The 288358-nt window shown below is 42.9% G+C and overlaps 3 protein-coding genes across 4 annotated transcripts in view; 1 reads left to right on the plus strand and 2 right to left on the minus strand.

Annotated features, from left to right (window-relative positions):
- Positions 1-619: 619 nt before the first annotated feature.
- On the minus strand, positions 620-191658 carry SHROOM2 (shroom family member 2). Of its 2 annotated transcripts, none has more exons than XM_070750847.1 (10): positions 190943-191658; positions 97522-97673; positions 72044-72175; positions 46337-48959; positions 43721-43821; positions 13963-14715; positions 11157-11708; positions 6295-6430; positions 3111-3383; positions 620-1497 (listed from the first exon to the last, which is right to left on the minus strand). In XM_070750847.1, the coding sequence occupies exons 1-10, from the start codon at positions 191171-191173 to the stop codon at positions 1231-1233; spliced, it is 5220 nt and encodes a 1739-aa protein (XP_070606948.1). In that variant the 5' UTR covers positions 191174-191658; the 3' UTR covers positions 620-1230. The 2 variants fall into 2 exon arrangements, with proteins under 2 accessions (XP_070606948.1, XP_070606947.1); XM_070750846.1 differs by having other exon boundaries at positions 6295-6490.
- Positions 191659-203059: 11401 nt separating this feature from the next.
- GPR143 (G protein-coupled receptor 143) lies at positions 203060-222832 on the plus strand. Its single transcript, XM_070750849.1, has 8 exons — positions 203060-203465; positions 207198-207307; positions 211004-211098; positions 211681-211773; positions 217459-217568; positions 217924-218032; positions 219290-219407; positions 222298-222832. The coding sequence occupies exons 1-8, from the start codon at positions 203219-203221 to the stop codon at positions 222595-222597; spliced, it is 1182 nt and encodes a 393-aa protein (XP_070606950.1). The 5' UTR covers positions 203060-203218; the 3' UTR covers positions 222598-222832.
- An 8318-nt stretch (positions 222833-231150) lies between these two features.
- TBL1X (transducin beta like 1 X-linked) overlaps positions 231151-288358 on the minus strand; it is a 191098-nt gene continuing 133890 nt past the window's right edge. The window contains 15 exon segments of the mRNA XM_070750848.1: positions 231151-233860; positions 239231-239260; positions 239262-239303; positions 239306-239335; positions 242407-242572; positions 243170-243297; positions 243513-243587; positions 246321-246442; positions 247559-247619; positions 247922-248019; positions 248143-248206; positions 250909-251050; positions 251266-251398; positions 253292-253559; positions 255661-255806. Coding sequence (XP_070606949.1) covers positions 233834-233860; positions 239231-239260; positions 239262-239303; positions 239306-239335; positions 242407-242572; positions 243170-243297; positions 243513-243587; positions 246321-246442; positions 247559-247619; positions 247922-248019; positions 248143-248206; positions 250909-251050; positions 251266-251398; positions 253292-253559; positions 255661-255806 — 1532 coding nt within the window. The 3' untranslated portion in view covers positions 231151-233833.

Genomic DNA, 288358 nt, shown 5'->3' on the forward strand with positions numbered 1-288358 from the left:
GCTCGTATCCCGCGTGTTTTAAAAGGTTGCAGCCGGCCTGGGGGGCTCGGGGGGGGGGGGTGCTGGCAAGCCCCCCAGGCCGGCTGCAACCTTTTAAAACACGCGCGCCGCTTCGCAGCTGTCTCCTGAAGCCGGAACGCTAACTTCCGCGTTCGGCTTCAGGAGACAGCTGCAAAGCGGTGCGCGTGTTTTAAAACGTGGCAGCCGGCCTGGGGGGCTCGGGGGCTTCCCCCCGAGCCCCCCAGGCCGGCTGTGACATTTTAAAACATGCGCGCCGCTTTGCAGCTGTCTCCTGAAGCCGGAACGCTAACTTCCGCGTTCGGCTTCAGAAGACAGCTGCAAAGCGGCGCGCGTGTTTTAAAACGTGGCAGCCGGCCTGGGGGGCTCGGGGGCACGCGCACCGCTTTGAAGCCCCCGAGCCCCCCAGGCCGGCTGCCACGTTTTAAAACACGCGCGCCGCTTTGCAGCTGTCTTCTGAAGCCGAATGCGGAAGTTAGCGTTCCGGCTTCAGGAGACAGCTGCAAAGCGGCGCGCGTGTTTTAAAACGTCACAGCCGGCCTGGGGGGCTCGGGGGAAGCCCCCGAGCCCCCCAGGCCGGCTTCCACATTTTAAAACACGCGCGCCGCTTCGCAGCTGTCTCTGAACGCTAACTTCCGCGTTCGGCAGCAGCGGGTTTTTTTGTTGTTGCACGGATTAATTGACTTTACATTGTTTCCTATGGGAAACAATGTTTCGTCAAAGAGCGTTCTGACTTACGAGCCTCCTTCCGGAACCAATTAGTCTCGTAAGTCGGGGTTCTACTGTACTGAAGTGATAAATTAATGAACAATAGCTATATTTCATTACATTAAAATTCACAAAGCCATAGAAATTTGAAATTTACTGATACATTCTGAATTAGTTTCATTGCATATAATTAAAATATTACGTGAGCAAATGGCTTTGAAATAATTTTGAAAGGATTAATAGCATGCAAAAAAAAAAATTTTTTTTAAAGGATCTAAATTGCACTGGTGCCTGTATTTCACCAGCCTAATCACAGTGCTGGAAAAGTTATTTTATCTGCTTAATATAAGTACTTTTTCCCCAAGTCTCTAAAAATTTTTGGGAAATCAGGGAACAGTGCTCATGGTGGTGTCTTTTCTGTCTTAAAAAACTGTAAAAGGTTTCAAGGTTTGCAAATAAAACTATGTAAAGCAAAGTCCCAAGATTATTGCCATTATTGAATCATTATTTGGGTCTTTCAGGTTGGAGACTTTCAGTCAGGCACTTTAGTTGCTCTTCCCCAAGTTTGATTTTGTCCTCCAACTCTCGCTGTTCTATTATGAGGGCTGATTTCATTTTAACAAAGTGCTCATAATCAGCAAGGCTTTCATCACTCAGATAGCTGGCCAGAATATCAAAGACAATGCGTTCTCTTCGATCCAGGTTTTCTTTCAGCTCCTTTGCATCTTCATGCTGTTGTGTGAGTAATTTTTGTTTTTCTACTAGAATCCGCTAAGAGAACAGAACAGAAAAATTGTAGTGATTAATACATTTAGCTTTATGTTCTATTTCCATAAAGGAACATTCCCCTATAATTGTTTTAAAGAAAACATCTTAGGAAGACCTACATAAAGAGTGTTAAACTCAAAGCCTGGGACTCGGATTTGGTCCCCAGGGTGCTTAGATCTGGCCTGCAGGGCTGCTCTGGAAATAGCAAAAGACTAGCCCTTGGTACCTCTGCAGCAAAAGTGGAGCTCAGGATGACTGCACACAGTCCTCCCAAGTTCCATTTTTGCTGGCAGAGGGTTGCAGGAATCTGTCACAGCCAAAAATTGAGCTCTGGAGCCTGTTTTCGCTGGCAGAGCTCTTGGGCCTCTACAGGTAGCCCTGACAAAGTGATATATCAAGCTGCCCACGCCCATCCTGCCCACGCCCATCCTGGCCCCAGGTCAAACACAACCATGATAGAAACATAGAAGACTGACAGCAGAAAAAGACCTCATGGTCCATCTGGTCTGCCCTTATACTATTTCCTGTATTTTATCTTAGGATGGATATATGCAGTGAAGGGCTACCAAAAATTTTATTACCACATTGTGGGCGTGACTTATGCAGGACACCCTGCATTTTCTTTCAACATCTTTCAGTGCAAATTGGGTTGTCTGAGGTGGAGCTCCATTTTCGCTACCCCACTGCTTTCCCCCACCCCCGTCCGAACAGTAGCCCACCCCTGGATATATGTTTATCCCAGCCCACCCCTGGATATATGTTTAAATTCAGTTACTGTGGATTTACCAACGACGTCTGCTGGAAGTTTGTTCCAACTCTTTCAGTAAAAATGATGTGACCCTCAATGAAATAGTTTCACAACCCTGACTTACATGCTTCCTAAGCAAATAGTAAAATGACAAAGCAGCTTTATACATTTTATTATTTGGTAGAATTTTTTAAAAAATATACTGTATAATTAATGGCACGTCTCAAAAATGTTGATAAAGATTTGATTCTGCTTTGTGAGCCTTTTTATTTTTGGAGTTCTTTTACACAAGTTCTAATTAAATTATGTCTTGAGGGACATTGTCTTGTGATGAGCTGTTCTGTTCTATTACCATCTTAGGACAACCACCCTAGAAATGGGTACAACCTCAGAGGTGGTGAGTAGTGTTTTCCTGGCTCTTGTATGGCTTGATTCAAAATATGTTGGAGAATGCAGACTCTCTTAAGAACTTCATTTGGAGATTATCCACTTAATTTGGTCACAGTATAACTGATTGGTTCAAAATGCCCCAGCCCTTTCAACTTCTAGAATTGTAGCTAGCTAACATGAGAGCTTAGAGTCTGAGATGTCTAAACCAAGCAGTCCATATCTATTAAATAAGGAGGAAAATGATGTCTGATAGCAGGACGGATCAACAATTTTGCATATAAATCAGTTCATATAAAAGAAAATCATTGATCAAGTAACATCTCTCTAGCATAACAGTTTTTGGGCAAAGTTGATTTCTTATTTTTAACCAAGAAGACTACTCTATATGAGAGGAGTCTATGTATACATTTGAGCTGGCAAAACAAAATAATATGGTGCAATTGAAGTTTCTCCTCATATGACAATATAAATGCCTTACCCTTTCTTCAAGAGAAGCATTTTCATCCAAGTTGTTTAATGCATTTTCTACTCTGGCAAGTCGACCAGAGAGTGATAGCAAGAGGTTAACCACTTTGTCTAGATCTCCAATAAACATCCGAAACTTGTCAAATTCATTGGGTTTGCAGACCCCCTTTACCACTACCTCCACTTCCTCTCCAAGAAGATTATTGGCTTGAATGTCTTCCAAGAGTGTCTCTCGAGCTTCTTTTAGCACTTTTAGTTTTCGACTAATGCTATCTATAAGCTCTTGCTGAAAGAGAGAGAGAGAATTTATGATATATAATTATTAGATTTATATGGCTACTCATCTCACAACTTCTAAATGGTTAGATGATAAAACCACAAGATCAAGAATCTTGCCAAAATAGTCTATATATTTTTGTTATTCAGAAAAATCAACGCAAGCAAAATATATTTGTTTGAAATAGTTAGACAGCTGATATATTCTATTACTGGAGTGGTTAGAAATGTATGCTGTGAGCTATTTCTGATTTGGATTAAGAAAAGTCAAGGAATAAATAAATAACTGTCAGTTACCTAAATAAGAGAGCATTTAATGGCAAAAACATAAAAAATACAAGCTGCATTTTTCTTCTAGTGATTTGACCATAAATCTTCAGTAAGGCTGAAAAAGTATATTGTAGGAATGGGAAATATAGATATAATATAGGGTGGGAAAAGTAAATGATGGAATAATAGAAGAAATATTAATCTTAATGCATTTGCATAAATGTTTCTCTAAAAACAAAAGTGCCCTCAAATCAATGTAAATTATAACAGGATTGAAGGAAAGAGAATTGGGATATCCAACTGAAGAAACAACTCCTTAAAAGTAGCAGAACAAGTATGTTGTTATTACATATCTAAAATCAGGGATATTAATGAATGTCCTATGAAAAGAGAATTTCACAATAATAAAAATCCCAATGCCTTTGGCTCTTTTTATCTTTTTTTTCATGTGCACACAGAAAATGAAAAAAATTACATAATGTTTAGTGTGTTTGAAGTTTAGATAGTAAAAATAATAATAATTTTAGCTATGGCTGACTTAATTATTCCTGGACAAAGCTATATCGTGAATATTAAAAGGAAACTAGCTTCTTTGACTGGATAAAATAATTTGAACCAGTAGTTTTAGTTTCAGCACTGAGGTATGGGCTTTAAATAGCTGATGACATAATAGTTCTATGTCTGACAAACACAGGTGCGACTTCTTAGAACAGGGAATTTTTCCACAAGAAAATCCCACTTGGGCACATATTCCATTTGAATTACACAATCATGTGGGTGTGATATTTAAAACTGAGCCATGAGACACCATCTAATCAAAAGCAATTCCCACACAACTGCACTTTTGTCTCAAGAGCATCTCATACAATTATAGAAAATGTGCAAAATTGTATTTCCTTTTTATTGAAAGATAAGAAATATTAAAAGATCAAACTTGAAAAGTATCAAACTTTTTAAAATCTGGGGAAGATTTATTTTATAAAAATCATTTTTAAAGTAAAAGCTGTTTTTATTCAAATCTTTTCTTGATTTATGCACATGTGAAGAGAACTATGAGTAGTTATATAAGGAGCAGGTATTATCTAGGTGGTTACGGAAATGTCTGCAAATAAAAAATGAAGTCCAGAGAAGTTTTAAGACCCAAGATTCTAACACTCAGTTGGACATATTTTGTGTAATTGTCTTACACATTATAGTTCAACAGGGATATTAATTATTACAGCATATTTTGATTATACTGATAAGAGTATTATGAAAAGAATCGGACTATTATGAAACCTGGACAAAATGGTATCAATGGACAAAAAAAAGAAACTTAAAAGAAGCATTGGAATAAAGCATCAAGAAATCTAAAAGTAATTAGAAGACAATGTTGATAGGAATGTATATACGATGTAGATTCATCTGTAAATATGACTATGTATTTTTTTATTTAAAGGAAAAAATTAATAAATATATATATTTTTTAAAAAAGAATGACTTTATCTTGATTGTATAGAAAGAAAATTTCCTTTGCTCTTTCCACTGTCAATTTATGTATTGCATAATTTAGTTCGATTATCAAATGTCAATGAATATGGATCTATGTTTATCAAAATCTTTAAAAAGATAAATCTTGGAGTGACAATTTAAGTTGTGGGAAGTCCATCATTGGAAGTTTTAAAGAAGAGAATAGCCATTTGCTTGGAATGGTATTGGTACAGGGTCTCCTGCTTGAGCAGTAGGTTGGACTAGAAAACATCTAAGGTCCCTTTCAACTGTTATTCTGTTATCTGTTAACTCATCCTTCAGATATCCTGAAATTCTCACTTCTTTACTTTGGCCTGAAATATTTTTATTTTGTTACAATTATTTCTCCTACCTTAAAAGCTACATGTAATACTTGAAATGGGTTACATATTATTTTATTTGTAAACTGCCCAAAATCACTTAGATAAGGAGTGTAATACAGAAATTTGATAAATTAAATAAATAAAAATCTTAACCTAATGATAAAGTAAATATCATGAGTAAACATATGTAAACAACCCTATTTGGAGTCAGTAATATTTTAAATAATTTAAATAATAGAAGTTGTCCTTAACTTCAAATTACGGTAAGTAAAAATTGAAATGATTAATATGGTTCTTAAGCAGGAGGGCGAATTTTGTTTTAGAAGTTCTGAAATGATGGTCTTAGAGTTAAGGTCACCTAGAATGTTCTTTTTTTATGTCCCTCAACCAGTAGTCCCTGAATAATTTTTGCTGATTCAGATGGATGAATGTACCTCATAAATAACTGATATTCTGAACAGGTTCACTGGGAAATAAATTCTGTTGAACCGAATAGTATTTTTTTCTCAGTTATGTTTATATAGGATTTAATTCTAAAAGTTAATGTACTTCAGTAATGCACAATCACTTTTTCATTTGTTGAAAAAGTATCTTCTTTACACAGTAAATTATTCTGTATTCTGAAGAGGCATTTTGCTTTTTTTGTTCATTTCAACAGGAACTCCTCTTTTTTACTTTGTGAATATGGAATACTAGGCACTGTTCCCTCCTCACATTTATTTTCAGCTGAAGAGGAATGAGACAGAACCACTAGGTAGTTCAAAACATTGCCTTCCAATAATAAGTAATACTGAAAACAAATTATCATGACAAACTTACCTTCTTCTCAGACAAATTGTGGTCTAGCTCATTTTCAGAATCCTCCTCACTTTGTTGTTGTTGTTGTTGTTGTTGCTGCTGCTGCTGCTGCATATCCTTCATCTTGATCAGAAGTTCTGCCTTGGGTGCAGAGGTGCTATAGTAAGTGGAATTAGTTGTTAAGGGAATGGCCAACGACAGAGGCAGCTCCTCTTTCCTAAGCAAAGATTTAAAAAATACTATTTTTCAACAGACTTCTTGACATGTTTATGCACTGAAAGCAAGATAATAATTACTTTGAAATACTATTTGCAGTACATAGATTGTAGGGTTAAGAGAAAGATACCCACAGAAACAATGGATAAAATAACCACATTATTTTATCACTCTAAGAACCTAGCTAGAGAGACAGGAAATTAAAGGAATGTCTGAAAATTATGGCCTAAAATGCTGATTTCTATTTTGCTTCTAATTGATGTTCTCTGACCATATTTAAATTTCTGTGCCCTGCCCTTGATTACATGGGCAATGGAAGAAAGGTAATATTTAAATCTGTTTCTGGCTTTCATTAGCCTTGGTTATCTAATCCCATAAGCACACATTTAGTAAATATATAGGTTCTTGGGTTTCATTATCTGCAGTTCTAATGCTTAAAAGAACCTATTGCTAAAAATATCTTTCTCTCAACACTAGAAAAGTTAAGATTGAAATCAGTTTACTGATAGCAAGGACAATGGTACCTCTACTTAAGAACGCCTCTACTTAAGAACTTTTCTAGATAAGAACCGGGTGTTCAAGATTTTTTTGCCTCTACTTAAGAACCATTTTCTACTTAAGAACCCGAGCCTGGAAAAATTTGCCAAGAAATTTGAGAGTGGTACGAAGGCCCGACCAGTTTCCTGCCATTCCCCCTTTAATCCCAGCCATCTCGGGCTTTTCTGGGCTGCCAGGTGTCGCTTAGGGAGGCTTTGGCAGCCCAGAGTGAACGGAGCATTTTCCTTTCTCTGGGCGCTGCCTCAGAATCCCTATTTTTTTTTTAAAGCCTTAAAGTTTTGGATTTTTTTGATTCCACTCACCTTACCTTCTGTCCTCCTCCTCTTCTTCCACCTCTTCCTCCCACCCAAATTCCAAGCTTTTATTTCTTTCCTAATGGGTTTGCATGCATTATTTGCTTTTACATTGATTCCTACGGGAAAAATTGCTTCTACTTAAGAACTTTTCTACTTAAGAACCTGGTCATGGAACGAATTAAGTTTTTAAGTACAGGTACCACTGTATATTGTGTATATAGGATCCTATAGGATTCAGCAGATTCTGACCAGAACTGGTAGCAAAAATTTTGAGTAGTTTGGAGAACTGATAAATAAGCAGGGCCAGTCAGAGGAGAACCTATTCTCTGCCTCCCAAGTCCCAGCTGATGGGGAGAAAATGGGGATTTTGCAGTAACCTTCCCCTGCGATGCCTATCAAGCCATACCCACCAAGCCACACCCACAGAACTGGTAGCATTTTTTAAAAATACCACTATTGTATAGGATCAATTCTTTTGGAACATAATTCAATTAAAGAAGGTTTATTTTTCCTTCAAATAAACAGTAAAGAGCCAATGATGTCTGCAGTAGGTCAAAAGTGGCAAGATGGTGTTCATTGTATCCAACCCAAGCCCTACTCCTTTTAGAGATCAATGCATATACCTATATTCATAGCAGTAGTAGGTTCTAAAACCTGTTGCTACTGGTTCACTTGTGATGCTTCTGCGCATGTGCATGTGCAGAAGCGCCCCAAGTGGGCAGGTAGAGCCTCCCACTGCTGCTTCTACTGGTTCATCGAACCAGGCTGAACTGGGAGCAACCAAATGCTGATAAGCAGAGTGCAAAGAGACAATCCATGGACTGGAATACTGAAACCGGTATATTGCATGAGGAATAATCAATCTGAGAAAAACCCTTCACAAAATTCAACAATTTCTATCATATATCATGGCAAAAATCAACATTTATTAGAATTCCATTTTAATAAACATTGTTTCATCCCTCAACTGGCTATACGTAACAGACACTCTATTAAGAGGAACAAAATTTGAATATCTAAGATACAAACAGCTCTTTGTCTCTCTTTTTCGCATGAAGCAACATGAACCAAACAATTACCTGCTTGGAAATAAGACTCCAGAGTTACTTATGTGTGTGTGTGTTCATATATATTTGTGAGAATATTATGTTTTCATTTTCTATCTCCCATTAATTTTTAGTTAGATGTTTGCAATTACTTACAATTCTCCTCCAAAAACCTACAGAAATATCCAAATTGAAATTTTTGGCAAAACTCAGTAATATATATATTACTTAGGACTAAGACGCAGCTAATGTCTCAAAAAAAGTGCTTCAAAACCTGGGTGCGTCTTTACACCGAATGCAGTTGGGTGGTGGTCAGCAGCAGCAGCCTTCCTGTAGTCTGGTGGCGGTAGCTTTTCACGCAGTTTGTCGGCTGGCGCTGGCCGCCACTCCCAAACTGCAAGAGAAGCCACTATTGCCAGACTACAAGAAAGCTGCACCGCAGAAGCTGCCACCACCGGACTATGGGACTACGCGCCAAGTTTCAAGGCATGGGGGAAAGCCGAGCTTCTGATCTCCATCGTGTGGGTGCCTCTCTCCCTTTGTAGGTTCGTCTCGCGCAGAGAGACTGAGAGCACCCACCTTTCCTTCCCCCTCCCGGCCACCAAGGAGAGCAGTGCAGCACTTGCAATTCTTTTGCCTTGAAGCAACAGCATCTGTAGCTGCTGCTGCCACTTCCTCCTCGGCCTTGACATCGTTTCCTTCCAACATAGAGAGGCTGCTGCTGCTGCTTCTAATGGAGGTTGAGGCAAATGGGCCTTGACGTTGTTTCCTTCCTCCACAGTGACGAGCAGGGGCTGCCATAAGCCACCGCACACACACTTTCCTTCACTGCCATCCCCACCTGGAACCGAAACCCAGGTGGCTTATGGCAGCCCCTGCTTGTCGCTGTGGAGGAAGGACGAAGCAGGTCCACACGAGAACACAGCGCTGCTCGTTTGCCTTAGCCTCCATTAGAAGCAGCAGCAGCATCGAAAGCAGCAGCCTCCTGTCCTCGCTATGTTGGGAGGAAACAATGTTGAGGCCGAGGAGGAAGTGGCAGCAGCGGCTACAGGGAAAAGAGTTGCAAGCGCCGCGCTGCTCTCCTCAGTGGCCGCGAGGGAGAAGGAAAGGTGGGCTCTCTTAGTCTCTCCGCACAAGACGAACCTAAAAAGTGAGAGAGGAGAACAGGGTACCTGAAGCAGGCAAGGCTGGGGCTTACAATTGAGCCAGGCGGTTATCATTGTAGGGACAGAGGCTGACCTGGAAAAAGAAAAGGAAACAGAGCTGGTGGAGGGGGGTGGGAATTGAGGGTCGTTTAGGGTGAAAGTTGCGCAGAGTGGCAGTCGACAGAAAAGCACCACAGTCAGGTTTTCGGCTGGACCTGGGAGAAGGGGATGAGGAGCTGCCTTGGCCCTTTGGAGATGCAGAGCCAGGCCTTTTTGATCTGAAAATGCAGTGAGTCACTCTTGGAGGTGGATCCCAGCAGCGTAGGTATTCTGGGAGTTGAAGTCTTAAAGCTGTCAAGTTTGAAGACTAGGGGTTAGGGTTGCAAGTTTAAGGCTTGTGGACCTCAACTCCCATTTCTGAGCTAGCATGACTGGTGGAGGAATTCTGGGAGTTGGAGCCCACAAGTCTTGAAGCTGTCAAGTTTGAAGACCCCTGGGTTAGGATTTAGGGGTGCAAGGCTCTTCAAACCTGGCATGTTTAAGGCTTGTGGACTCCAACTCCCATTTCTGAGCTAGCATGACTGGTGGGGGAATTCTGGGAGTTGGAGTCCACAAGTCTTGAAACTGTCAAGTTTGAAGTTTGTAAAAAGCGTACATGGTTTTAAAAAGTGTACATGGTTTAAAAAAGTATACATGGTTGTAAAAAGAATTCTGCTACACTGGTATTTTATTAAACAATATAATACTACACCATTTGGTTTGGAATACTTTTTTCCTTGTTTTCCTCCTCTAAAATCTAGGTGCGTCTTATACACCGAAAATATGGTATATTTTATCAGAATATTTACTAGGATGTATTGTTTTTTATTTTATTTATTGCAATTATACCCAGCTTTTTCTTCTGACAAATCAACATTACATATATTGAAGGTCTCTCTCATTCTACCCTGTAACAGGTTTGAAAGGTAAGTTGCTCTAAAACAGTGAATCACCGAAAGTCATTAACTGATCTGAATCAGCATCTGCCATATCCAACATTCATCAGCACACTGCCTTAGTGCTGATCCAATTTACCACTCTTAATTTGAGCTCCTAAAACCTACTGCCTTTCTCAGATGGCTCAGAAATCTAGGTATCAGTGTTGCTGATGACTTGTAATTACAGTACAAAATTACTGTCGAGCTCCCTGTTCTGTGCAATATCTCTTACTTGCTATGAAATATAACATTTATAATAAAATGCTAGGAAGTAGTGAAAACAATTCTTATCCAGCAAGGCACAGTGAATCTGTCAACAACAAGCATATATAATAGTGAAATGAAACCTCCACAATCATGAAGTATTTATATGTTTTTGATAAACCACTAGTAGAAATAGGGATTAATCGAACATTGGGTATTTCAGCCTTTTCGAAGCTGGTATTTTCCTACACAAGTTAGAATTTAAATCACAACCAGAACCAGGTATGAATTGGAAGAAAGATATAGAAGTTATGTTTGCTAAGTTTATCTTCATTATATAGCTTATATTTTAATAGAGCAAAAATTTAAATATAGTTTGTGCACGTATAATATTGAAAAAAAATAAAAGCATTAATTTGTGTTGAAAATATATGTACTCACTTTTCCTCTTCAGTTTTGGGTGCTGAAACTTTTAAAATAAATTTTCTGCGATGTTGCGCTTCTTCTAAGAGATGCTCATCTTTGGGAAAGATGCCCTCCATTAAATCCATTGTGGTTTTTATTTTCACATTTGGGTCTAAAATTTCTGCTAATGATTTATCCTTATCCACTATTTCTCTAGCTAATTCTTCTGATTTCCAGTCTTCAATTGTCTTTTCTTTGGCTCTCACGTAGTTAACTGCATGGGTGGATATGTCATTCTCCTTTATGTTCCTCCCAAAGCTTTCAGTAGGTTGCAAAGAAGACAGGTTTGATTTGTTCTCAAGCTCAGTTTCCACACCTTGTCTTGTATAAGCACAAAAACGTGAATAGGACTGTTCAGAAGTGCTAAGTGTCTTGATTTGGTCTTTTTCTAAGCCACTTGGTAAAGTAGGAGGCTCTATTGTGGTCCCAAGATTCTGCCTGCTTGCCTTTTCTGAATGGCTCTCAGAATGTACAATCTTGATTGGAACCATTTTTACAGTTGTATTGTTATCCATCACTCTTTCAATTCTTTAGAAAAATTTGTAAAATAGCACATTAATTATATTATATAAACACTCTGTTCACTGATATAAATATAGATTATTAATAGCCTATTTAGGAATTTAGGAATGAGTAACTTATCACATTTTATTTTTCACATTCTTATGTATATTTTAAATATTTTTAACGGAGCACTAGCTATTGCTACTAACGTTATAAAATGTACAAAGAACTGCCCTTGACTGAAATTTCAAAGATATTTAATATGCTTTTTTCTTTTAAAAAAGATGAACAAAAAAAGTCTAAATGTACTGACTAATCCCACATATATTGATACGAAGAAACATCTACTTTGCTCAATGACAATTCTTTCCAATAATTGAAAATTACTATTGTAATTTAAACAAAGTCTTCACTGTTTATAACAAAGTTTTCTAAAATTTAAGCTATGTTTATTATATACAAGTGAACAATTGAATTGCAATTTATAAATCAGTATGAAACTTGAATTGGCATGTGAGACATAACATCTGGTAAATCTGTAGTGATGACTAATGAAGATTACTTCACTTAAGGCACTTATTATACATAGCCTTTACTTAAAGCCCGTAATTGGGATTAGAATTTTCATCACTAAGTGATGCAGTCATAAAGAATGATATCATATTATCCCATTGCTTAACAATTAGGTCAATGAGGAAGTTGGCAAGAAGTGGCAAGTTTTTAGCATCTTACACACAGGCCAACAGATAGGTAAGTGCTACGGGGTCTGGAAAAGCAAGGTATAGCTGCCAAGATGTAGCAGTAGCATGGCCAGATGGAGAGATGGTTGCTGTCAGTGCAGGAGGACATACAGTTAATAAGAATGGCTGGGCAAGGAGGAATGATTGCTGCAGCCTGGCATAAACATGGCTGGGCATGCCTGCACTATGGTGTACAGATAGGGGTTACTGTAGACATGTGCAGACTATGTAGTATAAGGTCCCAAGGATCTCGTACTGTTGAGTTCAAGCTCCTCAGGAAAAAAAAGAGGGGGTGGGAGTAACTTGCTACCTTCCTTGCCACCCTCCCAATTCACTTACTTGTGTGAAGCCCACCAGAAAGGTCGCAAATGGTGATCATACCATATGATACCCCATGATACTACAGTCAAGGCGGAGCCCCAAATTAAAATAACTGACACAGTGCTCATCTGATTGGACGAGGTCAACCCATACTGGATTATAGGAGAATGTATTGGGGATTTTGATTTGGGTCTCCCCAGATTTTCTTTCTTGGTTTACAAAATATGAATAATATGACCCATTCGTATTAGTCACAAGTTAAAATTCAATGTGCAAGACTTTGAAGAGCAGCAAATCGGGTGCTCTACACCATGGTCTTTCAAGACTGAAGGATGCCAATGCAACTAACTTGTACCATGAAAAGCTAATTTTCTTGCAGTTGTTTTACTTGTTTTTGATGTTAAATATCCTTTATTGTTGGCTATAATGGGAAAGAAACAATTGTATTATATGCTGTATTTTATGCTGATCTGCCTACCAAGGGAACAAAAATGTTTAGAAACTGTCTAAGGCTGTCTTTGTTTTATTTTAGGAAGTCCTGTTCTGCTGGCAATAAAACTAAGAACTGTTATTGTAATATAGGATTCCTTTGAGCCACCCTCATCTTCTATCCTAGAAATACAATTGTTCATTTAGAAAAATTATACGTAGAGATTAGCATTGTTTTGTTAACTATACTGGCAACATTAATAGCAGTTTCAACCATTCATAAAAATAACTTTTAGATTTCCATAGTGAGAAAGGTGTGAAAATATCCAAATATGTTTGTAAAAGTATATATAAAACTGGGTACATGCATTCTGTTTTCTTTGAATTTAATTAACATCACCATATGTATAATACGCAAAATAGTCCTTGGAAATTACGTTTTAGAATAATAAAGGAACATACAATCACAGCATATGTTCATATTTTGTGCTTTCTATTCTTCAATTAGTCTTAGAGTCATTGGCTGAGTATCCTTATTTTCAAGAGCTGTTAATGAGATTCACTTGTAAATTAAGCATGTTGCACTGAACTCAGTTTAAAACCTGAAATAAATAGTATATAATTTATGTTGAGTTAAAATAATGTGGTTTTAAAACTCTCTAGACAGCTGGAGAGTTACAAGCTAAAATCATCTAGTGACAGTGCCTGGAACCTTAATATTAAATTGGTGAACAAATCCAACAATGAATATGTGACAAATGTTTAACAGTTTGTGCAAGGTAACTTACCTTGTGGAATGTTCATCCTGAGCAGCCACAGGTGGCTTATCAGTCAGCTTTGGCGGAGCAAATTGTGGTGAAGGGGATCTTGATGCTTCCATTCCAGATTTTAGATGGTAACGATAAGCTGAAGGAAGGGGAGGTTCAGATTTGAGATGTCTTTTTTCTTCTAAATGCTGAAAAACATTTTCTGTGGATGCTAACGGCCCAGGCTCTGGTAGTTCTGCCCTTATAAGTTTTCCAGAATTTTTTGTGGGAATCTGAGAAGATGATGAGCTGCCTACAGCTATATTGGTATCAGCAGGGGAAGACTGAGCCAATCTGTTGGGCACATTCAGCAAAGATTCTGAAACAAGTGAAGCTGAAAAACTATCCTCTCTCCTGTGTTTCTTATCTCGTTTGGGTGCGGGTGGCCTCTGAGGAAAAGAGCCATGTTTCTTATTCAGCAGTGTAGACTTCCCCTGTATATTTTCTTCTGCTTTGATGTGTGTTAAACAGTGCTGATTCTTATCTGATATTTGTAGTCCAGAAATCACAAGAGGCAAAGCATCATAATCTTTGCTTTTCTCATTTACATTTTCCTGTGAATATCTGTAATCACTGGGCAATGTCCCAGCTCTACCTCGGCTCGGCTGTGATGCAGTAGTGGCAGGTCCTGCATGGAAGGAGTGTGCAGATACTTTCCACTTGTTTTCTGAACTGTAGTCCTCCTGAGCTGTGAGTTCTCTCAGACAGTCTTCTGAATAATCTTTATTAGATGATCTGGGGAAAAAGGAGGGATGGGAGAATTATTTCAGAATCAGTGAGTAGGGTATAGTTAGTAAATAGATTTCTATTATTTAATTATGTCTAAGCTTACAGTATTCCACAAGGGCTGGCAGGCTCGGAGTCGGCCTTTTCGCCCGGACTCTGTCTCTGCAGACACTCGGCCGGGTGTCTGCTGCATCGCGGTGGCCATTTTGTGTGGCCTCGTGGCTGGCGGCCAATTTGGACGAAGCCTCATCGGAGGCTTTAATTGTGGTTTGGTCAGGGCGAAAAGGCCTGAAAGTCCTCCTCGGGACCGAGGAGGGATTTTCCCCCCTGTCGTCCCCTTAGTGGTCTTTAGAACAGCCCCTAGGGGGGGTGGAGTTAGCTGGCAGGGGGGGGTGCACAATAGGCCCTGGTGCACTTGGGCCTTTTGGGCTTTTTCATACCGCTGTTCCTCCTCAGGACCGAGGAGGGAATTGTCTTCCCTGCCTTTGCTTTTCCTCGGGGTGTGTGTGTGTGTGTTATTGATTTAAGGAACAGGGGGGTGCGGCCAGCCGCCCACCTTTGGATTTGGGCCTTTGGGCTTGGGCCATCTTGCTTCATTTCCCCCCCCCCAAAATAAATTCTAATGGCCCCTAAGAGGCAGAAGGCCCCAGCTCCACCGGGTGAGCCTGTGACAAGGCCGAGGAGGGTGGTTAGGCCCTCAGCCCAGGCTCGAGCCAGTATGGGAGAGCCCCAGGGTGGAGCCCCGAGGGGGGGGTAGGAGGTCTGGGCCCCCAGTTGCCGATGCTAACATGTCCTCTCTTTCCTGGGCCAGGATCATTAACAGATTGGACGACCTCGAACGTTGGCGGTCAGTGTCTGGTCCGGTGGGTGCCTCCCCATCAGCACCTGCGGCCCTCGGCAGGGCTCCGGATGAATCGACGGCCCAGCCCGGGCAGATGGCCCAGCCCGGGCAGATGGCGGCGTTGCCGGGCCCCGTAGGAACGGGGCTCCCATGGATGGCTTCTACCCCTTTGGGGGCAGGTGAGATCGCACCACACTTAACATCCACACCACTTCTCCCTCTATCTGGACAGGCCATTGTCCCACTGGGTTTTGGGAGTGGGGTCAACTTTTTAGGTACACCTGCGGGCACCTGTAGCCAGGTTTGGACCCTGCCAGCTCCGGCTGCGCTTGTTCAGCCTCCTATGATGGCTTTTCTGTCAAGGTCGGGAGTGTCAGGGGCTGGGGTCGCCACCGCTTGGGACCCTCTCGCCAGTATTAGGGCAGGGGCCATCCCCTGGGGGCTGCCATCCACGCCCCTAGGGTTTCATTTACATCCCTCAGTTAGAGAAACCATCTGGAAGGGGGAATATGTCGATCTTTTCTCCCTCCTTAACAGGGAGGTCCCCAAGAAAGACAAGGAAGGGGAGGCGCAGGTAGAGAAGCCTAAGAAGGTGAAAGTCAGTAGGTGTTTCAGCTCTTGGCTGTATGCCTATTTGACTTACGCCTGCATAGTGATTCAGAGGCAGCCTGCTAGGGCTGCCTCGATGCTTAAATATATTGATCTAATAGCCCGTGCTCATTTCGAGTACAAGGGCACAATTTGGCGTCACTATGACAAGGCTTTCAGGATGCGGGTGGCATTCGATCCCACTCTCCCCTGGGACATGGTTGTTCCCGACTTGTGGTTTGCAGCAACCTACATGTTGGGGAATGAGGGTTGTGATCGCACAGATAGCGGGCACTTTAACAGAAGAGGAGCCTCCAGCATCCACCCCAGCTAAGGCCGCCACGGGGGGTGCGGCAAAAGCCGCCCCTCCCCCATGTCATGAATTCTCTGCAAAGGGGGCTTGTTTTCGCCCCTTTTGCAAGTTCAGACATGCTTGTGGGAACTGTGGGGGTACCCACGCCGCTTCGGTGTGTCCCAGGCCAAAAAAGGGGAAGGATAAGAAGGGAGGGAGTCAGGCTAAACAACCCCCGCCCGCTGGGGGAAAAGGGGCCCAGCCCAATTAAGCTTCCAGTGCTCAGGGATTGGCTAACGAATTATCACCCTCGCTGGAGAGCGGCTGCTCTCCTGCAGGGCTTCTCTGAGGGATTTAGGATCCCTTATGTGGGGATACGGAAAGCTTTCATGTCCGACAACTTCAAGTCGGTTGTTGGACGTGAAGACATCGTTAGGGCAAAAATACAAAAGGAGGTGGCTGAGGGCCGGGTGCTGGGGCCTTTCCCAGAGCCGCCCTCCCCATCTCTGCGGGTGTCCCCTTTAGGTGTAGTCCCCAAAAAGGCGAGTGGTGAATTTAGGTTGATTCACCACCTGTCTTTTCCAAAAGGGGAATCAAGATTGCCCCTAGACAAATTGGTCAAGATACGGGGTAAGCTCGATTTATTGTTAGGTTGTCGGAAGGTCACCCTCCGGCAGCTACAAGAATTAGCGGGGCTTCTTAATTTTGCCTGCCGGGTCATTGTTCCTGGCCGGGATTTTTCCCGGAGGTTATACAACGCGATGAAGGGGCTGCGTTTGCCCCATCATCGTACCTGCCTAGGCACCGGGGTCAGGGATGACCTACGTGTATGGCGGGAATTTTTAGATCAGTTTAATGGGTTGTCATTTTGGAGGCACGAGCTTCTCTTGGAAGCTGAGTTGCAGTTGTGCTCAGATGCTGCGGGGACCCGTGGTTTCGGGGTTATATTAGGCGACCAGTGGTGTCATTCCGCTTGGCCTCCGGAATGGAGGGCTTCCCCCCTGGTCAAGGACTTGACCTTTTTGGAGCTCTTCCCCTTGGTTGTGGCCTTAGAGCTTTGGGGAGAGCAGTTCAGGGACAAAACCATGCACTTCTGGTGTGACAACCTGGCTGTAGTCCATGTTGTGAATGCCCTGTCCTCCAAGAGCGACAGGGTCATGCGGCTTTGTCCGCCATTTTGTGCACAGGTCTTTGTCCCTAAATGCCTTATTTTTGGCTTGACATGTCCCCGGGTTAGACAACGGGATTGCTGACGCCTTGTCCCATGGTCAGTTGTCCAGGTTTCGGACCCTGGCCCTGTGGGCCCGCGCGTCACCAGAGGCTTTTCCTGACCACCTTTGGAGCCTGGGCGGGCTCCCGAGTTGTGGAGAGCAGGGGCCTGCAAGGCCATGGCCCTCTCAGTGGCACCAGACACCCTGAGGGCTGATCAGCATGCAGGTAAGGAGGTTGGGGATTTCAGGCAGGATAGGGGTTACACCCATATTTGGCCTGCCCCAGTTGAACACCTGATGGAATTTTGAGTCCAGCTTAGGCAGCGTGGCCTTTCAGTTAGGACTATTAGGTCCAAGTTAGCCGGTCTCGCCTTTCTGTCTAAGGTGGGTGGGTTTACGGACCTTTCTGGTGACTTCCGCATTCGGAAGATGCTGGAAGGCTGGGTGAGGGAGCGACAGGGGACCCCTTTGGATAGTCGCCAGGCTCTGACGGTGCAGCAGCTGTCGCTTATTAATCAAGCTTTGGACAGTCTGTGTGCCTCTTTGTACGAGGCCCGTCTCTTTAGGGCAGCGACTTGTGTCATGTTTTTTGGGGCCCTGCGGGTCAGTGAGGCTATGGCCTCTTTGCAGGCTGTCAGGTCGCTCCATGCCTTCCAGTTCACTGATTTAGAGTTCAGGGATGGGGGTGTCTCCCTTTTGGTGAGACATTCCAAGACGGAGCAGTTGCATAGAGGGGTTAGGATAGAACTTAGTGCGGTCGCCGATCAGTCTGTGTGCCTGGTGGCCGCTCTTTCTCACTTCTGTAGTATGAGAGGATCGGGGCAAGGGTGCCTTTTTAAGCACCAGGACAGTACCCCTCTGACCCGCTATCAGTTCTAGGTTCTAGTGTCCAGGGCTATGGTCAAGATAGGTATTGATCCCGCCGGCTATGGAACACACTCGTTCCGTATCGGCGCTGCCACTAGTGCGGCACTTTCAGGTTTCCCGAGCCAGAAGATTCAGGAGATCGGCCGCTGGTGGTCAGCAGCCTATTTGGGTTATGTACGGCCTGCTGAGGGTCTAGGGCAGGGTCTTAGGCTAGGTAACCTCTCTGTGTCCTCTTCCAGATAGCCCCGCCAATACGAGACCGACGGCGTTGCTTTGCGGTCACAGCATGGTATTTTGGGCCGGCCGCTCAGCAGCAAGAACCGCCGTGGGGACCCAGCTGTCATTGGGCCGATGGGTCAACGTCGTCTGGATGGAGGGAAGAGGCATGTGGTGGGAAGGGCTTCTACCGCTATTGCTGGGAGGGCGGCATCCCATTGCTGCGCCCAGGTGGTGCTGGGAGGGCGGCATCCCATTGCTGCGCCCAGGTGGTACTGGGAGGGCGGCATCCCATTGCTGCGCCCAGGTGATTGGTCTTGCACCTCGGTGGCAATGACCTGTGTGTGCTTGGAGGTCTGCCTTTGATCTGCCAGGCTCGCGAAGACCTGTGGAGGCTTCGCACTGTGTGGCCTGAGATCCTCCCGAGGATCACCTGGAGGGACGCCATTTCCCTTAGGGCCATTCACCGGGTTGGAAGGAGAGTGAATAAGGCCCTGGGTAAGGTAGTCAGAGAGTTAGGTGGGGTTGTAGTGGCCCATCCCTGCATCACCATAGATCAGCCATGGCTTTACCGGGCTGACGGTGTTCACCTGTCAGAACAAGGGAACACCATCTTCTTACAGGACCTGCAGCGGTCACTGCGCGAGCTGGTGCAGTTAGAGGGGGGAGTTGGGGGGCCAAGATAGAGATCTGACCCCCACTCTGTGGCAGGTTAGGGGCGGAAAACTGGGTGGTGGTTTAGCAACTGCGTGTTCTCCGTTGGGCATATTTGGGGATGATTGACAGGTTCTCTCCAAAGGCTTGTGGTTTTGGCGACCTGAGCAGTTGGGGGGAACCTGTCTTTGGGTCCTGCCCATTTAATTCCCCTTGTAGGGGTTAGCCGGCGGGACCTCCCACATGCAAGTGCATGGCAAGGTCTCAGGTGAGGGAGTGGTCCCTCACCTGGATTAGCATGGAGCTACGCCCATAAGTTGCCCCAGAAGTTTATTCTACGTCATTTTCCGCCCCGGAAGCAATTGTTTGACCCTGCGGGTCCTTGTTAGGGTTATGGTTAATTATGCTAATTATGCTAATTTATTTAAAATAAATTATGCAAATTTATTTTAATAAAAATGACCCAGTTTTTAAATCCAGCTCTTGTGTCCGTGTCGTTACTCCGCCTTTCCTGCAATACCGCCGGTGGTCTTCATCCCCCGGCGCATTTTGCAGGAGGCCCGGGGGACACGGAGACCGGCGGCAGCTGCCATCTTGGGTTCGGCCGAGATCTCGCGAGGCTTCGCGAGATCTCGGCCAAATGATCAGACCAGAGTGGTCTGATCAGTGACGCGTCCGGGCGGAGCCTGCCGGCCCTATAAAAGGGCTGGCAGGGTCGGAGTTGGCCTTTTCGCCCGAACTCCGTCTCTGCAGACACCCGCCCGCCTTCCCTATCTTGCAGTGTGCCAATGGGGGTCGCCCTATGGGGCCGAATAGGATTTTTTGGCGGACCTGGCGTTTTAGCCAGGACGGTTTTTTCGCCTATTCCACACTGTGGAGACGGATAAGCGGCTAGGGGGTGCTTGCACCTGTTTTAGGTTATATTGGCTTACCTTTGGTCATTTGGGTAGGCAGGTTAGGGGCGGAAAACTGGGTGGTGGTTTAGCAACTGCGTGTTCTCCGTTGGGCATCTTTGGGGATGATTGACAGGTTCTCTCCAAAGGCTTGTGGTTTTGGCGACCTGAGCAGTTGGGGGGAACCTGTCTTTGGGTCCCGCCCATTTAATTCCCCTTGTAGGGGTTAGCCGGCGGGACCTCCCACATGCAAGTGCATGGCAAGGTCTCAGGTGAGAGAGTGGTCCCTCACCTGGATTAGCATGGAGCTACGCCCATAAGTTGCCCCGGAAGTTTATTCTACATCATTTTCTGCCCCGGAAGCAATTGTTTGACCCTGCGGGTCCTTGTTAGGGTTATGGTTAATTATGCTAATTATGCTAATTTATTTAAAATAAATTATGCAAATTTATTTTAATAAAAATGACCCAGTTTTTAAATCCAGCTCTTGTGTTCGTGTCGTTACTCCACCTTTCCTGCAAAACGAAGGAGTAGTGAAAATACAAATAACTATTAAACAACAACCAAGAAACTGTGCCCCTGGGCCAAATGGCTGGGTGGGTTTGGACTCTCCTTGCAGTGCATCGAGAAGACCATTCAGGTAAGTTCAACAGTCCTTCTCCAATGCGCTGCTGTAGAGAGTCCAACATGGGATATACCCAAGCTATGAAGGCAGGGCGGGAACAGGCTGGACCAGGGACGCATGAGTTTTGCACACCTGTTGCAACACTCTTTGACCTAAAGCCGCTTCTGCGGACCTAAACAAGTCCAGTTGGTAATGTTTGATGAAGGTATCTGGGACGGCCTAGGTAGCCGCCCGGCAAATGTCCTCTAGAGAGGCCTGCATAGCCCATGCTGCATATGTCGCCACACTCCTTGTGGAGTGAGCCATGATTCCAGATGGGACAGGCAGGGATTGAGTCTCATACACTATGGTTATGCAGGACCTCACCCATCTACAAATTTTTTGAAGTGATACTTTAGCTCCCATGGATGATGGTATGGTGGGAGCAAGTCCTTTGTCAAGACCGGTTTGCAGGAAAGACAGAAGATTCACTACAGATGGAGAGTGTGGATCTGCTTGTATGGTGTTACACAATTTACAATAGATTAGATTAGATTAGATTTATTGGATTTATACACGGCCCCCCTCCATAGACTCGGGGCGGCTCACAACAATGGTAAAAAACAATACATAGTAACAAATCTAATATTTAGCAATTTAAATTACAGTTTTAGGTTAAAAAATCCAAAAGAAACCCCAATATATAAAAAACAAGCACACAATCGAATCATACACAGAAACTACATGGGCAAGGGGGAGATGATTCAATTCCCCCATGCCTGACGGCAGAGGTGGGTTTTAAGGAGTTTCTGAAAGGCAAGGAGGGTGGGGGCAATCCTAATCTCTGTGGGGAGCTTGTTCCAGAGGGTTGGAGCCACCACAGAGAAGGCTCTTCCCCTGGGTCCAGCCAGACGACATTGTTTAGTCGACGGGACTCGGAGAAGGCCCACTCTGTGGGACCTAACCGGTCTCTGGGATTTGTGCGACAGAAGGCGGTCCCGGAGATATTCTGGTCCGATGCCATGTAGGGCTTTATAGATCATAACCAACACTTTGAATTGTGACCGGAAACTTATCGGCAACCAGTGCAGACTGCGGAGTGTTGGAGTAACATGGGCATACTTAGAGAAGCCCATGATTGCTCTCGCAGCTGTATTCTGCATGATCTGAAGTTTCTGAAAATTCTTCAAAGGTAGCCCCATGTAGAGAGCATTACAGTAGTCGAGCCTTGAGGTGATGATGGCATGAGTGACTGTGAGCAGTGATTCCCGATCCAGATAGGGCCGCAACTGGTGCACCAGGCGAACCTGGGCAATCACCCCCCACCACCAAAGCTGAAAGATGTTTCTCTGTGAGCTGTGGATCGAGGAGGACGCTCAAGTTGTGGCCCCTCTCTGAGGGGGTCAATACTCTCCCCCCCCCAGGGTAATGGAAGGACAGATGGAGTTGTCCTTGGGAGGTAAAACCCATACCCATCAAGGCCCCAACAGCCTCCAGGCACTGGCACATCACTTCCACTGCTTCATTGACTGGACATGGGGTGGAGATGTACAGCTGGGTATCATCGGCATACTGCCTTTGGATGATCTCACCCAGCGGTTTCATGTAGATATTAAATAGCAGGGGGGAGAGGACCGACCCCTGAGGCACCCCACAAGGTAGAGGCCCCCACTAACACCGACTGCGAGCGACTGGAGAGGTAGGAGTAGAACCAATGAAGAACAGTGCCTCCCACTCCCAACCCTTCCAGCCGGCGCAGAAGGATACCATGGTCGATGATATCGAAAGCCACTGAAAGGTCAAGAAGCACCAGGACAGAGGACAAGCCCCTGTCCTGGGCCCGCCAGAGATCATCCATCAACGCAACCAAAGCAGTTTCCGTGCTGTAGCCGGGCCTGAAACCCGACTGCTGAGGACCTAGATAGGCCGTCCAAGTGGTCTGATAAATTCTGGTGGTGGCTGGATCATGTGCAGCCTGAATTGTGGAGATTATCATTTCCAGAACAGCAACCTGCCTCATGTGATCCCCCTCAAATGCCAGACGGTTAGGTTCAATAATTGGGGGTCCGGGTGTAACACTGATCCCTGGCTGAGGGAGACCCGATGGCTCGGGATACGCCACGGGGAGGAGACCGTCAAGTCCATGAGGTCCCCAAACCACGGGCACCGAGGCCAATAAGGGGCCACCAAGATGACCTCCGCTCTTTCTGAGATCAATTTTTTGATTACCTTCGGAATCAGGCATGTGGGAGCGAAGGCATACAACAGACCTTCCGGCCAGTGAGCTCATTGAGTATTGGTGTCCTCTGCTCCCTGTGATGGAAAACGGGAGAAATAGCGTGGGAGCTGCATGTTCAGGTGTGTCACGAACAAGTCTATGTGTGCCGAACCTGTGAGTTATGTCCTGGAATATCGCTGTATCGAGACGCCATTCTGATGGATCAAGCATTGACCTGCTCAACCAATCTGCTTGGACATTGGAAACCCCAGAGATATGTTTGGCGTGGAGAGAAAGTAGGTTTGCTTCCACCCAGGTTATCAGGGCTTCTGCTTGTTGCATCAATCTGCCGGACCTCGTCCCACCCTGATGGTTTATATGAGATCGTGTAGCCATATTGTCCATCAGGATGAGTACGGGTTCTCCCCGCACCTGTTCCTGAATGCTTGTAGTGCCAGCAGCACTGCTCTTAGCTTAGACAAATTGATATTACACACCTGTGAGGTCCTTGGGGGTCCACAGGCCTTGGGCTACCTGTGAATTTGAGTGGGCACCCCAACCACGTAGGTTCGCATCCATGGTGATGACGATCTCCTGTTGTCTCCAAAAGGGAGAACCCTGAAGCACCACTGCTTAACTCCACCACTTGAGGGAGTGTCTGACCTTCCCCGTCGGTGTAACGAGCCGAGTAGAGTGGTTCATCCATTGTTTCTGGAATGGCAGAAGGAACCACTGCAGTGGTCTGGTGTAGAGACAGGCCCAGGGCACAATGTTTATACAAGAGATTAATGTCCCCAGCAATTGGGAAAGGAATGCTAGAGACACTTGCTGGTTGCGTTGAAAATATCTCACCATATTCCGGATCTTCTTCCTGCGGTCTTTGGATAGATACACCTTGTCTGCCTGGGCATCTATCACCGTGCCCAGATGCTGAAGACACATGGTTGGGACCAGGTGACTCTTGGGAAAGTTCACTGTAAACCCATGTGACTGTAACACCTTGATCGTGAGACAGAGATCTCTCTGGGCCTGCTCTGGGGATTTCGATAGAATAAGTACATCATCCAAATACGCCATGAGGCATATTGAACGAGTTTTCAGATTGGCGGTCAGTACATCCAGCAGCTTCATGAAGGTTCTCAGTGCAGATGACAGGCCAAATGGCATTGCACGATATTGGAAATGTTCCAGGCACCGGGACATGGAGGTAAGCCTCTTTGAGGTCGAGAGACATAAGCCAGTGTGGAGGTGTGCCTAGGAAGTTTATGCGAAGTCCTTGAGACATGGTGTTGCATGCCCAGGTGTCTGACGAGGTACATTCCCAAGAGGTGGCAAAAGATTGCAGGCGTCCACCTATGGGAATTAGGTTTGTCGAGTCACTTTGACTTAAAAAGTGCACTGGAAGCTGGTTGCGCCAATGGAACTGCTTCATCGTCTCACAGCTCTATCTCTTATTCACTGTCAGGGTCCCCTTCCTCGTCAAAGGAATCCTGTACAGATGGTGTAGACATTGAAGCGGCCCAAAGGTCCCTTCGAGATGATCTGCCAGAGACATGGCCTGTTTGTTGAGCCCCCGCAGCCATCCCTTGTGAATAAGCATTTGCCATCATGTCCTGCAATGATGAGGGCATTGACTGCCAGGGGTCTTAAGGTGCACGTAATCTAGCCGCAGATGGTGTGAACGTGGCTGGGGGGTATTGAAAACCTTGAAGCCCTTGGCCCAGCTGTGATTATGGTTGTATGACAGGCATGGGTATTTCAAGTCTGGCCATAGTGTCAGTTGGAATGCCCGCTTGATCTGGTGATAAATCTCTGCTGTTGACAGAGGGTACCAACTCTGGAAGTGCCCTTGGGGATGTATAAGGCAGAGGAGCCAGAGTTGGTTACGTTATAGAGGCCTGAGGCTGAGGTAATTGAACTGAAGCCTGCTTCTTGGCAGCTTCCAATTGAGCCTCAAAGGCCTTAATGTGGTGCTCTGCATCCTTTAGGGCAGTAGAGGATTGAGAGCTCTTATTCTTTGTTTTAGAAGAGTTTCCCTTGTCTTGAGGTTTGGGAACCCCAGGGGCATTTGGACCAGTGCCAGAGGATGTCTCTGAGGGTGTTCAGACATTCTTACTTACAGTTCTGTTCACGAGAGAAAAATGTAATCAACAATAAAGCAATGCCTAAACGCTAGGTTCAGTGCAAGTGAATAGCCAGGATATCTGTATACCACTCTGAGGCAAATGGAATGTACCATAAAATGGGGGTGTATGTTTGATCTGGACACCCCTAACAACTAATCCTCTCTGTTCATTGGCTACTACTGTTTGCCCTTGCCATGCCTTTCTTAGCAACAGGGGAGACAGGGAGATGTCCTTATGATGCTGCCAGCATCACTGCCAGCCTGCTCTCCCCTCTCCGTGCATCGAAATGGCATGCGCCAGGCTCTTGGGTTCCTAATGACAGCCCTTTCAAGATGGTGCCCATCTCTTCAAATGGAGGTTCCCCTCATCAGCTGGGAATCGGCAGGCGTGCCTCAGGGACGCTCTTCACCGCTCTCTCCCGTCTAATTGGGCCTCATTTGCTCCTCCGGACAGCTGCAGCCAGGCAGGCAAGCTGGTTACGAAGGCCTCGGTGTGTGTGTGTGTGTGTGAACTCCAGATTGCCTCCAAGTGTTCTTGTCTCTAGGCTATGGGGAGGGGTATGACCTTGGAGGTCAGGGATCCAGCCTAGGAACCCCCTATCCTCTGGGCAGTTGCTCTCAGAGAGCAGGGGCCCTGAGAGGTAGCCACGTTGCAAGCCTTGGCCACGGAGGGCAGAGGTCCAAATCTCCCTCCTTAGATTTCTTCACCTAAAACAAGGAAAGGATAAGAGAATTATATATTAATATTCTTATTCTTATTATTATTTGTTGTTGTTGTTGTGGTTGGCTCTGGGCCAGCTCCTGCCCCAAGGACTGTGGGGGTGGACGTGGGTGAATCCTCTCAGGGTCAGAGGCCAGTTTTCCTGGCGACTGCTTCGGACAGCGAAGCGTCGGAAGCAGGGAGTGAATGTGAAATGGGATCCTCAGAGGGGGTCATGGCAGACAGCCCATTAGGGAGTAATTCATCATCATCATCATTATCCTCACTGGATTCAGATGAAGAGACATTCATTGACATACGCAGCCGCAGGGTAATGACTAAGAAAGAGCAACTGCGTAAATACTACAGGAGATGAGGGAGTTCACCTGTGGTTGGGTGTGGTTCGACTAATTGGAGCTGCTGTTAAATTGGCAGCGTTCTGGCCTCTGAGTGTGGAAGTTTATCCATTCGGTGAAAGAGGAAGTGGCTTTTGTCTCAGGATTCTCAAAGGACTATCTTTGCATTGATATCAGGAGTTTGAAACTAAACCATAGTCAAGTGTGTGAGTTGAAAACGTTTGAAGGAGAGTGGCTGTGACATCTTCACAGCTGTTTGTTAATTGCTTTGTGTTTGTTTATTGTTTTTCACAGCATTCAAGTTAGTTGCTTTGAAGGTAAGCTCTTTAACTACCAAAAGGGTGTTTTGCTTCTATATTACTTTTGATAAAAACAGTGTTTTTGACTTTTCAAGTGTGTGTGTCTGACTTTGTACCTTTGCACTTAATTGGGGGCTCGTGCCGTGAGCCCGGCAGAACAATTATTATTATTATTATTATTAGTTTCCTGTGAGGAAAAGGCAAAACTCTAGTCTAGTAGTCCCCAAACTACGACCCGCGGGATGGATGCAGCCTGCTGAGGTCATTTATTCGGCCTACGGCAGCACACCAGATTTTACCGATAGATATAATAAGCTCCCAATCTCCTGTCCACTCACCACGGTCGGCTACTGAACGAGGAGGTGGAGAGCCAAGGGGTGGTGAGGAAAGCGGGCCTGCAATTGGCCCCTTTCTTTGCCGCCTTTAGGGAGAGAAACTGTTGCTGCCCTATGGCAGAGCAGCAACAGTTCCTCTGCCTAAAAGCGAGAAAGAAAGGGGCCAATTGCAGGACTGCTTTCCTCCCTGCCCCTTGGCTCTCCACCTCCTCTTCACTTCCTCCTCTGCGGTGAGTGAACGGGAGAATCAGGAAAAGGCGATTGGCGATTCAAAAACCGTGCACTGAAAGTCACAGCTAAGTGTGCCATGGCTAAGGGCGTGGGGGGGAGGCGGACGCTTGCAAACCTCTGACCTCCACTGCCTCCCCCCCCCCCATGGCATAAGGCGAGCTCACCTCGCTGCTGACACAGGCAGCAGGGACCGCCCTGTCTCCCTTCAGGGCCTCTTTAATAGCGCTTCCCAGCAGAGGCACCGCATCTGCCCCATCATTGGCTCCTGCCGCTGGCGCGCAGCTCTGTTCACCTGAAGCCTGGCGTTGACACTTGAGAGTGGGCTTGGGGCTCTCGGCATCAGCGGCCGCCACGGTGCTGTTGTTGTCGCGGCACTGGCCAGTAAAGCCGGCTGCCCAGGAAAGCAGCGCAGGAAAGCGGCACGTTTGAAAAGTGCGCTGCTTTCCCGGGCAGATGGCTTTGCTGGCCAGCACCGCGACAACAACAACGGCACCAGGGCGGCCTCTGATGCCAAGAGCCCCAAGTCCACTCTCAAGCGTCAATGCCAGGCTTCAGGTGAGCAGAGCTGCGCGCCAGCAGCGGGAGCCTTTGGGGAGGCAGATGCAGCGCCTCTTCCAGGAAGGGCTATCAAAGAGGCCCTGAAGGGGGACACAGTGGTCCCCACCACCTGTGTCAGCGGTGAGGTGGCCAAACCGGCCGGGGTGGGAGAATACTGGAGTTGCGCGGAAAGTGTCACCAGCTGGTGGGGCCTGGTCCGAGAGGAGCCATCCCTGTCGCTGCACCAATGGCAGCTGCCATGGGGGCAGAGCCAAGGGGAGGGCGCGGAGGCAGTGCCCGCCGGAGAAGCAGAGAGAGAGAGAAGTGGACCGAAAGAAAGAAAAGGGAAAGAAAGGGAGGGAAAGAGAAGTGGAGAGGAAAGAGGGAGGGAAAGAAGGAAGGAGAAATGGAGGGAGTTTGTTGATTTAAGTTTAAATTTATTTGTTAATTAAGAAGTATAAATTACTTTATTACTTAATTACCTCATTACTTCTTTATTTTAAAAATTGTATTTATTCCCATTTTGTTTTTTACTTTAAATAAGGTATGTGCAGTGTGCATAGGGATTTGTTCATAGGGTCTTTTTTTATAGTCCGGCCCTCCAACAGTCTGAGGGACAGTGAACTGGCATCCTGTGTAAAATATTTGGGGACCCCTGCTCTAGTCCCTTCACTACGACTGAGTTTTTAAGACTGACCTACTGGGGTAGGCACTGGAGGGGACCTATTTATTATGCTAATTTTAACTCAATCTCTGCCAATAAGGCTGAAGTATTACCCATGATGGACTCTCGCAGCAGTGCATTAGAGAATACAATTTTTAAAAAGCAAATTTAAGAATCCAATTTGCAAGGGATAGCCTATTAGAAGTGGTATCTATATTCCTATGCTAGCATAAAAAATAACTACATATAATGGATTGTTAATTAATCTCCTTTGGCAATTTTCCTGGTATGCGCAGAGTTAGTAGTTTTTGAACATATTTGCAATCATAAGGTATTATGTCTTACATCTGAAATTCTTAGGCTACTCAGTGCAGAATTAATATCATATTATACAATACAATTTTGATTATCAGATTATTCAATAATGAAAAAAAGTCCTTATGTGCAGACATTATAAATCAAGATAGATCTATATTTCAAGGATTCTTCCATATAAAATCTCCTTCAATATATAGATGATAGGTACTAGAAGTTTTATTTTAATACAAAATAGGATGCATTTCTGGAATTAGTTTTTCAAACCTATGAGCTAAATTGGTTCAGACCCAAAATTTTAAAAAATTATAAAAGATAAAGAGTCCATTTTTAAAATTTTCCTAAATAAACAATAAAATAAATAGCAAAAAAGAAATACATGAAAGAATGAATATGAGATAAAAGCAACTGTTAAATAATTTGTTTGGAATTTAAATGGTTTCCTATAAATAAATCATGAAGTATTTCATATAACTAATAGAAGAGTTTAACTTCTCTTTTAAAACTATTATTTTGTACTTAAGTTTAGAAAGGATATAAACATTATTAATTACTTAAAAAACAATAGTGATGGCAGTTAAGAGCATTTAGATGACCATATCTGAGATACTGAAATATGCATGAGTTTCACTTAATTGAAAATAGCTTTTTATGTTGCTTTGTTCCTCCCTTTATACTGAACCAGCCAGTCTTTCTTTTACATTCAAATGAAGAAAAAGGTTAATTTTTCCAAAATAAAGCATAATAAGGAATGTTGCCTTAATTGCTTTCATAAGACACAATTCCCATTGTGGAAATATAGTTAAGTTTGAATTCCTAATTGATTTGCATATGTGAAGGGAAGACAAAATGTTGTCTGCATATTTTGGAATATTAAATTGAATTTTGATGATCCGAATGCAGATATTAGATGATCAAAGTATGTTGTGAGAATTAGCTCCAAGTGGAAATACCTCTGAGTCTCAGAAAGAGGACAGCTTTGCTCTTTAATTAGAGTAGGCTGGGGAGATACTGTTAAGTTTAGGAAAGAAGCTGAAACAGAGAAGCAAGCAGGACACTTAGGAATTCTATTTGTAGCAGAGCTACATTACCAAATGAGCAATAAATTAGACATTTTCTATAAGTCAGTACAGTAAAGACAGCTGTTAAAAAACTAGGTCTATGGAATTTACTTATCTTTTGGAAAATTCAAGAAAGCCATTATTTCTTGTCAGCTAAATAAAAAGTATGTATATATATTAATAAAATTTGAAACATTTGCATGTGAAAATAAGATTGATTAATAGCACCAGGAGCAATGTCAAAGTGAAACAAAAAAAAAATGTTAAATTGTGATTGTGGTTTGTTTATGTGCATATGTGACCTGGTCAGCATATTTGTGAACAATGCACTTTTGTTGATCACAAGAATATCACAAAAGATAGCCAAAAAACCCCAAACACACAACAGTTTGTTAAATGCATTTAGAAAGCATCTGCATATTTTAATCAAAAGACTAGAAGAGATGATAATGAAAAAAAATTGGGAAGTGTGTTGCAACTATTTCCCAGGAAGAGAAGATAATTTAAAATTTTTGAACAAGTTTATTGTATATTTGCCGATATAAAAATGCATATGACTGTTCAAACAGACTTGAGTAAATGGCTTGAGGAACACAAGATGCAGATTTGTATATAGCACATAGGTTCTGTTTTGCGTGAGTTTCTCCCTAAACAAGTTTATGAATATAGTGATAAGGGTTTTTTTTACTAAAGTTAAGTGGTTGCAGTGAAAGTAAAGCTGGATCTGAGAATTCCTGTGCAACAGTTACACTTTACCCGTTTCCCTCCCCCTCCCTTCCCCTTGACTACTTCAGCAGTGTAAAATAGTATGCCTTTTTGATGTTTTGGGAACTTTTTGGATGTTTGGCACCTCTCAACGCAGTTTTACATTCTGTTCCCAATATAGGTCTGGAAAGTTCTGGTTTTTTGCAAGAGATTCAATACTTTTTGAGTTTTTACATATTTGATGCAATCTCACTTACATTAATTCTTATATTTAGTTACATATATGAAGCTGTGGTTTACAGAAAAGTGCACTGTCAAGGAATTCTTAAAAATTGAGTTTAAATACAAGTAAATATTAAAGAGGTAGGAGCCAGGGAAATTAGCTGGAAAGGCATAGCAAAGAGACCCAAGATCTTGTATAGCTGCTTCCAGGACAATAGTAATGCAAGATACAATACAAAAAGCTACACTTTTTTTTTACTGGACAGCATATTTGCTTTAAAGTCTACTGCTAGCTAAGTGGAAACAGATGTATTGATTATGCAGATCATAACTATCATATTCTTGTGTGGGCAAATGTGATAGGAATGTTCATTCAGAACAAAAGAGAAAATAATCATCCTCAAAATGATTACACCCAGAGCTCAGTAAACAGATCCAAAATACTTGCTTATATCTTCCCCTTTTTGCTTTGTCAAAAAGGTGACCAGGGAAATCCATGGGATTTCTACATACAGTGGAAAACTCCTGTACACTTTGGTAAGAGATTTTTATGGACTTTATAGTAGAATTATCTGAAAGTGTCGGAAACACTGTAATTTGGGTCACAATAAATCACAGACTTATTCTCAAAAGCAGTCCATTTTATCCCATGCCCCAAAACACCACATTTTGGCCAAACTGTTTATGCAACATATTTACTGACTGCATGGCATCCCTGATCACTTCATCTCAGACCCAGTGGTACAATTTATTTTGTGGTTTGGGTGCAAATTTTTAAATTTTATGGGAACCACCCAGGGTTTAAGCATTTCCCATCACCCCCAAATGAATGGCATGCCATCCATTCCCATTTTTCTAGAAGGAGAGCAACACTTTGAAGTAAAAGAAATTTTAGACTCTCACAAGCACAAGGGCAAAGTACAATATTTAATTGCGTGGAAACATTTCTCTACTTCACAATCTGAATGGATTAATGAATGTAATGTTCTGGCTGTCAAACTCCTATGTTCCTTCCACCAGAAATACTCCAGCAAACCCCAAATGCTTAATCTTACTTCACTGCTTATTTAAGTTTTCCTTTTCCCCCCCCATTCCCAGGGTAGCACCTCTGAAAGGGGGGGGGGGGCGCAAATGTGAGATGCCTATATTTGTTTCTTTGACACTTGCTAGCAACTTCCATAATGGGTGGGGTAGGGAGGGGAATTTGAAAGGGGAAGAGTGCTGGAGATTTGAAAGAATGCTGTGAGAATCTGGGAACAATGGACACTAACAGGGACTAGAGTTGTCAAAGCTGAGTCATCTTCCTGCCTTCAAGGACACCCGCCTGGGAAAGGAATTTACAGCAGCACCTGATGTACCAGGTTCCCCAAATATCAGAATAGCATTTGATTGCTCTTATGAAGAGGAGGATTGCTTTCAATATATGATTTTTGTGTGGGTTTTTCCCATCTTGCCTCATTTGTACTGCATCCAGTTACCTACCCTGTTTCCCCGATAGTAAGACACCCCCGATTGTAAGACGTATCTGGGGTTTCAGGGGGGTCGGCTAATGTAAGCCGTACCCCGAAAGTAAGACATATGTCTTACTTTCGGGGAAACACGGGGGTATTGCCGGGGAGGGAGCCCGATGATGTCGCTTCCAAGCTCCCCGCGCGCCCCTCGCCTTCGCCTCGCCACAGCGCCACCGCCTCTTCCCCGGCTTGGCAAAGCGAAGGACGGCGCTGGTCCAAAGCGAGCCGAGTGGGCGGCGGCTTGCAGCAAAGGCGCTCGTCCCAGCAACCGAGTCCTGCCGAGGCTTGGCTGCAAGCGGCCAGCGAGGCCGACCAGCTCCGAGGCGAGCGGCCGGAGCTGCGCCCTCCTTCGCCCGCCTCCTTTCCGGCAGGCAGGTGGGGCTGCCCAACTGTGCAGAGCGGCTCCTCCCCTCCAGACACACGCTTCCCCGACACGCGTCTGTGGCTCCACACGTGCACACCGCTTGGAGCCCTGAGGTTGAACTTGGAAAAGGGCTCACGAGGCTCCTGTCCCGCGGCTGCCCTTCTGGACTCTGGGGAGATGCCTTCGGGAATGCGACCCTTTCAATTACTTTCCAATGTAAGACATACCCCGAAAGTAAGACGTAGTGGGGCTTTTGGGGGTAAAAAGAAAGTAAGACACTGTCTTACTTTCGGGGAAACACGGTAGTAAAAGAACCTTTTCTCTAACCTCCATGAAATCAAGGGTTCTTTCCTAGGAGCCAAATTGCGGTCAGTCTGATAGTAATATTTACTGAAGTTAAGCAGATTTGGATGTGGCTAGTGCCTTGATCATAGACAAATCTTGAATCCTAGGTCATTGTCTTGAATTCCATCAAAACTTTTTTATGCACATAATTGGTTTTTCACCCAATACAATCCTCACGAGTACACAGAAATAGTCTTTAAAAAGCTGAGGATCTGGAAGACAATCAGATCTAACTGCCATTCCCAAAGATGGGTAGTCGCTCATCTATAGTCAAGATGGCTAAATACCTGTATGTCAATCAAATAATGATCCCCAAATTCAGAAGAGCCTTGCATTCTGGCAAGTTTTATAATCCCCTTCCAGCAGCTGTTCTTGAGGGGAAATTATACGATATCCCATTCAAAAAAAGAATTTGTCACTATTGTGAAGACATTTCTGAAATATTAACCTATGTTTTGTTATATTGCCCTTATTATAAACTTGTCTGATTGTAGCAAAACATCATTTTATTTATCAATTTTATTTACCACTGTTAGTACCTGGTCAACATTATTATTTGTTTGAACATGTCTAAATTTTGTTTTGCCATTTGTACAATATGACACTCAAGCTTTACTATAGTTTTTATTTGCTATCTCAGGATTTTTCTTTTGGCTTTAGAGTTGATGATAGTAATAAAGTTTACTATTACAATAATGCATCTATTGTTTCCTAGAATTGATGTTTTTTGAAAAAACACTTTCAAAACTGATAGTATTTATATGCCAAGCTTCAGTCATACTTTATGGTAATTCCCTAAGCAAATAACCTCCAAATACATCAAGATTGAGATCATAAAAAAAAGACAACTGCACCATTCAATTGTACTTGTTAAAATTACCTTTATTTTGTGTTCTTGCCTAATCCTTTATTTGTTGCCAAAAGTATGCCTTTCATAGAAAATCATGTTTCACATGAATGTCTAAGATAGAGCGGTTTGTATGAAAACTGTTAAGAGATTACAGTAATATGAGCATAATTGTTTAAAACAGCAAGAAATAAGAATAAAATAAGAAAAATAGTCTTGAACCAGCGTTCAATTAAGTACTGAGCTGATAGAATTATTGTGTAAATTATTTAATTTTTCTTAACTTTAATATTCAGCATAGTAGATTTGAAAGTTTGAGTAGCAGATAATCTATGGAAGCATAGCATTTGTAAACAAAAGCAGAAATTAAATATAACAAAAAAATAGTTTGGAAAACAAATTTTTTCGAAATACTAAAGAGAAAGGAAAAGACATAAATGGGTTTATGTTCAAATCCCAACACTTCTAGTAGAGAATCTAAGATATGGTTTACTAAGGCAGGATTGGAAAAGCTTCACTTTTCAACCAAATTTTAAATGACAGCTGCAAGAACAATCTTACCTTTTTCCTGCTATAAAGAAAAATCAAGTCAATAATGAGAAAAGGAGAGATCCTACCTGCATTACAGCTCAACCACTGGGAACTGCTGTCTACATTACTAACTATTGTAATTACAGCTAAATGCAGCCTTTGACCGATAAATAGCCAATGTCTTGCCTTAAGACTTTGGGAACTGGCACAGCAGTCAGACATATACTAGATAATCCAGTAGCTGGATTCAATGTAATACTGCTTCATATCACTAATGCTACTTATAGCTTACTTATTCATAACTTTCAATGGTCTCTTCAAGGGCGTAAATCTGCACTGCGCAATACATTTCAAACTGGGTACGGATGGGAGAGTCAGCTGGCCACAGCATTGTGAGAGCTAAATTAGAACTAACAATGTAAGATCAGACAAATGAATGATCTGACTCAGCAGGTTGAGCCAGCATTCTGGGATGAGAATGGTATTAAAAATCCAAGCATTGTCTTTCTCATGGAAATAGCAGTGAAATTGGGCAAATGAAATGGAATGGTATGGGATTTCATTTAAAGTAAATTGGCTGGGCAGTATTCTCACCATAATTTTGCTGCAGATCTACAAGAAAGGGCCTTACTAAAACTAAACTAACAATTAATCCTCGTTTTTTCCTCACAGAAATAACTTGCCATCAGAGACCTACGGAAATGATACCTGTATATATATTACATTTCCGTCTCATCTATCTCTAAAGAAATCAAGAAAGTATACAGTGGTACCTCATCTTATGAACTTAATTCGTTCTGTGACGAGGTTCTTAAGAAGAAAAGTTCGTAAGATGAAACAATGTTTCCCATAGGAATCAATGTAAAAGCAAATAATACATGCAAACCCATCCAAAACCCCATCCCTTTTGCCTTATTACTGCCGGCATTCTGATCCTTGTTTGGTGGTGGGTGGAGGAGGCGGGGGAGGGGGAAACAGCGGAGGTTGCTCGGAGGGAGCCTCATGGGTGGATTGATACGGGCGGGAAACTGGGGCTTCCACCCTCCTTGAAAGTTTTTGGGGGCGGTGGCAGGCAAAGGGGAATCTGGGGGAGTCACTTCAAGGTGCCCAAAGCAGCAGGCTTTAATTCCTCCTACCTTCCATCCCCGCGGACCCTTCCTGATGCCTCCTTGCCAACCGCCAAGGAAGAAGAGAGCAGAAGGGTCTGATTGAGGAACTAGAAGGACGCCGTGGGTGAGGTGGGGAGAGCTGGGCAGAGGAGGAGGAGGGCACAAAGCAGGGTTTATCACCAGCCTTGCTCCCAAAGGCCAGGCCGTGAAGAGAGCGTCGGAGTTGCTGCAGTCTTTTGAGGAGCGCTCCTTCACGGAGGTCTCCAGGTTTTGGCTACTGAAGGCTTCGGCGCACAAAAGCTGAGGATGGGTGCTCCCTTCTGGGGAGAGGGACTTGCACCGAATGACCCTCTGTTGGAGTTTTTGCCGGTCCATGGTGAGAAACCGGTCCTATGGCAGGAAATGTGCCGCCGCCACCGCTGCGCTCTGGCTTCCCAAGACTGCAGTCTGAAATCCCTTCTGCCTTAGTGGGTTTTTTGCCTGTTGCCGCGATATTCCCCCAGCAGTAAGCAAGGCTCGATGTCCTGACTCTCGAGGAGCTCTTTTGCCTGTCTTTCCAATCCTGAAATCGCCTTGCAAGGAAAGGAGACAACAACATCTCTGCAGATGAAGATGGAAGTAGAAAGTCCCTTCTGGACAGGAGGGAGGGCTAAACGATGCCCAGTGGCGGAATGCCAAAGTGGCTTGTGTCCCAGCTGGAAATGGTTCCTCCGGATTTGTTTTCACTGCTTCTGGGATTGCTTCTTCTTCTTAGCAACTTTTTTCTTTTCTTTCATTCGGTTAAAAACGCCACCCTTAATTTATTCCTCCTTTCCTTTTTCTCTCTCTCTGTCTCTCCGAGCATTTGAGTGAGGGAGGCTGTGTTTCTCGGAGCGTGGGAAGGAGAGGATGGGGCAACAAGAGACCACTGGCTTGCTTGCTTCCCCCCAACACATGCACACACACACACACACCTTTCTTCCTCCCCCCCCCCGTCCCCTCAAATCCTGCTCGGGGCTGTATAATCATCAGATCAAAGTTTGAGGCGTGTTTGGTTTTTTGGAAGGAACCTGGGGTTTTAACAGAGATTTTAATGATTGGTCCACTGGCTCTTAAAAGGGTGCCTTTTCTGTTTTAGGAACAAGAAGTTGGTTTGTTTTCACCAAATGGAACCTAGCAGCTTTGAAATGTCTTTTTTCTCTCTCTCTCTCTTTTCCTTCGCCCCACTCAGACGGAGGCTTCCAAAGGGCTTTTTAAAAAAAGCATTAACATCTCCGTTCTCCTAAGGTTGGGGTTGCAGGAGAGGAACTGCAGCAAAGTCACCGGCTCCAGCTCGGGAATTCTGCAGCTGGCACCCTCTGCTCAGAGTGCCTTCACTGATCGCTGCGCCCTCCCAAAGGCGCCCCCAAGGTGGGAGATTGGGGTGGGGACTGATGGACCTGAGCCCCATCCCACCGGATGATCAAAAGTGCCCCGCGGGCTCCTCCACCGGCTGAATGTGTTGAGGGGACGCCCGCCCTCTTCTACGAAGCTGCTGCCGTGCTCCCCGCCTCACTTGCCCAGCAGCAGGCGTTCCTCCCGGAGTCCATGCCGGTACCGTCCCCAGTTCAGATGCCCGCCTCGGAAGCCCAGGATCCGCGCGCAAGGCTGGAAGACAATGCCCTCCCTCAGGAGCAGCCGGGCACGCATCTCTCTAGCCCGGGAGCTGCCTTTCTGAACAACTGAGTTTCTCTGGCTTCACCCAGTGAGGGAAAGAGGCAGGGTGGTGCTGGAGGAAGAGGAGCTATGGCCGTAGCCATAGGTGACTCTCCCTTTACCTGCCAGGCCATCCTGGGATCTCTGCTGACCCCTGGGGCTGTGCCCCGTTTTATTTACCTGAAGTTTTGGGGTGGGGAAGGGAGCCATTATTTCTCTGCACCCCTCCACCCCTCCCCACTTTCTTGCCCTTTTTGGGAAACTTTTTCATGCAGGAGGAAAACTGAGCTACACACGCCGCTTGCCGAGGTTGGAAAATGTTGACACACGTGTGTGTGTGTGTGTGTGTGTGTAGTTCACTTTTTCTCCCATATGAAAAAGTTTCCCCAAAAGGGCAAGAAAGTGGGGAGGGGTGGAGGGAATGGGGAATGGAATGGAATTCATTGAGATATCTCAGGGGATCTTGCAGCTAAAAGCTTTTGAACATAGAATGGAATGGAAATAGGAGAGAATGGAATGGGAATAGGAAGGGATGGGAGTGGAAATGGGAATGGAATGGAATGTAGCGAAGTATTCCAGGGCACTGCCAGGATTGAAGGGGATCCTGCAGAAGATGCCCCAGGAGCAAATCTTATCTCTGTATCCATTAGGTATTCCCTGTCCTGGTTTCTCTTCCCCACTCCCACTTGCTAGCACACTTTTCTTTCTTTGATATATAGTAGGATTTCATCACATACTGATAACAGTGCAAACTAAACTGATGGATTATCGCTCTGTGGCTTTATATAGATGTTAAATATTAGGAGATATAAAACCAAATCCCATTATAGAAGTAAGAGGTCACCGAACCAATTTTTCTCCCACAAATATGAAAAATGAAATTTGCTTCAAACTCTGATTCACTGCCTGTCATACATACAGATGGCTTTGGTTTGCAAAGTCATGCCCCAAAACAAGTGGCTTCCTTTTCCTTTCTTCTGTGACTCAGAAGTTCATACAAGTATTGCCACTTTTTAACCTCAACAGGAAAAAGTTGTTGCCTTTTTTATGTGATCAGAAATTCATGACCCGGGGAGATAAGGCCTGCATTCTTTTTTAAACCTCTCCAAAACTCCAGTTTCATAAATATATTCTAGTTTTCAAATGTAACATTTTTATCCCTCAACAGTCAGGATTCAGGCCCGGCTACACCACGGAAACTGCTTTGGTTGCACTGATGGATGATCTCTGGCGGGCCTGGGACAGGGGCTTGTCCTCTGTCCTGGTCCTTCTTGACCTCTCAGTGGCTTTCGATATCATCGACCATGGTATCCTTCTGCACTGACTGGAGGGGTTGGAAGAGGAAGGCATTGTTCTTCAGTGGTTCTCCTCCTACCTCTCTGGTCGGTCGCAGCCAGTATTAGTGGGGGGGTCAGAGGTCGGCCTCGAGGTCTCTCCCTTGCGGGGTGCCTAAGGGGTTGGTCCTCTCCCCCTCCTACTATTCAATATCTACAGGAAACCGCTGGGTGAGATCATCCAAGGGCATAGGGTGAGATATCATCAGTACGCTGATGATACCCAGTTGTAGATCTCCACCCCATGTCCAGTCAGTTGAAGCAGGCGAAGTGATGTGCCAGTGTCTGGAGGCTGTTGGGGTCTGGATGGGTGTCAACAGCTCAAACTCAACCCGGACAAGATGGAGTGGCTGTGGGTTTTGCCTCCCAAGGACAATTCCATCTATCCTTCCATTACCCCGGGGGGGAGTTATTGACCCCCTCAGAGAGGGTCTGCAAGTTGGGCATCCTCCTTGATCCACAGCTAACATTAGAGCACCATCTTTCAGCTGTGGCAAGGAGGGCCTTTGCCCAGGTTCGCCTGGTGCACCAGTTGCGGCCCTATTTGGACAGGAAGTCACTGCTCACAGTCACTCATGCCCTCATCACCTCGAGGTTCAACTACTGCAACACTCTCTACATGGGGCTACATTTGAAAAATGTTCAGAAACTTCAGATCGTACAGAATGTGGCCGCGAGAGCTATTGTGGGGCCTCCTAGATTTGCCCACGTTTCATCAACACTCCGCGAACTGCACTGGTTGCCGATTAGTTTCTGGTCACAATTCAAAAGTGTTGGTAATGACCTATAAAGCCCTTCATGGCATCGGACCAGAATACCTTTAGAACTGCCTTCTGCTGCACGAATCCCAGCGACCGATTATGTCACACAGAGTTGGCCTTCTCCGGGTCCCATCGACAAAACAATGCCGTCTGGTGGGCCCCAGGGGAAGAGCCTTCTCTGTGGTGGCCCCTGTCACGCTGTGGATTGACAGCCTCCAAAGACATTAAGAAACATCCTGTAGTTAAATGGTTAACTCTGTTTGTTAATGTAGCTCCTCCCTCTCTATGATGTAACACTGCTTTGCTCACTTCCTCCCTCACGCAGGAAGAGAAGCTCTGGCAGACATCTTATTCTCTTACTAGCTAAGATGCAAGACGTGTATTCATGCCTCTCCGGCAAAATACTTTTTTTCTACTTTTTACAATAAAAGATAACTTCATTTTTATAATGAAACCTTGTAGCTTTATTCCATCGACCTCCGGAAAGCCTCACTTCAGTTTTAACAGGCTGAGCTCTCTCTGTGAGATTCTCTTTCCGTCAGCCCCAGCCCTCTGGAACCAACTCCTCCCGGAGATTAGAACTACCCCCACCCTCCTTGCATTTCGTAAGCTATTAAAGACCCACCTATATCATCAGGCATGGGGAAGCTGAGCCCCTGGGTTATATTATTTATGTATGATATGAATGTGTTGTATGTTTTTTAAATAATGGGTTTTAGATTTCTTTTAATGTATTAGGTTGGTTACATTGTTGTTATTGTTGTGAGCTGCCCCGAGTCTTCGGAGAGGGGCAGCATACAAATTTAATAAATTATTATTATTATAATTATCCCGATGGTACCCAATCCACAAGTTTTAATGGGAATCTTTTAACATGAAGAAAGGCAAATATACACGTACCAATGAGCAAGGTTGAATATGAGTTGGTCACTGGGACCAGAGATTTGGTCTTCTGAGCTTTTGGGCTCATAATCAGTTAAGGGCAGCTGCCCACACAGGAGGGACTCCGTCCAGTTAGTGGAAATAGAGCTGTACATGCAGCTCCAGCAAACTGGAGGCCGGGCGTGCACCCTGCATGGGATTTGCTTCCTGCGCAAGGACTGTGCGCAACTGTGGGATTTTGGCATTTTTTGCTGCTTCATGGCAAAACCTGCCAAAATCTTGTGAGGATGTGCACGATTTCACTTCCTGCACATACGCAGGAAAAAAATCTCATGCTGGAGGTGTGCACCCACACCTGCCCGGAGGCATCTTGGCATACAAAGATAAGTGCAGCACTTCACTGTTCATAATGGGGCCATTTTCATTTTCTCTACTGGAATACGTGATTTGGGCAATTCGGTCAATCGTACCTATGTGATGCTTCTTATTAACTGTTTGGTGTGTTGATGACTGGCAATTGGCTGTTGTTTCCTTGTGCTGCCAAGCTATTGACTCCTAAGTACTTGATAAGCTGGTGGTAAATCAGCACTTCTGTTAACTTACAAGGCCTGTTTTCCAGGCTACAATAATTTCTCTGGCTATCTTTGTACCTGCATGGTCAATAATCTTAGTATTTGCAAAATTAAAAGTGTCCTTGTTCATCGCAATGAGTTCAGATTAATGAATGTTGGATCTCCTCGTTGGACTGCTCACTTTCTCATTTCTCTCTCAGGAAGAAGGGGGTATGCCACTGAGTTAGCCGGTCCTGGTGGAGGCAGTGGCGACAGCAGCGGTGGCCTGGGGCATGGACATGACATTCCCGGCACTGCTGCTCCTCGAAGGGAAGCCACTGCTGCCGTCTCTGCCTGGACCGGGTAACTCAGTGGCACACACCCTCCTTGTTCCTGCCACCCAGAGGCCCCGGCAGCTGCCTGGAATGCAACACTTTGCTGCTGGGTGCAGAGCGGAGCCCCCGGGAACTGCTCACAAGGAGTATTCCCTGCATGCAGCCCTGATCTTCCGTCGAGAGGGGGCTCAGCTCCATCAGCTCCCACACCAATCTCCCGCATTCAGGGGCATCCCCAGAGTTGAGCTACTGGCCTCCTGCCGAGGGCTGTCAAAAACTGGGTGCATCTTATACACCGAATGTTGCCGAGACCACCCAACAGCGGTCTCGGCAACATTTGGTGTATAAGATGCACCCAGTTTTTGAGACACTTTTTTGAAGTAAAAGGGTGTATCTTATACACCAAAAAATACGGTAACTGTTCTCTGCTGTCTGTAACTGCTTGAAGAAGAACTCTATTAATGGTATTATAAATTCATCTGTTACTATGTTTATAAAGAAGTTTATGAATCCAGATGAATCAATCATCTATGTGTGCTTCTGGTTTTGATTTTTGCAACAAACTCTAATATAGTGTTCTGATGCAACTCTTTTTGTGTGACAGTGGATGGTTATTGTTGAAACTAAGAATGCATGGAATGTTGGTAGCCTTATGATAAACAGCAGTTTCTAGACTTCATCTCTCTGCCTACTGATGAGCACATCTAAAAATGGTTACTGTCTAGCTGTTTCTTCCTCCATTGTAAATTATATGTCTGGGAAGATGGAAAGTCTAGTAAAAACTTGAAAATGATGACGACAAATGTGTTGCCCACGTAACAGCACCAAAGTATAGATGTGTAGTTTTGAAATGCATTGCGTTCTAGTTCATACAGGACAGTTTCTGCAATGACACCAGATATTGGAATCCAATGGGTGTCCTTTTTAATTGCTCATGGGGGGAGGGGGGATGTAGATAGGGATACTACATCAAAGGAAACCATGATCTCATCAGGAACCACATGCAAAGATCATTTTGTGATCCAAAGAGAGAAACAGGGAAAATGTGTCAGGATAAAATAAATACTATATTGCAATACTTTATTTTATTTAAAAAGTAATTTGTATAAAGTACCCATCTATTCTTAATTTTTTTTTACTGTCAGAATTTAAAATTATAAGCATTTCTACAGAAAATAAAATATTTCTTCAGATAATTGACAGGCCATTTAATGACCAAAGATATAATGGCACTGGAAAAAATATTTAAAAGTATTTTTTCCATCATCGCCTCCCTATGGTCACATGATAAATATTAAGCTGCTGGGCAGTGGCATATGTTTACAGTTTTCTGGGGTCATGTGAACGCCATTTGTGACCTTCTCAGTGGCTTTCAAATAGCAAAGTCAATGTAGAAAGCTGGTTTTGCTTAATGACCGTGAGGTTCACTGAACTACTTGCAGTGTCCTGCTTAATAACTATGGCAAAAAATGTTGCAAAACTAGGTATGGCTCACTTAATAACCACCTTGCTTTGCAATGGAAATTCAGGTCCCAGCTGTGATCATAAATCGAAGGCAACCTGTACTTGTGTAATATTAAAAAATAACAAAATATTATTCCACAAAGCTGATTTGTTATAATGCTTTTTGTGCTTATATTTGACATTACTGTTTTTTAATTGTATGGGAAAGGAAAACTTTCAATTTTTATAAAGTGTGCAAGGGTGCACATTCCTAGATAATAAACAACACTAATAAAAGGCATATGACAACAATTATATACACATTGATTAAAAATTTATGTTTTTTACAGTTATCATATCTACAATGTAGCAATAGTTGGGAGTCCAAAACTCAATTGTGAGATATTTAAATAAATACTTTTTAAATAACTGCCTCTCTCCCACTTACAATGCTATACAACACTTGTGTCATACTTACATCTTTAAAAAAAGCTTGCTTATGCCTACTGATTATTGCATTAAAACACAAAATACTACTACAATACGTGTAAAAGAGATGCCAGTGAGATCCTACACTACTTTCATCCATGCAGTTATATATTTATTGTAATACAGTGGAACCTTCAATTATGTTTTTCCTCCTTATAATTTGGCCATCCATTCAAGGAATCTTTCACTGTTAGTTATCTTATTTGTCAACTTTTATTATTAAGCTTTACAAAAGTAATGTAGTACAGTGACATGCTAGCATTGTTCAATAAACACAGAATACTTGGTGTCAATTCAAACACACAGAAGCTTCATTTGGCTGAATAAATCTCAGCCATGTTGCTTTGTGCAATCCTATTTTTTTCTTTCCCCTTCTCTGGCAGGCCACAAGAAGATTGAAAATTTCATTTTGGTTTTTAGACAGCAGAAATTTAACATACTATTCAAATACAAACACATTTCTATGGTTTAAAATAGCTTTCATAGCAAGCAACAGGAATAATAATTTTGAAATACACTTCTACAAAAATGGGGCTCCTCAGAAAATCTAAATCTAAATACTTTCAAGTGCCACTGATTTCCAATATGTGCTTAACTTCTCAATAAAAATAGATTTGAGAGTAATTACTTATTTTTGACAGAAATTATTCAGTTTAATTTTGGTAAGAAAAACAATTTGCTTATATAAGATATCAAATACTTTAAATATTTCTTCTACTAGTAACAACACAATTATTTAAATATTTCTATAGCATCAAAATAGAATATATATACTTAACATGTCTTACAAAATGAGGAATATTAAAAATAGATTCAACAGCTTCTGTTCTTCCCGGAAAATATCTGACTAAGCATTTTCTGTAATATATGCTATTAAGACTTAAAGAAAAAGGCCCTTGTTTACCTCAAATTGCAGCTGCTTTCATCTGATTTTGCAACAGAAGAAATAAGCTCTTCATCTTTCCTGGATTTTTCAGTTTGCCTCTTTGCTTCTGTTGATGTTCCCTGAAAACACAGTTTTATAATATGGTAAAGCAACAAATCATCAAGTTTCAGTTTCCTTAAACATATTATTACACACCCCTTCATTTGTGGATTTGCCTGAAGTCCACAAAGTATCCCGCCTTCTGCTGATTTAGCTTAAACCAAATGTAACATCTTAGTTTCACAAACTTTTCATTCAAGATACTAATTCATCTGACCAGTTAAAAGGAAGAAACTATAATTATTTGTAATTCTGTTTGGGAAAAACTTAAATGAGGACATTGAAACCCTAATGATTATGGTGCTCAAATGTATTTGGCATGCAACATAAACATTTTTTTTCAATACCTGTGAAACTCTCTCTCTCTCTCATCCATCCATCCATCTATTTAATCTATCCATTGTTTCTCCAATGAATACTTTCCTGTCAGATGTTTTCAATTTCAAGTTCTATATTTTCTCAAACAGCATAAAGAGTAGCTGGGTATTATGAAAGTTGAAATGTTAATACACCTGGAAACATTAGGTTGAAGATGGTTGATATAATTTGAGGGCAGATCCGCCCCCGTGGCCATCCTGGAAACTGTAAGAGTCCGGCCCTCATCACTTCAGTCCAGCACATGCCATCCTGGCATGCGTGCGTGTGCATGCACAGGTCCAGTTCCAAACTCAGCCCATTTGCAGCCCATTCCAGGCAGCAGGGATAAAAGCCTGGAACGGGTTGAAAATGGGGCATGCGGAGGCTGAAAATGGAGCACACGGAAGTAGCAATAGGCAGCAGCGGCGATGGGTGGTGGCAATCCCTGCAGCCTGGAACAGTTGATAGGCGGTATTCTGGGAGGCAGATCCAACTGCCAATCATCTGCTTGCTGACCTGGCTGTTTGCTGCAAGGAGGCAAATTGCTGGAAGGCAAAGACCAAAGGGTGGAGGCCAGTAGGTGCGTGGGAATGGTCTTCAGCAATGTTAGCTGTATAAGATGCACAGACATTTCCACACTTTTTTTTTTGGTGGGGGGAAGGGTATATCTTATACACCAAAAACTACTGTATATATTTAAGACAAAAAGCAACACAATAGAGACTGTGGGGTTAACCACATCTAATGCAGGATATTTGTAGTTGGTATTTTAAACAGGTATGTGAGAACAAATTATGTTTTGGATCATTATCTTTCTGAAGTATCCATTTTCTTTTCAGATTCAGTTTCTTCACCGCCTGGACATTATTTACTTCTTCGTTTTTAAATTAATATGTTGTCCAATTTTAAACTATTCTGAGTGGCAATAAATGGAAATATTAAAAATAAGGAAAAATACAGCGGGGAAAAAAATAGAAATAAAGATAAGAAGGATGACCATAACAAAAACACAAGGAAAACAAATGTGGATAGGAATAAAATGGAACAAATCCATACAATACGAAGGAGAGGGGCTTTACTTTACTCAGAAGAAGGTATTCAATATCTTTTTTAAAAAGATCAGGTTTTATTGGTATTTAATCAATCCACTCTTCCTTTCACTCATTCAGAATTTTATTGTCTGTCATTCAATCACAAGGTATAACTAAACCCCCTCCATTTTTTTTACCAACTGGCAAGATATTTTTTTTCTTCAAATGCAGAGCCGCTCCGAGTCTCTGGAGAGGGGCGGCATACAAATATAATAATAATAATAATAATAATAATAATAATAATAATAATAATAATAATAATAATAATATTTCCTTGTAATAACTTATTTTTTTACTAATAACTTTATATATGTAAATTTTTGTTCTTCAGTATGCAATGTTTTATTTGAAGTTAACAAATATCAGTTAAATTTTTTGAAGTGATCTATGAATACTGTTTTGCAGACCTAATCACTTTTGAATCTCCAATTCGGCTAGAGATTTTTTCCTGCTTTCAATCTAATTTCTTTGCCACCCTGAGTATGAGGAATAGGGCAGCATTGAAATCTAATAAATAAATAAATGTCAAGCAATTAATAAATTAAAACTGAAAAGAGATTGGATAGTTCATGAAGACAATTTTGAAGCATTACATGAAAGAAAATCAAATGTTTTGAAACAGCCCTCTTATCTTCAGACTATAAGATTACTAAACATCTATGAGAAGATCTCAAACATGCAAACAAGGAAGCCTAAGTAAATTTCTGACTTCTGCAAGAGAGATAGGGAAAAATCAGTCCAACCCCCCCAAAAGCTGACTACTGTTGTTTGGAAACTCAAGCTACTACTAAAGCATGTTACAAAGTACTGACTGAAAAGGTGTCCATAGTTCAAAATCTGTCATATTTTCAATTTTTAAATTGGAACTTGGAACTGCAAAGTTGAGTCAGTTTTCTGTTCATGTAAGGACTCATTGAAGTGTACACTTTAACAGGGTTGACTGAAATTTATGCTTAAGAACTTTGTTCTTATCATTATATCAGTTATATAGGCATGTATGTGTGTGTGTATGTGCGTGCACATACATATATACATACTTATTTTTCATTTCTTTGAAATAAAATCAAATGTAGTAAAATGTGTTTACCTGCTTATAAAAATCAGTAGAAGGAGATGACCGGGATCTTTCATGTTTATACTGAGATTTCTCAAGTTGTTCAAGGCCAGCATCAAGGATATTATCAGCTGAATGGTACTTTCCAGAACTACGGCTTTCTGTAGGTTTTCTCTGCTCTTTCCAAGAAGCCTGGTATTCTGCAAATGTTTCTAACCTCTGAGATTGTCTTGATTTAGTGATATGACCATTGTAACATACAGTTTCATTAGGTCTATCAGAAGAACAAAGCACATTCTCTACCCCAAAAGAAGCTGACCGCATTCTTGTTTTGGACCACGATCCTCCAGATTCAATTTCATTGGAATTTCTATGAGGAGTAGTAGACTCTGCTTCTGAATGAAAGTAAGTTGCACATCTCTGTGAAGATTTTTGACAGACTGGCTTACTAGTCTCTTCAAAAAACTTCCGTTTATCTGCAAAAGTTTCCAAAGCTTCATCTGATGTAGTTGGACGATGGTGTTTTTGGCAGTTATCATCCAACATACCCACTTCATTTATTTTCTCAGGTTCAGAATAAGATTTTAACTTTTGTTCTGCATTAAATCTCTTCCTAGCACCAATACGAGAAAGATGGTGAGCACCATTACTCAGTGATATCTCTTTAGAAGACTGCCTAAGTTCAGGGAAACCTAATTCATCTTCAGAAACAAAAGTCAATGGAGAAGTATTATATATATTTGTCTTTCGGTCTGCAGAATTGGGTTCCAAGTCTCGGCGCTGAAAAGAAGTGGCCTGCAAAACTCTGGCTTGGGCCTCTTTCAGATTATCTTTGTACATGTGAGAATAACAACTTTCTGATGAAGAAGCTGTCTTTTCTTGAGAATCATGTTTCCAGTTCTCTGCATACTCCTCTTCCTCAGTTGGCTCTATTAAGGCCGCTGTGCTTTTGCTTTTTTGGAGTTTTGCTTTCTTCATCTGAATTTCATTTCTCAGTGTGGTAGCAAAACGATCACTCCTTCGTACATTTTTGCTTAGGTGAATATCAAATCCTGTCTGTTTATTAATTCCAATTTCGGCAGCAACATTAATCTGCTTTTTCTCTTCCTGAGCTAAAGAATTCAACATTGGGGTCTTTTGGGGAGAAATATGGTAGTTCTTCTCCTGATTCCGTTTGAAATCTTTTTGGGCTATTTTAGTGTCAGACACCTGAAAATACTCCTGCCCATCTTTATATTCACTACTGAGATTTTCTTCAAAGGTCTTGTTCTGACCTGATTTCTCAGAGTAATTTATCTTCCTAGAATCTTCCAGTATATCCTCTCCTTTATTAACTACACAATGAGCTCTCTTTTCACATATATCCAGAGAAGACTCAGTAAGATGCTGAGGTAGAGAATACTTAGGATTTTGGCTCATGGTTATGGCAGGATTCTCACTTGATACAGAAACAGCAAGATTTCCTGTTCCAGAATTCCTACATTCATTTTTAAACTGTAATGCTTTTGAGATTCCCTGAGCAGACTGAGCAGACTGCTGCCTTGCTTTTACACAGTAATAATGATTTAGTCCAGGGTTTTCTTCAAAACTGGCATCAGTAACTGTAGTGGTGATATTATTAGGAATCCTGATTTGGTTTAGATGACAGTTATGTTTATCAGAAGGCCTTTCCTTAATGTCACTATAAGAAGAGAACCCTTTTGGCTCTTTAGATGATGCAGAGACTTTTGCACTGTGAAAGAAACTATATTCATCACTATATTGACGCTGATGTTGATGGTGTTGAGACTCATAAACAGACTGGGCAAATCGAACATCAGTACTAGACAGAGATGAATGCAGTCTCTTAGCATGTCCCATATTATTGTTTATCCTGTCACCTGGGGAACAGAAATAATAATCTGGAATAAAATCAGATCTTTGTATTGGACTGCTTCCTCGTCTTCTGTGTGAGGTCTTCTCAACTGACCTGATCATTCGCTTATGTTCTTCAGCAATGTCAGCACTCCAGTCATTTCTAATTGGTGTTCTAGGTAGGACTTCAAAATGCTGGGGGCTCTGAATGTCCTCTGAATATAGAGGAGGTGCATGATCTCTATCATGACTTTTGGTAGCAGCAAAACTATCACTACGGAGAGGGGGTGGTGGTGGAGGAGGAGAAGGAGACTTTTTTCCTTCAGGGACATACCATACAGGTACAAAATTAGATCTTCCAGCCCCAGAATAGACTGAATTAGTATGGTCTTCTAGCCGTGAGCTCAGGTTGCTTTCGTATTGTGGTGGAGTTGCAAAGGAGTTAACTTTTTCTTCAAATCTTCCATTGTCATTCATAAATGAAACGGTCTTGCTATTCCCTTGTTTTGGAGTTTCCCAATGACCCCCTTTATACATCACATTCTCTGTTGACAGAGCATCTACACTGGACAATGTGTGATCAGGTGTACTGGAGCTAGTAGAAAAAGAACCATATGCAGAATCTCTTTTGCTGGGATTCCCCAGATGATCAATGCTGCTATTGGACTTTGCAGATGAAATCTGTCCATACTGATATGTTTGGGTTGTGTGATCCCAGATATCCATGCTTCCCACAGAACTGAACTGGCCTGAGGTACGATGCAGATTTGATTGATTCCATGAATTTGAAAGATCAAAGGAACTGCAACAAATAAAACAAACATACCTCCATTAATATAGTACACACATGCACATTCATCATTACAATTACCTACAACAATATTTTACCTATTAAAATTGCATATTAAAACCAAATTGTCACTTTAAAAAAATTACAATATGAAAAAAGCTTTAGTGAAGACTACAGTGAACCCATGATTGTATCTATCAATTCTCTGCATGATTGACCACTGACTCTAGGTAAATTTTGATATGTTCTTAGTATGTCAGCTAATATTTTGTTTTTTTTAAAAAATTCTCGCTTCTGTCTACTACAATATCGGCAAGACAGAACTGCCCAGTGAATTAGTTTCATTCAAAAAGAATTTCATAGTATTTCTTTAAAAAATGCAATATAACAGTAAAAAACCCAGACATATGTTTTTAAAAAAATCCTACAGAATTCCTTGAGGCTTATTTCTAGCTAAAGTACTATATGATTATAGCCTTAAATAGTTATCAAAATATAAATTAGTAAAGAGAATATATTATTTAATAATATATAAACTTAAACCAGCATTATAAAGTCAATAATAATAAATGTATTTCTAAATTAATTACAAATTTGAATATTTTATATTAAGGAATTTGTATTAGTTGTAAATAAATCAAAGTATTATGAAGGATTGAAAAAAATTGTATCTTAATTAAGGTCCTTCTTTTTTAAGTACTGGAAATATTTTCACAGAAATAATTATTACTGTGGACTTTTCAATTATTAAAAACGCAATGGTACGCAATACCTATCATCTAATAGAAAAATAATTGCAGAATTATTCTTTTTAAAAATGCCAGAGAAGAATACACATTTTGAGAAGCTATCCTGGAACAGCAATTTCAATTTCTTCCATCAAATGCTGCTGGAAGAAGTTATTTGGTACAAACAGCTGCTCAGATTTGAAACAATTCTGGTACTAGTTGGAAGGTGGGGGGGGGATCACTGGCCATCAAAACTTGCAGATATTATTTTCTATTCTTCATAATGAAAAAAAGATTGTGAATTAGTAACTCTCAAGTATATAATTTACTGATTTTTAAAAAAAAAATAACAGAACTTGCTTTGTACAATACCCGGCCGGTGACTTCCGGTCTGGCTGAGGACCGCAGCGGAGTCTCTTGGCAGGGCTCTGCCTGGAGACTCCTTTCACACACACACCCCGAGGTCGCTCAATTGCGATCGGATCGAGTCTGGATGGCTCGATCCTAGAACAGGGGACTTCCCCCTGTCCGAGGAGCTCCCGCCGAAGCTCCGGAGGCAGCGGTCCATCCCGCAGCTCGGGTGCAGGGAGAACCGGCCTTCCAGCACGGAGGACACGGCCATTGCGATCCCATCTAACCACCAGGGAAGCAAGAAAGAACTGGAAAAGTGAAAGCAGTTTACAGCGTTTTTTATTGAAAAAGGAATACAACAAAGGTAAAAGCATTTCTTCTACGTTTCATGTTCAAATAACAAGACTGGAGTAAAAGAAAGTGAAAAGTTAAAGAATTTTCTGAAGCAAGGAGAAAGTGAAAGTTGTCTAAAACATTGTATCCAGGCGCGAATCAACAGCCGGATCTTATTTCCATCACTTTCACTTATTGTTTTGACTTTGAACTTGGACTGTTAAACGTTTGAAAAAACAGAGAAAACTTGCAAAAGAATTAAAATGAGACTTTAAAAGATTGAATAGCAACAAACTGAAATTATTTGGCTAAATGTGTTTCCTCTTTTCTCCGTGAGATAACTTGTTACTAAAATACCAGAAAATGAATCCTGGGCTCTGATTTACGCAGCGGAAGGATTTAACTGCACAAAACCTATTGCAAATTTTTAATAAACTTTTAATAAAAGAAGATGAAATAAATTGAGATAAATACACAAGAAGGATTCTCTTCTCTTTTCCTCTTTGGATTATAAGTTTTTTTTTTGGATTACTTGATCGTTCACATCTGGATTACTTCGTTTGGATTACTGGCTGTTTCGTCGGATTCGTAGCAGAGAGGCTGTTTATTCTGTTCTGAGCTGCGAGAGACGGATTGACTCCATTTTAACACCAGATAAATACCGTATATACTCGAGTATAAGCCGAGTTTTTCAGCCCAAAAAATGGGCTGAAAAACACAGCCTCGGCTTATACTCGGGTCATTGACAAAGTCACCATACGAGGGCGCCATTGCTTGAGCCAGAGCGAGGAGGCACCAGCTTTTGTCCCCTCTCGCACACCGTAGTTCCTCTCCCTAGCTCAAGCAGAGGCAGCCATTTGCTCCAACCGAGAGGGGAAAAAAGCAATGGTGAGTAACTATTCCTTGCTCTCTCTGCATTGGTATTTTGTGCTAGTTGCTGTCCTTGCTTGGATAGGATCTAATAATGTGTTATGAGGCAGAGCTAGACAGGAATTCTTTTTCTATCTGTCTATCTTTCTATCTATCTATTTTTCTATCTAACTATTTTTCTATCTATCTATCTATCTATCTATCTATCTATCTATCTGTATCTATTTCTATCTATCTATCTATTTTTCTATCTGTCTGTCTGTCTATCTATATCTATCTGTATCTATCTATCTATCTATCATCTATCTATCTATCTGTATCTATTTCTATCTATCTATTTTTCTATCTTTCTATCTATCTATTTTTCTATCTATCTATTTTTCTTTCTATCTATCTATCTATCTATCTATCTGTATCTATTTCTATCTATCTATCTATCTATCTATCTATCTATCTATCTATCTATCTATCTATCTATTTTTCTGTCTGTCTGTCTGTCTATCTATCTTTCTATATCTATCTATCTATCTATCTATCTATCTATCTATCTATCTATCTATCTATCTATCTATCTATCTATCTATCTATCTATCTATTTGGTTTTCTATGCTGATAACCTCACAGCAGCTAATGCTGAAGCTCTTCTTTGGATACACTTATTTATTTGTTTGTTTGTTTGTTTATTTATTTAATTGGATTTGTATGCAATCCCTCTCCAAGGACTCAGGGTGGCTCACAGCATATATAAAAACAGAACAATACAGTGAACCCTCGAGTTTCGCGATCTCGATGTTCGCTAAACGCTATATCGCGAGTTTTCAACCCGGAAGTAAACTCCACCATCTACGCATGCGTGCCCTATGCGTAGATGGTGGAGTTTCGCCGGGCAGAGGCTTCCCTGGGTCTTCCCCCTCTTTCTCTATGTTGCTTCTTCCTCTCTCACACTCTCTTCCTCCCTCTCTCATCTTTCTTTCCTTCTCTCTCTTTCTCTATCTCTCCCCCTCTTGCTCTCGAGCGGGCGCCTAGCAGCTGATCTGCTCGGCAGCGCAGCAGCAGCGAGGAGCCGAAGATCTTCGGCTCCTCGCTGGTGCTGCGCTGCCGAGCAGATCAGCTGCTAGGCGGACGAAGGAACCTTTCCTGGGTCTTCCCCGCGGCCTCGGATCCTCGCTGATGCCCGCCCGCCGTTTGCCGCTCGCCCCGTTCGGCGGCCGCACGTCCCGTTCGCCCGCCGCTCGCCTCATTCGCCCGCCGCTCCCCTCGTTCGCCCCCCACTCCCCTCGTTCGCCCGCCGCTCCCCTCGTTCGCCCCCCACTCCCCTCGTTCGCCCGCCGCTCCCCTCGTTCGCCCCCCCACTCCCCTCGTTCGCCCGCCGCTCGCCTCGTTCGCCCCCCACTCCCCTCGTTCGCCCGCCGCTCCCCTCGTTCGCCCCCCACTCCCCTCGTTCGCCCGCCGCTCACCTCGTTCGCCCCCCACTCCCCTTGTTCGCCCGCCGCTCCCCTCGTTCGCCCCCCACTCCCCTCGTTCGCCCGCCGCTCGCCTCGTTCGCCCCCCACTCCCCTCGTTCGCCCGCCGCTCCCCTCGTTCGCCCCCCACTCCCCTCGTTCGCCCGCCGCTCGCCTCGTTCGCCCCCCACTCCCCTCGTTCGCCCGCCGCTCGCCTCGTTCGCCCCCCACTCCCCTTGTTCGCCCGCCGCTCCCCTCGTTCGCCCCCCACTCCCCTCGTTCGCCCGCCGCTCGCCTCGTTCGCCCCCCACTCCCCTCGTTCGCCCGCCGCTCCCCTCGTTCGCCCCCCACTCCCCTCGTTCGCCCGCCGCTCGCCTCGTTCGCCCCCCACTCCCCTCGTTCGCCCGCCGCTCCCCTCGTTCGCCCCCCACTCCCCTCGTTCGCCCGCCGCTCCCCTCGTTCGCCCCCCACTCCCCTCGTTCGCCCGCCGCTCGCCTCGTTCGCCCCCCACTCCCCTCGTTCGCCCGCCGCTCCCCTCGTTCGCCCCCCACTCCCCTCGTTCGCCCGCCGCTCCCCTCGTTCGCCCCCCACTCCCCTCGTTCGCCCGCCGCTCGCCTCGTTCGCCCCCCACTCCCCTCGTTCGCCCGCCGCTCCCCTCGTTCGCCCCCCACTCCCCTCGTTCGCCCGCCGCTCGCCTCGTTCGCCCCCCACTCCCCTCGTTCGCCCGCCGCTCCCCTCGTTCGCCCCCCACTCCCCTCGTTCGCCCGCCGCTCGCCTCGTTCGCCCCCCACTCCCCTCGTTCGCCCGCCGCTCCCCTCGTTCGCCCCCCACTCCCCTCGTTCGCCCGCCGCTCGCCTCGTTCGCCCCCCACTCCCCTCGTTCGCCCGCCGCTCCCCTCGTTCGCCCCCCACTCCCCTCGTTCGCCCGCCGCTCGCCTCGTTCGCCCCCCACTCCCCTCGTTCGCCCGCCGCTCCCCTCGTTCGCCCCCCACTCCCCTCGTTCGCCCGCCGCTCCCCTCGTTCGCCCCCCACTCCCCTCGTTCGCCCGCCGCTCGCCTCGTTCGCCCCCCACTCCCCTCGTTCGCCCGCCGCTCCCCTCGTTCGCCCCCCACTCCCCTCGTTCGCCCGCCGCTCCCCTCGTTCGCCCCCCATTCCCCTCGTTCGCCCGCCGCTCCCCTCGTTCGCCCCCCACTCCCCTCGTTCGCCCACCGCTCGCCCCGTTCGCCCGCCGCTATCGAACTTGCTATCGAGCCTGCTAATGAAATCCAACCCGCAGCGGCCCTTTCCCTCTCCAGGCTGCGGGAGGGGTCCGGAGAACAATGCCTGGCGCCGCGCTCCCGGCTGGGCTTTTTTCCCCCATTTCCCCTCGGGTGGAATTTCAGACCCTCCGCCGGTTGGATTTCATTAGCAGGCTCGATAGCAAGTTCTTCCTCCCTTTAGAAAGCCCCGCAGCCTCCTCCGACCGGCGAGGCCGCCAGCGAGGACCCGCAAAGCCGCCGCCGCCGCAGCGAGGCCAAGCCGCCCGCTCCCACGGCAGGTTTACAAAGGCAGCGCGGCAACTTGGAGCACGGCACGCCCCGCAGCCCTCGCCTCGCCCGCCCCCGCCTGGCCGGCGCTCCGGCTACCCTCCCCCCGGTCGCCGTTTGCTGCTCGCCCGTTCACCTGCCCGCCATCAGGACCGCCGCGCACTAACTTGATGACGGCCAAGCCGTCCCAGATCGTGGGGAGAGGAGCTCTTCTCCAGCCAGGGGACGGCGAGGCCCTCCCAATGCCCCACGCTTGGAGCCGGAGTGAGGCCACTTCCGCCTCCGGATGAAGGCATCTCCTCAAACTCAAAGCCTGTATCCTGCCGCCCGGTTTACCCAGGACACGAGCGGCGAAGTGACTTGGAGGAATGGAAAGTCCAAATCGCCCGGTTTCAGTGGGGTTTCCCCGTTGCCCAGGGATTCCTTCGCCCGAACGGAGGTGGCTGTGGCTCACTTCGCCGCTCGTGTCCTGGGTAAACCGGGCGGCAGGATACAGGCTTTGAGTTTGAGGAGATGCCTTCATCCGGAGGCGGAAGTGGCCTCACTCCGGCTCCAAGCGTGGGGCATTGGGAGGGCCTCGCCGTCCCCTGGCTGGAGAAGAGCTCCTCTCCCCACGATCTGGGACGGCTTGGCCGTCATCAAGTTAGTGCGCGGCGGTCCTGATGGCGGGCAGGTGAACGGGCGAGCAGCAAACGGCGACCGGGGGGAGGGTAGCCGGAGCGCCGGCCAGGCGGGGGGCGGGCGAGGCGAGGGCTGCGGGGCGTGCCGTGCTCCAAGTTGCCGCGCTGCCTTTGTAAACCTGCCGTGGGAGCGGGCGGCTTGGCCTCGCTGCGGCGGCGGCGGCTTTGCGGGTCCTCGCTGGCGGCCTCGCCGGTCGGAGGAGGCTGCGGGGCTTTCTAAAGGGAGGAAGAACTTGCTATCGAGCCTGCTAATGAAATCCAACCGGCGGAGGGTCTGAAATTCCACCCGAGGGGAAATGGGGGAAAAAAGCCCAGCCGGGAGCGCGGCGCCAGGCATTGTTCTCCGGACCCCTCCCGCAGCCTGGAGAGGGAAAGGGCCGCTGCGGGTTGGATTTCATTAGCAGGCTCGATAGCAAGTTCGATAGCGGCGGGCGAACGGGGCGAGCGGTGGGCGAACGAGGGGAGTGGGGGGCGAACGAGGGGAGCGGCGGGCGAACGAGGGGAATGGGGGGTGAACGAGGGGAGCGGCGGGCGAACGAGGGGAGTGGGGGGGCGAACGAGGGGAGCGGCGGGGCGAACGAGGGGAGTGGGGGGCGAACGAGGCGAGCGGCGGTGCGAACGAGGGGAGTGGGGGGCGAACGAGGCGAGCGGCGGGCGAACGAGGGGAGTGGGGGGCGAACGAGGCGAGCGGCGGGCGAACGAGGGGAGTGGGGGGGCGAACGAGAGGAGCGGCGGGCGAACGAGGGGAGTGGGGGGCGAACGAGGCGAGCGGCGGGCGAACGAGGGGAGTGGGGGGCGAACGAGGCGAGCGGCGGGCGAACGAGGGGAGTGGGGGGCGAACGAGGGGAGCGGCGGGCGAACGAGGGGAGTGGGGGGCGAACGAGGCGAGCGGCGGGCGAACGAGGGGAGTGGGGGGCGAACGGGACGAGCGGCAAACGGCGGGCGGGCATCAGCGAGGATCCGAGGCGGCGGGGAAGACCCAGGGAACGTTCCTTCAGCCGCCCAACTCGCTGCTGCCGCGCTACCGAGCAGATCAGCTGTTGGGCGGCTGAAGGAACTTTCCCTTGGTCTTCCCCACCGCCCACACGCAAACTTCACCATCTGCGCATGTGCGGCCATGAAAAAATGGCCGCACATGCGCAGATGGTGTTTTTACTTCCGCACCGCTATATCGCGACAAATCGAGTTTCGCGAGGGGTCTTGGAACGGAACCCTCGCGAAACTCGAGGGTTCACTGTAATGTAAATCCAATTAATGATGAGAAGGAATCCAGTTTTGAAGGATTTTAACTCTTAGGTTTTAGCTTTGTTCCTGATCGAGCTACTTTTTTTACTTTTTAATTTATTGTTAATATTGTTAATTTGTTTACCCTCTTTTAAATTTACAGAGCTAGTTTACTGGTTTTCTTTAAAATAAATATTCTAAAACATGTCTCAATTAATGTAATTTTATTGTTTTCCATTTTTATAAGTTACCAGTAGCCACTGCATTTTCTAACCTCGGCTTATACTCGGGTCAATACATTTTCCCAGTTTTTGTGGCAAAAATTGGTGCCTCGGCTTATACTCGGGTCGGCTTATACTCGAGTATATACGGTATACTAAAACTACTTTGAAAATCGAGACTTTATAAACGTTGAAAAGGCTAAACTTTATTCCCATCACTGCTGAAATAATTGGAACTTCTTCAAATTAACTTTTTTATAAACAGAAAAGATCTTCAATCAACATAATCACTTTAGAATATTAAATAGTTGAATTTCGCTCCTTGTTTCTTTTTTATATCCTAATTTTTTTTAATTTTTTTAAAATTTCCTTTTCTTTTCTATACCTACATTTAGATTAATATATGCATTGCTAATAATCCTTGGTCCTCTGTTCTATTTTAACTAAATTACCTCCCCCTTTTAGATTGTTTTCCTCCCTTTATTCTTTCTTCATTCTTTTCTCTATTTCTTTCTTTCTCTCTTATTCTTATCCTATATAAATCTTATATATATTTTTCTTATTCCCTTCCTCTCTCCTGTACTTTTATTCTCCTTTCTCTGTTGTGCCAAATCCTTTTTTTTTCTTTTTCTATATTTCTTGGTTTACGTTAAATTGTACTGAAGGTTATTTTATTTTATTATTTTACTTTTTTCTTCACAAGCATTTAATTTAGAGTAATAAGACAATATAAGGTGATATTTGTTTAAAATTATAATATTGACTATACTTGCAATTTAAGTGTTTTTTTTTAAGGGAATTTGTTTTAGAAATTGAATACGTTTGAAATTTGTAGTGATTCTCTACATATCGCTAACATAAAATAACACCAATGGTAAATTTAAGAATGTCGAGTACTTCTACTTTTACTAAAACAATTAAGAAACAAACGTCTGCGGCATCATCGCCCCAAGGATCACCCCATTCTTCCCCGGCACACCAGGTCTTGTCTGTAACTATGTCTACCAAGGAGAAGGAGAAAGAAAAGCCACAACAATCCACACTTACTACAATACAAGATACATTGAATGCATTGAAAGACTTCATGCTCCAATCACAAAACGATGCATCCCAGCAGAGAGAAGCCATAAAAGCAGAAATGGCTGAGATGAAGGCAGATACAGCAGAGATGAAGGACCAGATGAAGGAGATTAAACAAACTTTGAAGGAGAGTGAAGACCGAATGAAAGCAGTTGAAGAAAAAACAGAGAAAATTGAGAAAAGAATGGATCATCTTGATGACAGAGCGAACCTGCGTTATAGAAGATATGATGAATCGATCACACACTTGGAAATGCAATGTGCTTCGTATGGGCTACGGTTTCAAAATATTATAGAAGAGAAGGATAAAGACTTAAAGGCCACTATGGCTGAAATTATTGGAGGAATTCTACAAATGGATTCTGCAGAAATAATAAAAGAAATCGATGAAGTTTACAGAATTTCTAATAGCTACATTCGTTGCCATAATCTTCCAAGAGAGATTCATATCAAATTTGTAAGAAGAACGCTGAGAGATGACATTCTACATTGGGCAAGATCTGGACAACCGCAATTTAAGGGCAAAGATATAAAAATATTGAAACAGGTTCCAAGAAGCGTCAGAGAGAACAGAAGGGACTACCACTTCTTGACCAAAATTTTGATTAAAGAGAATATAACTTTTCGCTGGCTTATTCCACAAGGACTGTCATTGACATGGAAATCTACAAGATACAAATTGGAAAATCTAGATCAAGCAAGAGACTTTTACAAAAATAGCGGAATAAGCCAAATGGAGCAGATAACAAAAGAACTGACAGCACTGCAGGCGGAAGCTATGGGGGCTGTATCACAAGAGCAAGAACAGGACCAAGGCGAGAGAAGAAAGCAACCGCAGCGCGAAACCAAAAAATACAATAAATGACTACATTGAGTGATTTAAAAATCTTCTCTGTAAATGTTAATGGACTAAATGAACCAAAAAAAAAGAAAGCAAATGTTTTCTAAAATCAAGAACCAAAAGGCTCAAATTGTGATATTACAAGAAGTACATATAAAAAAAAGCAATCGGAACTTATTATTAAATACTAAAATTGGAAACATGTATGCTGCATTAGCAGACCAAAGAAAAAGAGGCGTAGCGATGTATGTGGAGAACTCTATAAATTCCAAACAATTATTTAGTGATGATGAAGGCAGAATTCTGATTGTCCAAGTTAGTATTGAACCTAGACCTCTTACTATTGTTTCTATATATGCCCCAAATGAAGACCAAATGACATTTTACAAAAAATTGCACCAAAAAATTATTGAACTAAATGTGGAAAATATGCTAATTATTGGAGATTTTAATGCTATTTCAAATAGACAATTGGACCACTCGGGAGGGGAAAAAAACAATAAAAAGAAAAAAAAGAACCTATTACCCTCCACTTTCCAAAAAATGAAAACAGAATTATTATTGAACGATATTTGGAGGGAAAGATATCCCCAAAAAAGGCAGTATACTTTTTATTCAAATCCCCATAAAATTTGGACGAGAATAGACATGGTATGGGCTCCGAAAATAACAGCAGAATATATAAAAGAGGTTGAGATAGACGTCAATACATGGGCGGACCATAATCCAGTAATAGTTTATATGAGAAACAGCAAAAAGCGTTATAATTGGCAAATGAATAGAAATATTCTGAAAGAGAAAGAGTATAAAGATTGGATTGAGAAAGAATTAAAAATATTTTTTGAAATTAATAAAACCACAGACACTACTCCCCAAAATTTATGGGATGCAACTAAAGCATACATAAGAGGATTAACAATATCCTATACAGCAAAATATAATAAGGGAAAGAAAAGTAAATATGAACAATTAACAAAAGAATTAAAACAGCTAGAATTAATATCACAACAAAATATAAAAGACAAAGACTTAGGAAAAAAAAATATTATTAAACATAAAATTAGATTGGAAGACCAGAATCAAATGGTAGAAAAAATAAAAAGAACTAAACAATACTATTTTGAACATGCCAATAAACCAGGTAGGTGGCTAGCATACAAATTAAGGAAACAGAGACAATCTAAAAATTAGAAGATAAAGATGGAACAATAAAATACGATACAGAAGGGAAAGCAAATATAATACAATTTTTTTTTAAATAATTATATAAAAATGATAATTTTGAGGAAGATGAAGTATTTAAATATTTAGAAAGCTCGGAGTTACCTCAACTAACAGAAGAACAACAGGAGAGGATGGAAAATCCTATAACAATGGAAGAACTCCTTACAATTATTAAAAGGCAGAAAAATAATAAGGCTACTGGACCAGATGCCATTCCAGCAGAGTGGTATAAAATAGAAAATGAGACAATAAGAAAGAATATGTTACAAATTTTTAATGAATGCAGGCAAGACGGTAAAATCCCTAAAACATGGTCTGAATCTTTGATAACCCTAATCCACAAACCAGGTACAGCAATGGAAAAAATTAAAAACTATAGACCAATATCGTTATTAAATGTTGATTATAAAATATTTACTGCAATATATGCAGATAGGTTAAAAACAATTATAAACAGTAAAATTCATCAAGACCAAAATGGTTTCTTGCCAGGTAGACAGATTAGAAATAATCTTAGAACAATTATTAATGTATTAGAATATTATGAACAACACCCAGAAAAAACTAGCATTAATGTTCTTAGATGCCCAAAAAGCTTTTGACAACGTTAATTGGATATTTATAAAAATGCAACTAAACAAAATGTGATTTGGTCCTAAATTTGTTAACTTAATAGATGCCATCTACTCAGAGCAAACAACTAAAATTATATTAAATAATGGCCAATTAGAAGCTTTTAAAATAAACAAAGGAGTTCGACAAGGATGTCCCATTTCACCCTTACTGTTTATTATGTCTTTAGAAACCCTACTAATAAAGATTAGAGCAGATTCAAGGATAAAAGGCTTAACTGTTGGAAAAGAGACATATAAAGTTCAAGCCTTTGCAGATGACTTGACTTTTGTTATTGAAGATCCGATTGTAACAGCTCCAAGATTAATCTGGATAATAGAACAATATGGCAAGGTAGCAGGTCTAAAAATAAATAAAAATAAAACACAATTTATAACAAAAAATATGAATAAAACTCAAGAAAGTAATTTGGAATGCATTTCTGGAATTAAGATAGTTAAAAAAGTTAAATACTGTACCTGGGAATCTGGCTAACTTCCAAAACAATAACATTAAAAAATGATAATTATATAAAATTAATTAAGGAAATTAAAAAAGATTTAGAAATATGGAACAATTTAAAAATATCTTTTCTGGGAAGAATTGCCACAATCAAGATGAACATTCTACCCAAAATCTTGTTCTTGTTTCAGGTAATCCCAATAAATCCAGGGGGAAATTTTTTCAAAAATTTAACAAATATGGTTAAAAAATTCTTATGGCAAGGTAAAAAGGCAAGAATAAAAATAAATATGCTAGAGGACATAAAAGAGAGAGGAGGCTTTGCCCTCCCAAACTGGAAATTATATTATCAGGCAGCCGCCTTAACATGGATTAAAGACTGGATAACTCTGGAAGATAACAGAACATTAAAATTAGAAGGTCATGACCTTATGCTTGGCTGGCATGCCTTTGTTTGGTATGATAAAGATAAAAATCATTCATATTTCAAAAGACACACATTAAGAAAATACCTATTGGAGGTATGGAAACATATAAGGAAAAACCATTTTTTAACCATCCCTGATTGGGTGGCCCCTCTAGAAGCAATTATACATCCAAATTCTATTAAGGATACAAAAATAATAAGATATAAAGATTTGTTAGATGATCAAATGAAGTTAAAATCTAGAATTAAATTACAAGAACAAGGAACAATAATTGATTGGTGGCATTACGCACAGATTAGATCTAGATACCAGAAGGATACCACGCTTTATATTTTTAATAAAAACAAAAAATTATTGAGTAATTTAATTACTATCAATCAAAATAGAACAATTGGGAAAATATATAAATATTTGATTGCCCATAAGAACATTGAATTAACTTTAAAAGATAACATGACAGCTTGGTGCAAAAATATAGGTAAAGATATAGATATAGATACATGGGAGAAAGTTTGGATACATAATTGGAAAATGACAAAATCAGTGTCTTTGAAAGAAAACCAAATTAAAATGTTTTATAGATGGCATCTCCCACCATATAGAATAGCAAAAATGTTTCCCAAGACATCCCCGCTATGTTGGAAATGCAAGAAAGAAATAGGGACCTACTACCACCAATGGTAGACATGTGGTAAAGCTAAAACGTATTGGAAAATGATAGAGAAAATAGTTTTGCAAAACATAGAAATTACCCCGGAGTTTTGTTTGTTAGGAATTACTAACCAGGTTTAAAAGCAAGAAATTTTATATTTAATTATACATATTTTAACCGCGGCAAGAATTATATATGCGCAAAATTGGAAAGGGGAAAATATCCCCAAAGAGGAAGAAGTCATTATAAAAATATTAGACTGCGCGGAAATGGATATGATGACAAGACGCTTAAATGACCAAGAAGAAACAAAATTTTATGAAACATGGAACAAAGTCTATATATGGATAGACAAGAAAAAAATAAAAGAAAATTAAAGTCAAAATATGTAAAGAAGTAAATATATATGTAATGGTTGAGATTTACCTTTTTTAAAGAATGGTACTAGAATTAGTTTACATATACAATAGTAATAAGATGAGAAAAATGCTTGATTTTATCCTAGTTTAAATTACTTGTTATTAGTTTTTTTTATTAGCTATTTTTTATGTATTAGTATTCAACTATGTATTCAATTTTGTATTCTTTTTTCTATATCTGCATTTACACTTTTGAGATAAGTGGGGAGGATACCTCCCCAAACTATATGTTTAATGTTTGTAAGTTTGTGTGTCCTTTTATGAAAATTAATAAAAAGATTTATAAAAAAAAAACAATACCCGGCTGGTGCTTCACTCCCCGGCCCATTTTGCTGCAGGGCCAGGGAGATACGGCCCTTGGCGTAGCCGCCATTTTGTAGGCCGAGATCTCACGAGATTTCGCGAGATCTCGGCCAGTCTCGGCAGGCTTTGGCCTAGCTGATGACATCATCCAGGGCGGAACCTGGCAGCCCTATAAAAGGGCTGGACAGGCTTCTGGGCCTCCTTTTCGCCCTGGACGACAACACGAACACCCGGCTGGTGTTCGCCCCTGGGATTCAGCCATTTTGCATTGGCCTCATGGCATCGGCCATTTTAGAGGCCGCAACTGTCCGGAGGCCCGGTTTGGAGTCGTGGGGGGTGGAAAGTTCTTTGACTCCCCCTTGGGCTCAAGGGGGTTTCTTGCCACAGGGGTCTTTCCCCTACGGGGAGGAGGCTTTCCTCTCTTTAGGCCTATTTGGCATGTCGCGGGGGGGGGGGGGTTTGAGGCCTGGTTGGCCTGGTTTGGGCTTACTGTATTTAGGCCCCGGGGGGCATGGGAGGATTCCTGTCTGTCTGCCTGGCATTATTTTGGCTGATTCTTAAAGAATCCCTTGGTGCAATTCATAGAACAGGGGTTTTGATTTATTTTATTTTATACAATCTGTCTTCATGGCTCCCAAGAGGCAGAAGCCTCTACCAACACCAGTGGAGACAGGGGCTTGGCCTAAGAGGGCCTTGAGACCTTCAGCCAGGGCCTGGTCGATGCAGGATGATGCTCAGCCTGGGGTCAGGAGGGGCGGCAGGATGAGGGGTCCCTCTACACCTGAGTCTAATATACCTGCTCATTCCTGGTCCAGGATCATTGAGAGGCTGGATGATCTGGATGCACATTGGAGATCGATGTACGGGCCTGGAGGCACCATCCCATCAGCTCCAGCAGCCCTTGGTAGGCCACCAGGAGAACCAGCGGCCCAGACCGGGCAGATGACAGCGACACCTGGCTCATTAGGAGCTGGGTCCTCTTGGATGGCTTCTACCCCTTTGGGGGCAGGTGAGATTGCACCACACCCAACACTTTCACCGCTCCTCCCTCTGACCGGACAGGCTGTTGTGCCTCCGGGTTTTGGGAGTGGGGTCAACTCAGGAGGTAATTCAGACATCACCTGTGGTCAGGTGTGGGCTTCCCCCACTGTTACTACAGTGGCACAGGCCCCTTCGACGGCTTCAGTGACATCGACGGGCTCAGGGGAGGCAACAGTAGGGGTTCCCATGGTCTTAGACCCTTTGGCCGCTGTTAGAGCAGCTGCTATTCCGTGGGGGTTGCCCTCCACGCCTTTGGGTTTTCACCTTCACCCCACCATCAGGGAACGTATTTGGAAAGGGGTGTATGTAGATCTTTTCTCCCTCCTCAACAGAGAAGTTCCTAAAAAGGAGAAGGAGGATGAGGCAAAGGTAGATAAGCCCAAGAAAGTTAGGGTTAGCAGGTGCTTCAGCTCATGGCTGTATGCATACCTGACCTATGCCTCAGTGGTGATTCAGAGGGAGCCCGCTTGGGCTGTCTCTATTCTTAAGTACATTGACTCATTTTGAGTACAAGGGCACGGTGTGGCGCCACTACGATGAGGCCTTTAGGATGCGGGTGGCTTTTGAGCGCATGCTCCCTTGGGATGTGGTTGTCCCCGATTTGTGGTTCAACGCAACCCACATGTCCTGGGCCGGGGGGGGGGGCGACCGCACGGATAGCGGTCACTATATGGAGGACGAGCCGCCGGCATCCCCCGCGGCCCGGGCAGCTGGGGGAGGCACAGCAAAGGCTGCCCCTCTGTGTCATGAGTTTGCAGCCAAGGGGGCGTGTTTTCGTCCCTTCTGCAGATACAGACATGCGTGTGGGAACTGCGGGGGCTACCACGCCACCAACACTTGTACCAAGCCCAAAGGGGGTAAGGATAAGGAGGACGGGGGGGGACAGGCTAAGCCCCCTCGCCTACTGGGGGAAAAGGGGCCCAGCCCAGTTAAATTGGGAGTGCTGGAGAAGTTGTTGACGGAGTATCACCCTCGTAGGAGGGCGGCTGCCCTCTTACAGGGTTTTACCGAGGGTTTCAGGATCCCATATGTTGGGCCTAGGACGGCCTTCATGTCCGACAACCTCAGATCGGTTGTGGGTCATGAAGACATTGTTAGGGCTAAAATTCAGAAGGAGGTGGCCGAGGGCAGGGTACTGGGACCTTTCCCGTGCCCACCCTTGCTAGCTCTTCGGGTCTCCCCCTTGGGGGTGGTTAGGTTGATTCACCATTTGTCCTTCCTGAAAGGAGAATCAGTGAATGACTTCATTCCTGATGAGCTTTGCTCAGTACGCTATGCATCCTTTGACGCGGCGGTGGCCATGGTTAGGGAGTGTGGGGTGGGAGCCCTTATGGGTAAATGCGACATTAAGTCGGCATTCCGGCTCCTCCCCATACACCCAGGCGATTTTGAGCTCCTGGGCTTCCACTTTGAAGGTGGCTTTTACGTAGACAGAGCATTACCAATGGGCTGCTCTATATCTTGCTCCCTGTTCGAGAGCTTTAGCACCTTCTTGGAGTGGGCGCTCAGGAGGCACTCTGGTCTGGGTTCCGTCATTCATTACCTCGATGACTTCCTGTTGGCGGGACCCGCTCATTCAGAGCAATGTTCTGCTCTGATGTCGGCCTTTGAAGCCCTTTGTGCTCACTTGGGGGTCCCTTTGGCCCCTGAGAAGACCGAGGGTCCCGCCACCAGGATTACTTTTCTGGGTATTGAATTGGACTCAGAGGAGCAATCTTGTAGATTGCCCCCGGACAAGCTGCTCAAGATTCAGAGCAAGCTTGACATAATTTTAGATAGCCGGCTTCAGGAACTCATCAGCTTCAGGAATTTGCCGGGCTTCTTAATTTTGCCTGCTGGGTGGTGGCTCCTGGCAGGGCTTTTTCCCGGCGGGTTTACACTGCAATGAAGGGGCTACGTTTGCCCCATCATCGTACCCGCTTGAGCACTGGGGTCAAGATGACCTGCACCTATGGCGGGTCTTTTTGGCCCACTTTAATGGTAGTTCCTTCTGGAGGCACGAGCTTCTTTTGAAAGCTGAGTTGCAATTATGTTCGGATGCCCTGGGGACCTGCGGTTTCGGGATTATCTTAGGCGACCAGTGGTGCCATTCCATGTGGCCTCCGGAATGGAGAGCCTCTCCCCTGGTCAGGGATTTGACCTTTTTGGAGCTCTTCCCCCTGATTGTAGCCGTAGAGCTGTGAGGAGAGCAATTTAGAGACAAAACCATTCACTTCTGGTGTGACAACTTGGCATTGGTCCACATTGTGAATGCCCTGACATCCAAGAGCAACAGGGTTATGCGGCTTGTCCGCCATTTTGTGCACAGGTCGTTGTCTTTAAATGCCCTGTTTCTGGCTCGACATGTCCCCGGGCTGGGTAACGGGATAACTGACGCCTTGTCCCATGGTCAGTTGTCCAGGTTTCGGACGCTGGCTCCCTGGGCTCGAGCATCACCGGAAGTTTTCCACGACCACCTGTGGAGCCTGGGTGGGCTCACGAACAGTGGAGGACGGAAGCAGACAGGGCCATGGCTCTCTCAGTGGCACCAAGTACCTTTAGGGCTTATCAGAACGCAGGTAAGGAGTTCTGGGACTTTAGGCAAGCCAGGAGTTACCCTCACATTTGGCCCTTCCCAGTAGATCACATTAGGGAGTTCTGCGTGCTGCTTCGGCAGCGCGGCATTGCAGTTAGAACCATCAGGTCCAGGTTAGCAGGCTTGTCCAAGGCCAATGGATTTTCTGATTTTTCCTGTGACTTCCGCATTCGGAAGATGCTTGAAGGTTGGGTAAGGGAGCAGCCTGCGCCTCCATCGGACAGTAGACAGGCGTTAACTGTGCAGCAGCTGTCCCTTACTAATCAAGCTTGGAACAGCCTGTGCGCCTCTCTGTACGAGGCCCGCCTCTTTCAGGCAGCAGCCAGTGTCATGCTTTTTGGGGCCCTTTGAGTTAGTGAGGCTTTAGCCTCCTCTCAGGCTGACAGGTCTCTCCGGGCTTTTCAGTTTTCCAACCTGCAGTTTAGTGAAAGGGGTGTCTCCCTATTGGTGAGACAATCTAAGACTGACCAGTTACGTAGGGGTGTCAGGATAGAGTTGACAGCTGCCGCCGATCAGTCTGTGTGCCCGGTGGCAGCCCTTTCTAATTTCTGCAGTCTCAGGGGGACGGGGCAAGGGTACCTTTTTAAACACCAGGATGGTACCCCGCTGACCCTCTATCAATTTTGGGCTTTAGTGACTAGGGCTCTAGTCGGGATGGGCATCGACCCCGCCGGCTATAGAACGCATTCATTCCGTATCGGCGCTGCGACTAGTGCAGCAGTGTCTGGTTTCCCGGGTCATAGGATCCGGGAGATAAGCCGCTGGCGGTGAGCAGCCTATTTGGGTTATGTACGGCCAGGTGAGGTAGCAGGGCAGGAAGTCACGCTAGGTAACCTTTCTCTGTCCTCTTCTAGATAGTCCCGCCAGGGTGAGACCGACGGCGCTGCTGTGCAGTCACAGTATGGTCTTTTGGGCTGGCCGCTCTGCAGCAAGAACCGCCGTGGGGACCCAGCTGTCCTTGGGCCGATGGGTCAACATCGTATGGATGGGGAGAAGAGGCCTGCGATGGGAGGGGCTTCTTCCACTGCTCCTAGGAGGGTGGCACGGGGTGGCCGCACCCAGGTGGTTGGTCTTGCACCTCAGTGGCAATGACCTGTGTATGCTTGGGGGTCTGGCTTTGATTTGCCAGGCTCGCGAATACTTGCGTATTCTTCGCACTGTTTGGCCAACCACGCAAGTGGTATAGTCTGAGATCCTCCCGAGGATCGTTTGGAGGGACGCCATTTCCCCTAGGGCCATTCACCGTGTTAGGAGGAGGGTGAATAAGGCTATGGGTAGGATGGTCAGAGAGTTGGGTGGGGTAGTGGTTGCCCATCCCCCCATCACCATAGATCAGCCATGGCTTTACTGGGCTGACGGTGTTCACCTGTCAGATCGGGGGAACACCATCTTCTTACAGGACCTGCAGCGGTCACTGTGCAAGCTGGTGCAGTTAGACGGGGGAGTCGGGGGGCCAAGATAGAGATCTGACCCCCACTCCGTGGCAGGTTAGGGGCGGAAAACTGGGTGGTGTTTAGCAACTGTGTGTTCTCCGTTGGGCATCTTTGGGGATGATTGACAGGTTCTCTGCAAAGGCTCATGGTGGACACGACCTGAGCAATTGGGGGGAACCTGTCTTTGGGTCCCGCCCATTTCCTTCCCCTTGTAGGGGTTAGACGGCGGGACCTCCCACATGCAGGTGCATGGCAGTGATTCAGGTGAGGGCGTGGCCCCTCACCTGGATCAGCATGGAGCTACGCCCGGAAGTTTTTCTGACGTCATTTTCCGCCCCGGAAGCAATTGTTTGACCCTGCGGGTCCTTGTTTAGGGTTATAGTTAATTTATGATAATTTATTTGAATAAATTATGCAAATTTAATTAATAAAAATAACCCATTTTTAATCCAGCTCTTTGTGTCCGTGTCGTTACTCCGCCTCTGCTGCAATAAGCCCAATAAGACAGCATGTGAAAAGACCTGCATGGAAAGATTAGACTGGATATTGCTGTCGAGGAAGAGGAGATGGTGGTCCGTGAGAGGAGCGTGGAGATTGGGGGAGATGTCGAAGTGATATCGAGGTGGAAAAGAGAGTTCTTGGAGGCCATGCAGTGGGGTCTGGCAGACAGAGAACTGGAAATGTCGCTCGGAAATCAGCGACGCCATCGGAGGCCACCGAGGAGTGACCAGCGAGGGGCGAGGGTCCTATGAGAGCCAAGAGACTGGTGATGGAACTGAGGGACTGAGAAGAGACCTGGGAGACATCATAGCGCCAGAAAAAGGCGTGACTAATATTAAGAAGAGATCCTTCCTTTTAACCAGGCTGAGATACTCCCCTGGGACCCTGAACACTGTTACAATCCAGAACTTCCAATTAAGAACTAATTAAGAATTTTACACTATCTTATTGCTGACTAATTTCCGATATTTTTTTATATTTTTTATATTTTATATATATATATATATTATATTTATAGTTTTTTAAATTAGATAAATTTAGATATTTTTCTTATTGTATTTTAATAATCAAGTTAATCTATTTTAATTATTACTAATTTAATCTTAATATTATTGGGGGGTTTCTTAATGAATGGATGACTAGGGTGTATGTAATATTGTGCATAGGATGAATGATTGGTGTGAGTGTGATGGTTGGAGTGGGTGGGGTTGTGGTATGCATGAGATGAATGAAAATAGTATGAACGACAGATTTGGCCCACCTGACGCTCGGGAGACAGGAGAGGAAGGGGCATTGATCTCTGGGGTGGCAGAGGGTCGGAATATTCCAGTGTTGCTGGGGAGAGGCAGATATGGCGGGGGCCACAGAGTTAGCCGTTCCAGGGGAACGAGGGATCGTTGCTTAATAATGATCCCTTGTTCTGGCTCTGTGAGCCCAATCTTGGGTACTGGTGATGAGTGTAACTCTGGCCCTGGGCTCAGGTTGTTGCTGCTCAATGCCAGGTCGGTGGTAAATAAAGCTCTCCTCATCCGGGATTTGATCCTGGATGAGGAGGCCGACCTTGCATGTATTACTGAAACCTGGCTGGGCCCAGAGGGGGGTGTTCCTCTCTCTGAAATCTGCCCAGCTGGGTTTCAGATATGGCATCAACCTCGACCCCAGGGAAGTGGGGGAGGAGTGGCTATTATAGCCAGGGAGAGCCTTTGCCTACGTAGACTCATTGCTCCGGAAATTGTGGGTTGCGAGTCTCTCTTGATGAAGTTGGACTTAGGGGTTCAGGTGGGCTTATTTCTCACGTACCTGCCTCCCAGCTGCGTGTCAAAAGCCCTGCCTGTGCTACTCGAGGAGGTAGCCGGGTTGGTGGTGGAGTTCCCCGGACTTATTGTCCTGGGGGACTTCAACCTGCCGTCACTCGGCGAAACCTCTGGGTTGGCACAGGAGTTCATGGCCACCATGACAGCCATGGACCTGACTCAAGTAGTACAGGGTCCGACTCACGAGGGAGGGCATGCACCTGATATGGTATTCCTTTCCGAGCAATTGAGTAATGGTCTGAGACTAAGGGGCTTAGAAACATTGCCTTTGTCATGGTCAGACCATTTCCTACTACGGCTTGACTTCCTGGCTCCAATCCTTCCCCGCAGGGAGGCGGAACCAATTAAGATGTTCCGCCCCAGACGCCTGATGGACCCAGAGGGCTTTCAGATGGCGCTTGGGGTTATTCCAGAGGCACTCGTCCACAGTTCGGCGGAGTCTCTTGTGGAGGCCTGGAATACGGCTGCTGCGGAGGCTCTCGACCGGATTGCGCCTTTGCGACCTCTCCGCGGCGCTAGACCCCGTAGAGCCCCATGGTTCAACAAGGAGCTCCGGGAGTTGAAACGCCAAAAGAGACGTCTAGAGAAGCGATGGAGGAAGAGTAGGTCTGAATCCGATCGAACACTTGTAAGAGCTTTTATTAAGACTTACAAAGTGGCGCTCAAGGCGGCAAGATGCACGTACCATGCCGCCTTGATTGCATCAGCGGAATCCCGCCCGGCCGCTCTGTTTAGGGTGACCCGCTCCCTTCTTAACCAGGGGGGAGTTGGGTAGCCCTTGCAGAGTAGTGCCGAGGATTTTAACACGTTTTTCGCTGATAAAGTCGCTCAGATCCGGGCCAACCTCGACTCCAATTGTAAGACAGAGTCGACTGACAACGAGTCAGTCGAGGTGACTGGGGCACGTACTTGTCCACCTGTCTGGGAAGAGTTTGATCTGGTGACACCTGATGAAGTGGACAAGGCCATTGGAGCTGTGAGTTCTGCCACCTGTTTACTGGATCCGTGTCCCTCCTGGTTGGTTTCGTCCAGCAGGGAGGTGACACGGAGCTGGGCCCAGGAGATTACCAACGCTTCCTTGGGGAGGGGAGTTTTTCCATCACTCTATAAAGAAGCGCTCGTGCGCCCCCTCCTCAAGAAGCCCTCCCTGGACCCAGCCGTACTTAATAACTATCATCCAGTCTCCAACCTTCCCTTTATGGGGAAGGTTGTTGAGAAGGTGGTGGCACTCCAGCTCCAGCGGTCCTTGGAAGAAGCCGATTATCTAGGTCCCCAACAGTCGGGTTTCAGGCCCGGTTACAGCACGGAAACCGCTTTGGTCGCGTTGATGGATGATCTCTGGTGGGCCCGGGACAGGGGTTTATCCTCTGTCCTGGTGCTCCTTGACCTCTCAGCGGCTTTCGATACCATCGACCATGGTATCCTTCTGCACCGGCTGGAGGGGTTGGGGGTGGGAGGCACTGTTCTCCACTGGTTCTCCTCCTACCTCTCTGGCCGGTCGCAGTCGGTGTTAGTGGGGGGTCAGAGGTCGGCTCCTAGGTTTCTCCCTTGTGGGGTGCCTCAGGGGCCGGTCCTCTCCCCCCTGCTATTCAACATCTACATGAAACCGCTGGGCGAGATCATCCAAGGACATGGGGTGAGGTATCATCAATATGCCGATGACACCCAGCTTTACATCTCCACCCCATGCCCAGTCAACGAAGCGGTGGAAGTGATGTGCCGGTGCCTGGAGGCTGTTGGGGCCTGGATGGGTATCAACAGACTCAAACTCAACCCGGATAATACGGAGTGGCTGTGGGTTTTGCCTCCCAAGGACAATTCCATCTGTCCGTCCATTACCCTGGGGGGGGAATTATTGACCCCCTCAGAGAGGGTCCGCAACTTGGGCGTCCTCCTCGATCCACAGCTCACATTAGAAAACCATCTCTCAGCTGTGGCGAGGGGGGCGTTTGCCCAGGTTCGCCTGGTGCACCAGTTGCGGCCCTATCTGGACCGGGACTCATTGCTCACAGTCACTCATGCCCTCATCACCTCGAGGTTCGACTACTGTAATGCTCTCTACATGGGGCTACCTTTGAAAAGTGTTCGGAAACTCCAGATCGTGCAGAATGCAGCTGCGAGAGCAGTCATGGGCTTACCTAGGTATGCCCATGTTTCACCATCACTCCGCAGTCTGCATTGGCTGCCGATCAGTTTCCGGTCACAATTCAAAGTGTTGGTTATGACCTTTAAAGCCCTTCATGGCATTGGACCAGAATATCTCTGAGACCGCCTCCTGCCGCACGAATCCCAGTGACCGATTAGGTCCCACAGAGTGGGCCTTCTCCAGGTCCCGTCAACTAAACAATGTTGGTTGGCGGGCCCCAGGGGAAGAGCCTTCTCTGTGGCGGCACCGGCCCTCTGGAACCAACTCCCCCCGGAGATCAGAACTGCCCCTACTCTTCCTGCCTTCCGTAAACTCCTTAAAACCCACCTTTGCCGTCAGGCATGGGGGAACTGAAACATCTCCCCCTGGGCATGTTTAATTTATATATGGTATGCTTGTGTGTGTGTCTGTTAGCATATGGGCTTTTTAAAAATTTTTTTTAAATATTTTAAATTTGTCAGATTATTTATGATTTGTTCCACGTGTTGTGAGCCGCCCCGAGTCCTCGGAGAGGGGCGGCATACAAATCCAAATAATAAATAAATAAATAAATAAATAAATAAATAAATAAATAAATAAATAAATAAATAAATGGTATATTGCTGGCAGTTTAAAGTTAAGAATAAAACAAGACAAGCAATTGTTTTCTTACCATTTGAGCCTGCTGCTTTTAACTTTCAACAGGAACTCACCTTGAATGATACTCAGAGGGCCACGAAGCACAGACATTGGTGGAGGAGAGTCTTGACGCAGCTGCTTCAAGTTGATTCTCAGTGAATTTGGTAGCATGCCAGGAATGAGGCCTGCAGGCTAGATCATTTTTTCTGGAATGAGAAAAGTGAAGCAACTACAATTATTGCATATGGAAATCACACTAGTAGAAAACAACCACAGACCTACTTAAGTTAACAGATGCAATAATAAGAACCGCACTACAGAACATTTTCATTTTTTTTAAACAAATCACCTCAGAAGAATCTAGCTTTTGTTTTAAATGACATTCCAAATGGAGGGTGAGTCAGTGACAGCAAGCTGAAGCATTTTTTAAGAGCAGGTAAATAAAATTTAAAACAATTGAGCCTTGTATACAAGCAAAGAAGTACAAAAAAAAGTATTCTGATCTTTATCAGGGCTCAGACATTCTTCTTATTTGAATGTTAGACGAGAATAGGTGTGGTTTGTTAGTTATAGGAAAGGCTAAACTTTGATACAGATACTGCCTGCTGCTTACAAAATCAAGTATTACCTTGAAAGAGAATTCACCCCACATTCTACAACTGTAGAACCCCACAGCTGAAGACCAGAAGCTTATCTCTCTGATTTTATAACTCATTTAGCTTTTTTCTTCATGTGTACAAAATGTTCGAAACAACAAGCATGAAGGAGCCTCTTATGCTGTCTTGACTTTTGCTGCTCTACAGAGCGGGGGTAGGGGAACTTAAGCTCAGTTGCTTCAAAAATTTACATAACCTGGAGATTATAGCTCAAAAGTGCATGAGAAAAAATAGTCTGTATTGTTAGTCTAAATAACATTGCCATTTCCTAAAGATCCTCAAGTCCTATGTAACTTCCTACGTGAAGCTGTCTAATATTTGAGTAGATCTAATTCCACCAATCTAGCAATAATTATTGTGCTGATCATGATCAACTGATGCATAATTGGATTGCCTAATGAAAAAGATAAATATAAATTTTACATTTACAGTAATACTCCCGTCAGATGATTTCCTTACAAGGAAATTCATAGGATTTATTTCTTCATGAGCATTGGTAGAAATGCAGAGTTTTATTACAAAAGTCCCAAAGGTACTTTTCCAAAAGGCAACTGGACTTTATTGTTTTTTTCGTTTGAAATAGTGGCGCTCCTCATCCAAAAAGCTTTTCAGAAGGAAAAAACAAAGTCAATCTGCCTTTTGGAAAAGCATCTTTGGGAAATCATGTCTGAATGATTAAAAAGGTATTCCACTACAAAAGGTTAATTTTTACATTTGCTTATTATTTATTTAATGTATAACTCACCCCCACCCCCCTCGCAGGAGCTCATTGTATGTTATATAGTAATTTCCTTTCTCTTACCTTCAGATCAAGCAGCCTTGTGAAGTAGGGTACACTGATTTTGAGTTTTTATGGATAAGAGTAGACTAAAAACCTGTGTCTCTTGCCCCTTGTTCTATAGCTAAGAACTACAACACAACAATTCTACTGGCTTTTTATTTGTATGGGATGTAGCCAGCGGTGGGTTACGAGCTGGAATGCTAAATTGTGCTCGCCGCACAATTTGCTTCTGCACCTGTGGAAGTAGCAAAATTGTGCATTGAGCTGCAGGTGCACCTGTGTTTCAGTGAGGTTTTTTGCTTCCGTGGATGCCGAAAAACGAGCGCACCTGCGACTCCGTGCACAATTTTGCTACCTCCAGAGGCGCAGAAGTAAAATTAGCACTTATGAGCTGCTGCGGCAAGCGCAATTTAGCATTCCGGCTCGTAGCCCATCGTTGGATGTAGCCCAGATATATAATATTTTATTTCAGGATGAATTTGGGTTAAACTCTTGTATTCCAGGTAAGGCTATAAAGTGAAACATGGCCGCAATTGACAAGCAATTGTTGAATGCAAATCTTTCCAGAGAAAGGCAGTTTATCAAATCATTATGAAACACCCCAAGCTTTAGGTGTGGTTTTCTCTCAGTTCAGCCAAACCGGTAGCTACCCGCTGGTGATGGTCTGTGGGCACCACCATCACTTTTTTTTAAAAAAAATCTTCCCCTACTTCACCCCACCCACTTACTCACTCCTTACTGCCTAATTGGCCTTCCCAGTTCCCACAAGGCGCCTGCCCTGTGCCCTAACTGAGGTGCTATTTCCCACCTATAGGTAGTCGCGGTTGCGCTAGCCCTCCCACCCCATCCCTGCAGCTTGCCGCAGTCTCTCCACTATCCCCACTAGGCTGGTGACCTTACCTTCCTCCCCTGGCTGGTGGCAGAGGTAAAGGCATGCAAGCGCACATGAGGAACCAATACTTGGAGCAGTTTTGGAGCTTCTTAAAGAGAAGGACTGCTCCTTGGCCCCAGCCATGCGTTTTCCAGCCTGGGCTATTGCAGTAACTTTTCAGCCCAAGTAGTCTGGGCTTGAAAATACATGGCTGGGGCCAAAGAGTGATCCTCCTCCTTAAAAAGTTCTAAAACTGCTCCAAACATCAGTTCCTTGTGGGCGCTGAAAATACTGGCCTTCAACCTAGCTGTTTCTCTACGCCTCACTTTCCAAATGGGTCCCCAAAGTGCTGTGTTGTGAAAGACTCTCTCTCCCCCTCTCGCCCCCAGCAACAGAGCGGAAGGGGGGGGGGGGAGAAAACAGGTCAACCGGAAACCAGAATAAATTGTTGGGAACTGGCAAAAACAGAAAACATCAGTCACATGACTGTGTGGGATGTTGTAACTGGTCATAAATGTGTGTGCGTGTGTGAGCATGTGTGTGCATGCATATGGCTGTCAAAACTCCAAAAACAGGTTAAATAGCTCTGAGGAGGTCATAAATTTGAATACTTGCTAAGCAAATGGCCATTAAGTGAGGACCATTGCATTTGGTTTGCCTTAAGGATGCAGAGCTGTATGGAATCTGGTTTCCTTTAAACCTTTGGAGGATTGCAAAAGGTCTGAATGCAGGAATCTAAGATTGTGATCACTTAGCCACACCCACCCAGTCACATAACCATGGAGCCTTGCCCATCTAGTTACATGACCATGAAGCCACGCCCACATCACATGGTCATCGAGCCATGCCCATAGAATTATCCACCTCCACAGAGCCAGTAGTAAAAAAAAATTCAAAATCCACCCCTGCCAAGCTTCCTCTTAAATTGATTCAGGTCCATTAGTTAATGTGGACAGGTTTTGTTATTTTTGTCCTGCCTTTAATATTTTTATTAATGTTTATAAATATTTCAAGGTGGTGAACTTACCTAATGCTCCTTTTTCCTCCTATTTCCCCACATCAATAACCCTATGAGGAAAGTTGGACTGAAAGAGAGATTGGCCCAAAGTCACCCAGCTAGCTTTCATGACTAAGGCAGGACTAAAATTCACTGTCTCCTCTAGGTTGATGTGTTAATGACTAGGTAGGCGGGTAACACCAGGAAACTAAAGAAACCACAGAATGGTTGTGATTCACAGATACTTGATCATAAGATAAAGCACTGGTGGTAATATCTTCCATGTTTAGATCATGTCATTACTTCCCTAAAATTAAAAGAAACAACCAGCAGATCTACAGTATATCATAATGTGTATGTTAGGCCATCAATAACCTGGCTAGATTTATGATTATAATCTTCAATCTCAGTATTATCTTCAGTGAGTTATTGGTTTTACATTAAGTATTTTTTTAAAAAAAAAATACATCTGGGAATGCTCTACTGCATATATATATATATATATATATATAGTCTCCCTTAATTTTAAAAATTCAGCAAAAACATGTGATACATACATATATGTATTATGCTTCATATATGCTTCTGAATATGTTCAGGAATATATATATATTTCCACAACAGATGCTATTCTGTGAATGCATGCATTTAATAATCTAAAAATGAACACTCAATCCCTACATTGCTAAGACTCTTCATTTGCATATGATCAAGGGCACATACACCACCAAGCTATTATTGGTGTCTTAAATCTCATAGAGCTGCTTTATTAATCAGCAACAGATGTATGGCTTTACATTTATAAGGCAATATAATACATTGACAGCTTTTTGATATCTTATGTTTATCTTTCAGTGAGGCATAATGGATATTCAAGGCTGTGTTCACAGGATCAGGTTTAATTTAAATGAGCAACATCCAGGAAGGAGTTTTTAGAATAAGGAAATTTTTGTTTTATGACTTAAACCCATCATGTACATTATTTCAAGACAAGTTTCTTTAAATGTCTTTAAATGAATGAATGAATGAAATGCATGAATGAAACTGCAGGCAGTAACCTTAAAAAAAGTTTTAGCTTTAAATTAAAGAAAAGTTGAAGCAGCAAGTCTCTTTTCTGATGAAATTACTTTTAGTAAGGAATCAGAAAGAGGGGGGGGTATGCAACTTTAACTTTCTATACTATTCTCACCGCTTTGAGAAATGGGGTAGCAAACAAATATAATGGAACAGTGTTATTTAACTACAACTGTCCACAATGAAGTAGAAGTAACATTACTGCTATGAAAAAAGAATTTGCATTTAAGAAATACAGCCTGCTCTCTACTATTGAACTAAGGTAAAGTCATTTATGGTATGAAACTGAAGTTGAAAAGAAAGGAAATTATCCCAACACAATGAAAAGAATAAGACAATGCAATATAACTTTAGAAAAAAGAAGTAAAAAAAAGAGTAACAGGTGGTTTTATGATGCAAAATTAAGCAAAATTACAGAATAACAATTGCAAAGGTATCATTGAATTAAACTTCTCTACTGCGAAATTGTCCACTTTTTTGAGTACTATTGCCTAAATTTAATTTCAGTGGAAAGCCTAAGATACACTTGACTGTGATTACTGAGTGCACTGTGAGCTAGGGAACCAAAGGCAATTATACTGCATATTATTGATTTGTACACATTGCATAGCTTTACCCTTATTTATTTCCTAGGATCAATTTGCATAACAGATAAATATTTTATTGTAAATATATGGCTTTAAAAGAACAGAAATATGGAGCTTTTAGAGCAGAGTGTCAAACTCAATTTCATTGAGGGCCACATCAGCATTGTGGCTGCATTTGGGTTGGGTGGGCGTGGCCAGGTGGTTGCAGTCCAATGGGTGGGTGTGGGCAGGTTGGGTATGGATAGCTTGATGGCCCTCGCATCAGAGTCGGGCCCTGTGGAGGATTGGGCAGGGCTAGGAGGTTTAGAGGGGTCTCTGGCAAAAAGGGGCAGGAGAAGGGTGCATACCAGGGCTTAATCCATCTGAGGAACAAAGATAGACAGAAAGGTTGCTGCAATCCAGCCAGTCACCATTGTCAAGCTGTGACCTCTGCACACTCTGTCCCCAGAATAAAACCTGGTTCTTCAGCAAGCCTGCCACATTCCCACTTGCATGCTCACCACCCCCTGTACGTGTGACTAGGGAACAGGCCTAGGGCTAGGCTACAGCAGCCCCACGGATCTAAAGCCAACCATGTTCTGGCCTGGATGGCTGCCAGCAGGATGTAGATAGGCAGCTAGTTACACTGGCCTGGGCCAAGGTACCAGGAACTGGTCCTTCACTGCTTCCAGGGAAGACCTATGGGTGGGTTTTAACTACGGTACCTTGAGGGCCTTGTGTTTGACACCCTTGATTTAGAGTGCGTCTTGATATTACATTCAGTACTATTAAGAATTTATGACAGCGTTAGAAATTAACATAATTTTAATTTGGGGTATGGTTTTATTTATAAAATAATAATCTCCCAGACAATCTGTATATTATAATTGCTATTAAAACAATATAGATTTATTATTTAATTTTACTGATTTGTAGTTTAGTATTGATTTTATACCATCAAGAGTTGTGAAAGAATTGGGCATTCTTTAAAAAAAAGAATTGGGCATTCTTGTAAAATTAATAAAATAAAAAAAAATAGCTACTCTACATATGGTTTAAGATTTTCTTAGTTTTCATATTTTGATGAACATTTTAATTAAAAAATAATACTCATTTAAATTAATATGATATTTTAAGTAACAAGTGTTTAAATCATAAGGTATATAACACTAAGAAATTCAGCAAAAAAGCAAACAAACTAATAAAACCAACAACAGCAATAATAAAATTTCCTTCTTTTATATCCAGTCAGCAGGAGACAAACAAACTTCAGGGAATTTAGGAATCTATTTTCATAATATAATCTTTGTTTGATTTTTACCAGACACAGCTGGAATATTACAGCTAACACCCAAAGTTAAGAGAAAAGCAGAAACATTAGAAAATAAACTACAGGAAATTTCTTTTAAACTCAGCAGGTATCTAGCACAGTGTTTTTCAACCAGTGTGCCGCGGCACACTAGTGTGCCGTGAGACATGGTTAGGTGTGCCGCGAAGCTCAGAGAGAGAAAGCAAGCAAAAGAGAGAAAGAGCAAGCGAGAGAGAAAGAGAAGAGAAAGAGAACAAGAGAAAGAGAGCAAGAGAGAGAAAGAAAGCAATAGAGAGAGAAAGAGAGGGAGGGAAGGAGAGAGAGAAAGACATAGAGGGAGGTAGGGGGAGAGAGAAAGAGAGCAAAAAAGAGACGAGGGAAGGAAGAGAAAGAAAGAGGGATGGAGAGAGAGAAAGAAAGAAAGAGGAAGGAAGGAAGAGAAAGAGGGAGAGAGAAATAGAGCGAAAGGGAGGAAGAGAGAGAGAGAGAACTTTTTTGTCCAAACTTTTTTTAGCCCCCCCCTGCACCGCTCAATGTGCCCCTGGGTTTCGTAAATGTAAAAAATGTGCCGCGGCTCAAATAAGGTTGAAAATCACTGATCTAGCAGACTAAGACATCAGTTCTTTCTTCCTATTAAGACTTATATTATCCTTTGTGTCATCAAGTTGAAAGACAATATGAAAAGCTAAAGTGAATTCAACATAAAAATAGCTTCTTTCCAATGCAATTTCATAGACTTTCTTTTTTCCCTCTCTAAATTGTTGATTCATTAAATATCAATGAAAAGAAGATATAGATGGAATGTAGAAGTCTAAACCAAGACATTTTTATTCACTGAAATATCAGGAACAGAAAAATTAATTTTGAAAATGTCATTTTTTAAAAAAACGAACTTGTTCAAGATATGTATCAAAATCATAATAATATACTAGTACATTAAATAATAATGGACACCATACTAAATCAAAATTTAATTCCCTAATGCAGACAGCATTAAATCAGTTTGATCACTAGAGGGCGCCTAAAGCAAAGGACCAAGTTCTTATAGTTGCAATTTAATATCATTTAGAGGTAATTTTGACATTTCAACAATCTACTATAAAATATTGAAGGCTGCCAAATATGCAGTAAAAATAATAATAAGAAGAAAAGATGGAAAAAAGCCATTTGCAAAATTTGAATCTAAATGTTTGACACTTTATGTACTCATCAAAGTAAATATAAATTATATCCATTAGGTATAAGAAAAAATACTTGAAGAATTAGTATATCAGTGAGGATATATCAGTATATCAGTGAGGAATAACTATAACATAAAAAGTATTTAAAAAGCAAAATTTAACATTTTGGAAACCAGCAGCAATGGTCATTAAAATGATGGAGACTCTACTCAAAAAGAGGATAAATCAGCACCTAAAAAACAATAACTTATTGGACCCAAATCAGTATGGCTTTACTGAAGGCAAATCATGTCAGACTAATCTCATTGATTTCTTTGACTATGTCACAAAGGTGTTGGATGAAGGTGGTGCTGTGGATATTGCCTATCTGGACTTCAGCAAAGCCTTTGATATGGTTCCAGAGCTGATAGATAAATTAGTGAATTAGTGAAGATTGGACTTAATCCCTGGATAGTTCAGTGGATTTGCAGCTGGCTGAAGCGTAGACATCAGAGAGTTATTGTTAATGGCGAGTATTCTGATCAGATATGACACTGTGTTTGTATTTTATATATTGGGTTTTTTTCTTCTTAGACTTTTTAATGTAAAACTGTTATTTTAGATTTTAATTATTACATTTGTTACCATGTATTGTTTTTATCACTGTTGTGAGCCGCCCCGAGTCTACGGAGAGGGGCGGCATACAAATCTAATAAATAATTAGTAATAATAACAACAACAATAACAATAATAATAATAATTCTCAGCCTGCAAATGTACTCTTTGAAGCACACAATGTCTGAAGGCTGCCTCTACCGAAGCAAAAACGCCAATCCTGTACCCTTCTTCGGCCCACAACAGCTCTTCAGGATTGCCTGGCATATTGGCTGTAGAATATAAGGCAGAGATTGGAGCATCAACTGCTAGGTCCTGGAGATTCTGTTCAAGCTCTGTGGCCACACTATAATAGCATCTGTCAACTGGCAATGGGGCACGCCCTGAACCAAGAAGTTGCCACTGCCACAGGACTGTTTCACTCCCACGTCAATACCTGCCTGATGGCCTCATTGATGATGGACTGCATGTTGGGGTCAGGGACCCTAGTGAGGGAAGCAGTGTGGAGCCCAGCAGCAGTTGTAGTAAAGGTGTTGAAAAGCAAAGGCCTATCAGGAGCTCTACATGTCCCCTGCTGAGGATGGGTCTCCACTTGATCCCATGGATCAGCATCTTGAATGTTAAGGCTAGGGTTGTTCAGAGACAGTGTTACAGTGTGGTCATGGAGGGCCATATTGGCTCGCGCAGAGCCTGCGCCATTGTGAGCCAGCTGAGGGGCAACTCCTGTATAAATAGGCAAGGCTGCGGCGTGAGCACGGCTGGGTCTGGCACATACGTTTTCCAGGGCCTTGTCCCTGCAGGATTCATCCCTTTGGGTAGCCCTGGGGGTCTTTGCCTTGGAATGACCTTTAGTGGGAGGCAGACCATACGCCCTGTCTTGTCTATAAGGGCCCTGAGAGTGGCCCGACTCCCTCTCAGGCCCTGAGGTATTATGGGCCCTTTTGCAGCTTAGCTTGGTAATGTCATCCATCATAGTGCTGGGCCAGGTGACTCATGTAATGGCCACCTCCTCTTGTAACATCTTTTGGAGGTCTCAAAGTGGCTGCCACCTCGCTCTTTGTTCCTTTAGGGAAACAAAATGGCCACCACTGTATTGAGCAGCTTTGCCTTCCAACAAAATGGCCACTACCACACAATGAGCCTCGTGGTCCTCCAAAATGTCCAGTGCAAGACTGGCACTAAGAGTAGCCTCACAAATGACAGGAGTGGTCACGGACAAAAGGGGCTGAGCAGACTAGCTAAGGCCCACAAATGTGGCTTGGCAAAACTCAAGCAGGTGAGTGCAGTGAAAATTAATGGGTGGACCCAAAGGACTCTGATTCAGGGATGAGGCAGCTAGTCACAACATCGAAAAAGCTCCTGTGGGCTTCTATGTATCCGAGCTGCCTGTGCTTGCCAAAACAGGAAGGAGAGCGCAAAGCTCTTCTGACCATAGGTCACTCGAGCAGCTAGCTCCTATGACTGAAGAAAGAGTTTTTCTGTAAGAAGTGGAGGACTAGCTACCTGTCAAAAGGCCTGTTATGAGCGCCAAACTCCACGGCCAGACCCATGATGGCTCTGAGCAGCCAGTAATTTCAGGGCTGGAGTTGGAAACTCCAAAGGTCAGTCGGGAAGGGACCCCTCCACCATGGCTTCAGATGACTCTTGGCTGAAGGCTCAGTAGATGGGAGCAGCGAGAGCCATAGCTCTTAGCAGCTTTCGACCACAGTGACTCCAAGCGATTTTGAGAGAAGCAGCTAAGGGAAAAACTCACAATTAATGAGTCCTTGATGCCGTAGTAAGATGGAGAAAATATTCCAAGATGGGAGATTGAAGAACACAAATCATGTCAGACCGAGTCAAAGAGGAGGAAATTGAGGCAGAGGTGGAGATCTACAATTTGATAGACTAAGTCCTCATTGGCTGAACAGAGGATGTCATTCCATTTTGGGATGTTAGTTCCACCCACTGTGGAGAACTCCTTAAGTATTTTGGTATACCCTGTATACCATATTTTTCAGACTATAAGACGCACTGGTGTATGATGCATCAAGGTTTTGAAGAGGTAAGTAAGAAAAAAAGTTTTTGTCCTCCACGGCCCCCAGGAGCACTCTGCAGGCCTCCCATACCCCCTGAGCACCCCATTTTAGAGAAAAACTAGCCCAATTTTTTTTTTTGCAAAAATGGAATGTGGGAGTGGGGCTCCAGGAGGCCGACATGAATGTATTTGGTGTATAAGAGACACCAACATTTGAACCCACTTTTAAGGGGGGGGGGAAAGGTACGTCTTATAGTCTGAAAAATATGGTACTTTGTAGAAATCTTTCTACTGTAAAATTTCTATTTTTATTTAATCCACTGTAGCTTTTTTCATTAAATATATATTTCAACTAGTATCAGGAAATTTCAAAATAACTATTGCTTTGTTAAACATTTGAGAGTACAGTGATACCTCGTCTTACGAACGCCTATTCATACAAACTTTTCGAGATATGAATCGGGCGTTCAGGATTTTTTTGCCTCTTCTCAAGAACCATTTTTGTCTTACGAACCCTTGTTTCTCTCCTGGCTGCCGCTGCTGCAAGCAGCGGCCAAAACAAGCGATTTTAAGTTAGCAGGCTCTGATGATCGAAAGGGAACTGGAGCCAGGCTTTCCCCTGCGGGGTCTCCCCGCTCCCCCCATCCCATCTGCTAGAAAAGGAGAGGAGCTCTCCGCTCCAGGGGGGAGGGTAGATAAAGCAACGCTAGCGGAATGCTTGTAGAGGCACAAAAAGGGAGCCTATGGAGCAATAAAGGGCATGGGGGGGGGGGTCCTGGAAATGTCAGGATTTTGGAAAGCTGGAGCTATAAAGGGCATGGAGGAGTCCTGGAAACGTCAGGATTTAGGAAAGCTGGAGCTATAAAGGGCAATGGGTGGGGTCCTGAAAACATCAGGATTTAGGAAAGCTGGAGCTATAAAGGGCATGGAGGGGGTCCTGGAAATGTCAGGATTAAGGAAACCTGGAGTCCTGGAAGCGTCAGGATTAAGGAAAGCTGGAGCTATAAAGGGCATTGGGGGGGGGGGGGTCCTGGAAACATCAGGATTTAGGAAAGCTGGAGCTATAAAGGGCACGGGGGGAGTCCTGGAAAGTCAGGATTTAGGAAAGCTGGAGGATTCATTTATTCATGTCATTTATTCCTCCAGCCGGCCTAAATCCTGATGTTCCATGACCCCCCCATGCCATTTAGTGCTCCAGCTTTCCTAAATCCAGACGTTTCCAGGACCCCGTCATGCCCTTTATTCCTCCACCCCCCTCTTTTGCTGCTCCTCCCCACCCTCTGTTCGCTTTGCTTCTAAAGTTTTGGAGTTTCCCAATGGGCTTGCACACATTATTCGCTTTTCCATTGATTCCTATGGGAAACATTGTTTCATCTTACGAACTTTTCACCTTACGAACCTCGTCCCAGAACCAATTAAGTTCGTAAGACGAGGTATTACTGTATTGGCTGGTAAGAACATTCAATTAGCTTAATGGCATTGGATCTTAAGAGATACCTTGAGATTTGAACCACTCAACTATTCAATGAAATTTAAATATAGCCACAGAAATATCTCTGAGTTCACTGTATTATTAGTTTTGGATGGTAAAACTGATTGAGAATCAATGCAGCGTAAACATATCTTAATTATTGTATATTTTACTATTGTATTTTTAGATAATTAACTTAAGGATGATTGTAATATTGGGTGAATGAATTTGATTGAAAGTTTTAATTGTGAAATGAATGAGATGAATGGAAGGGTCAGTTTACCTGGCGGCTTGAAGGCAGGAGGAGTGGGGAGCCTATCTCTGGGGTGGAAGAGGGCAGAAATATTCCGGTTTTGCTGGGGAGAGGCAGATATGGCGAGAGACATGGGGTAGGCTGCTCTCGGGGAAAAAGAGACTGCTGCTTGAAAGCGGTCCCTTGTTCCGGCCCCAAACTCAACCCAGAAAACTGGTAACAAGTGAAATCTGGACCCTGGGCTCAGGCTGTTGCTGCTAAATGCCAGGTCTGCTGTAAATAAAGCTCCCCTCATCCAGTATTTAGTCCTGGAGGAGGAGGCAGACCTGGCATGTGTGAGTGAGACCTTTCTGGTCCCAGAGGGAGGAGTGCCCAGCTGGGTTTCAGGTCTGGCATCAGCCGCGATCCCAGGGAAGGGGGAGAGGAGTGGCAATTATAGCCAGGAAGACAATCAAGCTTTGTAGGCTCGCTGCCACTGAGATTGCAGGTTGTGAGTCCTTTCTTATGAGGTTGGACCTAGGGGTACAAGTGGACTTGTTGCTCACGTACCTGCCTCCCAGCTGCATGTCAACAGCCCTGCCTGTGCTACTCAAGGAGGTAGCCGGGCTGGCGGCGGAGTCCCCGAGACTTATTGTTTTAGGGGATTTTAATCTATTGTCACTCGGTGAACCCTCTTGGCGCAGGAGTTCATGGCCACCATGGACCTGACCCAAGTAGTACAGGCCCTGAGAGGGGGCACACTCTCGACATGGTATTCCCCTCAGGGTAGTTGAGTAATGATCTGATATTAAGGGGCTTAGAGACATTGCCTTTGTCATGGTTAGATCATTTTCTATTGCGGCTTGATTTTAAAGCTCCAATCCTTCCCTGCAGGTAGGAACCGATTAGGAGATTCCGCCCCAGATGCCTGATGGATCCAGAAAGTTTTCAAGGGGCGCTTGGGGTTTTGGCAGATTCACTTGAACACAGTTCAGCACAGTCCCTTGCTGCAACCTGGAATACAGCTGCGATGGAGGCTCTAGACCGAATTGCGCATTTTCGACCTCTTTGTGACAACAGACCCTGGAGTTCTCCTTGGTTTACTAAGGAGCTTCGGGGAATGAAACGTCAGAAGTCTAGAGAAGCGCTGGAGGAAAACTAGATCTGAATCTGACCAAACACTTGTAAAAACTCATATTAAGATTTACAAAATGGTGATCAGGTCGACAAGACATGCCTACAATGTCAGCCTGATTGCATCTGCAGAATCTCACCCAGCTGCCCTGTTTAGGGTGATTTGCTCCCTCCTTAATCAGCGGGGAGTTGGGGAGCCCTTGCAGGATAGTGCTGAGGCATTTAATAAGTTTTTCGCAGATAAATTGCTCAGATCAGGACTGGTCTTGACTCCAATTAGAATGCAGAGTCGGCTAACAACGAGTCAGTTGAGGTGACAGGGGCTTGTCTTGATCCACCTGTTTGCAGCCAGTTTGACCTGGTGACACCTGATGAAGTGGACAAGGGCATTGGAACTATGAGTTCCGCCACCTGCTTGTTGGACCCGTGTCCCTCCTGGCTGGTCTTGGCCAGCAGGGAGGTGACGCGGAACTGGGTCCAGGAGATTACCAATGCTTCTCTGAGGGAGGGGGTCCTTTCCGGCTCCTACGAGGAGGCACTTGTGCACCCCCTTCTCAAGAAGCCTTCCCTGGACCCAGCCATATTTAACAACTATTGTCCTGTCTTCAACCTTCCCTTTATGGGGAAGGTTGTTGAGAAGGTGGTGTCGCTCCAGCTCCAGCAGTCCTTGGAAGAAGCTAATTATCTAGGCCCTTGGCAGTCAGGATTCAGACCCAGCTACAGCAAGGAAACTGTTTTGGTCCCATTGAAGGATGATATCTGGCAGGCCCGGGACAGGGGTTTATCCTCTGTCCTTGTGCTTCTTGACCTCTCAGCAGCTTTTGATACCATTGATCATGGTATCCTTCTGCATCGACTGGAGGGGCTGGGAGTGGGAGGCATCGTTTTACGGTGGTTCTCCTTCTACCTCTCCGGTCGATTGCAGTCGGTGTTAGTGGGGGGGTCAGAAGTCGACTCCTAGGTGGGGTTCCTCGAGTCGGTCCTCTCCCCCCTGCTGTTTAATATCTACATGAAACCACTGGGTGAGATCATCTAAGGGCATGGGGTGAGTTACCACCAGTACGCTGAGGATACTCAGCTGCACATCTCCACCCCGTGTCCACTCAGTGAAGCAGTGGAAGTGATGTGCCGGTGTCTGAAGGCTGTCAGGGTCTGGATTGGTGCCAACAGGCTCAATCCAGACAAAATGGAGTGACTCTGGGTACCACCTCCCAAGGACACATACATCTGTCTGTCCATTACCCTGGGGGGGGGGATTATTGACCCCCTCAGAGAAGGTCCGTAACTTGGGCATCCTCCTCGATCCACAGCTGACTTTAGAACACCATCTTTCGGCTGTGGCAAGGGGGGTGTTTGCCCAGGTTTGCCTGGTGCATCAGTTTGGACAGGAAGTCTTTGCTCATGGTCACTCATGCCCTTATCACCTTGAGGTTCGACCACTGCAATACTCTCTACATGGGGATACCTTTGAAGAGTGTTTGGAAACTTCAAATCATCCAAAATGCAGCCAGGCGAGCGGTATTGGGCCTCCCGAGGCATGCCCATATCTCAACATCACTCTGCGGACTGCACTGGCCACTCATTGGTTTCCGGACACAATTCAAAGTGTTGATTATATGACCTATAAAGCCCTACATGGCATAGGACCAGATTATCTCTGAAATTGCCTTCTGCCGCATGAATCCCAGCATCACCTTTGGTCCCACAAAGTGGGTCTTCCCACGGTCCCATCAGTTAGACAATGCCGGCTGGCGGGGCCTAGGGGAAGAACTTTGGAACCAGCTCCCTCTGGAACCAGCTCCCTCCAGAGATTCGCACTGCCCCCACCCTCCTTGCTCTCCAAAAAAGTTTGAAAACTCATCTTTGCCGCCGGGCCTGGGGCCACTAGATCTCCCCCTGACCAACAAATGTGTTTAGAGTGACCTATTGAGTGAATGATAAATTGAGTCTTTTTAAGTTTTTAGGATCTTTTAAAGTCTTTTAATCATAATTAATTGGATCAAATTGTTTTACTATGTATTCTATGTTTGTTGTGAGCCGCCCCGAGTCCACGGAAATGAGCAGCATACAAATCCAATAAACAAACAAACAAACAAACAAACAAACAAACTGTATAAACAGTCTGTCTTACTTTTGTTCCTTAATAATGTGTCACTCTAACTGAAGATATGACAGTAAAGCCATGCTTACCTAAATAGTGGTTAAAATAACCTCTAGTTTAATAGGTGAAAGTAAATCTTAATTTTCCTGCAATTAGATTATCACAATTAATTGCTAAAGTTATGGAAAAACATAAGATGTTATAAATGCCTGAAAACGGAATTACTTGAATCAAAATATCTTGTCTTATCCCTAGCCAATGCAGTCTGTATCTGCTGGAATCATATCCCTGCATCACCTTTATCAAATTTTTATTTATTTTGCATGATTGAAATGAACCAAAGATTAACAAAATTAATTCACAAATAGTATATATGTTTTTAACTTTTTACAATGTAAAACCTGTGTTTTAACTAATGTAAACTGCTTTCAGAAGACAATAGCATCTGAAATGTAAAGGGAAATCTATTAAACAAATAAAGGACATATAGGATCGTCACCAGCAGATTGTTTTCTGTAATAACAATGTTTTTTCTCATGTAATACCCATGTATATACATTTATGATTTTAAAAAAATGCCCATAAACTGTAAAAGGCAAAAGCTGAGAAAAAGTGGATCCAAAATTAAGCCTATTTTGTACTGATTCACCTTAACTTCCTCTGAGCAAGCATGACTTACCCACATTTAATAGATGGTTATTCAAATAAATGTGAATTCCAGTTTTTCATTTCTGTTTAATGAAACTGTGTATCTCTTACATATATCCCATCCTGTCAGAAATACCATTTGTTACCCCAAACCTCTACAAGCAAAAGGGAAGTGGGGGAGGAGTGGCTATTATAGCTAGGGAGAGCCTTTGCCTGCGTAGGCTCGTTGCTCCGGAGATTGCGGGTTGCGAGTCCCTCCTTGTGAAGTTGGACTTAGGGGTTCAGGTGGGCTTGCTTCTCACATACCTGCCTCCCAGCTGCATGGCACAAGCCCTGCCTGTGCTACTCGGGGAGGTAGCCGGGTTGGCGGTGGAGTTCCCCGGACTTATTGTCCTGGGGGACTTCAACCTGCCGTCACTCGGCAAAACCTCTGGGTTGGCACAGGAGTTCATGGCCACCATGACAGCCATGGACCTGACTCAAGTAGTACAGGGTCCTACTCACGAGGGAGGGCATGCACCTGACATGGTATTCCTTTCCGAGCAATTGAGTAATGGTCTGAGACTAAGGGGCTTAGAAGCATTGCCTTTGTCATGGTCAGACCATTTCCTACTACGGCTTGACTTCCTGGCTCCAATCCTTCCCCGCAGGGAGGCGGAACCAATTAAGATGTTCCGCCCCAGATGCCTGATGGACCCAGAGGGCTTTCAGACGGCGCTTGGGGTTATTCCAGAGGCACTCATCCACAGTTCGGCGGAGTCTCTTGCGGAGGCCTGGAACAAGGCTGCAGCGGAGGCTCTTGACCGGATTGCGCCTTTGCAACCTCTCCGTGGCGCTAGACCCCGTAGAGCTCCATGGTTCAACGAGGAGCTCCGGGAGTTGAAACGCCAGAAGAGACATCTAGAGAAGCGATGGAGGAAGAGTAGGTCTGAATCTGATCGAACACTTGTAAGAGCTTTTATTAAGACTTACAAAGTGGCGCTCCAGGCGGCAAGATGCGCGTACCATGCCGCCTTGATTGCATCAGCGGTATCCCGCCCGGCCGCTCTGTTTAGGGTGACCTGCTCCCTTTTTAACCAGGAGGGAGTTGGGGAGCCCTTGCAGAGCAGTGCCGAGGATTTTAACACGTTTTTCGCTGATAAAATCGCTCAGATCCGGGCCGACCTCGACTCCAATTGGAAAACACAGTCGACTGACAACGAGTCAGTTGAGGTGACTGGGGCACGTACTTGTCCACCTGTCTGAGAAGAGTTTGATCTGGTGACACCTGATGAAGTGGACAAGGCCATTGGAGCTGTGAGTTCCGCCACCTGTTTACTGGATCCGTGTCCCTCCTGGCTGGTCTCGGCCAGCAGGGAGGTGACACGGAGCTGGGTCCAGGAGTTTACCAATGCTTCCTTGGGGAGGGGAGTTTTTCCAACACTCTATAAAGAGGCGCTCTTGCGCCCCCTCCTCAAGAAGCCTTCCCTGGACCCAGCTGTACTTAATAACTATTGTCCAGTCTCCAACCTTCCCTTTATGGGGAAGGTTGTTGAGAAGGTGGTGGCACTCCAGCTTCAACGGTCCTTGGAAGAAGCTGATTATCTAGGTCCCCAGCAGTCAGGTTTCAGGCCCGGTTACAGCATGGAAACTGCTTTGGTCGCGTTGATGGATGATCTCTGGCGGGCCCGGGACAGGGGTTTATCCTCTGTCCTGGTGCTTCTTGACCTCTCAGCGGCTTTCGATACCATCGACCATGGTATCCTTCTGCACCGGCTGGAGGGGTTGGGGGTGGGAGGCACTGTTCTGCAGTGGTTCTGCTCCTACCTCTCCGGTCGGTCGCATTTGGTGTTAGTGGGGGGTCAGAGGTCGACTCCGAGGTCTCTCCCTTGTGGGGTGCCTCAGGGGCCGGTCCTCTCCCCCCTGCTATTTAATATCTACATGAAACCGCTGGGTGAGATCATCCAAGGGCATGGGGTGAGGTATCATCAGTACGCTGATGATACCCAGCTTTACATCTCCACCCCATATCCAGTCAATGAAGCAGTGGAAGTGATGTGCTGGTGTCTGGAGGCTGTTGGGGCCTGGATGGGTGTCAACAGACTCAAACTCAACCCGGATAAGACGGAGTGGCTGTGGGTTTTGCCTCCCAAGGACTATCCCATCTGTCCGTCCATTACCCTGGGGGGGAATCATTGACCCCCTCAGAGAGGGTCCGCAACTTGGGCGTCCTCCTCGATCCACAGCTCACATTAGAGAACCATCTTTCAGCTGTGGCGAGGGGGGCGTTTGCCCAGGTTCGCCTGGTGCACCAGTTGCTGCCCTATCTGGACTGGGACTCATTGCTCACAGTCACTCATGCCCTCATCACCTCGAGGTTCGACTACTGTAATGCTCTCTACATGGGGCTACCTTTGAAAAGTGTTCGGAAACTTCAGATCGTGCAGAATGCAGTTGCGAGAGCGGTCATGGGCTTACCTAGGTATGCCCATGTTTCACCATCACTCCGCAGTCTGCATTGGCTGCCGATCAATTTCCGGTCACAATTCAAAGTGTTGGTTATGACCTTTAAAGCCCTTCATGGCACTGGACCAGAATATCTCTGAGACCGCCTTCTGCCGCACGAATCCCAGCGACCGATTAGGTCCCACAGAGTGGGCCTTCTCCGGGTCCCGTCAACTAAACAATGTCGGTTGGCGGGCCCCAGGGGAAGAGCCTTCTCTGTGGCGGCCCTGACTCTCTGGAACCGACTCCCCCCAGAGATTAGAACTGCCCCTACTCTCCCTGCCTTCTGTAAACTCCTTAAAACCCACCTTTGTCGTCAGGCATGGGGGAACTGAAACACCTCCCCCGGACATGTACAATTTATGCATGGTATGTTTGTGTGTGTGTTTGTTAGTAAAATGGGGTTCTTTTAAAATATTTTAAATTATATTTGGATTTGTTATGAATTGTTATATCTTGCTGTGAGCCACCCCGAGTCTGCGGAGAGGAGCGGCATACAAATCTAAATAATAAATAAATAATAAATAAATAAATCTGACTTTACTGTTTTCTTGCAGAATAGAGATATTTCTAAGGTAAATTAATTAGTGTCCCAATCCCATCTGTCCGTCCATTACCCTGGGGGGGAATCATTGACCCCCTCAGAGAGGGTCCGCAACTTGGGCGTCCTCCTCGATCCACAGCTCACATTAGAGAACCATCTTTCAGCTGTGGCGAGGGGGGCGTTTGCCCAGGTTCGCCTGGTGCACCAGTTGCTGCCCTATCTGGACTGGGACTCATTGCTCACAGTCACTCATGCCCTCATCACCTCGAGGTTTGACTACTGTAATGCTCTCTACATGGGGCTACCTTTGAAAAGTGTTCGGAAACTTCAGATCGTGCAGAATGCAGTTGCGAGAGCGGTCATGGGCTTACCTAGGTATGCCCATGTTTCACCATCACTCCGCAGTCTGCATTGGCTGCCGATCAATTTCCGGTCACAATTCAAAGTGTTGGTTATGACCTTTAAAGCCCTTCATGGCACTGGACCAGAATATCTCTGAGACCGCCTTCTGCCGCACGAATCCCAGCGACCGATTAGGTCCCACAGAGTGGGCCTTCTCCGGGTCCTGTCAACTAAACAATGTCGGTTGGCGGGCCCCAGGGGAGAGTTCCTGACTCTCTGGAACCGACTCCCCCCAGAGATTAGAACTGCCCCTACTCTTCCTGCCTTCTGTAAACTCCTTAAAACCCACCTTTGTCGTCAGGCATGGGGGAACTGAAACACCTCCCCCGGACATGTACAATTTATGCATGGTATGTTTGTGTGTGTGTTTGTTAGTAAAATGGGGTTCTTTTAAAATATTTTAAATTATATTTGGATTTGTTATGAATTGTTATATCTTGCTGTGAGCCGTCCCGAGTCTGCGGAGAGGAGCGGCATACAAATCTAAATAATAAATAAATAATAAATAAATAAATGCAGAATAGATATATTTCTAAGGTAAATTAATTGGTGTCCCAATCTGTGCACATTTTCCAAACTCCTTACCTACCTACTTATAATACGAACTTTCAGCTTTTAGCAACGTCCTTATTTTTAAAAAATCCAAATGTGCATACTTGTGTACTAGGACTTTAAATGAAGAAACATTCTATCATAGCGACTGCCTTTATCCTGGGTAGCTACACCATAGCTGCTTCTGTCCTCACTGCAGTTGGCTTTCATTTTATTTATGAGACATATTTTTATGAAAGTTCATATTTAAAATTTTATTTACTGACTAGATTTATTTACTGCCCATCTTGTATTCAATGACTTTGGGCATTTTACAGCATAAAAGTATTAAAGCATTAAAAACATTAAAATCATCAAAGTAATAATGAAATGGTGTAGTCAGTGCAGCAACAATAGGAAATGTACTATATAATAACTTTTAATAAGAGTTGGACGGTTCTCTGACTTTCCCTAACTAATTTTGCTCTGGTGGATGAAGTTGCTTGGATGAGCAATAAATTGTCTCAGATTAAAAAACTTGGTCCAGTTGCCATAATTCAACTTTTAAACACTTTTGGCCTCGATGATTGAGTCTTCATTGACATAAAATTACTGTATAACACTTCTTATAAAACTTTAAGAAATAAAGGATACATAATTCTGAAGGTCCCTTAGTGGTCTCTGAGTTTGGTTGTTTTGTTTCAGGTATTTCATTACCCAAACCCAAACTGTAATCAGACTATTACTGATAATATTACCTACTTTGGGTAATGAAATATCTGCAAGAAAACCACCAAGCTCGGAGAGTACCAGGTCGCTTTGTTTCAAACCTAAGCTACAAATATTCTTCTTTATTGATATATGGCAGTGATGGTGAACCTGTGGCATGCGGAACCATATCTGAGGGCACGCAAGGCGTTGCTCTGTGTCAGTCCAGCGCACATGCACGTTTTGGCAGCTGATTTTCAGCCAATTCTTTTCAGCCATTTTCATTCTCCCATGGCAAAAACGCTTTCCTGAACTCTGGGAAGAGCAAAAAACTGCCCAATGGGCGTAATGGAAATCCAGAGTCTTCAGTGAGGCCTGTGTGCATGCGTGGGGGAGGCAGCATGGGAGGGGGGGGGGTTGTCCATGCACAGGGCATTGTATTATGTGTGTGGGCATGTACGCACTCACTGTCGCATACATGTGCACCCTTTTGGCACCCGAGCCGAAAAAAATTCGCCATCACTGATATATGATTTATTCAGTAACCTGCAGAAAAGTCTGATATACTGCTTTTCTTTTAGAGATGAGGTAAGAAATTTAGCACTTTTTATTTTGCTATTATGGAAGTATATGTGTTATCAACATGAATATTTAACTGATGGAAGAAAAAATCCACAAATGCTGTCAAGGTCATTTAATAAGTACTAAATCAGGTTCTGCTGCACTAAAATATACAAATCAAGTTAGTTGTTTTAACAATTAGAGTAGACTGCAATTATACACATTAGTTAGCTTATTTTGATGTTCTTTTAATACACTTACAAACACAAAACAAACATGGAACACCCACACTGGATATGCGGAAAGACTTCCAAACTGCGTGTGGAGGGAGAGGAAGGTTACATACTTTTTAGATGAATAGCATTTCCTACAACAACAAACAACATACTTGCCCTAGCAGGTCCAAAACAATAAATTAAAGAATATTGTTTACATTGTTCGTTACTATAATTATTAAAGTGTTAAAAGAAAGTTCAATACATGCAATTTTCACTTTATTCACAGATTCACATATTTAACATAAAGTTAACATGCCTCCTAAGTGCGTGAACTCAGCCTATCATGGATTTTGAGAACAAATATGTCAGAAGTGCTGCATGCAGGAAGATATCCATTCCAGCTCTAAGATTTTAAGGATTGGATGAGTATTTAAAACTTTTTGTAACACAGGGAGATTTAAAATTCACTTATTTTTATTAGTTTAAACCAGCGGTTCTCAACCTGTAGGACGTGACCCTTTTGGGGGTCAAACAACCCTCTTACAGGGGTCGCCTAAGACCATTGGAAAACACATATTTCCAATGGTCTTCGGAACTGAGACACTGCTCCTCTATTTGTCTCCAGGCAGTTTCACCAACATGCAAATAGACTACTGCAATACACACACACACACTCTCTCTCTCACACACACCATGGGAACTTCTGAGCATGAGCAGCAGCAGAATTTCTGGCACTGCACATGCGTCGCTATCTTGTTTTCAACTTTTTTGGGGGCATTTTTAAAAAAACCAGAACTGCGTAAACCGCACGTGCGCCCACAAGGCATGGCCACACAGCGCAGGCGGAAGCGACCTGGCAGTGAAGTAAGTTAGAACCCACCCCTGAGTTTCCTAATAATTTTATCATTGGGGGTCACCACAACATGAGGAACTGTATTAAAGGGTCACAGCATTAGGAAGGTTGAGAACCACTTAAACAAAGCATTATTGCAGGATACAGAAAACTAATATTATTTCAGTTTATTTTCATGCCCAAGGCAAACTCTACGGTTGGTATTTAAAAATTTTAGGAAAAGGCTCAGACTAATGTTCAGAACTTCAAAAAGAAAACATATTTTGCCACCAGGAGACAGCCTGGAAAACAAAGACCAATATCTTAATTTGGTTGTTTCTCTCATTCAAGCACTTAGGAAGCAATTTTCAATATATTCCTCAGCATAATGAGGAAAAAGAGAAAAACTCACTGGAACATTCTAACTTGGGTCAGTTTCTTTCTGCTATCTGACGATTTCATTGACTGCAGCATCAAATTAATTGACCAAGTAGCCTAAGAAATTCTAATACTTTTCTGTTTCAAAGTAACTGAAGAGTGAGATCATCCAAGGGCATGGGGTGAGGTATCATCAATACGCCAATGATACCCAGTTATACATCTCCACCCCATGTCCAGTCAACGAAGCAGTGTAAGTGATGTGCCGGTGCCTGGAGGCTGTTGGGGCCTGGATGGGTGTCAACAAACTCAAACTCAACCCAGACAAGACGGAGTGGCTGTGGGTTTTGCCTCTCAAGGACAATTCTATCTGTCCGTCCATTACCCTGGGGGGGGATTATTGACCCCCTCAGAGAGGGTCCGCAACTTGGGCATCCTCCTCGATCCACAGCTCACATTAGAGAAACACCTTTTAGCTGTGGCGAGGGGGGCGTTTGCCCAGGTTCGCCTGGTGCACCAGTTGCGGCCCTATTTGGACCGGGAGTCATTGCTCACAGTCACTCATGCCCTCATCACCTCGAGGCTCGACTACTGTAGCGCTCTCTACATGGGGCTACCTTTGAAAAGTGTTTGGAAACTTCAGATCGTGCAGAATGCAACTGTGAGAGCAATTATGAGCCTCTCTAAGTATGCCCATATTACTCCAACACTCCGCAGTCTGCATTGGTTGACCTATAAAGCCCTTCATGGCACCGGACCAGAATATCTTCGGGACCGCCTTCTGCCGCATGAATCCCAGCGACCGGTGAGGTCCCACAGAGTCGGCCTTCTTCGGGTCCTGTCGACTAAACAATGTCGTCTGGCGGGACCCAGGGGAAGAGCCTTCTCTGTGGTGGCTCTGACCCTCTGGAACCAGCTCCCCCCTGAGATTAGGATTGCCCCCACCCTCCTTGCCTTTCATAAACTCCTTAAAACCCACCTCTGCCGTCAGGCATGGGGGAACTAAAACATCTCCCCCTTGTCCATGTTGTTTGCTGTCTGATTGATTGTGTGTGTGTTTTTATATATATTGGGATTGTTTTATGAATTTCTCAACTTAAAATTGTAATTGGATTGGTGGGCATTGGATTTGTCACTATGTACTGTTTTTTACTATTGTTGTGAGCCGTCCCGAGTCTGCGGAGAGGGGCGGCATATAAATCCAATAAATCTAATCTAATCTAATCTAATCTAAATAATAGACATAAATTATGGCCAATTATACTGGCAAGTTTTCAAACTCATCCAAAACTCCACCACTGAAACTTGCAACACAGCAAGATGGGTCAGTAAAATGTTTAGCTATATTATAAGTAGTCCTCAACTTAGGACCAGTCACCTAACAACTCTTTGAAGTTACAACAAATCTCCATGGGGATACTTACAATTGGATTCAAACTTCCAATGATTGCCTGATGATTTTGAATGCTTAGCAACTGCATCCTATATTCATGTTCATATGATCCATGTTCATATGACATATTTTACAACATTTTGTTTGCCAAAAAAATCATTGGTTTGTTTAATGACTGCAAGATTTGTTTAATCTGTTTGAGTTGGCTATGTGAATGATCTGATTAATGACCATGATAGATAGTTTGCATTATGATTATAACCTGAGAACTACCAGTACTTGAAATATATTTGCTAACAAAAAAACAAAAACAAAGCCAGTATCTAGATGCAGATTCATGTAATTATTCAGAAATAGCTAACAGTCATAACTACATGAAGATGGATCTTTATACTTGAACAATGAAACAACCCTTTATATAAACATTTAAAAACTTCTTCTCTTAGCTGGCATTTACTTGGAAGTTATTTTATGAATAAATTAAAGTCATGAAAACCATTACCTTATCTACATGTTCTGTTTGGGAGATGCATATTCTGGAAGGTTTTTTCTCATTGCCTAACATTTCCAGTTCAGTAATTTTGGTTTCATGGACAGAAATTTGCTCCTTCAGAGCAGGAATTTATGGCTGTGACATAAACCATAGCTATAAGTAAAATGACATTTGATACAATATAATGGCACGTTCTTTGTTCCCTGCTGACTTTGAATTTTCCTCCTCTCTCTCCTCTTTTTACGGCTCTCCAAATTGTTGGAAACAGCAGTGCAAAAAGTTGATTGTTTAGATATCTTATTCTGCTTTCTTTAAGGACAATGGGTAAATATTAAACAAGAGAACCTATTGCTCATGATTTTCTTTTATAATTCTTTAATAATTTTTAACACATTCTAACATACAAGACTGATCTCTAAATAACAAGGATTGAAGACTGATAGAAAATTTTTCCCTAGATGCTCAGAAGGAAGGTAGTATATGGCCTAATTATAGAACTGAACCAGATGGCTGTTCTCCAACTGACTCCATAAACTCTATAACCTTACTTATTGAATTACAGGTATTTCCTGTATGTTTTTTTATTTACTTTTGCTTTTGTGTGCCACTTGATGTGCCAATTTTATTGTGTAAGTTTCTGGAGTCACTGCACCCTTGAGACAATATACAAATGGATAGGAGATTGATAATCTAGTTACAGTGCATAAAATCTGTGCACTGCAATACACAGAAATTAAAGGCATTATATGCTAGTCTTTCTCTTTCCATCTTTCTGATTAACTTATATTTGCCTATACCTCTTATAGTCTTGAAATGCATTGGATTTATGTTAACATAATTTCTTTAGGATGCAAACTTCATTCTTTACATATAGCCATATTGTCCTATAATTCTACTTAATAAGGTATTCTCAATATACGCAGAGACAACAGACCCCAAACTTCTGAAGCTATTGGTTATTAGGAATATTAGAACTGTAGATTGAATACATGGACAGTTTTGCAAAGTGAGATAAAGTGCCTTATAAGCAGAAACCTATACACATACAAACTGCAATGGAGATATGAATATCATATTTTATAACCTTAAAATGAATGAGAAGGAATATTTCCTACAATCATTCAATTATTAAATCCACAATATCTGATAAAGCATCATTTCAACATATGAAATGCATTTCCTCAAAACTGTGGACGAGCTTTCTGAAACAATTTAAAAATAAAATACATTACAGTAGAGTTGTTACCTTAGAAAATGCACACAAAAATTTGTGAAGTGACAAAAATATTTCTATAAAAAGTATTCCTTATCAATAAATTAATAATATCCAAACAAAACTTGATTTCAGTTTTTGCTACTACATATAGTGATCTTACCTTTTTACGACAAGCTTTAAAAACTTGTGTGAGCCTTTCACCAAGCAGATTGCTTCTTGCCTGAAGCCAGAGAGGTTAATGTCATTGATGCTGACAATCTCATCTCCCGCCAGCAATTTATCCACAGCTGCAGCTTTGCTACCTTCTTCAATCTGAAAAATATAAAAGAGGGAAAAAATAACTGTCAACTCTGTTTACATAGTTTAAGTGTTTATTTTAAAAACACTTATGTTCTGCCTGTTTATCTCACGGAAATCCATCCGCCGACTTGACAATAGTGTATAAAAGAAGCATTTTATTTATTTAATTTATATGTTACTAACAAGTTACTCTGGGAGGTGAAAGTAAAAGTAAAAGTAAGGAAAAGGCATTTAAACAGTTCATCGGGACGCTATGAAGGGCACCGTGGTTAAATTTTCTTGTCCAAAAGTCCTTTATAACACCATTTTAAGAAGTAAAACTCACATGCAGTTACTTTATCCAAGTAGGCAGCAATTCCAAACTTAAAAGTGTTATAAATATCTGCTTCCATCACAGAAAGTGAGACATTCATCCCAATATACCGTATTTTTCGCTCCATAAGACGCAGTTTTTTTCCTCCCAAAGTAGGATGAAAAATCAGCCTCGTCTTATGGAGCGAAGATGCAGGCAGGGAAGGGGGGGGAGGCTGCGAATTCGGAAGCGCCATCCCGCCGGCTGGCTGGCTAGCTGCTGCCTGGCCCACCGTTCCCCGTAAGCTGCGCCCGTGAGCAGGCGTGCACCCCCAAATACACCCGAGCGCCCTTTTCCACGGGCGCGCGCTCCCCATCCCCCTGCCAGCCCGCGGGGAGGTGGGCGGGGGCGGGGGCGGGGAGGTGTGGCAGTAGGAGTAAAGGGAGCCGCGGCCGCCCCTGCCTCCCCACAGTGCCTCCGGCCAAATGCGCCCCTGGCTTCTCCACGCTGCCCTATTGCCCGCCCGATCCGCCTCCTCTCCTCCTCTGCCACCTCCTGCGTTGGGGCGCGATCTGCCTCCTCTCCTCCGCTGCCTCCTCCTGCCTTGGGGCGCAATCTGCCCCCTCTCCAACGTCGCTGCCTTCTGCCTTGGGGCGTGATCCGCCCCCTCTCCTCCTCCGCCGCCCCCTGCCTTGGGCGAGCAATCCGGGAGTCCGGGACAGGGTGGCTTTACGCCATGAAGAGAAAACGGCCGACTTTTCCCTGCTGCCGGAGCCGTTTCCTCTTCATGGCGCAAAGCCACACAGTCCCGGACTCCGGGATTGCTCGCCCAAGGCAGGAAGCGGCGGAGGAGGAGAGGGGGCGGATTGCGCCCCAAGGCAGAAGGCGGCGGCGGAGGAGGAGAGGGGGCGAATCGCGCCCCAAGGCAGAAGGCAGCCATCTGCCCAGACAGAAAGGAAACAAGAGAGAGAAAGTGAGAAGAAGAGAGAGAAAGAGGGGGAGAGAGAGAGAAAGAGAGAGGGGGAGAGAGAGAAAGAGAGGGAGAAAGAGAGTGGGAGAGGGGGAGAGATAGCAAGAGAGGGAGAGAGAGAAAGAGAGAGGGAGAGGGGGGGAGAGAGAGGGAGAGGGGGGGAGAGATAGCAAGAGAGAGAGAGAGAGAGGGAAAGGGGGAGAGAGGGGGGAGAGAAAGAGAGGGAGGGAGAGAGAGGAGATAAAGAAAGAGGAGAGAGAGAAAGGAAGAGAAAGAAAGAGAGATAGAAAGAGAGAGAGGAGAGATGCTCAGTGAGCCTTTCTTTGAAGTTGCCTTTCTTTCTTTCTTTCTTTCTTTCCTTCTTTCTTTTTCTCTCTTGCTCTCTTGCTCTTTCATTCTTTTTTCTTTCTCTTGCTTTCTTTCTCTCCTTCCTTCCCTCATTCCATTTCTTTCATTCCCCCTCTCTATTTTTATTTCTCTTTCATTTTCTTTCTTTCTCTCTTTCTTTCTTGCTTTCTTTCTTGCTCTTTTTCTTTCTCTCTTTTACCTTCCCTTCCTCTATTTCTTCTTTTCTTTCTCCTTCCTACCTTCTTCCCTCCCTCCCTTCAGTCCTTCCTCTCTTACTCTCCCCTTTCATAAGTTTCCTTGCTTCCTTCCTCTGTTCCTGTCCCTTCCCTTCCCTTCCCTTCCCTTCTTTCTTTCTTTCTTTCTTTCCTTCCTTTCCTCCCTCCATTTCTTGCTTTCCTTTTCCTTCCTCCCTTCTTCCCTCCCTCGCTCCCTTCTTTCACTCCTTCCTCTCTTCCTCTCCCCTTTTTGGCTCAAAATATTTTTTTTCTATTTTCCTCCTCTAAAATCTAGGTGCGTCTTATCAGCAGGTGCGTCTTATAGAGCGAAAAATACGGTAAATATTCCCACAAATCACACTGCACTTATCTTATTGGAATTAAGCATCAATTAGATCAGTGTTTCCCAACCGTGGCAACTTGAAGATATCTGGACTTCAACTCCCAGAATTCCCCAGCCAGCTGGCTGGGGAATTCTGGGAGTTGAAGTCCAAGTATCTTCAAATTGCCAAGGTTGGGAAACACTGGATTAGATAACTACGTAATCAAAACCTATCACATCATTGATATCAAAATGCTGACATTCCTTGTAATAAAGAACATGAATTACTGAAGCCAAGTTGTCATTCCCTGAGTGTATCAGCCAGAAGTGGGAAAAGGTCCCTTTAGTCATGGCCTTCAGATGCTCTACAGGAGCTAACACCCAGGATGGGCTACTGCCCAGATGGGGGGGACGCAGTGGGGTAGCGAAAATGGAGCTCCACCCCAAAGCACCCAACTTGCACTGAAAGATGTTGAAAGAAAATGCAGGGCGTCCTGCATAAGCCACGCCCATAGTGTGGTAGTAAAAATTTTGATAGCCCTTCACTGCTAACACCTAACAATTTGAGAAACCCTGCTATATGGAGAAAATAATAGCTGGAACAATGCAATGAAGTACATTTAATGTGTTAGTTCTCTAAAGAAACCTTTATAGGAAAAAATAATACAACACAGACTTTTACCCCATTTTCTTGTAACTACAGTGATACCTCATGATACGAACTTAATTGGTGACGGGAGGAGGTTCGTAAGGTGAAAAGTTCGTAAGATGAAACAATGTTTCCCATAGGAATCAATGGGAAAGCGATTAATGCGTGCAAGCAGAAAACTCACCCCTTTTGCCTCATTGCTGCCGGCATTCAGATCGTTCGGGGGTGGGTAGAGGAGGGGGGAGACCGGGGGGGGGAGAGAGACAGTGCAGACTGCCCAGAGGGAGCCTCATGGGTGGATTGGGTAGACAGTTACTGTCCGGCTGCAATGACTCAAAGGGAAGGGAGGCGGAATACGGGAGGAGGAGGGAGGCAGCCTCCACGCTCCAGGAGCTAATTGGCCAAAGACGTTCCCAGCCCAGCGCTTTTACATTGATCCCTTTCTCCGCCTCCCTCCCAGCCTCCGGACCGCATTCGCCTTCCTCCCGCCTGCAGCCGACTGACCGTGGGATCCTTCCCGAGCTCGGAGAGCTTCCTGGGAATGAAAGCTCGCGAATGCAACAAGGGCGAAAGCCAGTGCTGCGAAGACCAGGCGGCGCTCCAGAGCCTCTGCGGCATGTTAAAGACTGCCTCCTGCCTGCCCCTGCTCTTCTGCCAGAGCGGGGACAGGCAGGAGGAAGTTATGCCGGATACGGGCGATGGGTGGGACAGAGGGGTGGGGTTAAGCCTCCTTTGGCGGCTGGGGAGCTGCGCGGCTTTGCCTTTTGCTGGGAGGGCAAGTGAAGGGCCGGATCTCCTGCCTCCTGCCTCCCCCCCCACCCAAATGTCTCCGCTGTAGCAGCTGCTACAATAGACTTCCACGCCTTTCGTCCGTGCCTGGCGGGAGGTGAAGAGTGCTTTGCCCAGTGCAAAGTTGACAGCAAGCAGCTCCGCAGTCGCCAAAGGAGGCTTAACCCCACCCCTCTGTCCCACCCATCGCCCGTGGCCGGCATAACCTCCTCCTGCCTATCTCCGCTCTTCTGCTGGCCACGGGCGATGGGTGGGACAGAGGGGTGTGGTTAAGCCTCCTTCGGCGACTGCGGAACTGCGCGGCTTTGCCTTTTGCTGGGAGGGCAAGTGAAGTGCCGGATCTCCTGCCTTTTGCCCAGCCAAACCCCCAAATGTCTCCGCTGTAGCAGCTGCTACAATAGACTTCCACGCCTTTCGTCCGTGCCTGGCGGGAGGTGAAGAGTGCTTTGCCCAGTGCAAAGTTGACAGCAAGCAGCTCCGCAGTCGCCGAAGGAGGCTTAACCCCACCCCTCTGTCCCACCCATCGCCCGTGGCCAGCAGAAGAGCGGGGATAGGCAGGAGGAGGTTATGCCGGCCACGGGCGATGGGTGATCCGGCGCTTCACTTGCCCTCCCAGCAAAAGGCAAAGCCGCGCAGTTCCGCAGTCGCCGAAGGAGGCTTAACCACACCCCTCTGTCCCACCCATCACCCGTGGCCAGCAGAAGAGCGGGGATAGGCAGGAGGAAGTTATGCCGGCCACGGGCGATGGGTGGGACAGAGGGGTGGGGTTAAGCCTCCTTTGGCGACTGCGGAGCTGCTTGCTGTCAACTTTGCACTGGGCAAAGCACTCTTCACCTCCCGCCAGGCACGGACGAAAGGCGTGGAAGTCTATTGTAGCAGCTGCTACAGCGGAGACATTTGGGGGTTTGGCTGGGCAAAAGGCAGGAGATCCGGCGCTTCACTTGCCCTCCCAGCAAAAGGCAAAGCCGCGCAGCTCCCCAGCCGCCAAAGGAGGCTTAACCCCACCCCTCTGTCCCACCCATCGCCCGTATCCGGCATAACTTCCTCCTGCCTATCCCCGCTCTTCTGCTGGCCACGGGCGATGGGTGGGACAGAGGGGTGCGGTTAAGCCTCCTTCGGCGACTGCGGAGCTGCTTGCTGTCAACTTTGCACTGGGCAAAGCACTCTTCACCTCCCGCCAGGCACGGGCGAAGGACGTGGAAGCCTATTGTAGCTCGCCCATGGCCGGCAGAAGATCGCTCTTGCCCGGCTTCACACGAGGCATCAGGTCAGCATTCTGGGCGGGCGGGCGGCGGACGAGGAGGGGGAAAGCCTCCTGCAGCAGCTGCCACAGCCGCCGGCTTCCCCGCCGCCCACCCGCACAGAATGCTGACCTGATGCCTCGCGGGGAAGCCAGGCAAGAGCGATCTTCTGCCGGCCATGGGTGAGCGGCGGGGAGTCGGGGCTGCTGGCAAGCGCCCCAGCCCGGCTGTGACCTTTTAAAACAGCCAGGCGGCTCCCCAGCAGCCTCCCGAAGCCAAACGCCAAACCCGAACTTCCGCGTTCGGCTTCGGGAGGCTGCTGGGAAGCCCCCCGGCTGTTTTTAAAGGTGACAGCCGGGCTGGGGGGCTTCCCAGCACCCCCCCCAACCCCGAACCCGGAAGTTCGGCAAGAGTTCGGGGTTCGGGAGGTTGTTGGGAAGCCCCCCAGCCCGGCTGTCACCTTTTAAAACAGCCGGGCGGCTTCCTAGGAGCCTCCCAACGCCGAACCCGGAAGTTCGGGTTTGGCGTTCGTAACTCGAAAAAAGTTCGTAAGAAAAGGCAATTTTTTTCTGAACCCCGGGTTCGTATCACGAGTTGTTCGTAAGACAAGGGGTTCGTATCTTGAGGTACCACTGTATTATACTTTTTTCTCTTGCTTCTGACAATTTTTTGCTTCATTCTGAAACACACCATATTATATATATATTTGCCTGAAAGAGGGTGGGAGGAACTGTTTATTGCCATACACCTCAACAAAGTTTGTTGCACAACTGCCTTTTTGAATTTAATAATAAATATAACATTTGAAGTAAAGCAATATATGTTCTTTCTTCATAATATTTACCAAACAGACCAAGAAAGAACTTCTGAAGGCAAAAACAAACCAAACAAAAGCAAAAACCAAGTCATTGGTTGGAATCTTGTTTTGTTTAACAGAACAGAAAGTGGAATTTCAGTGAGCTTAATAAAAACATGAAGATATATAGTACAGCCTTTTAGAAAGAAATATTACTTCTAAACTTGATTAAACTATCCATTGTAGAAATGCTCCTAGATTTAAAATAAAAACAATTTCTACAACTTATCTGCAAACCTAATATGAAAAAACAGTCACAATATGCAGAGAATGGATAAGGCATACAAGGGATAAGTTACATAGCTTTTAAAGGGGAGTATGTTTATAATAGAGATTCCCGCTCCAATGCAGATCTAATCTTTTATGTGTTTTATGTTTAAAAAAAACATTTTTATATGATTTACTGATATATTATTTTATTCCAGATATAGTCAAAATACAAAATATAAAAAACCTTTTACATGATTATTTTAGACATGTTTGTGGATTTATATTTTTGGTTGTATGTTGCCTGGAATCACCTGTGACATGAGTAGCCATAAAAATTTAATAGATTATTATTAATAATTTTATTATCTACTAACATATACATAAAACTGATATCCTTAAGTTAAAATGTCCTTCATATTTTTCTAATTGATTAACTTCCTAATATTCTCAATGCACAAAACTGAATTATTTATTTTGAGAAGACAGACTGTCCAACAAAAACCAATGTCCTCTTTTGGCACGAAGTACAAACTATATACAGTACTCAAAGTACTGTAGAAAGTAATTTTACAATTTTAAAAAGGCAGCTTTCTAGATTTCCAGGAAAGAAATGGCAAACTGAAGACTGCTCAACAAAATTTTAAGCCCATGACTGTGGCAGAAGAAAGAACTGACAAGTATATCATGTCTTCGTAATTTGTGTTGGGACAAGGAGAAGATTTGAGCTCCAGACAGTTGCTCCTTATGAGGAGACTGCAGGTTTAGAGCTCTGGGACATGAGGGAATAGCCATTTTTCTCAAATCATGGTTGGGACTATTAAGAGGATACTGGTTTTGCATATTACCTTTCTAATCACTTTTGAAAATAGCTTATTATCGCTAACTCCCTTTCAGCTATTATGAACCTTTGGATTGACAAATTTTACAAGACTGGGCAATTTTTTTTCAATCCTTAGTGAAAGACATTCAAAATTAAAATTTAATGATTTTAAAATGTTTTTGGAATAAATAGAAAAAGGAGTACAGTGTCCCCTCGATTTTCGCGGGTTCGAACTTTGCGAATGGCCTATACCACGGTTTTTCAAAAAATATTAATTTTAAAAATACTCTGCGGGTTTTTTTGAACATCACGGGTTTTCCCAATTTGTCCCTCCCCCGGGGGCAAGCATGGAAGACAAGCCGTGGCTTTTCTTTTCTTGGGGAAGCCTGGAAGCTTCAGAAGGAGAGGCGACAGCGGTGGGGGAGGGGGAGAAGAGAGAGAGAGGAATCCCGAGCTGCCCTCCTGCGTCCAAGCCGCAGATTTTCAAACATGTTCTGCAACTCCCACCGGAGGACTGGGGACGTCCCGCAAGCCTCTTTCCAGCCGGGCGAAGGAGACCGGCTCTGGGGGCTGGTCTAGATGGGGCTGCCGAGCTCTTGAGTGGACTGGAGAAATGGAGCCTACTCCACGGGCCACAGCAGCTCAGCTGGCAGGAAGAGGAATGCATTGGGGGGGGGAGCCGCCAGGATGGCCATCGCCACTGCTGCCCAGAGGCGAAGGGCAATAGCTGCTGTGCCTCTCGCTTCCCCGGATGGCTTCGGGTGGCCCTGGTCTGCGCATGGCAGGCAGGATCTTGCTCCTGCCTCCTCCTACTCAGCAGCCCCCGCCCTTCGTCCTCTCCTCCTCCTCTTCCTCGCCACTCTTCTTCATGATCACTAAGTTGTTGAGTGCGTAGCAGAACACGGCCATAGTCATGGGTCCAGCTGCTAGGGGACAGGCTTCCTCCTCCTCCGCCTGCTTCACCCAGTTCAGCTTCTGCTAGACAGCCCACCTCCTCTTAGGAGGGGGTGGCATCAGCGTCAGAACACACACGTCTGCTCCCCTTCTCTCCTGGTTTAAGGCGCTGGGCGAGGGGCAGGCGGTGGAGGGGCGAGCGGCATTGGTGGAGGGGGTGCCATGCTTTTTACGTTTTTTTATGTTATATTTATGAAAATATAACATCTCTACTTTGTGGTTTTTCATTTTTCGTGGGTGGTCTTGGAATGCATCCCCCATGGAAAATGAGGGATCACTTTATTTTTTAAATAGACTAAGGGCACAAATAAATCTAAAAGGAGATTTTTGGAATTAATTTTAAAGAATATTTCCTATAGGAAAATACTTTTTAAAAAAGAAGATAAAATTTTAAAAATTGGATGCCAGAGGAAAATAGGAGGAACAAAAGATTAGGAAGAACAATAGTTAAATTCAACTAATAGGAAGAAGCAAATTATTTTAACATTGGGCATACTGAAGAATATTTTTGGACCTTGAAATTAATTTTGTCTGCCTTTATAGATAAATTCTGTTAAAATATGTTATAGAATGAATTTTACCTGATATGGTTGAGACTATTTTTAAAGTGGATTAAAAAATGACAGGTTACAAAAATGAATTGCAAAAAGATAATTACATTGGACATACAAAGGTTACAAACTGTCATAATAATTAAAAGAATATTAACAAAACAAGAGAGTGGCTTGGATAATTTTCCAATAGGATTTTAAAAAGTCTTGTTAGAGCTTTGAAGAATTTTGAAGAGGAATGGGGAAAGATATGCAAGAAATCAACTTCTAGGACATCTTGAAGGGAAGACTTAAAGGCACTAACAATCAAGATAGTTAAAGTGAAAGGAAGGAATATAAATCAAATATGGTTTATTTAATCAAGGTTAAAAACAGATAAGTTGTTATCTCTGGCAACTCTTTTGTTGGCCTCAGGGTTGAAACAATGAGGCTTTAAGGATTTGTTTAGATAGATAAAAGATGGGCTTTGGGAAGAAGAGATTACCGGTATTTGCTGTATTTTAAGAGAAAGTGATAACTTTTTCTTACTTTTGGTAAGAGAAGAGTCATTTTTTTTCGTATTTCTTCTTTTTCTTACTATATCTTTATTTTTTCTTTATTATATTTTTTCTTTCTGCACCTTTAAAAAATATATTAGTTTTTATTATATTTGTAATTATATATATATATATATATATAATTACAAATATAATAATGGGTCTTGGAAACAAAGAGACTGAGTATGGCCATTAAGGATAGCAAGTGTGGCATCTAGATCAGCAATTGTTTGCAATGTCAGTTACTTTCAAGCTTCCTCTGGAAAGCCAGCCATGACATTTGCCCTCCAGTGGACCAATGGGGAAGTACCTGATGGATTTAGGGCAAAGTGCCAGGATTGTAAATGAGGAGGCAAAGAGAAGCACATGAGAGGAGGACGGAACAGAGAAGGAATGATGGGCATGGGAGTAGGGGGAAGAAAAGCCAATAGCTCCCTGTCAGACAATGTCAGAGGCAGACAGTGCTCCAGATGGATATGGGGAAAAATGCCAGGATCGTAGAAAGGGCAGGAAAGGAGTACATGGGAGGGGGAAGGGAGAGGGCAGGGATGATGGGCAAGGGAGTAGGGGGAAGAAGGGCCAATAGCTCCCTGTCAGACAAATGTTTCTTTTGACTATAAATAACTAGACAACACTGGGTTATCAGCTGGTTAATTTTAAAAAATCAACTTTCTGTAAATATACAACTACCTATGAGTGTTACCCATCAGCATAAAAGACCATATTGAAAATAAAATTTCATATGCTGTGTTTCAGCCAAAGCTAGAAGAAAAAGATGATTTAATTTGTAAGCTAGCAGCTATTACACTGATGATACAAGACTTTCATGGACTGAACAGACATTGATAATATGTTAGTTATCAAAGAAGAGGTAAATATAATATCAACACAATTGAAATTGAGATACAAATGTTAATTTCAATAAATGTTTTGAAAAAATGGAGATGATTTCATGCCTAAACCTCATTTCTGGACATGGAAATTCCTAGTACAGTATATACATTCAGAATTTGTTATAGATTTACTGATAAAATGAGTTACTATTAGTTATCAATCAAATTAATGGTCACTTAGTTGCAGAAAGCTTTCTACAAGCTTAGAAAGTAACTTATTTATGTTTCTGTATTTTACAAGTTTAGTCTTACCCAATATTATACTGTTTCCTTAATTTTTGAATTTATCATTTCATAAAATGCTGTACATTGAAAACATAAACATGATAGCATTTTCTGAAATAAACTCACCTGAATTCATGTCCCACAGCTATTTATTAAAATGGTTAACATTGATCTACAGCTTTTAAATCACTGATCAAATAAATATGACATGCCATGTACAAAGAAAGTTGATTTCTGAATAGAATTGTAACAAAGTGCTATAAATCCTTAAACTGATGAGGGGAAGGTTGGTAATCCCCACAAGGAAAACAAACTTCATTAAACAATAATGTAGAACATTCCAAGAATAGTTACAAATCTATTTTCAAATACTGACAACATAAAAGGAACAGGAGGAAAGGGAAGATCTGCAGATTTAAACAGATAAAAGACTAATAGAGCTGCTGTAATCTCAAAAGACAAAAAAAGATCCATTTACTGATCAGCATTTGTTATTAATCAAAAATGACCACATTCCTTTAATGACTAATTAACATGAACAAGCAAGCTATGTCACACATTGTCTAGTGTCACATGGAATGATGACTTTGTATCAAGTTATAGTCTTTGGAAGATTCACATATTTCTTTTCCTTTTCATTATTATCTTATGCTGGAATATGATCCTCAGTTGTCAGCATTGCTTTGTTATCAGATATAAATGACCTCTACCGCCCTAATATCTCATACAACTAAAAATAGATTTAGCGTATCTGGGTTAAATATTAATGTTTGATAGCTGTTGTTTTTAATGGACAAAATCTAGACCTCCCATTTGCTCCTTTTCTTTTTTGATTTCAATTCTCAGAATTGGCTTTATTGATGCTAGCTGGAAATTTTGTTAATAAAGTCCCAATATATATAGATATGCATAGGGTCACTTCTAGGTAAGTTAGGCAACGTAAAACTCTAATAAACAAATAAATATTGGGAAGAGGAAATATTGATTTAAAATTATTGTTCCCATCTTGTGTGAACTAATTTGGGTGATTTGGATGGCATATTAACAAGATGAATATTATAATTAAAGAACATTCTAAATTGTAAAAATCAACTTATAATTGCTGAAGTCCACACTATTTAAACTTGCTGGGCTGAGAAAATGCTCTACTACAGAAGTATCAAACTCATAGCGTCACAATGGCATCATTTTCCTCCTTTGCTAAACTGGGCATGGGTGTGGCCAGCATGTGATGCATACAGCCTGTGATTTTGATAGTCCTGCTCTACTGTATATTATTGAGAATCCTCTTTCCCCCCCCCAAATACAGTGATACCTCATCTTACAAACGCCTTGTTATACAAACTTTTCGAGATACAAACCCGTGATTTAAGATTTTTTTGCCTCTTCTTACAAACTATTTTCACCTTACAAACCCACCGCCACCGCTGGGATGCCCCGCCTCCGGACTTCCATTGCCAGCGAAGCACATGTTTTTGTGCAGCTGGGATTCCCCTGAGGCTTCCTTCCATGGGAAACCCCACCTCTGGACTCCCATGTTTTTGTGATGCCACAGGGGAATCCCAGCAGGGAAATCCCAGCAGGGCAAAAACGGGCGCTTCGCTGGCAACGGAAGTCCGGAGGTGGGATTTCCCATGGAGGGGAGCCTCAGGGGAATCCCAGCAGCGCAAAAACGGGCACTTCGGCTGGCAAAAGGGGTGAATTTTGGGCTTGCACGCATTAATCGCTTTTCCATTGATTCCTATAGGCAACATTGTTTCGTCTTACAAACTTTTCACCTTAAGAATCTCGTCCCGGAACCATTACATTTGTAAGACAACGTATCACTGTATATAACTATACTATCTTGCTTCTTTGGAGATTGTGGATGATCTTGTTTGCCTGGCCTCAAACAGTGGCTATCACAGCAGAGTCTAAAAAGCACAGGAAATGGCCTCTGCTGCTCCGTTTCCCTTTCAGTCTTGGCACTCTCTTTATCCAGGGCCTTCTGACGCCTTTGTGTGTCCTTCCCCTCGGCCATAGTGGCCTTTCTGGAGGAAAGTACTTTTGTACTGATTAGAACCTCTGCTCCTGTTATTGCCAATTTGGGGGCTGAGGAGTGTTTGCTTGGAGCAAACCCATTTCTTCCCCACTCACGGTTTCCTTGCTGTTCTCTGTTGCTGCAGGAGACTCCATTCCATGGATCCAGCCCCTCCAAGGAAAAAGGGCAGACTCATTTCGAGTGCAAACAGTGCTGACATGGTTAAGTAATCGCCACCAACAAGTATGCACCAGGACCGGGGCAGTGACTCAAGTACCCTCCACAAGCTGCTGGAAATTCCATGCCGGTCAGCCTGGGGAGCCTACTTGCCGCTTCTCCATCACTGCACTCACTAAAGAAAGCCATTTGCTTTCCTGGGTGGAAAGGCGGTGAAAAGTTCTGATTCCTGAAGTTTCTGAGTTTGTCTAAAACAGGGGTAGGCAAAGTTGGCTCTTCTATGATTTGTAGACTTCAACTCCCAGAATTCCTGACCCCATCATGCTAGCTCAGGAATTCTGGGAGTTGAAGTCCACATGTCACAGAAGAGTCAACTTTGCCTACCCCTTTGAACTGCAAATATTCTCCTTTATTGGTATATAACAATTTCTACAAGAACAGTAGTATAGTAAATCTGCCTGGGTGAGGAAGAGTTCTGAAATTATGTCTACAGACTTTTCTAATGTTACTGCTAATGCCAAAGAAAAATATCTGAAATTGTAATCTTGATAAAATGTAGAGAACTGGCCAGTGAAAGGAAATGTTAATAAGCAAAAGCTGAAGGTAAAATCAAATCATGTATTTTCTATGAACTACTTTTTCCTCTTTAAAAAATTACGTTGTACATTCTGAATCATTTTTTTTAAAAACCCTGAAATATTTGAATTCTGAAATACACAAATTTTTTAGCTATAGTTACATGTTTAAACATTTTTACAAGATTACATGTTTACAACAGTTTAAACATTCATTTCAATGGTTTTATAGTTCAAAACATCATATGAAAAATTACTCAACTACTTTTTTATCCTCTCATGTTTTAAAAAATACTTGTGAACTTCTTTCCAAAAACATTAAAACATTTCTTGTTAAATATCAAGCTTGCCACCCAGGTTGCAAAAGCTGAAATATTATGAAAAAAATTTGAAATCCAATATTTAATTTAATACCCATGTTTTTTTCTAATTCTTAATTTTGAAAACTCTGAACAAAAGTTTTTTTTTTTTTAAATGTGGTTAACATTTGTGATTTGTATTTGTATTTTAACTACAGCATTTTCACTTATGCTAGATATATACTTCATGATGGAAATTTATATTTCTTACAATCTATTTCAGGAAAGTAGTAAATGAAAACATTGCAATACTAAAACAGTATTAATCGGTATTTTGAACCACTTTATTCATTCATTCATTCATTCATTCATTCATTGTAAAACTAAAAACAAAACAGAAGCTAATGTTAGAGCAAATGAAATCTGTGGGAAGATTAAACCTGAAGTTTTGGTTCAAAAGCAATCCTGTTTAATAACATCTTTAATTCAATAAATACATGAATATGATGATTCAATAACATTTTGGTCACAGCAGTTCACTTTTACTGAATCTGACTGAATCACAAATCTCAACTGGACCTGGGTTGATTTGATTTTTTACATATTTAACAGAAATTACTTTGAAACTGCACGTCTCCAAAATAAGGGAAAATGCTAGGACCGGTTTGTATTTATTTTACTTCCTATGGAATGCAAGATCAACATTTGATGGAATCTGCTGGATTTCACAATTGTGCTGGATTTAATAGAAGTGCAACTAGGTGGCATTGCATATGAAAATCAAGTCTTTGAGAAATGGTTAAAGAGGTGGATATGCTTACTAAGAAAAGAAGAACTTGAAGGAAATCATTCAAATGGCAAGATACTGCCTGTAGATAAACTTTATAAAGAATCAGAGTTCAATGTAGAGCACCAGGAGTGTAGTAACTAGCTTTCTAATAATTATAACTGAACAATATTAAGTACCACTTCATTTTCTTTTGCTTAGCAAATATAAGACTCTTCATCCTATAACAAAACTATAGGCAAACCCAATAAACCAACTTTTCCAATCCAGTTATCATCCAAAAGTGCAAACAGTGAGCTAAAATAATCATGATTAATAAATATAAAACTTATCTGCTCTTAATTGTAAGCAAATCCAACATTGTACACAATATCTTTTCTAGTCCAGGTGTCAGCAAGTCCAGAAAGAACTCCCCCATGTAACAACATGTCTCATTTTAATTCTGATCAAATAAGCCGATTTTTATATTCCTGCCTTTTTACACGAAACTATCTTGCTCTTTAATTAATTTAATTATCATTATCCTCTGCCTCAAGTTTCTTGAAAATTTTAACAAGTCTCTTTTATAAATCCAGAAGGAAAAACTATTTCAATTACTCTCTTGAGTTGGCACTTTTATTTCCTTCTTAATTTTGGGAGATTTTTCTTGCACGTAGAGTAATGAAGTCTTACCCACCTTGCTCTCTACAATTGCAGCAGAGGCGGAGTAACGACACAGACACAGAGAGCTGGATTTAAAACTGGGTAATTTTATTAATTAAATTTGCATAATTTATTCATTAAATTAGCATAAATTTAACTAAACCTAACAAGGACCCGCAGGGTCAAACAATTACTTTCAGGGCGGAAATGACATCAGAAAAAGTCTGAGGCAACTATGGGCATAGCTCCATGCTGATCCAGGTGAAGGGCCCCGCCCTCACCTGGATCCCAGCCATGCACCTGCATGTGGGAGGTCTCGCCGATAGAAATGGGCGGGACCCAAAGACAGGTTCCCCCAATTGCTTACATCGAACTAAAGGCACCATGAGCCTTTGGAGAGAACCTGTCAATCATCCCCAAAGATGCCCAACGGAGAACACGCAGTTGCTAAACACCACCCAATTTCCGCCCCTAACCTGCCACGGAGGGGTGTCAGATCTCTATCTTGGCCCTCCGACTCCCCCCTACACCTGCACCAGCTCGCTCAGGGACCTCTGCGGGTCCTGTAAAAGATGGCGTTCTCCTGTTCTGACAGGTGAACGCCGTCAGCGCGGTGAAGCCACGGCTGAACAAAAGCAATATCGGGATGGGAAACCACTACCCCACCCAACTCTCTAACCAGTTTGCCAAAGGCCCTATACACCTTTCACCTGACCTTATAAATGGCGCTAGGGGAAATGGTGTCTCTCAAAATCCGTGGAAGGATTTCAGACCTGCCACTTGTGTGGCTGGCCAACTAGGCGAAGAGCCGCAGGTCCTCACGGGCCTGGCAATTCAATGCCAGGCAACCAGTACACAATGCGAAGTACCGCAGGTCTTCGCAGCCTGACAATTCAATGACAGGCAACCAGCAAATGAGGCGAAGAGCCGCAGGTCTTCGCAAGCCTGACTATTCAATGACAGGCAACCACCATCAAGGCGAAGAGCCGCAGGTCTTCGCAGGCCTGGCAATTCAATGCCAAGCAACCAGTACACAATGCGAAGAACCGCAGGTCTTCGCAGCCTGACAATTCGATGACAGGCAACCAGCAAATGAAGCGAAGAGCCACAGGTCTTCGCGAGCCTGACTATTCAATGACAGGCAACCGCCATCTAGGCGAAGAGCCGCAGGTCTTCGCAGGCCAGACAATTCCATGCCAGGCCACCTACAGTTAAGCCATTGCCCCATGTGCAAGACTAGCCACCTGGGTTTAACCCCATAGTAGTGCCCACTCTGGAGCAGAGGGCCGGGGCCAGACCAGCTGCAACTAGCACCCCGGTCGAGTTGCCCAAAATTTGCTGGCGGGGAAGTGATTAACAAGGTACCCCTGACCCGCTCATCTCATAGTACAAAAGGAGGAAAGGGGCGCCACCGGACAGACAGACTGATTGGTGGCTGTTGTAACTCAATCCTGCCCCCCTACACCACTGGTTTTAGATTGTCTCGCCTACCCTCAAATTGAAGGTCCAAGAACTGGAAAGGCTCTAAGCAACCTACCCCCTTAGAGGAGGCTCAAGCCTCGCTCACTGGAAGGGCCATTAAAACATCACATTGGCCACTGCCTAAAAGGGCGAGTCTCGGACAGAGAGGCGCACAGGCTGATCCCAAGACCATTAATGAGGGACAGCTGCTGCACAGTTAGTGCCTGACTACTGTCTACCAGGGGCTAGGTCGTTTCCTCGCCCACTCTTCCAGCATCTTCCAAATACGGAAATCGCCAGAGGGGTCATGAAAGCCCCTGGCCTTAGAAAGAAAAGCCAGGCCTGCCAGTCTAGCCTAATAGTGTTTACCGACAGGCCGCGCTGCTTAAGCAGAACGCAAAAATCTATCAAGTGATCAGCCGTGAGGGGCCAGGTATGCGGGTGACCCTAGACTATCAAATTCCGAAAGAAACTCGGTACTTGAATTCTGATAAAACCTCAAGGGGCTGGGCGCTACTGAGAGGGCCATGGCCCTACCTGCCTCGATCATCTACTGCTCGGGAGCCCAGCTAGGTTCCTCAGATAGCAGGGGAAGGAATCCTGGACAGCTGACCACGCGACAAGGCATCAGCAATCCCAATATCAAGCCCGGGAACGTGCCAGGCCAAAAACAAAGCATTTAGAGACAAAGACCTGTGCACAAAATGGCGGACAAGCTGCATGACCCTATCATTTTTAAGACAAGGCATTCACAACGTGGACTACAGCCAGGTTGTCACACCAAAAGTGCAGTTTTGTCCCCAAATTGCTCCCCCCAGATCTCTAAAGCTACCCCCAATGGGAAGAGCTCTAAGAAGGTCAAATCCTTGACCACTGAAGAGGCCCTCCATTCCGGAGGCACTACTGGTCGCCTAACATAACCCCAAACCCACAGGTCCCCGCGGCGTCCGATCACAATAGCAACTCAGCTTCCAAAAGAAGCCCGTGCCTCCAGGACAGACCACTGAAGTGGGCTAAGAAGACCCGCCAGACATGTAGGTCATTCCTGACCCCAGCAAATAATCGTGTTCGATGATGGGGCAAACGGAGCCCCTTCATCGCCATGTACACACACCGGGAAATGGCCCTGCCGGGAGCCACCACCCAGCAGGCAAATTAAGTAGCCTGGCCCATTCCTGAAGCTGGCGAAGGGTCACCTTACGGCTAGCCAACACTTGGTCCAATTTACCCTGGAACTTAATTAGCTGTACTAAGGGCAATCTACAAGATTGCTCGACAAAGTCCAATACCCAAAAAAGGTAATCCTGGTGGCGGGACCTTCGGTCTTCTCGGGGGCCTAGGGACCCCCAAATGAGCGCAAAGGGCTTCAAAGGCCGACATCAGAGCTAAACATTGCTCCGAATGCGCAGGCCCTGCCAACAGGAAGTCATCGAGGGAATGAATGGCAGCACCCAGACCAGAGCGCCTCCTGAGCGCCCACTCCAAAAAGGTGCTAAAGCTCTCAAACAGAGAGTAAGATATGGAGCAGCCCATAGGCAATGCTCTGTCCACACAATAGCCACCTTCGAAGTAGAAGCCCAGAAGCTCGAAATCATCTGGGTGTATGGGAAGGAGCCGGAATGCCGACTTAATGTCGCATTGACCCATAAGGGCTTCCACCCCACACTTCCTGAACCCTGGCCACCGCTGCATCAAAAGACGCATAGCGGACTGAGCAAAGTTCATCAGGAATGAAATCGTTCACTGATTCTCCCTTTGGGAAGGACAAGTGGCGAATCAACCTAAATTCGCCACTGGCCTTCTTGGGAACCACCCCCAACGGGGACACCCGAAGAACTGGTGAGGGCGGACACGTTTAGCCGGCTCCACCCCATCCTTCTTACCTTTGCCCCCTTTGGGCCTAGTGCAAGCGCTGGTGGCATGGGAGCCCCCACAGTTCCCACACACGTGTCTGAACCTGCATAGGGGATGAAAACACGCCCCCTTGGCTGCAAACTCCTGACAAGGAGGGGCAAGCTTCGCTGCACCTTCCCAATTGCCCGGGCCGCAGGTGTCGCCGCTGGTTCGTCCTCCATGTAGTGACCGCTATCTGTGCGGTCGCCCCCCCGGCCCATGCAAACTGGGTCGCATTGAACCACAAATCCGGGACAACCATGCCCCATGGAAGTATGGAATCAAAGGCAACGCACATTCTAAATGCCTCGTCATATTGACGCCAAACCGTGCCTTTGTACTCAAAATGAGCATGTGCGATAAGGTTAATGTACTTCAGCATAGAGGCAGCCCATGCGGGCTCCCTCTGAATGACAACTGACATGTAGGTTAAAAAAGGCGTACAGCCATGAGCTGAAACACTTGTTAACCCTGTCCTTTTTGGGCTTGTCTGCCTTAGCCTCATCCACTTTCTCCTTCTTAGGGACTTTTCTATTCAGAAGGGAGAATAGATCCACATATTTTCCCTTCCAAATCCGCTCCCCAATGGAGGGATGCAGGTGAAAGCCTAAAGGTGTGGAGGGTAACCCCCAAGGAATGGGGGTTACCCATTCCCAACTACTGCCCGTACTGGAGCCAAGGGGTCTGGCACCATGGAAATCCCCATGGTACCCTCACCCGACCCTGTACTGGAGCCAAGGGGTCTGGCACCATGGAAATCCCCATGGTACCCTCACCCGACCCTGTCGAGGGCACTGAAGCCGTCAAAGAGGCCTGGGCCACCACAGTAGCAGTGGGAAAAGCCCACGCCTGGCTGCAGGTAAGGGCTGGACTACCCATGGTGTTAACCCCACTCCCAAAACCCGGTGGCACAAGAGCCTGCCCGGCCAGAGGGAGGGGCGGTGTGAGTGTTGGGTGCAGTGCTGCCTCACCTGACCCCAAAGGGGTAGAAGCCATCCACGAAGACCCAGCTCCTGCTGAGCCAGGCGCCGTTGTCATCTGCCCGGTCTGGGCCGCTTGTTCACCTGGTGGCCTGCCAAGGGCCGCTGGAGCTGATGGGATGGTGCCCCCAGGCCCGTACACCGACCTCCAGCATTCATCCAAGTCATCCAACCTCTCAATTATCCTGGACCAAGAATGAGCAGGTAGATTAGACTCAGTCAAAGGGGGATCCCTCATCCTACCCCCCCGCCTGACCCTGACTTGGGCCTCCTCTTGCGCCAGCCGGGCCCTGACCAAAGGTCTCATGGCTCTCCTAGGCCTCGCCCCCGTCTCCTTGGGTGGAGGTAGAGGCTTCTGCCTTTCGGGAGCCATTGAGATGAAGAGTCAAATAGCAAAGTGAAATCAAAGATTCAAAACCCCCTTACTGGAAATTGCTCTGGCAGATTCTGCCTTGTAAGGCAGAAAGAAACCTTAAGTGTGAGCAGAGAGCTCACCCCCTGGGCCCCTAGGCCTAAGAGGCTGAAGGCCCCAACCAGGCCTGCAAGGCCGTACCCCCCCCCGGCACCAGGCCACCCAAGGCCGAAACAGGGGAAAAACCCCCCAGAGAGGAAAGGTAACCGCCCAGGAAGATTCCCCCCTGTATCCAAAAGGGGGGGTCCCAAATCTCTACGCCCCCTGTGACTCCAAACCAGGCATCGGCCCACGATGCAGCCTCCAAAATGGCCGACGCCACGAGGCTGTCCTTCAAGATGGCCGATGCTTCTTCTGGGGACAGAAAACTCATAATATAGCTGGCAATCTAACATTGCCCATTGCCATTCTTCAACAAAATCTCTAAATGCCATTGACTGTTATATTTCTACTATCTAAAATAAAAGTTCTTTCTCTGCTCTTTCTCATTTATTCTTTAAAATTAATTTCAGAGCCTTAATATTGAAATAAGCACTTAATTAATATTTTCTGCTTACTTAATCAGTTTAAAACTTGCAATAGCCAAAATATTTTCTTGCTTTTGCTGTTCATCTTGACTTTATAAAGTTTATAGTTTAATATTTTTATATTAAATATTTAAGGCATTCACCTAGTGCTTCTTACCTTGTCATTTTGAAGGTGTCTACCGTTTTAAAACAATTAATAAACAATTTCCAAAGAAGATTAGCAAAGGAAGTGCAAACAAATGTCTTTTGAAGGCTCTGAGTAAGCCTGGAGCAAAAATAGACAATTATTTTGCCTGCCAGTTCTCTCAACTTCAAGAGAATGCTGCCTTGCAGTTTCCTTGTGAGGAGCACAAATTGTATCTTCTCTTTCTCCAGAGAGAATTCCTTGATTCAATTTACTTGTAGATTCTTTGTTCTTAGCTGCAATCAATGTTCCGCCTAATTTTTTTTCGGTGTGGGAGGAAAAGTATAGTGTCTGAGCGGCAGTCCCCTTGGGACTGGGCGGCATAGAAATAAATAAATAAATGAATGAATGAATGAATGAATAAGAAAAAAAATCCCTTCATTTTTATTAAAAGAAATTAATAATTTAAAAAAACCAAAATCCATTACTATTAAAACTAAAACAACCAGCAAAACCAAAAACATAACTATTAATAAAAACAGGTGAGGGCTGGGTTTTTTTCCCTCTGTTATTATTTAAGTGCTTTTACCATATGCTTTAAATCAGTGTTTCCCAACCTTTTTTGAGCCGTGGCACATTATTCATATTTTCAAAATCCTGGGGAACATTGAAAGGGGGGGGGGGGCTAAAGAAAAGTTTGGACAAAAAAACCTCTCTCTTCCTCCCTTTCGCTCTATTTCTCCCTCTTTCTCTCTTTTCCTTCCTTCCCTTCTATCTCTCTCTCCATCCCTCTTTCTTTCTTCCTCTCTTTTTTGCTCTCTTTCTCTCTCCCTCCTTCCCTTCCTCTATGTCTTTCTCTCTCCCTTGCTCTCTCTCTCTCTCTCTCTGTGTCTCTTGCTATCTCTTTCTTGCTTTTTTCTCTCTTTCTTGCTCTCTCTCTCTCTTTCATTGTCTCTTGCTATATGTCTCTTTCTTTCTCTTTGCCTCTCTTGCTATCTCTCTTTCTTTCTCTCTCTTTCTCTCTCTCTCTGCCTCTCTTGCTAAGTCTCTCTTTTTCTCTTGCTATGTCTCTCTTTCTTTCTCTCTCTCTCTGCCTCTCTTGCTATGTCTCTCTTTCTCTCTCTCTTTCTCTATCTCTCTTTCTCTGCCTCTCTTGCTGTATCTCTTTCTCGCTCTGTCTCTCTTTCTCTGCCTCTCTTGCTGTCTCTCGTTCTCTCTCTGCCTCTCTTATATGTCTCTCTTTCTTTCTCTCTCTCTCAGCTGACTGCAAGCGGGAGCCCTGACGGTGGCAGCTGGACAGGCTGCTGGACGCCGTATATGCTAGGCCTGCAGCGCTAGCATGTACAGCGTCCAGCAGCACGTCCAACCGCCACCGTCAGGGCTCCCGCTTGCAGTCAGCTGAGAGAGAGAGAGAGAGAGCTCCCTCTCGCCGCCGCCTGGAGCTCCCTCTCGCTGCCGCCATCTCCCCGTGACTGCCTGCGGCCGCTTCAGCCCCCCCCCGCTCCCACCGCCAGTGCCCTCCCGCCGGGCCCCAAAGGACACTTGCCGCCGACGCCAGAGAAGCTCCAGCTGGGCGGGGCACTGCCGGTGCCTCCGATCTGGGGCTCCCACTCGCAGCTGTCCCTCGGCTCCTGCCTGATGCTGCGGTTTCTGGCACTCTCCTGCTGGGCCCCAAAGAAGGAAGGCGAGAAAAAGGCGCGAAGAATGAAGCTCTCCTTCTTCCTGCCTTCCTTCTTTGGGGCCCAGCAGGAGAGCGCCGAAAACCACGGCATCGAGCAGGAGCCGGGGGACAGCTGCGAGCGGGAGCTCCAGGTCGGCACCTGCAGTGCCCCACCCAGCTGGAGCTTCCCTAGGAGCTTCGCGGCACACCTGGCCGTGTCTCGCGGCACACTAGTGTGCCGCGGCACACTGGTTGGGAAACGCTGCTTTAAATCAAGAGTCACTTCTCTCTCTGTTTCTCTCTCTTTCCTGTCATTCTCTGCCTCAATCATTTTCTCATTTCTCTTTTTTCTGCCCTTTTTTCTATCATTTCTCTCTCTCTCTTCCTTCCACTCTTCTGTTTCTCTCTTGCTTTCTTCCTCTCTCTCTCTCACTCTCTCTTTCTTTCTCTCTCTCCCCCTCTTTCTCTCTCTCTCTTTCTCACTTTCTTTCTTGTTTTCTTTCTCTCTCTCTCTCTTGCTTTCTCTCTCTCACACTCTTTCTCTCTTTTCTATCTCTCACTCTTTCTCTCTTTGTTCTCTCTCTCTCTTGCTATCTCTTTCTCTCCCCCCTCTTTCTCTCTCTCTCACTTTCTCTCTATCTTGCTCTGTCTGTTGCTCTCACTCTCTCTCGTTCTATCTCCGTTCTTTTCACAGTGGAGACTGGCGAAAGTGAAGGTTTTTCTTATTTTGAATGTTCTGAGCGGGCTGGCAGGGGGATGGGGAGCGCGCGCAGCTGCGCGCCCGAAATTGAAAATCACCTTTGCCGGTCTCTGCTGTAAGAATGCTTGCCCCACCTCTCCTGCAGCCCCCTCGCTGAGTGCCCGGGACAAAAGCGCTCTCGGCGAAGGGACTGCGAGAGGGGCGGGCATTCCTGCTGCCAGAGGAGCCACACCCCAAGGCGGGAAGCGGAGGAGGAGAAAGAGAGGCGGATCGGGCGGGCGGGGGGCAGCGGCGAGAAGCTAGGGGCGCGAAGGGGGCGGAGGCGCGGGGGCAGCCATGGCTCCTTGCGTGCCCTTGGAAAAGGGTGCATGCGGGTGTGTTTTGGGGTGTGCGCAGGCAGTCGCGCGCAGCTTAGTGAGAACAGAGCCTGCAATTGTCAGCTCCACAAAATGTGGAAACTTCCTTAGTATACCATTTCTTCTCCTGAAGTCCCTCAATATTTGAGCACTGTCTGAATCACTGTACAATGGCACCTAAGAACGCCTCTACTTAAGAACTTTTCTAGATAAGATTTTTTTGCCTCTTCTTAAGAACCATTTTCTTTTTAAAAAAAATATTTTTTTTTAAACACACAATATTGAACACTCAAGGACCTGCCATTGCTCCGCTTATCTTAGAAGTCTAACTACTACAAAAAATACAAACCTAACTATAGTCAGATCAATAGAAAAATAATAGTACATTTATATTAGATATTTATTAAATTTGACTCTATATGTTAATTGCTTTGTCTGTAAAATACTTATTCAAAAACATATAATATAGCAAATAGCATGTCTAAATTTATTCTACTATGAACCTTTTTTATACTATTAAATTCTAACTTATAAAATTTCAAAACTATAAGTTCAAAAAGTTATAAATTCTTGTTAAACTTGTAATTTTATTTTTAAAATCCCACCATTTATTCCATATTTTATAATATTCTGTTTCTACTTGATTATTCAAGCGTTTTGTCATCATATCTAATTCTGCACATTCCATAACTTTTTTATAAACTTCTGTGTCCTTTGGTATTTCCTTATCTTTCCATTTCTGTGCAAATGTAATTCTTGCCGCAACCAATATATGTATTATTAAATAATAAATTTCTTTTTTATACTTAATATTTGAAATACCCAATAAGAAAAATTCAGGAGATTTTTAAATCTTCTCCTTTGTTATTTCATTTATCCATTTCTCTACTTTACTCCAGTATTCTTTTGCCTCTAAACATGTCCACCATACGTGGTAATATGTGCCAATTTCTTTTTTACATTTCCAACATATAGGTGAAACTGTTGGGAACATTTTGGAAATTCTATATGGTGGAAGGTGCCATCTATAGAACATCTTAATTTGATTTTCTTTAAAAGAAATTGATTTTGTTATTTTCCAATTATATACCCAAATCTTTTCCCATGTTTCTAAATCTATTTCTTTGCCAAAATTTTTGCACCAACTGATCATGTTGTCTTTTAATATCCACCCTATTGTTCTATGATTTATTAAGTATTTATATACATTTCCAATGATCTTTACTTGATTTTGAAGTAATAATTTACTTAATACATTGTTTTCTTTTCTGAAGATATAAGTTTTTACATCCATTTGATATCTGGAGCTAATCTGTGTGGATTGCCACCAATCTAACACAATACCTAATTCCTGCAACTCTTGTTTTGTTCTGAGTTTTAATTGATTGTCAAGTAAATCCCTATATTTGCAAATCTTACCTTCCTTTGCTAAGTTCGGATGCGTGATGGCTTCTATAGGTGAGATCCATTCTGGCATTACTAAAGAGTGATTTTTCTTTATTTCGATCCATACATCTATCAATGCTTTTCTAATTATATTATTTTTAAAATATGAATGTGTTTTAATCTTATCATACCATATAAAGGCATGCCAGCCTAACATTAAATCATGGCCTTCCAAATTAAGTAACCTTTGATTGTCCAAGGTTAACCAGTCTTTTATCCATGTTAGGGCAGTGGCATAATAATATAATTTCCAATTTGGGAGGCCAAGTCCTCCTCTTTCTTTGTGATCTTCTAACGCAGCGTTTCCCAATCGGTGTGCCGCAAGACATGGTCAGGTGTGCCGCGAAGCTTCCCGCCCGATCTGCCCCCTCTCCTCCTCCTCCGCCCCCTGCCTTGGGCCGCGACTTCTCTCGCGGCGGTGGCAGCGGCGGCTTCAGCTCCTCGGGACGAAAGCGCTCCCAGCCAGGGGGCTGTGAGAGGGGCGGGGCGGGCATTCCCGAAACGGACGGAGAAAGCCCTCTTTTGCAGTCCCCTGGCTGGGAGCGCTTTCGCTGCGAGAGAGGGCTTTCTCCATCCGTTTCGGGAATGCCCGCCCTGCCCCTCTCGCGCGCGCGCCGCTCCCCTTTTCTCTCAGCCCTCCCTGGCTTCGCTTCTCAATCCCTCCCTCCTTCTGTCTTTCCTTCCCCTCAGCCGTTCTGTCTGGGGGTCTCCCGCTCTTCCCTTCCCCGCCTCCCAGGCTTTGCCTGCGCCACCCCCACCCTTTTTTGGTTGGCAAGGAGTCCTTTGCCGCATCCCGCAGTTCGCACTTGGTTCGAGGCCGCTTTCCCTGGCTGCGCTCGGAACCGACAGGGTGCTGCTCTTTCTCTCTCTCTCTCTCCCATGAGGCGGAGGAAGGGGGAAAAAAAGCAAAAAACCCCTCCTTGCAGCGGGCCCCGGTGCGCGCTCGTGCCCGCACTCGTCCCTTCAGCAGTGAGGGAGAGAAGTCAGAGGGCGAGGGAGCGAGCGAGCGCTCTTGTCCTCGGTGCCCTCTGCAGCCTGCCTTCCTTCTTCTTTGCCGCCGCTGAGGGACAGAGAGAAAGATAGAAAGGAAAGAGGGAGGGAGAGATAGAAAGGAAAGAGGGAGGGAGGAAAGAGGGAGGGAGGGAGAGATAGAAAGGAAAGAGGGAGGGAGAGATAAAGGAAAGAGGGAGGGAGGAAAGAGGGAGGGAGGGAGAGATAGAAAGGAAAGAGGAAGGGAGACAGAGAGAGAGAGAAAGAGAGACATAAAAAGAGAGAGAGAGAAAAAGAAAGAAAGAGAGCAAGAGAGAGAGAGAAAGAGAGAGAGACAGACAGACAGAGAAAGAGAGAGAAAGAGATAGAGAACGAGAAAGAAAGAGAGATAGGGAGACAGAAAGAGAGAGAAAGAGAGATAGCAAGAGACAGAAAGAGAAAGAGAGAGAAAGAGATAGAGAACGAGAAAGAAAGAGAGATAGGGAGACAGAAAGAGAGAGAAAGAGAGATAGCAAGAGAGAGAGACAGAGAGAGAGAGAAAGAAAGAGATAGCAAGAGAGACAGAGAAAGAGAGAGAGAGAGAAAGAAAGAGACATAGCAAGAGAGACAGAGAAAGAGAGAGAAAGAGAGAAAGAGATAGAGAGAGAGAGAAAGAAAGACATAGCAAGAGAGAGAGAAAGAGAGAGAAAGAAAGAGAGAGAATGAAAGAGAGATAGCAAGAGAGGCAGAGAGAGAGCAAGGGAGAGAGAAAGACATAGAGGGAGGGAAGGAGGGAGAGAGAAAGAGAGCAAAAAAGAGAGGAAGAAAGAAAGAGGGATGGAGAGACAGAAAGAAGGGAAGGAAGGGAGAGAAAGAGGGAGGGAGAAATAGAGTGAAATGGAGGAAGAGATTTTTTTTTTGTCCAAACTTTTCTTTAGCCCCCCTGCGCCCCCCCGCCCCCCCCGTTCAGTGTTCCCCAGGATTTTGAAAATATGAATAATGTGCCGCGGCTCAAAAAAGGTTGGGAAACACTGTTCTAATACATTTTGCTTTATTCTTGGTTTCTTGCCTTGCCATATAAATTTTTTTATTGCCTTATTTAATTCTATAAAAAATTTCGATCCTGGATTTATTGGAATAACCTGAAAAAGAAACAAAATTTTGGGGAGGATATTCATCTTGATTGTAGATATTCTTCCCACCAATGTTAATTGCAAATTGTTCCAGACTTCTAAGTCTTTTTTAATCTGTCCTAATAATTTCAAGTAATTATCATTTTTTATAGATATGGCTTTAGAGGTCATCCAAATCCCTAAATATTTCACCTTTTTTGTAGTTTTCATATTATCTTCAACCCTTTTATTTTTATCAACAGTGCTTCCAGGGTTAAAATAAATAAGAGTGGTGATATTGGGCACCCTTGTCTTACTCCTCGTTGTATTGTCACCTTTTCAGTTGACTCACTATTTATTATAATTTTAGCTGTTTGTTCAGAATATATTGCATCTATTATATTAAAAAACTTAGTTCCAACCTCCATCCTGTTTAATTGTATTTTCATAAAATTCCAATCAACATTGTCAAATGCTTTTCTCGCATCTAAAAATATAAGCGTCATTTGTTTTTATGGATGTTGTTCATAGTATTCTAATGTATTTATTATTGTTCTTAAATTATTTTTGATTTGTCTTCCTGGTAAAAAACCATTTTGATCACTATGTATCATATCATTTATAATATTTAAAACCTGTTGGCAAAGATTGATATAAAAATTTTATAATCTACGTTTAACAATGAGATTGGTCTATAGTTCTCAATTTTTTCTTTTTCTGTACCTACTTTATGTATTAAGGTTATTAATGTTTCTGTCCATGTTTTAGGTAACATACCTTCTGCCATTATTTGATTGTATATCTCAAACATATTTAAGAAAAGTATTTCTATATCTAATTTATAAAATTCTACTGGTATCACATCTGGACCTGTCGCTTTATTATTTTTCTGGTTCTTTATAGATTGTTTTAGTTCCATTTCTGTAATAGGTTTGTTTAATCTTTGTTGTTGTGCTTCAGTTAATACCGGTAAGTCGATATTTTTCAAACATTCAAAAATTAAATCCTCATTTATTTCTTCTCTCGTGTATAATTTTCTGTAAAATTCTAATACTATTTCCTTCTTTTCTTTTATTCTATGTTTCATTTTACCTTTTGAGTCTAACAATTTTTTTATAATTTTGTTTTCCCTCTCTTTTCTTAATTTATACGACAGCCATCTTCCTGGTTTATTCGCATGTTCAAAATATTCTTGCTTTGCTCTCTTTATCTTTTCTATTATTGGTTCTTGTTCCATCAATCTCAATTTATGCTTTATTAATTCTCTCTGATTTTTAGCTTTGTCACCATTGTCGCCTTTTTGCATTAATGTTTCTACTTTTTTGAGATCTTCTACTAATTTTTCATAACGTATTTTCTTTTCTTTATTTTTTATTTTTGCTATATAAGAGATTGTTAGCCCACGTATGTATGCCTTTGTTGTGTCCCATAAGTTTTGGGGAGTGGTGCTATTTTTATTTATTTTTTAAAAAAACTCTAGTTCTTTCTCAATCCATTTTTTATACTCTGGATCTTTCTATTGGATCTTTCTATTCATTGACCAATTATTTATTTTCTTTTTACCTTTCCAATATATCACTAAAGGACTGTGGTCTGCCCAGGTATTTGTTTCTATTTCTATTTTGCTAATTCGTTCCATTATGTGTGGTGATGACCAAGCCATGTCAATTCTGGACCAGGTCTTATGTGGTTAGAATAAAAAGTGTATTGTCTATCTTTTAAATGGTATTCTCTCCATATATCCTTCAATACTAGTTCTGTACTCATTTTCCAAAATGTCACAGGTAGAATTACCTTTTTTTTCTTTTCTTTTCTTTTTCCAGTATAATCCATTTGGTCATCTGAAATTGCATTAAAATCTCCTATTATTATCATATTTTCAATTGCCAATTCCCTTATTTTTTCTTGTAAATCTTTATAGAATTGCTTCTGGTTATCATTTGGTGCATAAATTGAGACAATTACAAAATATTTTGTTTCAAGATCTAATTATACCATCAAAATCCTACCATCAGTGTCATTGTATATTTCTTTAGATTCAATTGATTCATCTATATACATTGCTATACCCTTTTTCTTTTGATTTGCCAAACTACTATATAATTTTCCCAATTTTGAGTTGTTCAGAAGACTCCGTTTTGTTTTTTTAATATGAACTTCTTGTAAAATATTTATCTGTGCTTTTTGTTTTTTAAGTTTGGCGAATATTAGGTTTCTTTCTTTTTCCAAGTCATGTATCATCTCTATTTGTAGTATTTTTTTGCTTCCTTTGGTTCACGAAGTGTAGTTTCTAAAATTAATTCTTGTGATACTGTTGGTTGTTTCTTCTTTGCTTCTGGTATTTCTTCCCCTCCTCCACCCATGGCCCCCATCATGTCATCGCTGCTCTTTGGTTCTATCTGAGGCTGATCAATCCTATCCAATCCGGTACATGCTAAGAAAGATCTTGCAAGTTCCACACTGTCAATTATCACTTTTGTTGATTGCCAAGTTAGAGTAAGGCCCTCTGGTACCAGCCACCTAAACACGATATTTTTCTTGATTAAAATACTTGTAAGAAAGTAGTATTCTCTTGTGCTTTCTCTCACCCCTTTCGGAACTTGTTTCAGAATTGTGATGCCCTTTCCATTAAGTTGAAATTTCTGGTTTCTTGTCAGTCTCATGATCTCGTCTTTAATTACTCTTCTTGAAAACTTAATATGTACTCCTCTTGGTAGGTTATGACGTCTTGTGTATCCAGTTTGGACGCGGTAAACTTCATCTATTTCCCTTTTCAATTCTGCGGGGTCCTCTTGCATAATCCCTCCTATCACTTCTGCCATTTTTGAAGGTAAATCTTCATCTCTTTCTTCTTCGATGTTTTGGAACCTCAGGCCATGCGATGCAGATTGGAGTTCAAGGTTAGTTATTGCGATATCAAAACCTCTACAAGCGTTGTAGTTATGGTCTTCATATTCATCCACTTTCTGCCCCATAGCTTGGATCTTTTCCTCTGTAACTTTAATTCTTTTTTCATTCTCTTGCAAGTTTTGTTGTATGTCTTTTATATTCCCATCCATTACTGCCATGTTTCCTTTTACTTCTGTTAGTTCTTTTTTAATCTCATCTTTCATCTCTTTCATCTCTTGTCTCATCTCTTCCAGGTACTTCTTCATTTCTTCTTTATTAGTCTCAAGTTGAATTTGTGTCTGAGTTTGTGTCTTCTGCATAAGATCTTGAATACCAGCTAGTGCATCCTGTATGGACTGGAAGTTTGGATCTACTGGCAACTTCTCTTTCTCTTTTTCTTTCTCCTTGGCTAGCATTGTAGTTATAGTCCTTTGTTGTAAAGGACATGATATTGGAGAAACTTTAGGTGTAGGAATTGAAGTTGGAATTGCAGTAGTTGCTTGTTTTCGGGTAGTTGTTGTTGTCACCGAAGTCACACTTTGCGCCCTGTAAGAACCTTTCATATTCCAAAATTTCTACTTTATTTAACTATTGCTTAGATCAATCTCTTATTTACGCTCAATTACAGAAGAAAAAAAAATACAATTCAAATCTGCAATACTAATAATGAAATATAATATTTCAAGGGGAGAAAGGAATATCAATATGGGAAAAAGAGATAATAAAAAAGAAAGGAAAAAAAGGGTGAAAAGGCAAAAGAGTAGTTGTAATCCTTTAAAAACCAGAGCTCATGGGGGAGGGGACCAGGTGGAGAAGGGAAAGAAACAAAGCTTCTAACACATAATTAATTAATAATCACCAAAGAAAAAGGGGGGGGGGAACTGTGATTCTATTGAAGGAGAAGGGTAGGGAAAAGAGAAGAAAACTTTTAAAAGTTATTTAAAAGAGAAAAGGGAAAAATTGTTTAAAAAATGTTTATACTGTTATTAAAAAAGAAAAGGGTAAATGTGGAATTAATGATAAAATCCAACAATAACTGTAAAAATTGAGGGGGGGAAATTGAAGAAGAAAAAAACAAGAATATCAAATTTTAACAAGAAAAAGGAGTCCAATATGTCCAAATATGCCAAATATGAATTGTGAGTTGTATTTTAATGTAACTGTCCAGAAAAAGGAAAAAACTCCAAAATCAATTCCAACGTATTATCTATGATATGCCAGTTAAAACAAAAATAATGATAGGAAAAAATCCACGTCTATTTTATTTTATAAAAGAAAAAAGTACAGGAAAAAAAGATATAATAATGGAAAAAATCCTTACACCTCCAATATCTAGTTGAAGAAAAAAATAGTCCCTTAGATCCCAAAAGCAGTAAAAGTATAACAAAAAGCCCAAAATTTATTCCAAATGGCTAATATTGCAGTAAAATTCCAATAAAATGCTTTAATCTAAGTTCAGTTTGATTTATTCAGTTCATTTTTTCGTATGTTCAATTTGCTTAGGTATTTCTACTTCATCTAATTTTGACAGATTAACAGTTCAGTCTTACAATCTTTTTACTACTATTGAGAAAAAAATATGAATAATAAAAAGTAAAAAGAGAAAAAAAACACACTATGATCTTAAAATTCAAAAGGAAAAAATATGCTATTAATGTTAACAAAGACAAAGTTCCGGCCGTTTTTCTTCTGAGCGTATGGATATCACTTACAGTTTTTTCACTTTATTTATGTTCGCCTTTACGATCTGAGATCTTCTCTTTTCAAGCTTGCTTGTTAAAATACCAAAGGGTTATCTCGTAGTGCTGTCAATCTTCTTTATCTGTCGATCTGCTTCTTTGTAGACTTCTTTGTTCTGTCTTTTAACTTCCTTCTTTGGAGACCGCTATGGCTGCCCTCAGGCAGCCGCCTGAGAGCAGCTCTCCATAGATGCAGCTGCGGGGCTTTCCCTAGCCCCCAGGACCGTGGCGATCCGTCCTGGGGGATCCAGGGGACCCCCTGTCCTGGGTTGACCCCTCCAGGTGTCGGCACAGCGCAAATCGCACCCTGCAACTGTGGAAAGGTAGGATGCAGAGACAGAGCTATGCCTTTGCACCCCCGACACGGTCAAGCTCCAGCCGGAAGTGAGAGAACCATTTTCTACTTAAGTCCGGAAAAATTTCCCAGGAAATTTGAAGCGGCACGAAGGCCTGGCCAGTTTCCTGCCATCTCCCCTCTAATCCCGGCCACCTTGGCTTTTCTAGGCTGCCAGAGGAGTCTTTCAGTGGCACTTTAGGAGGCTTTGGCAGTCCAGAGCGAACAAAGCATTTTCCTTTCTCTGGGCGCTTGGAGAGGGAATAAACTTCTGCCAGCACCCAAAGAAATGCTCCCTTCGCTCTGGGCAGTGACTGTCCTCCTTCTCTTTTTTCCTCCCACACAAATTCCGAGCTTTTATTTCTTTCCTAATGGGTTTGCACACATTATTTGCTTTTACATTGATTCCTATGGGAAAATGCTTCTACTTACAAATTTTTCTACTTAAGGACCTGGTCATGGAATGAATTAAGTTCTTAAGTAGAGGTACTACTGTACCTTTATCCATAGAAAAAACCCCAGTAAGGCCAGAAGGCCTGGGGGCCATGAATTAACAACTATCATGGGCAAATTGCATGAATGCTACATATGTATATTGCTTATTTAGCTTACTATGGGTTTTAATTTGGGTTTTGTTGTTAGAATACATATTTGACTTCTTTTTAATTGTTTTATATTTTATATTGTTGTAAACCGCCCTGAGTTCTTTGGGATTAGGTGGCACAGAAGTCGAATTAATGAGTTAATTAATTAATTAATTAATTAATTAATTCCCTTTCAAAAGTGAATCAGGACATTGGTAAGAGATCTTTCCACAATATTAAAAGAGGAAACACATGAAAACTGTAGCAGAAAGACAGGGAGGGTGGCCCTGAAATTCTTCCTCAAACCTATTAAGCCAGGCAAAAAGTCTTATGCATATGTTATGCCTCTACTCTGCATTATATGCCAACCATTGCATCTCTTGTACTTCTTATTTAATAATTGCCTTGAACAATGATTTTAGTCACAATGGTGATGAAAAGGCAACTTTGCCCTTATTTGTGATCTTTGCAGTGTCTTTAAGTCAGATATTTGCTATTACATTCAATTAGTAGGCTGTGTCCTGTGCCTGACTCATTTTTTATTTGTTATCCTCTTATTTAGGTGTTGCCTAAATAAGTGATTATTTCTGAGCTGCTTTTCTCAGTAGCAAAGTGCTTTTTGAAAAAGTGTTAACTGCAAGTTAAGAAGCTCAGTTGTGTGACCTTAATTAGTTATTAATTAGTTGATTATGGGTAGATGGCTGCAGCTTCTACCTGAAACTGACAATATTCTAATCAGTTTCATACTAAAGGCTTTTGTTTGTCTCCTAAGTGGCTCATGGGGATCATACTAGACTGGGTATTAGCAATCCATATGATTTGATCGCTTATTTATCCCCGGACTATCATTAAGTGTTGTACCTTATGATTCTTGGTGAACGTATCTTTTATTTTATGTACACTGACACCAAGACAAATTCCTTGGATGTCAAATCACACTCGGACAATAAAAAATTCTATTCTGCTCTAATTTTAATTAACAAGACATTATATAGAAATTGCTGCAAATTGTGAGCTATGTCTCTTTATAGGAACACAAGCTATTACGGTATCTAGATTTGAGCCGTTAATTTATAATATTAATCTCCTTGGTAGTATAATGTTACATTCAAGCATTTTCTCTGAGGAAACAAGATACTAAAGATCCTCTCTCTGCATGCTCTTTAAGATAATTAACTAGATTAGAAATTAATGGACAAAGCTTCTCAATTATATATGAGGAAGGAGCTGTTAATTTACTTAGCTGGGAAATCTATCTGCCAATTGAAAATAGAAAAACTAGGTCAACTTTGGTTTTGCTTTAAAAAAAACCTCTGTCTAACAATTTTACATCACTACATCTATAAAATATGCATAACAGATTTGGATTGTAAATTTTTTTTTATGTTTTTGTATGTATGTATTTTAAATATGGAAGTGCACTGGCTTTCTACTTTGGGTATGATCACATTTAATTAACAAAATAATGTTTAACAGATGTGTAATGATTCTGTTATTTATTCATTTAGAGACCAAGATCAAATGACAAAATTTGAAATGTATCACACCATTGATAAAACATATGTATAGAAGAAGAAAATACTATAAAATTATTCATTAAAGGTGCTAAAAAGTTTCTACAAGGAAAGACAATAAATTAAAAAATTGCTAATGTTTTCAAAACACTGTGAGATGCTTTTGTCATACAGAGAGAATAAACAAAAATAAAATTGCAAAAGAAATACAGTATATGAAGGAAGAATGAATGAACTGAGATGGAGATTGAAAAAGCTGTAGGTAAATGGAATATCAAAATGTGAATGATGGAAGTCCAAAGAACAAAATGTAGTGTATGAAGTAGTGCATGGTAGATATGATGTAAGTAGGAATGAAAATTATGATTTGATATAATGGATAATGTTAGTTTACAATAAATGGATGCTTTTTTCTTATTTATTTGGTTTACTATTTATTATTTGGTTTACTATTATTTATTTGTTTATTTGGTTTACTATTTATTTATTTGGTTTACTATTTTTCTGCACTCCATATAACAATAACCCTAAAAGGGAACAGCATGAAAAGTATATTTATGTTTATAACATAAATGTATATCTCATGATATTCAATATTACTACCATATTCTACTAACATAGAGGAAAGTATACACAGCTGTCATTCAAAGCAAAATATACCATATTTTTTGGAGTACAAGAAGCACCAGAGTACAAGACACAAGTTAGTTTTTTGGGAGGAAAATAGGGAAAAGAATCTGCTTACCAGATATTTATCTGGCTAGCATCCTTAGTCTGGTCAGCTTCAGTGCATTATTTTATCCCCTGGTTAGAGTTTTTAAAAAACCTTATTCAGATAGAGTAACAATGAAAGAGCTTGCAAATGGGTTAGACTTAAACTTATTCGGAACAAGTTAGAGCAATGAAAAAAAAACCTGCAAAGACTTAAGGCTTGGAAAATATTCTTCACAAAGAGTAACAATGAAAGAACCTGGGAAGATCATTAGCATCTAGTTAGGGCTGGAAAAAAAAGCTTTGAAAAAAGCTATATTCAGAGTTTAAGATACACCAAAATTATCAGCCTCTTTTAGGGAGGAAAAAGGGTGCATCTTATACTCTGAAAAATACGGTAGACATATACAGTGGAGAATTTTATATGGAATGTTAATACAATGCAGACATTTAATTTGCGTAGGTTCATCTAATCTTTAATTTGTTTAAATAGTAATAGGGTAATCTGATCCATATGTATTTGAAAGTTCAGTTTCAAGTTTCAAGTTTTATTGGATTTATATGCCACCCCTCTCCGAAAACTCGGGTCGGCTAACAGCAATCATAGACAGTATACAATAATAATCCAATACAGTGATACCCCGTCTTATGAACATAATTGGTTCTGGGACGAGGTTCGTAAGGTGAAAAGTTCGTAAGACGAAACAATGTTTCCCATAGGAATCAATGGAAAAGTGAATAATGCGTGCAAGCCCATTAAGAAAATCCAAAACTTTAAGTTTTTTTAAAAAGCGGTGGGTGGACAAAGTGGAAGAGAACAGAGTGGGGACAGGCGAGCCGAGGAAGCGTCGGGAGAGGGGATTTCCCCCATCTCGCTGTCAAAATGTGTCCGCGGGAGACTCAGCCATCCATCGCCCACTGCCCCCTCCTGCACCGAGGCCGCCTGGGAACCACTGCTTCCAGGAGGGTTCCCCCCACTATCCTGCTCTAGATCTGCCGTTCAAGGCTTTGATAACTTTGGAGGATCCCTGCCCAGCACGCGCACGCTCTCCCAGCACAAATTGCCCAGAGGATTTTTTTCCACCTCTCACGATCCCTCCAATGCCCCAACCTGAACTTTAGCTTGTGTGAGGAAGGGGGTTGGCTCCCCACACGGGAGCCACCCAAAGGCGAAATATGATTTGAAAAGCTCTGGTGCGCAAAAAGCTTGGGGACAGCATGACTTGGTAATGTGGGGAGGAGGAGGAAGAGCCGGGCGGGGAGGAGGAGGAGTGGGATGAAAGCAAGATCTGCTCCCAACACCCGTTGGGAATGCGGAAACCAAGGGTTCTTAGCCAAGACTTCTGAAAGAGACCGAGCTTTATACAATCTCTCTTGGGATTAAAGGAGCGGGCGCCCGTACATAAAAAGAGGCGCTAGAAACACACGCTCAGTATCGGAGCTTCTTTCCTGAGCCTGAGATATCAAGGAAGAGATTTGGAGGTGGGGGGGTGGAGGTGCGTGTGTGAGAGAGAGAGAGAGAGAAAGAAAGAAAGGAGAAAGGTCCTTTCTCAGAGTCCAGAGATCTATAGGCTGATGCTTCTTTTATAAAAGAATCTCAAGGGGCCCCCCGGCTGGCAATGAAAAGAATCCAGAGCCCTTAAAATATTTTGATGTGAAAAATTTTGTCCTGTTATTCATCGTTTGTTTGCATTCAACACACAAAGTAGAACTTGTCATTGTCAACCGTCTGTAATTCCCTACATTATTCCTTATGGAAAAAATTGTTTGCTACTCATCACGCCTTCTGGAACCAATTAATGATGAGTACCAAGATACCATTGTATTAATAAATCATGAGAGGAAGCTACAATATCCTTGACAATTTCAATAATCATTTTAATAGATAAATCTTTCTGTAGCAACCAGCAACAATGAATAGATCTTCTTCTCTATAAAGTGTGCTCTGAAATCAGTAAACAACTGATTCTTAGGTATTATAAGATTTCAGTTCTTGTGAATTATAATGTGCCTCTTTAATAACATCAGTGTGGCTTAGTTGCTCACTTTTCTTTGTATACTAAGATTGTATACTACACAGGATGCTAACCTTTAAATAGAGTTTTGGATTTGGTCATCTTCATCAAAGTGTGCTACTTTTTTTTAAATAGAAAATTAAACTTATTTCCCTTGGAAGAGACTCATTATTGAATTCACCAGGCCATGCAATTAGATAATGTGAACATAAAGAATCTGAAAACATATAGGAAATTCAATAATTACTTGAAAAGTAATTAATGTCAGAAAAAAAAAATCCAACTTTACATACATTTTAATTAAATCAAGGAAAAGCCAATGGCAGAGGCTATGTGTCTGTAAAATTGGGCTAGGACACAGTATGTTTTCCTTCAAAATCATACAAAAATTCCTAGCACTTCATCCTTACCAAAACTTGAAAATATATTCCTTTTTACACACCAAGATGTTTATTATTAATTAATTTAATTTAATTTAATTTGACTTGTATGCTGCCCAATCCTGAAGGACTTAGAACAGCTCACAGCAATAAAACTAACACAGTATAAAATCAAATTAAAACATTAATAACAATAAAAACCTTAATCTAATCAATACAGTCATACCATCACACATACCAATCAAGATATGTTTTGGCCAGGATTAGAAGATGTTAATTTGGGATTAGAAGATGTTAATTCTCACGGCCCCCAGGCCTGCCAGCAGAGCCAGGTTTTCAAGGCTTTTTGGAAAGCCAGGAGGGTTGGTAGCAGTACAGACCTGAGGGCGTAGTTGGTAAAGAGAAAGAAAACACATTCCTGAACCACTGTGATAAAAAATATCTCAGCATGTGGAATGTAGGAGCACATTCTTGTATTAAAGGCTTCATTTAATTTGGTGCCTAGTCTATCACTTTAGGGAGGATTCCCTCCCTAAAGTGATAGAGAGGACTTTGAATGTTCCACTCTTTTTGCCTCAGTGCCTATCTTTCTCCTGTCAGTAGCATGCTCCATCATTTCCTTCTGTAAAAGAAACAGCATCCTCCTTAAGACACAAAGGCAGAATTATTGTAAAGCTCTTAGAAGAGTAACCAAATTTTAAAATATACTATTAACTTTTTCAGTATATAATATCAAATTATTTTTAAACAGACAAGACAATTTCCCAAAAGTTAAATTATCACAATATTATTGCTTGAAATTATTATTCCTAATCTTTGTTTTTTCATATAGAATGTACACATTTCAAACAAAGTATCTAATTCTAATGACCACTGGTGTCAACTCACAAAGCATCCCTGGTCTGCTTATAGGCAAGAGGAATGGGAAAACAAACTTGCAGCTACGGCAAAGCAACACAGTAGGCAAAACAAAAGCATATTCCAGACATATCTCTATCAAGGCTGTCTTATGGGGTTACTCACAGTGGCCAGAGGGGAATGATCTCTAAAACCCATGAAATTGCTCCATTAGCAAATGTGACTAATGACACATTTAATCGAATGGGGAAACAGGGTCAAGCCTGGGCCATAAATTACATGGGGTCAGAGTTGGCTTCATTTGGAAAATGCCAACATGAAGCTCCTAATAAATCATTGGATTCCTTTTGAAGCTTGGCTCAAGGCTAGTGATTTAATTAGGACATCGGTTGGAACCCTTACAAGGATAATAAATGTGTCCATTTTCCAGGCACATTGTTGTCCGTTCACAGACAAAAAATTTGTTAATGAGCAATGTGTAGAAAATGAAAATTTGTAATACGCAGGGTTTTTTAAAAGAGGATTATAATCCCTTTTACAACCGTATGTCTAGTCAATGTAGTCTACTTTACAACCCTATGCATTGTCAATTTGACTTGTGTGAGTAAGACATTGATACCTACATTTCTTGCTTCTCACCACTATTGCCAGTGAAACTAGAAGACATAAAAACATGAAAACTAGAAGACTGCAATTAGCTGCAATGTTGGGGGAAAATGTTAATATTTCTTTTAAATCTTAGCTTACAAGCACTTCCATGTCAGTCTGAAATAATAATACTTCTCACCTATATTGAAGCAAATACTCCAAATCAGCAATTATATTGTCTATTTTCTAATTTCTAAGCCACCAACATATTAATGAACTTTGTCAGCACTTAAGAATTGCATACTGAGAAGAAAAAACAAGATAAGGAAAAGATAAAATGAAAACAGGTTATTAAGTTTATCCTCGGAAGTTCCTGAAAACTCATGTTCCTACGACTAAACCTTTTCTATAATTTGCCCTGGATCTCTGTAAAGTTATTGACAAACTAGAGGATAAACATAATGGAGAGATGTTAAAAGAGTTATAAAATAAATATTTTTAAAAACATGTAGATAAGTATTAACTATTTCAGTTTTGTTCGTTATATTTTTATTAACTTTTGAGATATTTCTGAATAGTAGCATAACAACTTGGCAGTAAATAAACTCATATAAGTGGATGCATTTGTGTGTGCTTGTTTGTGCGTGTGTGTTTGCATGCTTGTCTTTATGTGCATGTGCACCTTTGAGCCATTCTTGATTTCTGGTGACTGGACAAGTCTCAAATTTTCCTTCCCAAGATTTTTGAAGTGATTTATTATGTCTTTTTCTTGGACAGAGAAAGTGATTGGCCCAAGGTCACTCAACTAGTTTTGTGCCTGAGATGGAAACAGAACTCAATCTCCTGGTTTCTAGCGTATTGCTTAATCACTAAACCAAACAGGCTCTAAATAAGCTTAAGAAAACAAATTATATTTTATGCTTACTACTATTCTTACATGGACCCAAGTAATATCCAGTTATTAAATATTCAACAATTTTCACATAAAGCAATGCTGTTTTGTAGGAACAAAACTTTTCCTGGAAAGATGGCAATGATTAAAAACAAGTGAGCCTATGGTTCAGAAATGGAGACTATGAAACCATGTTAAACAATTAGTGAAACTAACAGTAGTATTAAGTAAGGTAATATGTTAATCTTTGCTCATAATAGATTGAAGTATACCATGGCCTGATAAAATCAAAAACTAATTTGAAAAATAGCTTTAAAATGTTAGCTATCAAGAGTGCCTGGTTATAACCAGGTCCTCTGTTTAAGCAGGAAAATGGGAACCACTGATTGGTCGAGTCATCTGACTGCTCCCTATATAAGGGCAAGCTGTCAGACGGGGCTCTGCTGGATCTTGTACATAGTTGAGAATAAAGAGCTGTTGTATGAAGCCTGTCTCCAGTCTCTTAACTCATCCTACTTAACAAAAAATCCATAAAACATGGGATTATGAACTCAGACAACATTTTTGCCCTAGAGATCCATTTAGTTTCTAAAACTTGTGCTATATGTTGAAGTTCATAGAATAATATTGTGCAGTTGTACTTCGACATATGAGTTTAATTCGTTCCAGACCCGAGCTCGTAAGTCGATCAACTCGTATCTCGAACGACTTTTCCCCATAGGAATTAATGTAAATAATTCTAATTGGTTCCAGCCCTCAAAAAAGTCCCAAAGTTAGTCTAAATTACGAAAAAAGACATGTTTTTAATTAAGAAATGTACATGTACATATAAATGAACAATAAAGTTTCTTACACTTAGCTTGTAAACTTTCTTAAACTTTAAAATTTACATATGTACACTCAGTAGCCTAATCATCTGTTTTTGTCTTTTTGGCTGCACTTTCACTTGGAGCAGCTCTTTTCATAAGAAATTTATCCAATGACATCTGCTTTTGCCTGCTTTTCAAAATGTTGCGAAAGTGAGTCAACGAGGTGTCATTGAAAAGTGCTGCTGAACGACTCGTAGCTACTTTCTCTGGATGATTTTTTTCGATGAAACCAACAACGTTCTCCCACTGCGCTAGCATCGCTTTTATTTCACTGGTAGGAATGATTTCCTGCGGCTCCTGTACCTCTTCCTCACTACTGCTCATCTCTTGGCTCATCTCCGTCTGTTGCATCTCATGGAGCGCCTTCAGGTCCTCTGTAGAGAGCGGTTCTTCATGCTCCTCGACAAGCTCATTGATGTCACCCTCGTCTACCTCCAGACCCATACACTTACCGAGTGACACAATCTCCTCCAACGGGATGTCAGTCTCGGTGACGTCCTCGGTCTCGCCCTTGGGCTCAGCAGAGTCCCTTGGTGCAACAGCAGCAGGCCACAACTTCTTCCACGCCGAGTTCAAGTTTTGCCTTGACACTTCTTGACAAGCAAGGTCAATGATGCTAGGGCAAGAAACGATATTAAAATGATCCTTCCAAAACTCGTGCAGTGTCAAGTTGGTGTTCTCTGTTACGTCGAAACATCGGCGGAACAGATGCTTCGTGTACAGCCTCTTGAAGTTAGCTATGACCTGCTGATCCATTGGTTGCAGGATTGAAGTCATGTTGGGTGGGAGGAAGAAAACCTTTACAAACTGAAATTCTTGAAGGATGTCCTCTTGAAGAGCGGGCGGGTGGCCTGGAGCATTGTCGAGGAGCAGTAAGGACGTAGGGGGAGTTTATTACTCAAAAGATATTTCTTCACCGTAGGACCAAAAATAACATTTACCCAGTCCACAAAGAACTGCCTCGTTACCCATGCCCTTGCATTGAAGTGCCACATGACATGGAGTTTTTCCTTTAGGATTTTGTGCGTCTTGAACGCGCGAGGATTCTCAGAATGGTACACGAGAATGGCTTTACTTTACAGTGACCCAATGCGTTTGCACACAATGCAAGGCTTAGACGGTCCTTCATTGGCTTATGTCCTGGCGTGCGCTTTTCCTCGGCAGTAATGAAAGTCCTATGGGGCATTTTCTTCCAAAACAGGCCAGTCTCATCACAGTTAAATATCTGTTGCGAGACATAGCCTTCTTTTTCAACCAGGCTAGCGAAACACGTAATAAACTCGTCTGCTGCCTTGATGTCTGCACTCGCTGCCTCCCCATGCCTAACTACCGAGTGAATGCCACTTCTTTTTCTGAACTTGTCAAACCACCCATGACTTGCCTTGAACTCGCTTGGATCTCCCGACGAGGATGCTTCATTTTTCTTTAGGTCGGAGAATATCGCACGAGCCTTCTCGCTGATGATCGACTCTGTTATTGTATCTCCTGCCAGCTCCTTTTCTTTTATCCAAATTAACAATAACCTCTCCATCTCTTCATGAACAGATGTCCTAAGTTGGGAAAATATCGTCGCATCTTTTGCTGCTTTAACACCTTTAAAGATGTCCTTCTGCTTAAGGATCATACAAATGGTGGACGTACTGAGTTTGAACATCCTCGCAAGTTCAATAACACAAGTTCCTTTATCGTGTAAATTAATTATCTCCTGCTTCGTTTCTATAGATATAATCATCTTCGTCTTCTTCTCAGCGGCCTTTCCACTAGCGGACACTTTTTTGGGACCCATGATGCACACAAATATACACTCGCTCTAAACACTGACACCACCGAGACGAGACTTTTTTTTTCACGCCGAGATAACCAGAAGCCAACTAGCGGAAGTTCGGCTTGTATTGCAAATTTGAGCTCGGGTGTTGAACAGAAATTTCGCTCTCAGCATATCTTGGAATACTCGCATGTGGAGCAGCTCGTATCTAGAGGTACTACTGTACTAGAATTGCAAGGTGCCATTCTTGTTCAGTGCAGCTAAGAGTTCTGAAACAAACACTTGTTTAGTTTCTGCCTGAACACTTCTAATGATCTACTTACGGTCAGCTAATCATCTTTCTGGCATATCACCCAGAGACGAGGAGCAAGATCGAAGACTTAGCAGAAATAATTCAGTGATTCATCAAAATAATAATGTCTTCTGAATCTAACTGACTAAGGAGGAAATACCTGCAAGGGAGGAATTGCCACTGGGAGGAAAATCAGAGATCCACAAGAACAATTTAGTAAAACAACGCCAGACAAGAAAAACTAGAATCCAGATCAAGCAAAGGTCAATCATGCTGAAATGCATGATGTAAGAAACCCTGCAAAATTATTGAACGGTCCCTGAAGGTGGTGGGAACATAATTTCCCAGCTAAGAGTTGCTTAGTATCTGAAGAAAAATACATTCTTTTAAAAGCCATTTCAAGGAAACTATTTCCTTCAGTATCCAATAAGATCTTTCAATTTTGTATAGATACCATTTGAATTCCATAAGATCCACATGACATTCCAGACACTAATGCATCAAATCGCCCTATCAAATCAAATAGAACTGCTATAACCAGTTTTTGGAAGGCTGGCTTGTATTAACCTGCCAAATGCCAACTTTACCAAGCTCAGTTATGTTGCCTAGCTAGAAGATCATGAGAAAGTCAAGACAAAGCACAAAAAACCCATAGCGTATAGAAAGGTACACTTCATTCACCAAGAAAGTGATGCAATTATTTCTTATTCTAATTATTATAGCCATCTACTATTCCTGCTATATGTTGATAGATGTTATTTGAGCTTTGTATTGATCTTGATGTAACTATAGGCAAACACATTCTTTTTTAAAAATTATTATTTTATTTTACAAATATGACATACAAGACAAAGGAAAAAAACATACATAAAAACATATATATACAACATTTGGGGAATGAAAGTTTCCCCACTTTTTTTTTTTGGATATTTGATCAGAGAATTACACTTCTTTTATATAATATTAATTTTTGAATTCTTTTATTTGACGTGTTGCTTTGCTTAAATTTTTATTTATTTATTTCTTTTAGCCAATCATAATATTTTGCCCATGTTCTATAGTAATCTGATTCTTCTTTTCCCTCTAATCTTTTGGATAGCCTGTCCATCTCCGCACAGTCTAGTATTTTTTAAATTCTTATGTTTTCTTCCGGTATTTTATCTGTTTTTCACTGTTTTATTAAAAATACCCAATAAATATAATTCTGGGTTTTTTTCAATTTCTTCATTTGCTATTTCTTTTAACCAATTTGTTATTTTATTCCAAAACTTTTTTGCCTGTGTGCATGTCCACCATTGGTGGTAGAACGTGCCTCTTTCTTTTTTACACTTCCAACATATTGGAGAGGTTTTTGGGAACATTTTTGCAAGTCTTTCTGGCGATAGGTGCCACCTGTAGAACATTTTTAATTGGTTTTCCTTGAATGCAGTCGATTTCGTCATCTGCCAATTGTTAATCCATAATTTTTCCCATTTTTCTAGTTCAATTGTGTACCCAAAATTCATTCCCCAGCTTATCATATTCTCTTTTACAATTTCCACTTCTGTCTCATAACGGATCAAAAATTTATATATTTTACCGATTAATTTATATATTTTACCGATTAATTTTTCATCATTTTTTAATAGTGTCCTGTCCAATTCACCCCTCCCCACCAGAAAACCATATTCCTTTTTGTCTTTTTGGTATGTGTCTTTTAATTGTAGATATGTCCACCAATCTAATTTCTTACCATTATATTCCAATTCTTCCTTTGCTTTTATATTCATTTGTTGATCTAATAATTCTTTATATCTAATTGTATTGTGAGGCCCGATTAAATTTGGATGATATGTTAGTTCTATTGGTGAAACCCATTCTGGTACCTTAGTATATTGTTGTTTTTTTATTATTTTCCATATTTGGATAAGAGAATTTCGTAATACAGTATATGTTTTTTGAAATATGTATGAGTTTTGTCTCTTCCGTACCAGAGATAGGCGTGCCAGCCTAATAATAAATCGTGCCCTTCTATTGTCAATATACGTTTATTTTCTAATGTGATCCACTCTTTGATCCATACCAATGATGTCGCGTAATAATATAGTTTAAAATTTGGTAGACCCAGACCTCCTCTTTCCTTCACATCTTGAAATGCCTTTCATTTGATTCTTGCTTTTTTACCTAACCATATACAGTGGAACCTCAAGATACGAACTTAATTGGTTCCAGGGGGAGGTTCGTAAGACGAAAGGTTCGTAAGACGAAACATTGTTTCCCATAGGAAACAATGTAAAGTCAATTAATCCGTGCAACAACAAAAAAACCCGCAAAAAAACGCTGCCGCCCGGCTGTCACCTTTTAAAACAGCCGGGCGGCTTCCCTCTCTCTCTCCTTCCTCCCTCCTCCTCCTCTTCCTCCTCCTCCTGTATTCCGCCTCCCTCCCAGCCCGCTAGGCAAGCCAGTGGTCCCTGTCACGGAGCACAGCCATGTGGGCTCCGCTCTGTTCCCTGCCGGCCCGATTGAGGGGCCGAAGGTCTCCGCCAGGGAGAGCTTCCTGGCTTTCGTTCTTGTTGGATTCGCGAGCTTTCATGCCCAGGAAGCTCTCCGAAGTGAGGAGAACCGCCGCTGTCGCCGCTCGGCCGCGCCTCCTCGCCCACCGCCCGCCCAGGATGCAGACCTGCTGCCTCGCCTGCCGCCGACCCGATCCTGCATCTCTTGCTTCTGGGCTGGCTCCATTCTGTTCCCTGCCGGCCCGATTGAGGGGCCGGCGGGAAGAAAGCGAATGCCTCTCTTCGTTGCGCTGCCTGCCTGGCAGCGGAAGATGTAACCGAGCCCACGGGGCCGGGCTCCGTGGCCGGCAGGGAACAGAACGGAGCCTTCCACGGCAGCTGCCTGCTGGGCTGGTAAGAGGGGGAGCCAAGCCCAGCCCCGTGGGCTCGGTTACATCTTCCGCTGCCAGCCAGGCCATGCTGGCGGAAGCGCAACAAAGAGAGGCATTCGCTTTCCTCCCGCACGCAGCCGTCTGACCGTGGGCTCCTTCCCGATCTCGGAGAGCTTCCTGGCTTTCGTCCTTGTTGCATTCGCGAGCTTTCATGCCCAGGAAGCTCTCCGAGATCGGGAAGCCGTCCACGATCAGTCGGCTGTGGGCGGGAGGAAAGCGAATGCCACGGGGCTGGGCTCGGCTCCCCCCCTTACCAGCCCAGCAGGCAGCCGCCGCGGAAGGCTCCATTCTGTTCCCTGCCGGCCCGATTGAGGGGCTGGTGGGAGGAAAGCGAATGCCTCTCTTTGTTGCGCTGCCTGGCTGGCAGCGGAAGATGTAACCGAGCCCACGGGGCCGGGCTCCGGCTTCCGTGCCGCTCGTCCCACCCATCGCACGTATCCAGCAGAAGCGGCGGGATTCAAAAGACCTTTTAAAACAGCCGCGCCGCTTCCCAGCTGTCTCCTGAAGCCGAACGTGGAAGTTCGGCTTTGCCGTTCGGCTTCAGGAGACAGATGGGAAGCGGCACGGCTGTTTTAAAAGGTCGCAGCCGGCCTGGGGGGCTTGCCAGGACCCCCCCGAACCTGTGTTCGGGGTTCGGGGGGGTGCTGGGAAGCCCCCGAGGCCGGCTGCGACCTTTTAAAACAGCCGCGCCGCTTCCCAGCTGTCTCCTGAAGCCGAACGGCAAAGCCGAACTTCTGCGTTCGGCTTCGGGAGACAGCTGGGAAGTGGCGCGGCTGTTTTAAAAGGTGACAGCCGGGCTGGGGGGCTTCCCAGCAACCTCCTGAACCGAACCCGGGGTTCAGAAAATTTTTGCCTCTTCTTACGAACTTTGTTCGAGTTACGAACCGGCGTTCGGGAGGCTTCTGGGAAGCCCCGCTGCCCGGCTGTCACCTTTTAAAACAGCCGCGCAGCTTCCCAGCAGTCTCCGAACGCCGGTTCGTAACTCGAAAAAAGTTCGTAAGAAGAGGCAAAATTTTTCTGAACCTCGGGTTCGTATCACGAGTTGTTCGTAAGACGAGGGGTTCGTATCTTGAGGTACCACTGTATAGTGTTCCCTCGATTTCCGCGGGGGATGCGTTCTGAGACCACCCGCGAAAGTCGAATTTCCGCAAAGTAGAGATGCGGAAGTAAATACACCATTTTTAGCTATGGACCGTATCACAAGCCATCCCTTAACACTTTAAACTCCTAAATTACCATTTCCCATTCCCTTAACAACCATTTACTCACCATTATTACTGGTACTCACCATTGAATAGTGATCCTGATATTTATAAACATAATTATTTATTAACAATAATTATTTTTTTGTCATTTATTTACAAAAATTATTAGTTTGGCGATGACATATGATGTCATCGGATGGAAAAAACCATGGTATAGGGAAAAAACCGCGAAGTATTTTTTAATTAATATTTTTTGAAAAACCGTGGTATACGCTATCCGCGAAGTTTGAACCCGCGAAAATCGAGGGAACACTGTATTTTAATATTACCTTATCTAATTCTTTAAAGAAATTTTTACCTGGGTTTATTGGAATTGTCTGGAAAAGGAAGAGGAGCTTGGGAAGGACACTCATTTTAATCAAATTAATTCTACCTATTAATGAGAGTTGTAAATTTTGCCAATTTTTAAAATCTACCGTATATACTCGAGTATAAGCCGACCCGAGTATAAGCCGAGGCACCAATTTTTGCCACAAAAACTGGGAAAACGTATTGACCCGAGTATAAGCCGAGGTTAGAAAATGCAGTGGCTACTGGTAACTTATAAAAATGGAAAACAATAAAATTACATTAATTGAGACATGTTTTAGAATATTTATTTTAAAGAAAACCAGTAAACTAGCTCTGTAAATTTAAAAGAGGGTAAACAAATTAACAATATTAACAATAAATTAAAAAGTAAAAAAAGTAGCTAGATCAGGAACAAAGCTAAAACCTAAGAGTTAAAATCCTTCAAAACTGGATTCCTTCTCATCATTAATTGGATTTACATTATTGTTCTGTTTTTATATATGCTGTGAGCCACCCTGAGTCCTTGGAGAAGGATTGCATACAAATCCAATTAAACAAACAAACAAACAAACAAATAAATAAGTGTATCCAAAGAAGAGCTTCAGCATTAGCTGCTGTGAGGTTATCAGCATAGAAAACCAAATAGATAGATAGATAGATATAGATAGAAAGATAGATAGACAGACAGACAGACAGAAAAATAGATAGATAGATAGATAGATAGATATAGATAGAAAGATAGATAGACAGACAGACAGACAGATAGAAAAATAGATAGATAGATAGATAGAAATAGATACAGATAGATAGATAGATAGATAGATAGATAGAAAGAAAAATAGATAGATAGAAAAATAGATAGATAGAAAGATAGAAAAATAGATAGATAGAAATAGATAGATAGATAGATGATAGATAGATAGACAGATAGATATAGATAGAAAGATAGATAGACAGACAGACAGATAGAAAAATAGATAGATAGAAAGAAAGATAGACAGATAGAAAAAGAATTCCTGTCTAGCTCTGCCTCATAATACATTATTAGATCCTATCCAAGCAAGGACAGCAACTACCACAAAATACCATTTTTTAAACAGTTTAAATCCTTTCAAAGGAGGGGGAGGAGAATCTGACAGCAGGGGGCCTTTTTAATCCGACTAAAGGCAATGCAGAGAGAGCAAGGAATAGTTACTCACCATTACTTTTCCCCCCTCTCGGTTGGAGCAAATGGCTGCCTCCTTTGCTTGAGCTAGGGAGAGGAACTATGGCGTGCGAGAGGAGACAAAAGCTGGTGCCTCCTCGCTCTGGCTCAAGCAATGGTGCCCTCGTGTGGTGACTTTGTCAATGACCCGAGTATAAGCCGAGGCTGTGTTTTTCAGCCCATTTTTTGGGCTGAAAAACTCGGCTTATACTCGAGTATATACGGTACTTTGATTTGATTTATTAAACTTGTATAATTATCTTCTTTTAATGTCGACGTTTTGGCTGTAAGCCATATTCCTAAATATTTCCCCTTTTTGACTACTTGCATATTGGTAATTTATTCTAGATGTTTTATTTGGTTTTTTGTGCAATTTTTGGTGATTATTTTCATTTTTTGTTTGTTTATTTTGAGTCCTGCTACTTCACCAAAATCTTCGATTTGTTTAATTAATTTTGGTGTGGTTGTCAATGGTTCCTCAATTATAAATACCAAATCATCTGCAAAGGCCTGGACTTTATACATTTCTTTTCTTATTTTTAGGCCTTTTATGTCTTCATTTTTTAATTAGTAGTGTTTCCATCGTTAATATAAACAGAAGTGGAGAGATAGGGCATCCCTGTCTCACTCCTTTCTCAATTTTAAATTTTTCCGTTTGCTCTCCATTAATTATAATTTTGGCGTTTTGTTCCAGATATATTGTTTTTATTAAATTTGTAAAGTGTTGTCCAAAATTCATTATTTCTAATTGTGTTACAATAAATTTCCAATTTACATTGTCGAAAGCCTTTTGTGCGTCAAGAAAAACCAATGCCATCTGTTTTCCAGGATGTTCCTCATAGTATTCTAGTACATTTGTTATTATCCTCAAATTATCTTTAATTTGCCTCTTGGGGAGAAAGCCATTTTGATCACAGTGTATTAATTGATTCAGAATGTTTTTTAACCTTGCTGCGTAAATTGTGATAAATATCTTATAATCTGTATTTAATAACGATATGGGTCTGTAATTTTGAATTTTTTCTTTTTCTGTTTCTGTTTTGGGTATAAGTGATATTAATGCTTCTGTCCATGTTTGCATCTGGGCTATTTGATTATAAATATCCAATATATTATTTTCTAATATTTTTATTTCTTGTTTGTATAATTCTACAGTGATCTCTCGGTTAGCGCGGGGGTTACGTTCCAAGACCTCCCGCGCTAACCTATTTCCGCGTTATACTGGATGCGGAAGTAAAAACCACCATCTGCGCATGTGCACCATTTTTTTCATGGCCGCACATGCGCAGATGGTGGAGTTTGCGTGTGGGCGGCGGGGAAGACCAAGGGAAGATTCCTTCAGCCGCCCAACAGCTGATCTGCTCCGCAGCGCGGAAGCAGCGAGGAGCCGAAGATGGGGTAAAGGCAAAGGGGAAACCCCATCTTCGGCTCCTCGCTGCTGCCGCGCTGCGGAGCGGATCAGGTGTTGGGCAGCTGAAGGAACCTTCCCTTGGTCTTCCCGCCCAAGATCGCTTGCCGCTTTGCAATAGGCAAGCGGCAAGCGATCTTGAGAAAGAGAGAGAAAGGAGGGCGACTTGCCAGTCCACGCCCCCCTGGATGAACAGCCTCGCATGGCCCCAGCGCCGGGCTCTGCTGTTGCCTCCGCCCCCATTCGGCTCTGCAGCTGAGAGGCCTTCCCGGCAGAGCCCTCCCCAACAGCTCCCGCCGCCAGCGCAAAAAAGAAAAGAAAAAAAAAATCCCCAAAAGAGGCAGGCACAAAGCGGGGGCACAAGGGGAGCTGCCCGGCAGAGGTTGCTTTTTTTCTTCTCGTGGGCAAGTGGAGGGGGGGAGAGAGAAGGGAGGAAGAGCGTGTGAGAGAGGAAGAAAGAGAGAGAGAAATGATAGAAAAAAGGGGAGAAAAAAGAGAAATGAGAAAATGATTGAAGCATAGTGACAGGAAAGAAAGAGAAAGAGACAGAGAAGTGACTCTTGGTGATGACGTATGACGTCATCGGGTGGGAAAAACCGTGGTATAGCAAAAAAACCGCGGACTTATTTTTTAATTAATATTTTTTGAAAAACCGCGTTGCAGCGTTTCGCGCTAATCGAGAACGCGCAAATCGAGGGATCACTGTACTGGTATGCCGTCTGTGCCTCTTGCTTTGTTGTTTTTTTGTTGTTTTATCGCTGCCTGAAGTTCAACTAAGGTAATTGATCTATTTAGTTCTTGTCGTTGCTCTTCTGTTAATGCTTCCATATTTGTTAGTTCAATATACTTTACTATTTCTTCTTTTTTTACTTCTTCCTGTGTATATAATTTCTTATAATATTGTACTGCTATTCTTTTCTTTTCTTCCTTCTCATATTTTATGTTACCTTATTCATCTTCTAATCTTGTCTATGATTTTTTTTCCTTTTTGTTTTCTTAGTTTATGTGCTAGCCACCTTCCTGTTTTATTTGCTTGGTCGAAATATACCTGTTTGGCTGTTCTAATCTTTTCTTCTACTTCTTCCCGATGTATCAAATTAATTGCATGTCTAATTTGATCTTTTTTCTCCTTAATTTTTTTACTTTTTGGATTTAATTGTAGCTCTGTTTCTATTTGTTTTAATTCTTGTTCTAATTTTTCCTGTTTAATCTTTTTTTGTTTATGTTTCATTGCCATATATTATGTTGTTAAACCTCTGATGTAAGCTTTTGTCATATCCCAAAGTGTTTGTGGTGAAATTTCATCTCTTTTATTTATTTCAAAAAATATCTGTAATTCTTTCTCTAGCATTTCAGTGTACTGCTTTTCCTTTATTATTTTTCAGTCCATAATCCATTTTATTTGTTTTTTATTATTTCCCTTTCTCCAAATTAATGATATTGGGTTGTGGTCTGCCCAAGTGTTTGTTTCTATTTCAATTTTTACAATTTCATTTTTTATCTGCGGTGTTGCCCAAACCATGTCTATACGCGACCAACTCTGGTGTGGATTTGAATAATATGTATATTGTTTGTATTTTTCATGTTTTTCTCTCCAAGAGTCTTTCAAGTTTAGCTCCTTAACTATATCCCAAAAGGTTTTACGGAGGTTTTTCTTTTTTTTAATATTTCTGTTTCCTTTATAATCTAATTTCTTATCTGCTACCGCATTGAAATCTCCTAGTAGAATTATGTTTTCTAAATCTAATTCAATGATTTTTTCATGTAGTTTTTTATAAAACTCTAATTGATTTTCATTCGGTGCATATATTACTATTAATGTTAGCAATTTCTGATTCTTTTCTAATTCTATTATTAAAATTCTGCCATCCTTATCCTTGTATATTTCTTTTGCGTTAATCGTTTCTTTCACATATATTGCCACCACCCCTTTTTTTTCCCTGCTAAAGATTTATAAAGAATTCCTAGTTTCTTATTTACTAATAGGTCTACATTTCATTTGGGTATATGTAATTCTTGCAAAGCAATCACGTCCATTTTTAATTTTTTTAATTTTGTGAATATCAATCTTCTTTTATTAGGATTATTAAGTCCATTTACATTAATAGATGTTATCTTGTGTCTTCTGACATTAACTATGCGTAGTATTTCCGATTCCTTGTTTCATTTAAGTTTCTCTCCTGTTGTACTTTTTTTGTTCCTGTTTCCTTCTTCCAACCTTGGTTTCTCTCTTTCTTCCCTCGGTTCCTCTTCCTCCCGACTTGCTGTCTCTAATTCCTCTCTACTTCCCCTACTTTCCTTGCTAACTTGTTCCTCATATAGTAAATCGTTTTCTTCACAGAATTGTCTTGCTTCCTCCAGTGTATTTATTCTAACTCTCCTTTCTTTCCAAGTTATCATCATCCCTTCTGGTAGCAGCCATCTAAACATTACTTTCCTTTGGATCAATTTTCTTGCCAAGAATTGATATTGTTTTCTAATTTCATGAGTCTTACGTGGCACTTGTTTAAGAATTATTATTTCTTTATCTCTGTATGATATTGATTGGCTGTGTAACCATTTATATATTTCATCTCTCACCATCCGTCTAGTGAATTTAATATGTACTTCGCGCGGCAGATGATGCCTTCTTGCAAAATTGGTATGTACCCGGTAAAGTTCATCTATATCCCGCGCTGTCTCTTGTTGGTCTTTATGTAAAATTTTTGCTAAAATTTCTATCATTTTCTCACCCAAATTATCATCTCGTTCTTCAATTACATTTTGAAATCTTAAACTATGTGAGGAAAGATCTAATTCCAATTGTGAAATAGATTGGTCCATATTCTTGACTGTCAACTCATTTTTCTCTTCTATCCTCTCTATCTTCTTTTCTACCTTCTCTAACTTCTCTTCTATTATCTTTATTTTTTGTATGTTTTCTTTTAATGTTTGTTGGATATCTACAATCCTTTCATCCATCCCCTTGATCTTGTCTTTTACTTTTCCCATCTCTGTCTTTAATTCTTCATGTTGTTTTTTAGCTTCTTCTCTGTTGCTTTCTAAAGCTTTTGTCATTGTATCTTGTAATTGTACTATCATATCTTGTATTGATTGTAGACTAGTTGTTGAGCCGGACTTGTCTTTTGTTAACATCGTATCTAATGTCTTTTGGTGTATTGGTGAATCTACATTTTGCTTTTTGGTGGTCTTCATTGTTGTAGTTATACTAGTCATGTTTAACAAAGTTCTTAAATTTTTGCACAATAACCTACACTTGTAATCAAGAAAAAAAAATCCTTACTTATAATAATTTTATACAGCTTCTGAGATATTTGCAAACTATAGAAGTAAGTAAGATAGGAGAACAGATGCGAAAAAATAAGAAGGGTAATGACTACAATAATACAATATTAAATTTATCAATTTCAGTAAATAAGAGGATATTTAATACATTCCCTATACTTAATCTGTAATTAATTAATATTTACTAAGTACTATAGACAGTCTTATACAGTAATCAATCTTAACTTATTTCACTATTTACTTGTTTACTTATTTAAACTATTAATTCCTTTCAACTAATATAAAGTAATAAATTTTTACTTAATGTAATGAATATACTTATCAGAAATAGAGACAAATCACAATCAACTTCAAAACTAAATTAATCTAGATAAGGTACTCTAATAAATTTTAATACAAGCCGGGAGGAAAAAGAGGTTATTTAATTACTATTCATATCAAAACTACAAAAAGTAGGGAAAGGGGGATAAGAGTGAGAAGTGGCAATAATAGTTAATAGAAGTAAAGAGTCTAGAACAGTAAAAGATTTGAAAGAGAGAGAAAAAAAGAGAAAAATGTAAATATTTCAAAAAATATGAATTAAAGTAAAAATATTTTTGTATCTGTAAAAAATATTTTTTTTAAAAAAAATGTAGCGAGCAAAAAAGAAAGAAAAAGTATTTATTAATAATAATAATAATAATAAGAGAAAAAAATGCAAAAAGTGACAAAGATTAAGAAAAAACAGTAAGGAGAAAAACTTTTTCTTTGTTAGATTAGTCCAGTAAAATTTCGAAAAGTTTCCATTAGAAAAAATAAATAAAAAAGAAAGAAAAAGAAAAATACCGAGTAATTAAATATAGGAAGAACAAAAATTAATTTTACTATCAGTAGATCAGGAGGTAAAAAAGTAAAAAGGAAAGGAAAAATTGAATTTGTAGTATCTTCTTCTGTCAAAAGAAAAACAAAGAGAAGGGGTTTCTATATTTGTCTCTTTTCCAAAACCCAGTCTCACTTTCTTCCGCTTACACTGACAGCTTTCGTTTTCTGCTCAGTCACTCTCTTGCTGTTATTATGTTGCAATGGCGTCCGCAATCAGCAACTTCCTTAATAACTTCCTTTCTTCTTTTCAGCCTCCTCTTTGCACTATAGATATTCAGTCTTCTTCCAAATAAAGCTACTAATCATTTTTAACTTATAGTTCATCAAAAAAAAAAAGAAAAATGTAGTGAAAATTTTAATTTCAATTAGCTGTCAGTTTCGCAACGTGTGGTTTTAAATTCCTCGGTCTTTCAAGGTAAAAAAAAACTTGCGGTCCTTTCAATTACACTATTCTTTTTTGCCTTTTATGTTAAATATTTAAACAGTACCTGGGGTTGTTCGATCTTTATGAGTTCTTAGTTATTTTCGATGTATCTTGTTTTCTCTGGTCTGATTCCAATCACTCTTCCTCTTCCTGCTGTGTGGACGCTGCTGCTTCGGCCGGCTGCCGAAGCGCCGGTTCTTTTCAAGTGAAGTTTATGGGGTATATTCCTTGCCCTGAGAGCTTCAGATAACCCTCTTCAACAATCCTGACCTTCCGAGCCAGATCGCACCGATAAAAGTGGTACTTCAAATGAAAAAAGTGAAAGTGTCAGCGGAGCTCCGCTTTGACACTTCCTAGCGCAGTTGCGTTGCCACCGGATTATTAAAAGTCTACAACCATACTTGTGGTGTTGAGACTTTAGCATATTCACAGATTACCAATTTGAGTGGAAGAAAAAAACAAAGTAACAACTCACACATGGGTGCTTCACCTTCTAATCATATAAGTTTACAGCTTTACTGTAATGACTGGATAAATATAAAGATTCAAGAATTTTTTTTGCAAACAGTGACTTGCAAATTCCTTCATTATCAGTAAAGAGACCCATGATTTCACAATAAAGGCAATAAAAAAGAAAATGAGGAAGATTCTACTCAGTATTAAAGATACATCCCAATTACAAATGAGAAACAATTTAGTTGCCAGAATTCTTGTATGTCATTTTTTTTGGTAAATAAATAAATATTGGTAACAAGACTTTGTGAGAATTGTGCTTAGGAAAGAAATTACTTGCATTTTTTCAAAAATGCTAAGAACTAGCAATAATATTAATATTACAAACAACTTTAAGTGCCAGATTTTTGTCCATGTACTGAATAGGTACAATGTCTGTCACCCATAATGGGACAGACAATATAGAAAAATGTCCTCAAGAAGATAAAAAGTTACCAAATAAAACTTTGGAGCTTTAACTAAAAGTATGCAGGGATTTGTTTCTGAGAACACAAGCAGAAAAACATCAGCCATTGTCTCCCATTAACTTTTAAGATTCCTGCCAAATAAGAGGAGGAACCAATTCTTTAGGTTATTTATTAATTTTATTAATTTTATTAATTGGACTTTTTTGCCGCCCCTCGCCGAGGACTATAATTTCCTCAACTTCTTTGGTAAGGAGGAAGATAGTGTGAAGTTGTGAAAAAGGTTTGCAATGAGGTAGAATATAGGAGGGCAACCAAAGATGTTAAAGAATATGTAGCACAGTGGAATATGGTAGTGGGTGACTGTGAAAAACATTTGAGAAATTCAGAAGACTACAAAAGCTTTGGGAGTGATGGTGGGAGTTGGGAGCAATGGTGGGAGTTGGGAGCAAAATCAGGAGGACAGCAGCAGGCCACTAACACCAGTAGTAAGCCACCAAGGTCACCAGCAGCCCTATAAGTGGGATGTCTGATCAGCACAATAGCAGCTTTCCCCTCTCTAAGTAAAACCAAAATGTATGAAGGCCCCAGTAGCAGCTGGCAGTAAGAATCCACGACAAACACATTCTGTATATACACTAGTAAGTATGGGGTGTGATGCTAGTTTGCCTCCTCGCGGCGCACCCTGGATAGCACAATAGCGTGAATAAAATGTCTAGCAAAAATTGGCAGCCAGACTACATTGAAGAATTGGCAGTTAATAGTTGGCAGCCAGACATCTTTGTGAAACTCCTGACTCTCTATTTACATGGCAACGGATTAAAATCTATTCCATCTTGAGCCACATTACACCATCAGCTCTACAAAGGCAGGAAGCCTTAGTGAAGGAGTACAACAAAATTATCTAACTTTGACATCAACACCCAGTGGAAAGCCAAATGGGCTGCTGAACATCAGCAGTGGCTGTAGCGCCTTTCCCATAATCCGGTGGTGGCAAGCCGCCTCTCTGCAACCCCTTATTAGAGACCCTTGGACATAGATCCCTGTAAGCTGAGTTATGCGCCATAGCGCACTTAGCTGCAGCTGTCAGCGTGCGTTTTTTAAACCCTGCCTTTTGCAAAAGCCTACCTTTAGCGATTGGCTCCTGGGCAGGGTTCAAAAACTGAAAGACGCAGCTAAGTGTGCCATGGCTAAGTGCGCGGGGGGGGAGGCGGCCGCCTCCCCCCCCGGCAGCACCAGGCGAGCACATTGCTGTCAGGGCAGCCGAAGTTGCTATCGGTGCAGCTGACGTCTCCTGACGTCAAGCCCTGGCCGGGGAAGCGCCGCGCTTTTCAAACGCGCCACTGCTTTCCTGCGCTGCCACGACAACAAGGAAACGTCCGAGATTTAAGGCAGCCGCCGGGTTGGCTTTGGGGTTGACCGCCCAAGATGCCATGGCTAAGTGCGCGGGGGGGAGGCAGCCACCTCCCTCCCCCCACAGCACCAGGCGAGCACGTTGCTGTCGGGGCAGCCAAGGTTGCTGTCAGGGCAGCTGACGCCTCCTGACATCAAGCCCTGTGCCGGGCGGGGAAGCGACACTCTTTTCAAACACAATGCTGCTTTCCTGCACCACCACAACAATAAGGAAATGTCCAGGATTTAAGGTGGCTGCCGGGCTGGCTTTGGGGTCGACCGCCCAAGATGCGCCAGCCAGAAGGATGTCTCCAGGTCCCCCCCAGCAAGAGGCATGGTGAGGAGAAAGCTTCCTGCCTGGGTCAGGGCGAGGGCTTTCCTGGGCGGAAGGCGCAAAAGCCTCCATTTCCCCTCCCTCCTCCTGTTTTACACAGTGGCCTCCTCCCCCCCCCTGCCCAGGAAAGAGTTGCAAGAAAGCAGCGCATTTGAAAAGCCCTGGCTGGCACAGGGCTTTCCTGCCGCTCCCCCCCCCCCCCCGAAAACACAACGGAGGTCCAGGATGACAGGCGAAGCGGGGTGGAGCAACAGGAGGCTGAAGCTGGTGGCGTCAGACCTCCGTTGTGTTTTCGGCTGGGGGGTGCAGGAGGACCTTCCTGGCTTTCCCGGGCAGCTGGCTTGAGCCTTGTGCCGGTCAGCAAAGCCAGCTGCCCGCCGGAGATGTGGAGAGAAAGAAGGGAAAGAGAGGGAGGGAAAGAGGAGAGGAAAGAAGGAGGGAGGGAAGGAAGAGAAAAGTGAACGAGAGGGAGAGAAGCCGCCTCTAGAAGCCGAGGGAAAAAATAACCGAAAAGATGGGCAAAACCGTTTCCCCCCCTTTCTTTCTCCCAATAATAAATCATTACAAGGCTCACTTGAGGAAGGCTCTAGCAAAGTGGTCTCCCTGTAGCAAGGAAGGAAGAGATAAATATAAAGGGAGAGAGGGAGAAAGAGAAAGAGAGAGAGAGAAGATAGGAAGGAAGAGAGAGAGTGAGAGATCAAGAAAGAGAGAGAGAGGAGAGAGGAAGGAAGAGAGTGAGAGAGAGGAAGAAAGCAAGAGAGAGAGAGGAGTGGAAGGAAGAGAGAGGGAGAGAGAAATCATAGAAAAAAAAGGGGGGAAGAGAAATGAGAAAATGATTGAGGCAGAGAATGACAGGAAAGAGAGAGAAACAGAGAGAGAAGTTACTCTTGATTTAAAGCATATGGTAAAAGCACTTAAATAATAACAGAGAAAAAAAACCCAGCCCTCACCTGTTTTTATTAATAGTTATGTTTTTGGATTTGCTGGTTCTTTTAGTTTTAATAGTAATAGAGTTTGGTTTTGTTTTATTATTAATTTCTTTTAATAAAAAAGAAGGGATTTGTCTGTTTGTTTATTTATTTATTTATTTATACCTACCTACCTACCTACCTACATACCTACCTACCTACATACTTCTATACCGCCCAGTCCCAAGGGGACTGCTGCTCAGACACTATACTTTTCTGCCCACCCCGAAAAAAAATTAGAGGGAACATTGCCCCTGGACCAGCTTGCAGGCTACTCTCCTCACGGATACAAAAAAAAGACGCATTCTGAATTCAACAGCGAATTCAGAAGCGATTCCTCCCAGTGAGCCGTGGGCTAGTTAGGGCTGCAGCAAGTCTTCCACAACCCCCCCCAAAAGACTGACAAACCGGCGCTCACCAAGCCGACTTAGGCGTCAACCCATTCCCACAGTAACAGGTCAGCATGAAAGGGTCTCAATCTTACAGCTGCCGCTTCCTCCGGGGTGCCTCCTGTGGGAGCTGTGCCAAGTTTCATGGCATGGGGGAAAGCTGAGCTTCTGCCCTCTGTCACACGGGCGCCTCTCTCCCTTGGTAGGTTCATCTTGCATGGAGAGACTGAGAGCGCCTACCTTTCCTTCCCCCTTCTGGCTACAGAGGAGAGCAGTGTGGCTCTTTCTTTCTTTCTTTCTTTCTTTCTTTATTTATTTATTTATTAAATTTGTATGCCGCCCCTCTCCGCAGACTCGGGGCGGCTCACAACAGCAACAGAAAAACAGTGCAAAATACAAATTCAATAATTAGAAAGCTAAAAACCCATAATTTAGGGGGGGGAAACCATTCACACAACATACCATACATAAACAGTATAGGCCTGGGGAAGATATTTCAGTTCCCCCATGCCTGACGACAGAGGTGGGTCTTAAGGAGTTTGTGAAAGGCAAGGAAGGTGGGGGCTGTTCTAATCTAAGGGGGGAGCTGGTTCCAGAGGGTCAGGGCCGCCACAGAGAAGGCTCTTCCCCTGGGACCCGCCAAACGACATTGTTTGGTCGACGGAACCCGGAGATGGCCAACTCTGTGGGACCTAATCGGTCGCTGGGATTCGTGCGGCAGAAGGCGGCTGTCTCATTTGCCCTCCGCATGCTTGCAAGCTACCACCACTGGCTCGCAAAGCAGGAAAGCCGCTACTGCTGCTGACCACTCAGAGAAGTTGCCGCTGGCTGCCACCGCTGGCAGCTGCCGCTGAAAGAAGCCTACACCTGAGAAGCCACCACCACTTCCACTGCCTGAAGCAAGCCACCTGACAGGTTTGAAGCTGGAGGTCTACCAACTTCCAAGTTTGAAGACCCCTGAATTAGATGTGCAAGGGTCTTCAAATCTGTCAATTTTAAGGCTTGTGGTCTTCAACTCCCATTTCTGAGCTAATATGACTGAAGGAGGAATTCTGGGAGTTGAAGTCCACAAATCTTGAAGTTTGTAAAAAGTGTACATGGTTTTAAAAAGTATACAGTACATGGTTTTAAACAGTATACATGGTTGTAAAAATATTCTGCTACACTGGTATTTTATTAAACAATATAATACTACACCATTTAGTTCAGAATACTTTTTTCCTTGTTTTCTTCCTCTAAAATCTAGGTGCGTCTTATACATCGGTGCGTCTTATACACCGAAAAATTCACAATCCCCTAAGGGTTGCAGCCCACAAGCTGAGAATTGTTCTGGGGCATTTCACCTAATTTTCTGTCAACTGAAGATTTTATCCCCACCTATTCTTCAAAGTTAGTAAAAAAAAATATAGCACCCAGGCTGACCAGTACCTGCTTAAAATTTCTCTATCTAATGAGTAAACATTAATGTAGTCTTTAAATACAAGTTTCAATTTCCACCTTCAGTTTATATCCACTCCATTGGTATGCCATGTTGCTCAAAGTTAAGTTCTTTTCTTCATAATCAGCAAACTACAAGATAATTGGGCTGTATATAAATATGAATAGAAGTCAGGATTGATTTGATTCAGTTCAAACTGAAAATATTTTAAAATATTCATATATATTATCAATAAATATTCCAGGTAACAATTCTATTGTACTAAATAGAGCACATATTATGTCTAGTTGTAATGTATTTTGAATCTTTTAAAGTACGCTTCTAAATTTTATTGAAATTTACTACTCCAGGAATATCACATTTCTCTTTTGCGTAGTGGTTTCTCTGCATGCAAAGTAGAGAATAAATTAATCTGCTGAAAGTTGTGAATCGTGGTGTGCATACCCATTTAACAAGTTTGGCAACATTATACTGGTTCCTTTAAGCTCCATTAATCTTAACACAGTTCCATAAAATAAAACAGTTTCCCTTAACAGCCAGATTCTTGACCTTCTGCTGTTCTGATGTTAAGAGTGGAGGTTGGGGTAAAAAAAAATATACCAACCAATCATCTCCAAGTGCTGCAATATTACATATACAGAATAGCCAGGAAAAACACAAATCCTTCTCCTGTGTAACACCATCCTGGCAACTAGCCAGCATTCATAGAAACATAGAAACATAGAAGTCTGACTGCAGAAAAAGACCTCATGGTCCATCTAGTCTGCCCTTATACTGTACTATTTTCTGTATTTTATCTTAGGATGGATATATGTTTATCCCAGGCATGTTTAAATTCAGTTACTGTGGATTTATCTACCACATCTGCTGGAAGTTTGTTCCAAGGATCTACTACTCTTTCAGTAAAATAATATTTTCTCATGTTGCTTTTGATCTTTCCCCCAACTAACTTCAGATTGTGTCCCCTTGTTCTTGTGTTCACTTTCCTATTAAAAATACTTCCCTCCTGGACCTTATTTAACCCTTTAATATATTTAAATGTTTCGATCATGTCCCCCCTTTTCCTTCTGTCCTCCAGACTATACAGATTGAGTTCATTAAGTCTTTCCTGATACGTTTTATGCTTAAGACCTTCCACCATTCTTGTAGCCCGTCTTTGGACCCGTTCAATTTTGTCAATATCTTTTTGTAGGTGAGGTCTCCAGAACTGAACACAGTATTCCAAATGTGGTCTCACCAGCATTCTATATAGTGGGATCATAATCTCCCTCTTCCTGCTTGTTATACCTCTAGCTATGCAGCCAAGCATCCTACTTGCTTTCCCTACCGCCTGACTGCACTGTTCACCCATTTTGAGACTGTCAGAAATCACTACCCCTAAATCCTTTTCTTTTGAAGTATTTGCCAACACTGAACTGCCAATACAATACTCAACATTCCTGCTTCATAGTCTTCAAACAAAATTCACAGAAAAAAATACTTTTTATGACTGTGATCAGGGCTATCAAGAATATTTGTAGAGAATTTGTCAATACAGGTAATATTTAAAACCAAGCAAAATGCAAAATTAATAGGATTTAGAAGTTTTAGATACTAAAGTGAAGACATAAAAAGATAATTATGTAGCTATACGTCCCATTGAAATTCCCTTTCTATTTCTTACTTAATATCTCCTCCTTAGTCTTACTGTTTAGTTCTAATTTATACTGAGAACAAACATGCACATCTTATTATTAACAAAATTTCAGTTATTTCATAGTGCATCTTTTCTATACAGACTCCTGGTTTGAGCAGGAGATTGGACTAGAAAGACTTATAAGGTCCCTTCTAATTCTATTATTCTATGTTCTATGTTCTGTCATAGAAATCCAGTACAAAATAGACTATATTTGTTTTTATTATTAATAAAAATTGTATGGCAATGCAAAGTATTTGAAAGAAGTGTTTTACAAGCATCACATGACAAACAAAACAATTTCCTTAATATTGTAAACTGGCTATGTCCTTTAAAGGGAAAGATCCTTGAAGCAGCGAAGGCGATTGACCCTTCTACAGACCATGCCTACTTCAATATGTTGAAAAGGGTGGTTCATACCGATATGCAAACAGATTCTGTTTCAGCTCCTAAAAGTTCAGGGAACAAAGAATATATCGCATCATCTGTCATAGGAGTAATCTAGGGCTCCAGAAGCATAGTTTCTACCTTAAGTTTATAGTATGTGGAGCAAGAGTGAAATTGGATACTGCAAAGTTCCCATTCCCTCCCCACTTCTGGGGAAAGAATATTGCAGTCTTTCTGCACCACATCTAGCCAGTTGAGACTGATCCAGAGAAAATTCCCAGGTTTCCTGGAATGTTTCATCTCTGGAATACAATAATTTACACCTCTCTATGGCTTTATTTTTGCCACCTTGCTTTGTGAAGCATGTTTTTTTTTAATGCTTTACATAACAATAATAATCAATAAAAAAGGGAAATGACTGCTTATATCTCAGCTTTCTGTCCTTTATTTTTATCTAAAACCTCCAATCCAATTCAATTTCTAAACCAGTGTAATTATGGAGGGTATGAAAAGCATTTGAAGGAGTGCTTTGTGAAATGCTTTGTTGAAAATTAAATTCCTTTCCACAGTGCCCCAGGCTAGCTGCATCTCTCAGAATGTTTGGCAAACTGCTTTGAAGGATTTCCCACCTTGTCTGCATGTATGTACAATCCTCTGCTATCATTGCAATAAAGTGATAGGAGATGTGGAGATCATGTAGAAAAGCTTTCAATGGGTCTTTGTGAAATGTGCATTCAATTATTTTGTGTAATTCAACTTCTGTTCAAATAAAAATTAAATCAAGCAATAAGAATTCCATCCATTTGAATCATTTAAATCCTGAATATTAATCATAAACATTTGTTTGTTTGTTTGTTTGATTGATTGATTTATAGGCCACCCTTCTCCTTGTGGACTCAGGGTGACTCACAAGAATAAAAATAGATACAATGACAATAAATACAATTAAAACATCAAAAATACTAAAAGCCCACAATAAAAACAGATTCCTCTTTCATACAAGTGACTGGAGCGAAGCTTTCACTCATGGTCCCCAGGCCTGCCAGCATAGATGTGTTTTTAATGTATTTTGCCTTTCAAAAGGCAAGGAGAGTGGGAGCGGTGCTGATCTCCAGGCGGGGAGTTGGTTCCAGAGGGCCAGGGAAGCAACAAAGAAGGCTCTCCCCCGTGGACTCACCAATCGGCATTGTTTGGCTGACAGGGCCCAGAAGAGGCCGAGTCTGTGCAACCTAACCGGTCGCTGGGACGTATGAGGCAGAAGACAGTCCTGTAAATAATCTGGTCCAATGCCAATTCCACATTAGTGAAAGCCATAGTATGCAACTGATGCTAATTGCCGGATAAGCCATATATGTACTGTAAAAGGAGGGTTAATTGTATCTTATTTGAATTGGTACAATGTGTTTCCCTTGGGAATGGCATATAAGAATATTTGGAAATTTTTAAGTGTATCAGAAAGCTGCAGCAACACTACGGATCTGGGCAGTCTGTGAGGACTATGGACCTCTTTGTCACAATACTGTATATCATGGTTAGTGATCAATTAACAACAAAAACAATTCTAAGTCATTGTTACAACACAAAATATCTTACCAAATTTTGGCCTGGCTATTTGAGATAGTGTGGTTTTTTTCAATAGAAAATACAAAACACTTTTCCTTTTGCTCCTTTGCTATAAATGGCATGTTTAATGGCACAGAACAAGAATCTGGAATTCTGTCATTAAAGTAATATTGAGTTAGAATCAACACCAAGAAAAATAAAGACAAGGCAGGGCGAAAAAAATTAAAATTTTCAGAACTAATGGTAGTTTTTCAATTTTATTTGCTCCTTTATTCATAAATGTTAAAAACAAAGCAAAGAAATACAGTTAATGTTTATGCATTTTATTGTTTTCATAAATTATGTGTCAGGCCAAAGCTTGGGCTGCCACAATACGCTATGTTCTTTTGGAATGTTTCTTGCTGTGGGAGTTGGGAGGAGCGGTTCCATGAGGAGTTAAGAGGTAGACAAAATACATTCCTTTCAGAGTTTCAAGGTCCTCTTTTGTTAGCACCGGGCCAGAAAAAGATGGGCCTGTGCGGACCCAGCGGCAGAAGATTAGTGGTCCATGTGATGAACTTGTGGCTATGGGACAGGAAAATGAACTGTAACCTGGAAATAAGAATCCTGAGGAAATCAGATCTGGGTCTCCCCAGAGACATGCCAAAATGGCTCTAAGAATAAACTGGAACTTTGAGGAAGTCTTTGCCCTAGCCTAGACTCTGTTTTAAATTTAGATGTTAATTGGAACACTGACATTAACCCATATCTCATTTAAATACTGGTCCAGCTACCCCGATTGTAGGGTGCTGTCGAGGGTCCTGAGCCCATCACCATCCTGGCAGCGGGTGGTATAAAACTCAGAAGATAGAAAAGGAGGAATATGCTGCCTGGGACAAGCCAGAGAGCAAGCACATTGAGGTTCTACACCCTGGACCCCCAAAAATGCAGTTGCCCAGAAACCTGAAGGAGGGAAAATCCCGCTGGCTTTGGAATTCCTCTCTCCGCTGGAACAAGCCTTGCAAGGGGCAACTAGAGGGGTGTGTTCCCCCCCCCCCAGCCGAGTGTGAGTGCCTTCCATAGATACTGAACTGTCCTCGGTCCCAGGATGGTGGAGATCAGAGGCAACTTATGCCAGGTGCACTGAAGATGAGAGAGCTTTGCAGCCAGGTTTTGATGGATCTTCCTGGCCAGTTTGAATGCCTGAATATAAGCGGGAGAACTCCCCTGCAGAGACCAGAAACCACGAATTGGACCCTGGTCTGGCCTCGGTTCTCTTTCCCTAGGGAAGGCCTGGAGACCCAGTCATGTAGGGATGCAACCAATTCCCACATTGTGGCAAGCAGGGCCCCAGAGGGCCCATTCATGTGGCCAATGCCGATGTGGGCCAGTGGCCACCCCCCACCCAGGGAGGCAAACCAAAGCGGCCTAGAGAAACCTCTGAATTGGCAAGAGTGGACTGGGGGATGGACAGTTGCAACCCCACTGCCAAGCCTCGGCCCCACATTGTCACAGCAACCCCCACCTGGGTAGACTTTCTTCCTCAGAGTGGGAAGGGTGCAATGCCAGTGGATGCCAGGGACCCCAAAAAGCCCCAGATTGAGTCCTGGTTTGGGATATCATAACCGCCTGCCTGGTTACCATATCCAGTCATACCATACCTGCCGCAAGCACCAGGGTCCTTCTCCCTGTTTGGGACCGTGCCGGGCAGAGGCCCTCAACAGCAGTTGGCTCCAAACCTGACCGTGCTGCTGAGGGATCACCCACCCCAGGGCCCCGAAGGCCAACGAAATCACTGTAACTGGAATATTTGGCCCTGCAGCTATCCAAATCTCCTCCCTACTCTGTGGATGCTGGAGCATCACTGAGAGGTCGACTCCAAAATGGGATGAGGGAGGCAGCTGCGAAAATGACCTGATAGTGAGCGAAGCAGTCCACCCCTTCCTCATAAGAGCCAAAATTGTGGTGCCAGAGACGGAGAAGGAGGGAGACGTGGATGCTATGATAGACATGGACTGTTCAATGTGTCTTATCAGCCAGGTAGTTGTGGAAAAGCTGAGGATTTGCAACTCAGCCCCTCGCAAACCCCATCCGCTTCCAACAAGTAGATGGATTGCTGACTGGGGGGATCCCTGCCACACTCCTCACTGAATTGTTGGAACTGCAGATGGGCCAGCACCACGAATGTATTTGCTTTATAGTCGCCCCCAAAATGTCAGAAGCCATCCTCCTGGGGTTGGCATGGGTAGACAAGTGGACACCCACCATAAAATGGAAAGATGGGTACCGGAAGCTAACCGTGTATATTGGGCCAATATCCCCTGAGGAAACCAGAAGCCCCAGGAAGAATTGAGCCTGGGAGGTTGGCCGATCCTCAACTGGCCACCCCTGCAAGGGAAACTACCCCTCCAGGTTCTCAGAGGGTGCAGAGAGAATACTGAGACCCAAAGAAAGAATACAATGATATCCCCCCTCACTGGCCTAAAGACTGCATAATAAAGTTTGAACTGGGAGCTATGCTCCCGAAACCAAAGATGTCTTCTATGTCCCCAAAGGAACTAAGGGAGCTGAGGAGGTACATTGATGCCAACCTGGAAAACTGATTCATCCAGCCAGCAAAATTGAGGGCCGCAGACCCCGTGCTATTCAAAGAGAAGAAAAATTGGGGAGGTTTTTTTTTTGTCAGATTGCATGTTGACTTCCATAAGATCAATGCCCTGTGCGTGCAAAACATCTATCCCCTCCCCCTCATGAAGGAATTACTGAACCACCTATCCAAGGGCAAGATATTCATCAAGCTGAATTTAAGGGAAGTCTATTGTTGCATCTGAATCAGGGAGGGTGATATATGGAAAGCTACCTTCAACTACCCTCTTGGAAGCTTCCAATTCAAAGTGATGCCCTATTGGAATACAGAGAAGCATATGGAAATACGGATGGATAAATGCAAATAAGTTGGAATTTATCAGTACTCAGATTCCTGTATCAGCAAAATTACAGTTCATGGCTATGTCTGTATCTAGGGAGTTGTTTAAGAGGGATGGTTTGTATCCATCATACAGAGGTACCCAGGTGCTCGGTGAGGAATTCAGAACTTTTTTGGACAGGCATTTAAACTAGGTAAAGGGGACAGAGATGTAACTGATGTGGATGATTTCTGTCCCCGACCAATGAGGGTAAATCAGTTTCTGGAAGCTTATGAAAAGGGAGCTATAAATAGAATAGATGTACAGTGATCCCTCAATTTTCGCGATCTCGATCTTCGCGAAACGCTATATCGCGATTTTTCAAAAAATAATAAATTAAAAATACGTGCGCGGGTTTTTTTCTACACCACGGTTTTTCCCGCCTGATGACATCACACGTCATCACCAAACTGACGTCTGCCATTGCTGGTTGGCCGAAATCTCGGCCAATCAGTGTTGTTTGCTCAGCGTGCTTTGAAACTTTTGGAACTGTTGGAACTTGTTAAGACTTGTTGGAAGATGGCTCCTAAACGTTGCACGCGGAGTGGAGGCGGCGACGCTAAAAAGAGCAGGAAGATGCTGACAATTAAGGAGAAAGTTGAACTTTTGGACATGCTGAAAGCGGGACGTTCTAATGTAGATGTTGGTCGGAATTATGGGATCAACGAATCGACTGTGCGATACATTCGGAAAGACGAAAAGAAGATAAGGCAAACTTCTCAGATAATGTTCAACAAGGCTGCAAAAAGAATGGTGACGCCTAGAAACAAACGCCTTATGAAGATGGAAGCTGCTTTGTCCGTGTGGGTACAAGACTGCCACAAAAAGAGCATTGCTTTGGATACGAACACTATACGAACCAAGGTGCAGCAACTGTACAACCGTCTTGCAGACACAGAAAGAGGCGATGCAGATGAGGGAAACCCAGGTGAGGGCTGGGGTTTTTTATTCTGTCATTATTTAAGTGCTTTTTAAGGAAGGAGGGAAGGAAGGAGGGAGGGAAGGAGGGAAGGAAGGAGGGAGGGAAGAACTGAACAGAGCTGCTGTAAATGTACAACGCATGGTGGAACTTTGGGATCCCAACATGACTCGCTCTATACAATTTAAGGCCTCCCTTGACAACACCTTTGCACCATACAGAGCCATGTTAGCCCAGAAAAAGAAAATGCACCAACAACTGCCCATAACTATGTTTGTCACAAAAACCAAGAGGTCTGTCACACCATCACCTGCAGCGTCCATTGTGATAGAAGAAGATCCCGATTTATCCTAGTTATGCTAACCCCCCCCAAAAAATGTAAAAATGTAAATAAATATTGTTATTATTTCTATCAGGATGACTAAGTGTGTTATTCAATGTGTACAGTACAGGTACAGGTAGAGGTACAGTACAGTAATTAAGGGGATGGGAAATGGTAATTTGTGGGTTGAAAGTGTTGGGACTGAGTGGCATACAGAAGAATGAATGAATGACTGAGTGAATGAAATTCAAACACAGGTGAGGGCTGGGGTTTTTTATTCTGTCATTGTTTAAGTGCTTTTTACGAAAGGAAGGGAGGGAAGGAGAGAAGGGAAGGAGGGAGGGAAGGAGAGAAGGGAAGGAAGGAGGGAGGGAGGGAAGGAGGGAGGGAAGGAGAGAAGGGAAGGAAGGAGGGAAGGAGAGAAGGGAAGGAAGGAGGGAGGGAGGGAATGAGAGAAGGGAAGGAAGGAGGGAAGGAGGGAGGGAAGGAGAGAAGGGAAGGAAGGAAGGAGGGAAGGAAGGAGGGAAGGAAGGAAGGAGGGAAGGAGGGAGGGAAGGAAGGAGGGAAGGAAGGAGGGAGGGATGGAAGGAAGGAGGTGGGCATTCTAAAAGCCGAGAAGCCGTTGCCACAAGCGCTGCTGAAGGAGGACTCGTGCCCCAAGAAAGTCGGTGAGAGGGGCGAATAATCGGGCGGGCGGGGGGGTAGCGGCGAGGAGCCCGGAGGCGCTGGGGGGGGTGGCCGGCATGAAAAACAACCATTGCCAGCCTCCGAACTTTCGTCGCTCCACCATCTGCGCATGTGCGGCCATGGAAAAAGGGTGCGCATGCGCAGATGGTGTTTTTACCTCCGCACCGCTATATCGCGAAAAATCGATTATCACGAGGGGTCTTGGAACGGAACCCTCGCGATAATCGAGGGATCACTGTAGTTGTTGATGATAAGGGGCAAACTAATAATGAAAATAATGTTCTTCAGGTAATGTGCACGAATGCTCGAAGCTTGAGCAACAAGCTCTGTTAGTTAATGGCCATAATATCTAGAGATAATTTGGATCTGGTTGCCATAACTGAGACATGGTTTAAGGATTCTAATGAATGGGAAATATCCATACCAGGATATACACTGTATAGAAAGGATAGAATAGAGAGAAAGGGAGGTGGAGTAGCCATTTATGTTAAAGAAAGTCTAAAAACAACACTAATTCAAAATATGTGTAAAGATCTGGAGACTCTCTGGATTTGCATGCAAAATAAAGACAGTTCTGTCATTAGAATTGGGGTGATCTATAGGCCACCAGGGCAATCTGAGGAATATGACAACAAGATGGTGGATGAAATTACCCAAATGGCAGTAAAGGGAAATATTGTGGTTATGGGTGATTTCAACATGCCTGATGTTGACTGGAATATCCCCAGTGCCCTTACATGCAAAAGTAAGAATATAGTAGAGACCTTTACAGGAGCAGCTCTGGCACAGCTGGTTAAGACACCAACTAGAGGGGAGAATATTCTAGATTTAGTTTTTATGAATGGGAATTGGGTTTCAGAGGTCAAGGTGGGAGAAAATTTAGGTTGCAGTGACCATCTATGTTTGTGGTTTGATGTAAAAACTGATTGTGAGCAATCCTATACTGCAACCAAAGTATTGGATTTCAGAAAAACAAATTTTAATGCAATGGGGGAATATTTAAATAATGAATTAAATGGGAGGGATAAAATGGCAGGAGCGAGCACCCAGTGGACTGTATTAAAAAAGGCCATCTTAAAAGCCACAGGACTGTATGTAAGGCAAATAACTAAAGGTAACAAGGAAAAAGAAACCGCTATGGTTTAGCAATGATGTAAGGGCTATAGTCAATGAAAAAAAGGCTGCCTATAGGAGGCATAAAGAGTCTGGAAGTATAGCTGATAGAAAGGTGTATAAAATGAGACAGAAGGAGGCGAAACAGATAATATATGCTGCTAAAGCCTCAAAAGAGGAAGAAATTGCCAAATCTGTAAAGAAGGGGGATAAAACCTTCTTCAGGTATATTAGTGATAGGAAGAAGAAAAACTGCAGCATCACAAACCTAAACTGCAGCATCACGAAGCTTAGTACCGGGAATAATACATGCATTGATGAGAATAAGGAGATCGCTGACCATTTCAATAGCTACTTCGGAGAGGGGCGGCATACAAATCCAAATAATAAATAATAATAATAAATAAATAATACTTCTGTTCAGTTTTCTCAAAAGACACCTTACAAAATAATACTATAGAGGGATATAGCATTGCTTCCAGCTGTACAGATTCAGCTCCAGTGATCTTAGAAGCCGATGTCTTAGAAGAACTTCAACGGTTAAAGATAAATAAGGCAATGGGTCCAGATGGCATCCACCCCAGAGTTCTTAAAGAACTCAGATCTGTCATTGCTACCGCCCTGACTGATTTGTTTAACCAATCCCTGTTAACAGGAGATGTTCCTGAGGATTGGAGAATGGCCAGTGTTGTGCCTATCCACAAGAAGGGCAGTAGAGAAGAAGCTGGTAACTACAGGCCAGTTAGCTTGACATCAGTTATAGTTAAAATGATGGAGACTCTACTGAAAAAGAGGATAAATCAGCACCTAAAAAACAATAACTTATTGGACCCAAATCAGCATGGCTTTATTGAAGGTAAATCATGTCAGACTAATCTCATTGATTTCTTGACTATGTCACAAAGGTGTTGGATCAAGGTGGTGCCGTGGATATTGCCTATCTGGACTTCAGCAAAGCCTTTGATACGTTTCCACATAAAGAGCTGATAGATAAATTAGTGAAGATTGGACTTAATCCCTGGATAGTTCAGTGGATTTCAAGCTGGCTGAAGCATAGACATCAGAGAGTTATTGTTAATGGCGAGTATTCTGAGCAGAGACAAGTTACAAGCGGTGTGCCACAAGGGTCTGTTCTGGGTCCTATTCTTTTTAATATGTTTGTGAGTGACATAGGGGAAGGTTTGCTAGGGAAGGTTTGCCTATTTGCCGATGACTCTAAAGTGTGCAATAGGGTTGATACTCCTGGAGGAGTCTGTAATATGGTAAATGATTTAGCTTTACTAGATAAATGGTCAAAGCAATGGAAACTGCAGTTTAATGTTTCCAAATGTAAAATAATGCACTTGGGGAAAAGGAATCCTCAATCTGAGTATTGCATTGGCAGTTCTGTGTTAGCAAAAACTTTAGAAGAGAAGGATTTAGGGGTAGTGATTTCTGACAGTCTCAAAATGGGTGAGCAGTGTGGTCGGGCAGTAGGAAAAGCAAGTAGGATGCTTGGCTGCATAGCTAGAGGTATAACAAGCAGGAAGAGGTGGATTGTGATCCCCTTATATAGAGCGCTGGTGAGACCACATTTGGAATACTGTGTTCAGTTCTGGAGACCTCACCTACAAAAAGATATTGACAAAATTGAACGGGTCCAAAGACGGGCTACAAGAATGGTGGAAGGTCTTAAGCATAAAACGTATCAGGAAAGACTTAATGAACTCAATCTGTATAGTCTGGAGGACAGAAGGAAAAGGGGGGACATGATCGAAACATTTAAATATGTTAAAGGGTTAAATAAGGTTCAGGAGGGAAGTGTTTTTAATAGGAAAGTGAACACAAGAACAAGGGGACACAATCTAAAGTTAGTTGGGGGAAAGATCAAAAGCAACGTGAGGAAATATTATTTCACTGAAAGAGTAGTAGATCCTTGGAACAAACTTCCAGCGGACGTGGTTGGTAAATCCACAGTAACTGAATTTAAACATGCCTGGGATAAACATATATCCATCCTAAGATAAAATACAGGAAATAGTAAAAGGGCAGACTAGATGGACCATGAGGTCTTTTTCTGCCGTCAGTCTTCTATGTTTCTATATCTATCAGAAAATCAGTTGTATCTGAGTCATTCTTGGTGTGGCCACTTGGATGTTTATCTGTGTCCTCAGGGTCACTTGAGTAGTGCAAATTGGTGTGGAGCCTTCTTGGAACTGCTGAAAGGACTTTTGTAGGCTAGAGATAAATAATAATAATAATAATAATAATAATAATAATAATAATAATAATAATAATAATAATAATAATAATAATATCTATTAGATTTGTATGCCACCCTCCAATTCAGTTTTAATATAGATGGCCTCTTTGACCCTCCTTTCAAACCAGTGTCATCTCTGTCCAAAATGTAGACTTAGCTGTCTTCAAAAGAGTGGCATTTCTTTTAAATGCAAGATAGACTGCTGAATCTTGTGTTACATGAGAAGTGTAATTAACTGTATGGTTAAACACTGGGATATACCATGGAAGCTAGCTTATAATAGCTTTAAAATGTATTAAATACTGTACATTCATGAAAGATTAAATATATTTTATCAGTAATTACTAAGGATAATAGTTTACAATATTTTAATTATAAATCATCCTGTCCAAATATCATTGTCTAAGAAAACTAACCAATTGTGTTGTGAAGGAAAAAAAGATTCAAAATTTTTGTCCTTTGATACCACAGTTAAATTGATCTAATAATGTCTCTTAAAGTATTAATTGCCAAGCATTGGCAATATATGTTGTAAGCCGCCCCGAGTCTTCGGATATAAATCCGATGAATGAATGAATGGATGGATGGATGAATGAATGAATGGATGAATGGATGAATGGATGAATGAATGAATAAATGAATAAACGAATAAATAAAAAAATAAAAAAATAAAAAAATGTTGTGGTTGTGGACTACTAAATATTCAGGAAATACAGAAAGCTTTCAATTGGACACATATCCATGTAGTGTCCTCTGAAAAATGTCACATTTGGTTTGCAAGCAATATAGGAATTAGAGCTGCATTTGTGTCAATCCTTCCATTTTTAAAGAATTAAAAATTATTTTCCCTCCAAAATGTTTGCAGAACTTGGTATCTATTTACCATTTAATAATTTTTTCCCACTTTATATAATAATAAAACTACCTACATTATGTTCTTGGCCAAGAATGATCTTAAATTTTAAAAAACATCTCTGATTAGGAAGGGGTTAAATTTAAATGGGTTTTCACCCCACAAAACCATATTTTTAGATATAATCTCCTGTTGATACTTCCCTTGTGCAAAGTCATAATTTGAGTATTAGAATTGCACAAAGGGACTCATAGTCAATAACTTTTCTTGACAATTTATTAGCTACCTGAAGTTTATCATGTATGACACTACTTCTATTATCTGTTGTATACTTAAATTAACTAGTTTTCAGTCCCAGTTCATTTTGAAAATCAGCTAATAGATAATCGCTTCCTCATTGACCTTGCTTATCAGAAAGTCGCAAAAGGTGATTGCATGTCCTTGCATCACTGGAACTGTCATAAATATGAACCACGTCAAATATCTGAATGTAAATCATGTGACCATGGAAACGCTGCAATGGTCATAAATGTGAAAAATGGTCATGTCAACTTTTTTCAGTGCCATTGTAACTCTGAACAGTCACTAAATGAACTGTTGTAAGTTGAGAACTACCTGTGCTGCCCTAGAAGTTTTTCTATATAATTGCATGGTGTGGGTGTGGGTGGGTGTACCTCTCTTTTGTCATATTCTCATCATACGCTAAATAATAATTCTGGTAGTGACATCTTCAAATGTATTTTTCCCCCAAATTCAAATGTATTTGAAGTGTGCTTTAACAGCTATAGCATCTAGGCTTAAATACCACCCCATAGCGCTTTACAGCATTCTCTGGATGGTTTATAATGTAAAGCATTATTTGCATATTGCTCCAAATTATCTGGATCCTCATTTTATTGATCTCGGAAGAATGAAAGGCTGAGTCAACTTTGAGTCCTGTCAATATGGCTCATTTAAAATTTATCTTCTCACTACCTAATCTTGTGTAGACATATATCCCCACCCTCTTAAACCAATACTTAATTTCTGAACTCATTTTATTTATTTATTTATTAGATTTTTATGCCGCCCTTTGCAAAGCGACTCAAGGTCGCATGGATATGAATTTTGATGGCCTAGGGAGAGAGGATAATTTAATGGAGTATACATTGTTTAAAAATGTATTATGTAGCAAAGATTTAAATTTTCAAAGGGCATGTTTTATATTTTATATAACTAAGGTCAATTGTGAAATGGCACTTTGCAGAACAATTCTAAATGTCTAATGAGATATCTCCAAGCATAATGGAGCTAAGTTAACATACAGACAAATGTGTATTCAGAATGCTTCTACATGTTTTAAGTTCTAAATTTCTTCTGTAATTATTTCTGAAATAGCCTGGAATCATAACTTGCAACTATTAAGGTATATTTAAAAAGAATAGCCATTGAGCTCATTAGCAATTTATGAGGCAATTTTACTACTGTTTAAAAATACAAATAATTTCATAATTTTCTATGAATAACTATTGTACTTAATTTCATCATCATACACACAACATGCAGGAGCTGTGGTGGCACAGTGATTAGAATGCAGTCTACTTCTGCTGACTGCCAGCTGCCAGAGGTTTGGCAGTTTAACTTTTACAAGGCTCAAAGCTGATTCAGCCTTCCATCCTTCTGAGATCGGTAAAATGAGGAGCAAGACTATTATGGGCTATATGCTGATTCTATAAACTGCTTAAGAGAAGGATGTCAAGAACCATGAAACAATATACAGTGGAACCTCGACATACGAGTAGCTCTACTTACGAGCTACTCGAGATAAGAGCTGGGAGAGGAGAGACATTTTTGTTCGTCTCCCGAGCTCAAATCCGCGATACGAGCCGAGAAGAGCCGGGCTGGCTTACTTTCCTTTCTTCCCGCGCTGATGCAGAGCCACTGAACAAAGCGTCACGCCCCTCTGACGCTTTCCGCGGCTTCCGAAGCGACGCTGGGCTCTTTTGCCGCCAAAAGCGTCAGGGGGGCGTGACGCTTTGTTCGAGTGGCTCTGCATCAGCGCGGAAAGGAAGGAAAGTAAACCAGCCCGGCTCTTCTCGGCTCGTATCCCGGCACTTGGTGAGTGGAGAGGCGGTCGCCTCCCCTGCCGCCCCACTCTGGGGGTCCTTGGCTTCTGCTGGGGGTGGGGGGGGGGGGTCCGCGCACATCAAAGAGGCACCTCTCGCCTTCTGCCGCTGGCCGCCCGCCGTGCCGCTTTCCTTCTTCCCGTTGCGCCTTCCAAAGCAGCGCTGGGCGAAAGAGAGCGGGCGGCCAGCGGCAGAAGGCGAGAGATGCCTCTTCGTGTGCTCGATCTCGGGGGTTGGGGGCGAGCTTGCCACCAGGCTCGGCTGGGGGGGGCTTGGCTTCTGCTAGGGGGGGCGCGGCGGCCGGGTCCGGCTCCCACCGCTGACAGGCCCCTCTGACGGCGTTCGGCGGCTTCCAAAGCACAGGGAAGGGCTTAAGCCGCCGCCTTTTCCCTTCCCCGTGGGAGCGCCAGACCTCTTCTCTGCCCGGCCCGAGGCACGAAACCGCTGTTTATGCCGGGCGGCTCGCCTAGAACGCCAGCAATGCCACCGGGCCGATTGCCGAGCGGGGGCGGGGCGCGGGAGGAGGTAGCGCCCCCCCGGACCCCTCAGGCCGCTCCGCCCGGGATGGGGCTCGACCCGGGTGGAGCGGCCTGAAGGGTCCGGTGCGGCGCTGCCTCCTCCCGCCCCCGCTTGGCAATCGGCCGGGCGGCATTGCTGGCGTTCCAGGCGAGCCGCCCGGCATAAGCAGCGGTTTCGTGGGTGCTGGCAAGCCCCCAGGTCGGCTGCAGTCTTTTAAAACAGCCCCGCCGCTTCTCCGCTGACTCCTGAAGCCAAAAGCCAAAGGCGAACTTCCGCGCTTCAGGAGTCAGCTGAGAAGCGGCGGGGCTGTTTTAAAAGACTGCAGCCGACCTGGGGGGCTTGCCAGCACCCACCCCCCAACTCGGAACCGCGGCTGGCGGCGGCGGAGGAAGGCGAATGCGGCTTGGAAGCTGGGAGTGGGGCGGAAGAGCTAAGTGGCCAAAGACGTTCCGCCCCCCTCCCAGCTTCCAAGCCGCATTCGCCTTCCTCCGCCGCCGCCACCCGCGGTTCCGAGTTGGGGGGTGGGGGGTGGGTGCTGGCACGGGAGGGGAGTCGCTGGAGCTGCCCCCGGACTTTCCACAAGCCCACGCCAGCCCACATGGCTGCCTCTCCCCGCGGCGGCGGCGGTGGTAGTGCTGCCCAGCGCTCCGGCGTTGTTTGCGCTTCTCGCGCCATGCGCAGCCCAGCAGCGGCGAAGGAAGGCGAATGCGGCTTGGAAGCTGGGAGTGGGGCGGAAGAGCTAAGTGGCCAAAGATGTTCCGCCCCCCTCCCAGCTTCCAAGCCGCATTCGCCTTCCTCCGCCGCCGCCAGCCGCGGTTCCGAGTTGGGGGGTGGGTGCTGGCACGGGAGGGGAGTCGCTGGAGCTGCCCCCGGACTTTCCACAAGCCCACGCCAGCCCACATGGCCGCCTCTCCCCGCGGCGGCGGTGGTGGTGGCGGTAGTGCTGCCCAGCGCTCCGGTGTTGTCCGGGCTTCTCCCGCCACGCGCAGCCCAGCAGCAGCGGAGGAAGGCGAATGCGGCTTGGAAGCTGGGAGGGGGGCGGAACGTCTTTGGCCACTTAGCTCTTCCGCCCCCCTCCCAGCTTCCAAGCCGCATTCGCCTTCCTCCGCCGCTGCCAGCCGGAGCGAGCTGTTGGGCTGCGTGTGGCGGGAGAAGCCCAGACAACGCCGGAGCGCTGGGCAGCACTGCCGCCGCCGCGGCATTGGGCTTGGTGGAAAGTCCAGGGGCAGCTCCAGCGACTCCCCTCCCGTGGCTGCTCGGTGGAAGGCAGAGGGCGCGAGGAGGAGGGGGGGGGGCGAAAGCCGATGCAAGGAGAAAGCGGAGGGGTGGGGGTGGCGGGGAGGCATAAGAAGAGAGGAACCCTCCTCCCCGCACTCACATTCTCTGACTAGCTAGAGGCGCGCGCGCGCGGGCACGTGTGTCAGTGTGATTGCGACTCCCCTCCCGTGGCTGCTGTTGAGGCGGCAGCGGCTCTCTCTCCATTCTTCTCTTTCCCCCTCTCAGGCTCCGAACGCTCCTGTCCTGGCTAAATCACGTGGCAGCAAACATGCTTTGGGGGTTTGGAAGGTGCTACTTCTCCTCCCCAGCTAAACCCCCAAAGCATGTTCGCTGCCACACGATTTAGCGGCGAAGTAACGTGAAGGATTGGAAAGCTGAAAACGCCCGGTTTCAGCTCCCCAATCCTCCACGTTCCTTCGCTCCTGTCCTGGCTAAATCGTGTGGCAGCAAACATGCTTTGGGGGTTTGGAAGGTGCTACTTCTCCTCCCCAGCTAAACCCCCAAAGCATGTTCGCTGCCACACGATTTAGCGGCGAAGTAACGTGAAGGATTGGAAAGCTGAAAACGCCCGGTTTCAGCTCCCCAATCCTCCACGTTCCTTCGCTCCTATCCTGGCTAAATCGTGTGGCAGCAAACATGCTTTGGGGGTTTGGAAGGTGCTACTTCTCCCCCCCAGCTAAACCCCCAAAGCATGTTTGCTGCCACACGATTTAGCGGCGAAGTAACGTGAAGGATTGGAAAGCTGAAAACGCTTTCGTAAGAAGAGGCTTCCCTGGCTGCTTGGCCGGGGGGGGGGGGGGGCTCGGCCGAAAGGGGCTGGAGACGCAGAGCTGAGCACGCCCCTTCATCCCCAAAGGCCGGCCTTTTTGTCTGGGAGGGAAGATGACGCGCCGGCTGCACAGGGGCGAGGGGCGGGAGGCAAATCGCTGCGTCTCCAAGCCCCTTTTGGCCGAGCCCCCCCTGGCCAAGCAGCCAGGGAAGCCGAGCCGGGCGTGGCTGGGAACATCGGCGCGGGAGGCAGGAGACGATCGGGCGACCGGAGCAGCAGCCAGGGAAGCCGAGCCGCGTATGGCGATGACGGCGGCCGTCTCCTGCCTCCCGCGCCGATATTCCCCGCCACGCCCGGCTCGGCTTCCCTGGCTGCTTGGCCGGGGGGGGGGGCTCGGCCGAAAAGGGCTGGAGACGCAGAGCTGAACACGCCCCTTCATCCCCAAAGGCCGGCCTTTTTGTCTGGGAGGGAAGATGACGTGCCGGCGGCACAGGGGCGAGGGGCGGGAGGCAAATCGCTGCGTCTCCAGCCCCTTTAGGCCAAGCCCCCCCCGGCCAAGCAGCCAGGGAAGCCGAGCCGGGCGTGGCGGGGAACATCGGTGCGGGAGGCAGGAGACGATCGGGCGAACGGAGCAGCAGCAGCACCGCCGTCGCCGCCACGCCCGGCCGAAAGGGGCTGGAGCCGCAGAGCTGAGCACGCCTTCCGGCCAAGCTGTCATCCTGTCTCAAGTGGGCGGCGGCAGACCGTCTTTGTGTTTTTGGCTGGGGGGGGAGCAGGAGGACCTTCCTGACTCCCTCCCCCCAGCACTTCGCCCAGGACAAGAGGCAGGGCGAAGCAGCGTGGGGCAAAGGGAGGCTCAAGCCTCCTTCGGTGGTGGCGGCCGGCTTCCGGGTTTCTGAGTTTTGGGCTTGCACGCATTAATCGCTTTTCTATTGATTCCTATGGGAAACAATGTTTCGTCTTACGAACTTTTCACCTTACGAACCTCCTCCCGGCACCAATTAAGTTCGTATCTTGAGGTACCACTGTATATGTTTTTCAGGTAATCTACTCACAACAGAATTGAACCAACTTTACCACTCATTCTCATGAGACACTTGTGGATTATTTTCCTACTATTATAGTAAAAATGTGAGTTAAGAATGTCTACAAAAACATGACATTTTGTACACCTATCATTCCAATATCAAAAGAACAGAAGGTTTTTTTCTTCTAAGATGAAAGTGCCAGTCTTGATTATATATACAATGATTATATTGCTGTATGCTTTTGTGGTGTCAGTTTTCAAAAAGAAATGATAAGAGCAGACAGGATTTTGCACTGTATTTTTTCACCTTCAACAAAAGCTTCCTTGAAGGTGAAAGAAGAGACAAAAACAATATGCTGTTCAACAGTAAACAAAAACAGTAGATTGTATCAATAGGCAAAGCCACCCTATTGTAAATAAGTGGCGAAGAAATCAGAGACATAACAAAATTTATCTGCCTAGGTTCAAAAGTTTATATCAATGACAGAATACAGAATAACGGAGTTGGAAGGGACATTGTAAATAATCTAGTCCAACCCCTGCTCAACCAGCAGACCCTATACCACTGATGGCGAACCTATGGCACAGGTGCCACAGTAGGCATGTGGAGCTGTATCTGCCGGCATGTGAGCTGTTGCCCTAGCTCAGTTCAGCATGCATGTGCAAACTGGCTTGCTGATTTTCAGCTCACGTGGAGGCTCTGGGCGAGCATTTTTGGCTTCCGAAGGATCTCCAGGGGATGGGGGAGGGTGTTTTTGCCATCCCCAGGCTCTAGGTAAGCCTACCAGGCCCCAGGGAAGCCTACCAGGTGAGCCTATCAGGCCCACCAGAAGTTGGGAAACGTGCTGTTTCTTGTGCCACCATGATAGTATTGGCAAGCTTTCGGCACCCAAGGGAAAAAAGGTTACACCATCACTGCCCTATACCATTTTTGATAAGTGGTTACTTTAGAAACTAGGTTGCCCCCCTCCTATCTATGACAGTCCCTCAAATATTGGAACAGTGCTATGTCAACACTAGTCATTCTCTTCACTAGTTCAGCCATGTCCAGTTCTTGAAACCATTCTTTACATGAATTAGCCCCTAAGCATTTTTGTTGCTCTTCTCTGCACTCTAGTTTCTAGAGTCTCAACATCTTTTTTGCAGTGTAGTGACCAAAACTGGAAACAATATTCTAGGTGTAGTCTTCCTAAGGCTTTATAGAATGGTATTAGTACCTGACATGATCTTGATTCAATCTCTCTGTTAATGCAACTTAGATTGCATTGACTTTTTTGGCTGCTGTCACAAACTGCTGGCTCATATTTACTGTATTTTTCAGAGTATAAGATGAACCTTTTTCCTTCTTAAAAGAGGCTGATAATTTGGGTGCGTCTTATACTCTGAATGTAGCTTCCTGGGGGGGGGGCAGCCCTAACTAGCTGCTAACGATCTTCCCAGCTCTTACCTTGCAGGCTCTTTCATTGTTTCTCTCTGTGAATAATGTTTTCCAAGCTCTAAGTCTTTGCAGGGTTATTTCCATTGCTCTACTTGCTCCGAATGTTTCTTCCCAGGTGCTAACGATGTTCCCAAATCTTACTGGCTTCCAAGTTCTTTCATTGTTACTCTCGCAGAATAAAGTTTTTTTTAAACCTTAACCAGGGGATAAAATAATATACTGAAGCTGACCAGACTAAGGACGCTAGTTAGATGAATACCTGGTAAGCAGATACTTTTCCCTATTTTCCTCCCCAAAAACTAAGATCGTCTTATACTCTGGTGCATTTTATACTCTGAAAAATACGGTAACTGATTGTCCCTATGACTCTAAGATCCCTCTCAGAGTCACTGCTATTAAGCCAGGTTTCAACCTAGCATGTATACTTTTGGTTTTTCTTGCTTATGAAGGTAGAGAAAACCATGCTTTTCTCTATGTTGAAATCCATTTTGTTAAATAGGAATCATTGTTCAAGCCTGTCAACATTCACCTGGATCTTAGCTTATCATCTAGGACAGTGATGGTGAACCTCTCTTTGGTTTGCATGCCAAAAGGGTGTGTGTGTGTGTGTGCGCTAGCATGCGTGCACATGCCCATACCCCTTCCCTCCTCCCACACACATGCACACCTCCCCTGCGCCGTCCCTGCACATGTGCACAATCCCCCTCATCCCCATGCATGTGCACCGGCCTCACTGAAGTCTGGAATGGTGAAAAAATGGCCAAATGGGCAAACCGCAAGTTTGGAAAAACGGATTTCTGGTTTGCCTGTTGTGCTGTCTTTTGCACTCTGGAGCATTCAGGAAAGCTTCAGAGTGTGAAAAGCAGCCCAACGGGAAAACTGGAAGTTTGAAAAATGTACTTCCACTTTGCCCATTGTGCTATTTTTTGCCCTCTGGAAGGTGCAGGGAAGTTTCCCAAACTTCTGGTTTGCCTATTGGGCTGTTTTTATATTCCAGGACTCCAAGAAGCTTCCCTGAACCCTCTGGAGTATAAAAAACAGCACAACAGGCAGTTTCATGGGGTCTGTTGTTTTTTTAACAGTTTTTATCCTTCTATCAATACATTACAACCTTGGGTTTCATCCCACCAAGTTTCAGTAATTGCAACTCTATCATATTTTTCCCTTATATATTAATTAGAGTTCACCCTGTTTTTCCCCAAAGCTTTGAGCATTTGTATATAAGGATTTGAGATCTGACTCTAGGTCTGGGATCGACAAACCCAGGCGCCTGGTCGCCAGTGGCGCCTAGAAAATGTTGTCTGGCGCCTAGAAAATGTTGCCTGGTGCTTGAGGAGTTGAGAAGAAAAAATATTACTCTCAATCCAATCCCACCTCCTGCACGGAGTCATCCAATCGGAGGAAGCAGGGACAGTATCGCTCAGGCCGCCTTCCCCACTTTGCTCCGCCCCCCTTATGCTCCGGGACTGGACAGGGAGAGTTGGGTTACGGGGGAAGGATCGCTGTGGCCGGGGGCCCGTTCTCATCTCCCGCTACCTGTGTAAGTACATACAAAGGCCGTGCTCCCCGGGGAGACGCCGTGTGTGAGGGGGTCTATATGTACATACAGTGTGTGCCCCACCATCCCCCCTCCCCGGCCGCGTTCAATGAGGCCGCAGTACTGTTTTGGGGGGATCTACTGCACGGATTTTCCTAGGACTAGCGTGTTAGTGATGCATAGCGCATCACTAACACGCTACTGCACCCACTTTAACATGATTTTTGCAGGTGACAGGTTCCCTTTAAGCACTGTGTGGAACGGTCATGCGCGCCTAGCGCGCATGACCGCAGCTGTTCCCTGCCCCCTGCACTGACGTCATCTTTCCAGAGCAGATAAGCGCCGGAAAGATTGCGACCGCAGCCTCTGCACCCTACTGCGCATGCGCGGCTTCTGTGAGCGTGCATCGCAGGCAGTTCATTCATTCACCTCCCGGAGCTGAACCAGGACGTGCAGGGAATCTTGCAAGACGTCGCTGGACATCGCAGCTCACCGCTGAGTAGGTGAGTATGTTGTTTCATTGATTTAGAAAAGTGTTGTTCCTACAAAAAAGGATTTGAAACTTCTTATGGTTAGAAAATAAAATACATGGATAATAAGGCAGATTGATTTTTAATCTTCTCTAGAAGTGCTGAGAGACCCTATCCTGCTGGACCACCACTGAATGGAGTTTCCTACATTGCTAAATCTTTTTGTAAGTAGGGTATAGCAGTATATACACAGTATATGCTGTAATTATATGGTTACTATATGGCAGTATATTCACAGTGTATCCCATTACCAGTACTATATGGCGGACTGCGGAGTGCTGCTGGAAGAACAAAGTCGGGTGCCGCCAGGAGAACGAAGCCGGAGTACTGCCTCGTCCACTCGGACAAAGAAGGGTAAAGAGTTCATGTGTAAGTTTTAATTGGCATAGCAGAGCAAAGTGCACATTTTTTTTTCTTTTCTGGGTTCAGGAAAAAAATGAAGCGCAGAGCAACAGAGAGAATACCAGAAAATGAAAAGCAACTGAAAATGACACAGTTCTTTACAAAGACCTCTCTTGAAAGCGCAGTGCAACAGGTAGAAAGTGCCGGGCAACAGGTAACTGAAGAAACAAGAGAAGACCCACCAGCAGAGGAGTCCCCATCAACAAGCCGTTGTCAAACTGCTGGACCCAGGAGATTTAGGCAAGAGTGGTGTAAAGAACTCGCATGGCTTAAATTTGACCATACAACTGGTATAGCTATATGCGAGATTTGTGCTTCCTTCCCTGGCATTGCTGACCAAGCATCTAGGATCGTAAAAGGATTTTCAGGACCCTTTAAACTTGAAACCTTCAAAAAGCACGCAAAGTCTCTCCAGCATCTAAATTGTGTGGAGGCTACACATGCAGCGTTGGCTCCAGAAGCTACTCCATTGGCTGCTTGTATAAGGAAAATGGATGAAGACATGTTTAAACATATGACCATTCTATTTAATGTGGCCTATTATATTGCCAAAAACAACAGACCTTTCACAGATTTTGAAGGGTTGCTAGAGTTGACGGAGAAATTAGGGAGTGCTGTGCGACAGGAATATGCAAACGATAAAAGATGCAAAGAATTAATTTCCCATATTGCAGAAATAATCAGGAAAAACCTAATCAGTGAGCTCAAAGAGGCAAAATATGTCAGCTTGATGCTAGATGGCTCAACTGACAAAGCAGGGGTTGAACAACTGATTCTGTATGTCAGGTACATCAAGGACAACAGGGTCAAAGAAGTATTTCTTTCTGTTTCTCCTCTTGAAATGGCTACTGCAGATGGATATTTAGAAGCGCTCACAGAAGAACTTAGAACACTTGGTCTTGTAGGCTGGCTTTCTTCAAGTCACTTGATTGCCATTGGTACAGATGGTGCTGCCAGCATGATTGGGACCGAAAATGGCTTGGTGCAGAAAATACGCCAAAACATCAGTCATTTAATTGGCATTCACTGTGTTGCACACCGATTGAACTTAAGTGTATTAAGTTCAGTAAAACAAGCTAAATTAATTGATGACCTTGACTCTATTTTAAAGAAACTCTACCAATTTTATCAATACTCACCTAAGAGAATGCGACAGCTGAAGCAAGTAGCAGAAAACCTGCAGCTTACAATTCTGAAATTCCAATACTTGCATAATGTCAGATGGGTAGCAAGCAAAGTCGGTGCTCTGTCTGCACTTGTCAAAGACTGGAAATGCGTGACAATCCACCTAGAAAGTGTGGCTGCGGAAAAAGACAGTGCCTCTGCAGCTGCCCATGGTTTACTGAGAAAGCTCACAGATTTTAAATTTGTTCACATGCTCCATTTTCTACTGGACTATCTGGAAATTCTTAAAAACTTGTCACTTATATTTCAAAGGGAAGAGCTTTTTTTAAGCACAATTGAGTTGCATGTGAAAAGCACAATTTCAACAATCAATTCACTTAGAGATGCACCAAAACAACATGAGGCCAGATTTGTCTCAGGAACATCTCTTCAAGGACTGTTTCAAAATGTACAGCTACATGGACTGAGCAACACTGTAGCTGCATCAATTCAGCAGGAAAAAGCTAATTTAATTAATCATGCAGTTAAATACTTGACAGTGCGATTTCTAAGTGATATAAATATTGAAAGATCCACCGCAGTGTTTGACACCTTTGCCTGGCCAGCAGGAACAACATTGCAAGACTACGGTGTGGTTGAGATTACTGCATTGGCTCATCATTTTCGTAAACAGCTATCTCCACCTGAAAGTGATGACCAATGCATTCACTCACTCCTCAATGAGTGGTATGAGTTTAAGGTCCTTGGAAAAGGAAAGAAACTGTGTGAGCTTCTGGATTTGGCACTCTCCAACACCGAGAGATTTCCAGTTCTGGGAAACCTGTTGTCGATTGTAGCGGTGCTCCCTGTCTCAACCTCATGTTGTGAAAGAGGATTTAGTTTGATGAACATGGTCAAAAATAAATTCAGATCAAGGATGCAAGAAGAAAGTTTAAGTGACTTGTTTATGATCACCATGAATGGGCCATCTGTGAAGGCGTTTGATCCTGCCAAGGCTGTGGACCACTGGTACTTCAGCTCTAAAATCACAAGGCATGTTCATGGCCACAAAACGCAAAGTGAAAAACACTAGAATGTTGCCTAAAATCTAAAATATCAAAATATAATATTTATTATCTTTAAAAGTAAAATGTTGTTTATAACGTTTGTAATGTTTTTTTTGTTAAATTAAAAACCAAGTTTGCTTAAAAAAAATTCTGGCTCCTAAATTTTTTGGCTGGCTCCTAGATTCTGAACAACTTTGTCGACCCCTGCTCTAGGTATCCTTCATAGATATAAAGAAATTAGTACTATTGGGGAGAAATAAGATAAATCTAGGCAAAATATTAAAGTGCAAATATACCACACCGACAATAAAACTGTGTGACTTGCCCAGTTGTAAAAGCGGAATCATTACAAATATGGAACAAAAACAAAACTGATAGCTGTGACTTGTGATAAAAATTGTTGGGCAAATATTTTGGATTGCCCCAAAACCCCAATAATTCAGTACTAGATAAAGTAAAACCTGGATGTCCACTGAATCACTAATATACAGATGAAACTGAAAAAATTAGAATATCGTGCAAAAGTTCATTTATTTCAGTAATGCAACTTAAAAGGTGAAATGTAATATATCAATATAGACTGGGGAAACTTCACACTAGACTTCAAGCATCTTGCTGAATGTGCTCTCCATTCTTCCTCTATACTCTGGGTCCTTGATTTCCAAATGAGAAAGTTTCCAGTCTCTGTTGATTTGGGGAACCATGTCATCTGCTTGTGTTGGTCCACTGTGCTTCATTAATTCCAGGGTCAACACAGCCATCTACCAGGAGATTTTGGAACACTTCATGCTTCCTTCCACAGACGTACTTTATGGAGGTGGTGACTTCAATTTTCCAGCAGGACTTGGCACCTACCCACACTGCCAAAAGTACCAAATCTGGCTCAATGACTGTGGGATTACTGTGCTTGATTGGCCAGCATACTTGTCTGACCTGAACCCCATAGACAATCTCTGGGACATTGCCAAGAGAAAGATGGGAGACATGAGACTGAACAATGCAGAAAAGCTGAAGTCCGCTACTGAAGCATCCTGTCTTCCATAACACCTAAGCAGTGCCACAGGCTTGCATCAGTAATTGCTGCAAAAGGATTCCAAGCCATGTACTGAGTACATATTAATGCTTATACTTTTCAGAGGTCTGATATGTACAATCCTTGTTTTATTGATCACATGTAATATTCTAATTTTCTGAGATGGTGGATTTGGGATTTTCATGAGCTGTACTCAATAATCATCACAATTATGACAAATCATGGCTTAAACTATTTTGCTTTGCATGTAATGAGTCTCTCTCATATATTATGTTTCACCTTTTAAGTTGCATTACTTAAGTTAATGCACTTAAGTTGCATTTATATATTGGAAAATAGTATTCCTATATACATTCCTATACAGTGGAACCCCGACATAAGAGCTGCTCTACTTAAGAGCAACTCGAGATAAGAGCTGGGAGGGGAGAGATATTTTTGTTCTACTTACAAGCCCAAATTCGAGATACAAGCGCCAAGGAGCTGTCTCCTGAAGCCAAATGCTAACTTCCGCGTTCGGCTTCAGGAGACAGCTGCGAAGCGGCGCGCGTGTTTTAAAAGGTTGCAGCCGGCCTGGGGGGCTCGGGGGGGGGGGTGCTTGCAGCTTTCTTTCTTGCTCTTTTTCTTTCTCTCTTTTACCTTCCCTTCTATTTCTTCTTTTCTTTCTCCTTCCCACCTTCTTCCCTCCCTCCCTCCCTTCACTCATTCCTCTCTTACTCTCCCCTTTCATAAGTTTCCTTGCTTCCTTCCTCTGTTCCTGTCCCTTCCCCCTTTCTTTCTTTCTTTCTTTCTTTCTTGCTCTTTTTCTTTCTCTCTTTTACCTTCCATTCCTCTATTTCTTCTTTTCTTTCTCCTTCCCATCTTCTTCCCTCCCTCCCTCCCTTCACTCATTCCTCTCTTACTCTCCCCTTTCATAAGTTTCCTTGCTTCCTTCCTCTGTTCCTGTCCCTTCCCTCTTTCCTTCCTTCCTTCCCACCCTCCGTCCATTCATTCACCCATTCCTCTCTTGATCGCTTAAAGCCGGTCCCTGGTGCAAAAAGGGTTGGGGACCTCTGTCCTACAGGATTGGGTGGCAGAGAAGTTGAACATATGTAAATTTAAAAGTTTAAGAAAGTTTACAAGTTAAGTGAAAGAAACTTCATTATTCATTTATATGTACATGTACATTTCTTCATTAAAAACATGTCTTTCTGCATAATTTAGACTAACTTTGTGAGTTTTTTGAGGGCTGGAACCAATTAAAATTATTTACATTAATTCCTATGGGGAAAAGTCGTTCGAGATAAGAGCTGCTCGACTTAAGAGCCCAGGTCCGGAACGAATTAAACTCGTATCTCGAGGTACCACTGTATATTTGGTGTTTTTTTAAAGAAAGATTTACAAATGGCCTTAATGAGTTGTGTTCTAAGTAATAGGGGAAGAAAAAACAGTAGTGGCAAAAACAAGAAATAATTTCATGTATGCATTTATATTTGTGGTATAATGTTATAAAGTATATTTATATATCTGTCAGCTCAGACTAATGTTAAATGAAATTATCACATTAGTGTTTTAAACAATGAAAAATATTCTGAAAATATTATGTATTAATTCAGCTATTGTGTTCCTTGTATTTTTCTGCTTATGTTATGTGTTATTTTGACACAATAGTCAATTTAATTCCAAACCAAAAAAAGAGAAGACTTAAGACAAAGTGTCCACATAACGTCACATGCCAAGCCTCTATTGTTCTTTTTGTGAACACAACACACATTAAAAGGGGTAAGGCTTTGATTGCATGGTTGCGTTCACCATAAAACCAATGATCTAATTGTAAATGCTCATGATTAAGAGACTACTTAGACTTAGAATAATTAAAATGTTGAAGCCTTCTTACATTTGCATACTGTGATTGAAGCATCACTGGTGATACTTTCATGATTTCAATATTAATAATTAGTTGATTCCACAGTATGACTTTTGTAATATTGTATTAACCTAAACTCAATCAAGTAATACTTATTTTATTCATGTACATCCCATCTTTTATTATTTTTATAAATAACTCAAAGCACAAACTTATCCAACATACCCTCCTATTTTCCTCACTACTACTACTCTGTGATGTAAGCTGGACTCAGAGAATGTGATTGGCCCAAGATTACCCAGTTGGCTTTTATGGCTAAGGTAGAACTAGAACTCACAGAATTTGGCTTTCATTCTGGTGCCCTAGTGTTTTCCTCTTTCTGTTTTGTGAAAACAGAAACCAACTAACTCAAAAGACATGTGGGTTAGGAAAACATTGCCACTAGATACATTCATAACTGGGTGACCCTCCAAACTCAATATATACCGTGTTTCCCCGATAGTAAGACACCCCCGATTGTAAGACGTATCGGGGGTTTCAGGGGGGTCGGCTAATATAAGCCGTACCCCGAAAGTAAGACATATGTCTTACTTTTGGGGAAACACGGGGGGTATTGCCGGGGGGGGGGAAGCCGTTCCTGGAGGGCTCTTCTTGCCCGGGGTTTTCTTACGCACCTTGCCCGCCGCTGCGCCCCGGCCTTTGCCCGGGGAGCCCCGCTCGCCGCCCGAGCCTTGCGCGGGGCTGTGGCGTGGAGCGGCCAAGCGAGCGGCAGCGGTCCATTTTCAGGCTGCCCAGGATCTCCGCCTCGGGGAGGTCTTCGGCATCGCTCAGTGAGCCCGTGGACATGGCCTCGGGACGGCGGGGGCAGGGAGATTCTCCTGGGCGCGCAGTTCCCTCACCAGCGCCGCGAACTGCTCCGCCGCTTCGGCCAGGGCTGCTGCCTCGCCCGCCGGGTGGCCCAAGCTCTGGGCGCAGCGCGCCACCGCCAGCTTGGGCCACCCGGCGGGCGAGGGGGCGGCCCTGGCCGAAGTGGAGGAGCAGTTCGCAGCGCTGGCGGTGGCGCGCTGCGCCCAGAGCTTGGGCCACCCGGCGGGCGAGGCGGCGGCCCTGGCCGAAGCGGCGGAGCAGTTCACGGCGCTGGCGAGGGAGCTGCGCGCACAGGAGAATCTCCCTTACGCAGCCTGGTGCCAGCTGGCGGTGGCGCGCTGCGTAAGGGAGATTCTCCTGGGTGCGCAGCTCCCTCGCCAGCGCCGCGAACTGCTCCGCCGCTTCGGCCAGGGCCGCTGCCTCGCCCGCCGGGTGGCCCAAGCTCTGGGCGCAGCGCGCCACCGCCAGCTTGGGCCACCCGGCGGGCGAGGCGGCGGCCCTGGCCGAAGCGGAGGAGCAGTTCGCAGCGCTGGCGGTGGCGCGCTGCGCCCAGAGCTTGGGCCACCCGGTGGGCGAGGCGGCGGCCCTGGCCGAAGCGGCGGAGCAGTTCGCGGCACTGGCGAGGGAGCTGCGCGCCCAGGAGAGTCTCCCTTACGCAGCGCGCCACCGCCAGCTGGCACCAGGCTGCGTAAGGGAGATTCCTTTAAGGGCTGGGAGAGGACGGTTTACAGCTCGCGACGTCACGTTAACCTTACGGGTGCCTCGCGCTCTTCCCGCCGCGGCTTCTTTTACGATCCGAAGGAGGGAGGGAGCGAGCTGAGCCCTCTTTCGCCTCAGGACTGCAACTCAGTACTGGTTGGGGAAAAAGGGAGGGGCGGAGAATTTGGGCCAGAGGAGGCCGCGATTGGCTCCAGGGCCTTTAGGAGGTGGGAGGGGAGGAACCAATCGGAGGTGACGTTTAAGATCTGCGGAAGAACCACAGAGAAAAACTAGAACGGAGGGAAATAAATCCTTCTCCCTCACATTTCCTGTGCAGTGGAGGACTCTTCTCCATTTTGCGGATTGGATGGCAATCTCCGGAGCGGTCAGCGAGATCGGGGAGCGGGAATGGCGGCGGGGGGTCGGGCCGAAAATGAGCCGGCCCCGGTGCCCAGGACAATATAAGACATACCCCGAAAGTAAGACATAGTGGGGCTTTTGGGGATAAAAAGAAAATAAGACACTGTCTTACTTTCGGGGAAACACGGTAGTTCTCAATGAAACTACATGGAGGCAAGTAAGCAGTGGGGTATTCCAAAGCTGTGTTACGCCCAGTACTCTTCAGATCTTCATCAATTATTTAAATTAAGGGATTTAGGGATAGATGGGGAAGTCATCAAATTTGCAGATGACAGGAAAAGTCAACACTCCAAAAGATAAGATCAAGATAAAGAAGGATCTTGACACACATGAACAGTGGACCGTATCTAACAAAATGAAATTCAATGGTGAGAAAAGGCGGATCCACATTTAGACAAGGAAAACCCAAAGTACAGGTATATATGGTACCTGGCTTAATAGTTGGAAATACAAGAGGGATAATAATAATAATAATAATAATAATAATAATAATAATAACAACAACAACAACAACAACAACAACAACAACATCATCATCATCATCATCATTATTATTATTTATTAGATTTGTATGCCGCCCCTCTCCGTAGACTCGGGGCGGCTCTTGGAGTCCTAGAGGGCAATCACTTAACTATGAGCCAGCAGTGTGCTACAGTTGCCAAAAAAGCCAACACAAAAAAACTGCATTTAACAGAGAGATAGAATCAAGATCATGTGAAATGTTAGTACTGTACTATTTTATAATGCCTTGGTAAGAACCTACTTGGAATATTACATCCAGTTTGGTTGCCATGATATAAAAAAGGTGTTTGAGACTCTAGAAAGAGTGAATAAAAGAGAATGATTGGGGATTGGAAACTAAAACATATGAAGAACAGTTGCAGGAATTGGGCCTGCCTAGTTTAATAAAAAGGATTACAGGTGACATGATAACAGTGTTCTAATAGTTAAGGGAATGTCACAAAGAAGCAGGGTTCAATCTATTTTCGAAAGCATCTGAAGGCCAAACAAGAATCAATGGAGAGAAACTAATCAAGGAGAGAACTAAGGACAAATTTTCTGACAAAACAATTCTATGGAATTAGAATGGAATGACTTCCCTTCAGAAGTGGTGGGTGCTCTAACACTAAAGGTTTTTAAAGAGCTTGGACAACCATTTGTTTGAAATGGTGTAGGGTTTCCTGCTTGAGCAGGGGGTTGCAGTAGATTACCTCCAAGGTCCCTTCCGACTAGTTTGATTATTATTTATTTCCTCTTTAAAAGCAGCTATTCCCACATTTCTTGAAATATAGTATCTAAATATGCTATGTCTGTACTACATTTCTGAAAAAGGCCCAATTTTCTGATATCTTTCTCCAGATACATAATTCTATGAGTATGAAAAGGATATTTTGCTAGTAGATTTGTATTAATGATTCTTATTAATGATTGTATGTTTTATTTGTACTCCCTTTTCCTTCAGTATTTTTTATTTTTATTTTTATATTATTATTATTATTATTATTATTATTATTATTATTATTATTATTATTATTATTAATTAGATTTGTATGCCATCCTTCTCCAAAGAGAATAGATACAAACAAACATGTAGCACAAATATAATATATTAAAAAGTATGACTAAAAACCCTATGTAATACACAATCATACAATCCAATCACACCATGCATTACATTTATTGGTCAGAGGGACAAGGTCTAATGGCCCCAAGCCTGGTGACATAGGTGAGTCTTGAGGCTCTTGCGGAAGGCAAGGAGGGTGGGGGCAGTACGAATCTCTGGGGCGAGCTGATTCCAGAGGGCTGGCGCCCCCACAGAGAAGGCTCTTCCCCTAGGCCCCACCAAATGACATTGTCTGGTTGACAGGACCTGGAGAAGGCCAACTCTTTGGGACCTAACCGGCCGCAGGGATTTGATACATACATTTGATATTTACTGTATAAAATGTTTCCATAGATAAACTTTTCAAAACTGTGTTAAAGCAAGAGAAAATATAGTTTGGATTTTTTTTAAAAAAATAGGAATGCATTTTGAAAATGCAAATAACTGTCCTCAAAACATTGCAATTTGGATTGCACTGCAATCCATAGGGAAAATAATCAAACATTAGTTTTTATTTCTCTAACATAAATTTCCTTATAAAAGTATGAGGCATTTGCTTCAGAGTATCAAATCTGCAATAAAAATCTAATCATGCACTACAAGAAGAAAACAGTACAGATCAGTGAATGATCTACTCAAAGTATCTTTAAATTCTGAAGCAGTGAATATGTACGGTAGCTATTTTCTTCAAAATTTCTTTTGGAAAAAGAAAAGCAGATGTAGACAAATGATTGTTACCTCTATTTTGAATAAGTACCATATATACTGACAGAATAACATTACACTTGGTTTTTCTTTTTTATATTCTGAGGGAAAATGTTTCATATAACAAAAATCATCACATTTTTCTTTGAGTTGAATTATAGAGAGAATCACATGTGTCCATCTCGAGCATAAAAATTATAACAGAAGGTGAAAACAGTTTGCATTTACTAATTGATAACCTCTTGCCATATCTATTTACATTAAGCCATGAAAAATCTTGCAGAAAAGTCCCATAAAATGTCCAACACATTAATAATCTGGCAAAGCAAGGCTGAATAGAAAGACTTTCAATAATAAAATCAAATATCTAATCAAATTATTTGCGTACCGTGCAATAAATTACTATTAGTAAAGGATTATCAATATTCAGCCACAGAAAATATCCCACCAGAAAACAAATCCGAAGTGGCGCAGTGGGTAGACTGCAGTACCGCAGGCCACTAAAGCTGACTTCAGGTCAGTGGTTCAAATCCCACCACCAGCTCAAGGTTGACTCAGCCTTCCATCCTTCCGAGGTGGGTAAAATGAGGACCTGGGTTGTGGGGGAAATATGCTGGCTCTGTTAAAAAGTGCTATTGCTAACATACTGTAAGCCGCCCTGAGTCTAAGGAGAAGGGTGGCATAAAAATCAAATAAATAAATCAGTAGATACAGTAAATCAAATAGGTATCTTTGATTGATTGATTGAATAGTACACTATTATTGAACTAGATGTTGTAACAATTGGCAATGTCTATGGTGTCACTTGTAGGTGGTAAGGGCAAACCATATGATTCATACCTGCCTATTATTTAAAAAAGTAATGTCTCCTTCAAACTTAGCTCATTTCCTAATACATTATTTGATGTGCTTTTTTAGCCTTAGAAATGGTTTGACAACCTTCTCCAATTTCTAGACAATTTTAGGGCTTCAAGCTAGATTGAGAAGTCTCCCATCTCCTTGTTGGAGCCCAGACAAGAGCAGAGTTCACAGTAATGTATTTGAACATTGATATATCTGAAGAAACATAGAACAGATATGCAGTTTTTTCTCTATAAACGTTCCCTTTAGGTTTGTTTTCTTTTATAAAGGTTTTGTAAAAACCTTATAGCAACAACTGAGCTATATTATAGAATCTATTCATTTGTTTCTTTTCAATTATACATAAATTCATTATTTCAGCAACACAATATTTCATAGAGAGTAATAAAAGTATTGTTATACTTACTTTTTCAAGTTAAGGAAAATATATTAATTACTTTTCAGAAATTCAAAATGATTTAAGACATCTTCAAATCCTTGATATATAAAAGGCTAAGCGTAAAGACAATGGTAAATTCTTTTTATTTTGCTGGTTATTGTTCAACTATTCAATGAGAATCTTTGCTAAATTTTACCTTCTACCCATCCCTGTAGGAAACAATCAGGAAATTAATTTTTGGGAGGATAATTTAATATTGTTCCTGCTCTGCATAAACATGGGAATATGGTACCTGGGTTAATTCATTAATCAAGGTTGAATTAATGATGGTTTAGCAGTCTAATGTATTTTACACAAAAACACAGTAGGGTCATAAATGCTATGAAACAATTTAGAAGTAGTGCTTTGTAACCCACACAAGCATAGTATCTCTTTGTCATTAAAGCAGACTCTTTCTATTTCTGAAAAAAGAGGGGTGGTTTTAATGAAAATTAGAGCTGTACTGTCCTCATAGAAGATTCAAACTATGTTTTGTAAATCATGTTTGAAATATACATAGTTTATCACACAGGAACTTCTGAAGCTTACTCCCTCACCAGTGGATCAGGTTACAGTTTTCATAATTTTCAGCTCCTTTATAGTCTAACTCATATGGAGGGCATCAGCATCAGAAATACTGACCTTGCATACAGATTTTGAAAGTAGTACAAGGAGGAACTTGTTTGAGAAAATAAAGATAGTACTCAGTTTTCACCATTAAATAAGGACCCTACCCCCTTTTCTGACAGGGTCCTTATTTTCTATCTCAAGTAAAGATACCATAAGAAGTCATAAGTTAAGAATTTTAGTTTGACATATAGGTTTATGATCTAACCCACAATGAAATGTTTATTTAGTACAGGTGAATAACAATGACAGAGAAGGAAATGAAAGACGAGACTTCTTTTGTGGGTTGCAAAAGGAGGAAACTTCAGTGCTTGGACAAGGAATAATGCCCATTTTTAATTAAGCACTATGTGCTTAATTCAAAATTCAAAAAGACAAATAGGGTATGTAGATTATTTACCCCCAGCAACCTCAATTACTTTTTTTTACTTCAAATATTGTACACAAGTGCAAAGGTGAACTTTCTTCCCAGTGGCAATCCAGTCCAACAACTGTGAGATGGCTGATGAATTAACTTGAAATGTTATTTTGAATTAATTAATGAGGCTATGGGGGGTTATTAACTCTAGTAATGCCTCCAAACCTTTAGTCATCGCTGAAAGGGATGTACTGAATATTTCACAAAACAGTAAAGCTAAGCTTTAATACATGCATTACTTTTCATCACTGGGACTTGTGAATATTAAACTATAATAAAAACATCTCCAAATACAAAACTGTATTAACATTTGCCACTAAAACGACTGGTTCTTGATTGTACTGTCCATGCCCCCTTTGTAATTCTCCAAATCACCAATAGGAAGCAGTGACCAAGCATATTTTTAAGACCACATTAAAAAGGCTCTCTGGCAACCCCTTCCTTTACAGGCGATCGCTACTTCTAAAATCAAAAGCCATTCAGCCAGTGGCAAGAACCTCGCAACTTGTCCTGTTTAAGGTACACCGCAAGCCATCACCATTTCATTTCTCACCCCCCCCACCACCACCACCACACGGAACCCTTTGTATACTCAATTGTTCACTCAGTGTCAATTGGTAGCATAATCCGATTCTCCGGGCGGATCACATCAACAACAGCAATTTTAAAAAAACCTAAGAAAGACGCTTCGTCCAGGGACACCTCTTCCGCTTCGACTAGGTACGCACCACTGCACAATCGTTCGTGCAGTTCTTGCCCTCTTACCTTAGTGATGATCAGAGGCTCTCCATGTTCTCTGCCTCCTTTCAACGTAAATCCCCAAGGAGCTCCGCCACTTAATTGTACTTCCAACAGCTTGTACGGATCAGCTCCTCTCTGTTCTCCCGTCGCCAGCTGGTGGGGGACGAGTCCCTGATCCAGAAACACTGCCGGATTGAGTCTCGGATCTTTGTCAGGACTTTTTTCCCGTCCGCCTCTGAAGTCCATATTCTCCATAGTCTCTCGAAACTGCCCCTCCACACGCAGAGAGACGCTCCACCTCCAGGTTCTTCCTAGTTCGATCCCCCGCGCCGCTGACCTAGGAACCACATACCTCCCAGCAGTTTTTCAGGCTGCTCCCAGATGGGAAGGGAGGGGGATTGCAAACCCCTTTCCACCCTCTGGCTCCTCCTCTTTCTCCTTCCAGAGTTCAGGCTTCCCCCTTTCTTTCTTTGAAAGAGAAGCTCAAATTCAGGCAAAGGAGGAGGGGGAAGGAGCGAGCGAGCGACCCCAAGGAAATTTAAGACTCGCTCGGCTGGACTACGTATTACAACTCCCTCCGAGCGTAAAATATTTATTCGCGCTTTTTCATGGCTGTTTCGGCTTCAGTCGCTTGTGCGTGCGCCTCTTTAATAATATATTCACGGAAACAAACCGCGGCAACTTTTCCCCGAGGGAAAAAAATGCCGGCGAGCGGAGCCCGCAGAGAAAATCAAGGAAGTCGCTGAGGGCATTTGCCACTTTCTCCAGAAGGTGATACGAAGCTTCCGTTTCGGGAAGGGGGGTGGGGGCTCTTCCCAGCAGGAAAGGGGGGGTATTTGAAACATTGGGAGCGGGGGAGGGATTTAGGGGGAAAAGAAGGGGGGGATCTCGACCTGGACAATCGTCCCGCCCAAAATGAGCCAAGCGAAAAGTTTTCTCCGAACACTGAGGGGAATGTCGCGAGCGGCAGCGCCCTCATGAAGGGAAATGTCTTTCCACTAGGAGTTCGTGGCCACCTTTTCAGAAAAGGGCTTCTTTTTTTATAGCGCGGTTTTGTGCCCGGGATTCCTGGAAGCGGTTCCCAGAGGGGTTTTTTTTAATATAGAATTCTTTATTGGCTAAGTGTTTTTGGACACCCAAGGAATTTGTCTTTGGTGCATATGCTCTCAGTGTACATAAAAGAAAATATAGATTTGTTAAGAATCATGAGGTCACTTAATGATTGTCATAGGGGTCAAATAAGCAATGAAGAAACTACAGTACTGTATTATATTACGGGGATAGGAACTGCAAATAGTAAACGTGACGATCCCAAAGCGCCAAGGAGAGGCTGAGCCAGGGCAACGAAAAAGAAAAGCGGGGGGGGGAACCCTCCCTCTTCCCCTTCCAGGTTTTCTTAAAAAGCAGGCAGCGTGGCGGCTCTTTCCGGCTCCTCGGCCGCAGGATTGCACGGGCGCCTTGCTCCCCCTCCCGCTGCTCCTTTGCCGAGGACACGCACAAACAGGCGCCTTCTCCGGCTGGCTAAAGGAGGCTTTTGTGTCGGCGCAGCGGCCTTCCGAGAGGCCCCCGCGGGGTGGGCATTTCAGTGGCCCAGAGGAAAAGGCAGGAACCCGCCGCCTGCAGGAGCTCACAGCACACACACAAAAAAAGTTCCGGCATTTTCCTCGCGGGGGGTAGGGAGGCGCGAGCTACCTGCGAAACGCCTCGGAGGCGGTGTTTTTTATTTGCCCGAGGCCCCCTTGTGGCGGCTGTGGGAAAGGACGGCGGAGAGCGGCGTTGCCGTCGGCTCAAAAGAGCTGCAGCCGCCTAGACAGCTTAGTCGAAATCCGGGTTTAATGAGGACTAAAGGCGACAATAACAAGTTAACAGAGTTGGAGCGGCGAAGGAGCAGCTGTGCAAAAGCTCTGAAATTCCTTAGTCACGTGCAGGGGGATCTCCAAGCTTAGCAACTTTTAAAACTCGGGGACTTCAGCTAACAGAATTCACCAGCCAGCGTGATATCTTAACCAACTAGTCCAGGGCTGTCAAAGGTCTGTGGACCAAACCTGCCCACGAGGTGCTTAGATCTGGCCTACAGGATTGCCCTGGAAACAGCAAAGGACGAGGCCACCGTGCCTCTGCCAGTGAAAACACAGCTAGGTGGGGAGGCTGCAATGGCCTACTGCAGTGATGGCGAACCTATGACACGCGTGTCACCACTGACACGCCTAGCCATTTTCGGTGACACGCGGCCGCCGGAGAAACAGGGAGCTTTAGGGAGTGCAATTGCAACCGCAATTATTATTATTTTTCCTCTCCCCTTAATTAAGAGGCCGGGCGATTTCCCCCCCCGCCGATATTTGCGATGGCTGGGAGCGGCGAGAACACCGCTTCCCAGCTGATTGGCGTGGTGCCAAGCATCAAACGGTGGTTGGCTCGCAGGGGCCGCTGGGAGCGAGGGGAGGGGTTGCAGGCCTCCTCCCTTCCCCCTGCCCAGGAAAGAGTTGTAAGAAAGCGCGCTGCTTTCTCGGAAAGCCAGCTTTCCTGGCCAGCACAGGGCTTTCCCGCCGCTCCCTCCCTCCCTCCCTCCGAAAACACAACGGAGGTCCACAGCGAAGCCGAGTGGAGCAACGGGAGGCTTAGGCTGGTGGCGGTAGACCTCCGGGGTTTTTTTCGGCGGGGGGAGGGGGGCAGGAGGACCTTCCTGGCTTTCCGGGGCAGCTGGCTTGAGACTTGTGCCGGTCAGCAAAGCCAGCTGCACGCCGGAGATGTGGAGAGAAAGAAGGGAAAGAGAGGGAGGGAAAGAGGAGAGGACAGAAGGAGGGAGGGAAGGAAGGGAGAGAAAAGGGGGACAGAGGGAGGGAAGGAGGGGGAGAGAGAAAGGGAGGAAGAGAGGAAGGAAGGGAGACATAAATATAAAGAGGGAGAGAGAGGGGAATAGGGGAAGGAAGGAAAAGATAAAAAAGTGGAACGAAGAGAGAAGAAAGGAAGGGAGAGAGAGAGAGAGAGAAAGAGAGAGAGAAGATAGGAAGGAAGAGAGAGTGAGAGAGAGCAAGAAAGAAAGAGGGAAAGATTGAGAAAGGCAGCGTGTGTGTGTGTGCGCGTGTGTGCGTGCCGCTGATGGTCCGGGAGCTTAGCGTGTGCGTGGAGAGATGAAGAGAAAGAGGGAGAAACGCAGCGTGTGTGGGGTGTGCGCGCGCGTGTGTGTGTGCTGCCAGCGTGTGCGTGGAGAGATGAAGGAAAAGAGGGAGAAACGCTGTGTGTGTGTGTGTGTGTGTGTGTGCCGCTGATGGTCCGGCAGCTGCAGCGTGTGGGGGGGGGGCGCCGATGCTAAGGCAGTCCGTCCGTGGTGGGGCTGCAGGGCAGGCACAGCAGCCCAGGGAGAAAGAGGGAATTGAGATAAAGAGAGAGGGAGAGATGAAGGGAAAGAGGGAGGGAGAGATAGAAAGGAAAGAGGGAGGGAGGAAAGGGAGGGAGAGATAGAAAAAAAGAGGGAGGGAGGGAGAGATAGAAAGGAGGGTGAGGGGTAGTAGGATAGGGAGAGGGAAAAGGAAGGGCTTGGAGAAAGGCAGGGTGAGAGAAAGATAGAAAGGAAAGAGGGAGGGAGGGAGGAAAGAGGGAGGGAGACATAGAAAGGATAGAATTATAGATGCAAGAACTCGCTCATGTGTGATAGCGCACGCCCACACTTTATTTATTTATTTATTTATTTATACTTATATGCCGCCCAGTCCCAAAGGGACTGTCACTCAGACACTGTACTTTTCCGCCCACCCCGAAAAAAAATTAGAGGGAACACTGCCCTCGCCCCTCTGCTCCCTGCTCGCCTTCCAGAACGGTGTTACAGGAGACGGTGCTAAGGTAAACCCTTTCCGGGTTATTAATTTGTAATTTTAAAAAATCATGCCGGGCTCGCAAAAAAGAGAGTCTGGAAAAAAACCCTGCGTGGACGTCGCACCATTTGCTTCCTCCTTTGGCGGCTCATAACTAGATTTTTACAACCCCCCACCCCCCTTGATAAGCTTTTTCTTGAATCTGAACAGTTTGGGGGTTCGCCAAAGAGAGAAAAGTGAACGAGAGGGAGAGAGAAAGGGAGGAAGAGAGAAAAGTGAACGAGAGGGATAGAGAAAGGGAGGAAGAGAGGAAGGAAGGAAGAGATAAATATAAAGGGAGAGAGGGAGAAAGAGAGGGAGGGGAAGAGGGGAAGGAAGGAAAAGAGAGAGAGAAAGAGAAAAAAGTGGAAGGAAGAGAAAAAAAGGAAGGGAGAGAGAGAGAAAGAGAAAAAAGTGGAAGGAAGAGAGAAGGAAAGAAAGGAAGGGAGAGAGAGAGAAAGAGTGTGAGAGAGAAGATAGGAAGAGAGAGGGAGAGAAATGATAGAATAAAGGGGAGAAAAAAAAGAGAAATGAGAAAATGATTGAGGCAGAGAATGACAGGAAAGAGAGAGAAAGATAATTATGAATATTTGTTATTTAAACTATAAATATCACAAAATTATGTTTTTTTCTCAAGGTGACACACCACCCGAGTTATGCTCAGTTTTTTGGCGAATTTTGACACACCAAGATCAAAAGGTTGCCCATCACTGGCCTACTGCAACCCCCTGCCAGTGAAAATGGACCATGCGGTCCTCCTGAGCGCCGTTTTCACTGGCAGAGGATTGCAAGGGGCCATCACAACCTCCTGAGCTCAAGTTTTCACTGGCAGAGCGCTTGGGCCACCACAGGCACCCCCGACATGAGTGACATTGAGCTGGCCAGGCCTTCCCTGGCCACGCACATCTGGTCCCCAAGGCGAGCGTAACTCTGATGCAGTTCTCAGTGAAATCGAGTTTGACACCCCGATCTAGTCTAGTGGCTAGAAACTAGGATCCATTGAGTGCAAGTCCTGCCCCAGTCATGAAAGCTAACTGGGTGACTTTCGGCCAGTCAATGTGTCTCAGCCCAACCCATAATACAAGGTTGTTATGGGAAAAATGGGAGGAGGAAGGAACATTGTGAATGTTCACTGCCTCGAGTTATTTATAAAAATAATGAAGGTGAAATAAAATAATATGCATATTTCTTAAAACCTTCTAGCACACTGACAGCACAGAGTTGGTGTACTGATTAAAGTATCCGGCTAGAAGCTGAGATTTTGAGTCCTATCTTGCAACAAAGGTAGCTGGGAAAACTTGGACCAGCCATTTTTTTTAGCCCTAGCAAGAAAGCATTGGCAAATCATTTCCAAAATCTTGCCACAGAAACTTCAGGGATTTATCAAGACTGATTTAAAGGCATTAAAATGTTACATTAACTCTCCCTTTGTTCAATTAATGTTCAGTAGGTGGAAACTTACTGTTTTACAAATGAGGACAAATTCATGCAGCTTCTCTACCCTGCTCTGTGTGGAGTCTTCCATAGTGGTACACTGCAAACTATTGTCTTATTGTGTGTTGTGCTTTAGGATCTGGAATCCATCAAAAGTATGTGCCAAGACTCCAAGTAGAAAATGTAGGTCTACCACGTATGTGGGATACATGTCAAAGATGCCCATCCCCTCCTGCCTGCAACCACTCAATGCCATGCATATGAAGAATGTCTGAGTCCTGGCCATCATTAGACACCAGCCATTGTATTATTACATCTGTTGGCTTGGTCTTTGCCATGCAATTGTCATAGTGACATTGCTCAACATTGCTTACACAACATGTACCATACAAAATCACAAATGCATTTGAGTTATCTGATAACTCATTCTTCCAGTTCTGTCAATACCGTAATACCAGAATTGCTTTGCAATTGCCGTTTCCATACAAATCAAGGAGTCCTATTGCCATGTGCTTCCACTATTATTCCATACAATGAGTGCTAAAAGAAATGGAATGGATGCTGACTCTCAGCAGAGAACCAACCTCTAGTGGGATTGCTGCAGCTACATATTGCTGGATACCACTATTAGTAAGTGACTGTACCTGACTGAAGGAGAACGATTGTTCTTCTATAATTGCTGTGATATCTAGAACAAATGTCCAGGATCTCCATGCTCTTAAAGATGGCAATTTACAGGGCACAATTCTGTGGTGAGCTTGTGTGCTTGGGAGTTAGAAGAGAAATCCCTCAGAAGTACCATTAATGAAATGGTGGAGTGAATTTCATTGAAGTGGTTGTGGGGCAGGGGAATGAGCAAGTATGAAAGGTTGGGTTTATATTATGAAACATGTATAATTTTTTTATTTGCTGTTGCTATTTGTGCTGTTGCACTGTGAAAGAGGGTCTTCTTAAACTCTTGTCAGATAAATCTGACAAACCTTAACTCTCAGTTAAAAGAAAGTCTAATGCTTGTACAATTCATTTGAACCATAAAAACCCAACAAATCTATATTTAAAGGAAGCATGTCGTAAAATATACATCTGTTTTTTACTCTTGAAGGTAACAAAACTTTCCAGAAGCAGATATCAAAGCTCTAAATGAGTCCTTCAAAAATAGAAGCAGGAATGAAATGAATAAAGTGGAACTTTTTTCAGAATATCTTTAATTTCCTTGTTTTTAAAATGTCATTGGACTCCATTGGAAAACAATTAGAGATATCATTCTTCTTCTTAATTAACCTTTGTTCTTTAGAAATCCCCTGAACAATCTAATTTTGAAGCTGTTGCTGCTAGTTAATATAAATCAAGAAAGGCATTTCTGGCTATATTCTCCTTTCATTTTAAAACACTATTTTTTAATTGCAATGATAGCCCTTCAAACCTTTTGACTTGATTTCAGTCTTATAAGGGGGCATTACATCACAAACTATATTGCTGTCATGCTGTCTCCATTTCAAAGTACCGTATCCTTTTTCTTATGTAGATGTAAAGTGGCAGAGAAATCAAACTCTTCCTCTTTCAAAATTATTTTAAAAACTACAGTTGTAAATGTGTAAAAATGAATGAACAATTTCAAAGACATTTATCTTACAGAAATTTAATGTTAAGAGAATGGTGATTATAGAAAATATTTTGCTGTTTAATAGATCTTAGTCTCAGTCTAACATAAAGATTTGCATTTTATACACCAAAATAATATCCTATTCTTTCAGAATAGGATATGGGGAGGGACATTTTAAAGTGTCCCTCCCCATTTATCAGATTAATTCTGCAATTAGTTACATGCTTATTTAGAAACGAGGAATTTATTTATATAGGTGGTTATGGGGTCTTATAAACAAAACAAACACAATCCCACTAAATGAAAGCAGTAAAATTGAATTTGTGAGCCATTTACTTATTTAAGATTAAAGTGTGACCAAATCTATAGCTTGTAAAGGAACTTGAAGAGAGAAATCATGTCAAAATTATTCAAAACCTCTGCCAATAAAAATAGAAAATAATGAACTAAAGAATGCTGACAACTTACATCTATGCCACTAAAAAGATGTTGTAGACAGTAATATCATAATTAAGCTAGCTTGAAAAGCATTTCAGAACATCACAACCTACGGTATTTCATACTTACAACCTACATAATACTTTAATTAGTGAATAATACATGTGATAACACAAGGTTTCACAACTTGGATATTAAATGCAAAAGCAGTAGAGAAGTAGAAAAGTATACAAATGTTTAACGTGACAAGAAAAAAAAAGAATCCACCAACAATCAAGGATATGCAGTATATTGTAATTAAGTGAGTAGCCTCACAGAAATGATAATGGATTGCCCTCATTATTCAATAACAGAGCAGTGTTGGACAACAACAATAATTGGTTGCATGCATGACCTTGAAAGACCCAGAAAACACCCAAATAAAAGGGTGGGAAAATAATATGACTCCATTCAAAGGAAACAATTTGCAGTCAGCTAGAGAGGACTTAATCCTGCAATAGATTGATTTGAGGCAATAATCATGATACTGGTTTGCCTAAAAATAAGTTTTATCAACTAAAATGAATTTCAATATACAGTGGTACCTCTTCTTAAGAATGCCTCTACTTAACTTTTCTAGATAAGAACCGGGTATTCAAGATTTTTTTGCCACTACTTAACAACCATTTTCTACTTAAGAACCCGAACCCGGAAAAAATTCGCAGGAAATTTGAGAGTGCCACGAAGGCCCGGCCAGATACCTTGCCATTCACCTTTAATCCTGGCCATCTCGGGCTTTGCTGGGCTATCTCCAGGACCGCCTTCTTCCGCACGAATCCCAGCGACCGGTTCGGTCCCACAGAGTTGGCCTTCTCCGGGTCCCGTCGACTAAACAATGTTGTCTGGCGGGACCCAGGGGAAGAGCCTTCTCTGTGGCGGCTCCGACCCTTTGGAACCAGCTCCCCCCTGAGATTAGGATTGCCCCCACCCTCCTTGCCTTTTGCAAACTCCTTAAAACCCACCTCTGCCATCAGGCATGGGGGAACTGAAACATCTCCCCCTTGCCCATGTTGTTTTGGTGTTAGATTGATTGTGTGCTTGTTTTTTAATATTCTGGGGTTGTTTTTTATGATTTTTTTAGCTTAACATTGTAATTGGATTGGTGGGTATTGGATTTGTTATTATGTATTGTTTTTACTTTGTTGTGAGCCGCCCCGAGTTTGCGGAGAAGGGCGGCATATAAATCCAATAAATCTAATCTAATCTACCAGAGGAGCCTTTCGGTGGCCCTTAAGGCGGCTTTGGCAGCCCAGAGCGAACAGAGCTTTTTCCTTTCTCTGGGCACCGTCTCGGAGTCCCTCTTTTTTTTTAAGCCTTAAAGTTTTGGATTTTTTGATTCACCTCACCTTCCTTCAGCAGCGACTGTCCTCCTCCTCCTCTTCCTCCTCCTCCTCCCCCCACCCAAATTCCAAGCTTTTATTTCTTTCCTAATGGGTTTGCACGCATTATTTGCTTTTACATTGATTCCTATGGGAAAAATTGCTTCTACTTACAAACTTTTCTACTTAAGAACCTGGTCACGGAATGAATTAAGTTCTTAAGTAGAGGTACCACTGTATATGGTTGAATGTACTCTTAAGATGAAAATGAATACAAAGAAGTGAGCAGATACTGTATTTTTCGGAGTATAAGATACACCAGAATATAAGATGCACCTAGATTTTAGAGGTGGGGAACAAGGAAAAAAGTATTTTGACCAAAATGGTTTATTTAATAAAATACCAGTGTAGCAGAATGCTTTTTACAAACATTTACACTTTTTACAAACTTCAAACTTGACAGCTTTAAGACCTGAGGACTTCAAGTCCCAGAATTCCTCCTCCAGTCATGCTAGCTCAGGAATGGGAGTTGAAGTCCACAAGTCTTAAACTTGCCAAGGTTGAATGCCCTTGCACTCCTAATCCCTAATCTAGGGGTCTTCAAACTTGACAACTTTAAGACTAGTGGACTCCCATAATTACTCCTCCAGTCATGCTGGATGGGGTAATTAAAATGCAAAAACAGCCCCATTTTTGCAAAAAGCAGGCCATTTTTAAACCAATTTTTTTTTCCAAAAATTGGGTGGGCAAAGTGTCTGGGGAGCCTGCAGACAGCTCTTGAGTGCTGGAGAAATCGCAAAAAGCCTCCAATTTTTTCACAAAAATTGAGGCATTTTTGCCTTCCCCCAGTCCCCAGGAGCGCTCTGCAGACTCCCCAAACCCTTTCTCCGCTGCATTTTTATGGAAAAAAATGGGTCAAAAAATGGCACATTTTTCGCAAAAACAGGCACCCAAGAGCTCTCTGTGGGCGGGGGGGACGGGACTTCAGGATAGCAAAAATGGCTGAATTCGGTGTATAAGACGTAGTGACATTTCCACCCTCTTTTGGGGGGGGGGGAGGTGACTCTTATACTCTGAAAAAATATGGTAATTACAGGGTGTCCAGCAAACCTGGAAAACAGGCAAATGAGGGAATTTTCAGGGAAATTGGTGCTTTGGGAAATATCAGGGAATTCATGAAAAAAACTGAATAAATCGGAAAAAACCAAACTGTATTAAAATATTAAAATTATGTTTAAAAAAATGGATTGCGCTGCCTGGCAGAGTCAAGCAAAAATGAGCATAACTGTGGCAACAACTTGTTTCCTCAGCTACGATATTTCTCCACAGCTTAGCTGTTTGGTTTGATGTCATCTACGACCGTGCCTTAACTATATCGCAAGTTACATGGAAATGTCAGGGAAATATCAGGGAATTTCAAAATGCTTTCCCCCTGGACACCCTGTAATTAAAAAGAAATATCAAATGCTGGGATAAATTCTTGCCTTTAGTTCCATTTTTTTAAAAAAGAAGATAAACCTCTTTTAAAAAGCCAAAACTTTTCAGTCTACTAACTTGAGTTTAGTGCTATGTTTTTCAAGCCTGGCAACCTTAAAAAGAGTGGACCAACTCCCAGGATTCCCTTGCCAACACACAGACTGGGGAATTCTGGGAGTTGAAGCCACAGAACTTAAATTTGCCAAGTTTGAAAAATACTGGTCTAGTGAAAGGTTAGATTTAGTAAAAGGTTAGCCTAGGCTTCAAAAGTCCGGTAAACATTGCTAGCCATCTGCAATGACACAGAAAGCTCTAGTGATGCCATCTATAAAATATTTTATATAAATTCTCTTAGTAAACAGTAGCCATAGTCATTTTATAATTCCTTTCCCAAAGTTGCTGCCATTTTTCCAATTCTATTATGTGCCCAACATGTCTCATCCATTTTAGCATAGTCTCTTTCACCTGTTCAAATTCTAAATCGACGGTAAGTAAATAATCGTACAATTTCTTTATCAATTTTTCATTTTTTCCTAATAAAATTTCATCTAGTTCAGTCACTCCTAAATTGATTCCTTCTGCTTTTTTATCTGTATCAAATCTTGATAGATAGATTAGATAGATTTTTATTGGCCAAGTGTGATTGGACACACAAGGAATTTGTCTTGGTGCATATGCTCTCAGCGTACATAAAATAAAATATAAAATAAAAATAATTGTAATTGCAATCTCATAAACCAATCCAATCCATATCCCCTAAGATTTGTTCAGATTTTAATTCACCATTTTTTGTTAAAATATCCTATACCTTGGCATATAATCCCAATTAATTCGACTTGGGTGTGATAAACCTCCAATAATGGATATCCAATGAGGCACACTAAGATAATGTTTAGATTTTATTTTTTCCCATACTAAGTATGGTGAATTTCTAACTGCATGCTTCTGGAAATAGCTATGTATTTTATTCTTTCCATATAAAGTAAGTGTGTGCCATCCCACCTGTAAATCAAGTCCCCTCTAAATCCAAAAGTCCATTGGATATATGGAGGAGGAAAATAAGAATCTTTATAAAAAAGAAAGCTCTACATCATGGGTGTGAAATTTAATAACTTCACAAGATGCATCATGAACTATGGCAATGTTTTTTGCCTTTGCAGAGCCAGGGAGTGTGGCATGCATATGATAGATCTGGTCCGTGGGCCACCAGTTTACATCAGTCTAGTTTTCATATGGATTTCTGAGCTCAGTTTTATTTATTTTATTTATTTGTTTTGTCAAGTACCTATTGGTGGTATACAAAGATATAATATTTATACACATGGTACTAGTAAAAGAGAAAACATTAGGACAGGGGACGGAAGGCACTCTGGTGCACTTATGCACGCCCTTTATACAGATGCTGTATGACAATGCAAAGTGGAAATTCAAGATGCAGTTGATGGGAGGATGCTTGAAGCCTGGATCTCTGGGTCCTGGGATCAGATGTCGCGATCTCAAGTCTCAAAACCTTTTTAAGTTCTTCAGGAGCGCTGGAGTAGAACTGCCAGCCAACTTTGGAAAAAACTTTTCTTTAGGGCAATCAGGATTTTAGGAAACAGCTCTCCCAACTATAACAAAACCAAGTGGAGGGAAGAGGATGGAAGCCCTAGCGAGTGACACTTAAGCAGGAATCATTGGTAAGAAACTGTCCCCGATTTAGGAAATACAGAGGTCAATCCTTTTGAAGGAAATTGCTTCTTTTCAGACGATGCCTCGTCGGAGCCTCGCTTTCTCTCTGAACCCCTCCCCCCCCCCCAAAAAAAAAAGAAAGGGGGCACACGGTCCTGCAAGAAGCAATGCGTTTTGAGTGAAGCCCTGCCAATGCCTCGGAGCAAAGAGAAGGGAAGGCACGCGCTTCAAATCTGCTCCCCCCGTTTCGCTGCCCTACTAGGTTTTTCCGCCAACACAGAGCCAGGAATGGCAGCTCCGGGGGGGGGGGGGTTAGTTGCCACTTCGCCACATGATCCGGCCATCGCGTGACCCCCAACTCTAAGCTGCAGGAAGAATAGGACGGAAAGCCTGCAAGAGCTGCCTAGGAGCGAGCGAAAGCGCCTGGCCCTTCCTCCCACCGCGGCCTCTCGTCTCCGAAGAACTTGCCATGGCCTCTCCAAGGCTGGAAACGTTCTGTTGCCCCAACCGGGACGCCTCCACCAAGCTTGTGGTGTCTTTCAAGCCGGAGGTCTTCTGCGGGGTCTGCCTTGGCAGCGCCTCCGCCGGGATTCTCTTGAGTGCCCTGCAGCTCCTCCCGAAGAAGGGCCGGGGCTCGCGGCTGGTTTCCAAGGCTTCTTCCTCCACTACCACCATCCTCCTCCTCATCTCCGCCTGTGACATGCTGGGCTCTCTGGGTAAGAAGGTCGCTTCTGGTGAGGTTTGGGGGAGATCCCACCAAAGAGAAGAGAGAGAGAGGGAGAATAGAATAGAATAGAATTCTTTATTGGCCAAGTGTGACTGGACACACAAGGAATTTGTCTTGGTGCATATGGTCTCAGTGTACATAAAATAAAAAGATACATTTGTCAAGAAGGAGATGGAGGTGGAGAGGCTGGGAGAAAAAGAGTCTCTCTTAAATGCCTAAGGACATTTAATATACTGCTCAAAAAAATAAAGGGAACACTCAAAGAACACTTCCTAGATCTGAATGAATGAAATATTCTCATTGGATACTTTGTTCTGTGCAATATTGGACAAAAGCATGTGAAATTGATTCAATCAGTGTTGCTTCCTAAGTGGACAGTTTGATTTCATGGAAGGTTGATTTACTTGGAGTTATATTGTGTTGTTTAAGTGTTTCCTTTATTTTTTTGAGCAGTGTATAAGGCTAAGGTAGATGGTGATGGAAAAAGGAATGAAATAAGTATTGAGTAACTTTGACAAGGCACATCAACAGTTTGGAGCCCAATAGAGCTTTAGTAGCATTACAGCCTGGTTTCTGTTTGTAACAAGCCCGGTTAGTTTAAATGGACTTTCTAGGTCAGGATAAATGAAATTTCAGATGTTTTAAGATGGAATCTCTTTTTTCTGTTCACTAACTTTAATGTATCCAGAGGGATTGAAAAGGATCATCATGGCATTCCATATGGACTGTCACCGAACAAGCCAAGTTGGCTACAGTTATCTTCCTGGGAAAGCTGTAAGAAATGACATTAGTCTACTAGCAGTTGGGTTAGTGGAACTAGTACACCAAACAGTACTTGAAATAGGAAATATTAATAGGAAATATTAGAGCAGGGGGTTGGACTAGAAGACCTACAAGGTCTCTTCCAACTCTTATTCATAATATATGTTATCCTAGGGCAGTGATGGTGAACCTTTTTCCCTCAGGTGCTGAAAGAGTGTGTATGCATGCTATCACACATGTGCGAGTGCCCACACCCATAATTCAATGCTTGGGGAGGGTGAAAACAGTTTGCCCTGCCTGTTTTCCAACTTCTGGTGGGCCCAGTAGGCTCATGTTTCACCCTCCCCAGGTTCCAAAGGCTTCCCTGGAGCCAGGGCAAGGAGGGTAAAAATGTCCTCTCCCATCACCTGGAGGTTCTCTGGAAGCCAAAAACGCCCTCCCAGAGTCTCTCTGCCATCCAAAAATCAACTGGCCAGCACACACATGTCCATTTTAGCTGAGCTAGGGCAACAGCTCATGTGCTAACAGATATGGCTCCGCGTGCCAACTGTGGCATCTGTGCCATAGGTTCGCCATGACTGTCATAGAAAAATTAGCTCCTCTGACATAAAGAAAAACAATAGACAAAAAAGTCAAGAATGTCTGGTAGAGTAGTTTGAACTTTATTCCTGAACTTTCTGATATGCAGTAAACCATTATACGGTGGTACCTCTACTTAATAACTTAATTCATTCTGTGACCAGTAGAAGAGTTTGTAAGTAGAAGCAATTTTTCCCATAGGAATCAATGTAAAAGCAAATTATGGTTTATTCCCTCTCCAAGCGCCCAGAGAAAGGAAAATGCTTTGTTCGCTCTGGACTGCCAAAGCTTCCTTAAGCACCACAAAAGGCTCCTCTGGCAACCCAGAAAAGCCTAAAATGGCCGGGATTAAAGGGGGAATAGCAGGAAACTGGCTGGGTTTTTGTGCTGCTCTCAAATTTCCTGGGAAATTTTTCCGGCCTCGGGTTCTTAAGTAGAAAATGGTTCTTAAGAAGAGGCAAAAAAATCTTGAACACCCGTTTCTTATCTAGAAAAGTTCTTAAGTAGAGGTGTTCTTAAGTAGAGGTACCACTGTATGTTATTTCAAAGCAAGGTATGGTTTGTGATTTGTATTTGTGACTTGGATTGCAGTTGCTGTTGCTATCAGTTCATTTTAGCATTATATAAAAAGCCAGCTGTTATGTTGCTTAATTGGTTTGTCTAGTAGTATGTAAGCATTCTTGATCCCCTTTCCACAGATTTAATACTCAAGACTCATAATTTAATAAATCTGAAGCCAAATAGAAAAGCCTTCAAGAACTAAAATTGTCCTTAAACTTTGCTGTTCTAAATGCACATAGAAATATCTTCAGATGTGATGGGAATTGATTCTTAATCCACATACAGTTAAAGTTGCTATGCATTATAACAGAAACTCATTTTTAGAAGATAAATTACTTTTAGGCAGATGAAATGGTAATGAATATTAGTTATTTCACAGTTTAATCCATAATCTCCAATGGAAGACTGATTATGTATTAAAAGTGACTCAGAATATGAAGGAAATTGAATCTACTGCTTTTTATAGTTTTTTCAAACATATTAGATAGTTTTTGCTTTTGTGGTATTTGTAATAATTTGCTAAAAAATTCCATTCAAAAATCCCTCTTTTCCCTTTGTCTCATGAAAGATATTCATGAGAGCAGAATGTTGGGGGGAGGGAATGAGAGAGAGCACTCTTATTGACCTATTTATTTTTACTGCCACATTTCCTCTGAAGAATTTAGCTAAAACTATTCAGTTTTTAATTCCTTACATGTCTCAGTTCATGAATGAAATCCATCCTTTTAAGATCTAGACATTCACATGACTATAGTGAAAATTTGAAAGCTGGGTATGTAGGCAAGCATATGATTTTTCCCACTCCTTCCCCCACAAGGCAGCCATAGAAGCCAATCCCTATTAATCCAGTCAGTGGTTCTTGCAGTATGCAGTCTTACTCTGACAAAGGTCACCGAGAATGTAGATTATTCATCCTTCTTTCCAGAAAATGGCTAGCATTGACTAGAGAACTGACAGGAGATTATTATATTGCTGATCCTTTACTTATTGGCCAGGCAGACAGCTGTGGACCAGAAGATGGAAGGCGAGAGGGAGTAAAACTATAGTACTTCTAATCCTGATTAAATACCATTTACAGATTTACAGTTATACACATATACAGTTTCTACATTTTATATCTCCAATACATACACAGAAGCAAAGTTGCCAGTCAACCGCCTTTTAACTTATCAAAATACTGCTTGAGAACCATTGCAATAAAAACAGACCTTTATAAAGTCTTGTATCTTGTAAAATAAAAACAAAAGCAAAGGGGATGGGTATCTTCAATCCTGATCATTGTCACATAAAATGAGGAATGAGAAAAAGTAGATAAAAAGAATATTTCCCAGTCCTTAAGGCCATATCCTGAGTTACATGGGAAATAAGCTTTGGAAAGTGGAGCAGCAGAACCAAATCCTTGTCTATCATCTCCCTTTCTTCTTGATAGTTGCTGCTTCCACTGTTGTTGGCTGTTTGTATTTGAGGAGAGAAAGAGACAGAATAAAATCAACAAAAATATTTGGAACATATATTTTAGAAAATGTTTTCCCCTTTCAAGGGTCCTTGAAAGCAGGAACCCAACATAAAAAGGCTTTTTGAATGACTAGCAACATAGATGGAATATAATATTAGTTCTAAAAATGGGCAACTTTGAATAGGAAATTCAAAATAATTCAGAATAGAATAAGTTTGAGTAATAAAAGGGAAAAACAATTCATCACAGAAAACTGAATGAAGTCAAATTTTCTTTCTAATACTTTGGGAAAGTATGAAACAAAATTAATTTTAAAGTGGTCAGTCGCACCTTATTAATATAAATTTATTTTCTTCCTTACAGGCATAATCTTCCGATCTAGCATCTGGTTAGGATTCCCAGACTTTGTGGCAAATATATCTTTAGCGAATCAAACTAATATATGGCCTGCTACATTCTGTGTAGGAAGTGCGGTAGGTATGAAACTGCTTCCAAGTTGCATTGATACATTTCTCCTTTGAAAAGGTCGGGATAGATTACTTGAGCTATGTTCTTACTCTTTCTCACTCAGGGGATTATTGGAATTAAATTATTCAAAGATATAGGGATTCCGTCTGCCTATTTGTACAGGAAAGGAAAGGATCATATTTGATATTGGCAGAATAGATAGATTAATAAAATACCAAGCTTAAAAATGGGCCTGATCAGCTCCTTGATCAGGATTAGTTGTAAAGAAAAAAATAACTTGAATGCTGTACACAAACTAAACTGGAAATTACCCAGAGTACTGTTGCAATGTACATTCCTCCAGAACATGGAAAGAGATTTGGAATGTTAATGATTGCTCCATTCCAAGCCTTCCTCGGGTGCTAGTCATGTGATCCCAAACAGTTTTGCTTAAGCTTCCTAGTACACAAACATATATCCAGACCTATGACCGTTGTTGATAAAAGGATTATAAAGCATTCTGGAAAATGTGTTTCTCATGCTTTTGTTTTCTATTTTATATTGGTAAAGTGATTCAGTGTATGAGCTTTATAGCAGAATGCAATAAATATGTGACATCTCATGAACTGTTCATATTTTTTTTAGCATTGATTTATCTGCAAAGGCATACAAGAGCCAAATCCATATACCAGTGGTACTTCTATCTATGAACGCCTATACTAACGAACTTTTCTAGATATTATAATAATAATAATAATAATAATAATAATAATAATAATAATAATAATAATTTATTAGATTTGTATGCCGTCCCTCTCCGCAGACTCGGGGCAGCTCACAACAATAATAACAGCATACAATAGACAAATCTAATATTTAAAAGAAGAAAAATATCTAAAAGCCCATTATATAAAACCATACAACACAAATATACCATACATAAACTATATAAGCCTGGGGGGAAATGTCTCAATTCCCCCATGCCTGGCGGTATAGGTGGGTCTTAAGCAATTTACGAAAGACAAGGAGAGTGGGGACAGTTCTGATCTCTGGGGGGAGTTGATTCCAGAGGGCCAGGGCCGCCACAGAGAAGGCTCTTCCCCTGGGGCCTGCCAGACAACATTGTTTAGTCAACGGGACTCGGAGAAAGCCAACTCTGTGGGACCTTATCGGCCGCTGGGATTCAGGCTTTTCAAAAAAAATTTGCCTCTTCTCACGAACCATTTTCCACTTACGAACAAGACAGGGAGAAGCCTCCGTGGGGCCTCTCTAGGAACTCCTGGGAGGAAACAGGGCCAGAAAAGGTGTGAAGAAGCCTCCATGGGACCTCTCTAGGAATCTCCTAGGAGGAAACAGTTCTTCCACACTCCCTGTGGTTTCCCCAATCACACACATTATTTGCTTTTACATTGATTCCTATGGGAAAAATTGCTGTTTCTTACGAACTTTTCTACTTAAGAACCTGGTCACAGAACAAATTAAGTTCGTAAGAAGAGATACCACTGTATGTCAGAATTATAGATAGATAAAAAATGCTAGGGCAGTCTTCCCCTAATTAATATCGAGAACGTGTTCTGGAGTCCCATAAACACTGCTACAGTATCTGGGGTTGATGGGTGTGGTACAGGGGTGAAATGCTCCCGGTTCGCTCATGCCTGTCACTTGTTGGAGAGCCGTCATGAAGGGAGTGTGAGGCTCCGCCCACCTGCCTGAATGCCGCTATTCAGTGTTTTTACCCTCTGTGCGTGCACAGAATGCTTTGCACATGCACAGAGGGTAAAGGAACCCAAATGGTTGCATCCGGACAGGTGGGCGGTCCGCTCCCTTATCAACTGGCTCTCCAGTGGCTGACAAGTACAAGTGTACCAGGAGCATTTCACCCCTGATGTGGTAGTCTCCAACATATCATGAAAAAGGTTGCAGAAGGTTGTATTGTATTGCTAATAAGAGCATCTGTGGTGCAGTTATTAGAGTGCAGTACTGCAAGCTCACCATCTGCCAGCAGTTTGACAGATTGAATCTCAGTTGGTTCAGGATTGACTCAGCCTTCCATCCTTCCAAGGTCGATAAAAGGAGGACCCAGATTGTGGGGGGCAATTTGCTTACTCTCTGTAAACCGCTTAGAGAAGGCTGTGAAGCACTGTAAAGTGGTATATAAATCTAAATGCTAATGCTAATTCAAATCCCAGAAGAAGAGGGAACGGAGAATCATAATTTTTAGACTTCATGGAAATCACTTTGGGAGAGTGGAAGAAGAGCCACAGCCTAGGCAACAGGTGGATGGAGTGGATGGAGAAAATATCCTTCAAAGACTAAAGACGAAGGATGTGAGAGGAACTTTCAAATTTGTAAAATTCTGCAAAAGTAAACTTACAATAATGACAGAATTAGTACTCATGGTTGGGCTTGCCTGGACTTCCTCAAACAACTAATACAGTGGTACCTCTAGATACGAGCTGCTCCACATGCGAGTATTCCAAGTTACGAACCGCAACGCGAGCGAAATTTCTGTTCGACCCCCGAGCTCAAATTCGGGATACAAGCCGAGCTTCCGCTAGGTGGCACAAGAATCTCCTTGCTTCCGGTTATCTTGGCGCGAAAAACAAAGTCTAAAGGCATTCGTTCGAGATGCGAGTTGATCGACTTACGAGCTCGGGTCTGGAACCAATTAAACTCGTATGTCGAGGTACCACTGTATATTTATATTTTTCCAAATTATTTGAATTTGAAGTGCTGCACAAATGTTACTGAATTTAGAATGAACATGCTACTTACTGGTAGGTGGAAATTACTTTATCCAATTGTCTTTGATGTTCTGTGTAGTACAGTGGAACCCCGACATAAGAGCTGCTCTACTTAAGAGCAACTCGAGATAAGAGCTGGGAGGGGAGAGATATTTTTGTTCTACTTACAAGCCCAAATTCGAGATACAAGCGCCAAGGAGCTGTCTCCTGAAGCCAAACGCTAACTTCCGCGTTCGGCTTCAGGAGACAGCTGCGAAGCGGCGCGCGTGTTTTAAAAGGTTGCAGCCGGCCTGGGGGGCTCGGGGGGGTGCTTGCAGCTTTCTTTCTTGCTCTTTTTCTTTCTCTCTTTTACCTTCCCTTCCTCTATTTCTTCTTTTCTTTCTCCTTCCCACCTTCTTCCCTCCCTCCCTCCCTTCACTCATTCCTCTCTTACTCTCCCCTTTCATAAGTTTCCTTGCTTCCTTCCTCTGTTCCTGTCCCTTCCCTCTTTCCTTCCTTCCTTCCCACCCTCCGTCCATTCATTCACCCATTCCTCTCTTGATCGCTTAAAGCCGGTCCCTGGTGCAAAAAGGGTTGGGGACCTCTGTCCTACAGGATTGGGTGGCAGAGAAGTTGAACATATGTAAATTTAAAAGTTTAAGAAAGTTTACAAGTTAAGTGAAAGAAACTTCATTATTCATTTATATGTACATGTACATTTCTTCATTAAAAACATGTCTTTCTGCATAATTTAGACTAACTTTGTGAGTTTTTTGAGGGCTGGAACCAATTAAAATTATTTACATTAATTCCTATGGGGAAAAGTCGTTCGAGATAAGAGCTGCTCGACTTAAGAGCCCAGGTCCGGAATGAATTAAACTCGTATCTCGAGGTACCACTGTATACTGAATACAGTTGAACATAACATTTCAGACTTACAAGTAACAATATTTCAATAAACCTGTTCTAAGTTCCTAAGATTTTCTGTTTGTTTCTCAGATGTGGATTCAACTTTTGTACAGTGCTGTCTTTTGGTGGCTGTTTTGCTATGCTATGGATTCATACTTGGTAGTTAGAAGATCAGCAGGAATAAGGTATCACAAATGAATATTACATTTTAAAAATGGGATATTTTCAGGATGGCATATTTTTAATATTAAGTGCACACTTAGAAAGCTTTATCTTCATGGATGAATATGGATAACTGTTTGCTTAATAATTAATATGAGAGTCAATTTGGTGTAGTGGTTAAGACATCAAGCTAGAAACAAGGCGACCGTGAGTTCAAATCCTGTCTTAGGCACAGAGTCTGTGACTTTGGATCAGTTGAGTTTCTCTCAGCCCTAGCAAAGTCACCTATTTCTGAAAAATTTGTCAAGTAAAATACAAGGATTTCTCCAGGCAATATCTGAGAATTGAACACAATTGAGTGGAAGAAAAAAATATTTCTTTGCTATTTAATATTGGCTTTTATTCTGTTCAGCTTTGCTGCAGAACATGTATTTTCATATTGGTATTTTCTATAGTTATATTGTATTGCTTCTCAAAAGCTTATCTTTGCATTCTTTTTTCACCATCAGTTCAGCTTTCCTTGAAATATGAAAGTACTCATGTAATTTTAAAAATTGACAAGGAATAATATTTACATCTTATTTTTCTGTACAATATCCTTCTAGCACTATTGTGTTGTACCATATGATGACATGGGGCTTGGCAATTTTGCTGTGCGTGGAGGGAGTTGTTATGCTCTACTATCCTTCAGTTTCTAGGTAAGTTACCTGAATTTTAAATCATTTCAATAATTTATTTAAATTAAAGGACACCAAAAGGTATTGGTTAGATCCATATTTATTAAAAGGAGGGGAATCTAACTAATCATTTGAAGGCCAGCTTCGCTGCCATGGTATACAATGGAACCCAACCTTAGTTATGTTGTTCAGTCTTAAGGAGATACTTTTCCAAAGTTAGCAACCTGTCAATGTCTTTAGGTAGTATGGGAATTTACAGGCTGGAGAAAAATTAAGAAAATAAATGCATGTCAAAAATAATTAAAATACTTAATAGTTACTTGAGTAAGTCTTAGGGCTTAATGACTGTTATAAGAAAAATCCTATAGGGCAAACTCTTGTCACAATACAGTGCTAAGGTGGATATTGACAGGAGTCATTTTAGGGGACCCTAAATACATGCAAATGTTTGGATCTTCCTCCCCCTCCTAGCTTTTGTTTTAACTGCAAACACAATTTTTTCCAGAAAATTTTAATCTCACAAAGGGACTCTAGTATTAGGAGGCCTAGGGGAGATGGGGAATTGTTAAAGCAGTGAGATGTCAAATTTGTATATAAAAGAAGTAAGATCCTTTTTGTTTGCTGGGTTGGTTTTGGGTTTTTTTTTGTTCTCAGTGTTCTCAAATTCTCAAATGGGCCATGTAACCAGCAACCTGTTGTACAGTGATCCCCCGTTTATTGCGTCCCCAACCATTGCGAACAGGGTACTTCGCTATTTTTCAACCCGGAAGTCAAAATACCATCTACGCATGCGTGCCCGTGGGCACGCATGCGTAGATGGCAACCGGGAGATCAGCTGCTGGGCGGCTTCCCTGAGTCTTCCCCCTCTTGCTGGCGTCAGCGAGGAGTTTCCCCACCGCCCACGCAAACTCCTCGCTGCCGCCCGCCCTTCGCCCGCCCACGCCGTTCATTCTCGGTGCTTTCGAGCTGAGTCCGGGAGCGAATTCGCTCCCGGATTCAGCTCAAAAGCGGCGAGAATGAACGGCGTGGAAAAGCCGTTCCTTGCCTTTCGTTCTCGGCGCTTTCGAGCTGAGTCCGGGAGCGAATTCGCTCCCGGATTCAGCTCGAAAGCGGCGAGAATGAACGGCGTGGAAAAGCCGTTCCTTGCCTTTCGTTCTCGGCGCTTTCGAGCTGAGTCCGGGAGCGAATTCGCTCCCGGATTCAGCTCGAAAGCGGCGAGAATGAACGGCGTGGAAAAGCCGTTCCTTGCCTTTCGTTCTCGGCGCTTTCGAGCTGAGTCCGGGAGCGAATTCGCTCCCGGATTCAGCTCGAAAGCGGCGAGAATGAACGGCGTGGAAAAGCCGTTCCTTGCCTTTCGTTCTCGGCGCTTTCGAGCTGAGTCCGGGAGCGAATTCGCTCCCGGATTCAGCTCGAAAGCGGCGAGAATGAACGGCGTGGACAAGCCGTTCCTTGCCGCTTGCTATCGGCGCTTTTGAGCTGAGTCCGGGAGCGAATTCGCTCCCGGACTCAGCTCGAAAGCGCCGAGAGCCAGCGCCCCCCGGACCCCCAACCCGGGTTTGGGGGGCTGCTAGGAAGCCCTCCATGCCGGCGGCAAACAGCCGCGCCGCCCCCAATCTTCGGCTCCTCGCTAGCGCTGTGGGAGTAAAAACACCATCTGCACATGCGCAGATGGTGTTTTTACTTCCGCAGCGCTACTTCGCGAAAACCCGCTCGTTGCGGGGGGTCCTGGAACGGAACCCTCGCAACGAGCGGGGGATCACTGTATTTGTATAAGCAATTAAATCATTAAGAAATATATCATTATGGAATTGCAACTGACTATGCCTACTTGCTGTGTAATGAGCAAGGAGGACATGGAAGAATAGAGGGAGGTGAAATAGAGGAAAGGGTATAAGAGAGAATGAGTGACTTCACAAGTTTGGGATGTTGTCTTGCTGACCTCTTTAGCACAATGCATGCAACATTGTTGCAACCTTCAACTTCTGCTTTTATATTTTACTACCTCTCTCCCCCCTGATCACATTTAAAGACATTTTATCTGAATGACTGAAATGCCTTTACTTCTCCAAATACAAATTATGGAATCATTTCTCTTTTCTACATAGAGGATTAGAATCGATTCATACTTAGCTTTTTTGGTGTCAATCAGATTAGTATTGATTTCTTGAATTAGGCCATTTTTCTATTCTTTTTTTCATAATTTTTTTAATTATCAAAAATTCCATCTTCAATTTAAACAATGTGTTGTCAGAGTGCTTACCCATATATACATCAATATTATACTTTAAAATGTATATTATATTCAATTAATATTTTAATCTTTTTAACATCTTCCATTTTAATATTAATCATATAGCCATCAAATCAACCAAAAATGATTATTTTTCTGTTTACTTTCTCATATTTATCATATTATCCCCAATTTTACAATCAAAACCATCCTTCCTTCTTTCCTCTCCTCATCCTTTCTCTCCTTTGTCATTGCCATCTCTTTCCTTTTTTTGCCTCTCTTTTTCCCCTCTCTACCTCCTTCCTCCTTCATCCTCTCTCCTTTTTTTGGCCTTTCTCCTTTCCTCTCCCCAACGTTTCTCAAATACCCTCCATTCTTCCGTTCTTCCCAAAGTTACTTTGTTATTTACCATCTAGAATTTGGGGCGTATGGGGTGTTCAGGGAGAGCATGCCATGTCCTTTTACAGCAGCTCATTTTAGGGCAGCTTTTAGGGCAGCTCGTTCACCTTTGGTCCTCACCTGTCACTCAGCTCTCACCTGTGGCTCTTAGTAGCTGTAGCATGCACAGAGGCCATACCCCACTCAACAGCTTCAACAGACTGGCCAAACCAGGTTGAAAGTAGCCATTGGGTCATTAACCTTTGGTGAGATACAGACTTGTCTATCTCAAACAGATTCCGGCAGACTAAGCAGATGAAACCTACTAGAATAGGATAATGGTCATAAAGGCGATCTCTGCAAGCGGTGTGATATGCTAAGAGCACAGCAAGACACAAAAGCTGCTCTGGACAACCACTGCGCCCAGCCCATCTTCAAATGTCTTGACTATTGTCTTGCTATTGGAGCGAGATGGAATCTGAGAAGAGAGAGTGAGGCTGACTACATGCACCTCTCCCTCACTTTAATCCAATTCACATGCAAGTCTTGACATCCCTTCCCCAATTCCTGTGAAAAGTCCTGTGGCGATGGGCAAGCAACAAAACAGTAGATGTGGATACACTGGGAGCTGTAGCTGCACACCTGCACACAGGTGACTCAGGTGTAATGGTCATCTTCCTGCTGACAAGCAACAGCTGAATAACACAGCAGCCCTCTCTAGGACCACACTGCTCACCTCCATAGTAAGAGGAAGGGTATAAAAAAGGTGCCCTAAGCACTGTTGCTTTATAGAACCCTGTCCAGCTTGCCATGGGTGGAGGGGATCCCATTTCATGCGGACGAGTAACAAAATCTCAAAGAAAATGTAAGGTGACACCACTCACCATTCGCACATTTTTCTTTTGATCTCTCAAATGTTTCATCTCTCATAACTTCCTCTTCCCCCTGCCCCTTGTGGTGATTTCTTTATTTTTTATTTTATTTATTTATTTATTGGATTTGTATGCTGCCCCTCTCCGCAGACTCGGGGCGGCTAACAACAATGGTAAAACAACATGTAACAATCCAATTTAATAAAACAACTAAAAACCCTTATTATAAAAAACCAAACATACACACAAACATACCATGCATAACTTGTAATGGCCTAGGGGAAGGAATATCTTAACTCCCCCATGCCTGGCGACAAATGTGGGTCTTGAGTAATTTGCGAAAGACAAGGAGGGTGGGGGCAGTTCTAATCTCTGGGGGAGTTGATTCCAGAGGGCCGGGGCCGCCACAGAGAAGGCTCTTCCCCTGGCGCCCGCCAAACGACATTGTTTAGTCGACGGGACCCAGAGAAGGCCAACTCTGTGGGACCTTATCGGCCGCTGGGATTCGTGCGGTAGAAGGCGGTTCCGGATGTATTCTGGCCCAATGCCATGTAGGGCTTTAAAGGTCATTACCAACACTTTGAATTTCTTTCTTTCTTTCCTTTCAGTATCTATACTTTCTTTTTAATTAATTTGTTACTTTTTAAGTGCATTGTTTAATTAAATTTCCTCCAACCTCTTAAGATTTTTCAATATGTATTCTCCCAGGTCTATACCACTGTAAATCCCGGTGAAATCATTTGTCTATTTTTTGCTTTCTATTTTTTTGTCTTTCTATGTTTTTTTCTTGGTTCCCCAACACTATATTTTCTACATATTTTGTATCATCCAACATCAATTATAGTTTCTCATCACCTTTTACCAGTTTTAAAACTTCACATATAGTTTTTGAGATCTCCATCAATTCTTCATATACCCACAGTTCCATTTTATCCATCTTACTGTCTTTTGGATTTTACTATTATAACTTTCTTGATTCAAACTTAATGTCCATATAGTCTCTTTTCTAGTATCCAAATGTCCAGTTTTATTCTACTGCTTACCAAGTCAACGATTTATCTTCCACTAACATTAAAGTCAAGACCAAATTCTATAGTTCAAAACAATTGATCCTTGAAGATTTTCGGAGTTTCCAAAATATTTTTCTGTAAGCAAGGTCAATCCACAGCTGCACATCATTTTTTCTTTTTTTCTTTTACCTCTTTTATCTCCCACCAAATTATTATAATGTTCTTTTTGCACCAGCAGATGGCATCCTCAAATTCCCCATAGACATAGATCAGCTTTCTATTAAAACTTCTCAAAATGCTTTAAATATAAATATAAAAGGTTTTCCTCTTACTCTTCATTCTTTTTAAATTATTCTCTTTATTTTCACCAAATCCAATTGTAACAATCACAATCCTTTTGGGCTTTAAATATTATAATCTCCGATCCCCCACTTCTTTGTAGCACTCCCAGTTGCCAATTAGCTGCTAATTTCTGCTCCAGGTTCTCTCATAGTCTCATTTTAAAGTTTCCTTTTATCTGTAAATATTGTGATTGAACAAATCACAAATCACACCTTGTTCACTGGCCACTCCTGAACAGTACTTTAAAGCAAACTTCACACCCCAACAATCCACATTTTCTTCTTCCTGCTTCTTTCAGTGTAGCAGCTCGCAATGGCTGCTTTCCTCAGCTGCCAGTTTCTGAGGCTTCAGTCGACTCTCCAGGGAAATTCCTTTTCCCTGTTCCTGTCAGCGCATGTCTCTTTATCCATTGTTCATCCAGAACAGTTTAGGTCAATAAAGACCCTGAATCAGCTGGTATTTTTCATTTCTTCCGGAACCCTAAAAAGAATCCATCATGTTGCTATGGCATTGGCCACGCCCTCTTTGATATTAGGCCATTTCTCAAATGCATTTCAATCTCTTTTCTTTTTTTTTCTATAAATGGGATCAATTAAGTGGCCTCCTGAAAGCTTCCGCCTTTATAAGATTTCTCCATTTAATCATCATTCTTTGTTTGAAAAATAATCAGTTACTGTATTATCACTACCAGTCAAATACTATATATTTGTTCGCACAAATATAGACTTCTGTCCAGCTAGCAGTCAATTCTGCCACACTGAAAATACCTATTCAATGTATTCCCTGTTACATTGTAAGCAAACTACAAGAAATCTTCCTTGATTCAACTTGGGAACGCATAAATCATAATCTGTCCTTTTCCCCTATTTTACAGTTGTGAAAATGGATTGGAGCATGCAATTCCTCATTATATCACTACGTATGTTCCATTGGTGCTTGTTTTGGTGGCCAATCCAATTCTTTTCAGTAGAACTGTGGCTGCCGGTAAGATTCCAAATGGCAGTTGGATTTTTAATAGGAATAAATGTGTGCGTCTGTTAGTATATGGGGTTCTTTTAAATCTTGTATAAATTTTAAAGTTTTCTGATTATTTATGATTTGTTCTATCTTGTTGTGAGCCGCCCCGAGTCTTCGGAGAGGGGCGGCATACAAATCTAAATAATAAATAAATAAAATAAAGATTAATAGAGCAATCCTAATTAGTAGAAAATGGGGGTGGAGGCAGATCCATGGTATATTGCCTTTTGCATTCAAAATGTGGCCGGCTTGCTCTAGCTAGGCAGGATCGGCTTTATCAAATGATATAATGAACATACCGTACTTCATTTCTGCTTCTCAGTTGCATCTTTATTGAAGGGAAGACAAGGAATCTACACAGAGAATGAAAGGCGGCTGGGGACAGAAATTAAAAATCGCTTTTTCAAAATTATGCTGATTATCATTGTTTGGTAAGATTAAAAAAAATTAAAGGAAATTTTTCAAAAACACGGAAATCCATATGTTGGACTTTTGGCTGAACTATGTGTATTATTATTATTATTATTATTATTATTATTATTATTATTATTATTATTATTATTTAGACTTGTATGCTGCCCCTCTCCGGAGATCTGGGGCGGCTCACAACAACAATATAAACAATATAAGTACAAATCTAATAATTAAAACTATGATTAAAATCCATCATCTTAAAAACAATCAATATAGCACAATCATATTCACACATAACTTTTAATGGTCAGAAGCGGGGGGATGTACTAGTTGCCCCATGCCTGGCGACATAGATGGGTCTTAAGGCTCTTATGAAAGGCAAGGAGGATGGGAGGCCGGGGGTGGTTCAAATCTCTGGAGGGAGCCGATTCCAAAGGGCCGGGGCCGCCACAGAGAAGGCTCTTCCCCTAGACCTCACCAAATGGCATTGTTTGGTCAATGGGACCTGGAGAAGGCCAATTCTGTAGGACCTAATCGGCCACTGGGATTTATGCAGCAGAAGGCGGTCCCGTAAGTAATCTGGTACAATGCCATGTAGGGCTTTAAGTAATCTGGTACAATGCCATTTAGGTCATCAACAACACTTTGAATTGCATCTGGAAACCAATTGGCAACCAATGCAGGCCACGGAGTGTTGATGAAACATGGGTATATCTGGGAAGACCCATGACTGCTCGTGCAGCCGCATTCTGCACAATTTGAAGTCTCCAACACTTTTCAGAGGTAGCCCCATGTAGAGAGCATTGCAGTAGTCGAACCTCGAGGTGATAAGGGCATGAGTGACTGTGAGCAGGGACTCCCTGTCCAAATAGATCCGCAACTGGTGCACCAGGCAAACCTGGGCAAATGCCCCCCTCGCCAGGGCTGAAAGGTGATGTTCTAAAGTCAGCTGTGGATCGAAGAGGATGCCCAAGTTGCAGATCCTCTCTGAGGGGGCCAATGATTCCCCCCCCAGGGTAATGGACGGACAGATAGGATTGTCTTTGGGAAGCAGAACCCACAGCCACTCCGTCTTGTCAGGGTTGAGTTTGAGCCTGTTGGCACCCATCCAGATCCTAACAGCCTCCAGGCACTGGCACATCACTTCCACTGCTTCGCCAAGTGGACACAAGGTGGAGATGTACAACTGGGTGTCATCAGCGTTGATAGAAAAATAATAAATAATTCTGAAGCTTTCTGTCTTGTTTTTTCCATAACTTTTACATCCATAAAAGCTGGTCATCAAATATTATAAATGAGGGTCTTCTGTTCTACCTGGAAGTGCAACCAGATATCAGTGGAAGGTCCTTGAAAAATATCAGAACTGCGGCACTGATCACATGGATTATAATGGTATGGGCTTTTCTAGCATGTTGGTTACAGGGAAACTGTCAGCATATTTAAGGTCTCCTCCTGTACATATAGATATTTTAAGCAAATTTACTGGGTTCACACTTTATATACAACTATGGTTTAATTAACAGTAACTTATTTAATAGTCTGTGATAGCTGTTTGTATAACAGTGTTAAACCCAACTGTGGTTTTGGATCTCATAGCCATGCATACATGTACACTTTACAATGGGGGAGATGGCATCCCCTTCTCCAGGAGCCCATAAAGACATGGAGCATCGGCTACAGCTGGGTTGGGTGAAAGTTGGGGTGGAGAGCAAGTTATGCATCTCCTCACCTCCTTCTGAGGTGTGTCCAGCCCCAACAGAGAGAGCAACGGAGAATCAGAATGAGAGAGAGAAGGGAGGAAGAGAAAGAGAGAGAGAGAGGTCAGAGAGAGAGGTCAGAGAGAAAGAAATGACAGATGAGAGAGAGAAGTAGAGAAGGGGAGAAAAAAGATGAGAGAGAGATGAGAGAGAGGAAGATAGAGGGGGAGAAAGAGAGATGTCAGAGAGAAAGAGATGAGAGACAGGGGAGAGAAAGAGGGAGAGGAGAGATGAGAGAAAGGAGAGAGAGAGATGAAGAGAGGGGGAGAGAAAGAGGGGGGAGAGAGATGAGAAAAAGAGATGAGAGACAGACAAAGGGAGAGAAAGAGAAGGGGGAGAGGGAGAGAGAAAGAGAGGGGAAGGAGAGATGAGAGAAAGAGATGAGAGACAGACAAAGGGTGGGAGAGAAAGAGAAGGGGGAGAGAGGGAGAGAGAGAGAGAAAGAGAGAGGGGGAAGAGAATGGCTGAAGGGCCCCATCCTGTTACTGGGAGTGCAAGCGGTGTGCTGGATTCATAATAGTGGTTTACAGCATTTAAAAGTATGAATGTAGTGGTCCCTAATGTCCAAAAGGTTGGGGACCCCTGCCCTAAAGGATATATGTTTATTCTATATAAATAGCAGAAACACAAAGAAACCAGAATTACTTAAGATATATTTTATTTCTGCATTTTGTTGTCTTTTTAAAATAGAGAGTGACTATGTGATTTGAGCTCTGATTCTTTAGTTTGATTTAGGAGATAATAGCACAAAAAACTGGGCAACGTTATTGTTTTAAATCCTCACTAAAATGTAATAATCTGCACTTTGGATTTCAAATACAGTAATACCTCGTCTTACGAACTTAATTGGTGCCGGGAGGAGGTTCGTAAGGTGAAAAGTTCATAAGACGAAACATTGCTTCCCATAGGAATCAATGGAAAAGCGATTAATGCGTGCAAGCCCAAAACTCAGAAACCTGGAAGCCGGCCGCCACCACCGAAGGAGCCTTCAGCCTCCCGATCCTCCCCGCCTCTTTGCCATGCATGTCATCCTGGGTGAAGTGCTGGGGGGAGGGAGTCAGAAAGGTTCTCCTGCTCCCCCCCCAGCCAAAAACACAAAGGTGGTCTGCCGCTGCCTGCGGAGCAATGGGAAGCTGAAGTTGCTGGCGGTTTGAGCCTCCCTTTGCTGCATGCTGCTTCGCCCTGCCTGTTGTCCTGGGTGAACTGCTGGGGGGAGGGAGTTAGGAAGGTTCTCCTGCTCCCCCCCAGCCAAACACACAAAGGTGGTCTGCCGCCACCCGCGGGGCAATGGGAAGCTGAAGCCGCCGCCGGCTTCAGCTTCCCATTGCTCCACGCCGCTTCGCCCTGTCTGTCATCCTGGCTCAATCGGCGGCGGCAGACCGCCTTTGTGTTTTTGGCTGGGGGGGGGAGCAGGAGAACCTTCCTAACTCCCTTCCCCCATTGCTTCGCCCAGGACAACAGGCAGGGCGAAGCAGCATGGAGCAAAGGGAGGCTCAAACCGCCGGCGGCTTCAGCTTCCCAATGCTCTACGCCGCTTCGCCCTGCCTGTTGTCCTGGGCGAAGCATTGGGGGGAGGGAGTTAGGAAGGTTCTCCTTCTCCCCCCCCCAGCCAAAAACACAAAGGCGGTCTGCCGCCGCCCGCTTAAGCCAGGATGACAGGCAGAGCGAAGCGGCATGGAGGAATGGGAAGCTGAAGCCACCGGCGGTTTGAGCTTCCCATTCCTCCACGCCACTTTGCCCTGCCTGTCCTCCTGGCTCAAGCGGGCGGCGGCAGACCGCCTTTGGGTTTTTGGCTGGGGGGGAACAGGAGGACCTTCCTAACTCCCTCCCCCCCAGCCGAAAACCCAAAGGCAGTCTGCCGCCGCCCGCTTGAGCCAGGAGGACAGGCAGGGCGAAGCTGCATGGAGGAATGGGAAGCTGAAGCTGCCGGCGGTTTGAGCTTCCCATTCCTCCACGCTGCTTCGCCCTGCCTGTAATCCTGGCTCAAGCGGGCGGCGGCAGACCGCCTTTGTGTTTTGGGCTGTGGGGGAAGCAGGAGGACCTTCCTAACTCCCCCCCCCAGCCAAAAACACAAAGGCGGTCTGCCGCCGCACGCTTGAGCCAGGGTGACAGGCAGGGCGAAGCAGCGTGGAGCAAAGGGAGGCTCAAACCGCCGGCAGCTTCAGCTTCCCATTGCTCCACGCCGCTTTTTAAAGCCGCTGGCGGTTTGAGCCTCCCTTTGCTCCACGCTGTCACCTTTTAAAACAGCTGAGGGACTTCTTGGAGGCCTCCCGAACGCCGAACCCGGAGGTTCGGGTTTGGTGTTCGGGTTCAGGAGGACGCTGAGAAGCCCCCTGGCTGTTTCAAAAAGTGACAGCTGGGCGGCGGGGCTTCTTGGTGGCGGCGGCGGGTTCGTAAGAAGGAAAAAGTTCGTAAGAAGAGGCAAAAAAATTCTGAACCCCAGGTTCGTATCTCGGGTTGTTCGTAAGATGAGGGGTTCGTATCGTGAGGTACCACTGTAACTTCCTGTGTTCTTTTCTTCCTAGGGAGTGCTGAACCCTATGCAAGGCTTTCTTTTCACATTGGCTTTTTATGGCTGGACTGGTTGGAATCTGGACTTGCAGTGGCAGAAAAGCCCAATTCCATGGGATTCTCTGTCCACCTCAACTGCTGCTGGAAATGGCTATGCTTTGCCAAGCGGAAACTCTGTGAATTTCCATGACTCAAAGAAAACATCAACAGTACCCATCCATCAGACAGATGAAACTTTAAGCATATTGTCTGAAGGAAATCTGGGCACTAGTGAGGTTTTAATGAAGAATTCTCCTGTCTACCAAGGCTGGTGATCTTCAGGATTCACTCACACATTCACTGGCAAGATTTGATCTGCTGTAAACACTGTTAGTTTTTTAAAAATTCAATTGCTAGATCAGTACTGAGGAATGAATGGATACACGATCGACATTGAAAAAATGTTCCACTTAATATTTACACAAGGTGACACACCATTTTTTAAAATGGGACTTTCTAATCATTTATTTAAAAAAAGCAAGACAAAAAATAAATGGTTGTTGAGACAAATATGATGCATATCAGAATGAAGTACCAGTAAATTCTTTAATGTACTTTTATGTCTTCTGAAGCTTGCATTGCTAGCAAGACAATTTTTAATACATTCTATTGTAACCTAGTATGTAATTTACAAATTTACATGGGTTACTATTTATTGCTTCTTTTTCTTGTTTGTTTGCTTTTCCTCAGTTGAAATCATCCCACAATCTTAGTCTGTTTCTCTTTATTCTTTGTTCTTTCCCGGTTTAGGACATTTAGCCTCCGCCAGTTAGATGAAGCTCTTTCCTCCACAGCAGCTGATCGGCCGCTGCCTTCACTCCCTTGCCCAAAGGCCCCTAGCTCTTGGCCCCAGCCCTTTGGCCACAAAAATCCAAATTCAGACACAGCCTTTTGGCCACATGGGACACTTCGCCACCATCCAATCAGAACGGTTGTTACAAAATGCTACTTTTGCAAGGAAAGAATGGGACAGTTTGCTCTTTCATACACAAACATACACATTGAATGATAGAGAGGGAAGGAACATTGGTGGCCATCTAGTCTGACCCCCTTCTCATTCAGGAGACTTACAGAATGATAGGGGAGGGACCTCACTGGCCATCTAGTCTGACCCCCCTTCTCATTCAGGAGTCTTACAGAGTGATAGAGAGGGAAGGGACCTCGGTGGTCATCTAGTCTGACCCCCCTTCTCATTCAGGAGTCTTACAGAGTGATAGAGAGGGAAGGGACCTCAGTGGCCATGTAGTCTGACCCCCCTTCTCATTCAGGAGTCTTACAAAGTGATAGAGATGGAAGGGGCCACAGTGGCCATCTAGTCTGACCCCCTTCTCGGCTAATGATCCCTCCCTGTTTGCAGAGAAAGAGGTCCATTCATGCTGTGGGCATCTAGACGATCCCATGCCCTTTTCACCCCCTCCTTTGTCCATGTGGACAGTCCACAAATTGGGGGGGGGGGGGAAAGAGTGTTGGAAGGGACCCTGAAGAAAAAGAGAGAGAGAGAGAAATGCAAAGGGAGTTTTAGCGAGGAGTATGTAGCAGTGTGTTCCCCCAGCCAATGTTCCTTTCACATCTGCCTCGAGGCATCGTAAAAATTCCACAGATAATCATGATAAGCAGGTCATAAAGGGGCCCCAGACAGCAACCAGCCTTCACATCTGTCGTTTGCTAATAGAATCCTACCTATCTCTCTCTACCACCCACCCGTCTTTTATGAGGACCAATCTGATTGGCTTCCCAAATTAGCTTGTTGTGAGGTAGGGAGTTCCACCAGCCAATTTAGCACCCCAGAAATTTGACTGGGAGACCAATTCTCCTGCTTGTGAAGAGGGCTGGACTAGATGGCCTCTGAGGTACCATCCATCTCTATGACTCTGTGTCAGTTTCCTGCTTGAGGAGGGGTCCTGAGTAGAATTGGTATGTGTGGGTGTGTGTTTGTGGGTGTGAAAGAGCTCCCAATGCCCCCTCCCCATCCCACTTCTGGGGACCCTCAAGACGAATGAAGGAGGGGTGAAAAGAGGCATGGGTCCCCAAAGTGGGGGGGGGCAGGGGGCTTTGTGGGAAAAATTGGGAAGGCTAATTGCAGAGAGAGAGAGGTCTGTTCATACTCTGGGCATCTAGACGATACCATGCCTTCTTCTCCGTTCATGTGTAGAGTCCCCAAAGTGTGTGGGGGGCTTTGGGATCTCTTTCACACACACACACACACACACACACACACACACACACACACACACACATGATCAGCAGCAATGAACTTTTGTTTTCAACAAAGCTAAACACCAATGCTTATCCCATCAATAGATATGGAATCAAAATCACCAAGTACAGAATTTAGTTATAAAAAAAGGAGCATGTGGTAAGCTGTTTCTATATCTCCTTGAAATGCTAATTGTTTTAGGAAACTCCTGTTTCTTTGGTGTGATATATGGTAAAGGGGTCTATTGCCCCAACTAAATGTGACCCGGTATACCAATTTGTAGAATGATAACTCCTATCTTTTCCTCACTCTTTTGTTAATTCCTGTTTCTTTGAAGATGAGGAGCTTTTTCACACACACAAACACCCATACACACACACAGACATGTTTGTCTTTGGGTTGCACTCACCCGTTCTGGTGTTTTGGGAAATGTACAACATTAACACTTGATTTAAAATGGAAGCAATGAACACTCACACTTCGGAATGAGTTTGTCAGAAGTGAGGGTAGGGGGCCACCCCTGCCCTCCATCTATACACATTTAACAAGAATTGGAAGGAACCTTGGAGAGTCCACAAAGTCTGGGGGGAGTGGGGAAAAAGACTTGGGGTCTAATGATTCTCACAAAAGATGGGTGGGTGGGAGAGAGAGATAGGTAGGATTCTATTAGCAAACGACAGAAGTGAAGGCTGGTTGCTGTCTGGGGCCCCTTTATGACCTGCTTGTCATGATTATCTGTGGAATTTTTACAATGCCTCGAGGCAGATGCGAAAGGAACATTGGCTGGGGGAACACACTGCTACATGCTCCTCTCTAAAACTCCCTTTGCATTTCTCTCTCTCTTTTTCTTCAGGGTCCCTTCCAACACTCTTCCCCCCCCCCAATTTGTGGACTGTCCACATGGACAGAGGAGGGGGTGAAAAGGGCATGGGATTGTCTAGATGCACACAGCATGAACAGACCTCTCTCTCTCTGCAAACAGGGAGGGATCATTAGCCCTTCAACTCTTTCCCACATGCACACACACTTTGTGGACTTTCCACATGGACAGAGGAGGGGGTGAAAAGGGCATGGGATCGTCTAGATGCCCACAGCATGAACGGACCTCTCTCTCTCTCTGCAAACAGGGAGAGATCATTAGCTGAGAAGGGGGTCAGACTAGATGGTCACTGAGGTCCCTTCCCTCTCTATCATTCTGTAAGTCTCCTGAATGAGAAGGAGGGTCAAACTAGATGGCCAGTGAGGTCCCTTTCCTCTCTATCATTCTGTAAGTCTCCTGAATGACAAGGTGGGTCATGTCAGACTAGATGGCCACTGAGTTCCCTTTCCTCTCTATCATTCTGTAAGTCTCCTGAATGAGAAAGTGGGTCAGACTAGATGGCCACCAAGGTCCCTTCCCTCTCTATCATTCTGTAAGTCTCCTGAATGAGAAGAGGGGTCAGACTAGATGGCCACTGAGTTCCCTTTCCTCTCTATCATTCTATAAGTCTCCTGAATGAGAAGAGGGGTCAGACTAGATGGCCACCAAGGTCCCTTCCCTCTCTATCATTCTGTAAGTCTCCTGAATGAGAAGAGGGGTCAGACTAGATGGCCACTGAGTTCCCTTTCCTCTCTATCATTCTGTAAGTCTCCTGAATGAGAAGGTGGGTCAGGTCAGACTAGATGGCCACCAAGGTCCCTTCCCTCTCTATCATTCTGTAAGTCTCCTGAATGAGAAAGTGGGTCAGACTAGATGGCCGAGGTCCCTTCCCTCTCTATCATTCTGTAAGTCTCCTGAATGAGAAGGGGGGTCCAACTAGATTGCCACTGAGTTCTCTTTCCTCCCTATCATTCTGTAAGTCTCCTGAATGAGAAGGTTGGTCAGGTCAGACTAGATGGCCACCAAGGTCCCTTCCCTCTCTATCATTCTGTAAGTCTCCTGAATGAGAAGGGGGTCAGACTAGATGGCCACCGAGGTCCCTTCCATCTCTATCATTCAATGTGTGTGTTTGTGTATGAAAGAGCAAACTGTCCTATTCTTTCCTTCCAAAAGTAGCATTTTCTAACAACTGTTCTGATTGAATGGTGGTGAAGTGTCCCATGTGGCCAAAAGGCTGTGGCTGAATTTGGATTTTTGTGGCCAAAGGGCTGGGGCCAAGAGCTAGGGGCCTTTGGGCGAGGGAGTGAAGGCAGCGGCCGATCAGCTGCTCCAACTGGCGGAGGCAAAAGTCCAATTCCCGTTCTTTCCTTAACAAGCAGAGATGTGATTGTGCTAGAAGAAGGGTAGGGAATGATGGCCTTTTTATGACTTGTGGACTTCAACTCCCAGAATTTCTGCCAGCTATGCTCAGTAATTCTGGAAGTAAAAGTCGAGTCATAAAGGGGCCATCATTCCCCACCCATGCTAGAAGTCCCATCACTTGTTTGACATACTATGGTAGAACAAACAATTCATCTGATCTTTTGCAGAAAGAAAAGGATGGTAGTGTCTCATATTAAGTGTTGATGGTTATACACCAACAGAGCAATGTACCATAACAATTATAGATCTAATTTGGGGCCAAAATGATCTGATATACTAGAAATATAACAAAAAGGCAGAATCTTGTCTGAGGAGACATACATGTAACATGTAAGCTATATTCCCCTTCATGTATCAAGTATTTTGCTAATTATACTCTTATTGAAAATTTGTTATTAATGTTTATATCCCTGTATATGTCCAAAGCACTAGGAATCTATTTTGTCATGTCTCCCCAGGATAGTATCCAACTGTTTTTTTATCTTATTGCAGAGATCAATTAAGAATATGGTTATGGAGACAGGAGACAGCTAGTTTGGGGTAGTGGTTAAGGCATCAATCTAGAAACTGGCAGACTATGAGTTTTGGTCTTATGTTAGGTTCAACACCAGCTGGGTGACCTTGGGGCAGTTACTTTCTCTCAGCCTTAGAAAGGAGGCAATGGCAAATCACTTCTGAAAAACCTTGCCAAGAAGGGTTTTTTTGGGCATTTCTCTGAGCAGTCTTTAAGAATCTGACATGATTGGAAGAAATGGAGGCAGGAGTCTGGCTTGTAGATGGTGGGGCTAGCTAGGTAAAGAAATCTTGAGAAAGAACTGTTTGGCCCATCAGCTATTTGACAACCAACCAAAAAATGAAAGATGTAACATTTAAATAACAAGAGAAACCAAAAGGTGCCTAGATGTTTCATACAATGAAAACCAATGATCAACCGTATTCTAGGCTTGACATGGGCATAGTATCTGATTGATGAAACCATTAAAGTTGTAACCTTTTGATTCCAATTTTGTTATGTTAAATCTGATCATGCATGTAATATTATATAATTAATTATATAATAAATGAACAAAGCAACAACAGAATTTTATAAATTAATTATGAATTACCACAATTAAAGGAGTAAAGTTTAATATAGCAACCTTTCCTGACGTTATGGTACTTTCAACATCTTGGAATAATCTTGAAAAAGTCCAAATCTTAAGAAAGTTACTATCAGACTGGCAAATCTGGTAGAAGAGCTGGAACCTCTAAGCAAAACAAGTACCCAAAATATTTGAAAGTTAGTTTGAAATTTATCAAGGCTAGTTTTTGGAGAATTAGGAAGCAGTGGTAGATAACAAATACACAATACACAAGAAAAAATTACAAGCATAGATATATAAAACATGTCTATATAGTTACACATCCAAACCAAGTATCAGCTGTGGATGAGGATATTGTATTCAAGACCTTTCTCTCTCTCCCCCCCCCCCAACAATCAATTGAAGTGATAGTGTAATACTGTATTTGTTTGTTAAACCAAAGCAAATTTCTATCTGTGGTATTATATCTGGATTTAAGATAACTTGTGCCACATGCATATAATTAAGACAGAATTATAATTCTTACCTTGGATAACAATGATCAGTCTGGGATCAAGAATTGAAACTTTGTTTCACTGACTTTTTGTTAGTACAGTGGCACCTCTACCTACAAAGGAACTACTTACAAACTTTTCTACATACGAACCAGGTGTTCAAGATTTTTTTTGCCTCTTCTTAAGAACCATTTTCTTACAAACCTGAGCCTCTGAAACTGTAACCAGAAAAGGTGGGGGAAAGCTTCCATGGGGCCTCTCTAGGAATCTCCTGGGAGGAAACAGGGCCAGAAAAGGTGGGGAGAAGCCTCCTTGGGGCCTCTCTAGGAATCTCCTAGGAGGAAACAGGGCCTCCACCCTCCCTGTGGTTTCTCCAGTTGCACACATTATTTGCTTTTACATTGATTCCTATGGGAAAAAGTTGCTTCTTCTTACAAACTTTTCTACCGAAGAACCTGGTCATGGAACAAATTAAGTTCGTAAGTAGAGGTACCACTGTATTTGAAAATCATTATAAAGCTACACGATATAATTATCCAATTTCTACTATAAAAGATGGGTCCAATTCAATAGTCATCAGTGGGTGTATTCAAAAAGATTGAGAAAATGTGTAGAATTCAACTTATTAGAATGGAAAAGGAAATTGGTGGTGGATCGGCCTCATGGAATATCCCCAATCAGCTGTTCTCAGAGGTGAATTTTAGCAACAGGTTCATTGGTTGTGAGCTTTTCACTTTACTTTTTTTCCAGCCTCTGAAACCTGCATTTCAGAGGCTTTTTTTCTGAAGCTCCATTTCAGAGGCTGAAAAGATTTGGAATATAAAATGCACTAGATTTTCATCCTCTTTTTTGTGGGGGAAAGGTGCGTCTTATAATCTGAAAAATACGGTATGATTGTGATAGTTTGTTTCTTTGTAATTAAGGAATACTTTCAGGCCACATTTTCACAAAAATAAAAGAAGCCTGAACTTCCACACAAACTGAAAGTCTAGTGCCTCTCATACCTGCGTAAATTATCCAACATTGGCTTTCTGATCAGCAGTTTTGGATAATGAAGGAGAAAGTTTGGGAAACACTGCTGCAATCTCATTTATTTATTGGTGCATTAAAGAGGTTCAAATAAGAAGGGAAGGAAAAATAATGCAACATTAACTTAGATGACTGAAAGTCACATTTCTAATCCCAAACAACATTGTAACTGCATTCAGTTGTTTTCCTGTCTATAGTAAGAAACTTGTATTTTTTCCACTGTGGTTTTTCCATCTATGCTAGGAGATGGAAAATGAGGCAAAACATCAAAGTTTGGGTTTTCAACTTTTCAACTCTTATTGGGACTTTATAAATTTGTATAATACAATTCTTCCTTTAAAGTTCTACAGTTTTCTCTTATAAAAGCAACAGATGTTGGTATTCCATATTTCTCTGAATTTAATGAAAGTTCTCTCTTCTTTGTTATGCTAGATAATGTTTCTAGTTCAACCAAACTCTGCATTTCAAACATAACCAATTAATTTGTTTTATACTAAATACTGTGCATAAAACATTTAAATTAAGCTATGGAGAATAGATTGTTAGGGTTTTTCTATTGAAGTTGATTGCTTATGATTCTTCCTTCAACTTTGGGGTAGAAAATATAGATGATGCACACTTTGAAAGTAATAACATTTTGCATTTCATAGAAACGCAACATTTCTTGGATAATTATTTAAAACATCCTGACTTTTCTTAAGCTTTTGCACAAACCTGAAACAGGTGGTACATCTTTAAGGAATCCACTCTTAATGTACTTTTTATAGGCTGAAAAAAAGTTGCATCTTTCTTTTTCAGCCTATAAAGTCAGTGTGCTTCAATGAATGACAGAGATACTGAAATAGCACAAAGACTGAAGCATTTTTTCAAATAATTTTCAGAGCATATTCAGGTCTGGAAACATCTCCCTTACTTTACTCATTTGAATGCATTGATTACAATTTGCTGTTCCCTGCTTTATTTTAATGAGGGATAAACCACTAACTATTCTAACTCCACAAAATGTTTCTTTTGGTTTGATGTGCATTCCTTTCTTTTTTCCATACTTCCTTGCTGAATAAGATGCTTAAAACATTATGAACACTCCAGCTAACATCTAATAAAAATAAATAAATAATGCCCAGAAACATAATCCTGCCACATACCTATGTTTTACTTCGTTTATGGGATATTATCTGTTATCTGGTGACTACAAGTACATAGCATTTGAGGACTAAAATATAAAAAAGTGCTTATATTGGCAGCTATTTCTGAGAAAATGCCAAACTAGTTTTCTTTTAATCATAACACTGCTATTAAAAATTGTAAATTCCATTAAAGAACTTTGAATAATTCAAATGTAATTTTAACTATGCAATTCTAATAAAGTAATATTTTTCCTCTTGAAAAAAAGAATGGCATGAGAACAATTTTAATTGCTTTGATAACATAGCACAAGCATAGGATCTGACAACTTCTATAGAATTTAGGTATCTAGATTTAAAATAATAAATCTATTCTGTATGTTTCTAGTCTCCAATTCTGAAAAGATGAGCAGGTTGATAGTGCCTCATGTCAGAAGTATATAAGTAATGTATATTGTACTTAAAGGTTTTTAGTGATTAAAACAAACATTTTTTCCAATCTAGCACAAACAAATTATACAATTTTGCAGCATGAGACCTTAGTAATATAAAAGTCTTAAGAATTGAAGACAAAAAGAAAATACTGATAGAGTACAAGGAATAACTCACACAAAATTGTTCTAATATCAAAATATAGCAATTTATTCAAGACACTGAATATGATCTCTTGATTTTCTTCTTGGAACAAATGAATTACAACACACAAGGTGATTTGTTGAAAGAAAGTGTGGTTTTAGGTGTGTATATGTGTGTGTGTGCGTGTAAGAGGGGATGGATATAAAGATAAAATGGGCAAGGGAAGGTGTTTCAACAGAATCTATGAAATGCTGAAATGAGAACCAAGCCTAGCTTCAAGTCTGACACAGACAATAAAACTTCAGAAGCCAGAATTTAGACTATCAGTGAATGGCTAAAAATATAATTTGGAAAGGAAAGAAAGAAGGAAGGAAGGGAAGAAAAAAAAGGGAAACAGGATATAAAAATGCAAAAAAAAAGTGCACATCGCCTAGGGCAAAGATTACGGTACATAGTTTTGTTTTAAAATAAAAATGCAATCTCTTATATTAAGAAAAAATCTTTGTGGAATCCTAGGAATATTAGCATTTTGATTCCCCATACAGGAAGCCTGTTACCATATTAAAGATGTAGTATCCTATTAGTTCACATGTATCTCAATTAAGTCTAAATTCAAATAGAATGTCCAGAAACGTATTCCAGAATTGATTATGGAATAATATTTTATCATTTTAATATTACAATAAAGGTAGTCCTCTACTTACAACCATTCATTTAGTAATCATTCAGAGTTACAACAGAACTGAAAAAAAGTAACACAACCAGTCCTTGCACTTACAACTATGATAGCATCCCCACTTTGGTAACTGGCCTGTAGGGTTGCAAAGTCTTGGGATCGTGTGATTACCATTTGCAACCTTTTCAGCTGTCTTCTGACAAGCAAAGCAAAGACAGACTGAAATGTTTCACTTAACTGTGGCAAAATATGGTATATTATTGGGTCAACCTACTTAACAACTGTCATGCTTCACAATGGAAATTCTATTCCTGATAGTAATTTGAGGACTATCTGTAGTTTATTTGTTTATTATATTTATATGCCTCACTTCCTAGTTATTGTTGATTTGAAGCCAGATTTAAAGTATTGTCTTAAACAGTAATATTATGCATGTCTACTTTGAAGTGAATTTCTTTTGAGTTTAATGAACTCAAGCCTAATATCTTGGGGTGAAATACTATTTAAAAAATAAAAATGATGAAATCTGTTCTATCTATCAAGCATCTCTACATAATTTGTAAATAGTATTTCATATAGAGTGAAATGTTAAGATTAATTCTTTCATAACTTCAAGTATAAGTCAAAGCTTTATTTGAAAGCAGAATTATGATACACTAATAGTAATATTTTTCCTTTAAAAAGTCATGACTTTTAAGAAAAAAATTAATTCAAAATAAGTTTTGAAGTTTATTATTCTGAAATTATGTTTTAATATTCTATCAAATTGTAACATCTGATAATGAATTTATGCCATGGAATATTTTACTACTTGCATGATTAATTTAAAGAACCTTTTTAAAAGAAGTAGAGGCAAGCTGCCTTTCATGAAGATTAAAAAGATACTGCATCTTTAAACAGAGATTCGTGTGAATTGTTCTTTTAAATGATGGAACACAATCCAATCCACATATGTTAGATATTTTAAATTTCTAAAATTGTGTTTTAACATAAAAATACTACCATCTTTATTTCTTTTTCCAAAAATACACGGGGCTCTTTCTTTTTTAAAAAAGTAATCTTTCTTCTGTAAAAAGCTTTTCCAGCACCTAAAGCACTTAATACACAATTTTTTGAAAGTGCCCTTCAGATTTCAAGATCTGAAGCATGGAAACATTAAAGAAGTCGCAGAATCAGAGTATAAAGAAAAGAGAAAAGCTGGGGGGAGGGTTGAAGAGAAGAAATAGAAAACAGAAGTAGTCACTAATGATGCCCATTTGCCTTTTGCATTAACTAGGCACAAATGGAAAGGACAAAGCAAAAAGTTGGTGAAGAGAAGAAAGAAAATAAAGAAATAGAGAAAGAATGAAAAGAAAGAAAGAAAGAAAAAAAAAGAAAGAAAGAAAGAAAGAAAGAAAGAAAAAGACATTCAGTTTGAATCTATGCCTATTATTGTCAAGGCTGTCATATTCCAGCTGATAAGAAAAAAAATCACTGAACAAATAACAGTAGTCTAGAAAATACAAAGTGTTGGGATTACAAATTTGAGCGTATCATCAATAGAAACTGTTTTTGAACGTCCTTTGGGAGAGCAATTGTAGTGTCCAAACTAGAAAGAAAAACAATGCAATACCACATAGAGGAGATTTTTTTCCCATTTTGGTTTTTCAAAGCATTTTGCTTCATAGATTTTGTTGTCCTTTTCATTGTTATTGTTTTTGGCACAGCTTTTTTTCTTCTTTTTAGGAGCTGTCAAATGAGGTCTCAGACATCTGACCCCAGCAAACAGCAGGTTTAGCTGTTGATGGCCACCTTCTTGCTTGCCTCCAAAGGCTGTAAGTTCATAGTGGAAAAATCCCCCTCCCTAAGTGATTCTGTTTTAAAACCTTGATGAAGGTTGGTAGACAAAGCATTGCAAGCTCCTTTTGCCTGGGAGAAATGCATTATTTCTTTAGTTCTGCTTCTGTTTATTTCTCCCAGTTTTTGCTATTCCAGAGGTGTTTAAAGTACATTTGAAGAGTGCTTCTACCTTCACATTCAATGCTGGTCCATTTCCGTTTTCTTCTAAAATATTTATTTTCGCAGATCTAATACGCACACCTGGAACACAGAAAAATTGGGCACCAAATAAACTCTTAATAACTTTTGATAATTCAATTATATACAATCAGTGGTGGGCTCCAAATGTTTAATAACAGGTTATCTGCCCTAATGACTGGCTGGGAGGGGCGTGTGACTGAGTGGCCACTGAGTGGCCACGGCCAACTCTACGTCACTTGTGTGTGTGGTACCGGTATGGGGCAGGATCTCCAGTGGACGAGGAAGGAGGAAAGAAAGATCCAACATGGTGTGGTTTTGTGTGTGTGCGTGTGTGTATATGCGTGTGAGGGGAAAAGACTGCATTAAGCTACATTGGGAAAGCTGGCTACAAGCAGTCCCCTCATCCCAGAAGCAGCAACCTTGCTCTCTCCCTTCTCTGCTAGCCCCTTCTTTATTCAGCAGTGGAGATGGAGAGGGAGAAGGGGGCAGCGGTGACCGCTAGTATTGAGGGGAGAGCACCACACTTGTAAGAGCTTTTATTAAGACTTACAAAGTGGCGCTCAAGGCGGCAAGATGCGCGTATCATGCCGCCTTGATTGCATCAGCGGAATCCCGCCCGGCCGCTCTGTTAGGGTGACCCGCTCCCTTCTTAATCAGAGGGGAGTTAGGGAGCCCTTACAGAGTAGTGCCGAGGATTTTAACACGTTTTTCGCTGATAAAATCGCTCAGATCCGGGCGGGCCTCGACTCCAATTGGAAAACAGAGTCGGCTGACAACGAGTCAGTTGAGGTGACTGGGACACGTACTTGTCCATCTGTCTGGGAAGAGTTTGATCTGGTGACACCTGATGAAGTGGACAAGGCCATTGGAGCGGTGAGTTCCGCCACCTGTTTACTGGATCCGTGTCCCTCCTGGCTGGTTTCGGCCAGCAGGGAGGTGACACGGAGCTGGGTCCAGGAGATTATCAATGCTTCCTTGGTGAGGGGATCCTTCCCATCATCCTATAAAGAGGCGCTCGTGCGCCCCCTCCTCAAGAAGCCTTCCCTGGACCCAGCCGTACTTAATAACTACCGGCCAGTCTCCAACCTTCCCTTTATGGGGAAGGTTGTCGAGAAGGTGGTGGCACTCCAGCTCCAGCGATCCTTGGAAGAAGCTGATTATCTAGGTCCCCAGCAGTCGGGTTTCATGCCCGGTTACAGCACGGAAACTGCTTTGGTCGCGTTGATGGATGATCTCTGGCGGGCCCGGGACGGGTTTATCCTCTGTCCTGGTGCTTCTTGACCTCTCAGCGGCTTTCGATACCATCGACCATGGTATCCTTCTGCACCGGCTGGAGGGGTTGGGGGTGGGAGGCACTGTTCTCCAGTGGTTCTCCTCCTACCTCTCCGGTCGGTCGCAGTCGGTGTTAGTGGGGGGTCAGAGGTCGACTCCGAGGTCTCTCCCTTGTGGGGTGCCTCAGGGGTCGGTCCTCTCCCCCCTGCTATTTAATATCTACATGAAACCGCTGGGTGAGATCATCCAAGGGCATGAGGTGAGGTATCATCAGTACGTTGATGATACCCAGCTCTACATCTCCACCCCATGTCCAGTCAACGAAGCAGTGGAAGTGATGTGCCGGTGTCTGGAGGCTGTTGGGGCCTGGATGGGTGTCAACAGACTCAAACTCAACCCGGATAAGACGGAGTGGCTGTGGGTTTTGCCTCCCAAGGACAATTCCATCTGTCCTTCCATTACCCTGGGGGGGGAACTATTGACCCCCTCGGAGAGGGTCCGCAACTTGGGCGTCCTCCTCGATCCACAGCTCACATTAGAGAACCATCTTTCAGCTGTGGCGAGGGGGGCGTTTGCCCAGGTTCGCCTGGTGCACCAGTTGCGGCCCTATCTGGACCGGGACTCACTGCTCACAGTCACTCATGCCCTCATCACCTCGAGGTTCGACTACTGTAATGCTCTCTACATGGGGCTACCTTTGAAAAGTGTTCGGAAACTTCAGATTGTGCAGAATGCAGCTGCGAGAGCAGTCATGGGCCTACCTAGGTATGCCCATGTTTCACCAACACTCCGCAGTCTGCATTGGTTGCCGATCAACTTCCGGTCACAATTCAAAGTGTTGGTTATGACCTTTAAAGCCCTTCATGCCACTGGACCAGAATATCTCCGAGACCGCCTGCTGCCGCACGAATCCCAGCGACCGATTAGGTCCCACAGAGTGGGCCTTCTCCGGGTCCCGTCAACTAAATAATGTCAGTTGGCGGGCCCCAGGGGAAGAGCCTTCTCTGTGGCGGCCCCGGCCCTCTGGAACCAACTCCCCCCGGAGATTAGAACTGCCCCTACTCTCCTTGCCTTTCGTAAGCTCCTTAAGACCCACCTGTGTCGTCAGGCATGGGGGAACTAAGACATCTCCCCCGGGCATATACAATTTATAAATGGTATGTGTGTATGTATGTGTGTTTAGAAAATGGGGTTTTTTAAATGTTTTTAGTAGAAATTTAGATTTGTTGTAAATTGTTTTTCACTTTGTTGTGAGCCGCCCCGAGTCTGCGGAGAGGGGCGGCATACAAATCTAAATAAACATAAACATAAACACACAGAAATGGGAGCACATAGAAATGCCACCCTCTTCTCCCCCTCTGTTGCTCGATGATCCTGTGTGAAGAATGGGGCTAGTAGAGAGAGGAAGAGTGCGAGGTTGCTGTTTTGGGGATGAGGGGACCTGGGACACATGTGGGTCCAGCTTCACTAGGCTTCTCTTCTTGCAGCCAGTTTTCAGTCTGATTTTGTGTGTGTGGGGGGGGGCAATTTTGACCAGAAAAACAGCCAGAAAATGGCCCAAAATTAGCTTGAAAACTGCCTGTTTTTTGGAATTTTTAAGCCATTTTCAAACATTTTAAGGTTCATTTTGGCTGGAAAAATGGTCTAAAAACAGGCCAAAGATCAGCCTGATTTGTGGGGTATTTTGGGCCATTTCAGGCCTTTTTCTGGACTGTTTTCATGCTAATTTTGACCTTACAAGATGGCCTGAAAATGTCCCCCAAAAGGGACTGTTTTTTGGGACATTTTCAGGCCAGTTTTTGGGTCATTTTCAGGCTGGTTTTTGGTCCTGAAAGCTGCCTGAAAATTGGGTGAAATCAGCCAGTGGTCCAATTTACCAGTTCTCCAAACCATGCAAAATCCGAACTACCGATTCAGGTGAACTGGTCCGAATAATCAGAAGCCCACCTCTGTATACAATTCCATCAGGAAAATAAACAAGAACACACTTGTATTTTCATAAAATGTTCACACTCAATTTTAAATCCTGAGTATTACAAAGACTCAGATGAAAGAAAGGGTAAGAATAAAGATTGCCTAAAATCAAATCCTTACTCAGATTTTTCAAGTGTGCAGAAACATACAGTGAAAGCAAACATAGCTTTATTTTACCCTGGCCATTATGGTAATTCTTTACATGATTGGTACCTTAACAACTGTTCAAAATTGAGATGGCCCTGGAACAGTGCTTTATGGTCTGTTCATCACAGAATACTACTTATCCCAGATTGCCAATCATCCCACAGTTATGTGCTTGCCATTTGCAATCTTCCCTGCCAGCTTCCCTAAAAAAATTATTTCCACTTGAATATTAGCAGGGAGAATTTTCACCAAAAGAAGTAAGAGATTCATGCATGGCCTACACTGGGCTTTCCAAGCCTTGCTCAGAGCCATGAGGCACCCACAACTTACTTTAGTGCTGCCTCCCTGCTCTGGCACTGAAAATCTTTCCCGTTAAAAGCAAATCATACTAGACCTCTAACATTTAACTGATTAGCAACAATAGGAAGTTGTGGAATAAGTTTCCAAAGGAGCCTCATCCCCCAGCAAAGAAAAAGTTTGGGGTGGGTTGCTTTTTCCAAAAGTCAGGAACTGATGTTACACATGCTCTAGCCTGGACAACAGAGAATGCATGGCACAACAGGAAGGAACCCAAAAAAATAGTAAGGAAGTATGCTCCCTCTCACTTCCTTTTCTCTCCTCCTTCCTCACTCTTACTTTCTATTGACAAATACTTTCTAGCCACACACTTCTTGAAAAGAAAAAAAAACCTATCTGGCCAAAAGAACCAATTTCCCCAGCCAGCTGCTCTTGAGAGTAAAGTTTAATGCAAACTTTTCGAAAAGTCTACACAGCCAGGAGACCTACCTCAAGGATTTATGTATTTATTTATTTGTTTGTTTATTTATTTGATTTCTATGCCGCCCTTCTTGAGATGACTTAGGGCGGCATACAACATTATAAATGCAACAATATATATATAAAGAAATAGAAATTACTTTAAAAAGAATTATACAAAATTACTAAAAATGTTAGAAAACCCCATATAAACATTCATCCAATTCAATCATTCATAATATCAGCCAGAGACAATCTCGACACTCATGGCTCCCATGCCCGCCGGCAGAAGTGGGTCTTCAAGCTTTACGAAAGACCAGGAGGGAGGAGGCAGTACGTATCTCCGGAGGGAGTTTGTTCCAGAGGGTTGGGGCTGCCACAGAGAAGGCTTTTCCCCTAGGCCCCGCCAGTCAACATTGTCTGGCCAATAGGACTTGGAGAAAGCTGACTCTGTGGAACCTAACCGGTGACTGGGATGCATGAGGCAGAAGCCTCAAGCCTCTCTCCTTGTCTTTTCAAGGCAAAGAACTCTTGACCATCTATTAATTATTGGGGGCACCTGTTCCACATTTAACTATTTTATTTAGGCCAAGATTTGTGGTTTCTTGTGTCCTCAGCCTCAGAACTAGTTTTTATTATACCCCCAACCAGTGTTCCCTCTAATTTTTTTGGGGGGTGGGCGGAAAAGTATAGTGTCTGAGCGGCAGTCCCTTGGGGGACTGGGCGGCACAGAAATAATAAATAAATAAACAAATAAACAAACAAACAAACAAATAAAAAACCCATCCTGTTTTGCCTCAGATAATTTCAAAATAAAATACTGTACTGTGTGTCTATAACAGTGAGCTCATAATAGGGCAACTCTATCAATATCAAAATGCCACTTAAATAGTTGAGCTAGTTTCAAACTAGATTTTGATTTTCTTTCTCTCTTCCTTACTCCCATTCTTTTTCTTTCTCTTTTCCTTCCTCTCCTTTTTCTATCTGTTTCTCTCTCTTCCTCACTTCCTCTCTCTCTCCTTCCCTCTCACTCTTTCCCTCTCGGCTTCTGGGCAGGTTTGGAAAACTCTGAGTTGATGATGATTTTTAAGTGAGCGATTGCTCACTGCTCAGCTTAGAGGGAACTATGCCCCCAACGTATCTGAATAAATCTGTCTGAATTGTGTCTTTTAGCAGAGAGATCCCTAGTGCCTCACAAGAAGAAATACTGGCAGTGTTGAAATGCACTCGTTTATGGATAACTAAAAAACAAAATAAAACCCAAAATCAAAGAAACCATACCGATCCATCTGAAGCACTGGCTCCAACTTTCATCTCCTCTAGCATTCCAGCAGACTTCAAATATTCCACCGGTCTGCCTCTGTAGCTATGTACTAGATTCCCATTCTATGAATAAACAGAACACTATCATTCAAGGGACAAATCTATACATTTTATTTGTAATTTTAATACTGATATAATAACACATACATTTCTATAAATAATACTTGCATTAGTTTTGCCTACAGCTTATGGGGTAATAACTTGATCATTTGCATTTGCATATCCATGTTCCAAATATGTTTATGTCATTAATCTTTTGAAGAAGATTGGACTATTTTTTTCCCTTTTGTGTAAAGATAGATTTAAAAAACGAATTAAAACAGTTCAGCCTCCTCCTTGTTGCTCGTCACCTTCTTACTGTTTTCTCCCATTAATGGGCCAATTGTTTCCTTGATTTTTTTCTAATTATTTACATACTGGAAAAAAAATTGTTCATTTTTTACATTTTTTTAACTTGCAAGCCTTAGTTTGTTTTGAGCCTTAACTTTCCTGCTTTCATCTTTGCAAGCTTAGATATTCTGTCTAAATTTTGTGCCCCTCCTTTCACTTTTTATATTTGTCCTTTTTGTCTTTCAGTTTATGAGAGAGTTTTTATGCAGCTATACTGGTTTCTTTTGAGAGCTGTTACTTTTTTCTTCACTGGAATTGTGCTAGAATGGGCTTTTATAATCTTACTTTTCAAAATTCCCCAAGCTTCTTGGGTTGTTTTCCCGTTGAGGATTCTCATTCACTGAATCATTCCCAAGCTCTAAGTTTATTGAAATCAGCTCTCTTAAAGTCCAAGACTCAAATTTGACTTTGTTCCATTGCTTGTGCTTGTATAATGTTGAATTCCAATATTGCATGATCATCCCCCCCCCCCTCGCAAGATTCCTATAACTTTAAAACATTAGTCTAATATGACTGACCTCTTAGTTCTTTTCCCTACTTTTTGGGAGACAAAGTTGTCTGCTAGGTTTGTCAGGAAGCTATTTGATTTTCTACTTGGCGCAAAGTTTGTTTCTCAGTTTATGTTGGGATAATTTAAGTTCCCTATTACTATTGTGATGTTTTTCCTACATAACCTTACTACATAACTATATTCCTACATAACTGACTACAAAAGTCATCTATTTCTTCTATTTAGTTGGGTGGCCTTTGGTACACATTTATGGCAATGCCACCCCCCACCCCCACCCACTCCCGTCTTGGATTCAAGACAGTTTTCATCATTATCTTGATAACACAGATATTTGTTAACTATTAACAATTTACTATTTACTATACAAAGTACTTGGCCTTTAACTAGGGTACGTATTGGGTGAGTAACAAGTAAGGCGTCTACATAAAACTGAAAACTGAATTTAAAAAATAACTAGGAATGAAACTGCTCTTAAAATGTAAATTGTCTCTAATTTATAAAAAAAATGTGATGTTATAGCAAGAGATCCAAAGTACAACTGATAACGGTTTCAATCAGTATAAAAATGTTGATACTTGCCAAAAATTTAGCAACATTGGGAAAGTCACTCCTGTAACAGTATACATTGGTATTTGGGCAATATTTCCTCAAGATTGCATTTGAGAATTTGACTGAGAATCAACATAAGAACAGACCAACAAGATTCAATTAGGTTAGTTTTAGGACTAAATTTAAAACCTAGGTATACCACGGGGAAAAACATACACATGTAACATGAACATTTAAGTGCCTCCATTAAACTTGCTTTACATTTATTTTCAGACAATCAGTCTTGCTACATGTTTCTGGACTATAAATAAGGACATTCCGATGTTACAATATAACAATAACAATAGAGTTGGAAAGAACCTTGGAGGTCTTCTAATCCAACCCCTTGTCTAGGCAGGAAACCCTACACTACTTCAGACAGATGGTTATCCAACATCTTCTTAAAAACTTGCAGTGTTGGAGCATTTACAATTTTTGGAGGCAAGCTGTTGCACTGATTAATTGTTCTAACTGTCAGGAAATTTCTTCTTAGTTCCAAGTTGTTTCTCTCCTTGTTCAGCTTCCATCCATTGCTTCTTGTTTTACCCTCAGGTGCTTTGGAGCAGTGATTTTCAACCAGTGTGCCATGGCACACTAGTGTGCCGCAAGACATGGTCAGGTGTGCCGCGAAAAACAAAGCTCAGGTTCCAGTCTCGCAACTTTTTGCTGAGAGAGAGTGAGAGAGAGAGAGAGAGAGAGAGAGAGAAAGAGATAGAGAAAGAGTGAGAGAAAGAGTGAGAGAGAGAGAGAGAGAGAAAGAGGGAGAAAGAAAGCAAGAGAGAGATAAATGAGCAAAAAGGAGAGGGAAAAAAGAGAAATGAGAAAATGATTGAGACAGAGAATGAGAGGCAAGAGAGAGAAACAAAAGAGAGAGAGAAGTGACTCTTGATTTAAAGCACCCAAAGAATAAGAGACAAACCCCCCCCCAGCCCTCACCTGTTTTTGGAAATGGTTCAAGAGTGTGTATACACACAAACACACACAAGGGTGGGGAGGAGACAGGGATGGAAAAAGAGAGGAAAGTGTCTTAGGGTGTCATTTTGGTTGATGGTGCGCCCCAGGATTTTAAAATGTAAAAAATGTGCCGCGGCTCAAAAAAGGTTGAAAATCACTGCTTTGGAGAATAGGTTGAATCCTTCTTCTTTGTGGCAACCCCTGAGATATTTATTATACAGTCTGAATCTAATGGCAGTTGGAGTCTAAAGTACCTGGAAAATACTAGGTTATCTACTTCTAATTAAGCTATTGAAAGAACACTGATCATAACCTCTTTCAATTAATGAAAAAATAAAGCTGAGGGAAAGGACATTAAGTTTATAAGGAGTATGAATTAATCAAATTTTATACAGCTTTATTGCTGAAAATCATTTTAGAATAGGAATCTTGGTCATATATTTTACTGTTCAACATACCGTAAGTAAACTATGTCTACAGTATACTATACTGTATACACACCTAGTCCTAGACATAAAACTACTAGTGATAGGAATATTCTTTTGTTAAGTCTACTAGATTCATAGGCCTCTGCGACATTTATTTAAATATATGTATCAAAAATATTTATATTATGTAGTAAAAACAAGCTACAATTTACTAAAGAGCATGTTTAAACATATATTAATGCCAAAATATAAAATTGCCATACCTGGGTATTCCATATATGAACACATTTGTCGAAGGATCCACTTGCTAAATATTTTCCTTCAGGACTAAAAGCTACACTGTAAACAGGTTCTTGATGTTTTGTTAACGTGTGAGTGCAGATACCTCTTTCTACATCCCACAACCGAACAGTAGAATCAAATGAAGCACTGGAGCAAAGAGACAAAAAAAAATTTCATTGAGGATATTGCTCATAAAAGTGGTTAAAACATTACTATCAATGTTAAAACAATCTATTGATCTTATGCAATGTTCTCTGCCTTCGTATGCAAATATATGCTTGCTTGGGCTTATCTCCTTATTCCAATGCTGATACTGAGATTTCCCAATGTAACAAGTTCCTTGGATGACTATATCAGAGTCACAATCCCATATTAGTGCAGTAGTCATAAGAAACCATAAATAGCATGTAGGTGGGCCATGAAGCTTAATAGAGATAAATAAGCAGGCTTGGAGGAAAAGGACAAAGTGGGAAATGCATCATAGGAATTATATACAGGCTGTTGGATGTTTTTGCTCAGCACAAAAATGTAGTTCAACTTGTTCTTTTTCTGCCAGTGCTGACAACACAAGGAAACTTGTTCAAGACATGCTTCCAATATTCTATGAAGAATATCAATAACTTTGAAAACATGTAAACAGTTAAATATAACTGAGAATACAGGATGCTAAGGGACTGGGAAGAGAAGCTACGTTTCAAGTGCTTTGGTATAAAAATAGAAGACATTGCATTGTTTTGCTTTTACCTTGCCAACATAATATTGCAGTTTGGGTTGCTGGTACCTGGTCCTGTTGGACTCCATTTGATAGTATAAATCTCTTTGTTATGTGCTTGAAGGTCATGTACACAAACATCTTGCTTCATACTCCAAATCTATATAAAGAATCAATTGAATGGAGATAAATAAAATCTGCATTTAGAAATATTTTGTCCATCTACAATGCAGGTCACTATGCAAAAAACAAGCAAAAGAGACTAATAGTTTTTCTTTTCAGGTGGTTTTAAAGACATTGCAAATCCTTTGAAAACTTTTAAAACAATATTTTATAAACTTTAATTCAAGTTCTTTCAAAAACATGAGATCCTACCTTTAATGTCATATCATCTGAGCAGGATGCTAGAAGCATACCAGAAGGATCCCATTTAATTGCATTGACCTCATTCTGAAACAAAGGATTTATTTTAAAATTAGTGTAGATATTACATAAACAGTGTTGTACTTTTTACTAACAAGCAAGCTTCTTAAGCTGAATTTATTGGCACACCAAGTAAAAGTATTCAATTTTTTTAAATATGGGGGAGGCTGGCACAGGTGGGCTGAAGCAATGGGTATCTCGTTCTTCCCCCTGCTGTAGCTTCCTGACGGCTGAAGCCACCAGTGGCTGGCCCACCCCTTGCCCGTCCCTCTCAGATGAGTGGCTGCAAGACCAGAGCACGCTGGAGAATCAGAACGAGAGAGACAGACAAAGAGCAAGAGAAAAAGATGGGGAAGAGAGAGAGATTAGAGAGAGAGAGAGAGAGATGAGAGAGACGGGGGACAGAGAGATGAGAGAGAAATAACAAGAGACAGGGAGAGAGATGAGAGAAAGAGAGGTAAGAGAGAAAGAGAAGAGAGAGAGGTGTCAGAGAGAGGGGGGAGAGAGATGAGAGAAAGGTAGAAGGAGAGAGAGAAAGAAAGAGAGTGGGGAGAAAGAAGGAAAGAGATGTGAGACAGAGATAGAGGAGAGAAAGAGAGACAGAGAGGATGGGAAAGAAAGAGAAAGAATGAGACGGGGAGAGAGATGAGAGAGGGGGGAGAGAGAAAGAGGGGGAGAGAGAGATAAACAGACAAAGGGGGAGAGGGGGGAGAGAAAGAAAGAGTGGAGAAAGATGAGAGAGAAACAGATGAGAGACAAGGGGGAAGAGAGAAAGAGAGAGAGAAAGAGGTGGGGAGAAAGAGAGTGGGGGAAAGAATGCCTGAAGGTGTGCTGGATTTGCATAAGTGGTGCATGGGATTTAAAATTATGAATGTAATGGTCCCTGAGGTCCAAAATGTTGGGGACCCCTGGACCGAATGTTATTGAACCATTTTTCAAGCAAAGATTTATTAAGATATTTTGCATTGGAAGATAATGATTAATTTTGCTTTTATAAGCAGATAAACAATGCATTTCTCATTTTGCAACTTTTTACTCCTTCTGTCAAACATAAGCCTAAATTTGAGAAAATTCAATATGATGCTTGATTATTAATTAATTAATTAATTAATTAATTAGATTTGTATACCTCCCCTCTCCGAGGACTCGGGGTGGCTTATAGCATGTAATATAAACAGTAAAATACAAAGACAAATCTAATTTAATTAAAACTACAAACCTAAAATCCCAATATTTTAAAAAACAATCATATACATTCAGATCTCAACCATACATCGCATTCATTGGCCAGGGGACCAAGACCTAATTGCCCCAAGCATGGCGACATAAGTGAGTCTTAAGACTCTTTTGGAAGGCAAGGAAGGGGGGGCAGTGCAAATCTCTGGAGGGACCAGGGCCCCCACAGAGAAGGCACTTCCCCTTGGCCCCAGCAAGTGACATTGTCTGGTTGACGGGACTTGGAGAAGGCCAACTCTCAGTGACCTAATTGATCACTGAGACTCATACAGTAGAAGACGGTCCCGCAAGTAATCTGGCCCGATGCCATGTAGGGCTTTATAGGTCATTACCAATAGTTTGAATTGTGTACAGAAACTAATCGGCAACCAATGCAGTCCAGAGGGTTGGAGAAATATGGGCATGTCTAGGGAGGCCCATGACTGCTCTCGTAGCTGTATTTTGCAGTTTCCGAACACTCTTCAAAGGTAGTACCATGTAGAAAGCATTGTAATAGTCGAACCTCAAGGTGATAAGGGCATGAGTGACTGTGAGTAGAGTCCAAATAGGGCCGCAACTGATGCACCAGGCAAACCTGTGCAAACGCCCCCCCCCCCTACCACAGCCGAAATATGTGCTTATAGAGATTAAATGTCAATAAATTAACATCTCAAGGCATTATTATTACTACATCATTTTATGGGTATTTTGTCTGTTTTAAAATAAATAGCCATCAGGGGTGCATGGAAAATTAAAAACTGGATTTAGAAGTTGCCTCATATAAGAATGCAAAAGGCTGTTATATCTGCTGTTGTGCGTAGTGTAATATAGAGATACTTTATAATAATTACAATATTAATAATCCTATATATGTTTAAAAACTCAAAATTATAAATTTAATTTATATTATATTATAAATTACAATACAGAATTATAATTTTTCTAGATTTCCTATTTAATTGATAAATTATCTCACATTCTTCCAATATTACAATTAGCTACCTTTCTACAGATCTATTCATTGATTAAAAAATACGTATGGGTTTTAAATAATCTCTGGGGAAAGTATTGTATACTAATTCAGACCACTGGTTCACTACCATGAATTCTATTTAATGTTCTAATAAAAATAGCATTTTGATTTTTCTAAAGCAAAGCTATAAAAAAAAACCTGATTTCACTACATTCTTATTAACATCCATGAATTTACTGTCAAGAGTACACAACATTAAATTTAAGACTAAAATCCCTAATGTATTATCTAATTTTGAAGTATGGATACTACTTAGAAAGAAGGCAAAATAAGCTGTGGTAATAATGGAACTTTCCTTCTTGGCTTCCTGTTACTAGACAAGATCACTTTGCCAGCTAATTTGTGAATGAGGAAACTCCCAACTCAGAGTAAGATGCTTACTATTTTGCATGAACACATAAATACATATATTCTCAAAATTCAATACATGCCTGCCAGCTAAATGAATTAGATAGGAATATTGATAAAATCTGTTTTAATTGCAATGTGTTAAAATTATTGCTTAATTTTACCGTGTGGCCTTGAAAGGTTTTGACTGGACGATCACAGCCTAGTTTGCATACATGTATGCACATATCAGTGCTGCACGATGCAAAGGTAGTATTGTTCTGCCAATCTACGTCCAGGGCTGGTGCTGTGAAAGGAGGACAGAAAGAGATCATTAGGAATTTTGGCCAGGAAGCAAATTACCTTTGTGACTGTTAATTTAATTACACTTAGCATCCTAACACTATACTATTATTATGATAGCATGACCAACATTATGCTGATAACATGACCGCTATTTACAATAAAATAAAACCACTATGTACCAGACTTCGATGTTACAGCATGCAGTGGGTCTAATTTCCACCCTAATGACATTTTCATACAAATAACATACATTAAAGTGTTCGATGACAGTTTTGCTGAAAACCAGCATTTACTTCTGGTTTTCAGCAAAACCAACTGCTAGTGAACCAATGTTTCATTTAATAACTGCAGTGTTCACTTACTGACTGTGATGTTCATTGACAACCATTACAAAAATATGTAAAATGGGGTCCGTCATGTGAGTGACCCAATTTACGACTATCACAGTCATAGTTAATAAGTATCTATAAATAAAAAACCTCCAAACAAATCTAAGAACACAGCACACTTTTTCAAACCTGTAAAAAACTATCAAAATAAATTAGACGATAATGCAGTTTTTACATACATGCCAGAACAAAGCTTTTGGAACACTATCAGTCGGAACTAAAACATGTGGCCCAGGCTCTATACTGAAATAATACAAGATGAAATCTTGACATAAAACAGACTTTTACATTTTAAATTTTTGTGGCATCAAATATCCAATGCAATTTATATTAATATAAGATGAAAATTGAATAATTTATGCTATTTACATGATGATATTGTTTGATACCATTTATGTAAATTTATGTCATTAGTATCATGGTTGGACTAAATCACTAGAAAGATCTCTTATGTAACAGATAATTGAGAATAATGAATATTTCTAAGTGATTTGGTCTATCAATATTTTATGATATGGCAATATCTAAAATTTTACTCAACTTTGCTTAACAAAAAGTATTTCACTTCTGTTCTTCCTATCAGACAAATATAATCAAGCAAACTAGGATGCAATACCCTAAATCTGTTTAATAGTCACTTGTAACATTTAATCAACTATGATAGAGGGTGGTTTTTTTTGCCATTTGTTAAATATAGCAAGCATAAATAACAGTTGTACTTTAATTACCTGAGTGGAAAGGAAACTGTTGTTTAGCTTCACCTGTATGAGCATCCCAAATTATTGTTGTCTAGGTAAAGAAGGAAGACCAAATGGAAGGAAAAAAATCAGATGTCAAACAGCATTATCAGTTGTAAAGTCAAATCCACACAAAATAGATAATATGGGGTCTTCCAACAGATAACAAATGTGCCCATCTATAAACTGGACAAGAGTTGATCATAACAGTATTGTGCAGATAGAGAAATGAAGATTATCATGGAATCATCATCTGGTAAATACAGAAATAGCAGCTGTTTCAAGAATTGAAACAGAAAATTAAAAATATAATTAGATCATTGATACTTGCGAATTATAGAATTCAATACTTACTTTATCAACGCCAGCACTTAAAATGTAATTTCCCTTTTTGTTCCACTTTAGAGCAAAGATGGGCCCTTTATGTTGCCCTAAGGTGCTTGCAAGATTTCCTGTGATGAATTCAAAAATAAAATCAATGTTTTAAATAATTTGAACACTGAAACAAATTTAGGATCACACAAAAAAACAAACAAACACCTAATGATTTGGAAAAATTATTTGTTTCGTCTTACCATCTTCTGTCCATATTCTTGCAAAACCATCATATGATCCAGTAGCCAAGAGTGTTCCATCACTCTGTAAAATATGCAAAAAGGAGAGGATTCTTTATATGCAAGCCAAATCAGTTATGATTCAATAATTCAATTCTGATTTTCTGGTATAAAAAAGCAAATACTTTCATGACAAAGAGTAAATATCAATACCAGTTTATATCAAATTTCACATCAATATGTATTGAGTACCAAATTTCATTAGTTTCAAAGCAGTTGAGTATTAAGGTACCACTGTACATGATAATAACTGAATATATACTTTTTCTTTTTATAGATTAATAGGAGTATCACAAATTTTATAGATATATCTTAGGTAAAATATTACCTAAGATGCATAATCTTAGGTAATATTTTATTCATTTTAATAACGTTCATATTGATATTTTATTGTAGTTTGATTATTTTATTTTTCCATTTGTTACTCACTGACCAAAATGAAAATATCTCTTTTAAAAATGTATTTTCTGATTCATTTTCTAAACTACAAATTCCAATCTTTGTAAGTTTGAGAAATGCAAAACTAAAGGATAGATTCTCTCTGGATCATTGGAAATATTATTTTATTTAAATACAGTAGTACCTCTAGATACGAGCTGCTCTACATGCGAGTATTTCAAGATATGAGCTACGAGGGGAGAGACATTTCTGTTCTATTCCCGAGCTCAAATTCGGAATACGAGCCGAGCATCCACTAGGTGGCGCAAGAATCCTTGCTTTTGGTTATCTCAGAGGGGAAAAACAACTTGTTCCAGATACGAGTTGCCTCGAGATACAAGCTCCCTTATGGAACGAATTATGCTCGTATCTACGGGTACTACTGTACAGTGATCCCCCGGGTATCACGATCCCGATCATTGCGAACGGGCTAAATCGCGATTTTTCAACCCGGAAGACAAAACACCATCTGCGCATGCATGCCCTTTTTTTCTATGGGCACGCATGTGTAGATGGCACCGGGCAGATCAGCTGCTGGGCGACTTCCCTGGGTCTTCCCCCTCTTGCTGGCGGGAGGGCGAGCGGTGGGCATCAGCGAGGAGTTTCCCCACCGCCCACGCAAACTCCTCGCTGCCGCTCGCCCACGCCGTTCGCTCGAGCCGCTTCCCAGCTGAGTCCTGAAGCGAATTGGCTTCAGGACTCAGCTGGGAAGCGGCGCGAGCGAGCGGTGCGAGCGAACGGCTTGTCTGCCGCCTGCCTGCCCGCGCGCCCGCCGCTCGCCCGCCCTTCGCCCGCCCACGCCGTTCGCTCGCTCCGCTTCCCAGCTGAGTCCTGAAGCGAATTGGCTTCAGGACTCAGCTGGGAAGCGGCGTGAGCGAGCGGTGCGAGCGAACGGCTTGTCCGCCGCCTGCCTGCCCGCGCGCCCGCGGCTCGCCCGCCCACGCCGTTTGCTCGCGCCGCTTCCCAGCTGAGTCCTGAAGCAAATTGGCTTCAGGACTCAGCTGGGAAGCGGCGCGAGCGAGTGGCGTGGGCGGGCGAAGGGCGGGCGAGTGGCAGCGAGGAGTTTGCGTGGGCGGTGGGGAAACCCCAGCGCCGCTTCCCAGCTGAGTCCCCTTCCCAGGAACCCCAATCTTCGGCTCCTCGCTAGCGCTGCGGAAGTAAAAACACCATCTGCGCATGCGCAGATGGTGTTTTTACTTCCGCAGCGCTACTTCGCGAAAAACCGATCATTGTGAGGGGTCCTGGAACAGAACCCTCGCAATGATCGGGGGATCACTGTATTACATATGTATTTTTATTATAAATGGTTCCCATCTACAATATTCTCAAAATACATTGTTACTGAAGAAAATATTATGACATTTTCAGTTTGTTCCATATAGTAGTCTGATTCTGAGTGTAAGGAGTCTATTAGCATATGTTTAAAATAACTGATAATACTAATTGGAGCTGCTGAACTATTATCCAAAACATCTAGAAGGCATCAAATTGCTTACACCTAAATTACTATTATACCTTCAAGGAAACATTGGAAGAAATATTTATATCTACAGTGTTCCCTCGATTTTCGCGGAGGATGCGTTGTGAGACTGCCCGCGAAAGTCGAATTTCCGCGAAGTAGAGATGCGGAAGTAAATACACTATTTTTGGCTATGAACAGTATCACAAGCCTTCCCTTAACATTTTAAGCCCCTAAATTACAATTTCCCATTCCCTTAGCAACCATTTAGATTCTTACTCACCATGTTTATTTATTAGTTTATTTAAAAAAATATTTATGAAAGGTGGATGAAAGTTTGGTGATGACATATGACGTCATCAGGTGGGAAAAACCGTGGTATAGGGGGGGGAACCGCAAAGTATTTTTTAATTAATATTTTTGAAAAACCGTGGTATAGACTTTTCGCGAAGTTCGAATCCGCGAAAATCGAGGGAACACTGTATACTATATCTATAACTTCCTAAGAGCAGGTTCCACTTTTTTTTATCACCTGAATGTTGATTATTATTATTATTTATTATTATTTATTAGATTTGTATGCCGCCCCTCTCCGTAGACTTTTGCTAACAACATGAATTGACCAATTGGCTTGTCAGTTGCGCATGATGTTGTGGATTGAGAGAGACTGGTCACTCTGCCAGCTTTCATACTAGAAGTCATTGTCTTCTGGCTTCTAGTCTGGTGCCTTAATCACCACAGCAAGTTGGCTCTCATTCATTCATTCATTCATAATTATATTTTATACACAAGCTGTACTCTATAGATAAGAGTTTAATTTATCAACTTACATTCCAGTCTAGTGATGTTACATCTTTATTGCTGGGAACATCATGCCCTCCTTCTCTTATACAGTGCCTCAAAACTAGTTGCGTGGAACTACCGTTGTTGCTTTCATTAAGATTCCATATTCTAGCAGTGGAATCACCAGATCTAAAAAGAACAAATACACATAGTACAAAGAAAGGTTTGGTGTCCTATTGGCTCAAAATTGTTTTGAAACAATATTATTATATATTAGTAGGAAATCCATTTCTTTTGTGCACGTCTTCCTTCCAAAAAGATTATCTGCCAAATTCTATTTACTATTGTTGCTATAATTGATATTGCTGGGCAAGAATGAAAAATATTTAAAAGTTCACATTTACCCTGATGCTAGTAGATCACTAACAGGATTCCAGGCACAGATGAACACCTCTGATTCATGACCTCGAAGAACTGTTGCTTTATTAGAAGGAATTTCAACATCCCCATCGATTTCCATTGGTTTTGAGTGATTATCTGCAAAACATACATAAATCTATGTAAACTAATTCAAAACAGTGAAAACAAAAACAATGCAAATAAAACAATAGAAACAAAAGTAATAGAAAATTGGAATAAGCATAAGTATTGATTGGAAATGTTAATTTTCCCCCAAGAGAAAAAGAGCATTACTGACTGACATCAAGGCAGTTTTAGCTTGCTTTCTATTCCCAGCACATGAGGGCTAATGAGAACTTAGGGTGCTTAAATATGTCAATACAATTTAGAATTGCAGAATGCTTATTTGATAATTGCTTGAAGTAACCTGAACACAGAAGACAATAGCAAAAAGAATCAGCTAATATGTAAGGCAATGTCTCCGTGGCTTTTGGCCTTTCAGCATAAAAATCTTATAACGTCTAAAGTTCAAAGATATCTTTAGTTAAATTTGCATTTAATGTAAACATACCCATTAGAAAACATGCTTTGACATGGATAAAAGAATGGCTGACTTTAGAAAACCAATCTAGAAGGCCACGATCTGATGGTTGGTTGGCATGCATTTGTATGGTATGATAAATTAAAAACACATTCATATTTTAAAAATAATATTATTAGAAAAGCATTGATAGAAGTATGGAATGAAATAAAGAAAAATCATTTTTTAGTAATGCCAGAATGGGTTTCACCTATTGAAGCTATTGTACACCCGAATCTTAAAGAAAAAGGTAAGATTTGGAAATATAGAGATCTGTTAGATAATCAATTCAAATTAAAAACAAAACAAGAGTTACAGGAGTTAGGTATTGATTTAGACTGGTGGCATTATATGCAGATTAGTTCTAGATATCAAATAGATGTAAAGGCTTATATTTTTTAAAAAGAAAATAATGTATTGAGTAAATTATTATTTCAAAATCAAACAAAGACAATTGGAAATGTATATAAATATTTATTAAATTATAGAACGATAGGTTGGATATTGAAAGATAATATTGGTGTAAAAATTTGGTGTAAAAATTTTGGCAAAGAAATTAATTTAGATACTTGGGAAAAGATATGGATGTATAATTGGAAAATAACAAAATCAATTTCCTTTAAAGATCTGTTGGAAATGTAAAAAAGAAGTTGGTACATATTATCATACATGGTGGACATGCCCTGAGACCAAAATATTTTGGAATAAAGTAGAGAATTGGATAAATGAAATAACAAAGGAGAAGATTAAAAAATCTCCTGAATTTTTCTTACTGCGTATTTCAAATATAAAGTATAAAAAAGAAATTTATTATTTAATAATACATATATTGGTTGCGGCACGAATAGTATTCGCACAGAAATGGAAAGAAAAGACAATACCAAAAGATACTTAGGTATTTAAAAAAATTATAGAATGTGCAGAATTAGACATGATGACTAAACGTCTGAATAATCAAACTGAAACAGAATTTTATAAAATATGGGACAAAGTATATGATTGGTGGAATTTTAAAAATAGAATTAAAAATTAAATATATAAGAATAAATGATTATTTGAAGAATTATAAGATATAATGAAATAGTTTATATTATAACTAACTTAGAAGTGCTTACCTTTTCTTTTTTCTGTATTACTAATATTTTGTCTATCTCTTTTTATATATATATATAAGTATATAACATTTTAAAATATAAAGAAATTCAATTAATAAGTTTAATATTAAAAATATAGAATTAAATTCAATAAGAATGTAATTCACATGTGTGCTATTTCTGCATAGATCTGGTAACAGTTAGGTTTTTTTTTAATATTCTGTACTAGTTAGACTTCTACGACAAGCGGAGCAATGGCAGCTCCTTAAATGTTTAATGTTGTATGTCTTTGTTTGTCCTTTTTAAAAAATAATAAAAATATTTTTTTTAAAAAAAAGAAAACATAGTTTAACTTACTTATTGCATGCGCTCCATTCTCCTCTCCATTCACAGTGGCTTCTCCAGTCTTTGGTGTATTTTGCTGTGGGATAGCAATAGTTGTTGTTGTGGCTGTTGTAGTTGTTGTGACTGCTGTTGCTGTTGTAGCTACAGCTGTTGCTGCACTAGCTTGCTGCTGTGCTAATTTCTCCCTGAAAGCCTGCTGCCGAGTTTGCACTACATCCGGCATTACTGCATCTATCAAAGATAATGACTCTATAGGTCTGCCATCAAACACTGTACCATCCTAGGAATGGAAAGAAAAATAATAATTAAACTATGTTTTTCCCAATAAATAAATGAAATACTAAGCAGAATAAAACCACTGAATCTAGATAATTTTTACTACTAACTTGCTAGACTACAGGTAGTCCTCAAGTTACAAGAGTTCATTTAGAGACTGTTCAAAGTTACAACGGCACTGGAAAAAAATGACTTATGACCATTTTTCACACTTACAATCATTGTGTGATTCCCATGGTCACGTGATCAAAATTATGCTGGGGACTCACATTTATGATGATTGCAGTGTCCTGGAGTCATGCAAACTTTTGACAAGCAAAGTCAATGGGGAAAGAAGATTCACTTAACGGCCGATTTACTAACTTAGCAACTGCACTTATTCCCTTAACAAATGTGGCCAGAAAGATTGTAAAATGGGACAAAACTCATTTAACAAATTTCTCATTTAGCAACATAAATTTCAGACTCTATTGTGATCATAATTTGAGGACTACCTGTATTATGCAACAAGGGGAAAAAAAGCATGATTAATCAGAAAATAAATTAGGGAAGTCACATACTGACAATGAAATTGACGTTTTCACCTTATGATCCCGCCACCGCTGCTGGGATGCCCTGTCTCCGGACTTCCGTTGCCAGGCAAAGGCTTCCTTCATTGGGAAACCCCACCTCCGGACCTTCCATTGCCAGTGAAGCGCCCGTTTTTGCGCTGCTGGGATTCCCCTGAGGCTCCCCTCCATGGGAAACTCCACCTCCAGACTTCCGTGTTTTTGCGATGCTGCAGGGAAATCCCAGCAGGGGAATCCCAGCATTGCAAAAACAGACGCTTCACTGGCAACAGAAGTCCAGAGGTGGGATTTCCCAGCGAGGGAAGCCTCAGCGAAATAGCAGCATCGCAAATGACATAAAGTAACATAATTATTCAATACTAGACCAGATAGACAGATGAGTAACAAAAAGAACAGATGTTATTCTGTTTGATTATTTTAGGAAGAACATGAAAGGGACCAATGAAGACTATTAACAGTCAAATATATTAATAAGAGATGATAATAAAAAAATTAAACATGGAAAAAAGTAGAGGACAGTAAAAGTAAAAAATAAAAAGTAGAAAGTAAAATTTAAAAGAATGGCCAGTTGGTTCTATTGGCTAAGGTATCAGGCTTAGCAGAATGAACAAAGAGAACCTAGAGTAGTGATGGTGAACCTTTTTTGGCTTGGATGACAAAAGGGTACATTCCTGCGTGGTATCTCATGTGTGTGTGTGTCCACACTCATGCCCTTCCTCCATGCATGCGCACAACTTCCCCATGTTGCTCTCCGTGCATGCACACAAGCCTCACTGAAGCCTCCAGACTCCTGAAGCCTGGGGACAGTGATAAACTCGCCAACCGGCCAACCAAAAGTTCATTTCCAAACGTCCGGATAGGCAGTTTTTCGCTATCCCCAGGGTTCAGGGAAGCTTCCTGAAGCCTGGGGACAGCGAAAAATGGCACATCTGTCCACCCGGAAGTTTGTCCCCAGGGTTCCAGGAGGCTTTCATGAAGCCTGGGCAGAATGAAAACGGTCAAAAAGAAAGCCGAAAATCAGCTAGCCAGCACATACATGCACGTTGGTGCTGACATAGGGCAATGTCTCATGTGCCCTCAGATATGGTTACACGTGCCAACTGTGGCACGCATGCCATAAGTTCGCTATCACTGTCTTTCATTGTCACCAATGAAAGAAAACAGGCACAGCCATTTTACTTAAAAACAACATTTTTACTATTACTATATCTTCCAGCAGACATGGTTGATAAATCTGCAGAAACTGAATTTAAACATGCCTGGGATAAACATATATCCATTGTAAGATAAAATACAGGAAATAGTATAAGGGCAGAATAGATGGACCATGAGGTCTTTTTCTGCCGTCAGTCTTCTATGTTTATATATTTCTTTTCTATTCTTTCATAGATATTTTACTAACATTAACAAATAAGTGAACTCTGGTTTTTGTTCTTCCATCCTTCAAAATTGTCATCAACTCAAACAAACTGCCTTAGAGATTGATCAAGCTCTAATCATTAAATATTTTCTAGCTAAGGAAGAGTTAATACTTGCCTCATTGATGCTTATCTCTGCTTCCACATACTGTAGGCCTTTCTGTAGTATAGAGATAAGGGCAGCAGGTGGCACTAGTGTTCCATTGATGTTGGATTGGCTAATATGACTTTCTATTCCAAATGTAAAGGCGGAATGGGAGAAACCTGAGAAAAAGGAAGGCATGATATGAAATCTAAGCTCTGCAGTGTGACACATATACTAAATACAACACAGCTGAATCCTGTTCCTGTCCAAACAAGGGAGAAAAATTTCCACATTGAAAAAAAACAACCTATAATGGTCCCCTTCAATTGCATTTGAACACTTATTTCTTAAAGAATGAGCATTTGGGAAAAAATAATTTGTGCCAAGCAAGTGAAAAGAAAATGGTATAAACCAGAGGTGTCAAACTCCAGTCCCGAAGGGCCAGATCCAGTCTGCAGGGTGCTTAGATCTGGCCCACAGGGCTGTTCTGCAAACAGTGAAGGACTGGCCCACAGGGCCTCTGCCACCAAAATTGAAGTTCGGGGGAGCTATACATGTCCTCCTGAGCTCTGTTTTTTGCTGACAGAAGTCAGCAAGAGGCTGTTGCATCCAAAAATGGAGCCAGTGGGGCCACACATGGCTCCCCGAGCTCTGTTTTCACTGGCAGAGGGTTGCAAGAGGTCATCACAGCCGAAAATGGAGCTTGTGAGCCCGTTTTTATTGGCAGAGTGCTTGGGCCACCAATCCCTACCCAAATGACATCAAACTGGCCACGCCCCTTGACCACATCCCCAGCCCTCTGAGGTCAAGCACAATCCCGATGCAGACGTCAATTAAATAAAGTTTGACACCTCTGGTACACACTACAGTATTTGTTTTAAGTAGGAAATTAAATGCTAAAGAAAAAGTTACAGTCGCAGGAATTATACAAGACATGCTGCCCACATATGGAAAAGGAACGCACATGTTTGGGTCTTGAAACAGTAATTACCAGCTAATCTGACATGCAAGTACAATTAATATAGAACAAAAAATAAAACAACAGAAATAATATACTTTATTACTTTCCACACATCTGTCACCTTGATGATGATTTCTCCTATAGGTATATTTGGTGATTAAAGCATAAAGCTTTAGATAATAATGAGCTGAGTGTTTCTGGTATTAGAGGAAACATAAAATGAATATTGATCAACCAATTCTGAAAGAGGTTATATGTCACTGGTATGCAATCTGAGTTGTTTGTTGATCCAATATCATTACCAAGTCTCCAGAGATCTTTCTCTGTGAAATATCTCATATCCATTTTGGGCTGCTTTGCCAACAATAACCATAATTAGAGACAGTTGAGCCAAGTTATCTATGCTCTTTAAGCTCTACCTAGGTCAGTGATGGCAAACCTTTTTTGGCTCGGGTGCCAAAAGGGTGTGCGTGCGCTATCATGCATGCCCACATCCATAATGCAATGCCCTCCCCCCACACATGCACACAACCCCCATATCCCCCCCCCCACCGTGTTCTCCCTCCATGCATGTACACAGGCCTCACTGAAGCTTCCAGTAGGCCTGTTGGGCTGTTTTTCACCATCCCCAGGCTTCAAGAGGCTTTCCTGAACCATAGGGATAGTGAAAAATGGCCCAACGGCCCAACTGGAAGTTCATTTCCAAACTTCTGAAAGTTCATTTCCAAACTTCCAGAAGTTCATTTCAAAACTTTCAGTTGGCCCGTTGGCCCGTTTTTTCCTGAAGCCTGGGGAGAACGAAAGTGACTGAAAAGGCCAGCGTGTGCATGCGCACTGGAGCTGAGATAGGGTACCGCCTTGTATATTACTATTACTATATAGGGTACCGCCTTGTATATTACTATTATTATTACTATTACTATTACTTAGACTTGAATGCTGCCCTTCTCTGAAGACTCGGAGCGGATATGGCTCTGTTTGTTATAGGTTCGCCATCACTGACCTAGGCTGTTATAATTCAGTGCATAAATATGTCTTGTTGCAATTATATACATTTTTTTTACTCTGCTGAAGAACTAACTGCCATGTATTACTAGATTGCGTATAACAATATAATTGGTTAATAGAGCTGTACAGCACTTTAGATTTGTTTTTAGAACATTTCAAAACTACTTTATAGGATTCTGAGCAGAATCCAATACAACAAAATGAGATTTTAAAAATAAAAGAATAAAGCTAAAAAGGAAACAAGTGGAGAATTTGGTCAAAGGCATACACACATACAACACAGAACATTTCTCCAAACTCAGCTCAAGGTCTGGGAAAACAGGCAAGGTTTTTTAAACCATCTGAAATTTAAGCAGCATGTAAGCCACACAGATCTATCTCCAAGGAAAACTCTTTCCCAAGGACAGGCACAAAAAGATTAGATCAGCCCTCTATATAATGGAATATAGATATAAATGTAGAAATAATATATAAAGGGATTTTTCCGGAATGGCAATGCAATATCACTAATAGTTTTCATAAAATACAGAGGCAAATAAGGGTAATAGAAAAATTTAAGAATTGGTGATTTTTTCCCCTCATATGATTTCAGTGCTGAAGATACTTCATTAATGCCACATCAGAGGAAATTGGCCATATGCTTCTACCAAAAAATTGTATATACCAGAATATCTCCGGGACCGCCTTCTACCGCACGAATCCCAGCGGCCGATAAGGTCCCACAGAGTTGGCCTTCTCCGGGTCCCGTCGACTAAACAATGTCGTTTGGCGGGACCCAGGGGAAGAGCCTTGTCTGTGGTGGCCCCGACCCTCTGGAACCAGCTCCCTCCAGAGATTAGAATTGTCCCCACCCTCCTTGCCTTTCTTAAACTCCTTAAAACCCACCTCTGCCGTCAGGCATGGGGGAATTGAGACATCTCCCCTGGGCCTATACAGTTTATGCATGTATGTGTTTGCTTTTTAATAAGAGGTTTTTAGTGTCACGCTGAGATTGCCAGCCAACAGAGACTTTCCTTAGTTAAAGTGTTGCTGTGTTTCTTTATTTGCTCTGATCACACCCCCTCTTACATCACTCCCACAATCCTTATCTTTCTCTGTTTCCTATATATATATCCGCTTGCTTATGTGAGCGAGCACATTCTAATCTAACCTTCTTGTGTGCTTGCAGCCATGTTTTCGTTAGAAGCTGCTTGATAAAGCGCAGCTGGCACAATGAACTTATTTCTGTTTATAAAATAAAGTTTGTTTTCTTTTTTTTTTTTTTTTTTCAAATCTTTTTATTAATTTTCTTTAAAATGACAAACAAACTTACAAACATTTAACATACATTGTAGGGATGTATCATCCCTGCTCTTCTCAAAAGTATAATTGCAGATACAGAAAAAGGAATACACAATTGAATATCTAATTCAATGCTACTAATACAAAAAATATCTAGTAAAAAAAAAAATTAACTGTCATATAAAAGTTTCTAATTAATTTCAAGTCAAAAAATCTTTAGAAAAAACAAATTTCTATTCTATCTATGTAAACTAAATCTAAGATAAATCTTAATAAGAAAAGATCATCTAAAATATCTATACTTGTTACTACTCTTCTTTCTTTATTTTTTTATTCTTATCTATCCATTCATAAACATTGTTCCATGTTGCGTAAAATTTGGTTTCTTCCTGTTCATTCAAGCGTCTTGTCATCATGTCCATTTCCGCGCAGTCTAATATTTTTGCAATAACTCCCTCTTCTTTGGGGATATCTTCCCCTTTCCAATTTTGCGCGTATATAATCCTTGCCGCTGTAAAAATATGTATAATCAAGTACAAAATTTCTTTTTTATAATTTTGGTTAGTAATTCCTAGCAAACAAAACTCCGGGGTGAAATCTATTTTCTGCTTTGTAATTTCTTTTGTCATTTTTTCTATCATTTTCCAATACATTTTAGCTTTATTACATGTCCACCATTGATGATAATAGGATCCTATTTCTTTCTTACATTTCCAGCACAGAGGTGATGTCTTTGGGAACATTTTTGCTAATCTACTTGGTGGGAGATGCCATCTATAAAACATTTTTATTTGGTTCTCTTTCAAAGAAACTGATTTAGTCATTCTCCAATTGCACATCCAAACTTTCTCCCATGTATCTAAATCAATTTCTTTACCTATGTTTCTACACCAATGTATCATACTATCTTTTAATGTTAATTCAATATTCTTGTGGGTAATCAAATATTTATATATTTTTCCAATTACTCTGTTGTGGTTTTTAGTGATTAACTCACTTAACAGGTTTTTACTTTTGTTAAATATATAGAGTGTACTATCTTTCTGGTATCTGGATCTAATCTGTGCGTAATGCCACCAATCAATTTGTATCCCTTCATCTTGTAGTTTAATTCTAGATTTTAATTTCATTTGATTGTCTAACAAATCTTTATATCTTATATTTCTTGAGTCATTAATAGAATTTGGATGTATTATTGCGTCCAAGGGGGTAACCCAATCTGGAATTGTTAAAAAGTGGTTTTTCTTTATGTCTTTCCAGACATCAAATAAATATTTTCTCAGCGTGTGTCTTTTAAAGTAAGAATGGTTTTTATCTTTATCGTACCACACAAAAGCATGCCAACCAAGCATGAGGTCATGTCCTTCTAATATTGATGTTCTCATGTCCTCTAAAGTTATCCAGTTTTTAATCCATGTTAAGGCGGCTGCCTGATAATATAGTTTCCAATTTGGGAGCGCAAAACCCCCCCTCTCTTTTATGTCTTCTAACATATTTATCTTAATTCTTGCCTTTTTCCCTTGCCATAGAAATTTTTTAACCACATTTGTTAAGTTTTTAAAAAAGTTAGCCCCTGGATTGATTGGGATCACTTGAAATAAAAATAATACCTTAGGTAAGATATTCATCTTAATCGTAGCAATTCTTCCCAAAAATGATATTTTTAGATTGTTCCATATTTCTAGATCCTTTTTAATTTCATTAATTAATTTTATATAATTATCATTTTTTAATGTTATTGTTTTGGCTGTTAGCCATATTCCCAAATATTTTACTTTTTTAACTATTTGCATTCCAGTAATACATTCTAAATTGCTTTCTTGTATTTTACTCATGTTTTTAGTTATAATTTTTGTTTTATTTTTATTTATTTTCAAACCTGCCACCTTGCCATATTGTTCTATTGTTTGGATTAATCTTGGTGCTGTGACTAACGGATCTTCCATTATAAAAGTCAAATCATCTGCAAAGGCCTGGACTTTGTATATCTCTTTTCTAACTGTTAAACCTTTTATCTTTGGATCTGATCTTATTTTTATTAAGAGTGCTTCTAAAGTCATAATGAAAAGAAGAGGTGATATGGGACATCCTTGCCGCACTCCTTTATTAATTTTAAACGCTTCTAATTGTTCATTGTTTAATATAATTTTTGTCGTTTGTTCTGAATAAATAGCGTCTATTAAATTAACAAATTTGGGGCCGAATCTCATTTTATTTAATTGCATCTTTATAAATGTCCAATTCACGTTATCAAAAGCTTTTTGCGCGTCTAAGAACATTAAAGATAATGTTTTATCTGGATGTTGCTCATAATACTCTAATACATTAATGATTGTTCTAAGATTATTTTTAATTTGTCTACCTGGAAGGAAACCATTTTGGTCTGAGTGAATTTTGCTGTTTATCACATTTTTCAATCTATCTGCGTATATTGCTATAAAAATTTTATAATCTACATTCAATAAAGATATTGGTCTATAGTTTTTAATTTTTTCTTTTGGTGTATCTGGTTTATGAATTAAAGTTATCAAAGATTCCGACCATGATTTAGGAATTTTACCATCTACTCTACATTCATTAAAAATTTGGAGCATATTATTTCTTAATACTTCATTTTCTATTTTATACCACTCTGCCGGGATAGCGTCCGGTCCCGAGGCTTTGTTGTTTTTCTGCTTTTTAATAACTATAAGGAGTTCTTCCATCGTTATTGGACTCTCCATCTTTTCTTGTTGCTCTTCTGTTATTTGTGGTAACTCTGCACTCTCTAGGTATTTAAATACGGCTTCTTCTTCAATATTATCATCTTTATACAATTCTTTAAAAAAGTTTTGAACTATATTTGCTTTTCCCTCTGGGTCATATTTTATTATTCCATCTTTATCTTCTAATTTTCTAATTAATTTAGATTGTCTCTGCTTTCTCAGTTTGTATGCTAACCATCTACCTGATTTATTGGCATGCTCAAAATACTGTTGCTTAGCTTTCTTTATTTTTTCCAATAGTTGATTTTGTTCTTGTAATCTAATTTTGTGTTTAATTAAATTTATTTTTCCCCCAAATCTTTATTTTTCACATTTTGTTGTGATAGAAACTCTAGTTGTTTTAATTCATTTATTAATTGTTCATATTTTCTTTTTCTTTCTTTATTATATTTTGCAGTATAGGATATTGTTAATCCTCTTATGTATGCTTTGGTTGCATCCCACAAGTTCTGAGGGGTGGTGTCTGTATTTTTATTAATTTCAAAAAATATTTTTAATTCCTTTTCCATCCATTCTTTATATTCTTTCTCTTTCAAAATATTTCTATTCATTTGCCAATTGCGATGTTTTTTAATATTTCTCATATAGACTATAACTGGATTATGATCTGCCCAAGTATTAACATCTATTTCTACGTCTTGTATGTACTCTGCTGTTGTTTTGGGAGCCCACACCATATCTATTCTAGTCCAAATTTTGTGGGGGTTTGAGTAAAAAGTATATTGCCTGCTATGAGGATGCCTTTCCCTCCATATATCATTCAATAGCAATTCTGCTTTCATTTTTTGGAAAGTTGAGGGCAGTAAATTCTTTTTTTTCTTTTTACAACTTTTCTTCACCCCCGAATGGTCTAATTGTCTATTTGTTATGGCATTAAAATCTCCAATAATTAACATATTTTCCAAATTTAATTCTAAAATTTTTTGATGTAATTTTTCATAAAATGCAATTTGGTCATCATTTGGGGCATATATAGAAACAATAGCAAGCGATTTGGGTTCAATATCTATCTGGACAATCAAAATTCTACCTTCATCATCACTATATAGTTGTTTGGAATTTATAGAACTCTCAACATACATTGCCACTCCTCTTTTCTTTTGGTCTGCTAACGCAGCATACATCTTTCCAATTTTATTATTTAACAATAAATTCCGATTACTTTTTTTTATATGCACTTCTTGGAGTATCACAATTTGAGCTTTTTGATTCTTAATTTTGGAAAACATTTGTTTTCTTTTTTTTGGTTCATTAAGTCCATTGACATTTACTGAAAAGATTTTTAAATCTCTCAATGTAGTCATTTGTTGTATTTCTTGGTTTCGCGTTGAGGTTGCTTTCTTCTGGCCCCTTGGTCCTGGTCCTCCACTTGTGCAAGTGCCCCCATGGCTTCGGCCTGCATTGCTTCCAGTTCTTTTGTTATCTGTTCCATTTCGCATATTCCACTGTTTTCATAAAAGTCTCTTGCTTGGTCTAAATTCTCCAATTTATATCTCGTTGATTTCCATGTCAATGATAGACCTTGTGGAATAAGCCAGCGAAAGGTTATGTTTTCTTTGATCAAAAGTTTGGTCAAGAAATGATAGTCTCTTCTAGTCTCTCGAACACGTCTTGGGATTTGTTTTAATATTTTTATTTCTTTGCCTTGGTGTTGTAGTTGTCCCGCTCTTGACCAATGCAATATATCATCTCGCATGCTTTTTCTTACAAATTTGATGTGAATCTCGCGTGGAAGATTAAAACGGCGAATATAGCTGTTAGAAATTCTGAAGACTTCATCGATTTCTCTTTTTATGTCATCTGGGTCCATCTGAAGGATTTTCCCAATAATGTCAGCCATAATGGCCTTTAAATCTTCATCTTTTTCTTCTATTACGTTTTGAAATCGAAGTCCATATGACGCACGTTGCATTTCCAGATGTGTAATTGATTCATCATACCCTCTGTAACGTGAAGCAGCTTTGTCCTCCAAGTGACCAATTCTTTTCTCCACCTTTTCCGCCTTTTCTTCCACTGCCTTCATTCGTACTTCATTATCTTGCAAGGCTTGCTTAATCTCCTTCATCTGGTCTTTCATTTCACCTGTGTCAACTTTCATTTCCGCCATCTCTGCTTTAATTTCATCTCTCTGTTGTGTTGCGTCTTGTTGAGATTTTAGCATAAAGTCATTTAATGTTGTTAATGTCTCTTGGATTGAAGCCAGAGATGGTTGTTTCTCCCTGTCCTTCTCCTTGGTGAACATAGTTGCAGATAAAGTCTGCTGTGCGGGAGATGGATGTGGTGAACTTTGCGGGGAAGAAATAACAGTTGTTTGCTTCTTGATTGTTTTAGTATGGGTGGAAGAACTTGACATTTTCAAATTTAAATTTAGTGGTATTTTATGTTAGCAAAATGTAAAGAGATTCTATAAATTCCAAACCCACAGTAACAGTTATACTAAATCAATAGCAATTAATTAATAGCAATAAAAGTTCTAATTCAAATAAAAGGCTAAATTTCAAATACACTTAAAATTTAAAATATATCTAATTAATGCTCAACTTATTTATTCTTATTACTCTAGTCAAAGTTTATATCAAGAAGATGTGAAGAAGAAGAGGGGGAAAAGGGGAAGAGATTAGTTTAGCACAGCTGCAAAGATAAAGAGGAAGAGTCAGCAAAGTGAGAAGGAGGGTAAAAGCATGTGAAGAAAGGGGACAATCAGAGTTAAAGACTATTATTCAATTAGGAGGAACAGGGGACCAAAGACCAAAAGAGAATTTAGCAATGCATAAACAGAACCAATTGTAATATAATGTAATATAGAATTAAAATTCAAAAATTGAAATTATCAAAGGGAAAATGCAAAAAAAAAAACAATTGATTGAAGATCTAATTTGTTGTCAGAAACACCTTAATGAGTACTGCAAAGGTATTCCGTTTTTTGAAGAAGGGTATAGTCTTTAGAAAATTTATAAAACTTTTTCCAAGCAAATGCAGTTTAATCTCACGAAGTTAAAATGAAGTCGGTCCGTCTCTCACAGCCCAGAAAGAAATCTCTCCGCAGTAAATCCAACGAAAATGCTGTTAATCCACAAACCGCTATTAATCCAAACGAAATCCAATGGAAATAGTCCAACAGAATAATCCAAAAAAAACGTCGATTAGATAATCCAAATTTTAAAGTTCTCAAATGTAGGAAAAGAGTTTTTTTTCCCTTTATAAATGTTTATTCAGAATTTGTAGGTAAATAGTGAGCAGTCTGGTCCTTCCGCTAGAAAAATCCCAGCCCGGACTTCATTTTTCAACTTTCAGTAACCAAATGTTTCAAAAATGTTTCAAAAGAGGAAAAAAAAATTTTTTTCAACCAAATAATGTCATTTTGTGAATAATAAATCCTTTAATGTCTCATTCTAAAATCTTCTAGATCTCCTTATTTGCAAAAATTCAACAATTCAAAACAAGTGAAAGTGGTTAGAATAAGTTCCGGCTGTTAATTCGCGCCTGGATACAATGTTGTTTTAACAACTTTCTCTTTCGCCTTTGTTTAAACTCCGATTCAATTTTCTTGTTTTTTAAACTTCTTGTTTAGCATGGAACATAGAAAAAACTTTTACCTTAATTGTAGCTTCTTTGGCAATATTCCTTTTTCGATTAGGATTGTTCAGTTTCTCTGCTTTTTACTCTCTTGATGTTTCTTGCTTCCCACTGGTTAGGTGGGATCGCAATGGCCGTGTCCTCTTGGGAGAGGACCGGTGCTCCCTGCACCAGAGCTGCAGGATGAACCCTCTGTCCTGGAGCCTCGGCGATGGCTCCCCGGGCAGAGGGGAATCCCCTTTTCTAGGATCGAGCCATCCGGACTCGATCCGATCGCGCTGGGGCGACCTCTGGGAGGGTTGGAGGGGTCTCGAGGCAGAGCCCTGCCAAGAGACTCCGCTGCGATCCTCAGCGAAACCCATAAAATAAAGTTTGTTTTCACTATGGTTCCTGCCTGCTGAAGTCCTGCTTTAAAATCCATCCCCAACATGGTAGCAGAGGATGGTTTGCTTATTTTTATTTTAATCAGGCTGATATGCCTGCTAAGAAATGGCGGCAGCAAGCTTTTGATTTTTCTTCTTCTGAACTTCAAAGCATCATGCCGACTCCGTCTGAACATCTGCCGGGCCTCGCTCAAAGTAATTTTTCAACTCAGCAGACATCCATCGAACAGATAAGTGAAGTTACTAACTTGCTTAGTTTAACTGAGCCTGTAAATCAAATAGGTGAAGCAAGGGCAATTAGCCCACATTTCCAGGCAGAGATAGCTGTAAATCCTAGTCTACCGGAACAGCTAGGAGCGAAGCCAAAAGTTAAATTTCAACAAAGTTTCATGTCTAAGCCAACTTTATATGAGAGCAACCTTTTAGAAGATGATATAAATATCCAAATTACTAAGTCCTTGGCAGATGATTTAAAGCATGATATTGCTGCAATACAAAAATGCTTATTAGATTTGAAACTGGATAAAGAGTCAAAAGATCTTAGCCAGTCTGAAAAGGATCTTGCCCAGTTCTACAGCTCTCAACTTATTGTCAATGAAAGGAAACTGAGCCGGATAAGAAGTGCACAAGTAGAATACTGTGAAGGGAAAATACATGACTCATTAAAGTTGAAAAAGATGGTCTCTGTCCAGAGACAGTCTGATGAGCATAGTTCCCTCTAAGCTGAGCAGTGAGCAATCGCTCACTTAAAAATCATCATCAACTCAGAGTTTTCCAAACCTGCCCAGAAGCCGAGAGGGAAAGAGTGAGAGGGAAGGAGAGAGAGAGGAAGAGAGAGAAACAGATAGAAAAAAGAGAGGAAGGAAAAGAGAAAGAAAAAGAATGGGAGTAAGGAAGAGAGAAAGAAAATCAAAATCTAGTTTGAAACTAGCTCAACTATTTAAGTGGCATTTTGATATTGATAGAGTTGCCCTATTAGGAGCTCACTGTTATAGACACACAGTATAGTATTTTATTTTGAAATTCTCTGAGGCAAAACAGGGTGGGTTTTTTGTTTGTTTGTTTATTTATTTATTATTTCTGTGCTGCCCAGTCCCGAAGGGACTGCCGCTCAGACACTATACTTTTCCGCCCACCCCAAAAAAAAATTAGAGGGAACACTGCTGATGAGGCCACGCATTCCCTAGCATTCAAGGAACTAGGTGCAGCACCACCCAGTGGCCAAATTGAGAAAACACCCAGTTTAACTTTTCCTCTGGGATTTGGCTCAATTCCAAGCCAGATCCAAAATGCGCCACCTGGTGGACAACTTAAGCAACTGCATCAAAATGTCGTTTTATTGCCAGAGAATTCAGGAGCGCCATCTAGTGACCGTTTGAAGCAATATAAGTTACCAGATGATCGGAGAAATGTTGATTCGCGCCAAAAAGATTCTTTTTTAGATTTTCAAATGAACAAGGAAGCCTCAGCAGAACAATTTTATTCTGCAAGCAAGGGAAGGTTTGTACCTCAACAGAACTTTTTTCAGCAGGTAACCCAACCAGATCAAGGGGTGCAATATTCACAGGTACAACCTCCCCAAGCTCCTGTTACGCCCGTGCACCCGGCGCAAATCCCACTTCAACCAGCTCAGCCATTATTGGCACCACGCCCTCAACTGCAACAACAGATGCCGGCTGCATTTCCAAGACAATTCTCTACCTTGTCACCATTCCAAGGTGAGTCTCAACTTCAAAATAATGGGCGAAATTATAAGACGTGGTTACACCAGATCATGCTGATATTAGCTGCAGAAAGGGTTGACACCATCGTATTCAACCCGCCAAACAGACTCTGGACACAAGAAGAAAGAGCCTTAGATAGAAGAGCGACCATTTTGATTCTCATGTCTCTAGTTACAGATTTATCTGTCAGATTCTCTCTTGCCAATACTGCAAACGCCGTAATTACCGCGCTCGATGAACTGTACCGCCCTATCTCTCCTGAGGGCACATGCCTGTTGTTCACTGATTTTTTAAATGCGAAATTAAAACCTGGAGAGAAAATTGCTCCACACTTGTCGAAGCTCTTGGCGATGCAGAAGGAATTGATCGAAAGAGGATACAATATTGACCACATACAAATGACTACTGCAATCCTCACGTCGTTAAATGAGGACTGGAAAGAAGCTATCACGAAGTGCCTTAGTATACCCATACCTCAACGTACTACATCCACAGTTTGCCAAATGTTGACCAAAGAAGAAGAAATTATTATGGAACGAATGCGGAAACCCAGATTCACTACTATTAGATCTCCAGTGAGTCGTGGTTACCAACAAAGGAGTAACCAGTCCAGAAGATCAGATTTTCAACGCTCTCAATCTGCTGATCCACAACGCTCTCAATATCCTGCCCAGAATAGAGGAAGAAGTTCCACAGGCAGTAGACGCAGAGGTTCCAGTACCTATAGGTCAGCTCAACGAGGTTCCGGAAGCGAATCACAATCAAAAATCAATACTGTGCTTCAGAAAAACGTTCCTGACTTAAATTGTGAGTACAACACAAAACGTTTATGGAGTATAGATAGTGGAGCTGCTTTTCATATTACTCACCAAAAAGAACTTTTTACGGAATTACGTGAATCTGACATTAAGGAGGTGTATGGTTTCTCAAAAAGCTTATCCCGAGTCGAAGGAGAAGGAACAATCTACATAGATGAACTGGACCAGACGATTCCACGCGTTCTCTACATTCCAAATTCTGAAAGCAACATACTCAGCCTTCATCGCCTAAACAAAGACTTAGGCTACAAAGCAATGCTATTGAACTCTGATATCCACATTATTAGAAATGGCACTGTTGTCGCACATGCCATTCCGATTGGTGGTGTTTTCTACCTGAAGCCGAACTTTCGTTCATTGGTAGATGTAAGTATGAGCGTTCCAAAACATGAAAGCGCAGGCCCAGAGAGAAAACCTGCTGCTATTATAAAACCAGAGGCTCATAAAGCCAATGAATCACAAGATGTTCCGCATAATGTTCCAAATGCTAAACCTTTACTAAAAAATAAACCTTTTCATTCTAGGTGCATCCACCATTGGCATCGACGTTTGGGCCATGCTTTCTATGATGTATTATCTAAGATGCCTGAGTGCGTGAACGGTTTCAAAGTTGATAGTAATTGTCCTATTTATCTTGATTGTTTTGTTTGTAATAAATCTAAATCAAAGGCTGCCCCCATTGCTAAACATGCCCTTTGTTTGTCTTCACGCATTTTCGATTTGGTTCATACCGACATTGTCGGTCCATTTCGGCCTACTAGGGGTAACAATAAGTATTTTTTAACAATTGTTCATAGTTTTTCTAGATATGGCTTTGTGTATCTAATGAAACAGAAATCAGAGACGTTTCAGATCTTTACAGACTTTGCTGCAAAGGTCTTCAATCAATTCGGTGTTCGTATCAGAAGAATCCAAAGTGATCGTGGTGGTGAGTTTATGTCTCAGCGATTCCAGAACTGGATGAGACGCAAAGGAATACGGCACCAAGCTTCAGCCCCTTACACTCCGGCCCACAATGGGATTGCTGAACGAAGGCAAGGTGTTCTACAGACTATGTATCGCTGTCTCTTAGAAGACGCTGATCTCGATAATGCTTATTGGGGCGAAGCATTAAGGTATGCAAACTACCTTGTTAATCGTACTTGGAGCAGTGTGTTAAAACAAACTCCGTACTATATGTTTTATGGGAAGAAGCCTGATATTCAAAACCTTCACATATTTGGCTCGTATGCCATGGTTAACATTCCACTGGCTCAAAGAAAGAAGGGTGGTCCAGTGGCACAAAAAATTGAGATTTATAGGTTTTGATGAAAGTTCCAAATATTATAAATTTACTGACTCTAACTACAGAGCTATTGTTTCCAATTCAGCAAAATTTGAGGAAGATACAAATTGGTCCAGGATACACAGTAACGACACATCAGTTTATTTTCCTAAAGATGTTCAAGGTGCAGCGCAACCTGACTCTCAGATAGATGTCCCAGATGTTCCTGATGTTCAGTCTTCACCAGTCGCAGATGATGTTATTAGCAATGTAAATGAAGATGGAGATGACCAAAATGAATGGACCACGGTTCTACGACGTTCCAAGAGAACCACAAAAGGAGTTCCTCCTCAGAGATATCAAGCGCAAGTAGCTCAAAAATTGTTTCCTGTTATTTGTAACAATGTTTTACTTCCTCCCGATAACTTTTATCAAATAAAACATTTACCTGAACCGGAACAGGAAAAATGGTATAATGCCATGCAAGCTGAACTTGACAGTTTAAGGAAATTGAAGGTGTACAAACATGTTGACCCTCCAGAACATAAGAGAGTTATTGGCACACGATGGGTCTATAGAATTAAGTGAAAGCCAAACGGTGAGAAACTATACAAAGCTAGATTAGTAGCACAAGGCTTCTCTCAGACTTTTCCTGATGATTACACCGATACTTATTCACCTACTGTCAGAAATGAAAGTGTTAAAATTGCCGTAACAACTGCCGCTGCCCTGAATTTAGAAGTTTTCCAGTTTGATGTTGAAACTGCATATCTAAATGCCGATCTAGATGAAGAAATCTACGTGAAAGGCGCACCCGGATTCCAGGACCAGGAAGGATGTGTCTGGCGACTGAAAAGAGTCTATACGGATTGAAACAATCTGGTTTAATGTGGCATAGATGTCTAATTGACAAACTAAATTCAATGGGCTTTATTAAGTCTGACTCTGATCAATGCGTGTTTACAAAAGGGCAAGGTAATGTTTATGAAATTGTTCTTGTGTATGTTGATGATATTGTGTATATTGGTCCAAATCAACATATGAGTGAGAGTTTTGCAACGGGTTTAGAAAAACATTTCACACTAAAAAGCTTAGGACACATTCATGATTACTTAGGGGTTCAAATTCAGAAAACTAAGAAGGGGTTTAGTCTCTCACAATCAAACAAGATTGATCAATTGTTACAACAATGCAACATGGCTGATGCACGCCCATGTCGGTCTCCAATGCAGACAGACTTTTATAAGTTGACATACCAAAACAGTCCTTTGTTTAAGGACCAAACACTTTATCGCTCAGTAATTGGGTCATTGTTATATATTAGCAGTTGGACAAGACCCGACATTTCACTTAGTGTGAATTTGTTGTCACGACACGTAGGCAACGTGACTGTATTTCATTGGTCATGTATAAAGAGATTGCTCAGATACATGAAGCACACGATGGACATAAAGTTGTTCCTGGAACCAGAACAAAACAAGTATCCTAAACTGATTTGCTATGCAGATTCTGATTGGGCGAGTGACATTGAAACTCGTCAAAGTACTTCTGGGTTTATAATGTTTTTGAATGGGTGTCCAATTTATTGGAAAGTCAGAAAGCAGAGATTTATTTCTTGTTCCTCCACTGAGTCCGAATATGCTTGTGTTTCTGACTGTTGCAATGATTTAACCAATGTTTCTGCTCTCATTACTAGTATCTGGGCAGAGCCAATGAAACCCATTGTCATTATGGAGGATAATATTTCAGTGAAATTCATTGCTGACGCTGAATATGTGGAAGCACATTCACGGCACATCGATTTACAATATAAAAATGCAAGAAAATATGTGCAACAAGGATTCGTGACACTACAATATGTGCCTTCAAATGAACAGATTGCTGATGTGCTGAATAAGCCACTGCCAGCTGACCAACACGAATACCTTTCTGAGAAACTGTGCCTGAAGTGAATCAATGTCCCTGATGACTGCCAAAGAAGGGGTGTCACGCTGAGATTGCCAGCCAACAGAGACTTTCCTTAGTTAAAGTGTTGCTGTGTTTCTTTATTTGCTCTGATCACACCCCCTCTTACATCACTCCCACAATCCTTATCTTTCTGTTTCCTATATATATATCCACTTGCTTATGTGAGCGAGCACATTCTAATCTAACCTTCTTGTGTGCTTGCAGCCATGTTTTCGTTAGAAGCTGCTTGATAAAGCGCAGCTGGCACAATGAACTTATTTCTGTTTATAAAATAAAGTTTGTTTTCACTATGGTTCCTGCCTGCTGAAGTCCTGCTTTAAAATCCATCCCCAACATTTAGTGACTTTTAAATTATTAGATTTGTTGTATATTGTTTTATTGTTGTTGTGAGCTGCCCCGAGTCTGCAGAGGGGGCGGCATACAAATCTGATGACCCAGGCCGGTGGGAGCGACCTGCAGTCGGTGGTGGAGGACACCTGGTTGGGCGAGGAATAACACCCCCCCCCCGTATGGCACCAGTGGGTGAGAGCTGCTGGTGCCAAGGGGGGGATAAAGATGTAAAGATGGAATGAAGGAGACAGACGCCCAGTATGAATGCCCACGGAGACTAATGTATGAGTGCCCACAGAGACTAATTGTGACCTGAAGAACTAGAGAGGGTGAGAATTATGGAATTAACTGCCTAGAATCATCATGGCTAATTAGACTGGGGATATTGTTTATTGTTTAATTCCTATTTTGTCATTACTGTCATCTTCCCCCCCCTTCACCACTTTCACTTCCACCATTTTCCTATTTTCATCATCTTCTCATCCCCTCAACTATTATTAAGATCATGGAAGAACTGCGCCTCCTAGTGGCAAGACTATAGAAAAAACACAGCAGACTTTTAAGACTCTGAGACTATATGGAAGATCTATAGAGGATTTCGGACCTGGATTGGTTGATTGACCGAGGATTGATATCAATTAAGATCTGATTTTATATTTTATATTTTATTTTTTATACTATTTTATTAACTTATTAACTTTTATCTTATTAACTTACTTAGATTTGTATTTATATCTTACATATTAGTAATATTTAATCTATTTTTAATTAATTGGGGGGATTTAACTGATGTACAATTGGAGTGGGTGTAATGACATGTATGGGAGGAATGATTGGTATGAATGTGATGGCTGGAGTGGGTGGGGTTATGTCAGGGGAGGGGTGAATGGGAATAGTATGAATAGTATGAATGAGATATTTGGGCCACCTGACGCCGGAGAGGCGGGAGGGGAGGGGAAGGGGCACCGATCTCTGGGGTGGCGGAGGGTTGGAATATCCCTGTGTTGCTGGGGAGAGGCAGATATGGCGGGGGCCACAGAGCTAGCCGTTCCAGGGGAACGAGGGACCGTTGCTTAATAACGGTCCCTTGTTCTGGCTCTGTGAGCCCAACCTTGGGTACTGGTGATGAGTGTAACTCTGGCCCTGGACTCAGGTTGCTGCTGCTTAATGCCAGGTCGGTGGTAAATAAAGCTCTCCTCATCCGGGACCTGATCCTGGATGAGGAGGCCGACCTGGCTTGTATTACTGAAACCTGGCTGGGCCCGGAGGGAGGTGTTCCTCTCTCTGAAATTTGCCCAGCCGGGTTTCAGATATGGCATCAACCTCGACCACAGGGAGGGGGGGGAGGAGTGGCTATTATAGCTAGGGAGAGCCTTTGCCTGCGTAGGCTCATTGCTCCGGAAATTGCGGGTTGCGTGTCTCTCTTGCTGAAGTTGGACTTAGGGGTTCAGGTGGGCTTATTTCTCACGTACCTGCCTCCCAGCTGCGTGTCAAAAGCCCTGCCTGTGCTACTCGAGGAGGTAGCCGGGTTGGCGGTGGAGTTCCCCGGACTCATTGTCCTGGGGGACTTCAACCTGCCGTCACTCGGCGAAACCTCTGGGTTGGCACAGGAGTTCATGGCCACCATGACAGCCATGGACCTGACTCAAGTAGTACAGGGTCCGACTCACGAGGGAGGGCACGCACCTGACATGGTATTCCTTTCCGAGCAATTGAGTAATGGTCTGAGACTAAGGGGCTTAGAAGCATTGCCTTTGTCATGGTCAGACCATTTCCTACTACGGCTTGACTTCCTGGCTCCAATCCTTCCCCGCAGGGAGGCGGAACCAATGAAGATGTTCCGCCCCAGATGCCTGATGGACCCAGAGGGCTTTCAGACGGCGCTTGGGGTTATTCCAGAGGCACTCATCCACAGTTCGGCGGAGTCTCTTGCGGAGGCCTGGAATACGGCTGCTGCGGAGGCTCTTGACCGGATTGCGCCTTTGCGACCTCTCCGTGGCGCTAGACCCCGTAGAGCCCCATGGTTCAACGAGGAGCTCCGGGAGTTGAAACGCCAAAAGAGACGTCTAGAGAAGCGATGGAGGAAGAGTAGGTCTGAATCTGATCGAACACTTGTAAGAGCTTTTATTAAGACTTACAAAGTGGCGCTCAAGGCGGCAAGATGCGCGTACCATGCCGCCTTGATTGCATCAGCGGAATCCCGCCCGGCCGCTCTGTTTAGGGTGACCCGCTCCCTTCTTAACCAGGGGGGAGTTGGGGAGCCCTTGCAGAGTAGTGCAGAGGAGTTTAACATGTTTTTCGCTGATAAAGTCGCTCAGATCCGGGCCGACCTCGACTCCAATTGTAAAACAGAGTCGACTGACAACGAGTCAGTCGAGGTGACTGGGGCACGTACTTGTCCACCTGTCTGGGAAGAGTTTGATCTGGTGACACCTGATGAAGTGGACAAGGCCATTGGAGCTGTGAGTTCCGCCACCTGTCTACTGGATCCGTGTCCCTCCTGGTTGGTCTCGGCCGGCAGGGAGGTGACACGGAGCTGGGCCCAGGAGATTACCAACGCTTCCTTGGGGAGGGGAGTTTTTCCAACACTCTATAAAGAAGCGCTTGTGCGCCCCCTCCTCAAGAAGCCCTCCCTGGACCCAGCTGTACTTAACAACTATCGTCCAGTCTCCAACCTTCCCTTTATGGGGAAGGTTGTCGAGAAGGTGGTGGCACTCCAGCTCCAGCGGTCCTTGGAAGAAGCTGATTATCTAGGTCCCCAGCAGTCGGGTTTCAGGCCCGGTTACAGCACGGAAACCGCTTTGGTCGCGTTGATGGATGATCTTTGGCGGGCCCGGGACAGGGGTTTATCCTCTGTCCTGGTGCTCCTCGATCTCTCAGCGGCTTTAGATACCATCGACCATGGTATCCTTCTGCACCGGTTGGAGGGGCTGGGGGTGGGAGGCACTGTTCTTCAGTGGTTCTCCTCCTACCTCTCTGGCCGGTCGCAGTCGGTGTTAGTGGGGGGTCAGAGGTCGGCTCTGAGGTCTCTCCCTTGTGGGGTGCCTCAGGGGTCGGTCCTCTCCCCCTTGCTATTTAACATCTACATGAAACCGCTGGGTGAGATCATCCAAGGACATGGGGTGAGGTATCATCAATATGCCGATGATATCCAGCTTTACATCTCCACCCCATGCCCAGTCAACGAAGCGGTGGAAGTGATGTGCCGGTGCCTGGAGGCTGTTGGGACCTGGATGGGTGTCAACAGACTCAATCTCAACCCGGATAAGATGGAGTGGCTGTGGGTTTTGCCTCCCAAGGACAATTCCATCTCTCCGTCCATTACCCTGGGGGGAGGAATTATTGACCCCCTCAGAGAGGGTCCGCAACTTGGGCGTCCTCCTCGATCCACAGCTCACATTAGAAAACCATCTCTCAGCTGTGCAGAGGGGGGCGTTTGCCCAGGTTCGCCTGGTGCACCAGTTGCGGCCCTATCTGGACCGGGATTCATTGCTCACAGTCACTCATGCCCTCATCACCTCGAGATTCGACTACTGTAACGCTCTCTACATGGGGCTACCTTTGAAAAGTGTTCGGAAACTTCAGATCGTGCAGAATGCAGCTGCGAGAGCAGTCATGGGCTTACCTAGGTATGCCCATGTTTCACCATCACTCCGCAGTCTGCATTGGCTGCCGATCAATTTCCGGTCACAATTCAAAGTGTTGGTTATGACCTTTAAAGCCCTTCATGGCATCGGACCAGAATATCTCCGAGACCGCCTTCTGCCGCATGAATCCCAGCCACCGATTAGGTCCCACAGAGTGGGCCTTCTCCGGGTCCCGTCAACTAAACAATGTCGGTTGGCGGGCCCCAGGGGAAGAGCCTTCTCTGTGGCGGCCCCGGCCCTCTGGAACCAACTCCCCCCGGAGATTAGAACTGCCCCTATTCTCCCTGCCTTCCGTAAAGTTCTTAAAACCCACCTTTGTCGTCAGGCATGGGGAAACTGAAACACCTCCCCCGGCCACGTACAATTTATGTATGGTATGTTTGTGTGTGTGTGTGCTTGTTAATATAGTGGGGTTCTTTTTAAAACTATTTTAAATACTTAAATTTATTGAATGTATTTGGATTTGTACGATTGTTTATATTTTTGTTGTGAGCCGCCCCAAGTTCGCGGAGAGGGGCGGCATACAAATCTAAATAATAAATAAATAAATAAATAAATAATAATAATAATAATAACAATAAAACACATTATCCAAGAAATGCAACCCAATGATAAATATATTTATTGCATTTTATCAGCATTAAACATAAAAAACTACCAGGAGCAATTTAGTCAAAATGTTATGATATAAATGTGATTGTCAGGATATGTTTACATTGAGCTATTCATGCTTAACTAATAGCTTGCTTGCCTGCTTGCTTGCTTGTTTATTTATTTATTTATTTATTGGATTTGTATGCCGCCCCTCTCCATAGACTTGGGGCGGCTAACAACAGTAATAAAAACAGCATATAACAATCCAATATTAAAACAGTTAAAAACCCTTATTATAAAACCAAACATACATACAGACATACCATGCATAAAATTCTCTAACATACTCTACAGATATTTCATATTCTGCTAATGGCTTACATTAAAAAAATCTACCAATTAATTTTTATGCAGTCATTGAGAAATACTGTATTTTTCCTATGAGCTAGCATTGCTTTGTTTAGTTTTTAATACTACAGTGGTACCATGTTTGATTGAAAAACATGGACTACCTCAGGGGTGAAATGTGAAATTTTTCCCTTCTGTGGGTGGGGTTTATTTTATACGTGTGGCTTGGAGGTCAGGTGGGCATGGCTTCAGGTAGGCATGGTTATGTGATCATGTAATTGGGTGGGCTATGTGACTGGGTGAGTGCGGCCAATTTATCAGTCTATTTTGCCAGGGAGCAGGGGGTTGGACTAGATGACCACTGAGGTCTCTTCCAGTCTTTGCTGTGCTGTTTAAAGCATCCTCTGAAGCTGTGTCTAGTGCCAGTCAGACTTGTGATCTTCCCTCCCTCCCTCCTATTACAACGGAGCCGGAGTGGTGAACAGCAGATGTTTATTAGTAGGACAGCAGCTTTCAACAACAACAGAACAAGGTAACTGACAGGATATTAACATACCCGGCACCAACGCTTGCAACCAATAGTAGGCTCACGTTTCTCCCGCCTCCCCGAGGCAGCCAATAATACGACAAGGTTATTATTGCTAGGCAAGTACACTACACTCCTTCCCCCTTATGTTGGAGACCACGTAATCCTGTAAGTAACTGGGGGAACGTCTGACCCGCTCCGAGCGGCGGAGGAGAGGAACCTCCCCTGAGGGAATCACGTCGTCGTGGTTTCCAAGTTGGTCCCCGGGGACCGTAAGACGGTGCCTTATGGAATCGCCAGTCGTGGGCGGGGCACCTGCCTGTGGCGAAAGAGGAATGTCCAATCCAATTCCATTTTGCCCTGAATCACAGTTTGGGATCATTGGAGGAGTAGGGCACATGCGATTCCTCAGTTGATTGATATGGCGATGCCATACCCGCCCATCGGGAAGTTCCACCTCATAAGACCTGGGTCCTTTAATCACCGTGACCTTTCCTGCCACCCAGGAAGTTCCCCCACTATAAGATCGGGCAAAAACTGGTGCGTTTAGGCAAAAAGACCTCCCAGGGGCAGGCCATGGGGGCTCACTCGAGTAGGTGGGGTTTAACCTATCCAAGGTAATTCTTAGCTTACGGCCCATGAGCAGCTCAGCCGGTGACTTGTTGGTTGGGGTAGTTGGTGTGGAATGTTGTGAGAACAAGAACTCTGCGAGCTTCTCCTGCCATGTGCCACGGGACATCTTCTTTAGGGCATCCTTAGTGGTCCGCACCATGCGCTCAGCTTGCCCATTGGAAGCGGGGTGCCATGGAGCTACAAGGGCGTGTCGAATCCCCGCCATAGCCAAGAACCCCTCAAACTGGGCCGAAGTGAATTGAGGGCCGTTGTCGGAGACTAATAAGTCCGGGTAGCCGTGAGTTGCAAACAGAGAGTTTAAGGTGTGGATAACTGCCTGGGATGTGGTTGAATGCAATAAATTGACTTCTAACCAACATGAGTATGCATCTACAGTGACTAGGAATAGCTGACCCATAAAGGGTCCAGCTAAATCAACATGAACCCTGGCCCATGGGCCCAATGGCGGTTCCCACACCAATGGGACTCCCTGAGGGGGTGACGGCCTATGCTCTTGACAGGGCCAACACTGGGCTACTTTATGCTCAACGTCCCGATCGAGGCCGGGCCACCACACATAACCCCTCACCAAAGCCTTCATTCTTACTACTCCAGGGTGCCCCTTGTGCAGAAGGGAGAGTACCTTTTCCTTTAAACGTGGAGGGATGCACACCCGGCAACCACGCAGCAAACACACTTGGATGACTGTAAGCTCATCTTTGCATCGGAAAAACGGAGTATATTCCCCAAGGGGGGAGTGACCGGAGGCCACCCTCTTAAGACCCATTGTAGGACGGTGGACAACAAAGGGTCCTGTTGGGACTCATCGGCGACTACGGAGGCGGATAAGGATAAAGGCTGGTCCGTGATGGCTAATACAGATGATGCTGGAGCTGGGTCCTCAAGCACCCGTGGTGAGGGACAACGGCTCAGGGCGTCTGCATGGGCAATGTTGCGACCCGGCCGGTACAACAGGCGATAGGAGTAATTGGCTAAAAACACAATCCAACGGGACATCCTTGGAGATAAAATAAGGGGGCTCTGGCGGTCACCTGACAAAAGGCCGAGTAGTGGCTGGTGATCCGTTACAATGTCAAAGGGGCGGCCATACAGATAGTCATGAAACCGCCGGACTCTGGCTATTATGGCGAGGGCTTCCCTATCAATGTGGCCGAAATTCCTCTCGGCTTTGGCCAGAGTCCTTGAAAAGAAAGCCAGTGGTACTTCGGACCCATTTGACAGCTTGTGGCTAAGTACAGCCCCTACCCCGTAGGGGGACGCATCACAGGTTAAGAGTAATGGCAAGTATGGGGAATACTGCGCTAGAACTGTGTTGGACGTGAGAACTTCTTTGACAGCTGCAAAAGCATCAGACTCCCGGGGTCCCCAATACCATTTCCTATTCTTGTCAAGCAGCCTGTGTAGGGGCTCGGCCAAAGACGCCTTATGGGGGATAAAGACCGCATAAAAGTTCACCAATCCCAGGAAAGCCTGAAGCTCCGCTTTGGACCTTGGGGTGGGAACTTCCCAAATGGCCCTGGTCTTCTCGGGAGTGGGATGGATTCCCTTCCTATCTATTATGAATCCCAGAAATTCTACCTGCGGCATGCCAAACGTACATTTGTGTGCTTTGATTTTAAGACCGGCCTCATTAAATTTAGAGAGGACTAATTTGACCCGTTTAAGGAGTTCAGCCTCGGACTGGGCGGAGACCAGCACATCGTCAAAATACGGAACCGTGCCCAGGATGCCATATAACAGCCGTTCCATAAGTGCCTGAAAAATTCCCGGGGCCGTAGACACCCCAAACTGCAAACGTTTGCACCTAAACACTCCCCTGTGGGTTGTAATTGCCTGTGCGTCGGCCGCCAGGGGGTCTACAGGGAGTTGCAGGTAGGCTTGGGAGAGATCGAGCTTCGTGAAAATTGTACCCTCCCCCAATGAGTGCAACAAGTGTTGCACGACTGGCACCGGGTAGGAGTGGTGGCCTAGCGCCTTATTGATAGTGCATTTATAATCACCGCAAATCCGTATCCCGCCTCCCGCCTTCACAGCCACCACAATAGGGGTCTCCCAGGTGGCCTGGTCAATGGGCTCCAGAACGCCCTGGGCTACCAGGCGGTCCAGCTCGGCGTCCACCTTAGGGCGTAAAGCTAAAGGGACCCTGCGGGGCTTGATTCTAACCGGTGGAACCATTGGATCTAACCCAAACGAAATAGGGGACCCCTTATAGCACCCCAAACTGCTATCAAACACATCCGGATATAATGAAGCCAAACCAGAGAATGCTTTCCCCCCAGACACGAAATTAACTCCCGAAACCGATAAGCCCAAAGAGCCAAACCAGTCCAGGCCCAATAAGTTAGTGAAGGGTCCATCCACGATAATAAGCGGTAAATGACCAGAAAACTGTTTGAAATGGACAAAGAAATAGCCCTGCCCCACAACCGGAATCTGGGATCCCTGGTAATCCCGGAGATTCATAGGGCAAGCAGAGAGAGACCGTTTGGACAGGCAGGGAAAACACCGTTTAATGGTCGCCCATGGCACCAATGAATGGGCCGAGCCCGTGTCCACCTGCATTGAGCACGGGGTTCGTCCCAAAGTGACAGAGATGCAGATCTTCTCACTCGAAGGGCTGGTAGCGGCAATTTCGATAGGAGCTTCAGATGGATGATCGCGGCCGAACGAAGAAACTGCGGAGTAAACAGCATTACAATCATACCGCCTCGGATTAGGGTCCCTCGGTGACGCACGGGACCCAGTCGGGAACTGATCCTTGTTGAAAGTGGACGATGCAGAGTAGGGGCGGCGAATACTGCACGCCCTGGTGATATGCCCACGGCCTCCACAACGGCGGCACGTCACATCCGCAAAGGGACAGGCGGTGATTGCCACCACAGCCTCGACACGGAGATGGAGGCGGGCGGGGCCAGATAGGAGGAGCTTCATGGGGCCGAGAGGTAGTCAGGCGGCAAACCTCCTCCTCCTGAGCCAAGGCAGATTCAAGGTCTTGTGGCAGCTGAGCGAGTTGCTTAGCCGGGGCCGCCGAAGTAGCATTCACAACCACATCCATAGCAGCTAAGGACTGTGTGGACATCTCAAAAGCCCTCGCTTCGGAGAGGGCAACTTTAAAAGACAAGTCCTGAATGGCGAGGAGGCGGCGCTTCAGGCGCCCGTCTTTTACGCCGAATACCAAGCGATCAAGCAGATAGTCCTCTAGATCCACGAACTCGCAGTAAAGGGCGGCACGCCGGAGGGCAGCCACAAAGTCGTTAATAGACTCGCCGTCAAGTTGGTTTTGATGAAAGAATTTATAACAGCGAGCGCAACGGGAGGGGGCGGGGGCATAATGGTCTTGCAAGGTAGAGAGAAACGCGTCCCAGGGCACGTCATGAATGGGAGTGGGAGCAAAAATAGCCCGAGCAGTTTCAAACATTTCGGTACCACAAAAACTCAAAAAATATGCCCTTTTACGATCCCCCGAAATTTCTGTAAACCCATTGGAGATAAGAAAGCAATCGAACCTGGCCACGTAGGTGTCCCAAGTTTCGGCTTGAGGGTCGAACGGAGCGAATGTAAGCTGAGTGGACATTGCCCTTATGATATAAATCTGTCTTTAGGTGAAGGAAAACGGCATGGGTAACACAATCCTCGTTGCCAATATTACAACGGAGCCGGAGTGGTGAACAGCAGATGTTTATTAGTCGGACAGCAGCTTTCAACAACAACAGAACAAGGTAACTGACAGGATATTAACATACCCGGCACCAATGCTTGCAACCAATAGTAGGCTGACATTTCTCCCACCTCCCCGAGGCAGCCAATAATACGACAAGGTTATTATTGCTAGGCAAGTACACTACACCTCCCTTCCCCTTTCCTTTCTTTTTTCTCTTTCTCTCTCCTTTCTCTTTCTGTCTCTCCCTCCCTCCCTTTCTCCCTTCCTTTTGCGGGAAGCAACCCCTCATAAATAAAATATTACTCATAATAAAAGGCTCACAGAAAAACAAGGAAAAGTCAAGCTGCTAACAAAGAACCTGCCTGAAGCTAATTCCATATTCCTGCCCCATAGACATAATGAGATAATGGCCGCATAAAAATTGGAAGCCTGATGTTTGGCTCCATTCACACAAGAAGGCAAATAGATCCCTAGAAAATCCATTCAAGGGATATTTTGAAATTTCCGCATAGCTAACAAAATAAAGTAGTAGAATCAGAATAAGTACCCTCACACTCAAGATCTGACACAGTATGAAAGTCATTTAGCTACAATGGAAATCATCCAAACCCTTTTAGAAACACAAAGCACATATTGCACAAAACCCAAAACTTCAAAAACATAGAACCATATAAGAATCCTTCCTTTTATCCACTGCTGAATGTTACTTTGCTCCTGCAATTAAAAACCTCTTTTGGAGCAGCTTCTGAAGGCTTTTCAATTTAAAGCAGGAGTCTCCAAAGTTTTCAACATTAAGACTTCTGGATTTCAACTCCCAGAATTCCTTAGTCAACCATGTGGCTAAGTTTGGAGACTCCTGATTTAAAGCGACAGCATTTGGTGTGTTTTTTTGGGAAGTGATCTCCTGGCTGATTTCTTTCCTTCTAATACCTCCCTCTCTCTTTTTTCTCTTTCTTTCTCCCTTCTCTTCCCTCCTCGCTTTTTCTTTCAAGGGAACTGGCAGAGAAAAAAAGGCTTTAATTTTTTTTTAAACCTAGGAAGTGATGATGCCAGGGTGGTGGGTGAAGCCTCATGCTGCCATCTCAGTTCTCTGAATCAGCTGCCACAACCTCTACCTACTAGCCTGAACCAGGAGAATTTCACCCTAGCCTACTCCGAAAACAAACTGTAACCCAATTAAACCCTACCCCAAAATAAGCCTTAGTTAAGCTCTGCCCACCATCTGATTTTACAAGGTAGGGCAAGGTGAAGGCATAAAAATCAAACTAGAGTGGGGGTAAAGGGTGGAGTATCCCACGTGCCCCATACCCACTTACTTGCCTTAGGGCTGTCACTGCCAGGCATCCCATCTGTCATGCTGCTGTCCGACTTCTTCTGTAGCCTTTTGTGGCTGCTTGCATTACAACCCAATACATGTGGTGCATTGCGTCAGTGCCACTCCTTGTGGCAGGATACCACGTGGCTCATGCCAGTGCTGCTGCTCATGGCAGAATGCCATGATAGTTTTCATGCCAGTGCTCTTGCGCACAATGGCATAATGTGCCATGCGCCTCCTGCTGCAATGAGCCTTACAACATAATGCTGCGAGCAGTGGCACTGATCAATGAGCCATATGGCATCTGACCATGAGTGTCTGTGAAAGAAGTAAGGCAGCAGTGCAACAGGTGTCAGGACATGGGAGGCATGGCTGCAATGGTCCTTATTTCTGAAACTAAGACCTGGTGGTTATTTTGGGACAAAAAATAAGACTGGCTCTTACTTTTTGGGGAACATGGCGCCTTGGTACTCAACTGGTTTGAAATTCATTGAATTTTGAGGTGAATATTTTGTCCTATTACTCATTGATTGTTTCGTACTCAAAGCACAAGCTAGAATTTGTCGATGCCAGCTGCCTCTATTCCAAACCAAAATGTGTTCGATAGTCATCATTTTTAGTATCTAAACCTTCAGTTTTAAAACTCATCCTAAGAATTACCTTTAAAAATAATTTTGCAGTTGGCTAATTTTGTCACAAACCTATTGAATTACAATCACTATATTATTGTTACCAGGCAAAATTGTAATGTACATAAATCTTAGGCAAAACATTGTAATGTTTACAAACAATAAATTGTCTATTAAATGAGAAATAATATCAGATGAAACATCTTCTATTAATAGCTAAGTTAGTTTATAAACTGTTTCTTTAAGAGTAAGATTATTGCCTGATATATATAAGAAATAATTATACAGACTTTTGCTGATTATTATAATGAAAACATGCATTTTAATATATAATGTATATAATTTCTTTATATTATCTACAAAAATTATATTTTTTTAAAGAAATTGTAGGTAGGAGAATCTTTTTTCACATGAAACGAAAAATTCCAGAAAGAGTATAACAGCAAAGGGCTAGTAACTGCTATAACAATGAAATAACGGCTAAATATTACTGGAAACCTCATCTATATCACATACATATGAAGCTAGTCCCTTTAATTGTAATCAGTATCATGTGAGGTGCAGAAAAGGACCGTTGTACCTACCTGAACGGTCTTCTCGCTGCACTGGAAGGAGAGTCCAACATGGGTAGTTTACCAATCCTATTGGTAGAGACTGAGTTAATTATTTACATATTAATTGAGTACCGCCCCCTTGTATCCCCCATGAGCTTAGTTTTAAAAATGAAGACAATGTAAGAGGATAACCAAATTTTATTGTCAACCATCAACAACGAAACAGATTCCCCCCAACTCCGGCGTCCCTGAACATAGCAGTGCCGGGTGGGTTTGGACTCTCCTTCCAGTGCAGTGAGAAGACCGTTCAGGTAGGTACAACGGTCCTTCTCCACTGCATCTGGAAGGAGAGTCCAACATGGGATATGCCAAAGATTAAGGCCCATGAGAGGGAGAAGGTCTTGTCAGGGACGTTGGGGAAGAACAAACTCGTTGTAAAACACGTCTTCCAAATGCTACGTCCGCTGAAGCAAACAAGTCCAACTTATAATGCTTAATAAAGGTTGAAGGAGCCGCCCAGGTTGCGGCTTTGCAAATATCTTCTATGGACGCTTGCGTAGACCATGCGGCCGATGTGGCCGCACTCCTTGTTGAGTGTCCTGTCAATCCTGGTGGTGGACCTGGTCCTTTGCTTTGTAAGCTTCCGAGATACAGTCCTTGAGCCAACGGCTAATAGACTTAGACGACAGTCCAATTCCCATTTTGTGGTGTGAAAATGAAATGAACAATCGTTCAGATTTCCTGAACATTTCTGTCCTCCTAATATAGATCTTCAGTGCTCGCCTGACATCTATCTTGTGCCATCTTAATTCCGATGGATGGTTTCCATGAGTACAAAAATCAGGTAGTATTAGTTCCTGTTTCCTATGAAAGGTAGTACAGTGATCCCCCGGTTATTGCGTCCCCGACCATTGCGAACAGGCTAATTTGCGATTTTTCAACCCGGAAGTCAAAACACCATCTGCGCATGCGTGCCCTTTTTTCTATGGGCACGCATGCGTAGATGGCGCCGGGCAGATCAGCTGCTGGGCGGCTTCCCTAGGTCTTCCCCCTCTTGGCGGGCATCAGCGAGGAGTTTCCCCACCGCCCACGCAAACTCCTCGCTGCTGCCGCTTCGCTCGGGCTGCTTCCCAGCTGAGTACTTGTCCGCAGCCTGCCTGCCCGCGCGCCCGCGGCTCGCCCGCCCTTCTCCCGCCCACGCCATTCGCTCGGGCCGCTTCCCAGCTGAGTACTCAGCTGGGAAGCGGCCCAAGCGAACGGCTTGTCCGCAGCCTGCCTGCCCGCGTGCCCGCGGCTCGCGCGCCCTTCTCCCGCCCACGCCGTTCGCTCGGGCCGCTTCCCAGCTGAGTACTCAGCTGGGAAGCGGCCCGAGCGAACGGCTTGTCCGCAGCCTGCCTGCCCGCGTGCCCGCGGCTCGCGCGCCCTTCTCCCGCCCACGCCGTTCGCTCGGGCCGCTTCCCAGCTGAGTACTCAGATGGGAAGCGGCCCGAGCGAACGGCTTGTCCGCAGCCTGCCTGCCCGCCCGCGGCTCGCCCGCCCTTCTCCCGCCCACGCCGTTCGCTCGGGCCGCAGCTGGGAAGCGGCCCGAGCAAACGGCTTGTCCGCAGCCTGCCCACGCCGTTCGCTCCCCCTCTTGCTGGCGGGAGGGCGAGAAGCCCTCCCCAGCACCCGCTCGCCCGCCCTTCGCCGCTCGCCCGCCCTTCGCCCGGCCACCCGCCGTTCGCTCGCTGCTCGCCCGGCCATCCGGGTTCGGGGGGGTGCTGGCAAGCCGCCCATGCCGCCGCCGACGTTTTAAAACAGCCGCGCGGCTTTCCAATGAGTCCCGAAGACAAACGCGGAAGTTTGACGTTTGTCTTCGGGACTCATTGGAAAGCCGCGCGGCTGTTTTAAAACGTCGCTGCCGGCATGGGCGGCTTCCTAGCAGCCCCCCAAACCCGGGTTGGGGGTCTGGGGGGGTGCTGGCAAGCCGCCCATGCCGGCGGCGACGTTTTAAAACAGGAACCCCAATCTTCGGCTCCTCGCTAGCGTTGTGGGAGTAAAAACACCATCTGCGCATGCGCAGATGGTGTTTTTACTTCCGCAGCGCTACTTCGTGAAAACCCGCTCGTTGCGGGGGGTCCTGGAACGGAACCCCCGCAATGATCGGGGGATCACTGTATTCACCTTTGGTATAAAGGTGGGGTCTAGTCTCAGCACAACTCTGTCAGGATAGAAGATACAGAGGTCAGGTCTAACTGAGAGGGCCGATATTTCCGACACTCTTCGTGCTGATGTTATCGCTACTAAGAATGATGTTTTGATGGAAAGCAGTCGTATTGAAATGGACCTCAGAGGCTCAAACGGTGGCTTTGTCAATGCCCTGAGTACCAGCGTGAGGTCCCATGACGGAAACCTTCGAACCGGCGGGGCATGCTTGTTGGTGGCCCCTCGGATGAAGTCTCGCACCCATGGGTGGAAAGTTAGCGAACGTACCTCTGGTACCTGTATCATGGTCGAGAGGGCCGCCACCTGTCTCTTTAGGGTATTAGGGGCTAGTCCCTGTTCTATTCCCGCTTGAAGGAACTCTAACACAGCGATCACTGATGCCTCTTGTGGGTTCAAGTGATGTTCCGCACAAAATTTACAGAAGGCTCGCCAAGTTGCTTGGTAGATCCTTGAGGTGGATGGACGTCGTGCTGCTTGCATTGTATCGATGACCTTCTCCGGTAATTTTTGATGTTTCGGTCGGCTCCTCTCAAGTGCCACACGGTTAGTTGTAGCCACTGGGGATCCGGATGTTGTAGATTCCCCTGGCTGAGAGATACGATTTGATCCGGGATTCTCCACGGAGGCACCACCGACAGTGACACCAGGTCGGAGAACCACGGGCGACGTGGCCAATGTGGAGCCACCAGCAACACTTCTGCCCTCTCCTCCAGAATCTTCTCCACCACCCTGGGTATGAGATTCGTCGGGGGAAAGGCGCCGGGTGGCCAGGAGGACAAAAGTGCATTGACCCCTTCTGTCCCCGGCTCTTGGAATCGTGCGTAGAACCTGGGGAGCTGCGTGTTCTGATGGGTCGCAAACAGGTCTACTAGAGGAGTCCCGAATCTGTGGGCCATCTGCTGAAAGAGCGTAGGGTCCAATCTCCATTCCGAGGGATCTAGCGTGGACCTGCTCAGCCAATCCGCTTGGGTATTGCTGATGCCGGCAATGTGCTCTGCCGTCAAAGATGCTAGATGCGCCTTGGCCCAATTGAAGAGGTGGTTTGTCTCCTCCATGAGACGTCGTGACCTCGTACCTCCTTGGTGGTTCAGATGAGCCCTGGTTGAGACATTGTCTGTCAGCACTCGTACGTGTCTGTTCTGGACTTTATGGGAGGAACGTTTGAAGGGCTAAGAAGACTGCCCTGAGTTCTAGGAAATTTATGTTGATTGGGTTCAGGTCCTTGACTGACCAGAGTCCCTGAGCCATATGGTGTCCAATGTGAGCGCCCCATCCCGAGAGACTGGCGTCAGTCGTAAGAATGACTGGGTCCTGCAGCCGGAATGGGGAGCCCTTGTGTAAGGCTTGGGATGTCCACCATTCTAAAGACTCCCTGACCGTCTGTGGGAGTGGCTTGTCTTGGTTCTCTGAGCGGGAAGCAAGAACCACTGTAGATCTCGGATATGGTGTCTGGCCCAAGGTACAATGCCTATGGCTGATACTAAGGTTCCCAGAATTTTGGATAGCAGGGCCAAGGACACCCTCTTGAGGCGCCGGATGTCGGAAATCAGTTTGTGTATGTTGAGTTTCCTTTCCGGTGAAAGTGATACTGTGTTTGACAGGGTGTCGATGACTGACCCCAAGTGGAGCAGCCTTGTGGTGGGAGACAGTTGACTCTTTTCCATATTGATTGTGAAGCCATGGACTTCTAGCGTGTGCATAGTCCTGTCCAAATCGGTTCTGGCACTTGATGGGGACCTGGACAGTATAATTATGTCGTCCAGATAGGCCATTAGCTGTATTGACTGCTGTCGAAGATCCGCCGTCAAAATGTCCAACAGTTTGGTAAAGGTCCTTGGGGCCGAAGAAAGGCCGAAAGGCATGGCCCTGTACTGGAAATGTCTCCCCTCGGAGCAAAAGCGAAGAAACTTCCGATGTGCTGGATGGATCGGCACATGTAGGTACGCTTCCTTTAGGTCTATAGATGTTAATAGATCCCGAGAGTGTATAGAAGCCAGGATTGTAAGGAATGCATCCGGAACCTCCTGTATTTGATGAAAACATTCAGTTGTTTCAGATTGAGGATTAATCTGCATCCTCCTGAGGCCTTGGGGACTATAAAAATCGCCGAGTAGAACCCCTTGCCTTCTTCCTGGCAGGGCACCCGTTCTATGGCGTGAATGTCCAGTAAATGTGTGATTTCCTTGTGCAATTGTAGTCTCTTTTGTGGATCCCGTACTATGGGACAATGAATGAAACGGTTGGGTGGAAGATGGACGAACTCCAACCGGAGGCCTTGCGAGACAGTGGCCAAGGCCCATTTGTCAGATGAGGTGATTTGCCAGGAGGAACTGAAATGTAGAAGTTTCCCTCCTAGTGGCAGCCGAGTAGAGTCATTTGGTACGACGGAACCCTTTCTGGCTGCTACCCCGAAAGGGCCTCCTTGATTGTTGGTAGCCTCAGGGTCTGTCCTGAAAAGATCCTCTGTCTGATCAAAAGGCCGGCTGGTTGCATTGGCTATATTGGCCTTGCGTAAAGGACCTCTGGGCTTGCCTGGTTCCA

This window comes from Erythrolamprus reginae, chromosome 4, assembly GCF_031021105.1.
Source record: "Erythrolamprus reginae isolate rEryReg1 chromosome 4, rEryReg1.hap1, whole genome shotgun sequence".
In the NCBI taxonomy this organism is placed as follows: domain Eukaryota; kingdom Metazoa; phylum Chordata; class Lepidosauria; order Squamata; family Dipsadidae; genus Erythrolamprus; species Erythrolamprus reginae.

What these genes read in the sequence shown, in the direction of transcription:
- SHROOM2 (XM_070750846.1), bottom strand. Translation starts at nt 191,173, where the DNA reads ATGGAGAATATGGACTTCAGAGGCGGACGGGAAAAAAGTCCTGACAAA. An exon ending in CCCTCTGAGTATCATTCAAG is followed by an intron (nt 48,960 to 72,043) that starts GTGAGTTCCTGT and finishes TATTTGTTGCAG; the next exon opens with TTCCTTTGATCTTTCAAATT. An exon ending in CAGGATGAACATTCCACAAG is followed by an intron (nt 11,709 to 13,962) that starts GTAAGTTACCTT and finishes ATTTTTCTAAAG; the next exon opens with AATTGAAAGAGTGATGGATA.
- GPR143 (XM_070750849.1), top strand. Translation starts at nt 203,219, where the DNA reads ATGGCCTCTCCAAGGCTGGAAACGTTCTGTTGCCCCAACCGGGACGCC. An exon ending in TGACATGCTGGGCTCTCTGG is followed by an intron (nt 203,466 to 207,197) that starts GTAAGAAGGTCG and finishes TCTTCCTTACAG; the next exon opens with GCATAATCTTCCGATCTAGC. An exon ending in AGAAGATCAGCAGGAATAAG is followed by an intron (nt 211,099 to 211,680) that starts GTATCACAAATG and finishes ATATCCTTCTAG; the next exon opens with CACTATTGTGTTGTACCATA.